General features: G+C 43.0%; 2 protein-coding genes and 1 pseudogene across 7 annotated transcripts; 2 read left to right on the top strand and 1 right to left on the bottom strand.

The window, feature by feature from the left end:
* The first annotated feature begins 24,411 nt into the window (after window positions 1–24,411).
* CIT (citron rho-interacting serine/threonine kinase) lies at window positions 24,412–199,024 on the top strand. Of its 6 annotated transcripts, none has more exons than XM_056529823.1 (49): window positions 24,412–24,548; window positions 35,816–35,913; window positions 38,092–38,239; window positions 40,807–40,982; window positions 42,739–42,840; window positions 47,736–47,878; window positions 49,104–49,197; window positions 49,282–49,485; window positions 49,569–49,722; window positions 89,460–89,643; window positions 92,761–92,866; window positions 93,610–93,753; window positions 112,382–112,501; window positions 113,122–113,292; window positions 120,752–120,805; window positions 122,312–122,365; window positions 124,599–124,739; window positions 125,209–125,334; window positions 125,435–125,530; window positions 125,900–126,016; window positions 126,499–126,608; window positions 126,741–126,915; window positions 128,528–128,725; window positions 128,807–128,860; window positions 139,354–139,551; window positions 141,172–141,365; window positions 141,988–142,032; window positions 150,039–150,174; window positions 159,249–159,353; window positions 159,922–160,062; window positions 160,142–160,249; window positions 160,338–160,500; window positions 163,165–163,329; window positions 163,462–163,599; window positions 163,718–163,898; window positions 167,493–167,584; window positions 169,173–169,277; window positions 169,849–170,018; window positions 179,321–179,401; window positions 179,642–179,777; window positions 180,956–181,095; window positions 184,573–184,665; window positions 184,750–184,858; window positions 193,102–193,230; window positions 193,324–193,404; window positions 194,559–194,637; window positions 195,824–196,003; window positions 196,117–196,417; window positions 198,019–199,024. In XM_056529823.1, the coding sequence occupies exons 2-49, from the start codon at window positions 35,818–35,820 to the stop codon at window positions 198,040–198,042; spliced, it is 6,261 nt and encodes a 2,086-aa protein (XP_056385798.1). In that variant the 5' UTR covers window positions 24,412–24,548; window positions 35,816–35,817; the 3' UTR covers window positions 198,043–199,024. The 6 variants fall into 6 exon arrangements, with proteins under 6 accessions (XP_056385798.1, XP_056385827.1, XP_056385811.1 ...); XM_056529836.1 differs by lacking the exon at window positions 24,412–24,548 and adding an exon at window positions 24,566–24,816; XM_056529829.1 differs by lacking the exon at window positions 24,412–24,548 and adding an exon at window positions 24,566–24,833.
* LOC130337688 (U2 spliceosomal RNA) lies at window positions 58,031–58,192 on the top strand (annotated as a pseudogene).
* A 15,915-nt stretch (window positions 199,025–214,939) lies between the features above and the next one.
* Window positions 214,940–235,444, bottom strand: PRKAB1 (protein kinase AMP-activated non-catalytic subunit beta 1). The gene is made up of 7 exons (XM_056529810.1): window positions 235,141–235,444; window positions 223,145–223,311; window positions 222,317–222,410; window positions 220,034–220,148; window positions 218,109–218,242; window positions 215,763–215,831; window positions 214,940–215,688 (listed from the first exon to the last, which is right to left on the bottom strand). Exons 1-7 carry the CDS (start codon window positions 235,282–235,284, stop codon window positions 215,611–215,613), a joined length of 801 nt encoding a protein of 266 aa, XP_056385785.1. The 5' UTR covers window positions 235,285–235,444; the 3' UTR covers window positions 214,940–215,610.
* Between the last annotated feature and the right edge of the window lie 8,349 nt (window positions 235,445–243,793).

The following is a 243,793-nucleotide window of genomic DNA, read 5'->3' as shown; positions in this document are numbered from 1 at the left end:
TAACACATTCAACAACAAAACACAGAATATGGCACATCACCGGTTTCCTCATATGCCCTGTTTGATTCTATCACCGGATGCAGAGAAGGCTTTTGACAGGGTGGACTTGAGGTTCATGCAGGGACTGCTTGCTCAGATTGGCCCAGGTCAACCGATATTGCAATGCATCAGCTCTCAATTGTCACCTGACATTGAGAATTAGGAATAATGGTGCCCTCCGTAAGCCCATGGAGATCAAAAATGAAACACAGCAAGGTTGTCCTTTTGCCTAAACAGTTTCTGGCTAAAGGTTTCTCTGAATGCTGCCAGTGTACACACCCTTCATCAGACCTTTCCCTTTTTGTGGCAGTCCTCCTCTTTTGAAATATTTGGAAATACCTGTACCCTGTGACTTAACACATTATATATTCTTACTTATTTGAAACAAGATCACAGTAGATGGGATCACAAGGATTTTCTCGGATCAGGCTGATCAACATTATAAAATAAGCTTCTGCCACATCTGTTACGTTTACTTCAGACACATGGTCTCTTTGCTTTATGTAGAGAAGATATCCCAAAGGGAGGACCCCAGCACTTCCAATCCATTATTTAAAACATATCAACTTTATTTATACATGTTAAAAATATATAAAGGTGCCATAAAAATAGAAAAGGTCTGCCTTTATAAAGGCATGAAAAAGGTTGAACCTTCAGCACACACGATTGGGATAAAACTCTAGAGCTGTGTTACAAAATGTCTACTTCAGTTGAGTTTAGGACCACTTCTAATATGTTCAGATTGTTGAACATCATTGCATGCTCTATATGCCACATTGTCAAACGTGTGTTAGGGGTGCAATATGTCCCGTGGCACAACTCTCATATCAGGTTAGAGTGTCTATCATTGCAGATCTTTTGGACCAAAGTCTTAGATCTTAGTTTTAGAACTGATACCTGCAGCACTTCTTTCTATGTTGCCAGGTAGGTGGAAGGCATTAAAAAAGATGTTAGTCTAATTGTTTCTCTACAAGTGATACCAAGAAGGTGGAAATGGATCGGTTTCGAGAGATTCTCTATAACCGTTGCATGGAGAAATGTATTGCAGATTCTCAATTCTGACATTCTGTACCCGCTGGCACCCTTGAATTGAGTTTCAATGTATTGTTGAATGTATCATAGCTGTCGCTTTGTTACTTCAGGGTCTTGAATACTAATGTCTGTTTGAATACATTTTAAATACTGTATGTACTGCTTTATTTTCAACCTTCATCACTTTCTTTGTATATGACTGAAAGGCTGCAGCTAGAGTTTTCCTTAATTACTATTTTATTTTTCTTTATTTTCTCTTTTCAAAATTCCCAGTTTCTGTCAAGGTCCTGTTCTTAATAAATTTTGTTTCCCGTAGCTGAAGTTGCTTGCCGAATAATTGAAACTTTCTGTTATTGGCTAAAACTACAGCTATTGTACAGAGTGGGCCATTTATATGGATACACCTTAATAAAATGGGAATGGTTGGTGATATTAACTTCCTGTTTGTGGCACATTAGTATATGTGAGGGGGGAAACTTTTCAAGATGGGTGGTGACCATGGTGGCCATTTTGAAGTCAGGCATTTTGAATACAACTAATGTTTTTTCAGTAGGAAGAGGGTCATGTGACACAACAAACTTATTGGGAATTTCCCAAGAAAAACAATGATTTGCTTGGTTTTAACTTAACTTTATTCTTTCATGAGTTATTTACAAGTTTCTGACCACTTATAAAATGTGTTCAACGTGCTGCCCATTGTGTTGGATTGTCAATGCAACCCTCTTCTCCCACTCTTCACACACTGATAGCAACACCGCAGGAGAAATGCTAGCACAGGCTTCCAGTATCCGTAGTTTCAGGTGCTGCACATCTCGTATCTTCACAGTATAGACAATTGGCTTCAGATGACCCCAAAGATAAAAGTCTAAGGGGGTCAGATCGGGAGACCTTGGGGGCCATTCAACTGGCCCACGACGACCAATCCACTTTCCAGGAAACTGTTCATCTAGGAATGCTCAGACCTGACACCCATAATGTGGTGGAGCACCATCTTGCTGGAAAAACTCAGGTAACGTGCCAGCTTCAGTGCATAAAGAGGGAAACACATCATCATGTAGCAATTTCGCATATCCAGTGGCTTGAGGTTTCCATTGATAAAGAATGGCCCCACTATCTTTGTACCCCATATACCACACCATACCATCAATTTTTGTGTTCCAACAGTCTTGGAGGGATCTATCCAATGTGGGTTAGTGTCAGACCAATAGTGGTGGTTTTGTTTGTTAACTTCACCATTCACATAAAAGTTTGCCTCATCACTGAACAAAACCTGCGTAAACTGAGGGTCTTGTTCCAATTTTTGTTTTGCCCATTCTGCAAATTCAGTGTGCCGATCTGGGTCATCCTCGTTGAGATGCTGCAGTAGCTGGAGTTTGTAAGGGTACCATTTGTGAGTAGCTAATATCCGCCGAAGGGATGTTCGACTAATGCCACTCTCCAGTGACATGCGGCGAGTGCTACGCTGTGGGCTCTTGCTGAATGAAGCTAGGACAGCCACTGATGTTTCTTCATTAGTGACAGATTTCATGCATCCACATTTTGGCAAATCCAACACTGAACCAGTTTCACGAAACTTAGCAAGCAGTTTGCTAACTGTAGCATGAGAGATGGGTGGTCTCGTAGGGTGTGTTGAATTGAAATCTGTTGCAATGACCCCGTTACTGCGCTCACCAGACATTAACACAATTTCTATCCGCTCCTCACGTGTTAACCTCGGCGACATGTCAATGGCTGTAAACAAAGAGAAACTTGTAAATAACTCATGAAAGAATAAAGTTACGTTAAAACCAAGCACATCATTGTTTTTCTTGTGAAATTCCCAATAAGTTTGATGTGTCACATGACCCTCTTCCTATTGAAAAAACAAAAGTTGGATTCAAAATGACCGACTTCAAAATGGCCACCATGGTCACCACCCATCTTGAAAAGTTTCCCCCCTCACATATACTAATGTGCCACAAACAGGAAGTTAATATCACCAACCATTCCCATTTTATTAAGGTGTATCCATATAAATGGCCCACCCTGTCCTAACCATTTACTTGCGTCAACTCCCTAAAATTGGTAGATACGCCCTTCGCTTTTATATACTGATACTTGATAATAATAAAGTCAGAGTGTTTTCCTCATACCTATTTGTCTGTCATCTTTCCCATGAGGCAGACACTCTCCTGGTGCCAGGGAAGGTTACACAAACCAAGGTGGAACCAGCGCACTTATGCCAGGGGCATATAGTGAGGAGTAGCAGATCCTTTCAATGACCACATTATCTCTCTCACCCTTTAGTGGGAGATTCCCTTATTTTTTTATTTTCTCTTGTGTTTTATTTTGGTTTCCCTCAACCCTGTTTGGCATCTGTACCCCAATTCTTTTTTTTTTTCAACTGTAATTTTTATTAAAGATTTTCACATAAAAAACAGAAAGTTAGTAAAACACATTCAAAGCATAATCTGGGGCAATGCCCAGAGCGATCACATCAGGGCAAATGACAAGCTAAGATAGAGACCAGAGCATTCAGAAACAGTTGTAGTCCAATACAACTAGCCCCAACCCCAGATAACCCATAAAGACTGTAGTGAATGAACATAGGTTTATAGCCAAATACTCAAAGAGAGAACTAAGACTCTACAACACGAAGACAAAGAGAGAAGACAGAAACAAAGACAAAAAGGAGACAAAGACAACAGAACCTCGAACAAACAACAACAAACAAACAGAAAAGGGGGGGGAGGAGGATGTCAGTACCGCCTCAGGGAGGTTGCCTGTCAGAGAAACGGTCCCATGGTTCCCAAACTGAAAGGAAGGCAGGGATAGTATTATTCAAAGAGGCAGTGAGGTATTCTAAAGAGCGTATATCACGTATTCGGGAGAGTAGGTCCGATTCAGAGGGAGGAAGAGTCCTCTTCCAGCATTTAGCAACAAGTGTCTTAGCTGCCAAGAACATATGCATAGCCAGTTTAAACAGTTTCTTGGGCAGAGCAGAGTGTGAAAGGTGCAAGAGGTAGACCTGAGGGTCAGGAGGGACCGAGACTCCAAGAACATCTGATACCAAACGACTCACTAACTCCCAGTACCCCGCGATAAGAGGGCAGGACCAGAAAACATGAAACAGAGAGCCCAAACCCACCCCACAACGCCAGCACTGGGGGGGGGGATATCGGGATTCAGCCTATTCAATAACTCTGGAGTATGGTACCAACCCATAAGTAATTTGTATTGAGTCTCCTTATAAGCCGTACATATAGATGCCCTAGAGGCCCGCTCCCATATTATCTTCCATTGAGGGAGAGTGATAGTAGTATTAAGCGCCTCCTCCCAGCGAGACATATAGCGATGAGATACCAGGACTCCCTCCTGAGGTTGGATTAGCAAGGAATAAATATCGGAGAGAAGCCCCCTCGCCTGAGGTCCACCACGACACAGCCGTTCAAACCCCGTAGGGGAAGATACCACTAGCGCACCCAGCATGGAGGACATAAAGTGTCGTAGCTGTGAATAATGAAAACGCTCAGACGAGGGGAGATCCCAACGAGACTGTAACTGAGAGAAGGGCAAGAGGGTACGCATCAAAGGGTCAACTATATCCGCCCAGCAAAAAAGGCCTCTAGACCCCCATTCCCTTACCATAAGAGAGGTCCGGCCAGGGGGAAAACTAGGATGATAAAGGAAAGATTGAAGAGGGGAAGAGGGAGACAGTAATTTAAATTTGACAGAACAGTAATTCCACACATATTTAGAAAATGCCATAGGACCCAGGAGAGGGGAGAGAGTAGGAGCAGAGGCAGGAAGAGTCCAAAGGAGAGCGTTAGGGTGGATAGGCGCTAACCACAGCTTCTCTATTTCCATCCAGCGGCTGTAGGCATGATAGGTGGACCACGCCGCGAGATGGCGCAAATGGGCAGCCCAGTAATACTTCACTACATCCGGGACCGCCAGACCCCCAAACGCCCGCCCAGCCAACATCACGGACATCGGTAGCCAATGCCTTTTACCGTCCCAAATGAACCGAAAAATAGCCACCTGTAGGGAGCACAGGGCCGACAGCGGGACCCGAACTGGCAGGGTTTCAAAAAAGTAGAGGAGTTTCGGAAGGACAGTCATTTTCACCGCAGCAATGCGGCCAAAAAAAGAAATATATTGCGAGCGCCATTTTTCCATAAGGGCACGGAGATCCCTGAATAGGGGGAGATAGTTGGTAGAGTATAGTGAGGAATAGTGAGAGGAGATCCAGACCCCAAGGTATTTAATAGCAGAGGGAGACCACCGAAAAGAAAAGTTAGAGCGTAAAAGAATAGAAAGATGAGGGGGAAGGTTAAGAGGAAGAGCCTCTGACTTAGAAAGATTTACCTTGTAGCCAGAAACCACCCCATAGTCATGCAGGACCCTATAGAGAGAAGGAAGAGACAGTAGAGGTCGAGAAAGCGTAAGAAGGACATCATCAGCAAATAAACAAACCTTGAACTCCCTATCATGTAAGGAAATACCAGTTATGTCCGGATCGCCCCTGATCATGGCAGCCAAGGGCTCAATACAGAGTGCAAAGATCAGCGGGGATAATGGGCAACCCTGACGAGTCCCATTAAACAAAGAAAAAGTAGGAGATGGCGAGTGAGGAAGTTTAAGTGAAGCTGTAGGGGAGGAGTAGAGACCCCGCAGTGCAGTCAAAAACTTCCCCGAAATCCCAAATTTCTGTAAGGTAGCAAAAAGGAACGGCCACCCAAGCCTTCTCAGCATCAAGACTAAGAATTAATGCCTGTTCAGATCTCCGATTGATCAAATCAATCAGGTCCACTACCCTCCTAGTGTTGTCTCCACCCTGGCGACAAGGGATAAATCCAACCTGGTCCTTATGAACAAGCGCCGGGAGGAAGGAGCATAGTCTAACTGCCAAAACCTTGGAAAAAAGCTTAAGGTCAGAGTTAAGGAGGGCAATGGGCCGGTAACTCGAACAATCGTGAGGATCCTTACCAGGCTTGGGTATGAGGGTGATAAGGGAGTGCAAGAAAGACTGCGGGATCGTTTCTCCGTCTAGAAAGGAATTGAAAAGGGGGACAAGTTTAGGCACTAACAAAGATGAAAATGTTTTATAGTACAGGTAAGGGAAGCCATCCGGCCCAGGGGAACGACCAGAGGGGAGAGATTTAAGGACCTCAGAGATCTCCTCTCCAGTAATAGGAGCATTAAGAGCATCCCGGTCTGCCCCTGAAAGAGAGGGCAAACCACATTGAGAAAGATAGGCATCTAGGGCCGCCACTCTCTCCCCCGGGTCGGATGGCAACTGGGAAGGAAGTGAGTAAAGATTAGTGTAATAGTCAACAAACAGACGAGAGATATCAGCAGGGTGGTAATGAAGCACCCCAGCAGGGTCCTTCAAAGCTGAGGGGGATTGAGCAGCAGCCCGGTCACGCAACCGTCTCGCCAGCATAGTGTGGGCCTTGTTACCCTTCTCATAGAAACGCTGCCTAGCATAAAGCAATTGCCTCTCAACTTTATGGAGAGCCAGGTCGCTTAAGCGTGCCCGAGCCGCCACCAAGCTCCTCAGGGTCGAAACAGAAGGAGAACACAACAAGAGAGCCTCCAGTCGAGGAATTTCCATACGAAGTTCCCGAGATCGATTCAGAGCGCTCCGCTTGAGACCGGCGCCCAGAGCAATGCAATGGCCCCGGATCACCGATTTGTGAGCTTCCCAAAGGATAGCCTGAGAGGATACAGAGCCATCATTAGTGATAAAGTAGTCGGAAATACACTGCTGAATCGATTCACGGGAAGGTAAGGTTTTAAGAAGAGAGTCGTTCATCCTCCAATGACAGGATCTCAGAGAGGAAGGGGTAGAAGAAAAAGAGAGAAGAACTGGACAGTGGTCAGACCAGGAGATAGGATCTAGAGAAGTATCAGAGAGCATGCGCACCATAGGGAGATTCCCAAAAAAATAATCAATACGAGTATGCAATTTGTGGGGATGTGAGTAAAAACTAAAAGAGCGCTCCTACGGATGGCCAATCCGCCACAAATCGTAGAGCGAGGAGTTACGTATGAGACGTCGAAAAAGCGAAGCCAGGCGCAGCTGCGCAGGTGCAGGGGGAGCACTAGTAACAGAATGGCGGTCCAAGGATGGGGAAAAAATGAGGTTGAAGTCACCGCCCACTAACCATGCAGATGGGGGATACCTCTGGAGTTTAGCAAAAACCCTACGCAGGAAAGGGATTTGCGAAGTGTTAGGCGCATAGACATTACAGAGCAAAAGGGGGACCCCTCCCAGAGTACCCTCCAAGATTACATATCGTCCCATAGGGTCAGAGAGAGAGGAAGAAACTTGAAGCGAGCAGGACCTAGAGACCAGAATAGCCACCACCGCTGTTTTCCTACTCGTGGTAGCTGAGTAAGACTGGGGGAACAGGTGTTGAAGAAATTGGAAAGACCCAGAATGGTCGAAGTGCGTCTCCTGAAGGAAAACTATATCAGCATGTAAACCAACCAACTCCCTTTGAAGTAGGCGTCGCTTAGTGGGGGAATTAAGCCCCTTAACATTCAGGGAGACACACCTGACCATGGCAGGTGAGTGAAGAAAAAGAAACAGCCATAAAGAAGCATACTCACAAGAACAACCTGGTAGGATACACCGGGCAGCACCAAAACCTCAATGGGGACTGGAAAAGAGCAGGGACCAGCAACTGTACGGACAGGAGAAGGGAATCTAAGGCGGGAGAAAAAAAGGGGAAAAGGACACACAAGACAACAGAAGACCAACAGAAAACAACACCAAATCAAGAAAAAACACAAAGACAAACAAAACGACGAAAGACCAAACAGATACCAGATAAACAAACAAACAAATAAAGTACAACAGATAATAGTAAAATAAACCATTGACCAGGAAGCCAATGCGGAGGCCAGGACCATCAATGTGGGCCATGAACCAAAGCATGAGCGATCCATAACTATGGCCTCAGGAGGGGAAATGGAAGGAGCCAACTGGAAAACCACCACCAAAAAGGTAGGTGCCCAACTCTGAGGCCATTGCAGAAAAAACACATATGAATAAGAACCACAGGTGACCAAAAAATGCAACTGTACTATAATGATGGGGATAATATAAAACTAGAACAAATGCAACCGCTCGGAGGGGATAATCTCCGTCAATCAGGGGACAGACAGAGTCCAGCAGGAACCCCCAAGCAAAAAGTATTGAGGAAAAAATACAACGTCCCAGTCAGAAACTCAGGGCGGAGCCCGAGTCGGGGCCCCCAGGGTGGGTGGTGAAGACTTCCGCTGAGAACCAAACCGGCGAGCTCGGACTGGTTGCCACACAGGAGGCAAAGGTGGAGGGGGAGACATCAGGTCCCAATCTTCCAACTGAGGCACAGGCAATTCCAAGGTGGAGCAGAAGGCTTGAAGGTCAGAAAAGGAGCGTAAAACAGCGGAGCGACCATCTCTGCGGGCATGGAGCCCAAATGGAAAATTCCACCTATACGGCACCTGATGAGAGCGTAGGACCTCCAGGAGGGGTTGGAGCAGTCGTCGCTTCCTGAGGGTTAACCAGGACAAGTCCTGAAAAAGTTGAAGAGGAGCCCCATTGAAGTCAAAATGTCTCAGGGACCTAGCCTTAGCCATTATAGCTTCTTTAACTTGGAAATCATGCACAAATAACATCCCGTGGAGCGCCCGAGGCAGATTTAGGACGAAGCGCCCTGTGAGCTCTGTCCAGTTTGATCCTATGGGAGGGGGGTTCGCCAAGTATCAGGTTAAAAATGGTTTCCAGGGTGGCAAAAAGGTCCTCCTCACGTGCAGCTTCCGGCAGCCCTCGCACCCTAATGTTGTTACGCCTCCCTCTATTGTCCAGATCCTCAACATGGGCATGGAGATCCCCAAGGAAGTCCTTTTGAGAAGCAATGGTAGAGTGGAGCTGGGTAATATACTCTCTGGTGTGATCATGAGCATCTTCCAATCCATCCACTCGGTCAGAGACATGCTGGAGGTCCTGTCGCATAGAGGAGATCTCCGCTCGGCAGGCTTCCTTAACCTCAGCAATAAGAGAGCGGAAGTCCTCCTTAGTAGGAATTTGGGAAAGGAGCTGGCTCAAATCAGGGAGAGCAGAGGAATGCACAGACAGGCCCGAGCAGGGTAAATCAGAGTCAGATGCCAAGTCCCAGGACTGGAGGGCTGGGGTCGGCCCCGGTGGTGCTACCGGCCCAGGTTGAGAGCAGGGGGTCCCCTTAGGAGACAGATGGAGTGCCCCAGAAGCTGGTATGGAGGTCTGCATGGCAGCTTGCCTGGACCTCTGTGGCTTAGGGGAACGTGAGGGGGTATAGCAGGCAGCTAGAGGGTCCAGAGGGGTAATAGGAGAATGGGCTGGGGGAACAGAGGCAGGTCCCACTTGTGTAGGGGAGTGGGAGGCCGAGCAGTAGTGAGTAGCTGAGCACGGCAGAGAACTTGCTGGAGAAGGCCAGCCCCCCACCAAGGAGGCCCAAGATGGAGCCCCAGCAGGTCCACCCAGCGACAAGGGAGAGGAGCCCACCAGGGACAGCTGTAGAGCGGGGATAGGGGGGGAATCAGCCGTTAACACAGGTCCCCCAGCAGCACTCACCGCCACAGGCAACAGTTCCAGAGTAGGAGAAGAGCCCACAACAGGGGCCGCAGCAGCAGGCAGGAGATCCGGAGCAGGGTCAGTAGCGCTGCTCCCCGACGGCTGAAGCAAGGTCACAGGCTCAGTCACAGCAGCTGCAGTCACCGGCAGTAGGAGCGCAGGCGTCCCTGGTGTCTTCGGCAGATGGTAAGCAGAGAGATCCCTCGTGGGTAGCACTGGGTGAGCGCCGGAACGGGAGCGCAGGCCCAGCGCAGGTCCCGTAATGGCGGAGAGTGAGGAAGAGGCTGAGGCCGGGGACGGCTGAAAGTAGCGTGGTATGCCTCCGGAGGTAGATAAAGTCAGTCGGGCGGGTGCGGAGGGGTTTCGTGCACGTCGGGAATTCTTCCCCATCTGAAAGCAGGGTCACCTTTGTGGATTTAAAGCTCCTTTATGGCCAGCAGAGCAGGAGCCCTCCTAATGTGTGGCCATCACCGTCGGCGCCAAGCCACGCCCCCCCTGTACCCCAATTCTAACAGGTTCAATAAAACTTTTGTAAGTTGGAAAAAAATGGGTATCTCTTCCATGTTCTGAATCCACTCCTGGTCTTGATGTACAAATACTAAAGGTAAATACTGATGAAAATAAGTTTGTGTGAAAGTGGGCATACAAGAGTTCTATGGCTCAAAAGAACTATTCCAATATTGCATTTAGGGTAGGGTCACACGTAACGGATCCACAGCGTATTTTACGCTGCTGATCCGTCGGTGACCCAACCCATTTTGTGCCTCCACCCCCCATTTCCCTGCCTCGCTCCGCCTCTGGCCTGCTCGCAGCAGCAATCCGCCTCTGTGAGCAGCCACACAGGAGGCCTGCGAGTCAGAAAATGCACTCTGACATCGCGGCTGACAACACGGAGATGCTGAGCAGGAAATGCTCAATTCAAGGGAAACTGACATCAGCATCACCCGCACTAACCTGCTGGTACTGCCGCTTAGTTTGGGTGATCCTGCCTAAAATGGTGTCACCCCTAAGTTTCAAGGTGCTGCTGTTCTTGATATATCGCCAAAATTGTAAATCAGACTAATGGTGCACTGGTTTTTCTTCCTAGCTAGTCCCTGATTTCCACCACCTAATGAATATTTATACTCTCCCTCTGCAGGTAGCTATTACATGCTAAGATCCTGTGTGTGTAGTCCAGGCCGGCCATGCTGGAGATGTATGTGTGCACATGCTGGATCTTGGCATGTAGCAATTATGAATAATCATGGGGGGCTGAGAATTAGGGACTATCTGAGGACAAGAACCAGTGCACCATGGGGCTAGAAAACGTCTCCAATACACCAAAAGCCTAAATTACATATTAGGATTTTTAGCAATTTATCGGAAATGGCAGCACCTAGAAAATTAAAGGGGTTATCCAGGAAAAAACTTTTTTTATAAATTAACTGGCTCCAGAAAGTTAAACAGATTTGTAAATTATTTCTATTAAAAAAATCTTAATCCTTTCAGTACTTATGAGCTTCTGAAGTTTAGGTTGTTCTTTTCTGTCTAAGTAATCTCTGATGACACGTGTCTCGGGAAACGCCCAGTTTAGAAGAGGTTTGCTATGGGTATTTGCTTCTAACCTGGGCGTTTCCCGAGACACGTGTCATCAGAGATTACTTAGACAGAAAAGAACAACCTTAACTTTAGAAGTGTTACGCCGAGCGCTCCGGGTCCCCGCTCCTCCCCGGAGCGCTCGCTACACTCTCCTCACTGCAGCGCTCCGGTCAGATCCACTGACCCGGGGCGCTGCGATACCGCCTCCAGCCGGGATGCGATTCGCGATGCGGGTAGCGCCCGCTCGCGATGCGCACCCCGGCTCCCGTACCTGACTCGCTCTCCGTCGGTCCTGTCCCGGCGCGCGCGGCCCCGCTCCCTAGGGCGCGCGCGCGCCGGGTCTTTGCGATTTAAAGGGCCACTGCGCCGCTGATTGGCGCAGTGGTTCCAATTAGTCTGATCACCTGTGCACTTCCCTATATTACCTCACTTCCCCTGCACTTCCTTGCCGGATCTTGTTGCCATCGTGCCAGTGAAAGCGTTTCCTTGTGTGTTCCTAGCCTGTGTTCCAGACCTCCTGCCGTTGCCCCTGACTACGATCCTTGCTGCCTGCCCCGACCTTCTGCTACGTCCGACCTTGCTTCTGTCTACTCCCTTGTACCGCGCCTATCTTCAGCAGCCAGAGAGGTTGAGCCGTTGCTAGTGGATACGACCTGGTCACTACCGCCGCAGCAAGACCATCCCGCTTTGCGGCGGGCTCTGGTGAAAACCAGTAGTGACTTAGAACCGATCCACTAGCACGGTCCACGCCAATCCCTCTCTGGCACAGAGGATCCACTACCTGCCAGCCGGCATCGTGACAGTAGATCCGGCCATGGATCCCGCTGAAGTTCCTCTGCCAGTTGTCGCTGACCTCACCACGGTGGTCGCCCAGCAGTCACAACAGATAGCGCAACAAGGCCAACAGCTGTCTCAACTGACCGTTATGCTACAGCAGTTACTACCACAGCTTCAGCAATCATCTCCTCCGCCAGCTCCTGCACCTCCTCCGCAGCGAGTGGCCGCTTCTGGTCTACGCCTATCCTTGCCGGATAAATTTGATGGGGACTCTAAGTTTTGCCGTGGCTTTCTTTCCCAATGTTCCCTGCACTTGGAGATGATGTCGGACCAGTTTCCCACTGAAAGGTCTAAGGTGGCTTTCGTAGTCAGCCTTCTGTCTGGAAAAGCCCTGTCTTGGGCCACACCGCTCTGGGACCGCAATGACCCCGTCACTGCCTCTGTACACTCCTTCTTCTCGGAAATCCGAAGTGTCTTTGAGGAACCTGCCCGAGCCTCTTCTGCTGAGACTGCCCTGTTGAACCTGGTCCAGGGTAATTCTTCCGTTGGCGAGTATGCCGTACAATTCCGTACTCTTGCTTCAGAATTATCCTGGAATAATGAGGCCCTCTGCGCGACCTTTAAAAAAGGCCTATCCAGCAACATTAAAGATGTTCTGGCCGCACGAGAAATCCCTGCTAATCTACATGAACTCATTCACCTAGCCACTCGCATTGACATGCGTTTTTCCGAAAGGCGTCAGGAGCTCCGCCAGGATATGGACTCTGTTCGCACGAGGCGTTTCTTCTCCCCGGCTCCTCTCTCCTCTGGTCCCCTGCAATCTGTTCCTGTGCCTCCCGCCGTGGAGGCTATGCAGGTCGACCGGTCTCGCCTGACACCTCAAGAGAGGACACGACGCCGCATGGAGAATCTCTGCCTGTACTGTGCTAGTACCGAACACTTCCTGAAGGATTGTCCTATCCGTCCTCCCCGCCTGGAAAGACGTACGCTGACTCCGCACAAAGGTGAGACAGTCCTTGATGTCTACTCTGCTTCTCCACGTCTTACTGTGCCTGTGCGGATATCTGCCTCTGCCTTCTCCTTCTCTACTATGGCCTTCTTGGACTCCGGATCTGCAGGAAATTTTATTTTGGCCTCTCTCGTCAACAGGTTCAACATCCCAGTGACCAGTCTCGCCAGACCCCTCTACATCAATTGTGTAAACAATGAAAGATTGGACTGTACCATACGTTTCCGCACGGAGCCCCTTCTAATGTGCATCGGATCTCATCACGAGAGGATTGAACTTTTGGTCCTCCCCAATTGCACTTCTGAAATTCTCCTTGGACTTCCCTGGCTTCAACTTCATTCCCCAACCCTGGATTGGTCCACTGGGGAGATCAAGAGTTGGGGGCCCTCTTGTTCCAAGGACTGCCTAAAACCGGTTCCCAGTAACCCTTGCCGTGACTCTGTGGTTCCTCCTGTAACCGGCCTCCCTAAGGCCTATATGGACTTTGCGGATGTTTTTTGCAAAAAACAAGCTGAGACTCTACCTCCTCACAGGCCTTATGATTGTCCTATCGACCTCCTTCCGGGCACTACTCCACCCCGGGGCAGAATTTATCCTCTGTCCGCCCCAGAGACTCTTGCCATGTCTGAATACGTCCAGGAAAATTTAAAAAAGGGCTTTATCCGTAAATCCTCCTCTCCTGCCGGAGCCGGATTTTTCTTTGTGTCCAAAAAAGATGGCTCCCTACGTCCTTGCATTGACTACCGCGGTCTTAATAAAATCACGGTTAAGAACCGCTACCCCCTACCCCTCATCTCTGAACTCTTTGATCGCCTCCAAGGTGCCCACATCTTTACCAAACTGGACTTAAGAGGTGCTTATAATCTCATCCGCATCAGAGAGGGGGATGAATGGAAAACGGCATTTAACACCAGAGATGGACACTTTGAGTATCTGGTCATGCCCTTTGGCCTGTGCAACGCCCCTGCCGTCTTCCAAGACTTTGTTAATGAAATTTTTCGTGATCTCTTATACTCCTGTGTTGTTGTATATCTGGACGATATCCTGATTTTTTCTGCCAATCTAGAAGAACACCGCCAGCATGTCCGTATGGTTCTTCAGAGACTTCGTGACAATCAACTCTATGCCAAAATAGAGAAATGTCTGTTTGAATGCCAATCTCTTCCTTTCCTAGGATACTTGGTCTCTGGCCAGGGACTACAAATGGATCCAGACAAACTCTCTGCCGTCTTAGATTGGCCACGCCCCTCCGGACTCCGTGCTATCCAACGTTTTTTGGGGTTCGCCAATTATTACAGGCAATTTATTCCACATTTTTCTACCGTTGTGGCTCCTATCGTGGCTTTAACCAAAAAAAATGCCGATCCCAAGTCTTGGCCTCCTCAAGCGGAAGACGCCTTTAAACGGCTCAAGTCTGCCTTTTCTTCGGCTCCCGTGCTCTCCAGACCTGACCCATCCAAACCCTTCCTATTGGAGGTTGATGCCTCCTCAGTGGGAGCTGGAGCTGTCCTTCTACAAAAAAATTCTTCCGGGCATGCTGTTACTTGTGGTTTTTTTTCTAGGACCTTCTCTCCGGCGGAGAGGAACTACTCCATCGGGGATCGAGAGCTTCTAGCCATTAAATTAGCACTTGAGGAATGGAGGCATCTGCTGGAGGGATCAAGGTTTCCAGTTATTATTTACACCGATCACAAGAACCTCTCCTACCTCCAGTCTGCCCAACGGCTGAATCCTCGCCAGGCCAGGTGGTCTCTGTTCTTTGCCCGATTTAATTTTGAAATTCACTTTCGGCCTGCCGATAAGAACATTAGGGCCGATGCTCTCTCTCGTTCCTCGGATGCTTCTGAAATTGAACTCTCTCCGCAACACATCATTCCTCCTGACTGCCTGATTTCCACTTCTCCAGCCTCCATCAGGCAAACTCCTCCAGGAAAGACCTTTGTTTCTCCACGCCAACGCCTCGGAATCCTCAAATGGGGTCACTCCTCCCATCTCGCAGGTCATGCGGGCATCAAGAAATCTGTGCAACTCATCTCTCGCTTCTATTGGTGGCCGACTCTGGAGACGGATGTTGTGGACTTTGTGCGAGCCTGCACTATCTGTGCCCGGGATAAGACTCCTCGCCAGAAGCCCGCTGGTTTTCTTCATCCTCTGCCTGTCCCCGAACAGCCTTGGTCTCTGATTGGTATGGATTTTATTACTGACTTACCCCCTTCCCGTGGCAACACTGTTATTTGGGTGGTCGTTGATCGATTCTCCAAAATGGCACATTTCATCCCTCTTCCTGGTCTTCCTTCAGCGCCTCAGTTGGCTAAACAATTTTTTGTACACATTTTTCGTCTTCACGGGTTGCCTACGCAGATCGTCTCGGATAGAGGCGTCCAATTCGTGTCTAAATTCTGGAGGGCTCTCTGTAAACAACTCAAGATTAAATTAAATTTTTCTTCTGCATATCATCCTCAATCCAATGGACAAGTAGAAAGAATTAACCAGGTCTTGGGTGATTATTTACGACATTTTGTTTCCTCCCGCCAGGACGACTGGGCAGATCTTCTACCATGGGCCGAATTCTCGTATAACTTCCGAGTCTCTGAATCTTCCTCCAAATCCCCATTTTTCGTGGTGTACGGCCGTCACCCTCTTCCCCCCCTCCCTACCCCCTTGCCCTCTGGTCTGCCCGCTGTGGATGAAATTTCTCGTGACCTTTCCATCATATGGAGAGAGACCCAAAATTCTCTCTTACAGGCTTCATCACGCATGAAGAAGTTCGCGGATAAGAAAAGAAGAGCTCCTCCCATTTTTTCCCCTGGAGACAAGGTATGGCTCTCCGCTAAATATGTCCGCTTCCGTGTCCCTAGCTACAAGTTGGGACCACGCTATCTTGGTCCTTTCAAAATTTTGTGCCAGATTAATCCTGTCTCTTACAAACTTCTTCTTCCTCCTTCTCTTCGTATTCCTAATGCCTTTCACGTTTCTCTTCTTAAACCACTTATCATCAACCGTTTCTCTCCCAAATCTGTTCCTCCCACTCCTGTTTCCGGCTCCTCGGACATCTTCTCCGTCAAAGAGATTCTGGCATCCAAAAAGGTCAAAGGGAAAACCTTTTTTTTAGTGGATTGGGAGGGTTGTGGTCCAGAAGAGAGATCCTGGGAACCTGAGGACAATATCCTAGACAAAAGTCTGCTCCTCAGGTTCTCAGGCTCTAAGAAGAGGGGGAGACCCAAGGGGGGGGGTACTGTTACGCCGAGTGCTCCGGGTCCCCGCTCCTCCCCGGAGCGCTCGCTACACTCTCCTCACTGCAGCGCTCCGGTCAGATCCACTGACCCGGGGCGCTGCGATACCGCCTCCAGCCGGGATGCGATTCGCGATGCGGGTAGCGCCCGCTCGCGATGCGCACCCCGGCTCCCGTACCTGACTCGCTCTCCGTCGGTCCTGTCCCGGCGCGCGCGGCCCCGCTCCCTAGGGCGCGCGCGCGCCGGGTCTTTGCGATTTAAAGGGCCACTGCGCCGCTGATTGGCGCAGTGGTTCCAATTAGTCTGATCACCTGTGCACTTCCCTATATTACCTCACTTCCCCTGCACTTCCTTGCCGGATCTTGTGGCCATCGTGCCAGTGAAAGCGTTTCCTTGTGTGTTCCTAGCCTGTGTTCCAGACCTCCTGCCGTTGCCCCTGACTACGATCCTTGCTGCCTGCCCCGACCTTCTGCTACGTCCGACCTTGCTTCTGTCTACTCCTTTGTACCGCGCCTATCTTCAGCAGCCAGAGAGGTTGAGCCGTTGCTAGTGGATACGACCTGGTCACTACCGCCGCAGCAAGACCATCCCGCTTTGCGGCGGGCTCTGGTGAAAACCAGTAGTGACTTAGAACCGATCCACTAGCACGGTCCACGCCAATCCCTCTCTGGCACAGAGGATCCACTACCTGCCAGCCGGCATCGTGACAAGAAGCTCATAAGTACTGAAAGGATTAAGATTTTTTAATAGAAATCATTTACAAATCTGTTTAACTTTCTGGAACCAGTTGATATATAAAAAAAAGTTTTTTCCTGGAATACCCCTTTAAGGTAAACATTATTTTCATCAGCGTCACCCGCACTACCATGCAGCACCAGCAGGTTAGTGCGAGAGACACTGATGGCAGTTTTCCTTTAACTGAATCAGAAAAAGGTAGCCATTGCTCTCACAACCTTCTGACATACCATAGCAATGTTTCAGTAGTAGTGTTGAGCAAATCGATTCTAACAGCATTGAATTCTCCTGTCAGAGGCAGGAGTCCCTGCTAAGGGCACTGTCATTAAAACAAATTTTTGCTATTGCACTCCTTATGGTAAATAAAAAATCTTTCTAATGTACTTTGTTTGAAAAAATTAAGTTTTCTATATTTTATTTGTGTTTAAAAAAGCTGACGCTAGGTGTCTCCCTATTTGTCCAGAGGACATTTCCCCCACCTCTTGCACAGACTTTGGACTCCTGCTGGCCTGGCAGAAGTCCAAAATCAGGAAATGCTGTCTGGAGTGCTGGGGGGTGGGCAGCCTTAACCAATCATCCAATCATAGCTTATCTCACACTGAATTGCGCTGGTCTGTGTGTAGCAGAGTGAGGGAGGAAGTTCTCCTCTGTATGGATTCAGATGATGTCACGCCTGCTGGTGAACGCCCCTTCCCAGTCTGTGAACCTGAACCTGAGGCTGAGCAGAAAATACAGAGCAATATCAAGGTAGAGAACTAAAAAATAATATAAATAAAGGAAGTGGGTTATTATGATGAGGGGCAGTGATATGGGAGGATTATAACATTTCACAAGATTATAAGAGGTATTCTTTAACAATTGCTGGGCCAGGTGCAGAGGTTAGCAGCGAAGCTGTATGCAGTAAAAGTTAACTGAATGGTGAGGCATCCAAGTGTTTGCTTCACGGCACAGTGTACAGGAGCTGTGACTATTGCCTTTCATAGGATTCTCTATTCCTGTAGAAATCTAAATTGAATCCTGCAATCTATTTTAGCGAATCGACCTGAAACTAATTTCAATATATTTGCTCACCTCTAGTCAAAAGTTTTGTTTGTTGAGGGTCTGTGCGATGTGACCCTCTGTAAATCATAGGGGCTGTAGAAAGTCTACGGGGGCACTTTCCAGAGCCGAGCAGAAACAAAGGGACTGAAAAGTCATGACATTTTTGGAAAAGTGAAAAATTTTGTTTTATGCGCTCACAGGAACAAAATTGTTCCAAAAAAATAACAAATACTGTTGTGCAAATGGAACAGACAACAGGTGGAAATTATAGACAATTAGCAAGACACCCCCCAATAAAGGAGTGGTTCTGCGGGTGGTGACCACAGACCACTTCTCAGTTCCTATGCTTCCTGGATGATGTTTTGGTCACTTTTGAATGCTGGCGGTGCTATCACTCTAGTGGTAGCATGAGACGGAGTCTACAACCCACACAAGTAGCTCAGGTAGCGCAGCTCATCCCGGATGGCACATCAATGCGAGCTTTGGGAAGAAGGTTTGCTGTGTCTGTCCGTGTAGTGTCCAGAGCATGGAGGCGCTACCAGGAGACAGGCCAGTACATCAGGAGATGTGGAGGAAACTGTAGGAGGGCAACAACCCAGCAGCAGGACCGCGACCTCCACCTATGTGCAAGGAGGAGCACTGCCAGAGCCCTGCAAAATGACCTCCAGCAGGCCACAAATGTGCATGTGTCCACTCATACGGTCAGAAACTCCATGTGGGTGGTATGAGGGCCCGACATCCAGAGGTGGAGGTTGTGCTTACAGCCCAACACCGTGCAGGACGTTTGGCATTTGCCAGAGAACACCAAGATTGGCAAATTCGCCACTGGCATCCTGTACTCTTCACAGATGAAAGCACTGAGCACATGTGACAGATGTGAAAGAGTCTGGAGACGCCATTGAGAATGTTCTGCTGCCTGCAACATCCTCCAGCATGACCGGTTTGCCAGTGGGTCAGTAATGGTATGGGGTGGCATTTCTTTGGGGGGCTGCACAGCCCTCCATGTGCTTTCCAGAGGTTGCCTGACTGCCATTAGGTACCGAGATGAGATCCCCAGGTTCCTGTTGAGACCATATGCTGGTGCGGTTGGCCCTGGGTTCCTCCTACTGCAAGACAATGCTAAACCTCATGTGGCTGGAGTGTTTTAGTAGTTCCTGCAAGAGGAAGGCATTGATGCTATGGACTGGCCCGTCCATTTTTCCAAACCTGAATCCGATTGAGCACATCTGGGACATCATTATGAATCAGAAAGGACAGAAATGAGGGGTGGACTAACATACGTTGATTAGAAAGGCAACTCTGCCAACAAGGACAGAGTAAAAGGTCCTCTTTTATTCCTCACTCTAATTTTAAAACTTAACTTTTATTATAATGTCTTTAACCCCTTCATGACCCAGCCCATTTTCACCTTTAGGACCTGGGCATTTTTTGAAAATCTGACCACTGTTACTTTAAACATTAATAACTCTGGGATGCTTTAACTTATCATTCTGATTCCGAGATAGTTTTTTCGTGACATATTCTACTTTGTTATTGGTAAAATTTCACTGATATTTGCATCCTTTCTTGGTAAAAAATCTAAAAATTTCATGAAAATTTTGCATTTTTCTAACTTTGAAAGTCTCTGCTTGTAAGGAAAATGGATATTCCAAATAAATTACATATTGATTCACATTTACAATATGTCTACTTTATGTTTGCATCATAAAATTGACGTGTTTTTACTTTTGGAAGACACCAGAGGGCTTCAAAGTATAGCAGCAATTTTCCAATTTTTCTCAAGATTTTCAAAATCGTACTTTTTCAGGGACCAGTTCAGGTTGGAAGTGGATTTTAAGGGTCTTCATGTTAGAAATACGTTATAAATTACCCCATTATAAAAACTGCACCCCCAAAGTATTCAAAATGACTCTCAGTAAGTGCTTTAACCCTTTAGGTGTTTCACAGGAATAGCAGCAAAGTGAAGGAGAAAATTCTAAATCTTCATTTTTTACACTCGCATGTTCTTGTAGACCCAATTTTTTAATTTTTACAAGGGGTAAAAGGAGAGAAATCACCCTAAAATTTGTAACCCAATTTCTCTCGAGTAAGGAAATACCTCATATGTGTATGTCAAGTGTTCGGCGGGCGCAGTAGAGGGCTCAGAAGGGAAGGAGCGACAAGGGGATTTTGTGGAAGGGTTTTTGGGGGGCATGTCCCATTTAGGAAGCCCCTATGGTGCCAGAATAGTGTACCCCCCCACATGTGACCCCATTTTGGAAACTACACCCCTCATGGAATTTAATAAGGGGTGCAGTGAGCATTTACTCCCCACTGGCGTTTGACAGATATTTGAAACAGTGGACTGTGCAAATGAAAAACTGTATTTTTCATTTTCACAGACCACTGTTCCAAAAATCTATCATACACCAGTGGGGTGTAAATGCTCACTGCACCCCTTATTAAATTCCATGAGGGGTGTAGTTTCCAAAATGGGGTCACATATGGATATTTATTGTTTTACGTTTATGTCAGAACTGCTGTAACAATCAGCCACCCCTGTGCAAATCACCTCAAATGTACATGGCGCACTCTCCCTTCTGGGCCTTGTTGTGCGCCCCCAGAGCACTTTGCGCCCACATCTGGGGTATCTCCGTAGTCGGGAGAAATAGCATTACAAATTTTGAGGGTCTTTTTTCCCTTTTACTTTTACTTTTTCCCTCTTGTGAAAATGAAAAGTATAGGGCAACACCAGCATGTCAGTGTAAAAAATTAAATTTTTATACACCAATATGCTGGTTTAGACCCCAACTTCACCTTTTCATAAGGGGTTAAAGAAGAAAAAGCACCCCAAAATTTGTAAGGCAATTTCTCCCGAGTACGGAGATACCCCATATGTGACCCAAAACTGTTGCCCTGAAATACGACAGGGCTCCAAAGTGAGAAAACGCCATGCGCATTTGAGACCTAAATTAGGGATTTGCATAGGGGTGGACATAGGGGTATTCTATGCCAATGATTCCCAAACAGTGTGCCTCCACCTGTTGCAAAACTCCCAGCATGCCTGGACAGTCAATGGCTGTCCGGCAATACTGGGAGTTGTTGTTGTGCAACAGCTGGAGGCTCCGTTTTGGAAACAGTAGCGTACCAGACGTTTTTCATTTTTTATCAGGAGGGGGGCTGTGTAGGGGTATGTGTATATGTAGTGTTTTTTACTTTTTATTTTAAGTTAGTCTAAGTGTAGTGTAGTGTTTTTAGGGTACAGTCACATGGGAAGAGGTTCACAGCAAGTTTGCCGCTGGGAGTTTGAGCTGCAGCGCAAAATTTGCGCCATCTCAAACTTGCAGCACTCACTGTAAACCTCCGCCCATGTGAGTGTACCCTGTACATTCACATTGGGGGGAGGGGGCAAACATCCAGCTGTTGCAAACTCCGAGCATGCCCTTTGGCTGTCCGTGCATGCTGGGAGTTGTAGTTTTGCAACAGCAACGGCACACTGGTTTGGAAACACTAAGTTAAGTAATAAACTTTCAAGTGTTTTGCAACCAAACTTAGTGTTTCCAAACCAGTGTGCCTCCAGTTGTTGCAAAACTACAACTCCCAGCATGCATGGTCTGTCAGTGCATGCTGGGAGTTATAGTTTTGCAACAGCTGGAGGCACTGAGGTAGGAAACGGATAATGTTTCCCAACTAGTGTGCCACCAGTTGTTGCAAAACTACAACTCCCAGCATGCCCAGACTGCCCAGGCATGCTGGAAGTTGTAGTTCGGCAATATCTGAAGGTCCACAGTTTGGAGACCACTGTATAATGGTCTCCAATCTGTGCTCTTCCAGATGTTACAGAACTACAACTCCCAGCATGCCTGGACAGACTGAGCATGCTGAGATTTGTAGTTTTGCAACGTCTGGAAAAGCACAGATTGGAGACCATTATACAGTGGTCTCCAAACTGTGGACCTCCAGATGTTGCAAAACTACAACTCCCAGCATGCACAGAAAGCCAAAGGCTGTCTGGGCATGCTGGGAGTTGCAGTTTTGAAACTCCCAGAGGCAGCAGTGAGATCGCTTTACGGCGATCTCACTGCTGCCAATAAAGATGCTGCCCTGCTACCGGAAACTCACCGCCGGGACGCACCACCGCCGGGACCACCTGGAGGACGCCGCTCGCGCTGGGACCGCTCGGGACACCGCATGGCCGGGTAAGTGACGCCGGGGGACGGGTAAGGGACACTTAGCAGAGCGGTGTGTGTCCCGATCCCCGTGATCGGGACTCACACACCGCGCTGCTAAGTATTCTGATAGCGAAATGCTGCTATCAGCTAGTCAGATTTGACTAGCTGATAGCAGCGATCGCTGGGGGGGGGGGGGGGGGGCGCTGCGGGATTCCACGAGCAGCGGCAAAAATGTTCATTATGTACCTGTATGTCATGGGTCGGGAACACCTTGCCACCCATGACGTACAGGTATGTCATAGGTCGGGGAGGGGTTAAATTAATTCAAACGGTGAGTATATAGGTGAATTAAAAACCCAGCACGTCCAACACCAATCTGTTTACAGTGTCAGTCGCTTAACAAGTGCTCTCTAGTAATCCCTTTTTCCTGGCATACTTGCAGTTAGAGATGAGCGAACTTACAGTAAATTCGATTCGTCACGAACTTCTCGGCTCGGCAGTTGATGACTTATCCTGCGTCAAATTAGTTCAGCCTTCAGGTGCTCCGGTGGGCTGGAAAAGGTGGATACAGTCCTAGGAAAGAGTCTCCTAGGACTGTATCCACCTTTTCCAGCCCACGGGAGCACCTGAAAGCTGAACTAATTTATGCAGGAAAAGTCATCAACTGCCGAGCCGAGAAGTTTGTGACGAATCGAATTTACAGTAAGTTCGCTCATCTCTACCTGCAGTGTATGCCATGGTAAGGTGTTAGTGCTGATATTAAAACACTTTTACAGTGCCCCCCCTAACATGTTTCGTTACTAGGTGTGACGTCCTCAGAGGTTATGGGACATCATGTCTTGCTCCATCCACCAACACCACGTTGCACCAGAGACTGTCCAGGAGTTGGCAGATGCTTTAGTCCAGGTCTAGGACAACATCCTTCAGGAGACCATCCACCACCTCATCAGGAGCATGCCCAGGCGTTTCAGAGAGGTCATACGGGCACGTGGAGGCCCCTACTGAGCCTCATTTTGACTTGTTTTAAGGACATTACATTGTGGTGACGGGGTGGTGCTGGTGAAAGTGTAAGGTATATTGGTGTTAACCCTTAATTGTCGTGACGCCAGGGTGAGGTTTCCTCAATGTAATAGTCCTACCGCCAACCAACCCACAAACGGCAGGGAGAAATAACGGAATGTCCACAGCAGATTTTATTAAGTAAACTTGAAGTAACTTTACTGTATGTTTTATGCAACAGCATGTAACAGAACAGTCTTTTGAGAAAGAGAACCGTGGTAAAGGTTCCTCACAGGTTTGCTGGGACTCCGGAATCAATTAGCTTTGTTTGCTAGCCACCGTGCTAATATTTTCATGAGACTTAAGTTTCTAGTAGTCACACAGAATTCAGTGATTTCAGCTTTGAATAACTCACGTTTAGTGGCTGCGGATTCTTAGGCTTTGGTCCTAGCTTGAATTGATGATTTGTGCTGAGAAGTGCTTTCTTTAAGTCCAGGAACAAGAGAGTAAGAGAGAAAATTTTGTGGCAGCAGCCCCTTATATATTAAGGGGGTGGGACAAAGCTCATTGGTCAGCAGAACCTGTCAGTCCTGACCCTGTGAACTCTGGGTATCACATGACCCAGAGGTCCTTAAACCATAATACAATTAATTTAAGGCACGTGACCTCTAAGGTCATATACAGAGGTATTCCTATATAACATATTAAATATACATATTTATACATTAAATACAATTTATATGAGGCAGCTAGGGGTTAGCCCTATTGTCATGGAGAGGCTCTGGCTGAGGGGACTTTAGACAAAGGGACAGGACCAGGTCCTGTTCCGGGACACCACAACATCAACGTTGGATTAGCCTGTAGTGCGGTTTTCCACTTTGATTTTGAGGGTGACTCCATATCCAGACCTCCATGGGTTGATAAATTTGATTTCCATTGATAATTTTTATATGATTTTGTTGTCAGCACATTCAACTATGTAAAGACTAAAGTATTTCATACGATTAGTTCATTCATTCAGATCTAGGATGTGTTATCTTAGTGTTCCCTTTATTTTTTTGAGCAGTGTACAATAGGTAATGAAGAAAATACAGAGCTGATATACACTGATGTCGACACAACCCTTAGCACAGTGTTTCCAGCTGTTGCACAACTACACCTCCCAGCATGCCCGGACATGCTGGGAGGTGTAGTTTTGCAACAGCTGGAGGCACTCTGGTTGAGAACACTGCCTAAGTGACTACACAGGACCCCAGAGCCCGAGGCGCCCATTGATGTTTACACCAGCACTGTCAGAAAACAGTGACAGTTGGTCACTATGCTGGACTACCACTAGAGGGCGGTGGAAACTGGAAGTGAGAGGCTTGACGGTGAGGCAGGAAAGGCCATGTTTCTTATGGGAAAACATGGCAGAACAATTTATCGGGAGTCGTACGCCCTATTATCTGTAGACTATTGTAAGGCTCGGCAGTACATGTAATCCTGGGAAGCAGAAAACTATAAGTGTATGCTACCAGAAACGCGTAAAACGCGCTTAATACCAAGAGCTATAGTTGCAGGCGGGTACAGAGCGCCCCGGCGAGGCTTGCCCAGGAAGTGGCGTCACATCGCTCACATTGTGTTTTGAATTTAATGGCGGTAAGGAACGGAGTCCGGTGAGTGCGGTACCTGGTGTGAATGACACCTGCGGTATTTGTTCGGTTCATGTTGGCGGGAAGCATCCGGGATGTGTGAGGCACTAGAGGGAGAGCTTATGGCAACCTGTCAGCTCCGGAATCTGTATACTTTAGAACAGGCAGGACACGGGTGTATAGAAAGCCTCCGCCATTGTCAGTTCTTACTTCTAAATATACATTAGTATAGTGTTTCCCAACCAGGGTTCCTACAGCTGTTGCAAAACCACAATGGCCAGCCTGCCCGGACAGCTGGGAGTTGTAGTTTTGCAACAGCTGGAGGCACACTGGTTGGGTAAACACTAGGATGTAGACTCCAGACTTCCGGCATGTTTCTCACTATATAAACAATTGTAGTTTATAACGTCTTTAGTGAGATCTAAGGACTCATTCACATTACATGTCTGCGCTGTGTCACCAAATGCGCACTGTCACTTTAAAAACCCTTTGACCTGTTGTAGAAACATGTCAAAGGTTTGGATTGGTTGGGGTCTGAGTGTTCAGACCCTGACAGATCACTAGAATAAGCCAGGAGAAGAATGGGCTAAGCGAGGCAAACTTACAATGTAAGTCTATGGTATTGTCTCGGTCAGCCCTAAGCTATTCTCACTCATTCTAGTGATCGCTCAGGGTTCGAACACTCAGACCCTGACCAATCAAAACGTTTGACCTGTCTCTATGACATGTGAAATTATTATTATTATTTTTTTTAAGCGACAGGTACACTTTAATAGTACTACCTCTCAGTCTGATTCACTTCAATAGAGCTGAGCTGCAACACCAGGAAATTGCAAATATGTGACAGCCCCTATTTTTCTATAACCACGCCACGGTATAGGTTGGAATACCTGAATACCTTAAAGGGTATTCCAACCTATACCGTGGTGTGGTTATAGTTAAATAGGCCAGACATCATACAGTAGTGATTTTATTCTGTATACTCTTATTTTATAGGACTGCTGCAAGACAAGCAACAAAATAAGGCTATATTCACATGACAGAATTTCCATGCCAAATTCCACACGTAGACTCCTCAGCAGCAGAGTCCCATTGATTTCAGTTGGATTCTGCTGCGCTGTGCATATAGCAGAATTTCTCATAGGCAGCAGTGCGTTCCGTGTGGAGTCCGCAGAAAGAATAGACATGTCCATTCTTTCTGCATACACCGGAATTTGAATTTCTGCGCCAGATGTTTCTGTCGTGGAAATTCAAATTCCAGTGGCCGCAGAAGGAATAGAGATGTCTATTCTATCTGCGGACTCCGCACAGAATTCATTGCTGCCTATGAGACAGATGGTGCATTCCCGAGCAGTCCTAGAGCTCCTTCGATGTCAGGGCAATGTCCGCACGGAAATTTTCTGTGCGGACATTGCCTGTGTAAACATATGCTTGGGGAAGAAGTGTGAGGCCCCATTCCCCCGTCAGAATTTCCATCCAGATGTTCCACAGGCGCAAGCAGAACATGCCGGCTCTAGGACTATTTGGAAATGTGCCGTCTCCATAAGCCGCAACTAATTTCTGAGCGGATTCCGCAAAAAAAGAATTGAATAAATATTTCTGCCAACAATTGTTCTGAAAACAATAGGAGTCTACTCTAAGGGTGTGTTCACACTGAGGGTTTGGAGAGGAATTTCCACGAGTAATTCTGCTCGCTTATTCCTCTCCAATTCATTCAGCAGTGCCATATCCCATAGTATGTAGTTAACTTTCCTCTCCTCAGTTCACACTGAGGAAATTCCGCTAGCAGAATTCTGTCACAGAATTCCGTTCTGCATGAAGAATGAACATGTTCTTTCTTCATGCGGAATTCGGCTCGTAACTCCATAGAAGTAAATGTAAACATTTTTGGCAGTCTGCCACACTTCCGCGCGGAATTCACGCATTTTATTGTGTGTCCTATCCCCTTTCATTTCCGCGCGGAATTCAGCGTGAATTCCGTGCGGAATCCCGCGCAGAAAAAAAAATGGCGTTTTGGAGCAGATTTTGTAAGCGCACATTCCGCTCACACCTTAACCGGTGTGAACATACCCTTACAGAATTTCCAAGCAGAATTTTTTTTTTCCGGCTCAGAAATTCTGCCTTGTGACTGAGGCCTAAAAGGCCAATGTGACATTGTATATAAATCATTATAAAATAACTTGTGAGTGGTACAATACTATATCCCGAATGGCATAGTTAGGCTTCTTTCACACTGCCGTTGGGGGAGACGGGGGAAATAGCTGGAGAAAAATTACAGCTTGCGCTGTCTTTCTCCCGCTAGTCCTGCTACAAAATAACAGCGCCTGAAGGAACTTATTATAGTAAATGGGATCCATCGGGACCCATTATTGCCCGTTGTCCCCCATCCCGATAGACCCATTATTGCCCGTTGTCCCCCATCCCGATAACGGCCATTAAAAGCTGAAAAAAAAAAAAGAAGCCTAACTGCCGTTTAAGGTCGGGGCGCAATGGCACTGTGAAAGTAGCCTAAACCTTATAATGTAACCTCCATACTTGCTATATGAAAACCAAAAGACCAACAAAGTCTCTTATACACCTAAAATATACAATCTTTATTAGTACAGAAAAAGCTATTAACAATGGGACATAGAAGCAACACCCCAGGCAGCCTGTCAGTCTAGTATACAGTCATGGCAGTAAATGTTGGCGCCCCTGAAATAAAAAAATAAATAAAAAAGTATTTCTCATAGAAAAGTATTGCAGTAACACGTTTTGCTATACACATGTTTATTCCCTTTGTGTGTATTGGAACTAAACCAAAAAAGGGAGGAAAAAAAGCAAATTGGACATAATGTCACACCAAACTCCAAAAATGGGCTGGACAAAATTATTGGCACCCATAACTTAATATTTGGTTGCACACCCTTTGGAAAAAATAACTGAAATCAGTCGCTTCCTATAACCATCAATAAGCTTCTTACACCTCTCAGCCGGAATGTTGGACCACTCTTCCTTTGCAAACTGCTCCAGGTCTCTCTTATTGGAAGGGCACCTTTTCCCAACAGCAATTTTAAAGGGGTACTCCGGTGTTTACACATCTTATCCCCTATCCAAAGGATAGGGGATAAGATGTCTGATCGCGGGAGTCCCGCCGCTGGGGTCGCCCGTGATCATGCACGCGGCACCCCGTTTGTAATCAGTCCCCGGAGCACGTTCGCTCCGGGTCTGATTACGGTCGACCGCAGGGCCGGCGGCGTGTGACGTCACGCTCCGCCCCTCAATGCAAGCCTACGGGAGGGGGCATGATAGCTATCACACCCCCTCCCGTAGGCTTGCATTGAGGGGCGTATCCTTTGGATAGGGGATAAGATGTGTAAGCACCAGAGTACCCTTTTAAGATCTCTCCACAGGTGTTCAATGGGATTTAGATCTGGAATCATTGCTGGCCACTTCAGAACTCTCTAGCGGTTTGTTGCCATCCATTTCTGGGTGCTTTTTGATGTATGTTTGGGGTCATTGTCCTGCTGGAAGACCCCTCAGACGCAAATCCAGCTTTCTGACACTGGGCTGTACAGTGCGACCCAAAATCCATTAGTAATCCTCAGATTTCATGATGCTTCACACACATTCAAGGCACCCAGTGCCAGAGGCAGCAAAACAACCCCAAAACATCATTGAACCTCCACCATATTTCACTGTAGGTACTGTGTTCTTTTCTTTGTAGGCCTCATTCTGTTTTCCTTAAACAGTAGAATGATGTGCTTTACCAAAAAGCTCTATCTTGGTCTCATCTGTCCACAAGACGTTTTCCCAGAAGGATTTTGGCTTACTCAAGTTCATTTTGGCAAAATGTAGTCTTGCTTTTTTATGTCTCTGTAAGCAGTGGGGTCCTCCTGGGTCTCTTGCCATAGCGTTTCATTTCATTTAAATGTTGACGGATTGTTCAAGCTGACACTGATGCTCGCTGAGCCTGCAGGACAGTTTGAATATCTTTGGAACTTGTTTGAGGCTGCTTATCCACCATCCGGACTATCCTGTGTTGACACCTTTCATCAATTTTTCTCTTCCGTCCACTCCCAGGGAGATTAGCTACAGTGCCATGGGTTGCAAACTTCTTGATAATGTTGTACACTGTGGACAAAGGCAAATCTAGATCTCTGGAGATGGACTTGTAACCTTGAAATTGTTGATATTTTTCCACAATTTTGGTTCTCAAGTCCTCAGACAATTCTTGTCTCCTCTTTCTGTTGTCCATGCTTAGTGTGGCACACACAGACACACGATGCAAAGACCAAGTGAACTTCTCTCCTTTTTGTCTGCTTTCAGGTGTGATTTTTATATTGCCCACACCTGTTACTAGCCCCAGGGGAGTTTAAAGGAGCATCACATGCTTGAAACAATCTTACTTTTCCACAATTTTGAAAGGGTGACAATAAGTTTGTCCAGACCATTTTTGGAGTTTGGTGTGACATTATGTCCAATTAGCTTTTTTCCTCCCTTTTTGGTTTAGTTCCAATACACACAAAGGGAATAAACATGTGTATAGCAAAACATGTGTTACTGCAATCATTTTCGGTGAGAAATACTTCTAGAAAATTTTTAGGAGTGCCAACATTTACAGCCATGTCTGTATAACAAATGCAGTGATTGAATACATGTAACTTTCATACAGAAAATGTGAGCAATAATGACTTACAGTGAAAATCATACAATGTGACACTAAGGGTATGTTCACACTGAGGAATTGGGGCGGAAATCATGCTGAAGATTTCCGCCCCAAAACACTGTTTTTTTTTTCCGCTCAGAATTAGCAGCGATTTCGCGCGGAATTCCACGCGGAAATGCAGGTTTCATGCGGAGGAGGAGTATCAAGTATTTCTATTCATAACATTTTTTATTTTTTTTTCATGCAGAAATTCCGCACGAATTCCGTGCCAATTCCACGCGGAAATGCTTCTGACTCAAAAAAAAAATATAACATTGATCTCTATGGGAGAACGACGCTGATTCCGCCTGAAAGAAAGAACATGTTCTTTCTTCAAGCGGAACAGACTTCCTCGTCAGAATTCTGCTTGAGGAAATTCCTCAGTGTGAACTGAGGGGCAGAAATTCTGCACAGCTCTATGGGGATTTCACTGCTGAATGAATTGGAGAGGAAAAAACGAGCAGAATTACTAGTGGAAATTCCTCTCTAATTCCTTAGTGTGAACATACCCTAAGAAGACTCAAAAAAATCTTCATGTAAATCTAAAGTGACGCAATGATCGTATAGAAAATAAGTGCGTACATTACTGTGAAGATGTGTTCCACAATACCCTAATGCCTTACAAGCTAGAGAAACTGTTCACTGATGCAATGCACCAAAAACGTTCTCATGTCAGCCTGTACGGAGAAAAAGTTGCCCATAGCAACCAATCAAATTGCTTGTTCAATTTTGCTTAGACTTTTTTTTTTAAATGAAAGAAGCGATCTGATTGGTTGCTATGGGCAACTGGTCAACTTTTCCTCTGTACAGGTTTTGATAGATCTCCCTCAATCTAGATAACAGATAACATAGACGAGATGATGAAGCATACCCATAAACTGAAGACGTAGCAGGTACTGTGTGATGACATCACCCCAATGCACATGGCGATGCCATCCTTCTTCCAGGAAAGGAAGGTGTTATCCCAGGGTTCCTGCTACATCTTCAGCTTCTGAGTACTCATGAAGGATTTATGGTTGCATGAGATTTTGCCACTATTGACCGCATTACAAGTTGTGTGTGACTGGGACCTGAGACTTCTTTAGGATTTTGCTATGGTTTTTTATAGCCAAATCCCCACTGTAAATTAGTTTTTTTGATAAATCTCCCCCAAAGATTTTTTATTTGGTTGTGCAACTTAGATGTGATTTTCTGTCAACTAACTAATGTTGCTGTATAGCCCTATGATTATCATTCTTTTGGAAACAAAAACAGGAGTTATTTACCCACAGCAACCAATCACAGCTCAGCTTTTAATTTCCCAGAGATTGTTAAAATAGGAAAGCTGAGCTGTGGTCACTATGGGCTACCCATTTCCATTCTTGTCTCCAGCGCTATCCTATGCCTTGTGCTAGCCCTATCCCATGCCTTGTGTTAGCCCTATCCTATGCCTTGTGTTAGCCCTCTCCCATGCCTTGTGTTAGCTCTATCCCATGCCTTGTGTTAGCCCTCTCCCATGCCTTGTGTTAGCCCTCTCCCATGCCTTGTGTTAGCTCTATCCCATGCCTTGTGTTAGCCCTCTCCCATGCCTTGTGTTAGCCCTATCCTATGCCTTGTGTTAGCCCTCTCCCATGCCTTGTGTTAGCCCTATCCTATGCCTTGTGTTAGCTCTATCCCGTGCCTTGTGTTAGCCCTATCCCGTGCCATGTGTTAGCTCTATCCTATGCCTTGTGTTAGCTCTATCCCATGCCTTGTGTTAGCTCTATCATATGCCTTGTGTTAGCTCTATCATATGCCTTGTGTTAGCTCTATCCTATGCCTTGTGTTAGCTCTATCCTATGCCTTGTGTTAGCTCTATCCTATGCCTTGTGTTAGCTCTATCCTATGCCTTGTGTTAGCTCTATCCTATGCCTTGTGTTAGCTCTATCCCATGCCTTGTGTTAGCTCTATCATATGCCTTGTGTTAGCTCTATCATATGCCTTGTGTTAGCTCTATCCTATGCCTTGTGTTAGCTCTATCATATGCCTTGTGTTAGCTCTATCCTATGCCTTGTGTTAGCTCTATCATATGCCTTGTGTTAGCTCTATCCTATGCCTTGTGTTAGCTCTATCCTATGCCTTGTGTTAGCTCTATCCTATGCCTTGTGTTAGCTCTATCCTATGCCTTGTGTTAGCTCTATCCTATGCCTTGTGTTAGCTCTATCCTATGCCTTGTGTTAGCTCTATCCTATGCCTTGTGTTAGCTCTATCCCATGCCTTGTGTTAGCCCTATCCCATGCCTTGTGTTAGCTCTATCCCATGCCTTGTGTTAGCTCTATCCCATGCCTTGTGTTAGCTCTATCCTATGCCTTGTGTTAGCTCTATCCTATGCCTTGTGTTAGCCCTATCCTATGCCTTGTGTTAGCCCTCTCCCATGCCTTGTGTTAGCCCTCTCCTATGCCTTGTGTTAGCCCTCTCCTATGCCTTGTGTTAGCCCTATCCTATGCCTTGTGTTAGCCCTATCTTATGCCTTGTGTTAGCCCTATCCTATGCCTTGTGTTAGCCCTATCCCATGCCTTTTGTTAGCTCTATCCTATGCCTTGTGTTAGCTCTATCATATGCCTTGTGTTAGCCCTATCCCATGCCTTGTGTTAGCTCTATCATATGCCTTGTGTTAGCTCTATCCTATGCCTTGTGTTAGCTCTATCCTATGCCTTGTGTTAGCTCTATCCTATGCCTTGTGTTAGCTCTATCCTATGCCTTGTGTTAGCTCTATCCTATGCCTTGTGTTAGCTCTATCCTATGCCTTGTGTTAGCTCTATCCTATGCCTTGTGTTAGCTCTATCCTATGCCTTGTGTTAGCCCTATCCCATGCCTTGTGTTAGCCCTCTCCCATGCCTTGTGTTAGCCCTCTCCCATGCCTTGTGTTAGCCCTATCCTATGCCTTGTGTTAGCTCTATCCTATGCCTTGTATTAGCCCTATCCCATGCCTTGTGTTAGCCCTATCCTATGCCTTGTGTTAGCCCTATCCTATGCCTTGTGTTAGCTCTATCCCATGCCTTGTGTTAGCTCTATCCCATGCCTTGTGTTAGCTCTATCCCATGCCTTGTGTTAGCTCTATCCCATGCCTTGTGTTAGCCCTATCCCATGCCTTGTGTTAGCCCTATCCCGTGCCTTGTGTTAGCCCTATCCCATGCCTTGTGTTAGCTCTATCCTATGCCTTGTGTTAGCTCTATCCTATGCCTTGTGTTAGCTCTATCCCATGCCTTGTGTTAGCCCTCTCCTATGCCTTGTGTTAGCCCTATCCCATGCCTTGTGTTAGCTCTATCCTATGCCTTGTGTTAGCTCTATCCCATGCCTTGTGTTAGCCCTATCCCATGCCTTGTGTTAGCTCTATCCCATGCCTTGTGTTAGCCCTATCCCGTGCCTTGTGTTAGCCCTATCCTGTGCCTTGTGTTAACTCTATCCCGTGCCTTGTGTTAACTCTATCCCGTGCCTTGTGTTAGCCCTATCCTGTGCCTTGTGTTAGCCCTATCCTATGCCTTGTGTTAGCCCTATCCTATGCCTTGTGTTAGCTCTATCCTATGCCTTGTGTTAGCCCTATCCCATGCCTTGTGTTAGCCCTATCCTATGCCTTGTATTAGCTCTATCCTATGCCTTGTGTTAGCCCTATCCCATGCCTTGTGTTAGCTCTATCATATGCCTTGTGTTAGCCCTATCCCATGCCTTGTGTTAGCCCTATAGTATGCCTTGTGTTAGCCCTATCCTATGCCTTGTTAGCCCTATCCTATGCCTTGTGTTAGCCCTATCCTATGCCTTGTGTTAGCTCTATCATATGCCTTGTGTTAGCCCTATCCCATGCCTTGTGTTAGCCCTATAGTATGCCTTGTGTTCACATGGCAGAATGCCTGCATGGAAAATCTCTGTGAGGACATTCTGCAGACTGTGGGCGCAGCTTGACATGCTGAAACTAGGACCGCATGGGAACATGGAAATACTGCTATGTGCACAGCAGAATCCCATTGAAATCAATGGGACTCTGCTGCTGTGGAATCTACGAGCGGAATTCCATAGTCTTAGTGTGCGGTCAGTGATTAAAGGGGTACTCCACTGGAAAACATTTTCTTTAAAATCAACTAGTGTCAGAAAGTTAAACAGATTTGTAAATTACTTCTATAAAAAAATCCTTTCAGTACTTATCAGCTGCTGTTATGATCAACAGGAAGTTCTTTTCTTTTGGAATCTCTTTTCTGTCTGACCAAAGTGCTCTCTGCTGACACCTCTGTTCAATTTAGGAACTGCCCAGAGTAGGAGCAAATCCCCATAGAAAACCTATCTTGCTCTGGACAGTTCCTAAAATGCACAGAGGTGTCAGCAGAGAGCACTGTGGTCAGACAGAAAGAAAATTCATAAAGAAAAGAACTTCCTGTGGATCATAACAGCAGATGATAAGTACTGGAAGGATGAAGATATATTAATAGAAGTAATTTACAAATCTGTTTAACTTTCTGCCACCAGTTGATTTAAAAAAAAAATGTTTTCCAGTGGAGTACCTCTTTAAGAACATTCTTGTTTACAGTCAGAGGCTGTAAACCTATATCTACCCAGTCCTGCTGTCACCTGACAAGTGGATACATTTGTATACAGTTTAGGAAATGCTTTGTAAAGTAGACAACCTGGACTCATGACTGATATATTGTTTTAAACTACAGAAGAAAGATGTGTGTAGTCCAACTACTTAGATTTTTCCATTTGTCAATTTTTTTGTTAAAGGAGTAGTCTCATGGATAAAAACGTATCCCCTATCCGCAGGATAGGGAATAAGTTTTAGATTGTGGGGGGTCCCCCCCTGTATGGAGCCCCGGCTCTCCCCTTGAGCGGTGCGCCACGACCCCCACCCCCTCCATATATTTCTATGGGGGAGCTGAAGAAAACTCAATGGCTCTCCCATAGACATATATGGAGGGAGTCATGACATGTTGCTCAATGTGAGAGCCGGGGCTCCATACAGGAGATCGCGGGGGGTTCCAGTGGATAGGGGGTAAGCTTTTATCCATGAGATATATCCATTAAATCAGTGGCAGACCCTCGAATTGTTATGGATGTGGAATTAAAGGGGTTATCCAGCTATTAAAAACGTATCCTCTATCCACTCTATCTACATGCCCTGTAGTGTGAACTGTGATAGGGATTTCCTTTAAAAACAGTTTTCACACAGATTCAGACATAGAATCCACATTAAAAAAGAGGCCTTATGCTCTTTTTACACTGTTACGCACGGTTCTACTTCATTTTTTTTGGACATTGGTAAGGCATAGGCTCCCTGCTATCCTTTGTCATACAATAAAATAACAGTATCCCCATGTATAGTGGTCCATGGAGGCTGAAAAGATGCTCCTTTTAGCTTATGTTGAGGGAATTGGACTGATGTATATGCACCAGGAGCTTTCCTTAGTCCATACAACAGGTGAATGCTGTTAAATACACTGTGGAAGTCTGTAGCCTAAGGCGGTGCCCTATGTTAGCAGTATATGCAAGCACACTCAGGAAAATTGCATAAGGTGGATGAAAGCTATTTTGAAACTGAGCTCCAATCAATTACCCAGCACAACCACTACACAATGTATGGAGCTGTTTGCTTCTGTCTCCATTCGCTGTATGGTGCAGACATCGGGGCTCTTGGCAACAGCTATTCATCAGGGTACTAGGTGTCAGCACCCCCTTCAATCATATATTGATGGCCTATCCTGATGACAGACCATCAATAAAAAAAAAAACTCCCATAAAATCCCTCTAATATACACATTTACTGTCTACATACTGTACTCAGCTCACCAAGGGCACTACAATAAGAAAAGCAGAAGAAATCCCAGAGGCCTAAGGGTACGTCCACACAAGCGGATTTACAGCAGATTTGACGCTGCGGATCCACTGGTGAAGGCCCGCTCTACGCTGTCTTTACATGTGCCTGCTCGTAGCGGCAATACGCCGTGACGAGCAGACACACTGCAGCGATGTGCGCGGCGTACTCGCACATCGCAGCCACTCTCCCTGCTCTGAGCTAGGCAGAGAGCTCCCGCGATGTGCGAGTATACTGCGACTCGCACATCGCAGTGTGTCTGCTCGTAGCGGCGTATTGCCACTACGAGCTGGCACATGTAAAGACAGCATAGAGTGGCCTACACCAGCTGATCCACAGCGAAATCCGCTCGTGTGAACACATTTTTTTAGTAGATTTTTGAGACCCTTCTGCATTAAGTGGATGCAAAATACCTGTGGTTCAGCTGTGATCACTTACATTGTCCAACAAACATGAAAAAGGTCCAAAATGTAACCTTTATAATGTGACTTCTTTTTGCAGAAATGTTGAAATTCAAAGTTGGAATCCGCGGTGGAGCAGACATTCTGTCATCGGAGCCTCTCACCAGCAGAGCTACACGGCTTCATAACTTTTTACAGGTTATACGCTTGTATACATTTGTTTTATGTCTTCTATAATCTGAAAGTACAGGCGTGTTCTTACAGATAAAATTCAACTAAAAATCTACCTCAAAATCAGTGTTGAATCTGCCCTGTGGATTTTGATGTTTTTTTTTCTTCTTTTTTTATGAAACCCATTTTAATAAAAGCTTCTATGTGGAACTACACTGAAAAGTGACTCAATTTATTTTTTTTCATCTTGGCTCATTTTTGCACCGTGATCTGTAAATTTTTTTTAGACCACATTTGTATATATAAAACTTTTAATACATTTTTTATAATTTTTTTTGGTAATAAAATGTTATAAAAAAGCAGCTATTTTGGAATTTTTTTTAAATTTTTTTTTTACATTCACGCTGTTCACCGTATGGAATAATTAACATTATATTTTAATAGTTCAGATATTTACGCACACGGCGATACCCGATATGTTTAAAAAAAATGTTTTATACATTTTGGAAAAACGGACAATTTACATTTTTACTGGGATTTTTCCAATTTTCTTACTTTTATTTTTTACTATTAACTTTTATTTTTACACTTTAATAGACCCCCATAGGGGACAATTTATAGCAATCATTTTATTGCTAGTACTGTTCAGTGCTATCGGTCATCTTCTGCTCTGGTCTGCTCGATATCAGACCAGAGCAGGAGATGGACGGAGGCAGGTGAGGGGACCTTCGTCCGCCATTACAGATGATCAGATCGCTGCGGATGATCCGAGCATGCGTTTTTCTGACCGCACTCCTGCAGATGCCGTGATCTGTATTGATCACGGCATCTGAGTGGTTAATGGCAGACATCCGCGCAATCGCGGATGTCCGCCATTACTGGCAGGTCCCTGGCTGCTATCAGCAGCCAGGAACTGCCACTCATGACCCGAGCATCGCTCCGATGCTCGCGGTGATGTACAGGATGTAAATGTACGTCCTGGTGCATTAAGTTCCACCTCACCAGGAAGTACATTTACTTCCTGCGTTGTTAAGGGGACCATGCTGTCTTGATGCTGAGAGAAATGCACAAAAAACAAATGATTTTTGCCCAAGTGAACAAACCTTAATGCTAAGGTTCATTAAAGAATATAAACTATTTTACTGATATTTGCCAAAAGAAATGTCATTGTTAGTTGAGGAGAATAACAGAATATAATATAGTGTGAGGCAGGACTGCTGGTACTACTCTATTTTAATGTATAATTCTTAGAGAAGAGTTTCCTATGAGTTATAATCTATTGCTAATCTGCCTCCATGGTTTTTATAGAGCAAGAAAAAAAGTAGCGTTACTCACCTGTATAAAGTACTTCAAAACTTTATTCCTGAATTCATACTTATCTACTCTTTGGGGAGATTTATCCAAACCTGTCCAGAGGATAAGTTGTCCTGTTGTCCATAGCAACCAATCCGATCGCTTTTTTCATTTTTGAAAAGGCCTCTGAAAAAAATGAAAGAAGCGATCTGATTGGTTTCTATGGGCAACTCAGCAACTTTTCCTCTGGACAGGTTTTGATAAATCTCCATCTTTGAGTTTAAGAAGATCAGCCAAAGCTGACTTCAGGAAATAAGGCAACAGCTGTTTTCCTGTTCTCCGCTTCGTCAGGCTAGAGGTCGCAGGGAACCGTGAAACGGCAGTTGCCATATTACCTGTAGTCAGCTTTTTTCTCTCCCCATGAACATAAAATCGCTAATAAACTTTGCAGCTACGTTTTTTCTTCTATAAAAATTGCTGTTGCTTTACTGTGTTTTAGCTGAGCACCTTTATTATTTTTTGTTGGTTAATTAATTGTTAACTTCATTCTTTGGGTCAGTATCATTATGATAATATTTAAGGGGATTTACAGGGAAAATAAATTTCTCTAAATAGATAAGCCTGCATACTTACCTCCTCCACTCCCCCGCTGCTGCCAAATCTTCAGATCCCTACTGCGGTCCTCTTCCTCTTTCTGGTGACGTTTAGTGTCTACTCATTAGTTCCTGCTGGCATGAAATGTCATCAGAAGGAAAAGAACTGCAGCGGGGGCTGGAAGGCTTGGCAGCAGTGAGGAAGCAGAGGTGGTACAGTATGCCTACCTCTTCACAAAAGGATTGCTGGCAGTATCTACATAGCTCAGCTTATTAGTGTTAATTCTGTAATCCTTTATCAAGTTATATTTCTTTCTAGGGAAAATCATCATGCCAGTTCCCTTCACAACAACAACTGTCTACTCTAACCAGGGAAGGACTTCTTGATTCCTTATTTGTCCTTTTTGAGGAATGCAACAGTCCAACCTTAATGAAGATTAAACATGTATCTAACTTTGTCAAAAAATGTAAGTTTGGTTCTGTTTCCTTTGTAATACAAGGGTCTCATTTATAAAAACTATGCAACTGGGGAATGGGTGTAACTAGAGAATAGGTGATGTCACCCATAACAACCACTCAGAGCTCTGCTTTCAATCATTCTAACGATGGTCTAGAGAAAATAATTGTTTTGATGATTATACAGTTAAAGCATCAGATCCCACAAAAAAAAAAATACAAAACTATTATATGTTTCTCAGTACCTCATCCTGTTCATGTACATGTTGTATGTCTCTATCACCCATATTTGATTAAAAAAATTGCATATTACAGCTGTTCAATGTCTTTTTCATCTTGTCAAAGGGAGGGGGCGTGTCCCTCTTTTGCCTTAACTGTGATGATTCCTCCCCCTCCATCACTCTGCTGACTCACTGCTCTTGGGAGCCTGGCTGCCTCACTCTGTAACCCTTTCCTCTCTGGTGTTATGCTGTGTATACAGTACAGACCAAAACTTTGGACACACTTTCTCTTTCAAAGAGTTTTCTTTATTTTCATGACTATGAAAATTGTAGATTCACACTGAAGGCATCAAAACCATGAATTGACACATGTGGAATTATAAACATAACAAAAAAGTGTGAAACAACTGAAAATATGTCATATTCTAGGTTCTTCAAAGTAGCCACCTTTTGCTTTGATTACTGCTTTGCACACTCTTGGCATTCTCTTGATGAGCTTCAAGAGGTAGTCACCTGAAATGGTCTTTGTCTTGAAGGAGTTCCCAGAGATGCTTAGCACTTGTTGGCCCTTTTGCCTTCATTGGGTTCAGATCTGGTGACTGTGGAGGCCAGGTCATCTGGCGCAGCACCCCATCACTCTCCTTGGTCAAATAGCCCTTACACGGCCTGGAGGTGTGTTTGGGGTCATTGTCCTGTTGAAAAATAAATGATGGTCCAACTAAACGCAAACCGGATGGAATAGCATGCCGCTGCAAGATGCCGTGGTAGCCATGCTGGTTCAGTATGCCTTCAATTTTGAATAAATCCCCAACAGTGTCACCGGCAAAGCACCCCCACACCATCACACCTCCTCCTCCATGCTTCACGGTTGGAACCAGGCATGTAGAGTCCATCCGTTCACCTTTTCTGCGTCGCACAAAGACACGGTGGTTGGAACCAAAGATCTCAAATTTGGACTCATCGGACCAAAGCACAGATTTCCACTGGTCTAATGTCCATTCCTTCTGCTTGTTGCCTGTCCTTGTTTCCTAGCAGATATTCTACCGTGAAGGCCTGATTCACACAGTCTCCTCTTAACAGTTGTTCTAGAGATGTGTCTTCTGCCAGAACTCTGTGTGGCATTGACCTGGTCTCTAATCTGAGCTGCTGTAAACCTTCGATTTCTGAGGCTGGTGACTCGGATGAACTTATCCTCCGCAGCAGAGGTGACTCTTGGTCTTCCTTTCCTGGGGCGGTCCGCATGTGAGCCAGTTTCTTTGTAGCTCTTGATGGTTTTTGTGACTGCACTTGGGGACACTTTCCACCTAGAATATTACATATTTTCAGTTATTTCACACTTTTTTTGTTATGTCTATAATTCCACGTGTTAATTCATAGTTTTGATGCCTTCAGTGTGAATCTACAATTTTCATAGTCATGAAAATAAAGAAAACTCTTGAATGAGAAGGTGTGTCCAAACTTTTGGTCTGTACTGTATACACACACAATGAGTATTGGAGATTTCCTGTACTCCACCAAAGACAATATGGTGAGTGCATAACTTACATCTTCCTAAATTAGTGCAAAGGTTTAGTTCTAAAAGTACACTGGTGTGCCTACAGCTTTTGCAAAACTCCAACTCCCAGCATGCCCAGATATCCTTTGACTGTCCAGACATGCTTGGAGTTGTAGTTTTGCAACAGCTGGGAGCACATGTTTGGTAAAACTCTGTGTTACTGCAGTGTTGCTGCAAGCTGTGTTCCTCATGTAGCCTTGTCAATCAGCCACCTTGTGTCCATGACCCTTGGACACGCTTATGCTGCTGTTGGACTCATCAGTGTCCCAGCATTTATGGGGACCCCTAGTTGTGAGTTTTTCAAAGGCAGTTTTCTTTAATAAAATGTGAAATTTTTATTAAAGAAGTATGTTAGAAAAACTGTTTTGCCAAGATGTAAAACATAAGTTTTTATATCTGACAGGGGCCATTTAAAGGAAAATGGTCATCCTGTTCACCCAAACTAAACCCAATACACTGGGTTATAGTGTGGGTGAACAGGAAGCTGATGTGGGGTCAACGAGTTCAGTAGGTGCAAGTACTCATGTGACTAGCGACCATGAATATTGAAATTCACCCTGGGGGCCGGCCTCCAGTGCACAATTCATCGAAGATAAAAGCAGACCTTTGGAGGGACACTTCACCGGACTGAAGGTACGTATTTAACTCACTGACCCTGCATCGTTCTCCTGTTCATCCACACTATAAACCAGTTTATTGTGTTTAGTGTGGGTGAACAGGATGACAGTTTTCCTTTAAACAGATGACAAAGAAGACTGGTAACAATTTTCTGTATACAGTTATTTATACTTTTTGTCCCCAGATTCAGAAACTGTTGCAGAGTTACGGGAGCTTCAGCCCAGCACTAAGGATTTTGATGTTAAGAATGTAATTGGACGGGGTCACTTTGCAGACGTACACGTTGTCAAGGAGAAGGTTACAGGAGACATATTTGCTATGAAAGTGATGAAGAAAAAAGCACTTCTGGCTCAAGAGCAGGTTTTTAGTAGTTTTATCTTTTTTTCTGTGTAATGGTAGTATTTACCTCAGGATTGACTTTCCCTGCACACAACAATAATATACAGTAAACATTAAATTGGGTTGAAATCACTTGTGCAATACTTCCTGGAAATCTATAGCATGTATATGTTCTTAATTATTAAAAGTGTTACTAATATTTAAACCTTGATAAACATAATAAACTTGGATTGGGGGTGGATTAGTTTGAGTGCAAATTCCCCACTAATAACTAGAATAAACGGAGAGAAGGACTCTACTGAGTACTTTCTCTCCCTAATGTTTCCTCGCTGAAAGAGACAGGCTCCATAGACTTTCTATAGCACATGTTTACAGCAGCAAGGTGACAGCAGGGAGAGAAAGTGTTCAGCTTCTTACCATTTGTTCTAGTGAATAGTCAGGGTCTGGTCTTGGCCAGAACCACTTAAAAGATCAAAACATTGACATATCTTTATGATGTGTCAGAAGTTTTCTTTTGTTCAAACTACAGTTACACCTTAAGTCCAGTTCATCCCAACATAGGACGTGCATGTACATCAAATGTCTGGTGGGGCAGTAACGAGGGGGCTCTGGAACTAAGTCCACTCCATGCACAGTGGTTGCTGACTGCTGTCTGCAGCTGATGTTCAATGTCACTTGCCTGGTCATTTAACCTCTTAAGTTTTTAGAAATATAAAATTGAGAAACTGTTTAGTGGTTTGATGAGTGTACTGAATTGAATGTTGCAAAAAGAAAAGATGGGCACCGCTGGTATTAAACTGTGGGTGCAAACACGGTTGTCGAAATTACAAAAAAGACAATACAAAAAAAGAGAGAAAAGTTGACAACCTAAGTGAATGCACACCATTGGTTAGGTTGTCAACTTTTCTCTCTTTCTTTTGTACTGAATTGAATGTTATCTCTGACATAGTCCATGTCTTTTGGCCAGACTGCTGTTATCATATTATAGAGTGTAGTAGAGTGGGGAGCTTTATTATGATGGCTGCTTAGTTGGGATTTGAGGATATGCCACTCATCATTTTGTCCAGACTTGACTATGATGATGTGAACGGTTTTATTATAGGTCTTTCCCAGCCTACAGAATGGTTTAAGGCCTTGTTGAAAATCAAAAGGCTTAGGCTAGAGTTGCAAATATCCGGCTCCGGCGAAACTGGGTGAAAATTGCCACAACTGATGCACCAACTAATGCCAGAAGTGCATCAGTTGTGCATCATCCGGCGTTGTTTGTGATCACTGTACAAGGGAACACAGCAAGATGCATTCCCCTGTCTGTGCCGGTCTGGCGAGTCCAATCATCCGGCGTCTAAACTGAGATGCCGGTTTACTGTGATCTGTCCCATTTAAATGAATGGGATCAGTTCTGGCTTCATTTTGGACAGTTCCTGATATGGACAGAGCTGTCAGCAGAGAGCACCGTGGTCAGACTGAAAAGAACAACTCAACTTTCTTGAACATACAGCAGCTGATACATGCTGGAATGATACATTTTTTTTTTATAGAAGTAATTAACAAATTTGTTTAACTTTATGGAACCAGTTGATTTGAAAAAAAAATTTATGGTGTATTTACACATACAGTATTCTGCACAGATTTAATATGCAGGATGTAAACTAAATGACTGAACACAGCTTCAAATCCTGCACATCAAATCTGCACAGGATACCGTATGTGTCAAAAGACCTTTAATGTGTTTTAATATGATTTTAGAAGTGTACTCATACCTGTCTATTTTCTTTAGGTTTCTTTTTTTGAAGAAGAACGAAATATATTAAGTAATCATAATAGTCCATGGATACCCACGCTCCACTATGCCTTCCAGGATAGGGAGCACCTTTACCTAGTAAGTAATATACCAAATGAATACAGAATTCAATAGCTACTAAAGGTTGAATAGAAATTGTATTTACTCATGGAGTAAAATTGTGTGCACAGCATATATTTATATTTCAAATATTTTTATTGGGTTTTCAAATTTACAACATAGAAAGGTAACAAATAATACTATCAATAGAAATAGATAGAATAGAAAAACAGAATCATAAAAGGTATACTAACTTAGAAAATTGTATCCAGTTCTGACTCAATGTTTCACAGCGTTGGATAATTATTGAACATAAAAGGTTGGTGTTTCACCTAAACTCTCCGAGGAGAACACATATATGTATATATACATACATATATTCTTCAGCTATTATTGTTAATGTGTGGACAGCATAGAAGTTCTTGATACTGAAGTAATCTGATGATTTATCAGAAATACACAAAACTACTTAGTTAAGACTTGCTTAAAGGAGTTGTCTACCACAAACAACCAATCTATGACAGGAGCGGATTTTACCAGGACTGTAGCCAGCCATGCATTCTCTTTACAGAGAAAATGTTGTATTATGGAAGGCTGAATAGCCAGTCTGCAAAAACACATGGGCCCTGATTTATCAATCTGTCTGAGACAGAGACTGGAGTGATTTTCCCAAGCAACAAATTACAGCTCATGTTTTAAGGAGTTCTGGTAAAATGAAAGCCGAGCTGTGATTGGTTGCATGGGAAAATCCTTCCAGTTTCTGTCTCAGACAGATTACTAAATCAGGACCATGGACTACATGTGTCCTTGAGACCTGCTGCTTTTCATTGGCCAAAAATACAGGTGTTGTTTCCTTGCCTTACAATGTATAAGGACACGTTTACACGGGCAATAATAATGATTTTGGTGGCCACATACAAGATGCAATGGGCTGATGAGCCAGTGTTTTCGCATTCATAGACCATTTATTGGAACCGAGCATTCCTACGAACATTCGTTTAGCCTATAATTGGCCTGTGTAAAAGGGCCTTAAAGGGGTACTCCACTGCTCAGCGTTTGGAACAAACTGTTCCAAATTCTGGAGCCAGCGCCGGGAGCTTGTGACGTCATAGCCACGCCCCTCATGATGTCACACCCCGCCCACTCAGTGCAAGTCTATGGGAGGGGCGGGGAGTGATGTAATGAGGGGGCGGGGTCATGGCACCACGAGCTCCCGGCTCCAGCGTTCTGAACAGTTTCCCTACCTGACCCAGGATCCAGCAGTCTCCAGCGACTATCTCCAGGCATCTTCTCCTGCAGGTACCGGCCTCCGTCAACCCACTGTCCTGCTCTGCCATTTGTCAGAATCAGTTCTGACCAATGGCAGGGGATAAGAGGAGATCGCAGCTCTGCGACCTCACTCCTAGCCCTCAAGATGATCGGGGCTGTCCCTGACAGCTCCAATCATCGCTATTTTCCGGGTGATCGGGTCACCAGAGACCCGATCAGCCCGGAATAGCAGAAAATCGCATGTCTGAATTGACATGCGATTTTCTGCGTTTGCCGACATGGGGGAGGTCTCAGGACCCCCCTGGGCGATGTGCCGGGGTGCCTGCTGAATGATTTCAGCAGGCATCCCGATCCGGTCCCCAACCGGCTAGTGGCGGGGACCGGAATTCCCACGGGCGTATGCATACGCCCACGTCCTTAAGGGCTCGGGATGCAGGGCGTATGCATACGCCCGGCGTCCTGAACAGGTTAAGCTATATTTCACTAGGTGACTGACGTTTCCAAACTTTTTTTTCAGTGTGTTTGAAAAACTGTTGAATAATTACATAAAAACTGGTGTGGTTATCTTTATATAATGCACTGCCAGTTTGGAGGATGCACCTGAAATTCATAGTGCCAATTGTAAAATGTTTGTAGTGTGTTTTTTTTTGTTTTTTTTTTTGTTGTTAGTTAAATATTTTCTTCTCAGTGAAGGGTATTATCCGGCCTAATAATTCAACACATCATTATGTCATCACCATGTCTGTCAGTCTATATACAGCAGCAGCATCTCATCATTTCTGTTAGTCTATATACAGCAACATCTCATCATTATGTGTGACAGACATGAGATACTGCTGTGTATAGCTGGTCAGACATGATGAGATGCTGCTGTGTATAGACTGACAGACATGATGATAAGATGTTGCTGCACAGGCCAAGCTTATTAGCGAAAGGGCATTGGGGTAGCAGGGATCACTGAATGTAAGTTGTTGTGTGCGCCATGTGCAATGTATATTTATGTTTTCTAAAAAGTAGTAACAGGGTTAATTTTGTTCCTGCCTTGATTGTAATACTATGCTGCGATGCACTTTTGATGTGGTTACTGACTTAGGTGGGTGGTTGTTTTTATCCACACTTGCCTTCAGTGTAACCTGCCCTGTATTGTAGTTCTGCCATATTTTCATGTGTCTTTTGATGTTTTTTTTACCAATTTTGTATTTTCAATAAAGATTTAGAAATAATTTTCACACTGCATGATGTGCTCCCTATTTGTGTTAATGTATTATAATAGGCACTCCATGCTTTGGGTTTAATAGGCCTTATATAGGGGATTATAACATTTGTATATAGACTGACAGACAATGATGAGATGCTGCTGTGTATAGACTGACAGACAAAGGTGCTGCTGAATATAAACTGACAGACATAATGATAAGATGTTGCAGTACATAGACTGACCGACATAATGAGATTTTGCTGTGTATAGAGTGTGAGTCTTTATACAACAGCATTTCATTATTATATCTGTCTATTAAGAGCAACATTTTGCCTTTCAGTCTGTGTACAGCAACATCACATCATTATATCTGTCGGTCTATATACAGCAACATCACATCATCGTGTATGTCAGTCTATATACAGCAGCATCACGTATATCAGTCTATATCCTACAGCATCTCGCCATCATGAATGTCAGGAAAAAGGGTTGTGGGAGCTACAAATGGATCAAGAAGTATCACATTGTGTCAAATATACCTAAAACAACAATACTATACAGTCCTACTAGGTTGAGAATAGAAAAGGAATAAAGGAAAAGATATACAGTAGAATAAGTCAGATGTGGTCTAAAATTATTTATTGGTTAATAATTATGCTACGGTGTCCTCTGCAGAGCCCTTGCATTGGACATAACATAGACAATTTAAATAAAAGCAATAAAATGACATTAATAAAAAATCATGAACTTGATTAAATAGCAAACAACTAGTTCCCATAAAAGGTAAGCAATTACTTATAGTATTAGCAATGTCTCTTTGATGGGTCGCGCTGTAAATACACACTTTCGTATCTCGCTGTGTAGTGTGATTACATTAAAGTCAATAGGGGAGATTTATCAAAACTTGTGCAGAGGAAAAGTTGCCCAGTTGCCCATAGCAACCAATCAGATCACTTCTTTCATTTTGCAGAGGCCTTGTTAGAAATGAAAGAAGCGATCTGATTGGTTGCTATGGGCAACTGGGCAACTTTTCCTCTGAACAGGTTTTGATTAATCTCCTCCAACATGCAGCGCTAGTACACATGCAAGTACACTCTTTTTGTCCCACACTATAGTGTGATTGCGCTGTAAGTTAATAGGTGGATATTAAGTAGCAGAGTTTTCTAGAGATGTTGTGACCATGTGTATGATGGTCCGTCTCTGATGTTGATGGCTCAGGCGGCATCGAGCTGTAAGTCTATTGCTGAGAACAACTGGTATGTAGCAGGGTAAGTGCACTCTGCAGCGCTGTAGGCCCATGTTTGCAGCCCACTCTACCCTGGTGGCACAGGGTATTGGTACCAAGTACCTTAACAGTGGTGCCAGTGAAAGGTGCTCCTTCTTTCAATCTGGAGGATTGATGTCCCGAATGAGTTTCACGTTGTTACTCAGCAAAGTAAGTGGGGTTCCGGGGAGCGTGCGCTCCGCTGGTGGGATGATCTCCAAAGTTTACAGTATTGCAGTAATGGTGAATAGTGATTCAAGCTTTCTTGTATTGGGGTGTATTGTCTCAAGCTTGCCTGTATTGGAGTGTATTGTCTCAAATACCCCAATACAGGCAAGCTTGAATCACTGTTCACCCTTACTGCAATACTGTAAACTTTGGAGAACATCATTCCACCAGCAGAGCGCGCGCTCCCTGGAACCCCACTAACTTTTTCTGAGTAACAACGTGAGACTCCTCCGTGACATCGATCCTCCAGATTGAAAGAAGGAGCACCTTTCACTGGCACCACGGTTAAGAGGTACTTGGTACCAATCCCCACCCCACTCGTGACTTATATTCAAATTAGCCCTGTGCCGCCAGGATAGAGTGGGCTGCAAACGGGGGCTACAGCGCTGCAGTGCACACTTACCCTGATATATACCAGTTGTTCTCAGCAGTAGACTTACGGTTCAGCGCCGCCTGAGCCATCAACATCAGAGACGGACCATCAGACACACGATCACAACATCTCTAGTAAACTCTGCTACTTAATATCCATCTATTAGCTGCATATTGACTTTAACGTAATCACACTACACAGCGAGATATGAAAGTGTGTATTTACAGCGCGACCCATCAAAGAGGGGAACTAGTTGTTTGCTATTTAATCAAGTTCATGATTTTTTATTAATGCCATTTTTATTGCCTATGTTATGTCCAATGCAAGGGCTCTGCAGAGGACACCGTAGCATAATTAATAACCAATAAATAATTTTAGACCACATCTGACTTATTCTACTGTATATCTTTTCCTTTATTCCTTTTCTATTCTCAACCTAGTAGGACTGTAGGGTTGTTGTTTTAGGTATCATGTATGTCAGTCTATATATAGCATTATCTAGTCATCATGTCTGTCAGTCTATACACAGTAGCAGCTCAGCATCATGTCTCTATACAGCAGCTTGTCCAAATCGAGTATATAACCCTATGGAAATTCTGCAGGTTATGCAATATCAGCCAGGAGGAGACTTGCTGTCTTTATTGAATCGCTATGATGACCAGTTTGATGAAAGCATGGCTCAGTTTTATCTGGCAGAAATAGTTCTAGCAATTCATAGTGTTCATCAGCTGGGATATGTACACAGGTAAGTGGGTGGGGGGAATATATAAAAGTGATTATTGGTTTGCTGGACAAAGTAATATTTTCACTTCACGTATTGCTGCATGGCCTTCAATATATACACAATATATTGCCTGTATATAGAGAAACCTCAATATTTGCCAAAAAATTACCCATGGACATGGTGTAAAAAAGAAACTATACTCACTTCTCGGGTCTTCACCTCTAAAGTCCCTGGTTGGAGTGCTGCAATGGTGTCCCTGTGTACCAATCACTGCCTCAGTGATCACATGCAACTACATGGCTGCATCCCATTCTTGGTGTACAGTACTTGCAGCTCTCTCCTGAGGAATCTGAAGCATCTTAAGAAGTAGCTTTGTATTTCTTAGACTAAGGCCTAGGCACAGCAGGTGTAGCACTTCTTTAATGAGCCGCACTAAACCAGTACAGTGCATAAAGGTTGGTGCAGACGTGTGTACACAGTTCTGAAGGATAAATGCATAAATCTCAGTAAAGAAGTAGAAACATACAAGTTGCAACTCACCTCCTTCTTTATTTGTCAACTTCATAAAACATACACGGACCGGACCGGACAGGAGTGTCTGCTGTCTGGTCAGTGTATGCTTTAAAGACTTACGGTATGAATTTGCCAACTAAAGAAAAGTCTATCAGGACTTATTCATTATTAATTAATTATTAGTACATTGTGCTTTTAGTGCCTAGTCTGATAAATAAAAATAACACTCTTTATTTATATAGCGCACACAGATTTCACAGCACTGTACACGGACATCCTCTGCATAGACATGCAAACTCAGCATTTGTCCTTAATAAAGAGAGGGGAATAAACTGCTACCGGACACTTCTGATAGCACCTTCTTTCTTGTGAGAGCAAGTTAAAGAGTGGTTGAAATCCAGCATAGCCAATCCATCTTTGCCTTTGGGGAAGACTTGGCACACCCCCATACACATTAGTTGGTTGGCTAGTCCTGCTGACATTCATCTGAGGCACACAGGTTGGGAAATGCTGATCTAAGGTGTATAGACAATTCTGTTTAGTTTAGCTCAAGTGCATCACATATATATATATATATATATATATATATTATTTAGCTATTTGTGGTTGTGTTACATGTCAGCATTCTTATAAGGCCTCATTCAGACTATTTAAGAGCTGTATTTTTTTTTTTATGTTAGGGTTTTTATTGTTTCTGTTATATGAATACTACACGCATTGTTTTATCCCATAGAGATATTAAACCAGAGAATATTCTTATTGACCGCACCGGACATGTTAAGCTAGTAGATTTTGGATCAGCAGCAAGATTGATCTCAAATAAAGTGGTAAGTGTACAGGGTTACTTGAGCTTATATCTACCTGATCTACATATGTTGCTGCCCTGTAACACATCACTACTTGCATTTTAGATGAGTGCACAGCTGCCTATTGGTACACCAGATTATATGGCTCCAGAAGTGCTCATGGTGATGAATGGGGATGGAAAAGCTGCCTATGGTCCTGAATGCGACTGGTGGTCTCTAGGCATTATTGCCTATGAAATGTTTTATGGAAAATCTCCATTTACAGAGGGAACAGCCACAAAAACATTCAACAACATCATGAACTTTCAGGTTACTAGATGTTTCTGTTGCAAAGTGTTTATTAGATATTTTTAGCCAGTGCACATTTTAATTACTTTTCATTGCTTTAACAGCGTTTCCTAAAGTTTCCAGAAGAACCAAAAATCAGCAAACATTTTCTTGACCTTATCCAAAGTTTACTATGTGGACAAAGGGAGAGATTGAAGTATGAAGATTTGTGCTGTCATCCATTTTTTGCACAAACTGACTGGGATAATATTCGGAATAGTAAGTAAAGGAATGCACGTTTCTAGTGATGTGGACTAAATCTGTTTATCATTGTGAAAACTATAGAAATGCTGTAATTTATGTCTTGCCTTACTGTTATATTTCAGTAGGCTGTACTAAATTGCACATCCCATTGCTTTTTGTGAAAATATTAGTATAAATAAATAGATCATCATATCTTGCGTTGCCCATACACTTTGGGTTTGACACTATGTAATGATCAGGGGCTATATAAAGGGGTACTCCGGTGCAGAAGGATAGGGGATAAGATGTTAGATCGCGGGGATCCTGCCACTGGGGACCCCAACGATCTCCGGGCAGACAGCAGCGGCGTCCGGAACATGGGAGCGTGGAGCTCCCGTGTTCGTGACGTCAAGCCCCCTCCATTCATGTCTATGGGAGGGGGCTTGACGGCTAGTACGTAGCTGTCACGCCTCCTCCCATAGACCTGAATGGAGCGGGCACGGCGGCTGTAGTCGCCTGTCATCCGGCACGGAGCGGAGTTTGCTCCGTGCACGGATGACCAGGGTGCCATGTCGGCGATCGCGGGGTCCCCAGCGGCGGGATCTAACATCTTATCCCCTATCTTTTTAATAGAGGATAAGATGTTTTGCGCCGGAGTACCCCTTTAAGGTAGACAAATTCATTAGGTCAGAGTCAACCCAGCTTGTGGATTTCAGCAAGAATGACCTGCAATATATAATGTATGACGTAAGTCATTCAACATTCCTGATCCTTTGTTTCCAAGAGGTATATATTGATGAAAGGAGAGACTTATAGCACTTTGTTGTCCTCCTCTCTTTTTCCTTATTGAAATAACTCACAAATAGTCCTGAACATGTTTGCTAAGCTGATCATGTATATTTATAGAGACATTGGGAAAGAGCATTGTAAAATGAGTATGACTTGTAGGCTCTACTAGTGGATTTGTGGCAGAGGTATTAGCCTTACGGAGCTAATATGGCTAGGCTTGCAATAGAACTACTACATACATATATATGGTGTCTATTGTGTCTCCCCCCCCCCCCCCACCCCCCAAATTTACATTTCTTTGGCTGTGATATTGCAGTTCAGTCCTTTTTTAGGTAAACATGACTGGCCTGTAGTTACTGACAGGGACCATGGACTTGAGTGGTTTTGTTTCTGGAAAATAAATTTGAAAACCATGAATAATTTTGTTGGCAATTCAAGTAACACGTTTTTCTAAATGCTCCTTCCCTAAATACATGACACATGGTCACAGGCTATAAATGATGGGTTTCTATTGTATAAAAATGTCAAAAGTTTTGCTTAATGATCATCCAGGGGTGAGACCCCCACTGATTGCTAAACTAAAGGGGCAGAAGTGCTGAGCTGAGTGCTTTGCCCCTTTGTTCTGGGACTTATATGAGCAGTGTTTGGGCTTACATTTTTTAAAGCTCCTAACACCACAAGCTTAACTTTTCAAGGTAACACGAGAAGAGACAATCAGTAACAAAGAGCATAGTACTCAGTTGAGTCGTCTTCATTTTAGCAATCCGTGGATATCTCAGCACCTAGACAACTATAAAGAGAAGTGTATGGGGACCTTAAAATGTAGCTTTTATTTGTTGTTTACGTAAAATATAGCACTAACAAAAAAATAAACATAGTAAAGCTGCAATGGCAGCCACTAGTGTCAATGCTGCCAGTTATTTCAATATACTTGTGCTGATTTGCACTGTTCCGTACTCAATACAGTTTATCTTTAACGTTCCTTGGCTATATGTGTCTCAATAAAGTTTGTGCATATATATTGATTAGTTTTTCACCATATACATAGGTTCCCAGTCATGTACACATGAATAGATCACATTATATTATATCCATGTGTCAAAAATTTCCAATCAATCTTTATATTGCACAACGTCCTCTGTTGTATGTATCTGCATAGTACACAATCTTATTATGGTGAGTACACAATTGCACATAGTCCTTTGTATTGCACTGTAGTGTGCTGCGTATCACGTATTGCACAGTATTTGTATATATTTGCACCTTGTCCTTTACTTATGTACACCCTTATTCACCTAGACCACTAGCCAAAATTTCTAACATATCACCATGAAATGTCAAAGTTTCTTTTTTTTTAAAGAATAGCTATTTTTTAAATTGTTGGCATTGTAAATGCATGGTGCCAGTTTAAAGCTTTTGACCCTGCAGTGTAGTATATGGGTTCCTGAGGACCCCATAGAAAAGTCATAAGCAGTTTGTAAGGACATCTATCCTCTCTTTCACTGTCTACACATCGCCATATAGGTAAATGAGGTCCCCACAGTGTTTCTCAGCATGGCAGAAGCCCAGGGATAGCCAGCCTATCTTCTTTTATTCATTCTCCTCCTCCTTTGTCAGTAAAAGGTGGAGTGGTCATATGTGAGTTGGCACAGAGGCAGTGACTAAGAGAATATGGGCTGTCTATTCCTTGGTATTAAAAAAATAATAAGAGAGAGCGCTCCATAGCATAATACCACCTGGGTAAATTTGTTAAGAGAAACGGTTGTACAAGTCTCTTACCCCAGGTGGTTGTGCGAATTCACACACAACAATGGTAAGCGTGAAATGAGCGGATAAGCCATAAAGTCACTACAAAATAACAAAAATATTATCATCCGCCCTGCCAATAAGGGGGGGCGGAATAGCCATCCTTGATACAGAGATGTATGTGTGTGAGGCTACTAGGATCCTTTCTGATTCTGAATATTATAAAATTCTAATAAATGATCCCTCAAGGGAATATTTTAATTTATATACAAATTTAATTGCTGAGGCTGCAGACAAGTCCTTGTTCGATAGGAGGGAGCACACATTCCTCAACATCAAATATTACTCACTTCCCATTTTTTATTATTTACCCAAATTACATAAGGATTTGATTAATCCGCCAGGTCGTCCTATTATTTCAGGTATTCATTCTATTACTGCACATTTATCCCATTATGTTAACCTTTTCCTTCAGCCGCTTGTTTTACAGTTGCCCTCTTATTTAAGAGACTCTACACAATCCATTTGTGACATCCAACAGACTTCCCTTCCATCCAATCTTTATTTTTTTAACTCTGGATGTGTGCTCCCTCTATTCGAACATCGATACTAAATTGGGTTTGGAGAGTGTAGAATATTATTTAAGCTGCGCTTCAGATTTAGGAGAAGATCAGTCTTCTTTTTTATTAAAATCTATTGAATTTATTTTGGAACACAATTTATTTACGTTCAATAATATTATTTACAGGCAGACCAAAGGCTGTGCTATGGGGATTCGTTTCCCCCCAAGTTATGCTAATTTGTTCATAGGGCGATTCAAGTCCCAGCACATAGCACAGCCTACACGATTTTCAGGATACATATTATTATTTAAAAGATTCATAGATGATTTGTTCTTTTTGTGGACCGGGGCCAAGAGTGAGGCAGAAGATTTTGTGAAATATTTAAATTCAAACATATGGGGTCTCAAATTCACACTTCATTTTTCACACACTACAATAGAATTTTTAGATCTAGAAATCATGAAAACAGAGAATAACCAGATTGCCACTTTTTTTTAAACAAGTAGATGTGAACAGTCTTCTGAAATATGATAGTGCACACTATCCAAATTGGCTAAATTTTTTTCCTTATGGTCAGTATGTCCGCATTAGAAAGAATTGTACGAGCGATAGCGACTTTAAAACACAAGCTTTATTATTCAAAAAACTTTTCTGTGAAAAGGGATATCTGAAAAAATTAATGCATGCGGCATACAACAAAGTAAAAATAAAAAAACAATCAGATTATCTAGCCCCAAAAGAAATCACAAAATCAAGTGAAGAGAATACATTCAGACATAACTGCATCACAAATTACAATAATAGCGCTATTGAAATAAAAAAAATCCTCAAAAAACATTGGTTCATTATTCAGGCTGATCCTATATTGAAACAATCCATACCAGAAATCCCTAGTGTCACGTTCAGACGGGCAAAAAATTTAAAAAATGTATTGGCTCCCAGTAGATTTGTTACAGATAGTCTTTCCAAAAAAAAAAAAAATGAAGAGTTGACTGAAAAGGGTTGTGTCCCATGTAACAAAAGCAAATGTCTTTGCTGTAGCATGATAGGTTGCACCAGGGTTGAGTTATTTTCCTCATGGATCACAAAAAAAGATTTTCCTATTAAAAGTCTAGTCCATTGTGGTTCACAATTTTCTATACACTTACTAGCATGCGAATGCAACTTGCAATACAGTGGTCCCTCAACATACGATGGTAATTCGTTCCAAACGACCCATCGTTTGTCGAATCCATCGTATGTTGAGGGATCTGTGCAATGTAAAGTATAGGAAGCTGTACTCACCTGTCCCCGCCGCTCCGGACCAGGTCCTCACCGCTCCAGATGCTGTCCAAGGGGCTCCCGATGCTGTCCCACTACTCCGGTGTCTTCTTCGCGATGGTCCGGGCCTTGCTTTCTGGTGACGTTATTACGCTGCTGCGCCGGCGCGGCGTGCGTAGTGACGTAATAACGACGCCAGAAAGCGAGGCCCGGACAAGATGCAGAAGACGCCGGAGGATCGCGAAGTGGACCCGGAGCAGCGGGAATAGGTAAGCGAACCTGTCCTGGATGCTTAAACTGCTATCCGACAGCAGCTTAAGCATTTTGCGCTGTCGGATAGCAGTTAATGCGATGGCCCCGACATATAAAAGCATCGTATGTCGATGCTGACATTGACAGGCAATGGCCTCTGAGAGGCCATCGTATGTAGATTTTATCATACGTCGGGGCCATCGCAGGTCGGGGGGTTACTGTACGTGGGCCGCACTGTGCAAACGGTGCGGTCCCGTATGTGCAAACAGGTCCAATATAAAAAATAATTTTTTGTTACATAGAGTCTCCAGACATTTTTCTATTAAACATAAAAGTGATTACATCACATTAAAACTCGTTATATTGGAACAAATTCCGGAGGATTGTTCCGATCGGTTTCAGCGTTTAATCAATCGGGAGTCCTTCTGGATCCATAAACTGTCTACTTTGACCCCTCAAGGGTTAAATGAGACCATTGAGAATGTTCGGTAGGAACTCAACCCTGGTGCTTCATTCAGACTTAGCGTTTCTTTTATTTTTATTTCATGCTAATATTATATCCATATATGCTGCTTTTTCATATAAAGATTGATGTCTTATATACTTGTTACTAATGGATATTACGAATCCAAATTTTTATGTAAAAATTTTTTATGTAGTAATGTTGATTTTATCGTTGGGTCAGAGTGCATGCTGTGTTACCAATATTAATTAAAATACCGGACCCAATATAATACAATACAATACATTGGAAAAATAGAAATAAGTACAATAATAATAAATATAAAAATAAAATAAAATGGAGTGCCGTATTTGTGTAGGCATTATATAATGGACCCTATACTATAATACTATAAAACAAAATAAAACATAGTGTATCCTACACTGTGAGTCATTAAATGAAAATTTATAGATGTACTGGATCACACGGTCATGCACACTGTTCCCAAGTATAAAGGATGTGTGTATTGGAGTACATTGTATATATTTCTCATGCTTCATGTTTTATACTTTTTTTAAATATTTTTTGTAAAAGTGTAAGTCACTAAAGAGTTAACTGTATGTTGTATAAAAGCTCCCCCCCCTGCTGGGGATTACCATGCCTGATGAAGCCGCGCAAGCGCGGTGAAACGCGTTGCATTATCCAAATAAAGCTACTCCAAATCAGCGCCGCTGATACCCGCCACCTCTTTGAAGTCTATCCTCAGCTATTCCTTGGTATATCTTGGTACTGGAAAGGACAGGGAAAAATTATGTTTTTCAAATTGTGGCGACTATTCCTATCTAGCCATTGGTTTATTTAAATACATGTTTTCCTGGTGACAGGTCAGCTTTGAAAAGAAGTGTGAATATCCCCCAGAGGTCTCTCATGACCTTATATTAAATTATGTTTAAAAACCTATCTAATATATAAAGGTTATGGACATATTTGCACCACTTTTTATTAATTTTCTTTACTGAATGCAAAATGAACCAACTTTCGAAATAGTCTTAATTAATATTTTTCTACCATTTAACTGCTGTTTTGAAAGAGAGAAGAAAAATCTGCCAGATAGACTGCCATCACTTAGTGTTAGAGATGATATCAGGGAAGTGTAGAAAAAAAAGGAAAAACAAGAGGGGAACCATGCCTTGTGTAACCCTGTGGATCACTTGGTAGATATCGCCTGGTGAGATTCCCCAATGGTGGTTGGACTCTACCTTTAAGTTAGAAGGTAGTAGGTGTGAAGAAGTGGCGTGTTGCAGGCTGCAAGCCAAGGGTAACAGATCCGGAAACCTGTAATGGGAACTGTCAGCAAGTGTTCTTGGTAAAGGAAAATGACTCTTGCCCCAGGCACTGCCAGAAAGGTATCTGCATCTGGTCCAGGAATCAGCATTTGATCAAATACTGTAGTTTGTACATCTCACTACGGTAAGGCGACCATCGAATGTTGATTCTGGAGTCTCTGGAGGATCTTTCTAGCATTGCCTGACAAGGGTCACACGAGGGGGGGGGGGGGGGTTCACAGGCACTGAGCTAATCAGCTAATCAGTTTTAGCTTAGTGTCAGTAGGAGGCAGACACAGGTCTGGAGTTCTCCAGACCTGTTTTTTTCTTTCATTATTTTGTAGTTCAATATATCTAGTTAGGTTCTTTTTCCTTTGTTGTTTTTTCTAGGTTGTGCGACAGGAGCATGACACTGCCTGATCTCCCACATGCGACAAAGGGGCACGGTTCATAGAGTATGGGCCGTTAACCCCTTATCGCCAACGACCAGTGCCTGGCGGAATACCCTGGGTCTGGGTCCCCCACTTGCCCCTGCCCGCTTCGCTATGGCAGCTTGGCATGATGCAGTGTGGCCATAAGCTGGCTGAAGCAGACCTGAGTAAGTATAAGAAGATGGAGTCTGGGTGAGTATGTACATTCTCTCTCTTCCCCCCCCCCCTCCTCTATATCCCTAGGGTCTCCCTTTCCGATGGCTGAGCCCCCTAAGGGGGTTTCCTTACTCAGTACAACTCCTAGGCCGCCATATTGGTAGTAGTGGTCCGTGCACCTCATGGCCTTCTGGCTCTCCCTTCCCCTCTATGGCTGCCGCAAGCCTTGTTGCCTGGGTGGCTGTCGGGAGTCAGTATCTTGTTCCCCCTCTATTGGATGCAGTACGGCCATCTTTTTTAGCGGAACCTGCAAACTACAGACTCAGTGCGCTTCTGCTCCCGCCATACCACAATTTAAAGGGTACCTCTCATCAAATAAACTTTTGATATATTTTAGATTAATGAATGTTGAATAACTTTCCAATAGCATGTTAATGAAAAATATGCTTCTTTCTATTGTATTTTTCCCGATCAGTCCTGTCAGCAAGCATTTCTGACTCATGCTGGAGTCCTAAACACTCAGAGCTGCCACCCTGCTTTGTTCACAGCCATACAGGCTGTGAACAAAGCAGGCTGGCAGCTCTGAGTGTTCTCCTTTGTGAACAAAGCAGAATGGCAGCTCGTAGTGTTTAGGACTCCAGCATGAGTCTGAAATGCTTGCTGCCAGGACTGGTAGGGAGACCCCTAGTGGTCATTTCTTCAAAGTGGAAAATTAAATAGAAAGAAGCATATTTTTTTAATAACATGCAATTGTAAAGTTATTCTACATACATTAATCTATAATATATCAAACGTTTTTTTGATGAGAGGTACCCTTTAATCAGCTGGTGGCGGGGGAGTCTTTCGGGCGGCAGTTTTACTTTCATTTTCGGCTGCCTGTATGATCGCGGCCGACCCCCTTTTTTTTTCAACATGCCACAGCCATTGGGCTTTTAATATCTGTCTGTGGCGCCATTACTTGGCACCCTTACTGTCTTCTTTTCCCCCCGGAAAAGTTGTGCCAGGGGTTAACATACCCCTTCTTCCATGGTGGGGACATGGACAGCGCGCACATTACTCCCACACTGATCAGGCGGCGCTACTTCTCCCCGCCCCTCCTGCGGGGTGATGTGGTTTCTGTTTCACCTTGTGTAAAAAAAAAAAATAAATAAAAATGAAAAAAAAAGAGCTTCTCATGGGCCGCCCTGCACCCTCCAGTGGCTGACTGGCTAATTGTCCAGCACTGTTCTCTCCCCTGTGTTAGGCTCCCCTCTTGTGGCCAAAAGGGGTCATTGCAAATGCATAGCCATTTCTCATGTCTTTGTCAGTTTGGCAGTCTGAAGTATTACCCTCAGATCACCTGCTTCCTAGTATGCTCCCCCATGCCTTGAGAGCATTCATCTCGCTTCTCTGCCTTTTGACTACAATGTAGTGTTGTATCTGTTCTTATCAGTTTAATTCCTGATATGGATTTTTGACAACTGGGGCCGCTTTGGAAGCTTACTTCTGGGGCCTTAGGCTTTGCCCCGTGATTGCAATATCTTCGGGTACAGTGCGCCACTTTTCTGATATGTCCCCTATCTGGGGACCATGTATTACAGGGAATTTTGAGACTGGCGCCCCTTGCGGAACTTTTCTTCAGTCACCCTGATATAGCAGTGTCTTCAGGTACAGTGCACCAATTGACCTTGACTCTCTGCTTTGCACATGAGTGACCTGCAGCAGTGGGTTGTCTCTGTCAGAAGTGGGATAACTCCTGACTGTCCCCTTAAAAACATTGCAGTGCTTTACCCTTGGTCCGCTTGTTTACGGCACATAGCATTTTGCACCGTACCATTTTGCATACATGAGCTGTGGACCCAGAGTCAGCACTATGTGCTTCTTAGCCTCTATTTTCTGAGTGATTGTTTCGGGCCTTGGCCCCTTTTCCGTGGTGACCTTTTGGTCATTTACTGGGGTATGGAGTTTTGACAAAGGTCCAGACTTAGGCATACTAATCAGCGTGGCTCACCTCCCTACCCCTACAGTCCCTTGGGGCATACCAGGAAACCTGGCAGCGCCCAGCCTGTTTTCACCGATGGTCACCCATACTGAGTCTGCCGCGGCTGAAGTTCTGTTACCTCACCACATGTGCCAGGTGCCCAAAATGGGTGCCCCAGCGTGTGCAGCGGACTCTCTGCAGCTTCCATGGGGCTAGTACTATCCTGACCCCCCCCCCCCCCCCGGCCTATCCAAGGTATGCCTCTGCCTTGGGGCACATCGCCTAGGGTTTTTCGCACAGGCTTGTAGTTGCTAAGAGTCTAATGGTGTGGGTCTCCATGATCCCTCTACTTATTTCTGGATCTGAGAGCCGCTGGTTCTGATGGCGGCTGCTCCTGGGTTTCCAGACAGCTCTTACCTCCTTACCGGCCATGTGGACCTCGAGGGCCTTTCGGTCAGTCTGGTTGGCCCTGTCTGGCCAATGCACACTTCTTCAACGGGTGTAGTCCTCCAGTCGCACTCTTTTCCCTGCCCTTCAAGGCAATACAGAGTGTTCTTTGAGTTTTTCTCTTGCACCTGTTTTCTCGTAGAGTGGCCCTGGGCCTGTGGCTTTGGTACCTGGGCCTCTCGGTTTGGGTGGTCGACAGCGGGCTTCATGCCTTAGCTGTCTTCAGGCAAGATCGCCCTTTCGTTCGGGCATGGATGTAAGGTGGTTTTCACTCCTGCCAGGACAAGTTCGGCCTGGCAGGCCTTCGGGGTTGTCGGAACCCCTTCTTTGCACGATTCCTCGCTTTTGGGTCTTATATTTTGTGAGGGCTTTCAGGTGGTCGGGTTCCAGATTCCGGATTCCTCTGGGCCTTGTCCTCTTCCTTCTGCGAAGGGATATGGCTCAGTCTCTGGCCTGACCTGCCCTTCTCTGGCGGTTGTTTTCCCCTCCCCAGGGACTGCTTTGGGATGTCCCATGGTCTCCTTTGTCCCCCAATGAAGCGACCGGGAAAAGATTTTTTTGTACTCCCCGTAAAATCTCTTTATTGCAGCCTTCATTGGGGGGGGACAGCACCCATTTCCAGTTACCTATTCAGGTTGTTTGTTGCCTGTTGTTCCTTTCTGGTGTCCTTCGGACGCATCTCCTTGTTGTTTGGCTTATCCTACTGCTTTGTGACACAACTGATTAGCTCAGTGCCTGTGGGCGGGTATATCCTGCTGGAAGGAGCCAACTTCTTTTTTTGCCTAGTGTAAGCCTCCTAGTGGACAGCAGCATAATACTCCTGGTCTCCTGTGTCCCCCAATGGCTAGGAGAAAGAGATTTTACGGTGAGTACAAAAAAATCTCCTTTTTCATAGCCTTTTAAAGAAACAGACAGCAAGCTCACCCACACTAAATCCAATACACCAAATTTAGTGCAGGTGTACCAGATTACAGTGACTTTCTTGGGACCCCTTCGCCCGTGTGAGTGCAAGGTGGGCTTGTATATCGGTGCAGAAGGGATGGAGGAATAGAAGCTGGCTATGCTATGTCCTGCCTCCATTGAGCAAAGCTGGCCAATTCCAGATTAGTAATGATGGCTAATACAGCTATGCATCGCCATAACCTGACCACAGATCTGGGTAAGTGATACCTCATTACAATTCGATTAACCACACTAATACCCCGTGTGTTGGGTTTAGTGTAGGTGAATCCGCTGTCAATTTCCTTTTTAAGCAGAGTGAAAAACCCACTCTGAACTACATTGCTATCATAGTTGTTCGGTTTACCCAAGACTATACATAAAATGTGTCAAAATGACTGAATCAAAATGGATTACACTTTATTTTAATGTGAATTTGCAAAGTTAATGAACAATTTATAACATTTTTAGGTTCTGTAAAATTTACCAAAAATAAGACTAAAAATGGAAAATGCGTAAAAATGAATAATGGGTAATAACCTCAAGACAAACCCTATCATGAAAAAATGAAGCACAAATTATTTTTATAGTTCAAAAGATAAAAACATAAAATTAATAAACAACCACATGTGCAAAATCTATCAAATGTTTCTGGTCATTTAGGGCCAAAACAGTTAGGATGGGTTTACACTTAGTATTTTTGTTAAGTATCTGCTTAGTATTTTTAGCCAAAATCAGGAATGAGTCCTAAACACAGGAAAAAAATATATGCTAGTTCTGACCAAAATACTTTTTATAAACCCAGCTATTACAGCTTTAGTGGGGCATATCAACCATAGTTCCCAGTAACCGGTTAGGCCTTGTTTATGTCACACTAATATTCTCCACTGTGGTTATGTATTGGAATACCATTGAAAAAGTAATTTAATTGTACCTGTTGCTTAAAAAACTTTTTACATGCCCTAGAGACTAGACAAAAGTTTTGATTGATCTGAACACTCAGACCCTGACCAATCACTAGAATGGACGGGAGAGAAGCACGCGCTGACCGAGACAATCCCATAGACTAACGTTGTAAATTTGTCTTGTTAGCTCACTCTTCTCCTGGCTCATTCTAGCAATCTGTGTCGACAACCTGTCCTAGGTTTTTTTTTAGTGCCCATTTAATCATAAATCACAGCGAAGCCAAAGGCTTTAGCAGAACATAGTCTCCTTATGTCTATGTTTGATTTGCTTTATACCACTATGCATTTTATTTGTAGGATAGAAAAGCATAGACTACTACTACTAGTGCCACAAATTTGGGGGGAATTAGCATCCACTGCTTCCTTGTGTAGACACTGGAAAACCAACACCCACAAAATGTCACGAGGTTCTAGAGTCTAGGTTCTAAAGTCTACTACTGTTTCCATAAATCCTGAATCCCTGGGCACTGCCATGCCTTTCCAGAAATCAGTCACATTTACCACATTTAGGACAGCTTATCAGAGTTTGCAGAAAAGCAGGCATTGTCAGCAGGTTAAATCTATATTACGCATGTTACATTAATTTGAAATATGTTTCCTTCCACACCCCTTTTATTACACAACCTCTCAGCCGTTCCCACCCGTAGAGAATTTTGTCTCTAATGTACGAGTACTGAGTAATATATGGGTCCATTTTACATAAATGTAGTGTTTCATTACCCTAAAGAAATGGTCATAGAGAGGGAGACCTTGTGAGGGAGGCACCTAGAGATGAGTGAATTTTTGCAAAATTCGATTCGGCCGATTTGCCGAATTTTCTGAAAAAATTCAGTTCAGTCAGAATTTATTTGTGGCGAATCTGTATTAAAAACTGCTATTTCTGGCCTACAGAGAGCCTCAATAGGGGTGTGTAGAACACTTTGCCTTGCTGTAACATGCATAGGGTGTGTGCTGGGTTAGTGAAATAATACTGTTATTCAGTATGACATGCAGATTAGAGGCATCGCTATTAGAATCACTGTTGCACAGCGGCACAATGACAGAGCCTGGAGGTGGCATCAGTATGAGGAGACCATATAGTGGCTGAATGAGGAGACCATATAGTGCCGGAATGACACAACGTGGAGGTGGCAACTGCCTGATGAGACCATAGGACCTCACAATTGAAAAGATTAAATATATTTTTATTAACATTTAAATTGAAGATTTCAAATAGATGAACCTAAAAAGTTTTATTTAATATGCCAGCAGCATGAAGAGACCACATGGCGGTACAGTGACACAGCATGGAGTTGGTGGCAGCATGAGGAGACCATATAGTGGCTAAATGACACAGCCTGGAGTTGGTGGGAGCAAGAGCAGACCATATAGTAACTGAACGACAGCCTGGAGTTGGCGGCAGCATGAGGAGACCAAATAGTGGCTGAATGACCCAGCCTGGAGGTGGCAACAGCCTGGCGAGACCATAGGGCCTCACAATTAAAGATTAAAGATATTTGAAAAGATATATGAGAAGATTAAAGATATTTTTTTAACATTTAAATTGAAGATTTCAAATAAATGAATCTAAACAGTTTTATTTAATGTGCCAGCAGCTGAATGACACAGCCTGGAGGTGGCGGAAGCATGAGGAGACCATATAGTTGCAGAATGAGCGCCTGGAGGTGGCAGCAGGATGAGGAGAACATATGGGGAGATAATTAGTCAGTCTGGAGATGGCATCAGCATGAGGACAACATATAATGGCAGTATGAGACAGCCTCTTGGTGGCATCAGGAGTCCTGAAAGTGACCCGGTAACATAGTGGGCGGTGGGTGGCAATACCAGTACCAGGTGACGAAGGTGGATGAAAAAAGGAGAACTTGGCATCAGATGGATGGGAGGATCAGAATAGTAGCTGAGGCAGGTAGGCAGAAGAAAACGGTCTCTTTTGTAAAAGTGTTAGTGTGCACAAGTAAGTATTGAGGATATGCATTACATAACACTTAACTTTTAATAATATTCTTAGGATAAAATATATGTACCCAAAATTTTTTAGAAATCATACAAAAGGAAAGGTGTGCAAAAAACACCATGTGCCACCTACACTACCAAGTATTGATGTGATGCAAAGACCTCTAAAAGGTGGAAGGGAACAACGTATGGTTCATTGTAACCAGTGGGGGTAAAAACTTCCCCTGTAAGGCCCTACTCTCGCAATATTAATTCCCTTCTTGGCAAGTGTTACTCGACCTAAAAGGGTGGCCCCACACAGGAACCTCTCCCTATTTCCACCTGCAAACACAGCCATTTCCCAGGGTTTTTAGGTGGAAATAGGGAGAGGTTCCTGTGTGGGGCTGCCCTTTTTAAGACGAGTAACCCTTTCCTCAAAAAGGTGGAAGGAAACAACGTATTGTCCATTGTAGCAGGTGGGGGTAAAAAAATTCCCCTGTAAGGCCCTACTCTCGTCCTATTAATTCCCTTCTTGGCAAGTGTTACTCGCCCTAAAAAGGGCGGCCCCACACAGGAAACTCTCCCTATTTCAACCTAAAAAACCCTGTGAAATGGCAGTTTTTTAGGTGGAAATAGGGAGAAGTTCTTGTGTGGGGCCGCCCTTTTGAGGGCGAGTAACACTTGCCAAGAAGGGAATTAATAATGCGAGAGTAGGGCCTTACAGGGGAAGTTTTTACCCCACCTGTTACAATGGACCATATGTTGTTCCCTTCCATCTTTTAGAGGTCTTTTCATCACATCAATACTTGGTGAAGTAGGTGGCACATGGTGTGTTTTTGCACACCTTTCCTTTAGTTTAATTGCAAAAAAAATTTGGGTACATTATATTTTATCCTAAGAAAAGTAAATTTTTAGCTAATGCATATCCTCAATTCTTACTTTTGGTCTGATGCAGAGGAATGTCTGTAAATGGGGAGCAGCACCTTAAGTATGTTTTGCACTATCCGTATTTGTGAAGTGTTGGTGTGGCACCATGGTCAATCTACTCTGATGCATCAGGCATTAGTGGGTGGAAAACCTGGCTGATCCATGCTTCATTCATCTTCACAAAGGTCACTCTCTGTCCACATTTTTCTTGGACAGATGAGTTCTCCTTGGGGTTACTATATCCCCCCCGCTGCACTAAACACCCGCTCTGATGGCACACTACTGGCTGGGCAGGACAGCTTTTCCAGGGCAAACTCTGCTAATAGTGGCCACAAATCAAGTTTGGCTGCCCAGAAGTCCAGCGGATCTTCAAGGTGTGTTGGCATGGTCAAGTCAAGGTATGCCACCACCTGCTGGTTCATTCCTAATCCAGGTCTACCTGCTGCTGATGAGTTGCTTCCCTATGCGGGTGAAGAAAGCTACTCATCAGCCATTGTAGACACAGACTTGGGCCGGGCGCAGCGCCGACGCTGAAGAAGACCGTCCAGAGACACACACACACAGGGGACGGAGATGTGCCCCCATCAAGTCTTGTGTGAAGTCTTCCGGCATTTAGAGCTACTTGCCCGAAGTAGGGCTAAATGCCTGAAGAAATCACCTGCCCGACGCCCGAAATTGCATGTCACAAGCGTCAGGCGATACAAATTACACATCGCTGGTGCGGGCCGCAAAATTTTGTTACGTGGGCTGGGAGTTTGAGACTCCTGCTCTAGCTCCTCTAGCTGCTCCTCCTCTCCTGTAAGATGACTAGAAAAACTGCCCATCTCGTGAAACCTAAACTGTGCTCCACTGTGCCCCACCCCCACCTCCTCCAGTTCAGTCCCCACAGGGCTCACATGGCCGTGAGATGTAGGGGCCATGTCTCCAGTGCCCTGACCAGCCATTGTTTCTAATACCTGTTGTGGTAAATGAAGCAGTGGAATGACGTTATTCATCCCGTAATCCTGGTGACGGACTATTAAGGTGTCTTCCTAAAAGGGCCTGAGCAAATGGCAGGTGTCATGTATGGGCTGCCACTGGTTGACATTGAAGTTACACAGGGGAGTCCCCCTATCCGCTTGGATCATCAAGAAATTGGTTATGGCTTTTCTCTGTTCGTATAGTCAGTCCAACATATGGAGGGTGGAATTCCAACGTGTGGAAACGTCGCAAATCGGGGATACAGTTCTGACGTTGCAGCTCAAGGAGGGTGTGCTTGAGTCCCTTTGCCAAGGCAAACCATGTGAAGAACATCGTGACACCGCCGTGCCATGGTATGTTGGAGGGGCACTGAGCCGTGTCCGTGCAGTGGAGGCTGAGGACACGTTGAAGGATGAGGAGGTGTAGTCGCACACTGTCACAGGACCAACGGCCTGAGAGCGAGGAGGAGGAAGTGGCATGACCTGTCAAAGTTGCTGTTGTGGCTGTGCAGGAACCACATTCACCCAGTGGGCCATAAAGGACATGTATTCACTCATTACTTGAGGTGCCCACAAAGTCTTCAAAGGTATTGGGGATGCCTTGCTTGCTGGGTCATGTAGTTGGGTTTTACAGAAAGCTAGCACCTGTGAGACTTGGAGAAAGTGCTAAAGGATAAAAGGGAGAATTGCTCAAGCACCTCAGATGGTATGAGCCATCACTTATCTTCCGCATGAATCACCTACTCTGCAATATGTACTTCCTTGTCTCTCCATTCTGTCTAGAACTTGTTCACTCTGCCTTTAGGGAATTCTTGGTGATTTTCAAATTAAAAAAAGAGGTTTTATTGAATAAAGACAACAAAATAAAAGACCAGCCAAAACAATATATGAATGGACCTGGGCGGCCCAATAAATGCGTAGCATGCAATGAAACACATATAGACAGGTCAAAATAAGCAGGCAAACAGAATAATAACAGTCTAATGAAAAATAAAGAGCAGAAGCCAGAAATGGTAAAGAAGGCAAAAATCACTAATTCTTTGTGATTTCATAAAGGCAGTCGGAACAATAATAAGGGCAAGTGACAAGCTTTCCTCATCTTCTTCCAAGCAACAATCGTATCTTGCACAATCACAGAGTATTTGAGATGGGGAGGCAACCTTGCCAGTCTTGTGTGCAAGCGGGACACAAGACCCAATTGTGCCACCAGATCCTTCTCCAGTGGGTATTGGAATAGTAAGAGGAATCATGTACCCATTCTAGAGCATCTCAGGACAGACAATAATGATTATAACCTCTTACACTTGGAATACAAAAACTCCCATCCAATTTATGTAACATCGGTTTCTGGAGGTGCGAGGTTGCCTGCTCTGCCATATAAAGGCGGAATTGAGACTTGCAACTAGAGCTGGGCGATATGACCAAAAATGTGTATCACGGTATTTTTGTTAATTATGGCGGTTCCACTGTATTTAACGGTATTTACCCCCCCCTCCCCCATCATCATGTGACCCATTGGGTGCTGCTTCTCTCCTCTGCCCCCCCCCCCCCCCGTTTATCAGCTGTCCCCCACTAATCATGTGACCCGCGAGCGTTGCTTCTCCCCCCGATAACTAATAGCCGCTGCACTGTACTGTACTATCCTGTGCCCGGGCTGCAAAAATAAACAAAATAAACTTTGACTCAACTTCCTACATCCCCCATTACTGGCCTCACGGTCCAGTGATGCGAACCTCATGCTGCCGGCCGGCTCCTTACTTGACAATGTGCTCAGCCTATCACCGGACAAGGCGGGACATTGATGAGGCCGGTGATAGGCTGACGGCTCTGTGATGTTCCCATCCCCAGGAAGCAGAAGGGATATAGGAAGTTGAGTTAAAGTTTATTTTGTTTATTTCTAAAGCCTGTGCACAGGATAGTACAGTACAGCGCAGCGGCTGATAATTATTTTGAGGGGGGGGGGGGGGGGAGAGGAGCAGCGCTCGCGGGTCACATATGATTAGTCCCCTGATGTGGGGGACAGCGCTGGGCTGATAAACAGGGTGGGGGAGGGGGAGAGAAGCAGAACAGCGCCTGCAGGTCACATATGATTAGTTGCCCGATGTGGGGACAGCGGCTGTGGCGCGAGGTGCCCAACCGGTATTGTGGTATAGGAAAAATTCATATCGTTCAGGACAAAAATTTCGGTAATCGGTATACCGCCCAGCACTACTTGCAACATTTCAATGCTTCAACAATATCAGTATTGTTTGCATTGGATACAAGAGACAAGGGAAGCTTAGCATTTTAAGAACATAGCATCTGCCCCCCTAAAAAAAAAAAAAAAAAAAAAAAAGGAAAGTGATGCCATTATTTTCAATGACTCAAACATTCTTTTCCTTAAAGTAGAGGATACTCACTTGTAATAGTTACAGGGCAAGGTGTGAGAACATCATTAGACTGATCTCTATAACCCCTTAAAGGGGTACTCCGGTGAAAACCTTTTTTCTTTTTAATCAACTGGTGACAGAAAGTTAAACATATTTGTAAATGAATTCTATTAAAAAATCTTAATCCTTCCTGTACTTATTAGCTGCTGAATACTACAGAGGAAATTCTTTTCTTTTTGGAATGCTCTCTGATGGCATCACGAGCACAGTTCTCTCTGCTGACTTTATTATAATAATAATAATGCTTTATTTATTCTTGTCCTTAGTGGGATTTGAACCCAAGTCCCCAGCACTGCTTTGGATAGGGGATAAGATGTCTGATCGCGTGGGTTCCGCCGCTGGGGACCCCTGCAATCTCTCCTGCAGCACCCACTTGTCATTAGCCTCATGGAGCGAAGATCGCTCAGTGTCTGACTCACGATACAGGGGCCGGAGTATCATGACATCACGCCCCTTGTGCCGGAGTATCATGACATCACCCCCTTGTGATGTCCTGTCCTGCCCCTTTAATGTACTCCATGCCCCCTCCCATAGACTTGTATTGAGGGGGCAGGGCATTAAGTCACGAGGGGCGGAGCTGTGACGTCACGATACTCCAACCCCTGTATCGATCTTCACTCCGTAAGGCTGATGACAAGTGGGTGCTGCAGGAGTGATTGCGGGGGTCCTCAGCAGCAGGACCCTCGCGATCAGACATCTTATCCACTATCCTTTGGATAGAGGATAAGATGTCTAGGTCCAGAGTACCCCTTAACGACAATGGACGTAAATGTACGTCATGGTGACGTGGTACTTAACGCATCATGACGTACATTTACGCGCCGACATGATCGCGAGCACCGGAGCGATGCTCGCGTTGTGCCCGGCACGTCCTGGCTGCTATCAGCAGCCAGGGACCCGCTGGTAATGGCGGTCATCAGCGATCGCGCGGATGTCCGCCATTAACCCCTCCGATGCCGTGATCAATGGATGATCGGATCGCCCGCAGCGCTGCCGCGGCGATCCGATCATCCAGCATGGCGGCTGGAGGTCCCCTCACCTTGCTCCGTCCGTCTCCCGGGGTCTTCTCCTCTGTTCTGAGATCGAGCAGACCAGAGCAGAAGATCACCGATAATACTGAGCAGTGCTGTGTCCTATACATAGCACTGCACAGTATTAGCAATCAACTGATTGCTATGAATAGTCCCCTATGGGGACATATAGAGTGTATAAAAAAAAAAAAAGGAACAAAATTTAAAATAATAAAGTAAAAAAATGTGAAAAATCCCCTCCCCCATGAAAAAAGTAAAACGTCCGTTTTTCCATTTTACCCCCAAAAAAGCGTAAAAAAATTATTAATACACATATTTGGTATCGCCACGTGCGTAAAAGTCTGAACTATTAAAATATATTGTTTATTATCCCGTAAAATTGCTGCTTTTTTGTCACATTTTATTCCAAAAAAATTTATAAAAAATTCATAAAAAGTAAAACCTAAGCAAAAATGATACTCCCCCCCCCCCCCCCCCCCCCCCCCCATATACGGAAAAATGAGAAAGTTATAGGTGGTCAAAAAAGGGCAATTTCAAACATACTAATTTTGTTAAAATGGTTTGAGATTTTTTTTAAACGGTACAATTATAGAAAAGAATATAATCATGGGTATCATTTTCATCGTATTGACCCACAGAATAAAGAAAACATGTCATTTTTACCGGAAAGTGAACAGCGTGAAAACAAAACCTTCCAAAATTTACTAAATTGCGGTTTTCTTTTCAATTTTCCCACATAAATAATATTTGTTTCGTTGCGCCGTACATTTTATGGTGAAATAAGTGATATAATTACAAAGTACAATTGGTGACGCAAAAAACAAGCCCTCATATGGGTCTGTGGATGGAAATATAAGAGAGTTATGATTTTTAGAAGGCGAGGAGGAAAAAATGTAAATGCAAAAATAAAATTGGTCTGGTCCTTAAGGCCAAAATGGGTCTGGTCCTTAAAGGTTTTTTTTTCACAGACCTGTCACTTTATGCATTAACCCCTTAAGGACCCATGACGTATGCCTACGTCTCCGCACCCTGGGCTTTAAGGACCAATGACATATGAGTACGTCATGGCGGTTTCCGGTCCCTGCCGCGTGCCGGGCAGAGATCGGAAACGGATGCCTGCTGAAGTGCTTCAGCAGGCATCCAGGGCAAACGCGGAGGGGGGCCATGTAGGCCCCCCATGTCGGCGATCGTGGCAAATCGCGAGGGAAATCGCCCCTGCAATCTGCGGCGATACCGGGCTGATCGGGTCTCTGGGACCCGAACGCCCGGTAATTTTGCATGATCCCGGTTGTCACAGACAGCCAGGACCATGCTGGAGGCTAGGAGCGAGGTGGCAAGCCTGCCACCTCCTCCTATCCCCTGCGATTCCTCGGTTAGTTAACCGACCAATCGCAGGGGGGGGCGGTTACTTCCTCCTGCCCGGCCCCTGGAAGTCCGGAGAGAACGGGAGTAAGACCGGAGGACGCGGCGGGGGACGGGGGAGTGCTGGGGCCCGGTACTTGCCTCATCCCTGAAGACCCGGATCCCGGCGACAGTGGGGACAGGTGAGTTGATCTTCGGCGGCGTCTCAGGACCTTTGCAGCAGTCCAGACCGCCGTAAAGCGATCTGGACTGCTCCATCTGGTCCCCTTACACTACAACTCCCAGCAGGCCCAGACAGCCCTTGGCGTCTGGGCATGCTGGGAGTTGCAGTTTTGCAACATCTGGAGGTCCACAGTTTCGAGACCACTGTTCCCTTCCAGATGTTGCAAAACTACACATCCTCAGCATGCCCTTACTGTCCAGGCATGCTGGGAGTTGTAGTTCTGTAACATCTGGCCCTTCAGATGTTGCAGAACTACAACTCCCAGCATGCCTGGACAGTTTTGGCATACTGGGAGTTGTAGTTTTGCAACATCTGGAAGGGCACAGATTGGGAACCACTGTATTAGTGGTCTGCAAACTGTAGTCCTCCAGATGTTGCAAAACTACAACTCCAAGTATGCTGGGAGTTGTAGTTCGGCAACATCTGGCTCTAAAGATGTTGCCGAACTACTACTTCTAGAATGCCTGAGAATGTTTGGGAGTAGTGGTTTTGCAACAACTGGAGGCACACTGGTTGGGAAACATTGTCTGTTTCCTAACTCAGTGTTTCCCAACCTGTGTGCCTCCAGCTGTTGCAAAACTGTAGCTACCAGCATGCACTGATAGACTGTGCATGCTGGGAGTTGTAGTTTTGCAACAGCTGGAGGTTCCCCCCCCCTGTGAATGTACAGGGTACATTCACATGGGCAGGGGGCTTACAGTGAGTATCAGGCTGCAAGTTTGCGAGGCAGCAAATTTTGCGCGGCAGCTCAAACTCGCAGCGGGAAACTCGCTGTAATCCCCCGCCCGTGTGACTGTACCCTAAAAACACTACACGAACACAAAATAAAAAGTAAAAAACACTACATATACACATACCCCTACACAGCTCCCCTCCCCAATTAAAATGAAAAACGTCTGGTACGCCACTGTTTCCAAAATGGAGCATCCAGCTGTTGCAAAACAACAACTCTCAGTATTGCCGGACAGCCGTTGACTGTCCAAGCATGCTGGGAGTTTTGCAACAGCTGGAAGCACCCTGTTTGGGTATCACTGGCGTAGAATACTCCTATGTCCACCCCTGTGCAAATCCCTAATTCAGGCCTCAAATGCGCATGGCGGTCTCACTTCGGAGCCCTGTCGTATTTCAAGGCAACAGTTTAGGGTCACATATGGGGTATCGCCGAGAAATTGCCTAACAACTTTTGGGGGTCTTTTTCTCCGTTCACCCCTTATGAAAAGGGGAAGTTAGGGTCTACACCAGCATGTTAGTATAAAAAAATAAATTTTTTTACACTAACATGCTGGTGTTGCCCTATACTTCTCATTTTGACAAGAGGTAAAAGGTAAAAAAAAAAAAAAATAGTTTATGCAATTTCTCCCGACTACAGAGTTACCCCAAATGTGGGCGCAAAGTGCTCTGGGGGCGCACAACAAGGCCCAGAAGGGAGAGTGCACCATGTACATTTGAGGTGATTTGCACAGGGGGGGCTGATTGTTACAGCGGTTTTGACAAACGCAAAAAAAACAAAACCCCACATGTGACCCCATTTCGGAAACTACACCCTCACGGAATGTAATGAGGGGTGCAGTGAGAATTTACACCCCACTGGTGACTGACAGATCTTTGGAACAGTGGGCTGTGCAAATAAAAAATGTTGTACAGCCCAGTGTTCCAAAGATCTGACAGACACCAGTGGGGGGGTAAATGCTCACTGTACCCCTTGTTATGTTCCTCAAGGGGTCTAGTTTCCAAAATGGTATGCCATGTGGGGGTTATTTTGCTGTCCTGGCACCATAGGGGCTTCCTAAATGCGACATGCCCCCCGAGCAAAATTTGCTCTCAAATAGCCAAATATGACTCCTTCTCTTCTGAGCATTGTAGTTCGCCCGTAGTGCACTTCAGGTCAACTTATGGGGTACCTCCATACTCAGAAGAGATGGTGGTTGCAAATTTTGGGGGGTATTTTCTGCTATTAACCCTTGCAAAAATGTGAAATTTGGGGGGGGGGGGGGGGGGACACACACATTTTAGTGAAATTTTTTTTTTTCTGTATGCAAAACTTGTGAAACCCCTGTGGGGTATTAAGGCTCACTTTATAACTTGTTACGTTCCTCAAGAGGTCTAGTTTCCAAAATGGTATGCCATGTAGTTTTTTTTTGCTGTTCTGGCACCATAGGGGCTTCCTAAATGCGACATGCCCCAAGCAAAATTTGCTCTCAAAAAGCCAAATATGACTCCTTCTCTTCTGAGCATTGTAGTTTGCCCGTAGTGCACTTCAGGTCAACTTATGGGGTACCTCCATACTCAGAAGAGTTGGGGTTACAAATTTTGGGGGGTATTTTCTGCTATTAACCCTTGCAAAAATGGGAAATTTGGGGGGGGGGGGGGGGGGGGAAACACACATTTTTGTGAATTTTTTTTTTTTCCGTATGCAAAAGTTGTGAAACCCCTGTGGGGTATTAAGGCTCACTTTATACCTTGTTACGTTCCTCAAGGGGTCTAGTTTCCAAAATGTTATGCCATGTAGTCTTTTTTTTGCTGTTCTGGCACCATAGGGGCTTCCTAAATGCGACATGCCCCAAGCAAAATTTGCTCTCAAAAAGCCAAATATGACTCCTTCTCTTCTGAGCATTGTAGTTCGCCCGTAGTGCACTTCAGGTCAACTTATGGGGTACCTCCATACTCAGAAGAGATGGGGTTACAAATTTTGGGGGGTATTTTCTGCTATTAACCCTTGCAAAAATGTGAAATTTGGGGGGGGGGGGGGGGGAAACACACATTTTAGTGAAAACATTTTTTTTCCGTATGCAAAAGTTGTGAAACCCCTGTGGGGTATTAAGGCTCACTTTATACCTTGTTACGTTCCTCAAGGGGTCTAGTTTCCAAAATGGTATGCCATGTAGTTTTTTTTTGCTGTTCTGGCACCATAGGGGCTTCCTAAATGCGACATGCCCCAAGCAAAATTTGCTCTCAAAAAGCCAAATATGACTCCTTCTCTTCTGAGCATTGTAGTAGTGCACTTCAGGTCAACTTATGGGGTATCTACAAACTCAGAAGAGATGGGGTTACAAATTTTGGGGGGTATTTTCTGCTATTAACCCTTGCAAAAATGTAAAATTTGGGGGGAAACACACATTTTAGTGAAATTAAATTTTTATTTTTTTACATATCATATGCAAAAGTCGTGAAACACCTGTGGGGTATTAAGGCTCACTTTATTCCTTTTTACGTTCTTCAAGGGGTCTAGTTTCCAAAATGGTATGGCATGTGGGGTTTTTTGCTGTTCTGGCACCATAGGGGCTTCCTAAATGCAACATGCCCCCCAAAAACCATTTCAGAAAAACGTACTCTCCAAAATCCCCTCGTCGCTCCTTCGCTTCTGAGCCCTCTACTGCGCCCGCCGAACACTTTACATAGACATATGAGGTATGTGCTTACTCGAGAGAAATCGGGCTACAAATACAAGTATACATTTTCTCCTTTTACCCCTTGTAAAAATTCTAAAATTGGGTCTACAAGAACATGCAAGTGTTAAAAATTAAGATTATGAATTTTCTCCTTCACTTTGTTGCTATTCCTGTGAAACACCTAAAGGGTTAAAACGCTGACTGTCATTTTGAATACTATGGGTGGTGCAGTTTTTATAATGGGGTTATTTGTGGGGTATTTCTAAGATGAAGACCCTTCAAATCCACTTCAAACCTGAACTGGCCCCTGAAAAATAGTGAGTTTGAAAATTTTGTGAAAAATTGCTGCTGAACTTTGAAGCCCTCTGGTGTCTTCCAAAAGTAAAAACTTGTCAATTTTATGATGCAGACATAAAGTAGACATATTGTATATGTGAATAAATTTTTTTTTATTTGGAATATCCATTTTCCTTACAAGCAGAGAGCTTCAAAGTTAGAAATATGCAAAATTTTCTATTTTTTTCCTCAAATTTTGGGATTTTCATATATATGAACTGGCTCCAGAAAGTTAAACAGATTTGTAAATGACTCCTATTAATAAGTCTTAATCCTTCCAGTAGTTTTCAGCTGCTGAAGTTGAGTTGTTCTTTTCTGTCTGACAACAGTGCTCTCTGCTGACACCACTGCTTGTCTCAGGAACTGTCCGAATCATTAGAGGTTTGCCATTGGGATTTTCTCCTACTCTGGACAGTTCCTGAGACAAGCAGAGGTGTCAGCTGAGAGCATTGGGATCAGACCACAGAAAAGAACAACTCAACTTCAGCAGCTGATAACTACTGGAAAGATTAAGTTTTTTAAATAGTAGTAATTAACACATCTGTTTAACTTTCTGGAGCCAGTTGATATACTTTTTTTTTTTTTGGGAATACCCCTTTAATACCTCTGGGATGCTTTTACTTATCATTCTGATTCCGAGATTGTTTTTCGTGATATAGTCTATTTTAAGAAAGGGGTAATTTTTGTGTCCATTCTTACATGATTTCTTCGTGAAAAATTTCATGAAAATTTAGCAGTTTTCTAATTTGAAACTCTCTGCTTGTAAAGAAAATGGACATGCCAAAAAAAGTATATATTGATTCACATATACAATTTGTCTACTTTATGTTGGCATCATAAAATTTACATGTTTTACTTGTTGAAGACATTAAAGGGTTTCAAAGTATAGCAGCAATTTAGCAAATCTGACTTTTTCACGAACCAGTTCTGCTTGAGGTGGATTTGAGGAGCCTTTCTGTAAGAAATCCCCCATAAATGACCCCATTATAGAAACTGCACCCCTTCAAAGTATTCAAAATGACATTCAGAAAGTTTAACCCTTTAGGTGTTTCACAGGGATAGCAGCAAAGTGGAGGAAAAAACACTAACATGTTCTTATAGCCCCCCCCCCCTTTTTTTTTTACGAGGGTAAAAGGAGAAAAAGCCTCCCAAAATTGGTAACATAATTTTCTCTTGCGTAAGGAAATACCTCATATGCGGATGTAAAAAGGAGCAACATTGGGCTTTTGGAGAGTGAATTTCGCTGAAATAAAATTTTTAATTTTCTTGGACCACTGTTTTAAAAATCTGTCAAACGCCTGTGGGGTGGAAATGCTCTTTGCACCCCTTGTTACATTCCTTGAGGGGTGTAGTCTCCAAAATGTTTTTTGCGTTTATGTCAGAACTGTTTCAAATATCAGCCATTTCAATGCAAATCACCAATTTACATGTACATTTGGGGCCTATTGGCCTGGAAAAACCGTGATTGGCCGTTCAGAACTGACCTGCCAATCACGGCGATCTCTGTTATGGGGGGGGCCCTCAGGAGCCCAGTAGGCGACGTGCTGGGTTGGCTGCTGATGGATATCAACAGTCATCCCGTTCCATCCCACCCGGTGCACGGTGGTGACCGGAAACTTGGTCCTCCGGTACCAGGACGCAAGGGCCCTTCGTCCTTAACATGATAATGTCCATGTAGTTGTACATTTTATTTAGAACGCTTCAAAAAAAAAAAAAAAAGTTATCTCTTTGAGTGCTAAGTGTTGTACTTTTTAGTACATAATTGTACATATTAGTCCCCCATGCTTAACCTGTGAATAGATAAGTCATTCTTGGGACAACCCTTTTAGGGAAAGTTTAAGTTATTGTAAGTCATGTCATCTGTTATTGGATTTTTTTTTTGAACTGTAAACTTTTATTAAAGTTTTACAATACAGGGAAAACAAAATCCAACAGTCGACCAGGAAGGAGCGGATCCCCCCCGTCGATGAATAACAATGGAACATGTAAGGGCGAAAACAAGCATAGTCGAAAAGACAATACAGATCAATAAAAAAAATCACTGCCGCCCGAGGATGACAAAAACTCGGCATGACAAAAACAATCAGAGACATGTAATGGAAGGACCACAAGGGAAGGGGAGGGGAAGGAGGGGGCGAAGGAGGGGGGGGGGAATGAAAGACCGACACACCAACGGGCAACAGGGACAAGAAAAGGGGGAGGGAAGAGGGGGGAGGCACAGAAAGACAACACAAAAAGGAGAAAGGAAGTAGAAAAGAGGAAGAAAGAGGAAGGTCCGGAGAGGTGGAAGCAGAGGAAAAAAGGGGGGGGGGACCCTACTCCACATTACGGTGGCTGTCTGTCCATAAATCTATCCCATGGGTCCCACACAGCCAGAAACAGGGAGATGGTGTTGTTCAAGGAGGCAGTGAGGGACTCAAGAGAACGGATCTCCCGAACCCTAGCTAGGAGCTCAGTTTCCGTCGGGGGTAGAGTCTGCTTCCAATGCTTGGCAATAAGAGTTTTTGCAGCAAGGACAACATGAGAAAAGATCTTGAAAGGCCTCTTCGTCAAACCCAGGAAGGGAAGGTGTAGCAGGAACACCATAGGATCAAGAGGAACAATAGTTCCCAGGATTGTAGAGATCAATTTTTGCACCTGGATCCAAAAGGGAATTATCAGAGGGCAAGCCCAGAAGATATGGAAAACAGTACCCAAGCCTCCACAGCGCCAACATTGGGGGGGGATAACAAGGTTCAGTCTATTGAGAAGCATCTTGAATCGCGTTTCCTTGTAAGCCGTGCAAATAGAAGCTTTAAAAGCTCGTTCCCAAATGCCATTGAGGGAGAGTAATGGTGGTAGTTCCCAGGGCCTTCTCCCAACGGGTCATATAGTGATGAGAAGGAGGGGAGAGCAGGAGGGAGTATATACTAGAGAGCAACCCCCTCGTCTGAGGACCACCCCTACAAAGCCACTCAAAGCCAGTGGGAAGGGGACAGTCAACGAGCTCTGCCCAGAGGAGAAGTAGTGGCGCAGTTGTCTGTAGTGATGGTCCTCAGAGGCAGGGAGACCCCAGCGAGCTGCCAGTTGGGCAAAAGAGAGAAGTGTGCGGGTACGGGGATCTACCACATTAGCCCAGCAGAAATTACCTTGAGAGCCCCATTCCCTAACCATACATTAAGAGAGGCCAGGGGGGAAAGCAGGGTGGTAAAGAAAAGATTGCAGGGGGGAAATGGAAGAAAGAAGACGAAATCGGTGAAAGCAGTAAGTCCAGACATAACGGGAAAAGGACATTGGTCCTAGGAGAGGCTGCCCAGAGATGGGCCGCCCAATAGTATCTAGTCACATCCGGTACCCCCAGACCCCCCCCCCGGGACCGACTAGCCAACATTACGGACATAGGGAGGCGGTGAGGCTTGGCATCCCAAATGAACCGAAAAATCGCAGACTGAAAAGAACGCAACATAGCCAGAGCAACCCGCACCGGGAGTGTTTAAAAAAAGTAGAGCAGTTTAGGAAGGATAGTCATTTTGACCGACGCAATGCGCCCACAGAAAGAGATGTATTGCGATCGCCACTTGTCCATCAAAGCTTGCAACTCGCAGAAAAGCCAAGGGTAGTTAGCAGAGTACAGAGAGGAATAACGAGGTGAAAGTGACACACCCAAGTAAGTGATAGCGGAGGGAGACCAGTGAAAGGAGTAATTTGCTTTCAGGAGGGAAACCAAGGGAGGAGAGAGATTAAGGGGCATAGCCTCAGACTTTGAGAGATTGACCTTATAGCCAGAGACAAGACCATAAATATGTAGGAGTTTATACAGCGAGGGCAGAGACAGAAGGGGATTAGTGAGAGTGATCAAGACATCATCAGCAAAGAGACAGATTTTGAAATCTCTGCCATGGAGCGAGACACCGGAGATGTCCGGATCCCCCTCAATAAGGGCAGCAAGAGGTTCTATGCATAAGGCAAAGATCAGGGGGGACAGCGGACACCCTTGCCTAGTTCCATTGCGCAAAGTAAAAGACTGAGAGAGGGCATGAGGGAGTTTGATAGAGGCAGTAGGAGAGGAGTACAAGCCTCGCAGTGCAGAAAGGAAATTGCCTGAGATTCCAAATTTTTTGAGGGTGGCAAACAGGAACGGCCAGCCCAGCCTATCAAAGGCCTTTTCAGCGTCCAGTCTCAGGACCAATGCCTGCTCCGACCTCCGATTGACAATATGAATAAGGTCCACTACCCTTATCGTGTTATTGCCACCTTGCCGACAGGGCATAAAGCCAACCTGATCCTTATGGATAAGAGAAGGCAGACAGGCGCAAAGGCGATTCGCTAAGATTTTGGAAAACAATTTCAAATCAGAATTGAGGAGGGCAATTGGACGGTTGCTGGAGCAGTCATGGGGATCCTTGCCAGGTTTGGGAATGAGAGTGAGCAGAGAATGAAGGAAAGACTGCGAGATACCCTCCCCCACCAGGAAGGAGTTAAACGGTAGGAGAATAGTTTAGGTAGGAGAATAGAGGAGAAAGTCTTGTAGTACAGATAGGTAAAGCCGTGTGGGACCCGGAGACCGTCCCGCAGGGAGAGTCTTGAGAATCGTGAACGGAGCGTTCAGAGTCTCTCTGTCAGCTGCCGAAAGAGTCAGGAGGCTACACCGAGAGAGAGGAAGGAGTTGAGCTCAGCCACCCGGTCTGAGGGGAGCTGAGAAGGAAGCGAGTAAAGTATAGTGTAATTATCATAGAAAAGAGTAGAAATAGATTCAGGGTGATACTGGAGGGTGCCAGAGGAGTTTTTCAGAGCAGAGGGGGCCTGGGCCGCGGCATGGTCCCAGAGACGGCGAGCCAGCATAGTGTGGGCCTTGTTACCCTTTTCATAGAAACGTTGCTTTGCATACAGCAGTTGGCGTTCCACCTTGTGGAGGGCCAAATCACTAAGCTGGGACCGCGCCGTGACCAGGTGCCTCAGCACCGAGAGGGAGGGAGAAGAGAGAAGAGCTTTTAGACTGGCAATCTGGACCCTAAGTTCCCGGGAGCGAGCCAGAGCATTGTGCTTCAACCTGGAGCCCAGAGCAATGCAGTGGCCACGGACCACAGCCTTGTGGGCTTCCCATAGGATTACCGGGGAGGGCACCGAGCCTTCATTATCAGCAAAATATGTAGAAATGCTCGCCTGGATCGAGTCCCGGGAAGAAGGGGTCTTAAGTAAAGAGTCGTTGAGACGCAAGTGACAGCGGCGCAGAGAAGAAGCAAAGAAAGAGATCAAGAGAGGGCCATGATCAGACCAAGATATAGGTTCCAGAGAGGCAGAAGAGAGCATGCGGACCATGGGAAGATTACCGGAAAAATAATCAATACGGGTGTGAAGTTTATGAGGTTGAGAATAAAAAGTGAAGGAGCGATCCGAGGGATGATTAATCCTCCAGAGGTCATAAAAGGCCGCCGAACATATAACTTGGTTAAAAAACATTTAGTAGAGAAGACATTTAATAAATTCACATTTTCCTCATCTTTCACCATTCTGCTCAGATTTCCGAGAGGTCTAACACACTCAGTTTAAAGATTACTATTATTTATTTTCTTTAATATTTTTTTGTTATTTTCACTTTCTTTGGCAGTGAATCTCTCTGTCTCAATCTTTGCTGCCTTTTTTTTTTTTTTTTTGCTTTATTTTTCTCATTATACATTTTAATGCCTTTCATTTAGCTGTAGTTTAAATGTTTTCTTTTTAACACTTCTCCACTAAATGTTATTGGGTTTTTATGCTTTTTTTCTGAAGAAAAGGTTTAACACTTTTTAGCTAGTTGTATTATCATGTTAAAAAAATTACAAAAAATAATAATTGTCAAACCTATTTTTTATGAGTGAGAAAAGTGTCCAAATTATCTTTGTTCATTTACTGTTGTTTTGTGTATTGTGTTCTTTTTCTGACATAAAACAGCATATCATCAATAAGTGAGGAAATGTAATTGTTTTCATCAGGTAGTGATCTTTATATGTTTCATTAGCACTCCATTAGACAAAAGTTCCAGTATTCTCTCCAGTGCAGATCAGTGATCCATCACTGAATATCATTAGTCTAATAGTACACATTCCATGATCTCTTCTCCTTAATACACTCTATCCTTGTTTTCTGTTGTTAAGATGTATAGCACTGGTTTTTGTTATGTTCCATTTTTAGCAGATTTATTTCAATTCTGTAGCAAATATAGAATCATGTTTCCACCAATTTGTTTATTTTTTTTATTGTGCATTTCTATTTTCAAGTTATGTGTGTATATATATATATATATATATATATATATATATATATATATAATGCTTTGTTTTAGAAATGCAATTAAAAGATGATTGTATAATTTTTTTCCTATTATTTATCTTGAACAACATACCACATTAATTAAAATAGTTTACTTTTATTTGGTTGAGGTAGGGTTCCTAAAACCATCTATGATTTGTGTATTTACTATGAAGAACAAAAGATTGGTAACTATTCTCCAAATCCTGTAATTTTGGCAGGGGTTGCATATTGCAATCAAACATGCAACCCTTTTATTACAAGATTTAGGGGAAACTGTTTTAAAGGGGTACTCCACTGGGAAACTTTTTTTTTTAAATCAACTGTTGCCAGAAAGTTAAAATTACTTCTTTTAAAAAAGCTTAATCCTTCATGTACTTCTCAGCTGCTGTATGCTGCACAGGAAGTTCTTTTCTTTTTGAATTTCCTTTCTGTCTGACCACAGTGCTCTCTGCTGGCACCTCTGTCCATTTTAGGAAATATCCAGAGCAGGAGAGGTTTGCTATGTGGATTTTACCCTACTCTGGACAGTTCCTTAAATGGATAGAGATGTCAGCAGGTGGCACTGTGGTCAGAAAGAAAAGAAATTCAAAAAGAAAAGAACTTCCTCTGTAGTATACAGCAGCTGAAAGGATTGGAAGGATTAAGGACTAAGGATTGGAAGGACTTTCTGGCACCAGTTAATTTGACCTCTTGGGGATCAAGGGCGTACCTGTACACCCTGGTCCCGCTCCCCTGCTATGACACGTGGTCACGGGTTGACCTTGCGTCATAGCCGGATGGTCCCGGCGCCTATCGTCCAACAGGATCCGTGTCTAATGCTGGACATCATTGATCACGGTGATGCCCGTTATTAACCCCGTAGACGCGGTGATCAAAGTTGATCGCCACGTCTAAAGTGAAAGTAAATGGTTTACGGCAGCTTAATTGGGCAGTTCGGGACCGCCGCGGTGAAATCGCACCGAACGAACAGCTGAGAGGATGGGGAAGGGTCCATACCTGCCTTCTCTCCATCCGATCGGCGATATGCTGCTCCATGCCTGGTCAACAGGCTGGAGCAGCAGAGCACCAATGGCATAGCATTGAACAGTATGGGGGGGGAAAATGGTTTGTAAAAAACAGATACAGATACAAAAACTTTTGATATGTTGTAAAGCATGTATAACCAATAGGTTTTGCAGTTGCTTTCATTAGAAAATGTTCTGTATTTCATTCTGAAAAAGCCAGTCAACAACTGCCCCCCCCTGCCTGCTTGGACACATACTAGTCCTGCTGTGTCCATGCATCATCACCTATGTCATGGACACACTTCCTTGATTGACAGCGCAGCGCAGGGCTCACAGCTGGAGGAAAAATCCTCCCACTGTTAGCTTGTGTCCCGCTACTGTCAGTGAGGACAAGCTGGGAGTTGTAGTTTTGCTAATGCTAGGGGAGATGTGAGCAGACTGCATACCGAGGGAGGGGGTGGAGACCTGCACAGTGAGGCCACGCCCCCTTCCTTTGAGAGGAATTCAGACTAGTGAGCTAAATTAAAAGTGTAATAAAAAAAATATAAAGGTGCTAGACACAAAAATTAGATGTACATGGTCAGGATTAGGTACTGAGTGATATATTGAAAAAAAAAATTGTTGGATCTGATGGGTACGCTTTAATGTGAATTAACCCCTTCCATACAAAAAGTTAAAATCACTCCCCTTTTCCCAAATTACATATAAAAAATATGTAAACATCATGGGTCTGTAGGTGGAAAATTGAAACATTATGATTTTTAGAAGGAAAAAACTAAAATGCAAAATTGAAAAACGGCCCAGTCCCTAAGGGGTTAAAAAAATGTTTTCCATTGGAGTACCCTTTTAACCACTTAAAGGGGTTATCCACCATAAGGTGATTTTAGTACATACCTGCCAGACAGTAATGGACATGCTTAGGAAGGATCTGTGCTTGTCTTGGGGCTAAATGGCTATGTTGTGAGATTACCATAACACTGTGGCTAGCTTTTTGTGAACTGGTATTTTCTGTTTGAGTTTTCTTTTTTGCCTACAAATCCCAGAATTCCATTTTCCTCTCTCCCCACACATCATCCACCCCACCCATTTAAACATAAATGAGCTGCATCCATTCAAAAGACCTGTGGTTTTCAATCAGGGTGCCTACAGCTGTTGCATTAGTTGCAGATTGATCTCTCTCCCACCAAGTGATCCCTCCACCCATTGAAGCAGACAGGCTCCCGGTCATCAGCTGACTAGTGAGTCAGGTCTCGGCCGCACTGCAAGCTGGGAAAAATCAGAGACAACAGTCATTTTGTATGCTGTTAAAAATAAATATTGGGGTGATGATCACAGAAGAATTGTGAGAAAACCGTCACACACAGGTACAGACACTATATTATGAACTACACTAACTTTACATCCCCTGTAGCATAGTCAAATAAAAAAAATCCTTTAAAGGGGTACTCCGGTGCTTACACATCTTATCCCCTATACAAAGCATAGGGGATAAGATGCCTGATCGCGGGAGTCCCGCAGCTGGGGATTATTTTAAAGGGGGAAAACCTTTTTTTTTTTTTTTTTATAAAAAAAATTTAGCAACTGGTGCCAGAAAGTTAAACAGATTTGTAAATTACTTCTATTAAAAAAAATCTTAACCCTTCCAGTACTTTTTAGGGGCTGTATACTGCAAAGGAAATGTTTTTCTTTTTGGATTTCTCTTATGTCACAACCACGGTGCTCTCCTCTGCTGACCTCTGCTGTCCATTTTAGAAACTATCCAGAGCAGCATATGTTTGCTATGGGGATTTTCTCCTGCTCTTGACAGTTCCTAAAATGGACAGCAGAAGTCAGCAGAGAGCACTGAGAGCGTGAAACTGTCCAGAGCAGCATATGTTTGCTATGGGGATTTTCTCATGCTCTGAACAGTTCCTAAAATGGACAGCAGAGGTCAGCAGAGAGCACTGAGAGCGTGATATAAGAGAAATCCAAAAAGAAAACCATTTCCTCTGTAGTATACAGCCCCTAAAAAGTACTGGAAGGATTAAGATTTTTTAATAGAAGTAATTTACAAATCTATTTAACTTTCGGGCACCAGTTGATCTAAACAAAGAAAGTTTTCCAAGGGAGTACCCCTTTAATCGCATTGACCTACAGAATAAGGATAATCTATAATTTTTACCAATGTGCACTGCGTAAAAACCAACCACCCCCCAAATTAGCAAAATTTTAATTCTTATCAATTTCTGCCCACAAATAATATTTTTATTTGTTCTGTTGTACATTTTGTGGTAAAATGAAAGGTGTTATTACAAAGTACAATTGGTCACTCAAAAAAAACAAGCCCTCATATGAGTCTGAAAAAACAAAAATACAAAAGTAAAAATATGCTGTGTCCTTAAGGCCAATATGGGCTGAGTCATTAGGGGTCAATGTATCCACATGCGCTGACTGATTTTATTTTTAAGGAATCTGATTGATGGTGTAATATTTTGGAGTCCGTCACTAGGTAATTTTCAAAGGCTGCACATTTGTTGTGAATATTTTGATGTTCCTTTAAATAAGGTTTGTTAAGCTCTTTAGCAAAATCTTAGATCCACAACATGCCCTGTATGTTGCAGATTTGCATACAAAATCCCCAATTTTACAATCTTCTACTATTTTATAGAATACTTGAAATGTCTTGCCTTAATTTCCATAATGCATATCATGTTATCAATATGCACATCTGTTCTTCTGCTGAAGGAGGGAAATAGCCTCAGCCTCAAACTAGCCAAGCAGGGAGGCCACTCATCTGTAGACCACTGTTTTGGACTTATTTTCCTTGTCTGTTAAGATCAGAGACATGCCTTAGATTGCCCACACCGTCCCCCCCCTCCCTTATGGGGGCCATTCTGCTTTTCAGATCAGTGCAGCCAATTTTTTTTTGTATTTTTTAACTGTCTCCAGAACTGTGCTTCCACAGGGTCCTGCTTCTGAGGTCTACTGTTCTTTCTTCCCTCATGGCTTAGTTTTTGTTCTTGTATGCATTGACAGCTGTTAGTCCTTATATAGCCAGGACTGTGTCTTATCCAATTACCTGAATTTAGCACAAGTGGTCTCTGTTTAAGCTGTAGAATTATTTTAGAGATGATCAAGAGAAATGGTAGGTCCTCAGAGCTAAAATTAATACTTAATACTTATGTCCTTGTGAAATTTTAGTATAATTTTTTTTCAATAAATTTGTAAACATTTCTAAAATTGTCTTTTTACTTTAACATTATAAGGTATTGTGTGCAGAATGATTGGGGGGGGGGGCAGGGTAGATTATTTATTTTTTTAACAAGAAAAGTGAAAGGGTCTGAAAACGTGAAATTGGAAATGTGCCGTTTCATAAACTGCAATGCAATTCCTTGCTGTATCCATAGAAAGAATAGACAAACCTATTCTTTCTGTGGATGCTGGCACGGAAATTCTTCCATGTGAGCAGTGCAGCACAATCCCATTGAAATCAATTGGACTCTGCTGCACAAGTGGTATACAAGTTATGTGAACCTTAGAGAAGCAAGTTTAGGCTTGCCATGAGGCATTCTTATCATATGCAGAGAACAACCACTTTATTAGAGTTGACTACCCTTTCACATATGGAGCTTCTGTGTCTGCAAATTAGACACAAGTGAATAAAATCAAGTGAATATTTATTTTAATGTGAATTCACATAAGAATGGGAAAACTAAGTGATCTTACAAATGTAAAGCGTCACTATCACTTTCCTCTAGTGGCAGGATGCATTTAAACTTTGTGGGCAATCTAGTCACCTTTGACTTGCCCCATATACTTTCAGGTGTCCACAGTTCAGGCAAGTGGAGGCTGCAGAATGGTGTGAGGAATTTCTTTTGGGACACGCTGGGTTCTCTGATACTTCTTGATGAACCTTTGGGCAGAAGGACTTAAAAAGTTCCTGTAACCAAATAAACTTTTCTAAACTAACTCAGGCTATGTTCCCTAACTACTCCTAACACCCCTCCCACCCTTAAAAAAAAATTTCTGAGCTTTAAAAAGCTGTGTATTATACCTTTTTATTCTTGCTCATCTTGCTCCTTGCAATCTCCCAGCAGGAGAAAGTGGGCGTTTTCCAGCATGCATGACGTCACTGAAGCCTGCTGAGGACCACTTCCGCCCTCACATGGTTGCAGTGCTCTAATAAATAGAAGACCTCAAGCTCTGTGCATCTTTCAATGAGGCTCTTTGCAGCTGTCGGTGAGGCTCTTTGCAGCTGTCGGTGAGGCTCTGTGCAGCTGTCAATCAAGCTCAATGCAGAGAAGCACTTCCTGAGTTTGGTCTCCTGCCGGGCCGAGAGGAGACCAAACTCACTGTATAAATTGTGGCAGGGAACAGAACAGAGCAACCTAGTGGCCGTTTTTTCAATTAAATTTTAAACATATTTATGTTCATAATTTTAAAAGCAAGTGAATTGGGAAGTGTCTGCTAATTACACAAGGAACATTATATTAAAAGTTTTTTCTGGTGACCGGTACTCTTTAATTAAGCATTGTAGCCACCCAAATGCATCCCTTTATGGCACACTTTGGGCATGCTGGAAGTTGTAGTTTTGCAACATTTGGAGGGCCACAAATTGGAGACCACTGTGCAGTGGTCTCTAAACTGTGGTCACCCAGATGTTGCAAAACCACAACTCCCAGCATGCCCAGACAGCTGTTTGCAACATCTTGATGGCTACAGTTTAAAGACCACTGGTCTGCCTTTTTATGGGGTGCACTTTTTTGTGAGGTCTTTGCGGTCTGTGCCACCAGCATCTGTTCTGCGCTGTGTGGCTGGACCGTTCCCCCGGTGCTGATTGCTGATAAGTGATTTATTACTGATCAGCTATTTTTTTGGGTTACAGGTGTTTTCTTTTGCTCTTTTTTGGGGGGATATTGCTGTTTTGCGCAGAATTTTTTTTGCTGGTTTCATGGACCACAGACACCCCCAAAAAAGTGCAAAGAATAAATAAAACTGCACCGCCAAAAGCCTACAGTAAATGTAAAAAAGCTCTACACTACACACTGAAATAAACTGAAAACACTACATTTACACACTTCTTACACCCTCCCCCACCTTTTAAAATTGAAATGCCCTGAAGACACTTTTCGGTGGAGGAGGCATACGCCATGCGCTTGCCTCCGACACAGAGACCGCCAATGAGGGAGAGGAGAAAGACCCCACATTTCTTCCTCCTCCCCCTTGTCATCATCCAGTGATGAGTCCCCCAGAAGGCGGTGCAGCAGGGCAATGCCAGTAGAGGCCCTCCATACTAGTGACCCTGTCTCCTGTATTATAGATGACCTTTTCTGGAACCCAGTTTTGGACAGATATGAACCACTGATTCCTGGGTTTGTTGGCCGCCCAGGAATCCAATTTGACCCCACGGTCCTCTCTGAAAAGGAGTTTATGTTTTGTTTAGTTTTTCAGTGAGGACTTATGATGGCGACTCCCATCAATGCAGTCGAGATGAGGACATATTGGAGACACGTTCTCTAAGTAAATCCAGCGACTTTGTGGCCACCCTTGCACCAGGTTCAGAAATGTACACCACATATAGAGTGTATAATTCTGCAGCTTTACATGTCGCAGGTCAGCCTTAAAAATGCATGTGAGGAGGATGTGCCCCTGGCACGCACCCTCCATGCGAGACTCTCACAATCTCTGCAATGGTCAGCCACCCCAGTGCAAATCCCTAATTTAGGCCTCAAATGCGCATAGAGCACCCTCACTCCGGAATCCTTCCATATTTTAAAGCAACAGGTTACCCGTATTCGGGAGAAATTGCATTACTTTTTTTTGGCATTTTACATGTGAAAATGAAAAATGTGGGACTAAACCAGCAGGTTAGTGTAAAAAGTTATTATTATATATTTTTTTTTTGTGTACTAACATGCTTGTGTTGTCCCATATTTTTCATTTTCACAGCAGGTAAAAAGAGAAAAAGTCCCCAAAATAAGTAACACAGTTTCTCCCGAGTATGGATATACCCCATATGCGGACGTAAAGTGCCCTGTGGGCACACAACATGGCTCAGGAGCGAGAGCACACATGTACATTTGAAGCCTAAATTGATGATTTGCACAGGGGTGGCTGATCATTGCAGAGGTTCTGACAGGTGTCTGACAGATTTTTGGAACAGTGGGTCGTGAATATGAAAAATTAAATTTTTTATTTTCACTGACCACTCTTTCAGTGGTTAATGGGAAGGTATTGCCTAGATTTTTTTTTTTTATTGATTGAAGCCAGAAACAGAAATATGTTGTTTTCACCTAATTTTCTAAGTTCTAAATTCAAGTTTTAGTAAATTTTTATGGGAGAAGATATGTTTCCTGAGCAATTCTCAGAATATAGAGATATGACTTGCTGCAAGCCCCATGACAATAGGGGGAGATTCATCAAAACTTGTGCAGAGGAAAAGTTGACCAGTTGCCCAAAGCAACCAATCAGATTGCTTTCTTTTTTAAATGGACTCTGAAAAATAAAAGAAGCGATTTGATTGGTTACGATGGTCAACTGGTCAACTGTTTCAGGTCTTGATGAATCTCCCCCATAGACCCTTATTACTAGAATGGTAAAATTTTCTAGACATGCTCTGTGACCTGTCCAGCGGGATGGGGACGCTGTGTCTGTAATAAGAGAACACTTCTGGAAAGTAGTCTGTACAGAACAGAAAATCTTAGTTTATTATCAGTCCTAGAGGCCAGAAGGAAAACTGCAAGATTTTAGGACTATTTTATTATATAGCAAGTAAAATAGAAAACTACAAAAATACCAAAAACTCATGAAGAATGTTTAACATAAAAAATCAAGTAAATAATGTAATTTTGTGATGATGCATTCCCTTTAAGTACAGCTAGTAAAAATGATAGCTTAGCTCCACCATGCTCCTGTGCTGCACCTCTAGTTGTATGTCCTTGCATGGTCTCCACCGGGACATATGAACCTGGATGCTGTCAGTGTTATAGTGCACCTCTGGAGTTTGGCCGGTATAGGTAGGTAGCTCTGTTTCAGTGACCTACTAAAAGAAGAGTCAACAATATGTATATACAGAAAAAAAGAAGAGCAGTTTTCTTATGGAAAATCTTATTTTACTGGTATGTCCCTATTCTTGCAGTGTGATGTTTTCTATAGGCAAACGTATATGAATGCTTATGGAAAACTACTGGATGTTTTTTTTTTTTTTTTACAAGCCTTTCAATAACAACAATAATAATAATACCATTGTGATGAATCTTTGCTCTTGCCTGGGTTTGTCACATGTTGCTGTTTAATATGACACCTGAAATTCAAGGCCTTCTTCAGTGTGTAGGTGGAAATATATATATATATATATATATATATATATATATATATATATATATATATATATATATATATAATTTGTGTGTATTCCTGTTTTCGCATTGGATGATGGATTTATGCACACACACACTCAACATAAAGGTGTCAGGGCATACCAGTATTTATGTTTTTCTATCCTTTTGTTCCTTATGTAACTAATTTTAGATTTTTTAGTTGCAGTGGGTGTGAAACATGTGTAAGTGTAGGAGGCTGTGGTGAAGAATGTTTTGCAACCAGTGGCCTTATTGTGATTTAAATTGACCTGCCGGCTGCCAGTGCTGCTCCTCCACCTCATTGTTCCTGCTCGCTGTGCAGAAATGAGATGCTACATTCCACGGCCTGTGTGACCCTAGATTTGGAGAAGAAGAAGAAAAAAAATCTCATTTTTCGCAGGCATTATTCTGAGTCACAGTGTGAACTGGCAATACATATCTGCTATGTAGTATTAAATAATTCACCCTTAATTGCATTATTTAAGCAGATTCTACAGTCTGTGATATTGGCATCATGCTGGCAATTTGCAGAGCTAATTTATTGTGTCGCTCATGTAAACATTGCCACAATAATTGCACATATGTTTTTTTTTTTTTCTCTCCTTCGACTGCTTGCTTTGGAATACAGTGGTGAAAGCTTGCTGACAGTCTATGTAGAGTGGGATATTTTCCCTTTCCCATATTCTATTGGCCCAGAGGAGATTTATTCTGGATCCATGGTAACAGTATTAGAACCGGGAGGATCTTCAATATCACAATGCCTCCTAAGGCTGCTGCTATCTCAGTAGCTGCCTGATGGACTGTCGAGAAGGGCAACACATTTAAGTATCAATAATGCCCCTTCATAAGGCTGTTCAGGCTTCTATTGCATTTCAAAACTGCTCTAAAATAGCAAGGTTTGCATGATCTCCCAGCATCTGTATATTTGCTCATCCTCTGAATATTTTAGCTTGCCTTATGCACAGATATCGTCATCACATCAGCATGATGGTTGAATGTAATGAGGGAGCAGGGCAAGCATCCTTCTAAATTGCGCGCTGGGCTCAGTTTGAGGGGATTGCCTAGCCAGCATTAAAGGCTACATGTTTTAGCAGGTGAAATGATCACATAACTCTAGTAATCTCAGAGTGGGGATGCTCGTGCTTGGAGGGGATGGAGGGGTTAATATCTTGTTGCTGTAATAGATTTCATAGCAGTGACTCAGTCTGCCAGTTCCTGAGAGAGCACAAGCTGCAGTGCTGGTGCAGCTAATGAAGCAGGTTCCTGGGTTGTAATCCTCATTTCTCTCATTCTGACCAGCTCCTCCTCCATTCGTTCCTACCTTAAAGTCTGACGATGACACCTCAAATTTTGATGAACCGGAGAAGAATTTACGGGCTTTACCCTCTTCGGGCCACTTGAGTGCTGCAGGTTTCTCGGGCGAAGGGCTGCCGTTTGTGGGCTTTTCATATATCAAGGCTCTTGGCGCATTCACCAAATCTGAGTAAGTAAAAATGAATGTGTGACTGTCCTGACTTGGCTGAAGAATGCAGGTTTCTGAGACCTGCAGTGCTGTTTGTATGCTATCTGCATCACACTACTCCTGCTGACATTAATACGTATACATCTAATGGTTTCTTCCCTTTTCTCTGTATTGATGTACATGAGATGGCTTTCCTGAAACAGCTGATAAGTCAGAATAAGCTGTAGGCTGGTGTATCAAACAGCTTCCATCCTCAGCTTCACTGCTAGCTGAATCTAAAGAGATATAATAATACTTGAAACTAGCATATAAAATCAAATATCTTTTTATTAACAACATACGGCACAGAAGATACAAATCCACATCTAAAATCAACAGGCGGTGATGTAAATGAGCAGGTCACTGGTGATGATCATATCAGTACAGCCTCTGGTGACCTGCTTGTTCTCTCTAGACTGCCACATCTCACTGCTTTCTGCAGAGGTTTGTGGAACAGCTTCAAAGAACTTACTGTCTTCATGTTTATTATATTAGTTAAATGGATATCCTTGCAGCAAACTTTGTATGGAAAGGATGGATCCCCTGTTTGAAAGTCTGACCCTGGTAAACATGTCAGGAGGAGACAGTCAGGTAGCAGTTGAGGTGCTTTACCCTGGTTACTCTTGGTTGTAGTACACCTTGAATATTGAGGTTGTAACACCTTTGAGGGTGATGGAACAACAGGCCTTTCCGAAGAGTGTTTGATATTCCCTACAAGCAAATTTATCTGCATAGTTCCTGCAGCGGTGGAAGTGTGACACATCTACGTTGTATCAAGAGGAGCAGTACTTTAATAACCTAACTGCTGTTATGCAATCGCTGTTTATGTATTCGTGAGCCTCACTCCAAATTACCCTGCTATTTTGAGAGGAGTCTTGGAGATGGATGGCACAGATTTTTCTTCCCTGACCCAATATTTGAAGGATATGGAATATGTTGTAACAAAATATATTTTACCGAATCAAGGGCAGACAAAAGTAGTGGTTAATCTGTATCTATGTCTATATCCTGAAAACAGCCAGAATAAGAAAGAAGAGAAAATATGTACAGTTATAGTCAATGCCAGGTTTGGGGAGTTAACCCGGCCTGCTGTCTTAATATTGGGTACTGCCTTCAAGCTTTTGGACTGTGTTTGTTTATCGACCATTATGTTAGTTACTCAATAGTAAATAAATGCAACATATGTTACATCTATTAACATTAATCAAGATCTGTAAAAGTCCAATGGCCAATAGTTTTTGGCTTGTAAATTTTTAAATTATAATAGTGTCATTTTAATTTGACTATAAATATTGCATAATATTTCAGGTCAGTCAGTATAAATGAATACACGAACAAGCAATCCGATTTTGGTCCTGCACACGACCAAGTATACAACATGCCTCCTAGCAAAAGAAACAAATACTATAACCACCAGCTGACCAAACCAGTGTGTAGAAAATGCTGTAAATTATAACTTTTAATAGTTCTCTCTAAAACACAAATGCTAACTGTGCTCTTTAGTGCCAAGAGTATTAAATACAGGTCTGAATAAATCATAAATGCTGCTAAAATGCCAAAGTATATACCGGATAACCCGGAATGCATTAAAGATGTTGGTGCACCTCACGGGCCTCCTAGTTATCACTGATAGAGTTGTCTATCATTGATAACTAGGAGGCCCATGAGGTGCACCAACATCTTTAATGCATTCCGGGTTACCGGTATATACTTTGGCATTTTAGCAGAATTAATGATTTATTCAGACATGTAATTAAATCATAGGCAAACTTAGAAACATTTGCCGTATGGCCCAGGTTTGCAGTATTTTACAGTTTTAAAGGAGTAGTCCAGTGGTGACCCAGTGGTGAACAACTTATCCCCTATCCTAAGGATAGGGGATAAGTTTGAGATTGCGGATTCCGACCGATGGGGCCCCCTGCGATCTCCTGTACGGAGCCCCGACAGCCTGCGGGAAGAGGGCGTGTCAACCTCCGCACGAAGCGGCGGCCGACACGCCCCCTCAATACAACTCTTTGGCAGAGCCGAAGAGCTGCCTTCGGCAATCTCCGGCTCTGCCAGATGTATTGAGGGGGCGTGTCGGCCACTGCTTCGTGCGGGAGTCGACACCCGCTATCTGGCCGGAGAGCCTGGCCCCCGTACAGAGAGATCGCAGGGGGCCCCTTAGGATAGGGGCTAAGTTTTTCACCACTGGACTACCCCTTTAAGGCTTTTTTTCCTACTGGACTAATGCAACTTGAAATCCCAAAATATTTCAGTTGCTCAGATAAGCATCAGGACAGTTTGTAGTTAAACATGGTATTATCATTTCCATGATCTTATTTACCTACGTGATTCACACCAGTTTTTATTCTGTAAATGCACCCACTCTGTATGACTAGCATGGCCAGCTATTCTATAGTGGACACTTACTTCAAATGGCAAACAGTCCCTCTGTCCATAATTTCTGGACATTGATGTGATGGTTCATTACTCTTTGTTCCATGAACCCCTAGTAGTAGTGTCTCAGAAGTCACACTAGCAAATAACAGGAAGCACTTTAAAATCTCTGATCATTAATGTAATTTATGGGTGTTTGATTCATGGCAAAGCTTCTGGCTTGTGAGCTGGTAAAGCTTTCCTTTCATGCATACTGCTGGATATGGTTGCTTTATTGTTGACTGCACTTACATGATGATATTTTAGGTAGGAGGAAGGTATTATAAATTATTCTTTCTTTACATGAAGGGCAATGTGTTTCTCTGATGTCATGATGACCAAGGTTTGTGCACCCTGAGAAATGAGTAATTGATGGAGGATGACGCTGGCATAGATTGCGTTTGTCATTTCTATGTGCGGCAGATGAGTCCTGGAGGTGTATGAGTGGTAAATTGTTAAGGGAATGAGATAGTACTGATATTACCAGGAGATCTATAAAAAGTGTAATGCGACTAAATTAAGAAATCGTCTTAGATAGTTAAGAGAGATTTCTTCTTAATGGATTAACTGTTTTAACACATATTGGCTTTGTTGATAGCATTAAAGATGAAACCTCTGTGTTTAATTATTTTTGTTTTTATTATTATTATTTTTACTATATTATGTTATCTGTTTATTCAGGTCCATTGTGTCTGGCTTGGACTCTCCAGCCAAGGCAAGCTCCATGGAGAAGAAGTTATTTCACAAGAGCAAAGAGCTGCTGGAAACACAGGACAAATGCCACAAGGTATTTAAATCAACACTTGGCCTTCGTGTTTGCAGCAGAAATTTACTTCCAGTACGTTCCTGGGAATCAAGAGAGTGGTTTTATCTTGTGGGTCATAGAGCACTTGAGCAGCAAGCTTCCGTCTTAAAGGTGTTCTCACAGCTTAACAGTCCTTTTAGTGTTACAAGTCTCAACTGACTACATTGGATCTCCCACCTTAAACCAAGTGTAGGAGAGAAACGTCTTGTGTGGGAGAAAAGGACAACTGACCACACCAATGGATATAACATTCTTATACTTATGAGGTGTTTTCAGAGAGATAGACCTTCCTTCTGTACACGTAGAAATCATTTTATGTTACCATTTGTATGCAACCTATGATCTTGCGCAAAGAAAATGGCTGGAATTTGATTACTCCATTATACCGGACACTTTCTCAAGGACTCATATGGTTTACTCACAGTATATGTGATGATGAGGCAAGCCATCTTCTCATCAGAGCTGGATTTGGGATAATACTGAAGGGACATAAGCAGGTGAAAATGACTCTCTTACTGGAAAGCTGTGTGCTGTGGGCATTTTCATCGGACTGTGTGTATATGTGAACAGCCAGCCTGTGGATGACTTTGTGAGCCCACCGTTAGAAGAAGTGAGCTCACTGTGACTAATTTGTACACTAATTGTGGCAATAGATGGTTCTTATTTTTAGAAGGACTTGCCTACAGTGAGCTATATAAATCCTTTGCATTTTATGTATGTTACAGATGGAGCAAGAAATGACTCGACTACATCGTCGGGTGTCTGAGGTGGAGGCTGTACTCAGCCAAAAAGAAGTTGAATTAAAAGCATCTGAAACACAGAGATCTCTCCTGGAGCAAGACCTGGCAACCTACATCACAGAATGCAGCGTGAGCATTAAACTATACTCTCATTTAGGAATAATTTCTGTTCTATTCTTTAGTGAATTCCATATATCGGAAACTTCTGAGGGAATTTGTTTGAATGAAACAATTTATGGCATGCCAAAGGTATCATTTAGTTTAACACCTCTTTTAATGACACTGGTTTGAAAACAAGCTATACTCAGGGCAGGCTCCACCTATAGACAAGATAGGTAGCTGCCTAGAGCGCCCTCTTCATGGGGGCGCTTCTCCGCCTGCCGCAAGAATGTTACTGCACAGTCTCCATACAGGTCCTGACAGCAACCACTGATTTCTTCTCCGTATACTCAGTTTCCTGACATGGCCTGGTAGAGGAGAGCAGTGCCGCTGCTGCTCGCCCCTCCTCCTGGGCACGACCATATTATTGTACAGGGTTTGAGTCCTGCAGGACTGACTCTAGAATCATGTTTACCTGGCTTTACTTGTTTAGAATAGTTTAAAATATTTGTTTAGAATAGTTTCAACCATTGTTTGAGATTTGGGATATGCCATGGAGGTATTCAATACTAGATGGTGGTTTTTTTCTATTGCGCAGCTTGGAGCATTTTGGCACATGTTATAATTCAGCAAAAGGAATAAGCAGATTGTACACCAATGGTGGCTACTATACACATTAGTTATATGCCTTTCTATCCCTCCACTTTTATCTTATATAGTTTTTTTTTTGTAGCTTATTTTCTTTTCTTATACTTGTTTTTGTTAAGATTGTTTCTGCCCTTGTGTGACAGCTATTGTGATATATGGCATGCCCTAGGTAAAGGGAAAGTGTCACCTATATACTAAAGGTTCGTGTGTTTTTTTTTTTTTTGTATTTGGTTTCTATTTTGTGATTATATTTTTGCAAATTCATTTTTTGGAAATTTGTTAGCAGCCATCTTGTCTGAACTTGTGCTGTGCTCTGTTACCATAAGAGGGGTGCTTTACAGCAGCCACATGGACCACAGAAAACAATTGACTTGAGGAGACTAACTGACTTCTATAAAAAGGTTTCTAGGCATGCTCTGTGACCTTTGTAGTGGAGGGAGTGGTGGAGTTATGATCATTATTTAGGGTAAATTGCCTGACCCTGTCTTATCTATATACTTGTGTCACCTTTTACTGCAGTAATTCATTAATTAATTTCATTTATTTAAATAATAATAACTACTAGCACACACAGATTCCGCAGCAGTGTAAACTCAAATTTGTCCCTGTCCCTATTGGGGGTCACAATCTAAACCTATCAGTATGTTTTGAAGTGTGGGAGGAAACCAGAGTACTCGGAGGAAACCAACGCAAACACGTTAAGAACATACAAACTCTTAAATGGGCACTGTCATTTGCATAAACTTTTTATATAGTGTAGATAACATATGTATATTTGTAATATACATTGGTTAAAGAAAAATCTTTTTGGGGGGTGAAAAAATAGTCAATTGTCTGTGTGTATCAGACAAAATACAGGAAGTGTTGGCGGAACAAGCAGGTCATATTCTGACCCCTATAATTTTTTAATTTTTACACATACAGGGCTATATGAGGGCTAATTTTCTGCAGTGTGATCTGTAGTTTTTATCAGTACCTTTTTTATTTTGTTGGGACTTTTTGATTGATTTGTGAGCCAGGGGGATGTTACAGAGTGTTAGTGCACAGAGCTCTTCTTGTCCCACAGAGACACACAGGCATGGCAAGAGACACAGGCAAGAGAGCCTTTTTTCATCCAAATATATACATTCATATATATATATATATATATATATATATATATATATATATATATATCATATATATATATATTCATATATATATATATCAAGCATGTCAAACTAACATTGTCCAAAAAAAAACAAGGTTTTAGTTTATGTGGGCCGCATAAAAACAAAACAAAACTGCACAACACCCCATGCCCCCCCTGCTCAAGACCCTGCCCTCCTGCACAAGACTGTGCAGTACAGTTCCCCCACATTAGGTGCAGTACAGTTCCCCCACATTAGGTGCAGTATAGTTCCCCCACATTAGGAGCAGTATAGTTCCCCCACATTAGGTGCAGTACAGCTCCCCTACATTAGCTGCAGTACAGCTCCCCCACATTAGGTGTAGTACAGCTCCCCCACATTAGTTGCAGTACAGTTCCCCCACATTAGTTGCAGTACAGTTTCCCCACATTAGGTGCAGTACAGTTCCCCCACATTAGGTGCAGTACAGTTCCCCCACATTAGGTGCAGTACAGTTCCAATACATTAGGTGCAGTACAGTTCTTCCACATTAGGTGCAGTACAGTTCCCCCACAGACATACAGCTTTCAGCCATATACAGTGTATGGCTGTATGCTGTATGCCTGTTTACTGCCCCACTTCAGTGTTCCGACCACCACTCCTCCGATCCAGGGTCACGGTCTACAGCTATGGTCTATGGGCCATAGCAGTAGGTCCCAGGACTGGAGGAGCGGTGGTCGGAACACCGAAGATGAGGTGCTGGTGAGTGGTGACTTACCATTACCGCTCGTCCTCCTCACTTCTCCGCTCTTCTCCTATCGCGCACGCACGGGACATCAGTGACGTCCCTGCGTGCGCTATCTCCAGGCGGCCCCTGCGTTTTTAAAGTTAACGCGGGGCCGCAGAGAGGTAACTGGAGCATCCTTGTGTCTGAAAAGATTTTTCGGGACACAGTTATACCCCGAATGTGACGGGGGCCCCCTGCGGACACGGAGCGCCAATGATGATCCGGCCCTGACCAGAGCAATGAATATATTTGCTGGGCCGCAAAGATATTCATTGGGCCGCATTGTTTGACACCCATGTTATAAATATACATATAGTTATATCTACTTTATATAAAATGTTTTTGCAAATGACAGTGCCTATTTAACTCCTTAATGACCAAACCAATTTTTGCCTTTTATGACTGAGATCATTTTTTATTTCTAAAGTGTCTTTTTATGTGGTAACCTTTTAACCCCTTAAAGGGGTACTCCGCTGAAAACATCCAAAAGATTGGGGTTAAGATGTTAGATTGCGGGGGTTCTACCGCTGGGGACTCCCTTGATCTCCGCTGCGGCACCCCTTTCATTTGGTGCATGGAGCGAACTTTGCTCTGTGCTCGATGACTGGCGATGCCAGCCCCCACGCCCCCTCCATTCACGTCTATGGGAGGAGGCCTGACGGCTATGTACTAGCTGTCACACCCCTCCCATAGACATGAATGGAGGGGGCGTGGCTATGTCCGCTGCCGGCCCCGAGATCGCGGTGGTCCCCAGCAGCAGATCCTCCGTGATCTAACATCTTATCCCCTATCCTTTGAATAGGGGGTAAGATGTTTTTGGTGTAGTACCCCTTTAAGAACCAAGCCCATTTTGACCTTAAGGACCAGGCCAATTTTCGTTTTTGCACTTTTGTTATTTTCCTCCTCTCCCCTTCTAAAAATCATAATGCTTTTAATTTTGCACCTGCAGACCAATATAAGGGCTTGTTTTTTGCGTCACCAATTGTATTTTGTAATGACATCAATCATTTCATAACAAAATATATGGCTTCTGTTCCGTGGGGACTTCCGTTTCTACGCAGTTAAAAATTACACCTTATCTTTATTCTGTCGGTCCATACGGTTACAAGAATACCCTATTTAAAATTATATTCTGACCCCTAAAACTTTATCTTTCCGCATACAGGGCTATATGATGGCTTATCTGTAGTATTTATCGGTACCATTTTTATTTTGATGGGACCTTTTGATCGCTTTATATAAATTTTTTATGGTATATGAAGTGATCAAAAAATTAGCAATTTTGGACCTTAGACTTTTTAGTGTAGTTCATAAAATAGTGTCTGTACCTGTGTGTGACGGTGGTCTCGCAATTCTTCTGTCATTTTTGCCCCAAAATGTATTTTTAACAGCATACAAAATTGCAGGGTGCAGTGCGTGGACACATGACATCACTAGTCAGGTGATCAGAGGGAGCCTGTCCTGCTCCAATGGGTGGAGCGACCACTGGGTAGGAGAGAGATTATTTTGCAACAGCTGGAGGCACCCTCGTCATAAAACCCTGGTCTTTCGAATGAAATGCAACTCATTTGTGTTTCAATGGGTGGGGAGGGTGATGTGTGGGAGGGAGGAAAGTGATCGCAGACTTTCAAACAAGGAAACATGGGATGTGTAATTTAAGAGACTGAACTCCAACAGGAAATACCCAGTTCACAAAAAGTTAGCCACAACATTAGTAGTCACAGATCCTTCCTAAGTATGTCCATTACTGTCTGGCAGGTATGTACTAAAATCACCTTATGATGGATAACCCATTTACCTTTTTTTCTTTATTTTTTTCTTTTACACTTTTTATTTTTATTTTCTTTGAGTGCAATCTTTTGCATACACTGTTCAATGCTATGCCACGGGTGAAGCAGGGTATTGAAAATACAGATTCCGCTCTGCCTGCCTCATTTCATTGTGGAACAACAAGCACAGAGGATGTAGGTCATGTCTTGTGCCATCTGACCTCATCATTGGTGGCATAGTGTGGTCCAAGCCAGTATCAGTCACCTTGGTCTGACTGTGTGTGCTGCTTCTGTGCCAGTCTTCCTCCTCTTCCTGTGCTTCCTGAGTTGGTATGATAGTGGATTTGGAGCCAGTAGTAGTGGCCATGTATGCTGCATGGCCAGACTGTGTTTGCTGCCTCTGCCTCCTCCTGTCTACCCTTGTCTGCTGATCATTGAGCAATCACTGAACAGCTCTTTGTGGATGCAGGAGAGTTTATTTTTTTTGTTATTGTTATTATATTATTTTTTTTTTATTTGGGGATCCCTGTCCTTCCTACCAGCAGCTGCCATGTACTGATGGCCAGTTCCTTCCCTGTGTGGTCCGTGTCCTAACTAAGCTATCACTGATCAGCATTTTTTAGGTCACAGTTAGGTTTTCTTTTTTTTTTTTTTCCCCTTAATATGTTTTTTTTTTTTTTCTTTTTGTTTGTTTTTTTATTTCTTGTTTTCCTGTGTGATGCTGAATGCTGTTAAGATGATCAGCAACCACTCATATTTGGTGCAGTTTTTTTTTCTTTCTAGTGGTTCTACAAGTTTGGTCCGCTAACAGCACTAGATTAGTTCGCGAACAGCAGTTTCTAAATATTTATTTTTTTACATTTGTTATTTTAGTTTTTCCTTTTTACTGCAAAGTCTAAAAACACTACTATACACAACATACAATTTTAAAACCACTTACACTTGTAAAATACTATACACGCCCCTATAAAATCTAAAATGGCCGCAGGATCTCTACAGCAAATGAGGCATATTCATTCCTTGCCTCTAACATTGATAAAGCCTGTGAGGGAGAAAAGGAAGAACCCACATTTCTCCTATCTTCCTCCTCCCCCTTTACATCATCCAGTATGATGTGCCCCAAGAAAATATATAGCTCATCCCCCAGTGCATAATCAACGTGATCAGCACCGCCATGTAGAGTTGCTTGGTTTGGACTGAGGTTTGGACAAGGTTGTGTGTGTGTGTCCAAGCAGAAGAATGGCAGATTGGTTGATTAGATCATGCGGTGGTTAGTTGTTTGCTGTATTTATGAGCTTCACACTCTTTCGGCCCCTTCCTTGTCCTCAGACCAATCATTGACAGCTGCTGATGTTAATATGTCTGCACATTAGTGGCTTTCAGTCATTGAATAAAAAGAAAGGAGGAGGTAAATAAAGTGCTGTGAAAAGTATTTGCCCTTTGCTGATTTATTTTAGTTTTGCTAATGTTTCAGATCATCAAACTAATTTTAATATGCGATAAAGACCACACAAGTAAATATAAGATGCAAGTTTTAACCCCTAGAGGACATGCAGCGTACGTGTACGTTTTGTGCCCTGGTACTTAGCACACAGCGACACATTACATCAAGCGGTTCTGCAATCACCAAGTTGCCCGACACGGTAATCGGAATCGGCTGGCTGCTGTTATCAGAGAAGTAGATTGCAGATGATACTGATGAGTATTGTGCTTATGCATAATAAAAGTTTTAATATAAGTGAATTAGCACCAGAGGTGTCGGGGCATGCTCAGTGATGGTAAGGAGGACACTGCTGGAAAGTGATCTGTACAGAACAGCAAGTCTCAGCTTTGTTTTAGGATTAGTGGCCAGAATGAAAATGGCAAGATTTCAGAATTATTTTATAATTTAAATATTAGGTCACTTTAAATGATGATCAAAATATTAAAATAAATTATCATTTATTCAAAATGTATTCAATACCTTTATCACCCATGTGAAAAAGCAATTGCCTCCTTAAACCTAATGACTAGCTGAAATATCAGAGGCCCATTTTGACAGAATGCTGAGGTACAGATATATTCATGCCTCAGTAGACAATCATTATTTGAACTTTCCCTTGCGGTCACTTAAATAAATGTTTGATGTGTCATAAAGACAGGCTTTGTAGAAAGTCTATAAGCCTGTCTCCTGCAATGAGGAGAGCACTCAGCTTAGCACTTCACTCTTTGTTTTAGTAGTTGGTATGGACCTCAGCAGCCAGACCTGCACCGCTCATAACTTTTGATATGTCTCTGACATGTGGAAAGGAGTTTTATTTACAGTAACACTTAAAGTTAAGATATAGTTGTGGTTTTATATTTCAGTAAGTCTCTTTAAATACTGTTCCCCTGCTGTGTATTTTATTCAACGTTCTGTACCTTCCTTTAGAGACATGTTAAGGGCAGCGCCACACGGGGCTCATCCACAGCGTATTTCCCACTGCAAATGCGCTGAAGGCAGTCACAGAGGGACTGCAGAGAGAGCTCCCAGTTGCGGCCGGGTACCTATGTGTGCCCGCTCATAGTGGCGGATTTCTACAGCGGACTCAGAATAATAATAGTCACTGTGTCTTCAGAGCACCACGTTGCTCTGGGTCAAATATGTACATAATACATGTAACAGAGGATCCGACAGTGCAATAAATTGAAAAGAGGATTGCACAGACCTTATCAATAGTAACTTCTTCATTTATTTTCAAGTTGTATGTTTTTCATAAGCATTACAGCAGTTCATTCAGAGTACGGAGCCATTGCACCCATGTCCATAGCCGAACCTGACACTACATTTCGGGGGGGATTGCTTTAATCATGAGCACAGGGGAGCACCTGGAAATGACTTAAATACCGATTACAAAACATACTGGGATACAAATAGTTAAAGGGGTTAGCCAGGAAAAAACTTTTTTTTATATATCAACTGGCTCCAGAAAGTTAAACAGATTTGTAAATTAATTAAAAAAAGAAAAAAAAGTCGAGGTGTGTATAAAGAAGTACAATAGAAATTTGTAGAAAAAGAAAAATATATAAAACAATCACCTAAAGACTAATACCAGATAAACTGATACATGATGAATTTAAACAGAAATAGAGAACCGTGCTTTATATTGATGATGATAGCTAAAGAATAAATTTATTAAAACAAATACAAGAAATATATATATAAAAATATATATAAAAAGCCTCCTTACACAGGGCCCTTGTGGGGAGGCAAATGGTATATAAAATATAATAAACAATTATACCGATCTATAAGGATATCAGGAAAACCATTAATCCGGCATCTGTTAGTCTGAAAGTTTTCACAGTTCGCAATTATGATGCATATAGATGAATATATATTTAATGTTCCATATGTAGGTAGCCGTATCATAAATATATATTTACCAGCTGGTGATATTCAGAGTGTCAGAGTTGTCAAAGATCCATAAATGTCCGAGACCCCGTACATTTATGGATTTAGTAGAGAAACTCTACTAAAAAAGGAGAAAACTATGAAAACCGCACCATGTATATATCGACCTATGATAAAAATTCTAGGTTAAAAACGCACAGTAAATAAATATTGGAAAATAATGACGGAGGATCCCAAGTACGGAGGTTTGTTCAAAGAGAATCCTATGTTTGTATTTAAAAAAAAAGGTCCCTCTATAGGGAATAAATTACAAAGACAAACCTTTTTAGCTTCTAAAAAGAACAGGAACCTTTCCATGCTTGGGATGCGTCAATTGTAATGCGATTCTGCGAGGAGATAGTGTGTGCCACCCAATGAAAGGAACAAAGATAAAACTACAGGGGTTTCATACATGCCTGAGCTGCTATGTGATCTATATGTTAAAATGTCCATGCGGTAAAGCTTATATTGGACAAACCAGTAGAAACATCAAAACCAGAATAACAGAACATAAAAGTATGATCAGAAAATTCTGTAAAAAAGAACACAGTGCAGACTCAAAACATGGGGAAACCTCCGTGGCACGTCATGTTGCCCAATATAATCACAATGTGACCGATCTTAGATGGTTGATTTTGGAAGAGATACTGGTGAATGTGAACGAGGACCAGAATAGATGGCATTTATTGCAGAGGGAAGTTTACTGGATAAACATGTTAGGCTCCTTTTACACTATGAGCATTCATCCGTTATTAAACATCCTTTTTCTGTGTGAAAACGGATGTATAATAACGGATGAAATAACGGGTGCTAACGGCTGAATAAATATTCATCCGTTAAGACCCATTATAACATCCCTCCTGTATGGCCATAACACCTCTGCCTACAGACTCCCACAGCTGGGACTTCTACTACTCCCATCATGGAACAGACTTCTATCCATGATGGGAGTAGTAGTTCTCCATCTGCGGGAGTCTGCCGGTGGCTGATGAGGCTACATTAGTGTTTGTACTACAACCCCCATCATGGAACAGACTCTGTTCTATGATGGTATTTGTAGTACAGGGGCTGAGGGATTGATCGCACCGTGTCTCACTTCTGAGACCCGGTGCGATTAGAAGTTATTAAACAGGGGAGCAGACGGCATGCTGCGCTCCCCTGCAATGTACGATGTTTTTACTTTCATTTTTAAATTCCCCGCCGGGAGCCCTGAATGGCCGGTACTGGGGAGCCATTCAGGGCTCTGGCAGGGTTTTCAAATAGAAGCGCTGCGGTGGGGAAAGATATATAGAATCGCTGAGGGGGTATATATCTGGCCCCTACAGCGCTTCTATATTTCTTGCCCCCCGCAGAGCAATTTTAGAGTTTTTCTATGAATGTATTTATCGTTTAATAATACCTTTTAGTTAGCTTATTGTGTATTTATAAACGCTTATGAAAAACATACATCTTGAAAATAAATGAAAAAGTTACGACTGATAAGGTCTGTGAAATCATCTTTTCAATTTATTGCACTGTCGGATCCTCTGTTACATGTATTATAAGGATTTCCACAGCGGGAAATCTGCCACTACGAGCGCACAGACAGCCTCCTGGCTGCAGCTGGGAGCTCCCTCTGCAGTCCCTCTTTGACTGCCAGTGGCACATTCGCAGTATGCCCTGTGTGACCCTGTCCTAAAAAAAATATATTTTGTCTAAACATATCACTGTGTGACGAAATAAAGAAATAGTTTCCCTAGACAGTACAGTAAAGACACCAAGCTTGACAAGTGCAGCATGGGATAGAAAAAAACAAAAAGTCCTGCTCCCCACCCAGTAATTGACAGTTTTTTCTGTATGGGTTTATTCATAACTCTTAGTCACTCTGTGTAGTTAGGGAGAAGCAAGACTCATGAATTTTCTAGGAGTACTAGGAGCAATTTAACAACTTTGTTAGGCCCCACTTGAGCAATTGAACCAAAATATAGAATTGTACAGCGGGTGAAATAAATATTGAACACTTCATCATTTTTCTCACAAAATATATTAACAAAGGTGCTAATGACAGGACATTTTCACCAGATCTTGGTAACAACCCAATTAATCCATTCATACAAAGAAACCAAAACAAATAAGCTCAGAAATAATTAGGTTATGTGTAGTTATGTGAAGTGACACAGGGTAAAAGTATTGAACACACTTACTGATATTTATTTAATACATTGCACTAAAGCATTTGTTGGTATTGACTTCAAGATGCCTCCTATAAGGAGAAATTAGTCTCATACATGGCTTTGGTGTAATTTTTGTCTTATATCTTGAAGGTTCAGTGGGCCTCCTCTGTCAATATTTCATTATCAATCTTCAGTTTTTTCCATAGATTTTCAATGGAATTTAAAGGGGTACTCCACCCTTAGATCTCTTATCCCCTATCCAAAGGATAGTGGATAGGATGTCTGATCGCAGGGGTTTGGCCACTTTGGGGATCCTTTGGATAGGTGATAAGATGTCTAGAGGCAGAATACCCCTTTAAGTCAGGCCGTTGGCAAAGCCACTCAAGCAGCTTTATTTTCTCTCTTTGAAATTATCTGAGAGTTTCCTTGGCTATGTGTTTAGGATCATTGGGGGGGATTTATCAATCAAATACCTGTGCAGAGAAAACGTTGCTGAGTTGCCCAAAGCAACCGATTAGCGTGCTTCTTTAATTTTTAACAAGGCCTCTGCAAAATGAAAGAAGAAATCTGATTGGCTGCTATGGGCAACTGGGCAACGTTTCCTTTGCACAGGTTTTGATAAATCTCCCCCATTGTCCTTCTGAAATATCCACCCTCCTTCTGCGTCATCATCCTGATAGCAGATTTTAGTCAAGAATGTCTTGATAAATTTGCTCATTCATCCTTACTTCAATTATGTGATGTTTGTCAGTACCAATTGCTGAAAAGCAGCTCCACACCATGATGTTCCCACCTCCAAACTTCACTGTTGGTATGGTGATTTTAGGCTGTAGTGCAGTTTAATTTATCTTCCAAACATGGGTCGGCATTTATCATTGTAGGTGTAAGTGAAGCATTTTTCTACACCTTTTTTTGTGTGTGCTGGTAATGTGTAGGAGCACCAAATTTATTTAATTGTCACAGAGCATTTGATACATTTTGTGCAGGTCACATTTTCTGAAATTTCTCTCTTCACATACACCAAAAAGCTAAGCTAAGACTGGGCTGGTGTAGTTTTAGAGACTTTTCAGTGGCTTTGCGCCTTTTTTGCGCCTTTTCACAAAAAGTTCATGTGTATTGCCAAAGTCAGTGGATTGCAACTCAAAATTACCAGAAATGTGTAAATCAAAATGTGCAAAAAAGGCACAAATAAACCCTGCTTGCGCCTTATTTGTGCCTTTTCTTGACACAAAAAACTGTCTAAAGACAATGATAAATATCGGCCATGGTGTGTACTATGGAATCCAAACTGTTCAACTTTGCTCTCATCTGCCCACACTATATTCTCCCAGTATTTTAGTGGCTTTTCCAAATGTTGTGCAGCAAACTATAAACAAGCTGTTTATTCAGCAATGGAGTCTTGTGTGGTGAACGTGCATATACAGGCCATGGCAACGGAATGCATTACTTACTGTTTTCTTTGAGACACTAGTACCTGCTAACTTTGAAGCTCTCCACAAGTTGTCCTTGGCTTTTGGACAACTCATCTGATTATTCATTTTATTCCTTTTTACTCTGTCTGCGAGGAGCATATGGTCGAATCAAATTTATGGTGAAATTATTATTTCCACTTTTGTATTATGACCCCAACAGTACTCAATGGAACATTTAGAAGCTTAGAAATGTTCCTGTAACCAACGCCATAGTTAAGTTTTGTAACAATTAGGTTGTGAAGGTCTTCAGACAGCTCTTTGCTCTTACCCATCATGAAATGTGTCTTCTGTGACTCCTTGACAATTAGATCTTTTGGTAGGCCTTCAGTTGGGACAGAACCAGCTGATATTAATTTGCACTGAGAAGGAGCTAGATTGCTTTTTGATTACTGATAGATTTCAGCTGTTGTCTTGGCTTTCCATGCCTTATAGCACCTCCCTTTCTTTCTTTATTTTTTGAACTTTTTTTTTTTTTAATTAAATAATTTTTCTTTAAAACAGATATTTGACAGTAAAGAAAATATAATTTTGTAGAATAATAAACAAAAGTCATTACATATTAACAAGATCAGGTTACAATATGGTAATCTGCATAGATCCGGCTGTCAAGATGTTGTAGAGTCCAGATTTTCTCAGGTCGTCTCTGTAAGTATCTGGGGAAGGCCCAATGTCAGGGACATTAAACATAGAAACCGTTTTCTGATAAATAATGAAGATAGGATTTTATGAAATGGTATTAGTGTCATTTAACCTTTTGGCTAAGATCAAGTGTAGTATCTGTTCTTATCAGTTTTTCATGCCGGTGGACAGTAACGCCGATATGGGGCTGGTGGGGATGGGTGCTGCATGGAGGATGCAGGTGTACCAGGGCTTTCCGGGGCTGGTTCTGAGGAATCAGCTCGACGGCTGCCCCGATGTGACCTGTTCCCTCCGGGTCTCGCCATGAGGCTGAGAGGGTCTAGAGCCGAGGTACTTTTGTGCCTCGGGGAGTGGTGACCCCGAGGTGCCGAAACTCACTGGGAGGATAGACTCACTGAGTTGAAGCACGGGCACCATAATCTCTTCACCTTGTGGCACTCACCTCTTGATTCCCGGCCTTCTGGCTAGGATCAGAGAAATTTTTATAGATCCGGCCGGATGTCCGGGCAGTATATCTGCACACATTCACTTATTTATTTCTTTTTTGTCTCACTGTGTCACTTTTTGCGTGTTGTGTGTTCACAGGATTTGTCAGGATGCGGTAGCCCTTCTGGGTGTCCCTCCTGGCGGTCTAGGGGAGGTGTGTGTGGCCATTAGGTTCCGCACCTCCCTGCAAACACCCCGGGTACTCCTGCTTTGGCAGGGTACCTACCGTAATCGGCTCTGCGGGCAGATACCTTGGCTAACGCCAAGGGGGATGCCGGGAGCATTTGTGGTCCCCTAGTAGCTTCGGCGAAAAGGGACATCGAACCTGGAACCTCGCAGGTACCTTTTGGTCCGGAGGCGAAGGGTAAGGTTTGTTGGGGGGCCTCTCTCCTATCGGAGAAGGGCTTGCGATAGACCGCATCCTTTGTGCAGGTTTTTTTAGTGTAACACGTTTGCACTTTTTCTTGCACTTTGGGTGAATCGAAAGCACGTTCCTCGGCTTTAGATAAAAAAATAAAATAAAAATTAGTGTCATTTAACTTAATTTCGAGCTTATTTGTTTTAATTTCTTTGTATGTATTGTTGTTACTAATAGCTGTTTAAAATTTTATCTCAATAGCACCTTTGGAAATATATATAGTGAATAAAATGGTGATGCATTTAATACTTATATTATCCACTGTATATTTTCTGCTCAGAATCTCCCCTTCTATACTATACTACTCTCACACAGGACCCCCACTGCAAAGGACTGTAAAGGATCATCCGTAATTCCAACAGGTCTTTAATACATACCTCAACTACATCCTCTTGCATTTTGGAAAAATACAGGAGTCATAGGTGACGCTTGCACTCTGTTGACTAGGAAGAGCAGCTACAGGGAATATGAAAATTTCCTCTCCCCTGTAAGCTTATTACTCCCACTTGTAAAGGGAATGATTCACCTAATAGGTATATGTTAGAGAGTTGCTATAAATAGAATTTTCTTATCTATATGTGAAAATGGTAATGTGGAGTCATATGGTAGAACAGGGTAACAGTACTGTTTTACAGATATCCCTGAAGTTACAATGGCCTCAGGTTACAATATTTAAGCATATATTAAAACGCAAGCTCATTCGTGTGAATGGCTTATAAGATCTGACCAATCAGAGTGGGTAAACCCCCGTATTATTGAAGTGTATGCACTGATTTTCTGTACTGTACTGCTCTTTACCTGTGCAAGGACTTGCTTCTTAAGGACTCTAAAAAAGCATTACCCAATATGTATTAAGTGATAGCTTCTAGCAGCTAGTTCTGACTTTTGTATATAAGGATTTGTCTGTATTAGCTGTCTTGAATTTTGGTCTCAGGGTACAGTAGTTTCTACCGACAGTGTTTGTCCTTGAACCGGTTAATATTATAACTTGAGGGACCACTTTACATGAGAACCTAGTCCTGAAAGCCCACAGTCTAGGATTTAAATCCCAATGGAGTAACTGAAAAAACTTGGAATGTTGTTGGGCCTTGAGCACTGGGTTTAGGACATGTTGGTATACCTGTCCCTGTTGCTTCTTTTCTTCATCTGTCACTGGATCACATTGCACTCCAATATTAATAGAGGGGTAAAGAACAGCACATATACAGGTGTGACATCATCTACTATGTTGCATGTCTTAGAAGATTAGTAATGACTGCTTTGGCACACAGTTGTATTTTGGAGAATAATGTTGGGCCTAGGCCTGTAGAAAGGTACTTTTAAAGGACCTCTAAGCTCTACTCCTCAAACATGTATTGGAAATGCTTCTAAAGGTCCTTGTAACTAAAGAAATCTCATATATAGTAGTAGTCCTTTGTGACAAATATTTCTGAATTGTACTACAGCCATTCAGCCTGGAGTGACTAGATATGAAATAGAGATCATTAGGCAGACTGGTTCCACTGTAATATATGCATGTACATATTGTTTATGCTGTTTCTTAATAGTATAGAATTTATTCATGTTTCCCCACCTGCAATCCACTTATTCTGTTCTCCTAACAAGCACATACTGTACATACTTCTATGTTTCCTTCTTCAGAGACAGGCAGCTGGTTGCACGACCTTTCCACTCAGCCAATCCCTGTCCAAGACAGGACACTGCTGCTGCCAGTCTTTGGCTGAACGGAAAATTCCTGCCACCAGCTGCTTGTCCCAGGAGAAGGAAGCACAGAAGACACGTGGAGGAGGACTGGATCTGCTGCAGTCCAAAAAAATACAGTTTTTTTTTTAAAATGTTTCCCCCATGCCCTAGCACCATATTATACACACTGGGGAGTTGGGTGACAGGTACTGGACATCTGGACACACATGGGGTCAGGTGGGAGGGAGCGGACAGCCAGACACACAGGAGTTGGGTCTGGGTCGCAGTATTCACAAGTGGCCAGTATCTCGATTCGATTGTCTTTGTGATAAATCCTGCAGCCCTAATGTCTATTCACAAAATAGACCAAAAATCTCCATGATCCAAATACCAGTAAACATTTAAGTTGGCAAATGTGCTGCATAGGTGCAGGGTGATATTACATGTGCTATTGCATGTACGCTTTATTAAAACCCCTACACAAAAAGAGTGGAAGAAAGCACATATTCTTAGTAAAGGGGGTTGATTACATGTCAAAGCTCATTTAATAACCCTAAACACCCCCTCCCTCCTCTGGAGTCACTGGAGGCTGTTCTTCCTAATATCACTTGCAGATTTCAACCTACATGCACAGAGGCTACCAAAAAACATTTCATGCTGCTTCCCAGCTTTACAGTGGGGATCAAAAGTTTGGGCACCCCAGGTAAAAATGATTATTAATGTGCATAAAGAAGCCAAGGGAAGATGGAAACATCGCCAAAAGGCATCAAATTACAGATTAGACATTCTTATAATATGTCAACAAAAGTTAGATTTTATTTCCATCATTTACACTTTCAAAATAACAGAAAACAAAAAAATGGCATCTGCAAAAGTTTGGGCACCCTGCAGAATTTATAGCATGCGCTGCCCCCTTTGCAAAGCTGAGACCTGCCAGTGTCATGGATTGTTCTCAATCATCATCTGGGAAGACCAGGTGATGTCAATCTCAAAGGTTTTAGATGCCCAGACTCATCTGACCTTGCCCCTACAATCAGCACCATGGGTTCTTCTAAGCAGTTGTCTAGAAATCTGAAACTGAAAATAGTTGACGCTCACAAAGCTGGAGAAGGCTATAAGAAGTCAGCAAAACATTTTTAGATGTCAACATCCTCTGTTCGGAATGTAATTAAGAAATGGCATACATCAGGAACAGTGGAAGTTAAAGCAAGATCTGGAAGACCAAGAAAAATATCAGACAGAACAGCTCGCAGGATTGTGAGAAAAACTATTGAAAACCCACGTTTGACCGCACAATCCCTCCAGAAAGATCTGGCAGACACTGGAGTTGTGGTATACTATTCCACTATAAAGAGATACTTGTACAAATATGGTCTTCATGGAAGAGTCATCAGAAGAAAACCTCTTCTACCACAAAAATCAGCGTTTGAACTTTGCAAATGAACATATAGACAAGCCTGATGCATTTTGGCCGGAATGAGCAAAGGTATGTTTGGAGAAGAAGGGGAACAGAATTTAATGAAAAGAACCTCTGTCCAACTGTTAAGCATGGGGTGGATCAATCATGCTTTGGGGTTGTATTGCCTGCAGTGGCACAGGGAACATCTCACGAGTAGAAGGAAAAAAGGATTCAATAAAATTTCAGCAAATTTTGGATGCTAACTTGATGCCATCTGTGAAAAAGCTGAAGTTAGAGAGGTTGGCTTCTACAAATGGATAATGATCCTAAACACACCTCGAAATCCATGGGGGATTACATCAAGAGGTGTTAACTGAAGGTTTTGCCATGCCCCTCACAATCTCCTGACCTCACCATAATTGAAAATCTATGGATAGACCTTGAAAGAGCAGTGCGTGACAGACAGCCGAGAAATCTCAAAGAACTGGAAGACTTTTGTAAGGAAGAATGGGCAAAGATACCTCAAACAAGAATTGCAAGACTCTTGGCTGGCTACAAAAAGCATTTACAAGCTGTTATACTTGCCAAAGGAGGCAGTACAAGATATTAACTCTGCAGGGTGCCCAAACTTTTGTACACGCCATTTTTTTGTTTTCTGTTATTTTGAAAGTGTAAATGAAGGAAATAAAATCTAACTTTTGTTGACATATTATAAGAATGTCTAATCTGTAATTTGATACCTTTTGGAGATTTTATCCATCTTTCCTCGGCTTAATACATATTAATACAAATTTTTACCTGGGGTGCCCAAAAGTTTGATCCCCACTGTACATGAATTCATTTCTGAATACTGCATCTAGAATACAATGAGAAAGGGTAGCGTGCACTCACCGCGGGTAAACAGCTGCAAGCCCGAGGTCCAGGATCACCACGGCATAGACGAGGAACGTCCTTCTTAGGCCGGAAGAAGGACATTCCTACGTCCGAAACTGCCGGCGTAGCCTCTGAGCGCCCCTTACCGTCTTCGTCTATGCCGTGGTGATCCCGGACCTCGGCTTGCAGCAGTTTACCCGCGGTGAGTGCACGCTACCCTTTCTCATTGTATTGTTTGATACTTTATCTAGTGTGTGCACCCCGCAGGTGCTGCATATGTTATACATCGGGTCCGGACGCTGCCAGTGATTACCAGCAGTATCGTATATTTGCATGCTTAGCTGTACGGTGTGCTTTCTCCTCCTTAAGCGGTTTATGGTTAATTGCATCTAGAATATTTAGTTTGTAATTTAAAAGCTGAATTCCTGAGCTTTAGGGTAGATCACACATAGCATTTGCACAGCTGGAAATACGCTGCATATTATCCTTTGAACAGACACACAGGGCTACCCGGCAGCAGTCCTGTGTGTGCAGTAAAGTTTGGAGGCACATTGTTGCTCTGGGCCTGCCTCCCAACTTTACTGCTTACACAGGGCTGCAGCCAGGTAGCCCTGTGTGTCTGCCCATAGGAGGATAAGCAGCAGATTTCCTGCTGGGCAGTGTATTTCACGCAGCATGAAATATGCTGTGTATACGCTGTTTGACCCTACTCTTAAAATAAAACAAAGATCTAAGCATTAGTCCCTTATATTTGCTATATGCCATACATCCCAGGCAAACTAGGTGGTATCTGGAAGCAAGCAATGTATTACTAAATCCCTGTCAACAACTAGAAAGCTTCTCTTAGGATTATTTGTGTCTTTTTTATTGCAAGGTAAAATTATTTTATATAACTCCAAATGTATATGACCAAATACATAGTAAGTTTGCAGTGATATAACTGGGTCATGTGCCTTTTACATTAAACCACATTAGGCAGAACAGGTTAATTTTGGAGTTGAGTCTAGCAAGCTTCATATGACAACCCCAGGATAAAGCTTTAGGAGTATTTTAGGGTCTAGTACATCTTATCGATCTGTGATCATGTTTTATCAATCTGTGACCAGGCTTTTGTTTGTGGCCTAGATCTAAATGCCCTAAGTGTGGCTTGTTGGTGCTACACCCTTGCTTCTAATACCCCATTCACACTGCAGAATGTTTGTCCGGTAAATTTCTGAGCAGACATTTTGCAGGCTGCAGGTGCCGGCACAACAAGCTGATGCTAGGACCACATCGAATTGTGCTGTCTCTATAGAGAGCAATGCATTTCGGAATAAAATCCACAGAAAGAATTTACATATGGATTCTTACTATGGAGTCTGGAATTGGAATTCCCTTGGCCAATGTTTCCACTGCGGAAATTCCACCATGTGCAGGGCGCAGCAGAATCCCATTGAAAACAATAGTCTGCTGCAGCAGATTTTCTAAGTCGACTGTTTTTCTGTGTGAATTGGTAAATTTGCAGTGTGAATGGGACCTTAAAAGACTGCAGCATTCTTTCAAAGAAACAGTAATTTACCGCTAATAGTTGTGTGGTTCATTTTGAGTGGATGAAGCATAACTGGTTGTTATTATTGCATCAAAATGAACTCGTATAATGTTGTTTTGAAGGGGTTTGCCAGTAAAGCCAATATCCTGTTTTCAATTGCTAAAACCTCTCTTCTCCCATTAGTTTTCTAATGTAGGTAAGAGATCTATTAAATGTTGTTGCTCTTGCATCTCAGCATTACTAATCAAATATTTTATACATTTAAAATGTTCCATGTTTCAGAGTTTAAAACGCAGCCTAGAGCAGGCCCGGATGGAGGTTTCCCAGGAGGATGACAAGGCTCTGCAGCTTCTTCATGATATCCGAGAACAGAGCCGGAAGCTTCAGGATATTAAGGAGCAGGTAGGCTCTGTCCTCTGTGCTAATTAGTTTGGAAGCCTTCTGGGTAGGGGATCCTAATGCTGCCTTGATGTATGAACCCTTCTTAAACTTAGTAATTTCTTTACTTCAACTTTGCATATCTTAGATATTCTCAGTAAGTTCTCATGTAACTGATTGTTAAATTGTCTGTGATGAGCTGGACACAAACAGCAATTCATTGTAATACTTTCCTTTACAATTGGTAAAAAGGACCTTTGTGTTAAAGAATACTAAACATTTCAATTATAAGCAAAAGCCACATCAGCGAAAAATTTCATAGTAAAGAATACCATGCAAACTATGTCAGGAAGGCATTTATAAACACTTCAGGGGGTTTTATGCAGTATCTAACAAATTACCCCAGATTAACTCTTTTGTAGGTATTTTCTCTTAAAATCAACTCCCCTTTTTAACTGGATTACAGTGGATTCTAGATTTAAACAAAAAAAAAATGGTGGGTGGGTCAGGCTGGATCCAGTGACATGTGATAGTTTTATTGTTTAATCATCCTATACACCTACACCCCTGACATGGTCCAATATTCCCTTCCAATAAGCTGAATACTTACTATTTACTGGTTTACTATATGTCACTCCCATTAGGAGTTTCAAGCCCAGCTGGAAGAGATGAAGATGATGATGCAGCAACTAGAAGAAGACCTTTTATCTGCCCGAAGACGTAGTGACCTATATGAGGCAGAATTGAGAGAGTCCCGATCAGCAGCAGATGATTTTAAGCGCAAAGCTACAGAATGTCAGCAGAAACTTCAGAAGGTACTTCAGCATATTGTATAGTTCTTTCACAGTTAAGGAAATTTACATTTTCATTCTCAATTTATTTATTAAATTATTAACTACATCCATTAACCCCTTAAGGACGAGTGCCTTAAGTGTACGGCGCTGCAAAGCAACACAGCGCACAGCACCATACATTTGTGGCACTGCGTTCCATGATCACCGCGTCTCCGGAGGCGGTGATCAGGCCGGGATGGCTGATGTTATCTAACAGCAACCATCCCGACAAATTGCCCAGGGTGGTCCTGATTAGTCAGTCAATTCAGACCGGCAATCACTCAGAAGAATAGGAGTGAGGTGGCAGGGGTGCCATCTCCTGACCGTCCAATGGCAGATGGGGGGGAGAGCGGTTTAACAGTTAATCCCCCACTCTGCCCGGACTACCAAAGGTACGGCGATTGGCGGCGGTGGTTACCGGACAGCACGCGGCGGTTACCAGGCGGCGATCACGGCTCCTGTGTGTGGCATGTGGCAGCGATCACAGGTGAGCATGCTAGGAGTTGAAAAACTACAACTCACAGCATTCTCAGACAGCCTTTGGCTGTCTGGGCATGCTGGGAGTTGTTGTTTTGCAACACCTGGAGGACCACAATTTCGAGATCACTGTGCAGTGGTCTCCAAATTGTGCCCTTCCAGATGTTGCAAAACTACAACTCTCAGCATGCCCAGACAGTCCAGGCATGCTGGGAGTTGTAGTTTTGGAACATCTGGTCCTTTAGATGTTGCAGAACTACAACTCCCAGCATGCCTGGACAGTCTGGACATGCTTGAAGTTGAAGTTTTGCAACATCTTGGAAGGCCACAGTTTGGAGACCACTACACAGTGGTCTCCATACGGTTTTCCTCCAGTTGTTACATAACTTAACTCCCAGCATGCCCTTTGGCTGTCCGGGCATGCCGGGAGTTGTAGTTTTGCAACAACTGGAGGCACCCTGGTTGGAAAACACTGTCTGTTTACTAACTCAGTGTTTCCTAACCCGTGTGTCTCCAGCTGTTGCAAAACTGCAACCCCCAGCATGCACTAACAGACCATGCATGCTGGGAGTTGTAGTTTTGCAACAGCCGGAGGTACACTGGTGCGGAAACACTGTCGGTTTCCTAACTCCAGCTGTTGCATAACTAGAACTCCCAGTATGCACGGTCTGTCAGTGCATGCTGGGAGTTGTAATTTTGCAACAGCTGAAGGTTTGCCCCTCCCCTTCCCCATGTCAATGTACAGGGTACATTCACATGGGCGGGGGTTTACAGCGAGTTTACCGCTTTAAGTTTGAGCTGCGGCAAATATTCCTCTGCAGCAATGTGAATGTAACCTAAAAACACTACACTAACACAAAATAAAGGATAAAACACTACATATACACACCCTTACACTGTCCCTCCAGCTGTTGCAAAATAACAACTCCCAGTATTGCTGGACAGCCGTTGACATTCCAGGCATGTTGGGAGGTTTGAAACAGCTTGAGATACCCTGTTTGGGGAACTCTGCCATAGGGTATTTTTGGTGGAGGAGACAAGCGCCAAAATTCAGGCCTTGAATGCGCTCTCTCACTCCGGAGCCCTGTCATATTTCAAGGCAACAGTTTAGGGCCACATATGGGGTATTTCCGTACTCAAGAGAAATTGTGCTAAAAATTTTGAGGGGCTTTTACTCCTTATGAAAAGGTAAAGTTGGGCTCTAACACCAGCATGTTGGTGAAAAAATAAAATACATTTTTTACACTAACATGCTGGTGTTGCCCATACTTCATTTGTAAAAGAGGTAAAAGGAAAAAAAGACCCCAACAATTAGTAATTCAATTTCTCCCGAGTACAAAAATACCCTATATGTCGATGCAAGGGGCTCTGCGGGCACACAACAGGGCACAGGAGTGAGAGCGCACCATGTACATTTGAGGCTTTAACTGATGATTTGCACAGGGGTGACTGCTGGTTACAGCGGTTCTGACATAAATATCCACAAAAAAACACCCACATGTGACCCCATTCTCTCTCCAAAAGCCCAATGGCGCTCCGCTTGAGAGCCCTGTAGTGCGCCTGCAGAGCACTTTACATCCACATATGGGGTATTTCCATACTCAGAAGAAATAGTGTTACAAATTTTGGGGGGCTTTTTTTTTCCCTATTACCCCTTGTAAAAATGAAAAATGTTGGGGTAACACCGGAATTTTAGTGAAAAAAAAATCAAATTTTCACGTCCAACTTTAGTGAAAATTCATCAAACACCTGTGGGGTGTTGAGGCTCACTGTACCCCTTGTTACGTTCCTTAAGGGGTGTAGTTTCCCAAATAGTGTTTTTTTTTTTTTTTTTTTTTTGCTGTTCTGGCAACATGGGGGCTTCCTAAAAGCCCAATGTCGCTCCTTCCCTTCTGAGCCCTCTAGTGCACCCGCAGAGCACTTTACATCCACATATGAGGTATTTCCTTACTCAAGAGAAATGGGGTTACAAATTTTGGGGGACAATTTCAACTATTACCCCTTGTGAAAATGAAAAACTTAAGGTAACCGGCATTTTAGTGAAAAAAATCTGATTTTTCTTTTTCACGTCCCACTTTAACGAAAGTTCGTTAATCACTTGTAATGTGTTAACCCCTTAAGGACGCAGCTCATTTTCACCTTAAGGACGCAGCCCTTTTTCGCAATTCTGACCATTGTCACTTTATGCTTTAATAACTCTGAGATGCTTTTACCGATTATTCTGATTCTGAGATTGTTTTTTCTTGACATATTCTACTTTATATTAGTGGTAAATTTTCGTTGCTACTTGCATCCTTTCTTAGTGAAAAATCTCATGAAAATTTAGAATATGTTGCATTTTTCTAACTTTGAAGCTCTCTGCTTGTAAGGAAAATTGATATTCCAAATAAATGTTATTTTTATTCACAAATACAATGTCTACTTTCTGTTGGCATCATAAAATGGACATATTTTTACTTTTTGAAAAAATTAGAGGGCTTCAAAGTATTGCAGCAATTTTCTAAATTTTCATGAAAATTGCAAAATCTGAAGGGACAGATGTTCCAGAACTACAACTCCCAGCATGTCTGGGCAGTCTAGGCATGCTGAGAGTTGTAGTTTGGCAACATCTGGAGGGCTACCGTTTGGGCACCACTGTAATAGTGGTCTTCAAACTGTGACCCTCCAGATGTTGCAAAACTACAAACTTGCAGTTTGGCAACCAGAGGAGCAGCAGTAAATATCGCTTTACTGCCACCTTCCTTACCCCCCCCACCGTCGCTTCCCTACCTGCGCCACTGATCTCCGCTGTCTCCACCGATGATCGGCGGTCCCCACGGCATCTTCTTTCCAGGTACCGGTCGCCATCTTCTCCCCCCGTTCTGCCCGACATCCAGGGGTGGGCAGAGCGGGGGGTTTCCATGACAACCCCCTGTCGTGCACTGCCATTGGTCAGAACTCATTTCTGACTAATGCCAGGGAATAGGAGGAGATCACAGCCTTGCAACCTCGCTCCTATCCATCAGGATGATCGGGGCTGTCTCTGACAGCTCCGATTATCCCTATTTTCCGGGTGATCGGGTCACCGGAGACCCGATCAGCCCGGAATAGGAGAAAATCACATGTCTGAATTGACATGCGTTTTTCTCCGATCGCCGACATGGGGGGTCTCAGGACCCCCCTTGGCGACGTGCCAGGATTCCTGCTGAATGATTTCAGCAGGCATACCGGTCCGGTCCCCAACCGGTTAGCGGTGTGGACCGGAATTCCCACGGGCGTATGCATACGCCCTACGTCCTTAAAGGGAACCAATCACTAGTTTTACCCTATATAATCAGTGGCAACACATAATAGAGGTTAATATCATGTGTGGACTCGGGATGCAGGGCGTATGCATACGCCCTATGTCCTGAACAGGTTAGGGCTAACTGTACCCCTTGTTTCGTTTCTTGAGGGCTGTAGTTTCCCAAATAGTATGCCATGTGGGTGTTTTTTTGCTGTTCTGGCACCATGGGGGATTCCTAAATGTGACATGCCCTCCAAAAACCATTTCAGCAAAATTAGCTCTCCAAAATCCCATTGTTGTTCCTTCACTTCTGAGCCCTTTACTTCGCCCGCAGAGTACAGTTTCCTTACTCGAGAGAAATTAGTTTACAAATTTTGGTGGGCCTTTTCTCCTTTTAACCCCTTAAGGACAGAGGTAATTTTGGCATTTTTTGCACATCTTCCCACTGTCACTTTAAGCATTAATAACTCTGGGATGGTTTTACTTACGAAGTTAATTCCAAGAGTTTTTATTCGTGACATATTCTACTTTATCATAGTGGTAAATTTTTGTCGATACTTGCATCATTTCTTGGTGAAAAATCCCAAAATGTCATGAAAATTTAGCAGTTTTCTAACTTTGAAGCTCTCTGCTTGTGAGGAAAATAGACACACCAAATAAATTATATATTGATTCACATATACAATATGTCTACTTTATGTTTACATCATAAAGTTGATACATTTTTACTTTTGGAAGACATCAGAGGGCTTCAAAGTTCAGCAGCAATTTTCCAATTTTTAAAAAAATTTTCAAAATCGGAATTTTTCAGGGACCAGTTCAGTTTTTAAAGGGGTGCTCCGCCCCTGGCATCTTATCTTATAGGGGATAAGATGTTAGATCGCCGCAGTCCCACTGCTGGGACCGCCGCTGCGGCACCCCGCCATCATTACTGCACAGAGCGAGTTCGCTCTGTGCGTAATGACGGGCGATACAGGGGCCGGAGCAGCGTGACGTCATGGCTCCGCCCCTCATGACATCACGGCCCGTCCCCTTAATGCAAGTCTATGGCAGGGGGCGTGACGACCGCCACGCCCCCTCCCATAGACTGGTATTGATGCGGGCGGGCCGTGACATCACGAGGGGCGGAGCTGTGACATAACGATGCTCCGGCCCCTGTATTGCCCGTCATTACGTGCAGAGCGATCTCGCTCTGCGCAGTAATGATAGCGGGGTGCTGCAGCAGCTATCCCCGGGGTCCCCAGCAGCGGGACCCCGGCGATCTGACATCTTATCCCCTATCCTTTGGATAGGGGATAAGATGTCTAGGGGCGGAGTACCCCTTTAAGTGTAGACCCAGTTTTTAAATTTTTACAAGGGGTAAAAGGAGAAAATGCCCCCCCCCCCCCCAAATGTGTAACCCAATTTCTCTCGAGTAAGGAAATACATCATATGTGAACGTAAAATTCTCTTTGGGTGCACTAGAGGGCTCAAAAGGGAAGGAGCAACAATTGGATTTTGGAGAGTGAATTTTGCTGAAATGGTTTTAGGGGGCATGTCTCATTTAGGAAGTCCCTATGGTTCCATAACAGCAAAAACAAACAAACACATGGCACTAAAATGCAGCCCCCCCAATTTACCATTTTTATTTATGGAACTACCCCATATGCGAACGTCAACAAGTGCTCTGCATGCGCACTACAATGCTCGGAAGAGAAGGAGCCACATTTGGCTTTTTGAAAGCAAATTTTGCTGAAATAGTTTTTGGGGGGCATGTCACATTTAGGAAGCCCCTGTGGTGCCATAACAGCAAAAAAATAAAAATAAAAAAAACACATGGCATACTATTTTGGGGTGTAGTTTCCAAAAGTTTTTTTTTTGCGTTTATGTCAGAACCGCTGTAATGATCAGCCACCCCTGTGCAAATCACCTCAAATGTACATGGCGCTCTAACTCCTGAGCTTTGTTGGGCACCCGCAGAGCATTTTACGTCCACATATGGGGTATTTCCGTACTTGGAAGAAATTGCGTTACAAATTTTGGGGGTCTTTTTTTTCCCTTTTGTGAAAATTAAAAGTATGGGGCAACATCAGCAAGTTACTGTAAAAAATGTAATTAGTAGACCCCAACTTTACCATTTCATAAAGGGTAAAAGGAGAAAAGCCCCCCAAAATTTGTAGTGCAATTTCTCCCGAAATTACGGATATACCCCATATGTGGCCCTAAACTGTTGCCTTGAAATACGACAGGGCTCCGAAGTGAGAGAGTGCCATGTGCATTTGAGGCAAAAATTTGGGATTTGCATTATGGATGGACATAGGGGTATTCTACGCCAGTTATTCCCAAACAGGGTGCCTCCAGCTGTTGCAAAACTCCCAGCATGCCTGGACAGTTAATGGCTGTCCGGCAATACTGGGAGTTGTTGTTTTGCAACAGCTGGAGGCTCCGTTTTGGAAATCGTGCCGTATCTGATGTTTTTCATTTCTATTGGGGAGGTGGGACTGTGTAGCGGTATGTGTATATGTAGTGTTTTACTTTTTATTTTGTGTAGTGTAGTGTTTTTAGGGTACATTCACATGGACGGGGGTTCACAGTGAGTTTCCCACTGGGAGTTTGAGCTGCAGCAGAAAATTTGGTGCATCTCAAACTTGCAGCGTGAAACTCGCTGTAAACCCGCCCGTGTGAATGTACCCCGTACAATCACGGGGGGCAGGGCAAACCTCAAGCTGTTGGAAAACTACAACTCCCAGCATGCCCTTCGGCTGTCTAGGCATTCTGGGAGTTGTAGTTTTGCAACAACTGGAGGAGAACAGTTTGGAGACGACTAAGTAGTGGTGTCCAAACTGTAGCCCTCCAGATGTTACAAAACTCCAACTCCAAGCATGCCCAGACTGCCCAGGCATGCTGGGAGTTGTAGTTTGGCAACATCTGAAAGGCCAGATGTTACAGACCTACAACTCTCAGCATGCCTGGACTGTCTGGGCATGATGAGAGTTGTAGTTTTGAAACTCCTAGAAGCAGCAGGGAAGATCACTTTACGGCGATATTCACTGCTGCTTCCACTTACCTGCTGCCGCTGCCTTTCTTCACTTGCCTGCCGCCTCCACATGCTCCTGCCGGTGGTCCCCGGCCCCCACTGCCGCGCCGTTCCCCCGCAGGTATGTGCTGCCTGCAGGTATGTGCCATCCCCTGCAGCTCCCGGGATCCTCTTTACCCGCTCTGCCCGACTTCTAGAGGTGGACTGAGCGGGGGATCTGAAATTTAACGAAAATTTACCACTAACATAAAGTAGAATATGTCACGAGAAAACAAACTCTGAATCAAATTTATAAGTTAAAGCATCCCAGAGTTATTAATACTTATCGTACGTGGTCAGATTTGCAAAAAACGGCTGCGTCCTTAAGGTGAAAATGGGCCTGGTCCTTAAGGGGTAAAGCCCATGACTTATGGCTTTTAGTTTGTTTTCATGTAACTCTTTGCTACCTATCCATCCCTTCTTATGTGTTTGGTATATGAATAGAACAAGATTGTCCCTTGATTTGCCCGTGCTGCTGTGAGTCTTCCAGTGGTTTGTCTAACTTCAGGTTTATCTGTCACCACCCATTTCAAAAGTTGCACTGCATAAAGACGGAATGTCATATGTCTTATGATTTTAACCTTCTAGCAAACCTGTTACTAAACCTAATGGCTTTTTGTAAACCTAATTTTTTGTCTATGCAGGCTAAAGATCATGGTAAAGCTGAAGTTGGAGAGTTGCATTCTAAACTGGAAAAGGTAATTTTTCTGTCTTATGCTTTTATCTGTCTTTCATCCTTTTGGATGTCTAAAAGAAAATGTGTAAACAGAAAATGGAATACTTTTTAAATCAGATTTTTATGTTAATAAAAAATGTTCTAAAATTCCAATCTACTAATTTATATTTTAAAATCATCCTAAAATCTTGCAGTTTTCAGTCTGGCCACTATGCCTAACATTAAGCTGACACTACCTGTTCTGTAGAAATAATTTTTTTTAACATTATCATGAAAGCAGAATTACAATAACCTCCTCCAAGTGGATAATCGAAAATTTTACTATTCACAATAGATGATGGTTACAGTTCACCCCACCCCCTCCCTGCACATGGACCTCCACACAGTATACCTAGAAACAACCCTGCTAGAAGGCAACATGTTAGCTTTAGACTGTTTCCTATGATCTGTGCGGCTGCTGTAAAGCATATCTCTAAATGCTGTTTCCAAAACATAGAAGAAGCTCAGACACTAGGGCTGCATAAAAAAAATCAAAAAAATCTGAGCAGCCGCCGTCAAAATCCTTCAGTGCTAGCATCACACGGAACCACTGATATGGCAATGTAGTCTGTGTGTAATTCCACTGAAAGAATAAACATGTTCCGTCTTTTGGCGGATCAATTTCAGCTGCAGAATTTTCCACTGCTGGAATTTCGCATAGTGAGTCGGTCAGCGGATGGCTTACTCACACCAATGTTAGAGTTCATACAGCGGAATTCCTGAGCACAATCCTTCGTGCCGAAATTCCGTAGTTTGAACATACCCTTAATACTGCAGGCTCATTATGACAGCAATACTTTATAAATGATATGAAGTACACGCATGTACACAGCACATATATATATATTTTTTTATTCATAGTACAAGCATTCTTAGTAAGACAGTTATCTTTTTTTTATGCTACAAAAATCAGTATCATTGGTTTAAAAATATTTTCAAGATTCTGCATGCAATCAATATTATAATTCGGCAATATCACAGTTTCTTGCATCATTTCTGTCTTATGCAGAACACGATCTAACAAAAAACAGATGCATTACATATGTGTCAGCTGTTCCTGCCTTTTTTGGAAGGACTAGCTGACCAGCTAATATGCATGGTGGCTTCCTGATTCTACCCCAATGGCAGATATCAGAAGAGAGAAGGATTGCATTTTTTATAATATTAGTAGATCACTATTAACATATCAGGGCTCATTTTAAGTAATACTTTGTTACTCTATATGGAAAAACTATGAGTGCATAATTATTTGTTCCAAAAGCTATGGTGCGTTTTAGTGTTTCAGTATTATTGTTAATCAGATACCATCCATTAGTTCAGAGCTTTCAAAACTTTCTATGCTGGTGACACCCTTTTTAGATGTTAGGGGTGTCACACCTTGACAACTGCTGTCTTACTGATTTTAAAGGGGCTGCGGTGCCAGTTACTTGTGCATTTTCTTCCACAGACCAATCACATGATGTTGTTGTTGTTTTTTTTTTTTAACCAGATCAACGCTGAGCAACAGAATAAAATTCAGGAGCTGCAGGAGAAACTTACTAAAGTAAGTGACGTCTCTTATCCAGTCATTACTTTTGACAGGAGTCTTATCAATGGCAACTTTAACCTGTTAAGGACGAATGGCGTATGGTTACGCCCTTGCGCCCGAGTCCTTAAGGACACAGGGCACACCTGTATGCCCTGGTTCCGTTACCAGTGTTTAAAACACGCTCACGGGCTGAGCATTCGTAAACCCCGGTTTATCAGCAGCCAGCATCCAGGGTTAATGCCAGGCACCGCTGATCAGGCCGATTCCTGACATTAACCCTTTAGATGCTGCAATCAAAGTTGATTGTGGCGTCTAAAACAAAAGTAAAGCTGGAAGCTCAGCAGAGCTGATCGGGACCATTGCGGGTGAAAACGGCTGAGAGGACGGCAGGAGGGCTCTTACCTGCCTCCTTGCCGTCCGATCGGAGCTCTGATGCTCCAGCCAAGCTCTGCATGCTGGAGCAGCATAGCATCGATAACACTGATCAATGCTGAGCCAAAGCTCAGCACTGAACAGTATATGCAATCAGGGGGCAAAAAAAAAATTATAATAAAGTGTTAAAAAAAAAAAAAATAAATAAATAAAAAGTTATTAAAAGGGAATTAAATCCTTCCTAATAAAAATGTTATCCCCTCTTCCATTTTTTAAATAAAATAATATAAAAAAAATCATATGTGGCACCGCCGCATGCCTAAATATCCGGACTATTAAAATATAAGGTTAGCTAAACTGCACAGTCGATGGCGTACACACATAAAAAAAAAAAATACCAAAGTCCAAAATTGTGCATTTTTGGTTACTTCATATTGCCATAAAAAAAATTATAAACAGCGATCAAAAGTCCTTTCAAAACAAAAATGGTACCGATAAAAACTACAGAACACTGCACAAAAAATGAGCCTTCGTATAACCCCGTATGCAGAAAAGTAAAAACTTATAGGGGTCAGAAGATGACTATTTTAAACATACAAATTTTGGTACATGTAGTTAGGATTTTTTTTAAGTAGTAAAATAAAATAATACCTTGTAACCGTATGGACCTACAGAATAAAGATAAGGTGTCATTTTTACTGAAAAGTGCACTGTGTAGAAACGGAAGACCCCCAAAATTCACAAAATAGCATTTTTTATATTTCACCCCACAAATAATTTTGTTTCGCCGAAGATTGTTATAAAATAAGTGATGTTGTTACAAAGTACTGGGATATAGAGAAAGCAAGTGTGTTGGCACTGCTAGCCCTGCTTCCCGTGACTCTAATTGCGGTGCACAATCCAAACAAAGAAAAATACAGGTGACTCACCACTTCTTCAATGCTTGTTCTTTATTCTGGGATACGTGCAGGTAAAGCGGCTCAGTGCCGCACCGGTGTACAGAACTCTAGTGCGTTTGGTGATTACAGCTGTTTCTTTCTGTATCTTTTCTGTATAGGAACTTCAACAGACTGATCTGTTGAAGTTCCTATACGGAAAGAAATAGCTGTAATATAGCGCACTAGCGTTCTGTACAGCGTTGCGGCACGGAGCCGCTTTACCTGCACTTATCCCAGAATAAAGAACAAGTATTGAAGAAGTGGTGAGTCGCCTGTATTTTTCTTTGTTTGGATTGTTACAAAGTACAATTGGTGAGGACAAAAACAAAAACTTATATGGGTCTGTGGGTGCAAAATTGAAAGCGTTATAATTTTTAGAAGGGGAGGAGGAAAAAATAAAAATGCAAACACAAAAATTGGCCTGGTCCTTAGGGTGAAAATCGTCTGAGTCCTTAAGGTGTTAAGGGATTTGATGCACACGATTTGAAGCTGTGTTCAGTCATTTAGTTTACATTGAAATCTGCAGCAGAGAATCCAGCGCAGGATATCATACGTGTGAATGCACCCTAAACCTTTTTCTTTTTAAAACAGTAAATGTGAGGAGAAAGGAATGCATGATGTCTGTAGCTTTAGATACATATAAAGTTGATCATGCTATTATTTTTGTGATCTTTTTCGTTTGTTTCCTATGAGGGATGCCAGACTATTGGGGACAATATGAAGTTCCTGTGTTCAGATTGTCCTTTGCATCTATGTAGAAAGGACATAAGTGTAGGTTGGATGTTGCATTAACTTCCAACCTACACCTACCAACCTTTTTTCCCTTTCCAGCTGTACAGGGCTGGAGAAGACAGTTCACACACAAGGTGCTTTTGGTTTTGTTGGAGGCCATATAGTCTTGTGTAATTTGAGTCCATCTATATTTTCTCTTTCCTCAGGCAGTAAAGGCCAGTTCTGAAGCTACTGAATTACTCCAAAACATTCGACAAGCTAAAGAACGAGCAGAGAAGGAGTTGGAGAAACTTCATAATCAAGAGGATTCTAATGATGGAATAAAGAAAAAATTAGCTGAAGCTGAAGTGGGTCCTATGTTAATAGATTTGTTTCACCTACTCTTTTCTATGTTCCTGTAAATGGATTGGCACTGTTAACTTGCTTAAACACATTCCTGATTGACCGTCACTATAGAGGCACAAGCTCTATGTTAACACCTATATCTCAGTCATATCTTGCTATTTGTTCTCCCTTCATACTAAAAATACAATCTTTTTTTATTTTTTATTTTTTTTTAACACTGAGGTTGAACCAAACCAATGACATATTCATGACTCCTGCTTAGTGCAGTTTGATAAGTACAGTGACTGATTCTTATTTAACTCTTAGCTAACTCTGAAGAATAATAATTCTAAATAATAAAGAAAAATAAGCATAGATCTAATAGAAAAATCATGTTTTTCATACATGGCACAACCCCTTAAAATCATTTACGTATTGTATTTTATTTACTGGTGATTACTTGTTAGTAGATCTGTAAATGTTTTGTTTTAGGAGAGACGCCATTCCTTGGAAAACCAAGTTAGGAGATTGGAGAACGTGGAGCGGAGAGAAAACAAGCTAAAGGAAGATATTCAGACCAAATCTCAGCAAATTCAACAAATGGCTGAAAAAATAATGGTATATTTTAATGTATACTTTTTTTTCATTCTAGTATGCTATAGGTAGCCATTGTTTTTTTTTTTTAAATATTTGTTTTTTTTTACATATTCTTGCCTAGGAGCTTGAAGAAAAATACAGAGAGGCTCAAATGGGAGCCCAACATCTGGATGTTCGCCTGAAGCAAAATGAGCAAACATATGAGGAGAAAGTCCGAGTAATACAATTTTTTATTAATTGTTATTCCTCCCAATTTATTTGTACTGCTGTGACATGTTATTCAGTGTTTCTGGGTGGACACAAACAAAAGGAGGCCAATTTGTCAGAAATCTATTTATTTGTCCTAGAAAGACACAAAAAATGTGTAGAGATATGAAAATAGAGAATCCCTAACTGCCTCCTGGAAAGCTGAAAACAAAAACTTCTCCAACCAAATTTATCTCATACATACACACACAATCTCACAACAAGGTCCAAGAATCATCTTTTGTATGCAGCACATCACCACATGTTCTTTATAATGAGCGCCAGTCAACTTGCCATATTGTAAACAAGCTTATCATTATTATTATTTTAATCTTAATAGAGCCTTGAAGCACAAATTAAGACAGATATTGAGGAAAATGAATCTCTTCAGCAGCTTCGTGTCAAAAAAGAAGAAGAAATCTGTGACAAGAACAGAATACTAAGTGAACAGAAATCAGTAGGTTTTTTTTTTTTTTGTTTTTTTTTATGCCACTAAAATATATTCTATTAAATATTAGAGTTAGGATTAAAGCCTTACTATCATTTTAAAAGAAAATTTGTCATGTCCAAGGAACATGTTAAATGTTTTGATCAGTCGGGGTCTCATTGCTGAGACCCCTTCTGATTATGAGATACAGCCATGTGAAGTGTGCTGCAGTATCGTGCTTCACTTTCTAGCTCGGTGCTCAGCCTGTCTTATTTGCAGGTGACTGTGCGGAGCTGGGAATGATACATGCTACTTCTACACATGCCTATATGTCAAGATCGGTAGAGGTCTCAGTAATGAGGTCCTGACCAATTAAAACTTTTGACTTGTCACTGTGTCCCAGTGACAATTCAAAACTTTTGCATAATGAAAGTAACACTTTAAATGCCTGTTTCCAAGAAACCATTCAGTTAATGATGAATGGGTAATTTATGAAATGTTAAATCTTCCAGATGATCAATGCTTTGGAATCAAAGATCAAGTCTCTGGAACAAAGATTAGCAGAGCTGTCTGAAGCCAATAAACTGGCAGCAAATAGCAGCTTATTCACTCAGAGGAATATGTGAGTATCTCATGTGAAAGCCTTTTATTGGGCTTAGACAAAAGCATATGTTTCTTAAATATTGGCTACATTTCAAGAATTCATACATATATATATATATATATATATATATATATTTATTTGTGCTTTTAGGAAAGCCCAGGAGGAGATGATATCAGAACTGAGACAGCAAAAATTTTATCTAGAGACTCAGGCTGGTAAAATAGAGGCCCAGAACCAGAAGCTGGAAGAACAGTTGGAGCGGCTTAACAACCAGGACCACACTGACAAAAACCGACTCTTGGAACTAGAGACAAGATTACGAGAGGTAACAAAAAAATGGGAAATTCATGTCTTGTGGTCAAGGTGAAATCTCAGTTTGCTGATTTTAAAAAGTTTTAGATTTTTACTGGATTTTGTTTTAATTAAAGGGGTTATCCAGCGGGTCCCCCCCCCCCCCCCCCCCCCCGAAAACTATGCCCATTGTGTGAGATATAACAAAATAAACCTGTACTTATTTCCAGCTCTCCCGCGGTGCCTCCAGTGTCCTGTTCTTGTCTCTGATGCAGTAGTCTACCTTAGCTGCAGCGTGACTTGTTGGGCCCAGGAAGCACCCGGGCCTAGTGTGTCATACTGCAGATCAGCGAATCACTGACCACAGCGATGTCCTGCCTCAGCCAGCAATTGCTGTGCAGCAGTAGGATTCTACTTTCAGTGCCCGATAGTCATGCTTCAGCTCAGAAAGGTGGTGGGGGACCAAAGTAGGAGAAAGGTGGCACCACAGGAGTGGTGAAGGTGAGTACAGGTATATTTTGTTATATCCTACACAATGGGCACCTGATAGATAACCCTTTTTAGTTTATTTCACTGTCCTGCTATGACAATATTATGGTATTGCTCAGTGGTGAACAAGATGTGATGGAATCACCATGTGACTTTTATTTCTAACTAATGAAAACACATATCTAAAAATGGGAAATTAGTCTGTAGGTAAAAAGGAAAGTGCTTAGATGTATGATGTAGATGTTAAATATTTAAAAACAATCCACTTAAATAAAAACAAACGAATATTCCCTCCAATCATAGCCAATCCTGGTGTAAGGCCAGAAAGAAAACATGACACCAACAAGAGAGTTGTCAATAATCCAACATGACGTGTGGCAAAAGGTCTTGCCTCTTAACGGTAAACTGTGTTAAAATTTTGGTACAAGTATCATCAAACCAGGAAGGTTATAAAAGGAAGAATATATAGATAGACTAAGGAAGACGTCAAAGTGCCAGGATAGAAAATTCTGCTCCTGTGCACTGCAACTCCTAGAAATATGGCGTGCCATGCTCCTTTTGGTTTTAGCTACATCTGTGTATCAATCGGTACAGAATATTTTTTGGTGTGTGTGTTTTTTTATTTATTTTTTTATTAAATAATAGCCACTAAAGAAGAATAAAGAACACACATATGAATCCTCTGTATTTATGAGCCAGACACTACTTTCTCCCCCTCACCAATGATTTATAGGCACTGTGTATACAGACAGATACGTGAGCATTTGTCAGTCATTGATGAGGGGGTAGGAAATGGTGGAGGAATGCCTGGCTCATAAATACAATGGACACATCGGTGAGATGGCTGTGTTTTTTCCCAGAGGCTATTATGCAAGCTGTATAATAACTTAATATGCCATTTGATATAATAGCTAAGCAGACTTGTCATAATAATATGCTGCCCTTAAAGAAAGCAGCCTGATTTCATGGCAGAACTTATTTTAGGAAGTTTTTTGGTATTCTTAAACAATTATCTGTTGATTTTGTCTTTTTCCAATTAATACTTGTTAACTATTCTGTAGTCATCCAGTAGAAAATGAAGAAATCTATTGTATAGTTTTACAGGCTTTCAGATACCTTTCTAAACTCTATTGATGGTACTTATGTTTCTAATCTAGATTAGTCTGGAGCATGAGGAGCAAAAGCTTGAGCTGAAGAGGCAGTTAACAGAGCTGCAGCTGACTTTACAGGAAAGGGAATCCCAAATTGCCTCTTTTCAGTCAGCACGTTCTGCTCTAGAAAATCAGCTGCACCAAGCAAAAACTGAATTGGAAGATACCACTGCAGAAGCTGAGGAAGAAATACAAGCATTAAGGGTACAAAAAACTCAGATGGAATGCCTTGTAATTCAGTAAAAGATCCAATTTTACTTTGTAAATATTTTTTCTTCTTTTCAGTCACACAGAGATGAGATCCAGCGCAAATTTGATACCTTACGGGATAGCTGCACAGTAAGTTCTGGTCATCTTACACAAGAATGAACTTTACTCTTTATTACAATTGTATGGAAACCCATTTTTAATATTGTTAATCGTATCTAACATAGATATATCTAACACTATAGGGATAGTGAAATCCAAACACAACTGTGATTTTAGCTTTAACCTGAGTTCAGAATATTTCCTTATACACTGCTCAAAAAAATAAAGGGAACACTTAAACAACACAATGTAACTCCAAGTCAATCACACTTCTGTGAAATCACACTGTCCACTCAGGAAGAAACACTGATTGACAATCAATTTCACATGCTGTTGTGCAAATGGAACAGACAACAGGTGGAAATTATAGGCAATTAGCAAGACACCCCCCCCCCCCCCAATAAAGGATTGGTTCTGCAGGTGGTGACAACAGACCACTTTTCAGTTCCTATGCTTCCTGGCTGATGTTTTGGTCACTTTTGAATGCTGGCGATGCTATCACTCTAGTGGTAGCATGAGACGGAGTCTGAAACCCACACAAGTGGCGCAGGTAGTGCAGCTTATCCAGGATGGCACATCAGTGTGAGCTGTGGCAAGAAGGTTTGCGGTGTCTGACAGCATAGTGTCCAGAGCATGGAGGCGCTGCCAGGAGACAGGCCAGTACATAAGGAGATGTGGAGGAGGCTGTAGGAGGGCAACAACCCAGCAGCAGGACCGCTACCTCCACCTTTGTGCAAGGAGGAGCACTGCCAGAGCTCTGCAAAATGACCTCCAGCAGGCCACAAACGTGCATTTGTCCACTCAAATGGTCAGAAACAGACTCCATGAGGGTGGTATGAGGGCCCGACGTCCACAGGTGGGGGTTGGGCTTACAGCCCAACACCGTGCAGGGCATTTTGCATTTGCCAGAGAGCTCGCCACTGGCGCCCTGTGCTCTTCACACATGAAAGCAGGTTCACACTGAGCACATGTGACAGAGATGTGAGTCTGGAGATGCCGGGGAGAATGTTCTGCTGCCTTCAACATCCTCCAGCATGACCGGGTTGGTGGTGGGTCAGTGATGGTGTGGGGTAGAATTTCTTTGGCGGGGCCGCAGAGGTAGCCTTGCCAGAGGTAGCCTGACTGCCATTAGGTACCGAGATGAGATCCTCAGACCCCTTGTGAGACCATATGCTGGTGTGGTTGGCCCTAGGTTCCTCCTAATGCAAGACAATGCTAGACCTCATGTGGCTGGGGTGTGTCAGCAGTTCCTGCAAGAGGAAGGCATTGATGCTATGGACTGGCTGATCGTTCCCCAGACCTGAATCCGATTGAGCTCATCTAGGTCATTGTGTCTCTCTCCATCCACCAAAGCCATGTTGCACCACAGACTGTCCAGGAGTTGGCAGATGCTTTAGTCCAGGTCTGGGAGGACATCCCCCAGGAGACCACCTCATCAGGAGCATGCCCAGGCAATGTAGAGGGGTCATTCTGGCACGTGGAAGCCACACACACTACTGAGCCTCATTTTGACTTGTTTTGACCCCTTAACAACAATGGACGTAAATGTACATCATGGTGCCGTGGTACTTAACGCACTATGACGTACATTTATGCTCCGCCATGACCGCGAGCACTGGACCGTTGCCAGGGACCCGCCGATAATCGTGGACATACACGATCGCCCAGATGTTCGCCATTAACCCCTCAGATGCCGGGATCAGCATCTGCGGCAGTGCAGTACTTTTAATGGATGATCGGATTGCCCGCAGCGCTGCCGCGGGGATCCGATCATCCATAATGGCTGATGGAGGTCCCCTCACCTGCCTCTGTCCGTCTCCAGGGGTCTTCTGCTCTCGTCTGAGATTGAGCAGACCAGAGCAGAAGATGACCGATAACACTGATCAGTGTTATGCCCTTTGAATAGCACTGAACAGTATTTATTAGCAATCAAATGATTGCTATAAATAGTCCCCTATGGGGACTATTAAAGTGTAAAAAAAATGTTAAAAGATGTGAAAAATCCCTTCCCCCAATAAAAACGTTAATCATCCGTTTTTCCCATTTTACCCCCAAAAAAGCATTAAAAAAAATATGTATAAACATTTGGTATGGCTCCTTGCGTAAAAGTCTGACCTATCAAAATATATTGTTAAATATCCCGTACGGTGAATGGTGTAAATGTTAAAAAAAAAAAAAAAAAAAAAATTGATGCATTTTCGTCACATTTTATTCCAAAAAAAATTGGTAAAAAATTAATAAAACGTAAAACCTAACCCTAAGCAAAAGAGGTACCGATAAAAACTACAGATCACGTCGCAAAAAATGAGCCCTCATACCGCTCTGTATACAGAAAAATTAGAAAGTTTTATAGGTGGTCAAAATAGGGCAATTTCAAACATACTAATTTTGTTAAAATACCGTATTTATCGGCGTATAACACGCACTTTTTAGGCTAAAATTTTTAGCCTAAAGTCTGTGTGCGTGTTATACGCCGATACACCCCCAGGAAAGGCAGGGGGAGAGAGGCCGTCGCTGCCCGCTTCTCTCCCCCTGCCTTTCCTGGGGTCTAGAGCGCTGCTGTCGGCCCTTTTCACCCCCTGGTTATCGGCGCCGCTGCCCGTTCTGTCCCCCTGACTATCGGTGCCGGCGCCGATAGCCAGGGGGAGAGAAGCGGCGCCGACAGCCAGGGGGAGAGAAGGGGCAGCGGCACCCATTGCCGGCGCCGCTGCCCCGTTGCCTCCCCCCATCCCCGGTGGCATAATTACCTGAGTCCGGTCCGCGCTGCTCCGCTGCTCCAGGCCTCCGTCGTGCGTCCCCGGCGTCATTGCTATCCGCTGAACGGCGCGGCGCATGACGTCAGAGCGCCGCGCCGTGCATAGCAACAACGCTGGGGACGCACGACGGAGGCCTGGAGCAGCGCGGACCGGACTCAGGTAATTATGCCACCGGGGATTGGGGAGGCAACGGGGCAGCGGCGCCGGCAATGGGTGCCGCTGCCCCTTCTCTCCCCCTGGCTGTCGGCGCCGCTTCTCTCCCCCTGGCTATCGGCGCCGGCACCGATAGTCAGGGGGACAGAACGGGCAGCGGCGCCGATAACCAGGGGGTGAGAAGGGCCGACAGCAGCGCTCTAGACCCCAGGAAAGGCAGGGGGAGAGAAGCGGGCAGCGACGGCCTCTCTCCCCCTGCCTTTCCTGGGGGTATATCGGGGTATACACGCGCACACACGCACCCTCATTTTTTCATGGATATTTGGGTAAAAAACTTTTTTTACCCAAATATCCGTGGTAAAATGAGGGTGCGTGTTGTAGGCCGGTGCGTGGTATACCCCGATAAATACGGTAGTTTGAGCATATATCATGGGTATCATTTGAATCTTGTTAACCCAAAGAATAAAGAAAACATGTCATTTTTCCCATAAAGTGTACACCGTGAAAACGAAACCTTCCAAAATTTGCTTAATTGCGGTTTCCTTTTCAATTTTCCCACAGAAATAATATTTTTTGGGTTGTACCGTATATTTTATGGTAAAATAAGTGATGTTGTTACAAAGTAAAATTGGTGACGCAAAAAACAAGCCCTCCTATGGGTCTGTGGATAGAAATATAAAAGTTATGGTTTTTAGAAGGCGAGGAGGAAAAAACAAAAATGCAAAAATAAAATTGGCCATGTCCTTAAAGGGGTAGTCCAGTGCTGAAAAATGTATCAACTATCCTAAGGATAGGGGATAAGTTTCAGATCGCGGGGGATCAGACCGCTGGGGACACCCCCTCAATACATCGCTATGGCAGAGCCGGAGGTTGCCATAGAGTTGTATTGAGGGGGCGTGTCAGCAGCCACTTCGTGCGGTGGTCAACCCTCCCCCTTCCCGCGGGCTGCCAGGGCCCCGTACAGGAGATCGCTGGGAGCCCCACGATTTGAAACGTATACCCAATTCTTAGGATAGGGGATACGTTTTTCAGCACTGGATATCTCCTTTTAAGGCCAAAATGGGCCTGGTTTTTAAGGGGTTAAGGACATTACATCAAAGTTGGATCAGCCTGTAGTGTGGTTTTCCACGTTGATTTTGAGTGTCACTCAGTATCCAGACCTCCGTGGGTTGATAAATTTGATTTCCATTGATAATTTTTGTGTCATTTTGATGTCAGCACATTCAACTATGTAAAGATGAAAGTATTTCATACAATTAGTTCATTCAGATCTAGAATGTATTATCTTAGTGTTCCCTTTATTTTTTTTTGAGCAGTGTACATCTTACAGTCATGGCTGTAAATGTTGGCACCCCTGAAATTTTTCGAGAAAATTAAGTATTTCTCACAGAAAAGGAGGAAGTGACACATGTTTTGCTATACAAATGTTTATTCCCTTTGTGTGTATTGGAACTAAACCAAAAAAAGGGAGGAAAAAAAGCAAATTGGACATAATGTCACATCAAACTCCAAAAATGGTCTGGACAAAATTATTGGCACCCTTTCAAGATTGTGGAAAAATAAGATTGTTTCAAGCATGTGATGCTCCTTTAAACTGAGCAATATCAAAATCACACCTGAAAGCAGATAAAAAGGAGAGAAGTTCACTTAGTCTTTGCATTGTTTGTCTGTGTGTGCGCCACACTAAGCATGGACAACAGAAAGAGGAGAAGAGAATTGTATGAGGACTTGAGAACCAAAATTGTGGAAAAATATCAACAATTTCAAGGTTACAAGTCCATCTCCAGAGATCTAGATTTGCCTTTGTCCACAGTGTGCAACATTATCAAGATGTGTGCAACCCATGGCACTGTAGCTAATCTCCCAGGGCGTGGACGGAAGAGAAAAATTGATGAAAGGTGTCAACGCAGGATAGTCCGGATGGTAGATAAGCAGCCCCAAACAAGTTCCAAAGATATTTAAGCTGTCCTGCAGGCTCAGGGAGCATCAGTGTCAGCGCAAACTTTCGGTGGACATTTAAATGAAATGAAACGCTATGGCAGGAGACCCAGGAGGACCCCACTGCTGACACAGAGACGTAAAAAAGCAAGACTACATTATGCCAAAATGAACTTGAGTAAGCCAAAATCCTTCTGGGAAAACATCTTGTGGACAGATGAGACCAAGATAAAGCTTTTTGGTAAAGCACATGATTCTACTGTTTACAAAAAACAGAATAAGGCCTACAAAGAAAAGAACACAGTACCTACAGTGAAATATAGTGGAGGTTCAATGATGTTTTGGGGTTGTTTTGCTGCCTCTGGCACTTGGTGCCTTGAATGTGTGCAAGGCATCATGAAATCTGAGGATTACCAATAGATTTTGGGTCACACTGTACAGCCCAGTGTCAGAAAGCTGGGTTTGCGTCCGAAATCTTGGGTCTTCCAGCAGGACAATGACCCCAAACATACGTCAAAAAGCACCCAGAAATGGATGGTAACAAAGCACTAGAGAGTTCTGAAGTAGCCTGCAATGAGTCCAGATCTAAATCCCTTTGAACACCTGTGGAGAGATCTTAAAATTGCTGTTGGGTAAAGGTTCCCTTCAAATAAGAGAAACCTGGAGCAGTTTGCAAAGGAAGAGTGGTCCAACATTCAGGCTGAGAGGTGTAAGGAACTTATTGATGGTTATAGGAAGCAGCTGATTTCAGTTATTTTTCCAAAGGGTGTGCAACCAAATATTAAGTTAAGGGTGCCAATAATTTTGTCAAGCCCGTTTTTGGAGTTCGGTGTAAAATGATGTCCTATTTTTTTTTTCCCTCCCTTTTTTGGTTTAGTTCCAATACACACAAAGGGAATAAACATGTGGATAGCAAAACATGTGTTACTGCAATCCTTTTCTGTGAGAAATACTTCATTTTCTTGAAAAGATTCAGAGGTGCCAACATTTACGGCCATGACTGTATCTCCTATCCAAAGGATAGGGAATAAGATCAGAGTCCACGTAGAAACACCAGCGCTCCAATCCCCTGTAATGTGCTCGGATCGGTGTCCAGCCAACACCAGCAACGAAAATGAAAGGCAGATGATCCAGCACTATTTCTATGCAGCTTTATTAGAAACACAGCACACAGGTAAAATCAGCCTGAACTCAGACGCGTTTCGAGCGCATGCGCTCTTTGTCGGTGATGTCACAGGTACTACCAGGTGAGGTTAAATACCTTTTGCTTGTGGGAGGGAAGGGAAAAAATCCCATATCCCCACCTCTCTCTGGAGACGTGTGGCATAGTTCACATTAGTAAGAACAAACAATGTTAAAATATATGTATAAAAAACCAAAAAATGAAACATACATGCAATGGTATGGCTTAATTGTTCATAAAATTATAGGATTTAAATGTCACGGAAGGGGGTTCGTAAAATTGGTGTTAATGCTTTTAGTAGTGAAACAGCAGTTCTTGACGGACATTTAGACCCGTCGGAGAGCGAGTCCCCAGTGTGAACTGCCAATATGCTTCACGATCTGCCAATTTTTTCCTGATACAACCCCCTCTCGTGCCCATTTTTACATGCTCAATTGCAAAAATTCGAAAGGTGTTTAATTTACCGGCATGTGCAAAGTGAAAATGTGCAGATGCAGCAGATGTCTGTCTTACTGCTGTCATTGTACTGTCATTCAGATGTTCCAGTGCTCTTATTTTCAGTTTTCTTGTTGTGTATCCCACATATTTTAAATTGCATTCTGTGCATTCTATCATATAAATTACATTACTGTAATTACAGTTCATGTAATTATTGATAGGGTACCTTTTGGTACCATCCGAGCTCTCGAACTGGGTCGTCTGTTTGACATACTGACAAGTACGGCACACTTTATGTCCGCACTTGAAAAACCCTTTCCTTTCTAACCAGCTGCTATTTCTCCTGTTCTGTGAAACGACCACACTCGGGGATAGTTTGTCTCCAAGTGTGGGGAGACAAACTATCCCCGAGTGTGGTCGTTTCACAGAACAGGAGAAATAGCAGCTGGTTAGAAAGGAAAGGGTTTTTCAAGTGCGGACATAAAGTGTGCCGTACTTGTCAGTATGTCAAACAGACGACCCAGTTCGAGAGCTCGGATGGTACCAAAAGGTACCCTATCAATAATTACATGAACTGTAATTACAGTAATGTAATTTATATGATAGAATGCACAGAATGCAATTTAAAATATGTGGGATACACAACAAGAAAACTGAAAATAAGAGCACTGGAACATCTGAATGACAGTACAAAGACAGCAGTAAGACAGAGATCTGCTGCATCTGCACATTTTCGCTTTGCACATGCCGGTAAATTAAACACCTTTCGAATTTTTGCAATTGAGCATGTAAAAATGGGCACGAGAGGGGGTTGTATCAGGAAAAAATTGGCAGATCGTGAAGCATATTGGCAGTTCACACTGGGGACTCGCTCTCCGACGGGTCTAAATGTCCGTCAAGAACTGCTGTTTCACTACTAAAGGCATTAACACCAATTTTACGAACCCCCTTCCGTGACATTTAAATCCTATAATTTTATGAACAATTAAGCCATACCATTGCATGTATGTTTCAATTTTAGGGAATAAGATGTCTGATCGACGGAGTGTCTGCTGCTGGGACCCCCGCGATCTCCATGCAGTACCCGCATTCTATGCGGGTCTGCGTCTCCAGTTTCAGAAACTTCTTTGTTTGCGGGACTGGAGATATGACGTGACGCCTCGCCCCCTTGTGACATCACGCCACGTCCCGTCGTGACATCACGCCACGCCCCCTCTATTCATGTCTATGGGAGGGGACGTGAAGAAGGCCATCACACCCCCTCCCATAGACATGAATGAAGAGGGCGCAGCGTTTTTGGGACTGGAGACTCAGCCCCGGGTGCGGGTGCTGGTGCTGGAGCTTTGTACTGTCCATAATTCCTCTATTGGATTCATGTCTGCACTGTTGCTTGGTCAGGGTAACGCTTCCAATGCCATGGTCCTTATGAAAACGTGTCGCTTCACGACTCTTGTGACATGAAGATACTGTAACACCATAAAAGTGTGCCCACATTGAAATTTTGCTAAAAGATGATGTTCATTGATCAAAAATTGCTAATAAGGTTGGTTTTTCTACAACATGTGTCAGCTAAATTCCAAAGAAGCTAATGGCCAATGAACCATTGCCACCCAGACATTCTGGTAAATGTAGTGGCAAAAGGAAACGACTACTTAGAATGACTTACGGAATGCTGAAAGAATCAAAGATCAGACATCTGCAGGGTTTGCTGGAACAACATGGAGTTACTTTCAGATCTGTTTGAGGAACACATCTGGATTCTGGACGTCCATCCAGCAGACCTTTGAGAAAATAGCAACTGACTAAACAAATCAAAGAAAAAAGACTTGACTGGAATAAACAATTTGAGATCAGGACTGGAAACAAGTGAAAAATATTGTATTTTATTAGCATAATTTCTTTGACTTTGTTATCTTTACGTCATCTTTACATATTTTTGGATGCTTTTGAAGATTATGCATGATGATCAGGTTTCAGAGATAAGACCGTCATCCAGTGTTCTGAGCAGCAAGTACAATATGTGAGATGACCGGCTGGAGGACGAATAATGAAAGACTGCATCGTCCAGCAAGTCAAGCCCCCCACTCAGGTCATGCTGAAGACCAACACAAGTATGTTTGGGACTGGCAGGCTACATTATGCAGGGAAATATGAAGAGTAAGCCATACAAATCCGACATAGTGCAATCAGGCACAGTAAAAGGGGTTTACAGAGACAGGAGACTTTATCTTCATGCACAATGATACCATATGTCACAAGGATCATAAAATGACACGTTTTCTTAAGGGCCATGGCATTGAAGTGTTACCTTGGCCAAGCCACAGTCCAGACATAAATCCAATAGAGAAATGATGGGCAGTTCTAAGGTCAGAAATGAAAAAGATCCTTAACAAACCAGCAGCAAAAAAAACTTGGCCAAACAATGCCTGTACGACTGAGCATTGTAAGGAAGTGGTTCTCTCTATGTCTGAATGAGTTAAATACTTCATATTGGCCAAACAATCACAAACAAAACAATACATTTTACTACTTTCTACATGTGTATTTCGTGTCATTTGATATGGCTGTATTATTATACAAGACAAAAGAACAATAAAACTTTTTTTTTTTTTTTTTACATTTCTAATAAATTGGCCAACACTGTATATCAGCAATGCTAGATATGCATTTGAAAGAGAGTAAATCACAACAGTGTGAATGTAGCCTGCAAGCAGCTGCTTTATTTTTGCAGGCCATTTCTTTGTGACCTAATGTTTTTTTTAAGTTGCTGTTTGTGTGCTAAATCTCAAATGAATAGCTCTTAATCACATTGAAAAAGGTTGTTAAGAAGAGCATGTGACATATTTGTTCTGAATTTCTATGGAAAAGTAGAAGTAAAAATTGAAAGTCCAAATTTCTATTTTTTTCATGAGTCTAGTAAGTGTTGCTTTCTAGTCCTGAAAAGCAGTCTCTTTTCAATTGTGTAATTTAGTGGATAAGTCTCTCCAGATTTGCCTATTTTGGTACATACCCAAATACTCTGAAGAAGAAAATTAAGAATAATAGATATACCATAAAGAGAATTAAGGAAATCTACTACCCTTTCCGAAAAAGCTCCAAATGGGAGCTTGAACAGCCATGTGTAGAAGGGTTGCAGCATGCGTGTGGCAGCAATTGCAGACCCAAAGTCTGCACGAAGGTGGCAATATGGCAGCCGTTCCTCTCATTCTTACTAGAAATGTATGACTAATTAGACAACTGGGTGTTACCAGTTGGGGGTGTATACTTGCACCCCTGACCTGACAGTGTCAGACAGTTTACTTGACTTCTTAGTTATACAATTCTATTAAGGGTAACTGTGGAATGGCATAACACTTTGCTATAAGAAAAGGTTCCAGAATAGTTTTTTTTTTTCCTAGAAAATAGTAAAAGTAATAGGGATTAGTAAATAGGAAAAGTATGTTGCTAATTTATTTAGTTTTGCTGCAGCATTTGAATAGCATCAGAATACTCTGTAAGTACATAAATATAAATATTAAGCTTGCAGCACTCACCAGACTGTAGTCTCTCTCTTTGTCTTTATTTCGGTGAAAGAAACAGGTGGTACAACAGCATAATTGTGTGTAGGATGTGTGCATGGGTGACTGAAAAGACAATGAACATTTCATGTCTCTCAGGCACGTGCTTGTAAACTAATTTGGCTGGCGCATGTCATGTGTACTCCCTCCCCACCCTCAATTATCAAAGAGGCATACGTTCTTCATAAATAGTAAATTATCTTCGAGGTACACAAGTTTGTAAGTGTGGTCAAGGCTGGTGCAAGATTGTACAAAAATGTGCACTTGACTAATCCCTCGCCACCGTAAAGAGCTAACCATGCCACTATACATTCAAGTTGTTTCTTTTAATGATTCTAAGTGCATTGTGCAAAAATGTTGTTACTTTTTGACGCATTGCAAAAAAAGTGACTTTTTACCACACACACACACAAAAAAAAGAAAAAAAAAAAATATATATATATATATATATATATATATATAAATAACCAATGATACATTTTCCCCCTTTGTCTCCAGGTTCTTACAGACTTAGAAGACCAGCTGAACCGTATGAGTGAAGAAAATGCAGAGCTGAACAATCAAAACTTTTATCTAACCAAACAGCTGAATGAGGTCTCCGGAGCTGCGGAAGAAATAATACAACTCCGAAGTGAAGTAGATCACCTAAGGAGAGAAATTACTGAGCGGGAAATGCAGCTCACTAGTCAGAAACAGGTAGAGAGTTTTTTTTAATTTAATTTCTTACAAGGAAAGGAAAATACAGTAATGCAAAGTATTTGTACATGCCTAAGCTTAGCCCTATATTTGCATTCAGAATTATTATTTTTTTTAAACAAAGAATTTTTATTTAATTGAGTACCAATAAAGCAATAAAAATAAGTCAGTCACCAAATTAAGCAGGGATTATGGGGGAGCTTTATCAAAACCAGTGGAAAGGAAAGTTGCCCAGTTGCCCATAGCAACCAATCAGATCGCTTCTTTCATTTTTCAGAGGCCTTGTTAAAAATGAAAGCAGCAAGCTGATTGGTTGCTATGGGCAACTGGGCAACTTTGACTCTGCACAGGTTTTGATAAATCTTCCCCTATGTTCTTAACCTTGACAGAACTGGGAAACACAGTTTTCTTTTACACGTTGAAACATTTTGTTGGCTACAAAATTTTAATAATCAGTTGGACCACTTTTTTAATTAAGTGTTCTGTTTAGCTATGTTCACACTCGGGAAGGTCCGCACGGAAAATCTCTGTGCGGACATTCCTCTGACCGTGGCGGGCCGGCAGAACATGTTGGCACTAAGATAGTTTGGGAATGCACAGTCTCATAGACGGCAGTGCTTTTTCATGCAGAGTCTGTAAAAGGAAAAGACATGTCTATTCTTTCCACGTAGATCGGAATGTGAATTTCCTTGCAAGATGTTTCTGGCGCGGAAATTCTGCCATGTGAACAGCACTGAAAAATCCCATTGCAGCCATCGTGTGAACATAGCCTTACTTACAGTGCTACTACATAGGGAACTAAGCATTACACTGTGCCTCTTTACGTTAGTGAGTTGTCTGTGTAATGGATGACATCATTGGTCCTCCAGAGCTAGAGAAAATGGCATATGGTTTAAATAAAGTTTTTATTATAAACATAACATTTTTTTAAGGATTTTTGGCAGTTATTATAATTTTCCATTCTACTATGAATATTAAAAAAATAATTCTGGCTATTAGGCCTAATAGTATGCTGTGACTTCCTGTTCTGTACAGATCACTTTCCAGCAGTATCCTCCTAATCATTATAGACAAGAGTACAGTGAAAGATGACACCAATCAATAGAGGAGATAATAGCTGAAGTTCAGGGATCAGCCTCCCCTTTCCTGAGGAATGACCTTTGGACAAGACAGAGTGCATGTCTAGAAAAATTGCCATTCTAGTGAATAGGATCTGAGCCAGTCTATTGTGTCTGTGTCCATGGGACTTGACATAAAGCACATCTCTAAATGCTGTTAAAAACAACTTGAAGTATCATGTAAAAAAAAAAATTATCCAGCGCTCGGACCACCCGCGATCTGAAACTTATCCCCTATCGTTTGCATAGAGGATACGTTTTTTTACATGGTACTTCTCCTTTAAGCAAAATGGCTGTCCCCCCTAATTATCCACAAAAGTGAAATAAGAAAAAAGTAACCGAACATAATGAAAAAAGAACGTATCTCAGCTCTAATCTGGCAATAATATAGGCAATACATTCACTCTAAAGCAAGTGTTGGGCAAATCTGGGTGTCCTGTGAGTGGATACAGTTTGTTGATTTATAGAAATGAATTTATAAATTGTGGTCTAATAATTCCAGACAATGGAAGCTCTTAAAACTACATGCACAATGCTGGAGGAGCAGGTAATGGATTTAGAGGCACTGAACGATGAGCTGTTAGAAAAGGAACGTCAGTGGGAAAGCTGGAGAAGTTCACTAGAAGATGAGAAGACACAATTTGAGTGTAGACTTCGAGAAGTGCAAAGACTTCTGGACACTGAAAAACAGGGCAGGTAAGGATCTGACACTTCTCTATTTTGTGTTTGTAGGAGAACTGTGTACAGACGCCAAAGGGTTTTACTTTATATCCCTGAACATTTGTTTAATAAGTGCTTATCCCGGTTTGCATCACCGCTGACATGCTGCCCCAGCCCATTATATGCTATTATAGTTAAAATCTTCTTTTATACATATTAACATGTTATGGAATATTTATTCAATTACGTTTTAGCCACAGAGGTTGTACTGTGTTTTTCTAGGCTGTACTGTTTGAAGAGTCACTTGCTTCTTGACCTGTTCTGTCTTATCGTTTGGCAGCAGTCTGGAGTTGTAACTAAGGATTTACATTTTTCATGCATGCTCGATTTCTTCACTGCTTCTATCCATCCAGATAAGTGGATTAAAGAGAGAGGATTTTTTTTTACATCTGTATATGTCTAGACCAGTGATTCTCAATGATGGCCTTCTTTGATGATCTTGGGTAATACGAGCAATATTAGACTAGCACTGACAAATCAGTAACTGGCAAGAGTGAAAGTGATCTGTATTCAATCTGTTTAAAAGCAAGGAGGATTATAACTACTGTGAGGTTATTATTGGCTCATAACATTCAGTGTCTCCTGCTCTATACCGCAGTTGGCGCCAAGCGGAGAGACAACTTACAGGCTCTGGGCTGAATAGGTACCTGTCTTTTTTTTCCTTTTTTGTAAAAAAAAAAAAGACTTTGCATTATTATATATGACACCAGCACTGCTATATCTGGACCAAGCCCTTTTCCCATACCATTAGCAATACAGCTGTTATCAAGACCTTGGGGGTCTTAAATAAAACTTCAGCTGATATAATTTGATTAGCTAGCCCTATTATGGTATTAAATGCCATATTAACTGTAGTAGAATGTCACTACTAAGTACTGCCTAAGTATTAGAAGGCAGAGTTTGTCTGATATATAACAAACCAAATTCTTGATTCTGGGAAAATTCACATTCCATTTTCTTCATAAATTTTTCTCACTACATTTCATAAAAAGCCATTTTGAATCCATGGAGGAATGTATTATATTTTGATATCACCGATCACTGATTCCATGCATATGTAGTACTTTGCGTGAGGCACTGGATTATTGTGCGTGACCCTTTTTTCTCACCAACCCGCCTGCTGTTTTTCTAGTCTGCTTGTTATGGCGCCCCTAGTGTTATTTTTATTTCCTTCCAGAATGTCAACCTAATGTGTACAGAAGCTTAGTTCCACCAGCTGAACCTTTTTGCACATGGCTGGTGAAGTGCTATGTAAGCCGGCCAATAAAAACTGGTGCACTAGAAATAGCATTCCACTAGCACTAAACACATTACGTGGACATTGATAAAAGGTATCAGAAAAAAAAAACCATCAAGGGACACTATAACAAGCATGTAACAGCAATATCTAGACACTTTTAAAGGAGTAGTCCAGTGGTGATTCAGTGGTGAGCAACTTATCCCCTATCCTAAGGATAGGGGATAAGTTGCAGATCGCGGGGGGTCCGACCCCTGGGGCCCCCCGCGATCTCCTGTACGGAGCCCCGACAGCCCGCTGGAAGGGGGCGTGTCGACCTCCGCACGAGGCGGCGGCCGACACGCCCCCTCAATACAACTCTATGGCAGAGCCGAAGCACTGCCTTCGGCAATCTCCGGCTCTGCCATAGAGATGTATTGAGGGGGCGTGTCGGCCGACGCCTCGTGCGGGGGTCGACACCCGCTATCTCGGCGGAGAGCCGGGGCCCAGTACAGAGAGATCGCAGGGGGCCCCAGCGGTCGGACCCCCCGCGATCTCAAACTTATCCCCTATCCTTAGGATAGGGGATACGTTTTTCACCACTGGACTACCCCTTTAAGTACATTTTTAATCGAAAAAATCTTTTGGGGGGGGGGGGGGGGGATCTATCAGAGAAATTTAAAGGGGTTATCCAGGAAAAAAACTTTATATATATATATATATATATATATATCAACTGGCTCCAGAAAGTTAAACAGATTTGTAAATTACTTCTGTAAAAAAATCTTAATCCTTTCAGTACTTATGAGCTTCTGAAGTTAAGGTTGTTCTTTTCTGTCTAAGTGCTCTCTGATGACACGTGTCTCGGGAAACGCCCAGTTTAGTAGCAAAGCTCCATAGCAAACCTCTTCTAAACTGGGCGGTTCCCGAGACACGTGTCATCAGAGAGCAATTAGACAGAAAAGAACAACGCTAACTTCAGAAGTACTGAAAGCCTTAAGATTTTTTAATAAAAGTAATTACAAATCTGTTTAACTTTCTGGAGCCAGTTGAAAAAAGTTTTTTCCTGGATAAGGCTAAGTTTCCACTTGTTTTTTTTTCTGGCAGTTTTTGGAAAACTGCCACTGCAGTTTTTGAGCCAAAGCCAGAAGTGTATTCAAAAGGAATAGGACATAGAAAGGAAGGACTTATACTTCTCCTCCCTTGTGGATCCACTTCTGACTTTGGCTCAAAAACTGCAGTAGCAGTTTTTCAAAAACTGCCAGAGAGAAAACCAAGTGGAAATGTAGCCTAACTCCTTTAACCCCTTAACGACGCAGGACGTATATTTACATCCTGCGCCGGCTCCCGCGATATGAAGCGGGATCGCGCCGCGATCCCGCATCATAACGCGTCGGTCGGGGCGCTCATCAACGGCCGGGACCCGCGGCTAATACCACACATCGCCGATCGCGGCGATGTGCGGTATTAACTCTTTAGAATCGGCGGTCAAAGCTGACCGCCGCTTCTAAAGTGAAAGTGAAACTATCCCGACTAGTCAGTCAGGCTGTTCGGGACCGCCGCGGTGAACAGCTTACAGGACACTGGGAGGGCCCTTACCTGCCTCCTCGGTGTCCGATCGACGAATGACTGCTCTGTGCCTGAGATCCAGGCAGGAGCAGTCAATCGCCGATAACACTGATCACAGGCGTGTTAATACACGCCAGTGATCAGCATAGGAGATCAGTGTGTGCAGTGTTATAGGTCCCTATGGGAACTATAACACTGCAAAAAAAAAAAAAAGTGTTAATAACAGTCATTTAACCCCTTCCCTAATAAAAGTTTGAATCACCCCCCTTTTCCCATAAAAAAATAAAACAGTGTAAATAAAAAAAAAATAAACATGTGGTATCGCCGCGTGTGTAAATGTCGGAACTATAAAAATATATCATTAATTAAACCGCACGGTCAATGGCGTACGCGCAAAAAAATTCCAAAGTCCAAAAAAGCGTATTTTTGGTCACTTTTTATACCATTAAAAAATGAATAAAAAGTTATCAAATAATCCGATCAAAACAAAAATGTACCGATAAAAACTTCAGATCATGGCGCAAAAAATGAGTCTTCAAACCACCCTGTATGTGGAAAAATAAAAAAGTTATAGGGGTCAGAAGATGACATTTTTAAACGTATAAATTTTCCTGCATGTAGTTATGATTTTTTCCAGAAGTCCGACAAAACCAAACCTATATAAGTAGGGTATCATTTTAACCGTATGGACCTACAGAATAATAAGGTGTCATTTTTACCGAAATATGCACTACGTAGAAACGGAAGCCCCCAAAAGTAACAAAATGGTGTTTTTTCTTCGATTTTGTCGCACAATGATTTTTTTTCCGTTTCGCCGTGAATTTTTGGGTAAAATGACTAATGTCACTGCAAAGTAGAATTGGTGATGCAAAAAATAAGCCATAATATGGATTTTTAGGTTGAAAATTGAAAGGGTTATGATTTTTAAAAGGTAAGGAGGAAAAAACGAAAGTGCAAAAACTGAAAAACCCTGAGTCCTTAAGGGGTTAAAGGGGTACTCCCCTGGAAAACATTTTTTTTTGTAATCAACTGCTGCCAGAAAGTTAAACAGATTTGTAAATTAGCGTATATACTCGAGTATAAGCCTGAGTTTTTCAGCACGATTTTTCGTGCTGAAAACACCCCCCTCGGCCTATACTCGAGTGAACTCTCCACCCGCAGTGGTCTTTAACCTGCGGACCTCCAGAGGTTTCAAAACTACAACTCCCAGCAAGCCCGGGCAGCCATCGGCTGTTCGTGCTTGCTGGGAGTTGTAGTTTTGAAACCTCCGGAGGTCCGCAGGTTGAAGACCACTGCGGCCTTCGACATCATCCAGCCCCCTCTCACCCCCCTTTAGTTCTGTACAGTACTCACCTCCGCTCGGCGCTGGTCCGGTGCTGCAGGACTGTCCGGAGAGGAGGTGGTCCGGCGGTCTGCTATCTTCATCGGGGAGGCCTCTTCTAAGCGCTTCGGGCCCGGCCCCAGAATAGTCACGTTGCCTTGACAACGACGCAGAGGTACGTTCATTGCCAACGTACTTCTGCGTCATTGTCAAGGCAACGCCTCTATTCCGGGCTGGAAGCACTGAGAAGAGGCCTCCCGGTGAAGATAGCAGCCCGGAACCACTATCCCACCGGACCACCTCCTCTCCGGACAGCCCTGCAGCACCGGACCTGCGCCGAGCGGAGGTGAGTACTGTACATAACTAAAGGGGGTGAGAGGGGGCTGGATGATGTCGAAGTCCGCAGTGGTCTTCAACCTGCGGACCTCCGGAGGTTTCAAAACTAAAACTCCCAGCAAGCCCGGGCAGCCATCGAGTTGTAGTTTTGAAACCTCTGGAGGTCCGCAGGTTGAAGACCACTGAGGGCGGATGATGAGAAGAGGATGATGAAGGGGGGGTGTGGGATGATGACAAGAGGATGATGAAGGGGGGGTGTGGGATGATGAAGGGGGGTGGGGATGATGACAAGGGGATGATGAAGGGGGGTGGGGATGATGACAAGGGGATGATGAAGGGGGGTGGGGATGATGACAAGGGGATGATGAAGGGGGGATGTGTGGGATGATGACAAGGGGATGATGACAGGTGATGATGATGAGGGTCTGGATGATGACAGGCGGTGATGATGATGAGGATGTTAATGACGGGTCTAGATGATGACGGGGGGGATGATGTATTTCCCACCCTAGGCTTATACTCGAGTCAATAACTTTTCCTGGGATTTTGGGTTAAAATTAGGGGTCTCGGCTTATACTCGGGTCGGCTTATACTCGAGTATATACGGTACTTCTATTTAAAAATCCTAACCCTTCCAGTACTTAGCTTCTGTATGCTCCACAAGAAGTTATTTTCTTTTTGAATTTATTTTCTGTCTGACCACAGTGCTCTCTGCTGACACCTCTGTCCATATCAGGAACTGTCCAGAGCAGGAGAGGTTTGCTATGGGGATTTGCTCCTAATCTGGACAGTTTCTGACTTAGACAGAGGTATCAGCGGAGAGCACTGTGGTCAGACAGAAAGGAAATTCAAAAAGAAATGAACTTCCTGTGGAGCGTACTGGAATGGTAACATTTTGTTAATAAAAGTAATTTACAAATCTGTTTAACTTTCTGGCACCAGTTGATTTAAAAAAAATGTTTTCCAGTGGAGTACCCCTTTAACATTTTATAGTCAGACAACCACTTTATTAACTCTTGTGTCCAGAACTCTGCTATAAATAAGTGTTTAAAAGGTATGGACACCTTTTAGGGCAACTTTTTGTTACTTTAATGCAATACATTTTTTTAATTAGGCTTTAAAACATTTTTTCTAGCTGTTTGGCTTCTGCAGCATTTCTGTATCATAGTACTTGGCATACTGCAGAATCCTGTTTACAGTGAAATCTGTCAGGGAGCTTTTCTTGATCTTCAGGAACTCTTACCTTCTACTGAGCAATCATCTAAGCTCAATTATTATGAAATCATTGTATCAACCTTAGTTTTATTATACCTGAGCCTTGATGATCGCTCAGAAGAAGGCAGGAGTTCCTGAAGATCAAGCCAAATTCTGTCTCTGAAGAATTCTACTGTATACTGTAATTTAAGGCCTTTCAGTTAAAAAATAAATAAATTAATTAAATACATTGCTCCCAAAGTTGTCCCTAAACTTCAAATATAAGAATCACTGGTCACTATATTATGTATTACAAAATAAATTCTTGGAAAACAACCAGGCATGTGCCATCTGGGAGAGGAGACTTATCTATCTTCATCTTTTAAGAAGCTTTTTTCCTCCTCAGACACATAATTTGTTGTAGTGCGCTTTGCTTATTACCAATTACCTCTTTGTGTCTTTCTTCCCTTGTAAAAATCTTAAAGGAAAATGTATTAAAGGAGACAAATTTTCCATCCGTCCATTCATGTTTGAATGCATCATTACTTCTTTGTTATGTTTTTGTTTGTTTGTTTTTTAGCAAATGTAACATCTCTTTTTTCCCCATGTTTTTTTTACAATAATTTATTTATCCACACTGTTTTCCGTTTTTTCATAATTCTAAGGCATACATTTTTAATTTGCTGCTGGGCTCTAATTATATTCTGCTTTAGGTAAACATGTTAGCAGATTTGTTTCATATATAGTAATATATTGACTGTATATCCTCACTAGTACCCTTTCTTGATTAACTGATGTTACTATGATCTCTCTATAGTTGATATATATTTATGATCTATATATAGGCATGGCATTTACACAATAATTTATAGAGGCTTTCTATTTTGTCAATTGCATGTATTTAAGGGGAATCTTGTGGCGTCTCCTGACACGCATGCTTTAGTAAATGCTGTACTGTACATGCTTTCCCCATTAAATAAAAATTCTGGAACATCTTTTTCTATAGCTCATGGTTGTGTCGTTTCTCTGTTGTTATTACCAGAAATGTATGACTAAATAGCCAACTGGATGTTGCCATTTGGGGTGGGTCCCTTTACTGTGAGCTCTGATTGGGTAATGTCAAGCTGTGTAAGGACACTTCTCCAACCGGTAACATCCAGCCATACATATCTAGTAAGAATAAACGAGGAACAGCTCAACAAAGCTATAGGAAAAGGTGTTTCAGATTTTTTTAAAATAGGGAACACAAAAATTTACTAAAACAGATAGGTCAGGAGAGGCACCTGATCATGAGGGTCTTGCTGCGGGGAACCGGAGCAAGTAGTTTTTAACCCCAAAACATTTAAACTGCATGGAAATCTTAAATCCACCAATATGTTAGTGCTTTTTGTTCACACTTCTCTACTCTATCCTAGACAGAGGATCCAACCCTCCTAACTTGGGGAAGCCTTTATAAATTAGATATTTATGTACAGTTGCCCGTACTAGGGATGTCCCAATACCATATTTTTTTAAACTGAGTACTAGTACCAATACTTTTATTTTTAAGTACTCGCCGATACCAACCACCAATACTTTTTTCTATGTCATGTGACAGGGTTTTTTTTTATGGGGAAAAAGTTTTTATTAGAGGAAGGGCTTTTTTATATATATAAAAAAAAAAATGTATTTAAAAGGGGGGGTGGGGAATCCAAACTTTTATTAGGGAAAGGGTTATTTCACATTTATTATTATAGTTTTTTTTTTTTTTTACACTTTTTTTTCCCCACTTCTTTTTTTGTCCCCATAGGTCACTATTACAAGCAATCTGTAGATTGCATACACTGATCAATGATATGCCATAGCATAGCATTGGTCAGTGTTATCTGCACTCCTTTACTACTGCCTGCTATTGATGGCTGCAGTAAAGGAGCAACGATTGGACGGCACGGAGCACGGTAAGGGACCTCCGGCCGTCCTCGCAGCTGATCGATTTCACTGCGGTGACCCCGATCAGCATCCCTGAGCTAACCGGCAGTTAACTTCAGGACTTGAAGACGCCACAATCAACTTTGATCACGGCGTCAATAGGGTTGATGCCGAACATCAACACAATCAGTGATGTTAGGCATTAGCCACAGGTCCTGGCTCTGATGCGTGCTCAGAGGCTGGGCGCGCTGTATAGTTCGGCACCTCCATGATATATCGGAGTATCAGATTAGGTATCTGGGACATTTGCATTAATACCAGTATCTGTATTGGGGCATCCCTAGCCGATTAAGGTACAATTATGTTAGGGTGGATTCACACTGCATTTCTGTGTACATTTACTATATACGTTTTATACACAGGGAAAAAAGTATAACTTAATGGATAGTGGTCATACACTATAGCATAGTTGACTGCTTTTTGTGTACAGCAAACTTTACTATACTGTAATGGAATCATTGAAGTGAAGACAAAAATGCAGTGTAAACCCAGCCTTATTGTAAAGCGTTGGATTCGGTTCTCTGCTGTGCTGAATCGGGAGATGTTAGTGTGGCCATTTTTGTTAACTACATATCTTGCTGTGCATAGCTGAATCAGGCATTTGCTTAGTCTAAGGAAATGATTGACTGTGTATTTATTCTCATTGCAGTAACACAGGCAATTGCTCTGTCTAATATTGTATGCGCTATATCCAAACCTAAAAGTAATCTGTATTTAAGGTCATTAGCATAAACACTGCTAAAAAAAGGAGACTAGCATTATCTTCTTCAGTTAATAGCGGATACTTTATCCAGACCCCATCTGTGCAGTAAATATTGCTGAAAAAGTTTTAAAAAATGAAGCAAATAATCTAGAGATTGACAATTTACTGTTCAATATTGCAGTTACTTTTAGTTTTTTTTACTAGCATTACTAAAAGTAAACAACTGAAATCATTTAGGAACTCTGAATCAAGGGTCACCAGTTTTAGTAAGGGCTTTTAGGACTTGGTCTGCAGTAAAATTCTGGTTTATTTACATGTGGTACTATTCATCTATATTTCCAGAGCACGGGCTGACCAACGCAGTACTGAATCTCGCCAAATGGTGGAACTGGCAGTTAAAGAACATAAGGCAGAGATTTTGGCTCTTCAACAAGCACTCAAAGATCAAAAACTGAAGACTGAAAGTCTCTCAGATAAGGTTAGTGTAATATTTTTTTTTTTGTCATCCATTTAGGGATTGTTGCTGCTGTTTATACTTTTAGATACAGTACCAATTGTCTCAGAATACATCTGAGGTTGGTATTATTTTTTTCTTTTCCCAAACAATGAAGCTTTATTATGAGCCAAAGATAGCAATACGGACAAGTAAACAAAAGACACCCGAAACATGAGTATGATAAACAATAGAAATCAAACAGGGTACATTACATGAAAGTATAAAGTAACAGCAATTGCAATAGGGCACAATCTCAAGGAGCTTGAAGATGCATCTGAGGATAGTTTAACACCTTAAAGACCAAGCGTTTTTCCGTTTTTGCACCTTCGCTTTTTTCCTCCTTACCTTTTAAAAATCATAACTCTTTCAATTTTGCACCTAAAAATCCATATGATTGCTTATTCTTTGCACCACTAATTCTACTTTGTAATGACCACAGTCATTTTACCCAAAAATCTACGGCGAAACAAAACAAAAAAATAATAATAATTGTGCGACAAAATTGAAGAAAAACTGCCATTTGTAACTTTTGGGGGCTTTCATCGCCACGCAGTACATTTTTTGGTAAAAATGACACCTTATCTTCTCTAGGTCCATACAACTAAAATGATACCCTACTTATATAGGTTTGATTTTGTCTTGCTTCTGGAAAAAATCAATAACTACATGCACAAAAATTGATATGTTTAAAAATGTCCTCTTCTGACCCCCCTATAACTTTTTTATTTTTCCACATACGGGGCAGTATGAGGGCTCACTTTTTATTGGTACCATTTTTGTTTTGATCGGACCTTTTGATCACTTTTTATTCATTTTTTTATGGTACAAAAAGTGACCAAAAATACGCTATTTTGGAATTTGGATTTTTACGCATACGCCTTTGACCGTGCGGTTTAATTAATGATATATTTTTATAGTTTGGACATTTACGCACACGGCGATTTCACATATGTTTATTTTTATTTACACAGTTGGTTTTTTTAATGGGAAAAAGGGGGGGGGGATGAATCAAACTTTTATTAGGGAAGGGGTTAAATCACGTTTAATGAATTTTTTTTTTTTTATTTACAATTTTTTTTTTGCAATGTTATAGGCCCCATAAGGGACTATAACATTGCATACACTGATCACTGCTTTGCCATAGCATTGATCAGTGTTATTTGCTGTTGATTGCTTAAATGGGCACTGTCACCAACTTTATTTTTTGATATGTTGTAGTACTTATGTACTACAACATATCTCTAATATATTGTCATTATTTTATTTTTTTTTATTATCAGGGTGAAATTTACGTTTAAAAACCGTCCGCTAGGGGTCACCCTCCTAGTGGCCGGCTGCAGCCTGGCGTGACGTCACGCCTTAAAAAGGACTGATTTTGGCCTGGCAATCAGTCCTTTTTCATTTAGGCTGCTCTCGCTCCCTGCCTGTCAATCAGACAGGCGGGACGAGTGCATTGGCTCCCCGGCCAATGGCTGGGAGGCCACTCCTCCCGCCCATGTCGTCGCCGCCGCTGTCCCTGCACGCCCGCTGCCGGACCCTGCAGGTATCAGAACAGAGGGATGGGGGTATGCAGGGCGGGGGGGTTGTGATGGAGGGAACGGGGAATGGGGGTTTGACAGAGGGAACGGGCTAGCTCCGTAGCGCCGCATGGCACTAACTTATAGTTTATCTACACAGGGTGCCTCCAGCTGTTTCACTACTACAACTCCCAGCATGTCCAGACAGCCAATAGATGTCAGGGCAAGCTGGGAGTTGTAGTGGTGAAACAGCTGGAGGCACCCTGGGCGGAAGTGTTGTCCCCAGCAGGCATCAGTGACGTGGTGTCTGCTGGGGAAGTCTGCCTGGTAGTGAGCACACTACCAGGCAGACAAAAAGTTATTTTTAATATAATAAAAAGAAAAATTAAAAGCAGGAAGGGGGTTAGGGATAGATTGGCAATAGGCAGGGACAGAAAAAAAAAAATAGGATGGTGGGAGCTACCCTTTAAGTCTGGATCTCAGGTTTGGAGCAATCAAATGCCGATGGGACAGCGAGGAGCATGGTAAGGCTGTCCCGCGATCAACTTTGATAATATATGTCTGTGGTCATTAACGGGTTAATATAGGGTTCCATCTTTAGGCTATGTTATTAGGCTGAAATTAGGAGTACAGTATGAAGTTTGTTGTCATGTAAACTTCCTATTCTGTGGATAGGGGATCATTGTAAGTACCATTCAAGAAGTAGACTTCAGGAATTCTCTACAGCTATGGTCAGAGTCAGAGTTAAAATCCCATATAGACTTGATTCAGATCTTGGATGCTGCAGGTTCATTTTACCTTTCTTAGATACTAAAAATTCAGAAAATATTATAAAGCCTGAAAAATTAAACTGCAATCTCATGTTGCATTTTTTCATTTAAAAGTTTCATTTTAACCTCGTAAAGACCCAGGGCGTATGGCTACGCCCTCACACCCTGGGCCTTAAGGACCCAGGGCATATCCATACGCCCTGGCGTTTTCCGGTCCCTGCCGCACGCCGGGCAGAGATCGGAAGCGAATGCTTGCTGAAATCCTTCAGCAGGCATCCAGGGCAAACGCCGAGGGGGGCCATGTCTGATTCGCAAGGGGGGGGGGGCGGTTACTTCCTCCCGCCCTGCCCGGCCCCTGGAAGTCCAGGGAGGACGGAAGGAAAACCGGAGGACGCGGCGGGGGACGGGGGAGTGCTGGGGCCCGGCCCCGGTACTTACCTCGTCCCTGAAGACCCGGATCCCGGTGGCGGAGAAGGCGGCAGCGGCGGCAGGTGAGTGGATCTTCGCGGGAAGCGATCTGGACTGTGAAGCGATCTGGACTGCTCCATCTGGTCCCCTTACACTACAACTCCCAGCATGCCCAGACAGCCCTTGGCGTCTGGGCATGCTGGGAGTTGCAGTTTTGCAACATCTAGAGGTCCACAGTTTGGAGACCACTGTGCCCTTCCAGATGTTGCAAAACTACACATCCTCAGCATGCCCTTACTGTCCAGGCATGCTGGGAGTTGTAGTTATGTAACATCTGGCCCTTCAGATGTTGCAGAACTACAACTCCCAGCATGCCTGGACAGTTTTGGCTTACTGGGAGTTGTAGTATTGCAACATCTGGGAGGGCACAGATTGGGAACCACTGCATTAGTGGTCTGCAAACTGTATTCCTCCAGATGTTGCAAAACTACAACTCCAAGCATGCTGGGAGTTGTAGTTCGGCAACATCTGGCTCTAAAGATGTTGCCGAACTACTACTTCCAGCATGCCTGAGAATGTTTGGGAGTTGTGGTTTTGCAACAACTGGAGGCACACTGGTTGGGAAACACTGTCTGTTTCCTAACACATTGTTTCCCAACCCGTGTGCCTCCAGCTGTTGCAAAACTATAACTACCAGCATGCACTGACAGACTGTGCATGCTGGGAGCTGTAGCTTTGCAACAGCTGGAGGTCCCCCCCCCCCCCCCCCCCAATGTACAGGGTGCATTCACATGGGCCGGGGGCTTACAGTGAGTATCAGGCTGCAAGTTTGCAATGCAGCAAATTTTGCGCGGCAGCTCAAACTCGCAGCGGGAAACTCGATGTAATCCCCCGCCCGTGTGACTGTACCCTAAAAAAACTACACTACACTACACTAACACAAAATAAAATAAAAAGTAAAAAACACTACATATACACATACCCCTACACAGCCCCCCTCCCCAATAAAAATGAAAAACGTCTGGTACGCCACTGTTTCCAAAATGGAGCCTCCAGCTGTTGCAAAGCAACTCCCAGTATTGCTGGACAGCCGTTGACTGTCCAAGCATGCTGGGAGTTTTGCAACAGCTGGAGGCACCTTGTTTGGATATCACTGCCGTAGAATACCCCTATGTCCACCACTATGCAAATCCCTAATTCAGACCTCAAATGCGCATGGCGCTCTCTCACTTTGGAGCCCTGTCGTATTTCAAGGCAACAGTTTAGGGCCATATATGGGGTATCTCCGTACTCGGGAGAAATTGCCTAAAATACTTTTCATTTTGACAAGAGGTAAAAGGGGGAAAAAGCACCCCAAAACTTGTAATGCAATTTCTCCCGACTATGGAGATACCCCATATGTGGGCGCAAAGTGCTCTGGGGGCGCACAACAAGGCCCGGAAGGGAGAGTGCACCATGTACATTTGAGGTGATTTGCACAGGGGTGGCTGATTCTTACAGCGGTTTTGACAAACGCAAAAAAAAAAAAAAAAAAACACATGTGACCCCATGTGCAGTGAGAATTTACACCCCACTGATGTCTGACAGATCTTTGGAATAGTGGGCTGTGAAAATGAAAAATGTTGTACAGCCCACTGTTCCAAAGATCTGACAGACACCAGTGGGGGGTAAATGCTCACTGTACCCCTTGTTACGTTCCTCAAGGGGTCTAGTTTCCAAAATGGTATGCCATGTGCTTTTTTTTTTTTTGCTGTCCTGGCACCATTGGGGCTTCCTAAATGCGACATGCCCCCCGAGCAAAATTTACTCTCAAAAAGCCAAATATGACTCCTTCTCTTCTGAGCATTGTAGTTCGCCCGTAGTGCACTTCAGGTCAACTTATGGGGTACCTCCATACTCAGAAGAGATGGGGTTACAAATGTTGGGGGGTATTTTCTGCTATTAACCTTTGCAAAAATGTGAAATTTGGGGGAAACACATTTTATTGACATTTTTTAATTTTTTTTTACATATGCAAAAGTCGTGAAACACCTGTAGGGTATTAAGGCTCACTTAATTCCTTGTTACGTTCCTCAAGGGGTCTTGTTTTCAAAATGGTATGGCATGTGTTTTTTTTTTTTTTTTTGCTGTTCTGGCAACCATAGGGGCTTCCTAAATGCAACATGCCCCCCAAAAACCATTTCAGAAAAACATACTCTCCAAAATCCCCTTGTCGCTCCTTCGCTTCTGAGCCCTCTACTGCGTCCGCCGAACACTTTACATAGACATATGAGGTATGTGCTACATTGGACTACAAATATAAGTATACATTTTCTCCTTTTACCCCTTGTAAAAATTCGAAAATTGGGTCTACAAGAACATGCGAGTGTAAAAAATGAAGATTGTGAATTTTCTCCTTCACTTTGCTGCTATTCCTGTGAAACACCTAAAGGGTTAAAACGCTGACTGAATGTCATTTTGAATACTTTCAGGGGTGCAGTTTTTATAATTGGGTCATTTGTGGGGTATTTCTAAGATGAAGACCATTCAAATCTACTTCAAACCTGAACTGGTCCGTGAAAAATAGAAAATAGAATATGTCACGAAAAAACTGTCTCGAAATCAGAATGATAACTAAAAGCATTCTAGAGTTATTAATGTTTAAAGTGACAGTGGTCAGATGTTCAAAAAATGGCCGGGTCCTAAGGAGTAAAATGGCCGGGTCCTTAAGAGGTTAATCTATTACATAATTGCTCTAATGCATTACACTTATTATAAGACATATTAGTTTAACGGTATTTCACTGGCCCAAGAATAAAAAAGAGACCCTGCAGTTTACCTTTACAATGTGTTTTTTTTTTTTCTGTGTTCTGCTTCCATGTGCAGCCACTGTGCTGCCACAAGCTACCTGGTAGCCACGATCCCTGCATGCGGCTTTAAGCCTGGAATGCGGATGCCACCTTCAAGAAGTGAGGCGACGGGTGAAAAAAGAGTTCTTTATTACCCCTGGTAAGACTCACAGAACCGCTTCCGTCGTAAGTCCTCCTTCTGGTTCTGCGAACCTTTGGTACCAACAAAGGGTCCAGCCAGGCGCCTTCATGGGAAGAGGGTTCCTCTTTCCGATCCCATTCCTCCCGGAGGTCGGCTATCCGTTCCGGCCGTTTGGCGACCCCATCAGGCACCCGTAGGCCTTCCTCGGCCTGAAGGGTCCCCCCCACCCGTCGACCTCTCTCGGGTGGTTGGGTCGCCTCTTACCGCCGGGATGCCTGGACATGCAGCTTCAGGGGAACGTTTTTGAGGTTTATTCCAACCTCTCTGTGGTCTCCAAGAAAGGCGTTTCTGTTCGCCCAGTCTTGGTTCTCGAGTATCTCAGCCAGTATTTTGTGTTCCCATCGCGAATGGAGTCTCTCTGTTCAGTGCTGGCGTCCATGGTTCAGGGGGAGTTTTTGTTCCTCGGTGGACATCAGTATGCCTGCCTCCACATCTCATTGTTTCCCGCTGCTCTGCAGTTCCGGACGGTCATTTTCTATTGTGGCTATCCATTTCGGTCTGGCCACTTCTCCGTGGACCTTTACCAAAGTCCTGGCGCCTGTGATAGCCTTTTTTTGCGGACAACAGTTGTTTCCGTGATTCCTTATTTGGACTACCTCCTGATCTGAGCTCCAGCAGGACCCAGATCCTGGAGAGTCTTAGTCTCAACCTCCAGACCTTGTCTCACTTCGGTTGGATGGTCATTTGGGACAAGCCCAACCGCTCTCCTGGGGCTCCAGTTCGATGCGGCCTCTGCCCGCTTTCAACTCCGCCGACTCTTTCAAGAGTCTGATGCCTTTGGCACCCTGCTCCAGTTTCCATTCGCTTTTGCATGGATGTCCTGGGTCGATTGGCGGCGGCCGTGGAGGCCGTGCCATTTGCCCAGTTTCATCACCGACCTCTTCAACTGGTGATTTTCTTCCGGTGTGATAGGTCTCCATTGTCTCTCGGCCACAAGATTGTTCTCTCTCGTCAGTCTTTTTGGTCCTTTCTATGGTGGCTTCGTTTTCCCCCACATTTTTTTTCTGGGGTGTCCCTTCCTGTCCATCCCTGCCTGTCTGTCAGGCTGGGGAGGTGTTTTCAGGGACCGCCCGAGAGATCCTGGGTTCTCTAAGTGAAAGGTGTCTCTTATGGCTGTCACCAATTAGTTCACCGTTGCAACTGAGTCCGAGCGATCCTCTGTCAGATGCCGGCTCGGAAGCCTCGTCCACCAGTTCACCAGGGGAATGTGAATGAGTAGAGGCAGTCCTGGAGGGGGGCGACCCTGACCGGGTACGCAGCTCTGGCGTGGAAGAGCGGCGACTCCAAGAACGTCCTCTGGAGTAGCGACGTTTGTGCCCAGATGACGGGGGGCGGGACCCACGAGGGGAATGCTCACGTCTATCTGAAGACTCAATGGAAGAGTCAGAAGAGGCACCCCTAGTACGCTTGGGAGAGCGTGAAGTATGTGAAGACGAGGAGCGGGCCCTCTGAGGTCCTGCGCAGGGAAGACCCCTTCAAGGCGGACACCACTTCCCGGGAGGCCTCAGCCACCGAACGGGAGATTTGGGTCAAGTCAGCCATATACTGGGTCAGGGAAGAAACCCAGGCTGGTGCAGCGGCTGAACCCATTGGGACCGAAAGGGCATCAGGGGGGTACCAAGGGGTCTGGGGGAGCAGTGGAGCAGGCAGGGCAAGTGGGCTCAGCAGAGCCAGACATCTTGGTATTACAGTGCTTACAGACAAAATAAGTCCCTGAAGTTCCAGGTTTCTGTTTAGAGGGAGGAACAGCTCTGGGTACGGACATAATGTGGAAAAAGACAGGAACTTTCTCACCCTAGTCTGTGTCCCCTGTCAGCTGCAGTGAGGAGAACTCGCTCCGTGCAGCTAGAGTGCCTGAAGCAAGGCACTAATTAAATGACCCCTTCTTACTGAAAATCGTGCCCACGGCGCTGATTGGAGGCTGCTTCGCGCCTCTGAGAGCTCCCAGCCCTGTGGGTGGAGCTATAGACCGGTCGAGAAGAACTGCAATGGCGCCCGCTCCTTGTCCTGAGCGCACATGTCAGCCGCATATGCGCTCGGAGGAATAGAGCGTGCGGCCTAAACGCCGGCAGAGACTGCCAGAGAAAGTGAAAGTAAGCTGGCGCTGAAAGCGCCCGGCCCGAACCAGCATCGCGGCTGTCAGCCGCGTATAAGGAGCTGCCGGCAAAGTGAAAGCAAGCCGGCGCGGAGAGCGCCTGGCCCGTAACAGCGCCGCGGGTGACAGCCGCATATAAGGCGCTGTGGACATAGTCGCACTAAACACACACACACATAAAGTGATGTGCCCCGTATATTACAGGCCCCCTCAGATTCCACTGCTCCCCCAGAATAAAAGTGCAGCCCCTGTATAAGCCAGCCCCATAACCTGAAAGGTGGGCCAAAATCAGGGGTCTCCAGAGGTTGCATGTCCGTACCTATGTAGAAAAGGGGGCAAGTACTTACCTCAGTCAGAAGAACTTACCTAATGGAGTCTTCAGTGAAGTCTTCAGTCAGCTTTAGTTACCTGCATCACGCCTGGCTGCAATGCGCGAGCGAGGCAAGCAGGGAAATAGGGGGACCCGTACCCATGAGGTACCAACCCAGGCGCTGACCGTTGGCGAGGGGGGGTGAACAACGCATATACGCAATGTCTGTGCCCCCTTACTCGCAATGGGGAAACAGGGAACTGGAGTCCCTGAGTCCCCACCTGAAAACAGAAAAGAAAAGGGAATAAAAAACTAACACGTCCCTATACTAGGAAAATAAAAAATCAGAAGACCTGGTCTGGAGAATTCCAGCCCATGTCCACCTCCTTCAGACACTAAGCTTAAACTGATTAGCAAAGAGCCTGAAGGCGGATATATCCTGCTAGGAGGAGCTGACTTTTTTTTATTACCATAGTGTCACACCTCCTAGAGATAGCAGCATACACCCACGGTCTGTGTCCCCCAATGGATCCTTGGAGAAAGAGATTTTAAGGTAAGTAAACAAAAATCTCCTTTTTTCTCACTAGTAATTTAGTGTCTGTACTGTATAATAATTACAACCTCACAGTAGTAGAAATCTGTCTGTGCACTTCTTGAAGAATTTAAGACACACACTGCAGCCAATCTGAGGCAGTTAGGCAGCAAGGGTAGAAAATGAGCAGCAGCTTGAACCAGTGATGAAACAGGAGGTGTTTTAGACTACCTCAGACTCCCCAAATGCACTTTAACCCTAATATAGATGAGCTAAAAGGCAGGCAAAAAGCAAGAGCGGAGGATAATAAATATTAGTAATATTCCACTAACTTGCATATCATTTTTGAGCTCCTGACTGGAGACTTGCTTTAAGTATTTCATCCATTCTACAGCTAAATGATCTGGAGAAGAAACACGCAATGCTGGAAATGAATGCACGCAGCTTGCAACAGAAACTTGAAACTGAACGTGAACTGAAGCAACGACTTCTAGAAGAGGTATGAGGTATCTCAGCATATCAGCCTCTATTACTCTGTAACATTGCCCTCAAAACATGTTATGACATATGTGTAATAAGACTATTCACAATTTGCAGAAAACATGGACAGCCGACACCTTTTCCACAGCTTGTAGTACATCTTTCCATGTCCACTTTATTTATGTATTCGTAACTGGACACAAAGGCTCTTTTCACACTGCGTTGTGCGGTGTTTGTTGAAGATATATGTTTGAATAATTCCCCAACATATACCTTCTCTGACGTATGATTATGACAGATGGCACTTTGTGACATCCCTCACACACACATTCCCATGTTAAAAAACAAAACAAAAAAAAAAGTACCATACAGTATACATTTTTTCTGCTGTACGATTTTGTGAAATATCGCAACAGCCTACTCTACTCCATTAAGTTTAGCTAATACGCCTGGAAGTTTCCCAGTTGGAAAATAGCCAAATATAGTTATGTATATTTACCATTATGATAAATGCCTTGCATCATCTGTAGAGTGTGCTTTAAAGTTATGTATTTAGACCACTGAAGTGTCCTGTTTTATATAAACAGCAAGCTAAACTTCAGCAGCAAATGGACCTTCAAAAGAATCACATCTTTCGTTTGACTCAAGGACTGCAGGAAGCATTAGATCGAGCAGATTTACTAAAAACAGAGAGAAGTGATTTAGAATATCAGCTGGAGAACATGCAGGTAGGCATTTTGTGATATAACTCTAAGGTATCAGGTTGGCCAGTACACCAGAGGAAGACATGTAGTATTTATCTTTTAGGCTCTCTACTCTCATGAAAAAGTAAAGATGGAAGGGACCATTTCTCAGCAAACTAAACTTATTGACTTCTTGCAAGCAAAAATGGATCAACCATCTAAGAAGAAAAAGGTGAGAAAATACTATTTGCATACACCTCTATTGTGTATTTTTTATGAGCTTAAAGCATTTTAACAAAAATAGTTGGGCTATGTTGCAGGGTCTATTTGGCAGGCGCAGAGATGACCCCAATCAGACATCACAAGTTCCTTTACAGTACAATGAGTTAAAGGTAGCGCTGGAGAAAGAGAAGGCGCGGACAGCGGAACTTGAGGAAGCACTACAAAAAACAAGAATAGAATTGAGGTCTGCCAGGGAGGAAGGTAAGTTTGGTCATTCCTCATTGATAAGAAGGATTTCTGTTGTCTTTTACAATGTCTAGTTTAAAATAATCGCCTATTTAGTAAGTTCAAGCTAAGTATGTATTCTTATGTATACACATATGGCCAAGTGGTATAAGACAATGTAGAACCCAAAGGTATCTCCTTTTGTTACTCTATTTTAATTGATTCTTATACCTCCATATCTGATCCATACAAAATCAAATGGGAAGAGGAATTGGGTATGCATTTTACTGAACAGCAATGGTCCGTTGCTCATTCAGTAGTCCTTCCATTATCCCGGTGTATCAATCACTTGGAGAACACAAAATACTCCTATACAGATGATACCTCACCCCCCAGAGACTAGCTAAATTTTCTGAAACTCCTAGTTCATGCTGGCGATGCGCAGAGGAGGGTACTCTCTCCCACATCTGGTGGTACTTCCCGAAACTATTGCTTTTTTGGAGAAAAATAGGCAAACTTCTGTCACAAATATGTGGTTTCCCAATCATCTTATTTAGTTCGCTAGCAATCCTTAATATTAACCTCAACCTCTACTCCCATCATCATAGAACTATCATACTACATACTTTATTGGTGGTCAGATTGAAAATAGCTCAAAACTGGAATTCCCCGAAAATACCCACCTTGACGGAAGTGATAGCTGGAATCAATAACAATTGCTGGCACGAGTATAAAATCGCAGAAGACAGACTGTCCTATTTCATATATAGATGGGATGTCTGGATGCATAGCAAACACAATTTGGTCCAACTGTAACGGGTCTTCCTTACTGAAGCATTTTCTTTTACTATGCCTATACTACTTTTGCTCTACATTCATAGTCCCGTGGAGCCTGCGATTGTAATCATTACTTAATACCTTGTAAAGCGAAGGTTGTAATTTTTTATGTTGTTTTCTTTACAAGCTTCATTTACCTCACAATGTAATCGAAAGGATATGTTATTCCTACTGCCTCTCCTGTGTGAGATGGCTCTTCTTTTTGTTTTTTTGTAAACCTTTTTTTTTTTTTTTGTCAAAAAACTGATCAATAAAAATTAAGTTTAAAAAAAAAAGACAATGTAGTACCAAAAAAGAAAGAAACAAAACCCCTATATAGACCAAAAAGTTAAGTAAAAACATTTCATTTTATTAATTCAGTAATAGTACATAAAATTACACATACAGCAATGGGCATAGAAAGAAAATATGGGTACTGGGGAGGGGGATAATACTCTACGGGCACACAGATAAAGGGCCCTGTATAGCATGCATATACTGAATGACAGTTCAAAAGTGCAAAAAGGTATAAAAGTGCATATTATAATAGTGGCTGGAATCATGGATGAACATATATACATAAGGCATTAGAAACACTCATATACTTCGTTGTATCCCATAAGACCATATAACCGCTGTTGTACTACATAAAGTGAATAGTGCACCAAATATATATATATCAGCATATGTAAACAAACCATATACGTACAGGTACATATAGGTGAGTACAAGTACAAAAAGAGCATGCAGAGAATATTGCAACCAAAAGTGGTATTGCCCCAGTTACCCATCACACCTGCAACTCGTTTCGCCTAGCAGGCTTTGTCCAGCAGTCTAGTTAAACCAAGATAGCCGCTGAAATGGAAACATTAAGCTGCTCATACACATAAAATAGATGTTGACTGAATGCTCTTTTGGCCAACATCTATCTCTTTTGATCCCCCTTACATACACACACTTGACTTTGCCAAGCCTGCATGTGTTCCCCATGGGGACAGGGGAGAAAGCCAATAGCAGACTCCTCTGGCATCAACTTATTTTCCAGAAACTAAATGGATTGAACAGTTAAAGTCCAACCTGAGGTCTGAAGAATTAAGAGGTATTTATCATATCTAAGAGGCCTGGAGAGGGGAATAGTGGAGATTTGTGCATTGATTGACATACCAGTGATCATGTGTATCCATAGTTCAACACATTTTTTAACCTTGGCTTTTTGTCTCTGATTCTCTCATAAAATACGTGTCTCTATAATGTGTGAACATACCCTTAAGGTTATATGTGTTGGTTATATGTGTTTTTGTTCTTTCTGGGAAATGGAAACTTACTTAAAAGTGGACTTATCTACAGGTGTTTATTGTAAAAAGTAAGGGCATGTCTATATAGGGCTTTTGACACTGAATCTGTGCATAATGTGCCTCTCATTAGTTAATTTACCACTCCAGTGCCGAGATATCAAAGTTTAAAAAGAGATACAAATTAGACTTTGGAGCCTACTGGGCATTCCCCTCGGCTGCTGGTACCTAGCTGAGTTTTGCGGCTTTACCAGTTTGTCACTCCCCTCATTGTCCTGGTCACCTCCTCTAATCCGCGATTGACAGCCACTAGCTCTAGCAGCCAAGGTAATGCCCAGTGGGCTCCATAGTCTATAATTGAATATATTTTAAACTCTAAAAAATCGGCACTGGAGGGGACAGGTTACTAGGGGTATGTCCTTACTTGATATGCTAAAAACCTGCTGACCAGCCTGCTTTAAGCATTGAAGCTCTGTACAGATGTTGATCAACCCTCCTTAATATCTAGAGAGGTGTACCTGTTGGTCACTGTCTATATATGTATGACAAGTATATCCTCTGATACCTGTTTGTGTTTCAACCTATTCTGCAGCTGCCCATCTGAAAGTGGTTGATCATCCTCTTCCATCTACACCTGGTACAGCAAGGCAGCAGATTATTATGTCTGCATTGGTAAGGTCTCCAGAACATCAACCAAATGCTGTCAGCTTGCTAGCTCCTCAGTCCAGCCGTAGAAAAGAATCCTCTGCCCCTGAAGGTGAGAATGTTTGGAATGAATGTGCCAGTAACTGCATATGATGACAGTCACTTCTTTTATTTTTCAGAGTTATCTTTGCTTGATTTACTGCACTTTTGCATAAAAAATTATAATATATTTTGGTTTCTGCAGAGTTCAGTCGCCGCCTTAAAGAGAGGATGCATCATAATATTCCTCACAGATTTAACGTTGGTCTTACCATGAGAGCAGCCAAATGCTCTGTATGCCTGGACACTGTGCACTTTGGGCGCCAAGGAGCAAAGTGTTTAGGTAAGAACAATTTATAGATCTTATATAACCATAACACATGAAACATTGGTAAGGGTTTGTAGACACACTAGTTAATTTTTGTGTAGCATTGTTAACATCCATCTCTTTTTTCTATAAGAATGTCAGGTCATGTGTCACCCAAAGTGTTCCTCCTGCCTCCCAGCTACATGTGGCCTCCCCGCAGAATATGCTACACATTTCACTGAAGCCTTTTGTAGAGAGAAGATGAATTCCCCAGGGATGCAGGTGAAGGAAGTGATTGGCTCGGTTCGCCTGGAGGGCTGGATGAAGATCCCAAGGTTTGTCAATTTCTTTAGCAGATTGTAATGTCCTGAAACAAATTAGTATTTTACAATCTAACAGAGAATGTTCACTATTAATTCACTCTGGGAGTTGATCTCATTGTGTCATTGCCTCTTTTTTTTTTTTTTTTTATAATTTTCAGGTACAGTTATAAAGCAGTTTGGTCTGGTTTTCTCCCATACCATAACTACGGTATATTACGTTTGGGATATGAGGTGTTTTATATATATATATATATATATATATATATATTGGGGTGGCGCTTAACATAAGAGCCCCATTTGATAGACTTCAGATGTCTGAGAGCTGCAAAAGAGAGATGCACTTACATAAAAACGAAGAGACCCGGCCGCTCGACAGGTGGTAAACGGAACGCCTTCTGAAATCGTTTAGCGGGCATACCGTAGCGTCGCATAGGGGGTTCCTGAGAACCCTCAAACTCCCCCCCCCCATGTCGTCAGTTCAGACCAACGAATCGCGGTGTTTACGGGACATTCGGGTCTCCGGTGACCCGATGACCTGGAAAAGCAGGATGATCAGGGGTGTATGAGACACCACCAATCACCCTCTGTACGTAGCTCTGTCATAGCAGTAATGCCACCCCCAGGACCGCAGTGATTGGTCGGTCGCAACGATCGACCAATCACTGGCAGAGAGGGGAGGGTTAACAGCACGTTGCCCCTCTCTGCTCACCCACACTACGTGTGCTGGTGAGCAAGACTGTGCCCCGTGCTGCCATCTCCCCTCTGGTGTAAAATCAAGTGCCATCCTTTGCCATCCTGTGGCATCAGGCTCTTTAGTGTATAGGTACAGTTTTAGATTAGGCAGGGACAACTGTTAGGAGTAAAATAAAAAAAAGAAAAGAAAACAAATAAATATTTTTTCCCTGCAGTGTATCCACCTTAGGTGTCTGAGGGTCTGGTCCGCAGCACCTTCTGCTGTGTGGCCCTATAGGGGTGCTGCAGTCTGCCCCCAACCTTTTTTGGGGCACAGATTTTTTTTATCGCTAACTCTGTAGCTGGACCTCTTCACTATAAAAGAGCATCTGGCAACTGTTAGCGAATTGCCCACCCCACTGCTGATCAGCATTTTTTCTGGTTTGCAGGAGCTTGTTAGGGATTAGTTTTTTTCTTTTTGTTACTTTAGCACCTTTTTTGGGGGAGTTTGCAGTCCGTGCCACCAGCAGCAGGTCCGTGCTGTGTGGAGGGACCTTACCCCTGTGTGCAGCCTGCCCTGAACACTGATCGGGATTTATCACTGATCAGCGTGTTTTGGGGGTTTAGGCAGGTGCTTTTTTTTTTTTTTTTTTTTTTTTTTTTTTTAAACTTGCGCTTCCACTAGCCGATACCTCTGCTTGTGGAAGCGCAGGTGACGTGCAAAACAGTGCTGTCCCGAGACCCCGACCCTCTTCACCCTGCCCACTGATGTTTTATTGATGCACCGTATCCTACAATAAAGTGACCTCTGAATGGTGAGTGCTGGCTTCTGTATTTTCTTCTTTTCACAATAAAGTAGAATATGTTGCGGAAAAAAAAATATCTAAGAATCTGTATGATAAGTAAAAGCATCCCAGAGTTATTAATGCATAAAGTGACACAGTCCCTAAGGGGTTAAACTACATGTAAATACGGTAAATAATATATCGTAAACTACTTCTTTTAGCCAGAACTAATCTTTCCAGCACCTTTAGGACAAACATCCTAGACTCTGCATTTTTCCAACACCCTTCTCAACACAAACTATAATAATGTCCCCCCTTCGGTGGGTAGGTTAGTGGGTTTCCCATTAACTCCTACAGGACATCAGGCGTAAATGTATGCCCCCAGAGCCTGGACTTTAAGGCACCAGAACGTTCGGCCTGTATGTCTCTAATCATCGTCCTTAACTGTGCAGTGATCCGGCACATTTTACAAATCTTTTCATTTTACATTTTTACTTAGTTTTATTTATTTTTTTATACTTTTATTATCTCTCTGTCACTGCAGCAGATATGAGGACATAGTATGTTGCTTATGCAACATACCTAAAGCCACTGCAGCTTGTTGCTTTGTGCAGAAAAATCAAGCCTCCCGACATATTCCATCACCACCTCAATCCTCAAGAGTGAGAGCATGGCCCTTACTAGTGAGAACCTGTTTTTGATCAGATATAAAGACAACACGGAGGTCCTTATGCTGACCGTAATTCACCATAACGGCAGCACCCCTGTTCCTGTGCAAGGTACCACGACAACGGTCCTCAAACCTGACTGTATTGTGGACTACAATCTGTATATGGGAGGAATTGACCTCTCAGATCAAGTCCTGAAACCATATGGCACCATGCAAAAAAATCTAGGCATGGTCCAAAAACGCAGCAGTGGACATGGTCTAGATGGCAATGTACAATGCTTTTGTACCATTCCGAAGCACTGGCAACACTGTGACATTACTTCAGTTCCAGGAGATTATCATCAAGGCCCTGATCTTTGGCAACCAGAAAGGAGCAGGCCTGAGGCATCCAGATCGTACTGGACTAACACTGTCCAGGTGGAGCCCCTGAAAAGTGTGTTGCAAGATGGGGATAAAGACAGACACTATCTTTCAAAGCGACACCTGGCCTTATTATCCAGGCCTCTGCATCAAAGATTGCTTCAAGGCATACCATACATCTACGGAGTTTTAAATTTATAATTTTTATTTTACTTCTTTTTCATTTTTGCTTATTTTACCCCAAAGTACCTGTCTACTGTATATTGTCTTCCAAATTTTAAACCCCCCCCAAAAAAAAACTACTTCTTGACATAATACCTCTGATACCACCTGTTCGGGTAAATTTTCCAAAAATGGGTCGTAAAGTCACTTGCATAGGCATTTCTAAGTTAGGCCTTAAATGTGAACATTGCACGACAGAACCTCTGCAATGTAAATAACCACTTTAGGCCTCAGATGTATCACCCCTGAGCCCTGTTGTGCGCCCATGCAGTGCCCACACTTCCTGTATTTTATCTCTATAGAGAGACACACAGGCAATAGCTGCAGGGACAAGACAGCATTTTCACCTCTTTTACCCAATAACTTTAAGTTATTGTGTATGAATGCAAAGGAAAGGTTAGAACAGTTGCCCATAAAAAAGATCAGATTGCTTAATTATTTTTAAAAAGGACTCTGAAAAGGTTTGATTGGTTGCTATGGGAAACTAGTCAACTTTTCCTCTGCACAGAATTTGATAAATCTCCCCATTTATGTTTGGGAATTGCTATCTATTTTCTTTATTTTCTAGACAAAAAAGAAGGTAGCAGTACACCGATTAGTCGGCTTGAGAGTGGGTGCAATCAGTAGGGGATCCCAGGTCACAGGACTCCAAGCTTGATATACCCAAAATAATACTGCATCACGCCAAAGAAATAGTGGAAAACATGGATAGCATTTATTCCATCTTAAGCATCATGGCAACGTTTCAGCTGCATACAAGCAGCCTTTTTCAAGCCTGAAATATGGAAAGATAGAATAAATGCTATCCACATTTTTGGAGTGCTTTTTATTTCCTAGCTATTTATTTTACTTGATGGCTTATCATTTTCTTCATCTGTGTTTGTAACTTGTTTTTAGAAACAACAAACGTGGGCAACAAGGATGGGACAGAAAATACATTGTGCTGGAGGGATCAAAGATACTAATCTACGATAATGAAGTAAAAGAAGGTAATCTTTGTTTCACTTATGTTTTTTCCTTAAAAAAAACAATAACATTTTGATTTCGTATAATTTAAGGGGGTTATCCAGGATTAGAAGAAAAAAGCTTATTTCTTAAAATAACAGGGTCACAACTATTCTTAGGTTGTGTGTAGTATTGCCGCTAAGGGCTCGTTCACATGTCCGTGGTGCTTCGGTAAAGGGAGCTTTGTTGAGCAGTCCGTCAGAAGGATGGGAGTTGAGGGGAGAAAAAAATAGTGCATGTCCTATTTTGCTTCTTCGCTTAACCACTGTAAAAGTACATGCGACAGACCCCATTGAAGTAAGTGGCACCTGTCGGGACTCAACGGTGTCAATTGTGCTCTGACCCGTTCAGGGGGGGAGAGAGACAAATGGACTCTGATCAAGTCAGAGCACAACGGCTGTGTAAATTTAGCCTGAGTTCCATTAAAATGAATAGATCCAAGTTGTAATGCTGCAAACAGCCTGAGGACAGATGTGGTGCTTTTTTTTCTTTCTAAGAAATCAGCTCTGTTCATCTAATGCTGGATAACCCCTTTAAGATTGGCAATGCACACTATAGATATCTGTGCACCGAACATTTGCTTGGCTGACATCACTTTCAATAATAAATAAGCCCCACAATCAAACACTTATCTCCTATACAGTGGATAGCGTATCAGATTAAAAGGAAGCTGTCATCCGTTTTACCCACACTAAGGCCTCTTTCACACTAAGAAATAGTTCAGTTTAGGAACTTCCATCAGAAGTTCTGTCACTATATCGGGGAGAACCTGCCGTTACAAAACCCCTGACAGCCGTGACTAAATCGCATTGCAGCTTATGGGGTTTTGTAACTGCCCGTTTGCACCCCTATATGCCCGCAATTCCTTACGGACATTATATAGTGACGGGACATCGTGGCGGAAAAATGACTGCATGCAGTAATTTTTCCGCCTCGATGTCCCGTCACTGTATAACGTCCGTAATGAATTACGGGCATATACGGGTGCAAATGGGCAGTTACAAAACCCCATAGGCTGCAATGCGATTTAGTCACGTCTGTCAGGGGTTTTGTAACGACAGGTTTTCCCCGATATAGTGACGGAACTTCTGATGGAAGTTCCTAAACGGAACAATTTCATAGTGTGAAAGAGGCCTAACCTGTTGGTACAGGCGGGTAATGCGACTGTCACTGATGATACTTACCTGTTTGCAATCCATAGTACGGCTGGTCCGTTACCTTCCTCATTCAAGCAACAGACTTGGTACACGGGCGGAGCTTCAGCAGCACCTGGCATCACCAGTGTTGCCTATTCGCTGGATCTAACTGCAAGGGGGCTGGTGGAAGCAGCAGCAGTGATGTCAGGGTGCTCCTGAAGCTCCTCCCGTGCGCCAAGCCTGCTGACCGAACAAGGATGATAACGGGACTATGGATCGTAGACAGGTAAGTATCGTTATCATCAGTGTCACTGACACTACACACCTGTACCAACAGGTTAGTGCGGGTGAAACAGTTTCCCCTTTACCTACTTATATGTCTGTTTTTTTTAATACTTTATAATGTTTTTATTTTTACTATTGGTATTATCAACAGGGGGCCAGCGACCTATAGATGAGTTTGAACTTTGCCTTCCTGATGGTGATGTAACGGTTCATGGAGCTGTGGGATCCACAGAACTAGTAAATACTGCTAAATCAGGTGAAGTCAACTTCTCAATATCTTTCCTGTGTTATGTAAATTATGGTGACTACTATTATGAGGTTTTGAAATGTGCAGCAATTTTTCTGTTATTTCATTAGTATTCGGTATATACGTTAATTGTTGTGGTCAAAGTTAAGCAAACACAATTTCCAGTTTTGTTCATGTACTTGCAATGCGGGTAGTTTTGTCTTTTAAACAACTTAATCAGACAATGTAATGTATGACCTGTGCGGAACATTTGTAGAGGAATCAGGGGAAACTGCAGTTGTTACAGTAAATACATGTAACTGGACATGGATTTTATTATTTGTGTTCGGGTTCTCCTTTCTGTTCTGAATTTCCAAAGCTCAAAAAAAAAAAAAAAAAAGCTTAAAAAAATATAATTTCTAAAATCTTCTTATGGGTATATGTACATGTAGCCCAGGGGGGCATTTCTTCAAGCTTCTATGACTAGCTATAGGCCTAGATAAACTAAACATTGTTGTTGACATAATATGTTTACCTGTTATAAATGATTCATACACCTGCCTGCATAATGTAACAGTTGTTCTGTTCAATGCACTGATAGATGTGCCATATGTGATGAAGGTGGAGTCTCACCCACACACTACTTGCTGGCCGGGACGCACTCTTTACTTGTTGGCACCTAGTTTTCCTGATAAGCAGCGCTGGGTCAATACATTGGAGTCGGTGGTTGCTGGGGGGAGAGTGTCCAAAGAGAAGGCAGAAGCTGATGCTGTAAGTAGAAGAATAAAAAAAAATATTGATTTCTTAAAAATGTTATACATCTTCTTAGATGTGTTAATTTTTATTTTTGCCCTCATCTCTTTAGTGTTACTTGTTGGTGTTATGTCATGTTTATAAGGCTTGTTGCTGTTACATCATCTAAAACATAGCTTCAGGGTTCTGCCCTGACTTTCATGAAATTTATTTGTAGAAAAGCCTGATTGATATAGCAGTCAGGGATAGAAAATACTAATGCCAATTGATTTGTTGAGCAGCATATCTTTAGAAGTCAGTCTACCTTGTACTGTTCAGTAGTTCACTTAAAGGGGTTATCCAGGAAAAAAACTTTTTTCTTTATATCAACTGGCTCTAGAAAGTTAAACAGATTTCTAAATGACTTCTATTAATCCTTTTAGTACTTATGAGCTGATGAAGTTGAGTTGTTCTTTTCTGTCTAATTGCTCGCTGATGACACCTGTCTCGGGAACTGCCCAGAGTAGAAGCAAATCCCCATAGCAAACCTCTTCTACTCTGTGCAGTTCCTGATACAGACAGAGATGTCAGCAGAGAGCACTATTGTCAGACAGAAAAGAACAATCCACTCCAGCAGCTGATAATTATTGGAAGGATTAATATTTTTTAATAGAAGTAATTTACAAATCTGTTTAACTTCCTGGAGCCAGTTGATATATATATATATATATATATATATATATATATATATATATATATATATATATATAAACAAATTTCCTGGAATACCCCTCTAAAGGCTGGATTACTACTGAACTTAGTATTTATAACTCTGTTTACCACTAAATGTAAAGGGAGCCTGTCAGCTGCGATTCACATTTCGAACTGCTGACACTTATAGGACAAGGAGACACATAGTACATTCATATGTCAGTCTTTGCTTCCATAATGTAGAAGAAAATGATTTTATTCTTCAGTGCTAAGGGTCATAGAGGTGTCAGATTGCCTCTAAAGTGCTGAGGGCTAAAACATCTCCCTGCTCTCCCTCCCTTCCCAAATCTTGTCTCTGCGCTATGCATACAAATTGTGCGCAGGTGCAAGATTAGAAAACAGGACTCGGCTTCCAGCTGACTGTCCATCAAGGAGGGGTAGAGATAAGATATGTAGTCAGCACTTTAAGGCTTGGGAACACCTCCTTAACACTTGGCACCAGAGAATAAAAGCATGATATGTTATGGAAGCACTGACAGATATATAAAAGGTATCATGTATCTTGATTTCCCTAACAGCTGGCTTAACAGTTTCAGCTGGATCCAACATGCATTTAACATACAAAATAAATTTAGATGGTGAACGTCTTTAACATTTCAAAAATGGAGGCAATAGTCGTATTTTATCTTTTATGACCACAATGATTAATAAAAAAAAAAAAAATGTAAAACTTTTAAACAAATATCACCATTTGAGCAACATTCTAAAGTTTCCCGTTATAAAAATCTATAAAGAATATCTCTAAACATAACTTTGTAAATACTTTGCTTTACATTTCCTTTTCATTCCTGCACCCTGACAAAAACTGACATTATAGCTGTAACTACGCTTTATTTTCATGATCACCTGCTTGTGGTTGTGAGACTACATGTGGAAGGGCGACTGTGGTTAAAGATGAGAAGCTGCACCTATTGTCGTGATTGGAGAAACTATGATATTGGAATCTGTCATCAGGGTGTGCTGCCCTCAGTAAGCGCAGCATGAGAATCTCCTTTCCCAGTTGGCCAAAACGTTCCTACACTGAGCTGACAGTGTTGGAGCAATGTGCGACTTCAATGTACACCACCCAGGTGCAGCAGTCCTGTGATGGTGGCTAAGTGCGAGAGTATAATTCACATTTGTGTAACCAGTAGCAGCAAGAAGCAACAATCACAAAAGGTGCAAAATATTTTTCATACTTCAACCATTTTAGTTATATTCTATATTTTATTTTCAGCTTCTGCCTATAGTTATATTATAGTGATGCTGTAGAGATATAAAGTGTCTACCAACTAAGGCCACACAGACTCCCAAGAATTAATAAGTATGAAGGGGAAAGGGGAGTGTACTAAAACTTAACTTTAAATAAATATGCAATTAAGAAACATATATATAGTGCAAGATCAATTAAAGTTGACAAGGGATCCTGATAATGATCCCATGCCAAATGATGCAGAATATACACACAGTTAAGAATTAAATTAAATTTAACTGTCTGAGATACACATAAAAATGACCCCATCCGACTTGTAACTTTAATATCATAGGTCAATAAGCGTCATTTTCTGTACTATGCCCTGTCCAACGCGTTTCGGTCAACTCACACCGGTGACCTCATCAGGGCTGTTTGAAGTTGCGTGCACAGATACATAAGATCGCATACATTCACATATAGTTATAATGAAAAAGCAGTATCCAGCATGAGGTTGCAGATACAGTTGCAACCCCAGTGACAGTATAAGTTACTCAATTGTCCTGCAAAGAAATAATATTCAGGAAAACATCCGGAGGTTCCTGCAAACAAAGCACAAAAAATACAATGCACTATCAGCTCATGATTCAATCTAGGAGCAGTGCCTGTAGAAAGAAAGGACGGTCCACTTACATGTCCGATGTCCTGTCTGTTTCTCCCTGTGCGCGCCCACAGTGGTGGGGAGCCGTCTGATGCTAACGGCTGCCGGCGCACATGTGGAGGAGTCGCGGCGTCTGACGACATATCCGGTTCCGGGGACAGTGGGCAGGGAATCGGATATGTCACCTATTGGCCTATGATATTACTGTTACAAGTCAGATGGGGTCATTTTTAGGTGTATCTCAGACAGTTGAATTTAATATAATTCTTAACTGTGAGTATATCCTGCGTCATTTGGCATGGGATCATTATCAGGATCCCTTGTCAACTTTAATTGATCTTGCACTATATATATGTTTCTTAACTGCATATTTATTAAAGTTAAGTTTTAGTACACTCCCCTTTCTCCTTCATACTTATAGTTACATTATACTTTTACAGATTCCTATGCATTTTATGTCATATAGAAATATATCTAAATGTATAAAATAACTACACAGTTTTGGAAGTTTATTTATTAAAACTAACAGGAGCCGAGGTCATGTGCGGTGGTCACATGACCTCAGCTCCTAAAGCAAGACCAGAATGTAGACCAGAGGCAGAAGGGGGGATCAGCATTGAAATTGAGTAACTGTAACAGTTTTTTCTTTTAATGCATTTAGGGCCTTTAAAACTTATTTTTTTAAAGATGGATAACGCTGTTAAAGATAATACTGATAACGCTGCTTTTGGTAGTTGCTGTATATGGGAGGGGAGATTAGAGAGATTAATGATGGAGCTTGATTATGAGAAATATTACGTTTGTTTCAGGTAGTGAAAATTGTTCCTTGATCCAAGTCAACATAATATATGACGGAGAGCAATGCAAGGGACTTTAAAAAATATGTTTTTTCTGATTTTTCATTTTCCTTTCTATATTTTAAAATAATCATAAAATCTTACAGTTTTAATTCTGGACACTTGGACTAAGACTAAGCGGAGACTTTATGTTCAGTACAGTTCATTTCATAATAATACTTTTCTTCTCAGTACAGAAAAGCAGTACAGTGAAAGGTGATACCAGTATATAGATAACAAAAAAGGAGGAAATAACTAACACCAATGAAGGCACCACATTTCATTTGTATTTAATAACAACATTCAGTTAATAAAGGCATACACACAATTTAAAAACAATTAATAGGAACTGAATCCCTACCACAGCTGGAGGGGCCCATGGACCCCTCCTACAAGACATCTGTCCTCTAAACATACAATATTGTACTAGCCCAACAATTATACAATAATGGATCACACAAAAGGGTACAGGAACATGTTTCTAATTAAACACTGATACAGCTCAAGCACAGTTTGTGACTGAGGAACTTAAAGGTAATCTGTCATCAGAATCACCCGCACTAAACCTGTTACACAGGCTTGTAGTGCGGGTGATCCTGATTAAAACGCTCCATACCTGGTTAAAAATGGTTCAGCGGTTCTTAAGATATCTATATTTTTAGTTCTCTGTTATTCCCTGGCTTGGGACTCAGTGGGAGGTGTTATCATCTGGGACTCGGCCACACGTCATTCTAGCTGGGCGGAGCTGCCGCCCGGCTCATGAATATTCATGAACTTATCCTCCTGGTCTAATTGTTCTTTCTCGGTCTGGTGTGGAGGGCCGCGCATGCGCCGCGTTCCGTAGACCCGGAAGCGGCGTTCTCCCCCCGACTTCACTCAAGCTGCGGCCCTATACAAGTAAGAAGACGGGCTGCATAAGTGAAAAGCCGGGGGTGGGAGGAAGGGAGGGACAGAGGGTGTATTTATTCACAAACAGACCGAGAAAGAAGAATTAGACCAGGAGGATAAGTTCATGAATATTCATGAGCCGGACGGCAGCTCCGCCCAGCTAGAATGACGTGTGGCCGAGTCCCAGATGATAACACCTCCCACTCAGTCCCAAGCCAGGGAATAACAGAAAACTAAAAATACAGATATCTGAAGAACCGCTGAACCATTTTTAACCAGGTAAGAAGCGTTTTAATCAGGATCACCCGCACTACAAGCCTGTGTAACAGGTTTAGTGCGGGTGATTCTGATGACAGATTTCCTTTAATGGTTTTATGCAGGGTCCCGGCTTTGTGCAAGAAAGAACAGCCACACGCCAAACATGTTCATTCTTTCGGCGAGTCTGGGGTCCGGAATTTCCGTAGTGTGAATGGTGAAGCAGAATCTTTTTTGAGAACAATGGGAGGCTGCTGCCCTGTATTTTCCAAGCAGAATTCCAGAGCGAAATTCTACTTGGTGTGAATGGGCTCATAGTTTTTCTTTCCTTTTAAATTTAAGTTGTTATTAACTTTTTTAAGCTTTTAAAGTATAAATGCCACCAATTAAAATCTCAACAACGTAAAATCAAACATGAAAAAATGTAATAATAGTAAGGTGTTGGGCTGGGTAGTAAATACGGATGAGACTGTGGAGCTGGGTGAGCCAGCTTCTGCCTCCATTGCTTGCTGGAGAGCACTAACGGGCATAACTCTGCAGATACCTTACCTAAATATGTAACCCCTCTTTTTACAGCTATTCAAATAGCTGTCAGCTTCTCTGTAAAGATAATCTGTGTGTGAATAGTCAGAAAAAGGAAACGTTTTCTTCAAATGTAAAATTTACACTTTAGGCTATGTTCACGTCATGTTAGGGAGTTCCACATACACTGCTAACAGGTCTGGGGTGGAGTTGTGAAAATGGATCTCGTCAGGTCCCATTTATTTTGAGTCCTTCAGGATTCCATTAGATGCCCTTTATTTTGCATTATTTTAGCAAAGAAAAAAACCTGACTTGTCATTTTAGTGGAGTCGGCAAACAGAGCTCGCTAACAGAACTTCTAACACTGATGTCAACATAACCTAAAGTTGGGCATACACATTAGACAGGACAAACCAACTGATTTTGGCTGGTCTTCTGTCTAATGTGTATGGCTGCCTTATTTTCAACTGCTGGATCCTTTTGTTCTCAGGGAGATAAGCTGATCTCAAAGGTATTGAAACACATTCAGCCAACAGCTGGCTTCAGTGGATGGCTACCTGAAATCAGTAGAATTGTATATGTGATTTACATGTACATCCAGAATAAAATAAAAAATCTGCCCATAACAACCAATCACAGCTCAGCTTTCATATCTTGAGCCGTGAATGGTTGTTATTGGGTAATCACTCCAATTTCTTTTTTCTCTCATGTATATTGATAAATCTGGATCTTTGTATAAGTTCAGATGAGTCCCAGGTAAATAAAGCAAAGTATATACAAATTTACTCAAAGTTTTACATAGGAGCAGTCTGTGAAATAAAATTAAAGTAATTTGCCGATTTTTCTTACATCTGTAAAAGAAGGTGTTAGCTTATATTCGTGTTTATAGAGAAATAAGGAAGTTGTCATTTTCAAGTGGCTTAGCTCCTGTTTGTTATATGTTCCCATTAGTTGTAAAAGGTACTGTTGCTATTAGTGATAAGCGATTTTAGTATAAATGTAATCTGTCACTTTTATCACATTAATTGTACTGTATGCATGCTTAGGATTATATGGTAAGCTTTATTTGAAGTAACAGTGCTTAAAGTTGAACTGTCAGCAGTAAAACATGGGTGTAAATAAGACCATGCTGGATAGGGTTGGTCATCATTAATCGGACATAACTTTGTTTCTGTTGTTCTCTGCCCTTGGTGAGAAAATCTTTCTGATAATATATAAATGAGACTGGAGTGCCCAGGGGGCGTCCTCCTGCACAGTAAGAGCCCAGTTAAGACCAGTCCTCTTTATTACACTAGCCCACTTACATCCACCTACTGTGTTTAACTGACAGACTCTAGATAAAGAAGACATTGGCTGGACCTGGGCTCTTGCTGTGCTGGTGAACGCCTCCGAGGCACTTGAGCCTTATTTGCATATAAACAAAAAGGCTCCTATCTTGCCAAAGGAGAGGGTTATTAAAATAAAATTAAAAGGTATGCATGGAATCCTGATGACTTTCTTTATCAAGCCATGTGCTTAAATACACTGCTGTTTTCTTGCTGACAGGTCCACTTTAAAGGGACCACCCGAACTACCCGTAATATTAGGCAGCATTCCTAATTTGGAAATGGCCGGCTTCGCTAAATAGAGTTGGGACCTGGTATTCCCAGCATCCTTACCTCAATTTCCTCTGTACCGATATGCCCACACACCTCGCACTCACATGGGTGAAGGGGTAGAGGGGATCGAGACTGGGAAGTTAGGTATGCTGGGTCCCTCCTCCATTACACAAAGCCGGCCATTTCCAGATTTGCAATGCCGGTTAATAAAACAGGTATCTCCGAAACCGGCCTGCGGATCTGGGTAAGCGATGCCTCGTTGTAATCCAGTTCACCCGCACTGCATCCCTGTTTATTGAATTTAGCGTGGTGAGCCCGATGTCTGTTTCCCTTTAAAGACCATAAAATCGAACTAAAAGAATATGGCTCCTTGGAACCATGAGTTCTGTCAGATATAAAACTCTGTATTTTATACAGTATATTTCTAGAAACAGTTGACATTTAATTATATGGCCTATATTTGAGCTCCCACAGGGGGTTGTGGCTTAATATTTCAAGACTACTGAACATCAAAGATGCCTAGTTATGTAATGATATTTCCACATTATAAAACCACTGAACAACTTAAAAGGTGTTGTATAACATTAGAAAAAGTCAGTGGGGCTGAGCTATAAAATATCAAACACAGTCCACTAGTCCAGTGATAGTGGCTGTTTCTTTTTAATTCTAACTTTCCTAGAAATGGCTTAAAGGGGTCATCCTGGCAACTTAAAAGTTATTATTTACCTTGCTTCCTGTTACTTCACTTACAGCTCTGTGCTAATACAGCTCAATAGCTTTTCCCCCTGCATTAAAGGGGTATGGTGTGTCCACAAGAAATCTACCGTATATACTCGAGAATTAGCTGTTCCGAATATAAGCCGAGGCCCCTAATTTCACCCCAAAAACCTAGGAAAAGTTATTAACTCGACTAGAAGTCTAGGGTGGGAAATACATCATTCCCCCCCCCCATGTCATCATCCCCCCTGTCATCATCCAGATCCCCGCCATCATCACCCCCGCCATCATCACCCCCGTCATCATCACCCCCGTCATCATCACCCCCGTCATCATCACCCCCGCCATCATCACCCCCGCCATCATCACCCCCGCCATCATCACCCCCGCCATCATCACCCCCGCCATCATCACCCCCGCCATCATCACCCCCGCCATCATCACCCCCGCCATCATCACCCCCGCCATCATCACCCCCGCCATCATCACCCCCGCCATCATCACCCCCGCCATCATCACCCCCGCCATCATCACCCTCGTCATTATCCCCCCCCCCTTCATCATCACCACCTGATAATCCCTTCATCATCATCCAGACCCCCCTTTTGTTTTCTACTCATCTCGCCAGTTGTTGCTTTCTCGGTGGGAAGGAATGGTGAGCTGGTCCGAGCCGTCCATCTTTGGCCATCCATGCTGCAGGGACCGTCCGGTGGGGAGGGTTAGTCGTTCCGGGCTGCCCATCTTCAACGGGACTTGACGTCCCTGCGCATGAACGTCCCTGTGCGGTGGCGTCAATGCAGCATCACTAGTTCGGGGCCGGCCCGGAGCGGAGAAGAGGGCCTCCCTGTGAAGATGAACAGCCCGGAACGACTAACCCTCCCCACTGGACGGTTCCTGCAGCATAGATGGATGGCCTGGCCCATCCCCTCACAGCTAAGCCAGCGTTTTTTGTTCACTCGAGTATAAGCCGAGGGGGGGCGTATTCAGCACGAAAAATCGTGCTGAAAAACTCGGCTTATACTCGAGTATATACGGTATGTGTCATCTGCTGCATATGCTAAATATATACCCATGGTGGCCATCGAGCTCACAATGTTGTGGAGTTGCCTGAACAAAGTACATGGAAAGCTATTTTGCCATATCGGCACAGGGACCAATTTAAGTTATATCCTGAGATCCTGTGACATCCTCTTTTTAAAGGAGTCCGTTTCACGCCAGAAACAAATCAATACTTGCCAATGAGCTGCACTGCAGCTTAACCCCATTCCAGTAAATGGAACTATGAGTGTTGCTGTGTTTGAGAGACAAAACCAATACAGACTCTCCTTTCTTATCCAGGGCAACCCCTTCAATTCAATTTTTTCTTTACACTATATAGATCCCACATTGTCATGCAGAACCATTATGATAAAAGCATCCATAAAGTAATATTATTGGTATTAGCATGGTGGCGACTGATTCAGTATCTTCTATACAGCCGCAATTCTTTCTCCTGGGTGCCACATCTGTACAGCCTGTATATGTCGACAGAATAGATTTGTGATTGCTTCTGATTGCTGCCCCCCCTGTATAAGTTTAGTATATAACTGTATGTTGCTCTTTTCATGACATCAGGATGGGTATATTGGAGGTGACATGTTATGTAGAAAAGGTAATTATCACACAGATGGTCTTGACACAAGTCTGTTGTGTTTGTGACCTCTTGTTACACTAGCTACTGCGTTACTCACTCTCCTTATGTGTCACTGTCACTGTGTCCTACCCTTTTGGTGAAATATCAATGTGTAAGTAGCATGGAAGTTTTTTTTTCTTTAAATCTCATTTCAGAATGATATTATTTGCATTAAACAGGCACAGTATATATGTCAGTTTGGATTGTAGAATTCTGTAGATTTATGTCTTTTTTTCCTTCACTATCACAGAAATTGCTCGGAAATTCCCTTTTGAAACTGGAAGGGGAAGACCGGCTGGACATAAACTGTACTATACCTCTGACAGAGCAGGTAGGCATGGATACAAACCTTATTGTTTTCATACTACACACCAAATTAGAGGTCCTGCTAAATATCTATCTCAACAGATAACCATACTGTATATATTTCATATATATCTTAGTAAATATCCATACATGTTTATCCTTGTGTTTGCAGCAAGTTGGAAGTTCCCCCTTTTTTTAGAATACTTTATTTATTATGCATTTACATAATTTATTATGCATTGTGTTCTTATGCATTTTGGTGCAGATTGTTCTGGTTGGCGCCGAGGAAGGCCTCTATGCTCTGAATGTGTTAAAGAATTCTCTTACTCACATTCCCGGTGTCGGAGCTGTGTTTCAAGTTCATATTGTGAAAGAGCTAGAGAAACTCCTACTTATAGCAGGTAACTTCTAAAATTATGTTTTACATCACCATTTTTAAAGAGACACTTTTATCAGTTTTCTTTTCGTGTAAACAAGTTGGCCATACACTTTCAATAACTGTCAGCTACGCAGATATCTGGCTGCATCACATAGGACAAACTAGAGAATCAGCATAGAGCACTTTAGTATTATCAGGGCAGGTGTATAACTCTGCAGCAAATCCCTGTGTGGATGCACCCACTTTCCTGTTTATTTGGGGCAGACATTCTAGCGTCAGCAGCACCTTGTGCATTGGGAGACACACAGAGGGACATGGAGGATGGAGCTAGGTAAGGAGAGGGGTCTGAGCTTCCTGCAGGTATCTGATCGGTGATAGTATTGAAACGCATGGATGCAGCTGAGCTGGGATAAAATAGATTATATGGGAAAAAACAAACCAGAAATGCTTTTTTTAATCTCTCATTTCATATTACTGCCAAAATGAAAAATGTTATTGTTTTTCCAAGAATACTGAGCATAGAAAATTCTTCTTTCTGATGAATGTGTCCTTTTCAAAAATGTTTTGTGATTCTACTGTTTACTGCCAAAAGTTTACAGAAGTCTATCCTCAAATCTAGGTTTAAGATGCATTGCATTCACACAGATATGCAGTTGCTGATTTACGAGGCAATTTTAATGTATTTTTGATTGGCAGGTCAATAAAGTGTTTGCCTTGTAAAATCTGCAGGGGATCTGGTGTGTGTGTGAATACACCCTTACTTTTTTTTTTTTTTTTTTTGAAACGTTAGTGTCATTTAAAACAACTTTTGACTTGTCAATTAGACGTATCAAAAGTTGATGATATCATCAGGTCTTACTACTGAGACCCTCTGTGATCGTGAGTTATTAGCCTGAAAAGAGGGCAGCATTGTGCTCCACTTCCCTAACCGGCTGAGAGATTCATACATTTCTCTTCAGATGTATCTGTATGTATGCTGAGTTGCATTTAATAGTATCGAAGGCATTAGAGATGTTGATCAGTGGATGTATAAAAAGTTTGTAATATTGTCTTTGTATAAATGCTATGCGGACAGCCCTGTTATGTAAGATGATCAAGTGCTGAGACAGATTCAGGCATCACGCACTCACATTGCTAATTGTATGCTATAAGTATTGATATACAGCAACTTTTTTGTATAAATCTTGTGCTGTTCTGTAGGAGAAGAACGTGCATTGTGCTTGATTGACGTAAAGAAAGTGAAACAGTCCCTGGCCCAGGCACATTTGCCAGCACAGCCAGAGGTAGCTCTCACAGTGTTTGAGGCTGTTAAAGGCTGTCATCTATTTGCTGCTGGGAAGGTAAGTGACCAATTTGTAGGGAAACAGATTTTTATATGTGTCTCTATATTTTGCAATCCTGGCTATGCAACCTTCACATTCCCCAATTTAAGGCAAAAGATTGATACCATACTAAACTGGGACTTAAGTCAGACGCCCTAATAAAAATAAGCAAGTGGGCGACATAGCACATACGGAAGGCCTTCTCCACAGCCCTGTCAAAATGTATGTAAAAAACAAATGTATTCCTCTCTCTGCTTACTGCCTGATAGTAGTGTTCTGTGGGTGTAATAGCAGTCACTGGGTTATTGCTATTAGATATTCTTATTTAAAGGGTCTTTCTTGTAAAGGGTATGTGTATGAGCGCTCTGTAGGTACAATAAAATTTTTAAAATGTTTTAACTTTTTTTTCTCTCATATAATATTTGCAAACTTCAAAATAAATATGCTCCTCAAACTCCATATGCTATATTGTATTACTGTCTTGCAAAGCAATGTCTGTAGAAGCAATAATGCATTATTTTTTCAATAACACATCTGCATGCACACCTCTCCAGTGCCTGTAACATCTATTTAAAGATATAATGAATGTTAATGTATTCTTCGCTTCGTGTTGCCACTAAAGGGGCCCTGACAAAGATTTTCCTACTCTAAAATAAACAAAGGAAAATAAACACAGGATCTCCATTTACATACATATTACTCTTATTGTTTGTGCGCACACACAGAGGGGTCCTGTATTATTTGAAGCACATGAGCCAATTATGGCAAGTGTGGATTGCTTACTTGTCATATATTTGGTTAGTGCATGTGGTAAAAACCCATAATCATTTACCTTAATCATTTACCTTCTAGAAAGTAGAGACCACACCAGCCATCCTATAATCAAACCAATAGTTAGCAGCCAATTGAGGTGATCCCAACCTCATGTCGTATCCAAGTCAAGGCAAAAGGTGGCTCCAGCATTCTTAACCATGGCTCTTCATTGTATTGTATCCATACATACAGTCATGGCCGTAAATGTTGGCACCCCTGAAATTTTTCAAGAAAATGGAGTATTTCTCACAGAAAAGGATTGCAGTAACACATGTTTTGCTATACACATGTTTATTCCCTTTGTCTGTATTGGAACTAAACTAAAAAAGGGAGAAAAAAAAAGCAAATTGGACATAATGTCACACCAAACCTAAAAAATGGGCTGGACAAAATTATTGGCACCAAAAATATCAACAATCTCAAGGTTATAAGTCCATCTCCAGAGATCTAGATTTGCATTTGTCCACAGGGTGCCACATTATCAAGAAGTCTGCAACCCATGGCACTGTAGTTAATCTCCCTAGGCGTGGATGGAAGAGAAAAATTTATGAAAGGTGTCAACGCAGGATAGTCAGGATGGTGGATAAGCAGCCCCAAACAAGTTCCAAAGATATTCAAGCTGTCCTGCAGGCTCAGGGAGCATCAGTGTCAGCGCAAACTATCCATCGACATTTAAATGAAATGAAACGCTATGGCAGGAGACCCAGGAGGACCCCACTGCTGACACAAAGATATAAAAAAGCAAGACTACATTGACAATGAATCATGCCTACAAAGAAAAGAACACCATACCTACAGTAAAATATGGTGGAGGTTCAATGATGTTTTGGGGTTGTCTTGCTGCCTCTGACACTGGGTGCCTTGAATGTGTGCAAGGCATCATGAAATCTGAGGATTACCAATGGATTTTGGGTCGCACTGTACAGCCCAGTGTCAGAAAGCTGGGTTTGCGTCCGAGATCTTGGGTCTTCCAGCAGGACAATGACCCCAAACATACATCAAAAAGCACCCAGAAATGGATGGCAACAAAGCGCTGGAGAGTTCTGAAGTTGCCAGCAATGAGTCCAGATGTAAATTCCATTGAACACCTGTGGAGAGATCTTAAAATTGCTGTTGGGAAAAGGCGCCCTTCCAACAAGAGAGACCTGGGGCAGTTTGCAAAGGAAGAGTGGTCCAAGAAGCTTATTGATTGTTATAGGAAGCGACTGATCACAGTTATTTTTTCCAAAGGGTGTGCAACCAAATATTAAGTTAAGGGTGCCAATAATGTTATCCAGCCCATTTTTGGAGTTTGGTGTGACATTATGTCCAATTCACTTTTTTCCTCCCTTTTTTAGTTTAGTTTCAATACACACAAAGGGAATAAACATGTGTATAGCAAAACATGTATCACTGCAATCCTTTTCTGTGAGAAATACATCATTTTCTAGAAAAATTTCAGGGGTGCCAACATTTACGGCCATGACTGTATAATCAGTAAACAACAACTCATTTAACTCATAAGAGTCTTGTTAAGCCTGCATCAATCCCCTATATGTATTACACAACAGCTTAGTCAATATTAAAGATTTATTAGTACCGTTGTGGGATCGTGGTCGGCTCTAAATTACCACTCATTGGCAGATGCGAGACTCGGTTGTGGCCACTCATTGTCTGAGAGGCAATGTAATGTGCCAACCATGATCCCAAAAGTGAGCTGCATCTGGGACCGGGGCTTTTCACAGCATTGGCGGCACAAGGAAGGTTTTTTTCTTTCTATTTGTTTTTGTATTCTTCGTGAAAAAACTCTTTAATCTGTGCCCTAGATTTTGCCACATTGGTGTGATAAATAGGTGGGACTGATGCACTTTATTCAGGTTTGTTGAAGACACGGCTATGTTATGGGTGCTGATATATATATATTGTATGGTGATAATAAAATAAAATGTGGTTAAGAATGCTGGGGTTACTGTTCCTTTAGCTTTCATATGGGTCCATAATATGGCACCAATTGAATCTGTGGAACCATACTGTTTTGTGAAAATCTATAAGAAAAAAAAAATTTGCAAATTCTATCACATTCAGTACCTCTGTCTGAATATATTCTACTGTACTCTGTTGACTCCATAAAAAGAGCCTGTAGGGCTTTATTGTGCTGCCCTGCACATTTATACAGCTCTACCACACCTAGTGCAAGAGTGTTGAGCATGTGTACCTTATAACAAGTTATGGTATATTTACACGGGACGGTATAGTTTAACCATAACTGCAGAAAAAAAGAGTATAAATACTTTACCAAACTTTCATTTTTCTGAAATCATAAGTACAGTTGTGGTAAAATCCTGGTAAGTGCTGCATTTAATTGGGTGTAGTAAGGCTGTGTTCACACGGATAGGTTTTTTTATTGCATTGATTAAAAACATAGTCAAAGAAGTGCTTTTCAATAAGAAGTGTCTGTCTTTTCTTTATATGTGTCTCCCATTTATTATCTGTTCTTGGCTTTGTATTCAATAAATGCAATTAAAATCTGAATGTGTGAACACAGCTCTGTGCGCCATCTGTTTATACATGTATATTAGTTTTCAATTAGCCCAGTAATAATGGAGCCTTTGCTAAATGTAATAAATGGAACACTGAGTATTAATAATATAAAAGTATTATAATTGTGATTAATCTCTTCAAATATTTTTCATACTTTTCTAGATTGAGAATGGATTGTGCATTTGTGCAGCCATGTTAAATAAAGTTGTGATATTGCGATATAATGAAAGTCTCAGCAAATTTTGTATTCGAAAGGTATGTGACCATTTTATCATGTTCCCTTCTCAAATTGTGTTTAACAATTCTCGCCTTTAAATTTATAACGATATCTTTATTTAGGAAATTGAGACGTCGGAGCCCTGCAGTTGCATCTATTTTACTGGATACAGCATTATTATTGGAACCAACAAATTCTATGAGATAGAGATGAAGCAATACACTCTGGAGGGTGAGAAATTACATGGAGACCACAATAACTGATGAAAGTGAATTAAGAGATCTTCAAGGTGTTCATACACCTTAGGCAAAAGTTGGCCAAACCTGCTGCTGCCGTAAGGTTTGAAAGACTATTTAGGGTAGAGTCACACAGAGCGCATCCGCAGCGTACTTGACATTGCCGATGTGCTGCTCGCAGTCAAAGAGCGACGGCAGAGCAAGCTTCTTGCACCATGTAGCTCTGTGTGTCCGCTCGGAGCAGTGGAATTCCTGTCGGCAGACACGAGCAGACACACAGTAGCCCCGTGGCTTCGGGCAATGCATCCGCAGAGTAAAATAGGCTGTGAATGCTCTGTGTGTGTCCCTACCCTTAAGGTTTATGGCGACTTTCCAACTCTCCACCGACAGTTTGCGCGTGTTGCATTTTCACTACCCAACCTTTTTTGTCCTGGGAGGGATAAGCTGCTGCCAGACCATAGACAACATATGAACATGGCATACGTTCATGTGTATGTATAGATTGTTAGAGGTAACTTTCAGCTGACATTTATTGAAAATGTATGGGCACTTTTAGCAAGCAATTCTCGACTGTATTACCCCCACAGTAATACAGTCGAGAATTGCTTGCTAAAAGTGCCCATACATTTTCAATAAATGTCAGCTGAAAGTTACCTCTAACAATCTATACATACACATGAACGTATGCCATGTTCATATGTTGTCTATGGTCTGGCAGCAGCTTATCCCTCCCAGGACAAAAAGGGTTGGGTAGTGAAAAGTGTTCCAAACAGTTTTTCAATCCAGTGGAACCCGCTAGACCCCCTACTACAAAAGGAGATTGGTGTAGTAAGGGTAACACACATAATTCCTCTCTAGCACTATTTGCTTTTCAAGCATTTTTGATCCAAGTGAGCAGTAAGGTATCCCTACTGTAAAAATATACATTTTAATGCTACTCTGTTTCAAGAATGCCTAGTTGGGAAATAGTGGGAGTGTCCCCAGTGATTGCAGTGGAAAGGAGGCACGGAGAGGGGACTGTCAGGCCCAAGGCCTGATTATTGAATCCTACATGTGTATTATAATTGTATCTGTGTGTAATGTATTATCCAAGACATGGGTGAGGGGTCATTCAGACGGTGTATCCTTTGTTTTTGTGTATTGCATTTTATTGGGGGTCTGGCTGTTTGGATCTCCTTTGAAGTTGTACATTCTGGTCCCATCATATAATCAAACAGATAAGGGGTCAGGAAGAGAGATGCCCCACCTGGTGGGATCAGAGGGTAGGGGGGTAATGGAGTTTCCCTCCAAAGAAGCAGAGATAAGATTTAAAATGCTGGACTCAACGGTTGTTCAAGGCTGTGCCATAAGCTGACAAGACCATCCTAAGAACAGCTGGAACCTCACTCTCATGGACTGCTATATCATCATGCTGTAAGAACTTCATCTTTTGTTTTCTGAACTTGCCTTGCTAAACTCTTTCATATTTTTGTAACTGTATGTCATTTGTTTATTTTTATGCATAGCACTGTGATACTTTTTATCAGATTAAATGTTTAATTAATCAGCTCTGGTCTTTGATCTCTAAATATAGGAGCTCACCTTTCTGAAGAATCTCTGGTGAAACACTTTTATCAAAGGGTTATTTTGGTGACTTGCTGGGACTAGTAGTGGATACCCAGAGGTCTGGTGGCCTTAACCCTTGCACCATCACGCTCTCTCTAGCGTCTTAGCTGGACCGATAGGGTGTGATCGTGACAACTGGTGGCAGCGTCGGGATATATTTAGAGATTTTTAGTGCTTGCTGGATTTTACCTGTAAGGAAATCTTAGCACTAAAAGAAATTGCATACATATTCTTGTGTGTAAATTCCAAAGACAGAGCTCAGTGCTGGTTTAAAAGAAATACAAAAAGAGTGCAAGATCGTTCTGTCCTCCCCATCTCCTGTTTTACTTTCTCTGTCCCATCTCGGAAATATGGAGGCGTATCGCAAGCAGTCCAAGCCTGCACTGGAGCTAATGTGCCAAGAAAAGGACATTCTTACTGCAGGAAAGAACAAGGAACAACTTATTGCTGATCTTGTGGAGTATGATGCCCGTGCAGAAGAGCTGAGTGACATGAGACAAAGTCCTACAGCTGGAACTGCCATCCAAGGACTGATATCTCCTGGGGAATACAACATTACTCCCCATCAGGACAGTACTCCACATGAGGCCTTGGACTCTTGTATGGGGACTGCCTTACAACACCTTGGGAATGTGGATGCCAATGTGAAACTCCAACTGCTTCTCCAGTACCAAACTGCAGGGAGAGAGGCACAGGCTGCAGAGAGAGGCACAGATACGAGCCGCAGAGAGAGAGGCCCAGGCACGAGCCGCAGAGACAGAGGCGGCAGAGAGAGAGGCCCAGCGGAGGCATGAACTGGAGGTTCTGAGGCTGAGAGGGGATGCTTCATCCGCACGGAGTGATGTGCAGGATCAAGGAGACCACAAACCCCGCTTGGAACATTTCCCCATGTTGGAGAAAGATGGTGATCTGGAAGTGTTGCTGAGGGGATTTGAAAAGGTTTGCCGGCAGTTCCATCTACCCAAGGAACAGTGGGGACGATATCTAACCCCACGGTTGCGAGGGAAAGCTCTGGATGTGTTTGCTTCTCTTTCCTCTGAGAGTGACCAGGACTATGAGGCAATAAAATCTGCCCTGCTAAAAAGTTTTAATCTGACTCCAGAGGCTTATCGGAAAAAGTTTCGGACTTTACAACAAAGTGCCACAGAAAGCTGCACTCAACATGCAGGTCAGCTAAGGACTGCATTCAGGCAATGGACTGGGGGGCCTACAAGTCACTACCTATGAGGCCCTGGAGGACTTGATGGTCCTGGATCGGTTTCTCCAAACACGGAGCTTTGAAGCCAGAGAGTGGATATTGTGGACCGCAAGCCCAAGACAGCAACGAAAGCAGCAGAACTTGGAGATGACTTTGCCAACAACCGGGCACCAACAGCAAAGCGTGGAGAGGAGCCACACACCCACAGAGCACCACCAGCAGCACCAAGCCAGACGGAAAATTCTTCCCATCAGCACCAAAAGCAACAGGAGCTACATTGGGTCAGGGGGACACCCGCCGATCTTGCAGATGCAACAATATTGGGCCCCTGAGTGCCACTTGCCCCAACAAAAAGAATTCTCCACCAGTAGCTGGAGGACACACAGCCGTTCTTCTGATGTCCGGAGCGGTGGAGAAAAGAGCGGATAACCTGCAGAGTGTAACTGTGGGTGACCGGGGACAGTGGGTTTGCGAGATTCTGGAGCCTCATTTACCTTGGTGCGGCCTGAAGTGGTGGATACAGAGGACATCATCCCTGGAAGAACCATGGCTTTAAAAGGAATTGGAGGTGTGTGGCCTGCTGTGCCCATGGCCCGTGTGTACCTGGATTGGGGTACAGGCAAAGGTTTGTGGGAGGTGGGGGTCTCTGAGGACATCCCTGTTAATGTTCTGCTGGGGAATGATTTGGGTCGGATGCTCTGTCATTATGCTCCAGAGGACACTACCTGCACACTGGATGGGCTAGGAGAGAGCCCTGTTCATTCTGAGGTACTGTGCGAGACTTTGGGAGACACTGCGAAATGTGATAACTGGGAGGGAGTGCAGGGGATTGATAAATGTTTACCTGTGACTGAACCATAATGTTTTCCAAAAGTGAAATGGGGTGTATTGTAAAATGTGGTGACAATGAATTGCCAATGCCAAACCCTAGTGGAGATTGGCTAGGGGGAGGGGTTGGTGTGCCCCTGGTGACATTTAAGGATGAGGGACCAGCAGTGAGTGATATGTCCCAATCCTGTGAGCCTAAGGAGGAGGAGGGAAGGAGTGATAGCCCTGTGTATGATGCCTGTAACATTGTTATGTCTGGAACTGAGTGGGAGGAAGGTAAACCCCAGGGAGGCATACCAATGGTGGCAGTGGTAACGCATCAGCAGCGTGCCAGGGCTGCAGCTTTAAAAAGAAGAGAGGATGGTGATGCAAGGGGCAAGCTGTGTGACTTGCAAGCCACAGCGGAGGGAGGTGGAGATGCTAGTTCACCTGGGGGAAATGTGCTCCCTGATGCCACGAGATGGAGGAGGGAAATTAGCATTTCCGGGAAGCTCTGCGCAGTGACCCTTCCCTTGAAGGGCTGAGACAACGTGCTGAACATACAGGTGTTGATACAGATGGGCATCGGGTATATTGGGAAAATGATATCTTGTACTGGGAGTCCCTATCCAAAGGCATGCTAGTGCCCCAGGAGAGAGAGAGAGGCAGCTAGTGGTTCCTAGGCAGTACAGGAAAGAGCTGCCGAGGTTGGCCCATGAGACCCCCCTGGCAGGACATTTGGGAGTGGCCAAGACAAAGTCCAGGTTGGCACACAATTTCTACTGGCCTGGTATGGGTACTGCTGTTGCAAGTTACTGTAGATCATGTCATGTCTGCCAGAGGGTGGGTACGTCTGGGGATGTTACTCGTGTTCCCCTAGTGCCCCTACCAGTCATATCTGTACCCTTTGAACGAGTGGCAGTGGATATTGTGGGGCCTCTAGCTATACCCAGCAGCACAGGGAAACAATTTATTCTCACTGTGGTGGATTATGCAACTAGGTACCCTGAAGTTGTTGCCTTATCCTCTGTCTGGGCAGATAAAGTGGCAGATGCACTGATCACTATATTCTGCAGGGTGGGGTTCCCCAGAGAAATGCTCACTGATCAGGGCACACAGTTCATGTCCAATCTCACGCTAAATGAGGAAATAGGCCCCTCCAGTGCCATCTTTCCTGGGAATGCAGGGCCTGTGGTCTCAAGAAAAGAAATAGACGGTTAATGGAGACAGATCTATCAGCCTGGAGAGGCCAGATCTCTCTGTCCCCATCTTAAGGGGGAGGTGTCAGGCCCAAGGCCTGATTATTGAATCCTACATGTGTATTATAATATGTGTGTAATGTATTATCCAAGACATGGGTGAGGGGTCATTCAGACGGTGTATCCTTTGTTTTTGTGTATTGCATTTTATTGGGGGTCTGGCTGTTTGGATCTCCTTTGAAGTCGTACATTCTGGTCCCATCATATAATCAAACAGATAAGGGGTCAGGAAGAGAGATGCCCCACCTGGTGGGATCAGAGGGTAGGGGGGTAATGGAGTTTCCCTCCAAAGAAGCAGAGATAAGATTTAAAATGCTGGACTCAACGGTTGTTCAAGGCTGTGCCATAAGCTGACAAGACCATCCTAAGAACAGCTGGAACCTCACTCTCATGGACTGCTATATCATCATGCTGTAAGAACTTCATCTTTTGTTTTCTGAACTTGCCTTGCTAAACTCTTTCATATTTTTGTAACTGTATGTCATTTGTTTATTTTTATGCATAGCACTGTGATACTTTTTATCAGATTAAATGTTTAACCCTTTAACGATGCAGGACGTATATTTACGTCCTGCGCCGGCTCCCGCGATATGAAGCGGGAGCCGGCGCATCACATCGCGTCGGTCCCGGCGCTCATCAACGGCTGGGACCCGCGGCTAATACCACACATCGCCGATCTCGGCAATGTGCGGTATTAACCCTTTAGAAGCGGCGGTCAAAGCTGACCGCCGCTTCTAAAGCGAAGGTGAAAGTATCCCGGCTAGTCAGTCGGGCTGTTCGGGACCGCCGAGGTGAAATCGCGGCGTCCCGAACAGCTTGCAGGACACCGGGAGGGCCCTTACCTGTCTCCGCGGTGTCTGATCGACGAATGACTGCTCCGTGCCTGAGATCCAGGCAGGAGCAGTCAAGCCCCGATAACGCTGATCACAGGCGTGTTAATACACGCCAGTGATCAGCATAGGAGATCATTGTGTGCAGTGTTATAGGTCCCTATGGGACCTATAACACTGCAAAAAAAAAGTGTTAATAAAGGTCATTTAACCCCTTCCCTAATAAAAGTTTGAATCACCCCCCTTTTCCCATAAAAAAAAATAAAACAGTGTAAATAAAAATAAACATGTGGTATTGCCGCGTGCGTAAATGTCCGAACTATAAAAATATATTGTTAATTTAACCGCACAGTCAATGGCGTACGCGCAAAAAAATTCCAAAAAAAACGTATTTTAGTCACTTTTTATACCATTAAAAAATTAATAAAAAGTGATCAGAAACTCCGATCAAAACAAAAATACCAATAAAAACTTCAGATCACGGCGCAAAGAATGAGCCCTCATACCGCCCTGTACGTGGAAAAATAAAAAAGTTATAGGGGTCAGAAGAGGACATTTTTAAACGTATACATTTTCCTGCATGTAGTTATGATTTTTTCCAGAAGTACGACAAAATCAAACCTATATAAGTAGGGTATCATTTTAACCGTATGGACCTACAGAATAATGATAAGGTGTCATTTTTACCGAAATATGCACTGCGTAGAAACGGAAGCCCCCAAAATTGACAAAATGGCGTTTTTTCTTCGATTTTGTCGCACGATGATTTTTTTTTCCGTTTCGTCGTGAATTTTGGGGTAAAATGACTGATGTCACTGCAAAGTAGTAATATGGATTTTTAGGTGGAAAATTGAAAGGGTTATGATTTTTAAAAGGTAAGGAGAAAAAAACGAAAGTGCAAAAACGGAAAAACCCTGAGTCCTTAAGGGGTTAATTAATCAGCTCTGGTCTTTGCTCTCTAAATATAGGAGCTCACCTTTCTGAAGGAAGCTCTGGTGAAACACGTTTATCAAAGGGTTAATTTGGTGATTTGCTGGGACTAGTAGTGGATACCCAGAGGTCTGGTGGCCTTAACCCTTGCACCATCACGCTCTCTCTAGCGTCTTAGCTGGACCGATAGGGTGTGATCGTGACAGGGACCAATAAGTTTCATTGTCTTCAGTGTCAACTACGACGATACTGATGACAGATTCCCTTTTTTAATTCTACTTGAGAAAATAAACCTAGACTCTTATAAAGTCCTGAGACTGTTATAAATGAGACAATCATTCTCTTAAACACAAGCAAACATGCCAGCATAGCTACAGTATTCCATTGTATACAAGAACCTAAAAAGAAATAACAGTGCCATATGTCAGCTTAGTATAGCTGACAGTTTTATCTGAAACCACTATTTCCCAAATAGGCATTTTTGGAACAGAGTTGCAATTAAACTTAGCTGTGATCAGAAATGCAAACTACAAGCTTGTACTACAGGTTAATGCGGGTGATACTGATAATTGGTTCCGTTTAACCAAAACCTGAATTATGGTTGGGTGATGTGTGTCATGGGGCCACGTTTCCAGTGAGAGTTAAATTAGGTGTCTAAGATAAAGAAGATATTCAAAAAGGCTGTCGTTATAATGTTAAATGGGCCATAGTCATTTAAAGGGAACCAATCATCGGATTTTACCCTATATAACGCTTGGCAAAGCATTATATAGGGTAAAATCTTTATCCTTACCATCCCTGGGGGACGATCCTGCCTGCGGAGATGGTGAGGATATGAACTTATAAACTAGTCCCCATAGCGGCCGTAAGTAGTCCCCTGGGCGGGGAACTCCTCTCACCTAGTCCTGTGTCTTCGGCCACCAGCGACGCCCCCTCAGCTTGATTGACGGGTCGCGTCATCGCTCTGCTCAGTCTGTTCAGTGAGCAGAGCGATGACGCAGCCAGTCTATCAAGCCGAGGGGGCATCGCTGCTGGCCGAAGACACACAGGTGAGAGGCGCTCCCCGCCCAAGGACTACTTACGGCCGCTGTGGGGACTAGTTTATAAGTTCATATCCTCACCATCTTCACAGGCAGGATCGTCCCCCGGGGATGGTGAGGATAAAGATTTTACCCTATATAATGCTTTGCCAAGTGTTATATAGGGTAAAATCCGATGATTGGTTCCCTTTAAGGGACAAGTTTAAAAGGGCAAGTTTAAACCTGGAAAGTTTATAAAGGTTTATGTCAAAATGTCAAGACCAGTTTAACAGCTGCCTCATGTGCTATTCAGATGAAAGGGGTTATCTAACATTTGAAAAACAGAGCTGATTTCTTTAAAAAAAAAAAAAAACAGCACCACACATTTCCTCAGGTTGTTTGTGGTTCTGTTCCAATGAAGTGACCGGAGCCAAGTTGTCATACCACATACAACCCAATAACAGGTGTGGTGCTCTTTTTGGAAGAAAGTAGCTCTGTTTTTCTATTACTGGATAACTCATTTAATAATATATACAATATAACATACTAACGTCTATGAAGAATAACATACTATCTTTTTTTTCTTCTAGAATTCCTGGATAAAAACGACCATTCTTTGGCCTCTGCTGTGTTTGCCTCTTCATCCAATAGTTTCCCAATCGCTATAATGCAGGTGAACACGACAGGACAGAGGGAGGAGTACTTACTCTGTTTCCATGGTAACAACCTGCTTTAGATATGTTTTTTCTTATAGATGTACCATGTAGTTGGGATACTAGATTAGAATAAACAGTGTCTATTTTCTCCTATAGAGTTTGGTGTATTTGTGGACTCGTATGGTAGACGGAGTCGAACGGATGACCTTAAATGGAGCCGGCTGCCCCTTGCTTTTGGTAGGTTTGTTGTTATGTTCACAGCCTTTTTTGTAGGCTTGTAAAGATGAAAATCATTGCACCAATAATAATTTCTGATACAATGCACATAACACATCTCTCCAAGAGCCTTTACATTTTACAGATGATAGATCTGTTAGCTGTATTTGCTGCTGAGATCTGCAGACAATGTTGGATAGGTGGTAGGGTCTATAAGCAAAACTTACTGAAATTTCAGATTCATACAAAATCAGCTCACCAGAATCAAAACTGTCACTGAGAAATAGAAAACATTACTTTTGATGATCGGACTCTTTTTTTTTTTTACATGGTCTAAATAAGCCACAGTGGTATACAAATTATGTCTCAATATATAAGAAAATGGTCAAAAGGACCATTTTTGTTATTCTTCTTATAAAAAAAACTGCTAAACACAAGCCGCTCGTTCAGACCCAGCGGGGTAAATAAGCACATGCTTCGAATCCCCTCCGATTCGTTTTGAATGATTCTGTATCCGAGAGGCAGCCCCTCTGGCTCTGACGAACATATAATTTTCAGCAGACAGAAGGATATCGTCACTATTTGTAAATCTACATCTAAATGTACCTAGTGGTTTTCTTTCTAACCACATACCTTCTCTCTCAGGGGATTGAAAGTAACTTTGGACAAGTCGTTCCTTTATAAATCTGCTTTCTGTATGTCATTAGAGGATAATCAGGGAGTATATGTCAGAGGTAATGGTCCGCCTTAAAGGGGTATTCCGGTGAAAAACAATTTTTTTTCATATCAACTGGCTCCAAAAAGTTAAACAGATTTGTAAATTACTTCTATTAAAAAATCTTAATCCTACCAGTACTTTTCATCTGCTGAAGTTGAGTTGTTCTTTTCTGTCTGACCACAGTGCTCTCTGCTGACACCTCTGTCTGTCTCAGGAACTGTCCAGAGCAGGAGAGGTTTGCTATGGGGATTTGCTCCTAATCTGGACAGTTCCTCCCAGCACCACCAGCTTTTGTAGATCTTTTTCTGGTTGGATATATGAAGAGATCTATGAGTCAAGGCCAGCAGGGAGCGAAGAAGCCACTAGGGGCCACCCTGATGATGAGTGGTTCAGGCAGCGTAAAAACGATGAGAGGTTCTCTTTAAAGCATTGGCCTTTCTGTTTTGCTTTCTTTCAGCATACCGAGAACCTTACTTGTTTGTGACTCATTTTAACTCCTTGGAAGTTATTGAGATTCAGGGACGTGCTGCCCTTGGGTAAGTCTCTTTCTTTATACTGCTAGTATATTACTTCAATAATAATTTTTTGTATAATAATGTGTATTTTTACTCTGATTAATCTTTGTCTTGATTACTGTAAGTAACTCTTTACTAATTAATCTTCCCTTCTCTTCAATCTTCTCTGAATGTAGCAGCCAAGTTAATCTTTCTTTCCATTTACTACACCTTGGCTTTCCTCTGTGTCAATTAACCCATTCCCGACCCATGACGTACATGTATACACGTATGTTATGGGACCGGTGACAGCATTCAGCGTGGGCTCAGGAGTCAGTTCCAGGCTGTAACTGGCAGTTGCCTGCTGCGATCAATAGCTCACTTCTGCCAGTAAAGACAGACTTTGTAGATAACTCTGATGGTGATTTTAATGGTTAAATGCCGAGATTAATAGCGATCGCGGCATATAATGGTTAAATGCCGAGAGTAATAACGATCGCGGCATATAAACTTTCAATCCCGTAAACCATTGACTGATGGTTTATAATAGGCCAAACCCCCCCCCCCCCCCAATACAAATTTTAATCACACCCCCAACCACCTTTTCCACTATCTTAATAAAACAATGTAAAATATATAAACATATTTGGTATCACTGCGTGTGTAATTGTCAGAACTAATAAATGATTAAATTTAACCATAAAACAAAACATAAATTATACAAGTTTGGTATCATTGGAATTGTACTTACCCATAGAATAAAGTTAGCATGAAAAAAGTATTGCCCCACAAAATTGCGCAATTTCATCCATTTTTTATTTTTTATTTTGCCCTGCATATAATTTTTTTTCTGGCTTAGTAATACATTAAATAATAAAAGAAATAAAGTACAACTTGTCCCACAAAAAATAAGCCCTAATACTTTGTCTGTGGAATAATAAAAAAAATTATGGGTCTTAGAAAGTGAGGAGGAAGAAAACAGAAGTCCCAAATTAAAATTTGGGGGGGGGGGGGGGGGGGGTCAGGAAGGGGTTAATGTAGACATTACTCAGTCACCACAGAAACGCTCTTGAGTCGAGCCTACTAAGCCCTTCATGCTGCTGCACCTCCTTTATTTTTGTCTACCACCTAACTGGGGTCTGCATTCTACTATTGATCAAACATGCCCTAAAAAATAAATAAATAATAATATACATATTGTTGTTATGAACTCGATTTACTATTGCAGCGCTCCAGCCAGGGCCCATTTGGATATTCCAAATCCACGTTATTTGGGACCAGCCATCTCTTCTGGAGCCATTTATCTGGCATCAGTTTACCAGGATAAGCTCCGAGTAATCTGTTGCAAGGGTAATCTGGTGAAAGACAAGTCAAGCGATCTCCATCGTGCCCCATCCACTACACGGAGGTGGGTTTCATTTGCTTATAACATAGAGAGTATATACTGTATTTGCACTTTTGTGTGCTCACGTTATAAAATGTCATTGAGATGTATTTACAGCTTTATATTTTGTGTGGCAGTCCTAACAAGAGAGGCCCTCCTTCATACAATGACCATATAACAAAGAGAATAGCAGCCAGTCCAGTACCAGGAGAAGTTCAAGGTCTGGTGCGTGAACCCAGCACACCACACCGGTATCGTGAAGGAAGGACAGAGATGCGCAGAGACAAGTCTCCTGGACGACCGCTGGAAAGAGAAAAGTCTCCTGGAAGGTTATTAAGCACCAGAAGAGAAAGGTCACCTGGAAGATTATTTGAGGATAGCAGTAGAAGTCGTGTACCTGCCGGGGGCGTGAGAACTCCCCTTTCTCAAGTCAATAAGGTAAAATAAAACACATAGGAATTTATCAAAGCTCAACACTAGACAACTACTAATAATTTGCAACTTTCTTATGCTAGCTTGAGTCAAACGTAAATTCCCCCATATAGTTCTGTTGTTCAAACAGTAATATAATATGCACAGATGGAAAAAAGGACATTGATTTTCTTATATTAAATCATTAAGAATGGCAGATATCTATCTCATGGGTATATTTAAGAGAATAAATATCTGGCAATTCTTAAATAAGTCAGGACTCTATGTACAGTTGTGCTCATAAGTTTACATACCCTCTCAGAATGTATGATTTCTTAACCATTGTTCAGAGAATATGAATGATAACACAAAACTTTTCTTTCACTAATGGTTAGTGGTTGACTGAAGCCATTGATTGTCAAACAACTGTGTTTACTCTTTTTAAATCATAATCACAACACAAACTACCCAAATGACCCTGATCAAAAGTTTACATACCCCAGTTCTTAATACTGTGTATTGCCCCCTTTAACATCAATGACAGCTTGAAGTCTTTTGTGGTAGTTGTGGATGAGGCTCTTAATCTTCTCAGATGGTAAAGCTGCCCATTCTTCCTGGCAAAAAGCCTCCAGTTCCCCTAAATTGAGGTCTCCCTAGAGTGGCTCAATGATATTGAGGTCTGGAGACTAAGATGACCACTCCAGAACCTTCCCTTTATTTTGCTGTAGCCAATGACAGGTCGACTTGGCCTTGTGTTTTGGATCATTGTCATGTTGGAATGTCCAAGTACATCCCATGCTCAGTCATTTAGACTAGATTTCCACACAGGTTTTTTCGCAAACTGCCACTGCAGTTTTTGAGCCAAAGTCAAAAGTGCAAAAGTGGATCCAGCATGAAAAACATGTATAAGTCCTCCCTTTATATTTCCCATCCCTTTTGAATACACTTCTGGCTTTGGCTCAAAAACAGCAGTGACAGTTTTGCAAAAAAAAAAAAAAATAATAATAATAATCCTGTGTGGAAACCTTTCCTTATGGGAGTTCTCCAGGACATTAAAATTGATGGCTCGTGCATACAATTTCAATTTGCTCTTAGCCATGCACTTGTGTTTGTTCCAGTGAGAAATAGGTTTCCAGAGGTGATTTCTGGGGAATGGTCAGGAGGCTTCCATACACATCTTTGTCCAGCAAACAAGTGGATGTCCAGCTCACTTTCAAGCCCGTAGCGCCTGGACTGGCGTGGGCAACACCTACAGCACAGGACTATGAATGAAGAGAATGTCCAGTGCAGGTAGATCAGACGAATTCTTTATTATATCTTGCTTCAGCACATGGAAAACATACAAGGTGACGCATTTCGGCCCAAACGTCTGACCTTAGTCATACCTGTATGGTATGACTAAGGCCCGACATTTGGGCCGAAACGTGTCTCTTTGTATGTTTTCCATGTGCTGAAGCAAGATATAATAAAGATTTTGTCTGATCTACCTGCGCTGGACATTCTCTTCATACACATCTTTGTCCAGTACCACTTTTATTCCATGTGCATGACCTGCTTGTGTATATGGTACCAGTCAGGCGTTTTATCATCACTCTAATAATACAACCTCAATTTCTCTTGTTCCTTAGGTCTGGGACCAGTCTTCAGTGTAAATGAACAGGACACTCCAGCAGCAGATACATGAATCAACATGGGGGAATGTCTTCATGTCTGGTTTAACCAGGCATATGCTTTTTCTGTTCTGGTTGTTTGTAGCAGACCAGTTCCAGAACTATTTTGTGCTATGTGAAGATCACTAAATAAGTGCAGCTCTCATACTTCTAGCTGTGTTTCAGTTTTCTTCCTCCATAATCTAGGCTACATTCTTATTTCTGTTACAGTACTAGGTCAGTTTTGCCTCACTAGCACATACAGCCAACGTAGAGGGGTTGGTCACATTTGCTAAATGAAAAATGAATGTTGTCTATTGAACATTTTAGAATATATCAACCTTCTGCTTCACATGATGCTAAATATTCTTTATAGAGCTTTGCATTAATTCTAGCATCATCGGTAAAGGCAACAAAGCCAATGCTTTTACACGACGCCACCATACAAACACTTATTTATTCAACAGTAACTATGTGATGTTCCTGTTCTGCTTACTTCCTAACGCTTTTGCTACCTCACTTAAAGTCAAGACTTTTGCTTTACAAAACCATCACATTAATGTGCCAGGGGTAATATGTCTGAAAAGGTGCTATATCTTTTATAGGTGTCAATGATCAAGATCTTATATTGGATTCTCATTTTTCAATTGAGAAAGTTTGTAATCTGCCCACTTCTGATAACATGTGTATATGTGGTAAGCTGGACTTTGAATATGTACATATATATGTAACTATATATTTGTTTCTCTATTATGCATAACTGCATGAAAGATCTGTCACCCTGGAAGCCTCTTGATTTACATAAATGTAACAATCGATTATGTTTAATTGGGTAATGCTAAGTGAATATGCCCAGTCGAAATTTACTGGAGATGTCTGTCCCTTCCAATGCTTCCTTAACTATACAAGAGGATTGTACATACTTTACCACAAAGTTTATATTCATAAAATTGAATATGTTTCTACTTTTTTAAGGTAAACTGTGCATTTTTGAATTTTGCCTTTTGTGAAATGTGTGGAGGGCACAAGCAGGCGAGAGCACACCACTCCTATCCATTGATGTATGAGCGTAAGGGGTGACTGTAAGGTGTGGAATGCTTGATTTTTATTATGCTTTGCTGCTCTTTGCTAATAAAAACAATAAATGCACTAACTTAAATGAACATTTGGTATTCTAGGCTGCTAAAAGATTTCCTGCATGGATTTTATATATAAAAAAAATGTCAGAATTGAAAAGCTGTCAACTATAATCCAGCCATTCCCCATGTTTCAGAGGTACAAAGGAGTGATCTGTTTATTGCAAACATACACAATCAACCATAACATTAAAACCACCTGCATAATATTGTGCAGGTTCTCCTTATAGTGCTAAACTACTCTGACCTGTTGAGGCTTGCACTCCACAAGACATCTGAAGGTGTCCTGTAGTATCTGGTACCAAGACGTTAGCAGCAGATTTTTTAAAGGGAATCTGTCAGCTGCAGTTCATTTTTCGAACTGCTGATACTGTTAGTAGTTAGGAAAAGGAGACACATGGTACCTTTCAGCTTTTATTTTCTGGTGCAAAGAGGTGTTCCCAACCTCACTCCACCTTTCACTCCTACTCCTTATTGATTGACTGTTAAACTCCAGCACTCAGCCTTCATTCCAAGTCTTATTTATGCTCTGTGCATACAATTTGTGCTTAGGTGTGAGGTTTGGAAACAGGGCTCGGCTTCCAGCTGACAATCAAGCAAGAACAGGGATAGGATGGGGAGTGAAGAGGCATTCCAGCTCTTACCACTTCAAGGGCTTGGGAAGACCTCTTTGCCCCAGAGGATAAAAGCATTTTCCTTTGTTATAGATGCACAGACAGATATATTAAAGGTACCATGTGTCTCCTTGTCTAAACAGCAATCTAACTGTGTCAGTAGTTTGGATGTTAGATACAATTAACATAGCCTAAAGGTAACTCATCGGGTCTGGGTTTATCAAGACACCTGATGTAGTCAAGCTGTGCTGCAATGATCTCCCACTGGATGTTTCAGGCTTTGCCTTCTACCTCTGCCGAATGACGGGAGGGTGCTGCATATGAAGTGGGCTTCTCCTTGACATACTCTGAGATACCTGGCTCATCGCTGAATAACCACTCTGGCAAGGGTGGTGAATCTGGAGGGCACTCCATAAGCCATTTTCCTCTAGTCAGTGAGACAGTCATCCGCTGTAGCTGCAGCTCCCAGGTGGCTCCCTGCTGAAGTGTCTGGACCTGAAGTGCTGAAGGTCAAGTCGGCCATTGACCCCATGAGTGCTCCTGGGCTAAGGCACTTTGTGGGGTAACAGATGGTGGAGCTAACAGAAATGTCCCTGCTGTCAGTGGTGTTGGTAGCCAACTTTGCTCGCTGTCTGGCAGAGGGGCGTGGAAGCACCGTTCTTCCTCTGGAATGGAGGAGAGTTTCGTTTCCAGTAAATAGGGCTGCACGATATATCACAATTGCAATCGATTCATGCTAAATTTTGTGATTACAGCGGTCCCTTAAGTTATAATATTAGGCTGGGTTCACACTACATTTTAAGCAATACAGGACCATATACGGCTGGGTGGAGCAAAAACCAGGCGCTCCCGTATCCCAGCCATATCCCGCTCGTATGTAATGCATTTCAATGAGCTGACCAGAGTCAAACGCTCATTTTTGCCCTGTATACAGTTCTCTAACCGGACCCAAAACCGTGGTAGACCACTGTTTTAGTTCCAGTGGGCAAACCGTATACGGGGCAAAAATGAGCTGACCGGAGTCAGCGTTTGACTCTGGTCAGCTCATTGCAATGCATTACATACAGGCGGAATACGGGAGCGCCCGGTTTTCGCAGTGCACTTTTCGGTAACAATGATACATTATTCTGTAGGTCCGTACGGTTACAAGGATACTCAATTCATATGGGTTTTATTTCATTAAACTACATGCACCAAAATTTGTATGTTTAAAATTGGCATCTTCTGACCCCTATAGCTTTTTTTATTTTTCTATGTTCGTGGCACTCTGCTGCTCTAGCCTGCTGAGCAGGCATGGAGCAGTAGATCGCCGATCGGACGACTGAGAGGCAGGCGTCTGGTAAGCTGATCGGGACATCACGATTTTGCCGCAATAGTTCCGATCAGCTCTGCTGAGCTACCTGGATGGTTTTAGTTTCGTTTTAGACCCCGCCATCAACTTTGATCATTGTGTCTTAGGGGTTAATGCCGGGCATTGGCCCGATTGGCGGTGGCCGGCATTAGCCGTGGGTCCTGGCTGCCGGTAGAAACCGTGACCCATGGGGTTTAACCCGTTCTCCACTGGTGAGAACGGTTTAAACCCTGTTAACAAGATCAGGGTGTACAGGTGCACCCTGCGTCCTTAAGGACTCGGGATTCGGGGTGAACCTTAAAAGGTTAATAAAACTGCACGGTCAATGGCGTAAACGTTAAAGGGGTACTCCGGAAGTAAACTTTTTTTTTTTAATGAACTGGTGCCAGAAAGTTAAACAGATTTGTAAATTGCTTCTATTAAAAAATCTTAATCATTTTGGTACTTTTTAGCAGCTGTATGCTACAGAGGAAATTCTTTACTTTTTGAATTTCTTTTTTGTGTTGTCCGCAGTGCTCTCTGCTGACACCTGATGCCAGTGTCAGGAACTGTCCAGAGCAGCATAGGTTTGCTATGGGGATTTTCTCCTGCTCTGGACAGTTCCTGATACGGGCATCAGGTGTCAGCAGAGAGCACTGTGGACAACACAAAAAAAAAAATAAAGATTTTCCTCTGTAGCAAACAGCGGCAAGCAGCGCAGGAGATCAGCGAGGAGGCAGGCGAGGACCCTTCCGTCGTCTGGTAAGCTGATCGGGACATCACGATTTTGCCGCAATAGTTCCGATCAGCTCTGCTGAGCTACCTGGATGGTTTTAGTTTCGTTTTAGACCCCGCCATCAACTTTGATCATTGTGTCTTAGGAGATCAGCGACAGGAACCGGCTGTCAATCACAGCCGGAGTCCCGCCGGAGCCGCGATCGCGCTGGTCCCGGCAGCATTAACCCCATAGATGCCGTGATCAATCCTGATCACGCCATCTATGTGTTGACAGAGGGAGCGCTCTCCCCCTGTTCTCCAACAGCGGCACCGCGATACAATCGTGGGGTCGCCGTTGGTTGCTATGGCTGAAGGAGGTCAGATCATGACCTCCTGTATGCCTGGTACAGAAGCCTGTGAGATCCAGCCAGAGGCTGGATCACACAGGCTGTAGTGTGTGCAGCTCATCAGGTTATACTGTGCTGCAGTACAAAGGTATTGCAGCATAGCATAACCTGTAAAAATAAAATAAAAATTTCTTCAATAAAAGTATGAAGTGTAAAAAATAAATAAAAAAATGCCCCTTTTCCAATAAAAGCCCTGTATTATCACCCCAAAAAAATCAAAAACACAAATCATATACATAATAGGTATTGCCACGTCCATAATGATGTGTACTATGAAACTATAATGTAAATTATCCCGCAGGGTGAACACCGTAAAAAAACATCAAAAGCGCAAAATTCGCCAATTTTGGTACAAATAGCGGAATAAAAAAAGATCAAAAGGTAGCGCGTAGCACAAAAATTATACCAATAAAAAGTACAGCTCATCCCGCAAAAAATAAGCCCTTACTCAATGGCGTCGGACGAAAAAATAAAAAAAAGTTGCGGCTGTTGGAAAATGAATGGCAGAAAAAGAATTTTGCTCAGAAAAGGAAAAAGAACATAGAAAGCTATATAAAATGGGTATCGCCATAATCGTACTGACCAACAGAATAAAAATAAGATCACTTTTACCGCACAGTGTACACCATAAAAAAAAACGCCAGAAATTTTCCAGATTTTCTCAAAGTTTTTCACAAAAAATGCTTCATGTGTCAACAAAAATGCACCAGTTATACAAAATACAATATGTCACAAAAAACTATCTCAGAATCACTCTGCTCAGAAAAAGCGTTCTAAAGTTATTACCATTTAAAGAGATACATGTCAAATAAAAAAAATTAAAAAAGAGCCTGGTCATAGAGGTAAAAAAAATGTGTCGGTCCTTAAGGGGTTAAAGGCACAGGGGGAGATTTAACAAAACCTGTCCAGAGGAAAAGTTGCTGAGTTGCCCATAGCAACCAATCAGATTGCGTTCAATTTTTAAAAGGCCTCTGAAAAATGAAAGAAGCGATCTGGTTGCTCGGGGCAACTCAGCAACTTTTCTTCTGGACAGCTTTTGATAAATTTCCTCCGCAGTCCATGTTGCAGTACCACATGGCAAATGGTGCTCGTACATGCTGCATGGCTCGCGCGACCAAATTGTAATCCAAAGGTGGTAACTACCAGTATAAACAGTCTCTTGATCCACCGTAACAATTCCACATACAATAAATGTAGTTTTCACTTGCAAAGGATAATCCTTGTTCATAGTTGGGTGGTCTTTTGAACACTTGCAGAAAATGGTGCACAGCTCCTGTTTGTACACCCCAAGATTGTGGTAGGCAGAATGGTTAGATAGTACTGGATCGGTTTGTCAGGCTAGTGATGTAAGTAGGGTTGTGCTTAGATACAACTTGCTCTGTACTTGTGAAGAAAATCCCATACAGAAGGAACACACTTGTAAACAGTTCTATCACAGTCCTGGAATAATTAGCCAGACTTGAGAATTGGCACTATGTAACTTGTAGTTCTCCTGAAATGTAAACTGACTCTTTCTGGTGGTCCATATAAGACTCAGAGGCCTACTGCATTTGTGGCCCGGCTTGTTCTTCGCTGCACTTACAGGATGAGACTTGACACTGACTTGAGACTTTACTAGACTTGTGCCTAGGACTTGACTAGACACTAAGATTTTGTAGTAGACTTGCTTCTTTCTTTTAATGCATGCTGACTCAGAGGCTCATGGAGTTTTTTCCCTGGCTTCTCACAGTACTTAGAATACACTTGTCTAAGGTAATTTAGGATTTGGTGTAAAGCTATACTTCTGTGCTAGCTTCAGAGGTCTTCGTGGGGCTGAGTGCCGTGGTACAATATACAAGGCCAGCCCAGGGGATCCCTGTACCTTAGTCCTCACTTTGCAAAAGAGTCTTGTCAATTTTGCTTTTGCCTTTTATGCTAGTGCTTGCGGTGGTAGACATGTTGCAGCATTGTGGCCTTGTGCTGAATTGTTGCAGCTGGAAGCAAACTCCCACTGAAGGTGCAGGAATACATGCATTCACTTTCCTGGCCAAGGCCAGAATAACTCTGATGTCTTTTAGGATCCTCCCCTTATCCCTGGGATTGGAGACAGGACAGCCCTTAGCCCTAAATTAGTGTTTCTCAAGCGCAGTCCTCATCAACAGATCTGGTACCATGTCACATGTCCACCCATCGGCCATTTAGACCAGTGTTTCTCAAGCGCGGTCCTCAAGCACCCCCAACAGGTCATGTTTTCTGGATTTCCTTAGTCTTTCACAGGTGATATAATTTTGGTCAGTGAATCAGGCATCACCAGTTATATCACCTGTGAAACACTAAGGAAATCCTGAAAACATCACCTGTTGGGGGTGCTTGAGGACCGCGCTGGAGAAACACTGGTCTAAATGGCCGATGGGTGGTCATGTGACATGGTACCACATCTGTTACAGTAAAGATCAGGCTCTTGGGTAGAAAATATTATACATGTATAGGCTCAGTGCATGCAGCCATTGTTTAAAGACACAGGTAAACACATTTGCGTAATACATGTAAAGAAATAGATCTGAGACAGAACTGGAGATTATGAAGTAATACTGTAAGGGATAAGTTAGGGGATAAGTTATAGATCGTGGGGGGGGTCTGACCACTGGGACACCCCCCCCACCGTGATCTCCTGTACAGGGCCGCGGCAGTCCACAGGAAGGGGGCGTGTCCGTCCCCACCATGACGCAGCGGCCAACACCCCCCACGTATCCCATAGCGATACATGGAGGGGGTATGTCTGCCGTGGCTTCCTCCTGGGGACAGAACAGCACTTCCTGTGGACTGCCGCAGCCCTTTACAAGAGAAGAGATTGCGGGGGTCCCAGCGGTCGGACCCCCCATAAGCTATAACTTATCTCCTATCCTTCGGATAGGGGATAAATTATATTACACTACAGTATTCCTTTAACCCCTTAAGGACCGGGGGGGTTTTCCGTTTTTGCATTTTCATTTTTTGCTCCTTGCCTTTAATAAATCATAACTCTTTCAATTATGCACCTAAAAATCCATATGATGGCTTATTTTTTGCGCCACTAATTATTCTTTGTAATGACGTCTGTCATTTTGCCCAAAAAACGGTGAAACGGAAAAAAAAAATCATTGCGAGACAAAATTGACAAACACAGTTTTGTAACTTTTGGGGGTTTCCGTTTCTACGTAGTAAATTTTTCGGTAAAAATGACACCTTATCTTTATTCTGTAGGTCCATATGATTAGAAATGATACCCTACATATGAAGGTTTGATTTTGTCGGACTTCTGGAAAAAATCATAACTACATGCAGGAAAATGTATACGTTTAAAATTGTCATCTTCTGACCCCTATAACTTTTTTATTTTTCCGTGTATGGGGCGGTATGAGGACTCTTTTTTTGCGCCGTGATCTGAAGTTTTTAACTGTACCATTTTTGCATTGATATGACTTATTGATCGGTTTTTCATGATATAAAAAGTGACCAAAAATGCACTATTTTGGACTTTGGAATTTTTTTGCGCGTACGCCATTGACCGTGTGGTTTAATTAACGATATATTTTTATCATTCGGACATTTCCACATGCGGCGATACCATATATGTTTATTTTTATTTACACTGTGTTTTTTTTTTATGGGAAAAAGGGGGGTGATTCAAACTTTTAATAGGGAAGGGGTTAAATGATCTTTATTCACTTTCTTTTTGCAGTGTTATAGCTCCCATAGGGACCTATAACACTGCACACACTGATCTTTATCATTGATCACTGGTTTCTCATAGGAAACCAGTGATCGATGATTCTGTCGCTTGACTGCTCATGCCTGATCTCAGGCACTGAGCAGTCATTCGGCGATCGGACAGCAAGGAGGCAGGTAGGGGCCCTCCTGTTTGCCTGTAAGCTGTTCGGGATGCCGCGATATCGCCACGGCTATCCCGAACAGCCCACTGAGCTAACCAGCATGGTTTCACTTTAGACGCGGCGTTCAACTTTGAACGCCGCATCTAAAGGGTTAATAGCGCGCGGCACCGCGATCAATGCCGTGCGCTATTAGCCACGGGTCCCGGCCGTTGTTAGAGGCCAGGCCCGACCCGTTATAGATCGGGAGCGGACACATGACGTTCCAGTACATCATGTGTCCTTAAGGGGTTAAGGCTACAGCCACCTGAACAGTGTTCAGAGTTGCAAAAGGTGACCCTGCACCTGAACTCCGCAAAGTGTGCTTACTGTGTGTAGACATATATTTTGTATGCAGTGTACATGATGTATGTGTATATTGTATGCGGTGGATGTAGTGTGTATGAGTTGTCTTAAAGTGTATGTAGTGTGTATTGTTTGTGTGGTGGCCCACTGTGAGCTGTATCAGCTGCTATACCGAATTTGCTTGGGTGGCTGAGGTATTATATGGTTTGGTGAATCCTATCAATAGTCCCTGGCCCTATCTTATATGAAGGATTGCATTATGCCTATCCCATGCATGCTTAAACTCCTTCACTGCGTTTGGTAGCTGAAAATATAGTGAAGGAGTTTAACCCATTAAGGACACATGACGTACTGGAACGATCGCGGTGCCGCGCGCTATTAACCCTTTCTAAAGGCAAAGTGAAACCATGCCGGTTAGCTCAGTGGGCTGTTCGGGATAGCCGCGGTGAAATCGCGGCATCCCAAACTGCTTACAGGACAGCAGGAGGGTCCCTACCTGCCTCCTCGCTGTCCGATCGCCGAATGACTGCTCAGTGCCTGAGATCCAGGCATGAGCAGTCAAGTGGCAGAATCATCGATCACTGGTTTCTTATGAGAAACCAGTGATCAATGATGAAGATCAGTGCGTGCAGTGTTATAGGTCCCTACGGGAGCTATAACACTGCAAAAAAAGTGAATAAAAATCATTTAACCCCTCCCCTATTAAAAGTTTGAATCACCCCCCCCCCTTTTCCCATAAAAAAAAAAAAACACCGTGGAAATAAAAATAAACATGTGGTGTCGCCGTGTGCGGAAATGTCCGAATTATAAAAATATTTCGTTAATTAAACCGCATGGTCAATGGCGTACGCGCAAAAAAATTCAAAAGTCAAAAATAGTGCATTTTTGGTCACTTTTTATGTCATGAAAAAATGATAGAAGTCATATCAATGCAAAAATGGTACCGTTAAAAACTTCAGATCACGGCGCAAAAAATGAGCCCTCATACCGCCACATACGCGGAAAAATAAAAAAGTTATAGGGGTCAGAAGATGACAATTTTACACGTATTAATTTTCCTGCATGAAGTTAAGATTTTTTCCAAAAGTCCGACAAAATCAAACCTATATAAGTAGGGTATCATTTTAATCGCATGGACCTACAGAATAAAGATAAGGTGTCATTTTTACCGAAAAATGTACTGCGTAGAAACGGAAGCCCCCAAAAGTTACAAAACGGCGTTTTTTTTCAATTTTGTCTCACAATGATTTTTTTTTTCCGTTTCACCGTAGATTTTTGGGCAAAATGACTGATGTCATTACAAAGTAGAATTGGTGGTGCAAAAAATAAGCAATCATATGGATTTTTAGGTGCAAAATTGAAAGAGTTATGATTTTTTAAAGGCAAGGAGCAAAAAACGAAAATGCAAAAACTGAAAAACCCCCGGTCCTTAAGGGGTTAAGCATGCATGGGATAGGCATTATGCAATCCTTCATATAAGATAGGGCCAGGGACTATTCATAGTATTCAGATTATTGGGCAGACTAGATGGGCCAAATGGTTCTTATCTGCCGACACATTCTATGTTTCTAACCGTTAAAATGTGTATTTTCTTATATCTCTCTGGTAGAACACGCATACACTTGTGGTGTGCACAGGGACTTATTTGTGACACCAAGAGAAGGCTGTGGTGATTGCTGTAGAGGGTTGAATTGTGCAACTCTATGTCCATCTGTGAGCCTCACAATATCCTTTTCAATGAAACTGTTCCCCTTACACAAAGCCCAGGAAAAAGACACCCCCCCCCCAAGCCCTTGGCAGGGAGGGTATGACTTTCGGATAGGGGATGTTATCTTGATAGCTTTAATAATGGTATACTGTAGATTTTAAAGGGGTTTTACCATGATCCACTTTCCGTAGCAAACTTTTGTTAGATTGATTGAAATTGTCCAGTGAAAGACACCTCATCTCATATCCACTGGATAATTGTGGGGGGTCCAATCACTGGGACAAACTCTGTTAGAGGGAGCGTGTGCTGTCTGCTGGGGTCTCTTCGGTGCTCTCATAGAAATGAATGGGAAATTTTCACTGGACCACCACTTTAAATGCCTGCCTTTAAAAGAAAAAAAAATTTTTGTCTCAACCTTCAGTTTTTCCACTTGCCTTTTTTATTTGAACACCTGTGTGATAGGCTGAGCTTCTGTCACATGATTTCCTAGCAGTCAGTAGTATAGGTGCTCATTCATGTGCTGCATCTAGTGAATGTAGTGTTCCACTGTACAGGGGGAGATTTATCAAAACCTGTGCAGAGAAAAAGTTTCCCAGTTTCCCATAGCAACCAATCAGATGAGTCTTTCATTTTTTTTAAATGCCTCTGAAAAATAAAAAAAACAATCTGATTGGTTGATATGGGCAGCTGGTCAATGTTTACTCGGCACAGGTTTTGATGTGCAAGATAATGGCCCTGAGTGCAGTGTCATTTTTATTGTGGGTTTTGTTTCCCGACAGGTATTTTTTCATGGTATTTACTAAATGTTTCCCTGCGTTTTGCACTTTTCCCTACATTTTGCTTTTTTATTTATTTATTTTTTAACAACTGCTCTGAGCTGTCAGGGTTTCCCAAGCTCAAATCCACCACATTTTCTGTGGAAACATTCGTAAATATGTTAGGATTTTTCGAAAATGTGGGGGACACTCCCCCTTCGATGGCCACACCCCTTTTCAGGTTTTCAAAGTAAAATGAAGAGTTGGTCGGGTTGTTTGAATTTTTGGCGAAAATTCTGGCGAAAACACAATTTATGGCGCAATGCGACACATTTTGGCGCACAACCCAACAAAACAGGTCGGGTTTACAATAGTAAATCAGGGCCAATGTGTTATTCACTTCCCAAAACAGTCGTTCTAAGTTATGGCTGATCAGTGTACGTACGCCACAGATTCCAGCGGTGCCATGATTTACACCAATCAATCGATTTGATGCTTAGTTGTTGAAACCGATGCCATTGACCTCATGCTGGACATAATTTGTGGCGATTTTAATGCCATGTGAGGTTTGGAACACCGCCGGTATTAAGCCAACAGTTAGGGTAGCCAAGTGCCCTGAGACAGATAAGGCATAAAAGTTGCCTTAAATGGTTAAATGTATTTCTCTAGTTTCTAAAGAATTCTACTTTTCAATAAAATCTTTCACTGTTAAGCGTGAAGGAAATTTCATGAACTGATGTGTTATAGCAGTGACCCATTCTTTTGCATCTGTGTTAATGAAGAAAGTTCAAAAAAAGTGGGAAAAAAAAAACATTTTCTGAAAAACACCTTCCACATTATTAAAATGCCACTCTACTCTTTACCCACAGAGCATCTTTAAGTCCTCTTGAAGGGCAGAAAACATCTCATACCTTAATGAGCTCTGATAAAATGGAAACTGTGAGATGTGATTGACTGCAATAGGAAAACCAGGCAGTTTCTATTCTCAGCCAGATTGGTAAATCTGGGCCAAGCCTAAAAGTGTGTCTGACACATAAAGTTATAACTCGTATGCACAGTTCATATCTTTCACTTAGACCTACATCTATATGCACATATCGTTATAAAACTAACTAGTAAGACTCATTACAGCTTTAAGAAGATGTGTATCTTACCTTCTTGCTCACATGTGCAATTTCTCAGCAAGCGTTTCCCAGCAGGCATGACATCACTGAAGCCTGCTGGGGGACTACTTTGGCCCTCACATGGTTGCATTGCTGTGATGAATAGAAGACATCAGGCATGTTTTAGTCTGTGTAGCTTTTAGTGAGGCTCTCCTGCATTCAGCCATTCATTCCTTCAGTCTGTGCAGCTTTCCGTAAGAATCTGTGGAGCTTTTACTTTTTGTGCAGCTGTCAATCAAGCTCAGTGAAGAAGCACTTCCTGAGTTTGGTCTCCTGCCAGGCCGGGAGGAGACCAAACTCACTGTATTTATTGTGGAAGGGAACAGAACAGAGCCACCTAGTGGCTGTTTTTTATATTACATTTTAAACATTTATGTTGATAATTTTAAAAGCCAGTGAATGGGAAAGTGTCTGCTAATTACACAAGGAACACTATATTAAAAGTTTTATTTGGTGACCGGTACTCTTTAATACTGCAAGGCAGTCGCTGTAATCAGGTGATTTCTGTAACGTGCAATGAGACTTGTCCACTTGTCTACAAGTATCTTGGCCCACTCCTCAGAAGAGACTGCTTCAGGTGTCTTCTACAGACTCCATGTTTCAACTCCTTCCACAGATGTTCAATAGGATTCAGACCATGGCTCCTAAAAGGCCAAGTGTGAAATGTTTTGCTCTTAAACTGTACCTGTCGGTAACAAATATGTTTTATATGATGTAGATAATACCATTATATGCATATTTGTAATATACATTGGTTAAAAAAATGTGTATATGTTTGTCCCTACAACTATTGTCTGTGTGTCTCTGTGAGGAGTCCAAATACGAAAGTGGGTGGACAAGCAGGGCTAGGTGCAGTGAGAACAAGCAGGGCTCTGAACACCGAGGACATGCAGGGCCCTGTGCACCGAGGACAAGCAGGGCCCTGTGCACCGAGGACAAGCAGGGCCCTGTGCACCGAGGACAAGCAGGGCCCTGTGCACCGAGGACAAGCAGGGCTCTGTGCACCGAGGACAAGCAGGGCTCTGTGCAGTGAAACTATGTGACATGTTCCCAGCTCCCACAGCAGGATGATTGACAAGCCAGGAGTCTGCACACATCCCTGCTTGTCCACCCTCACTTCCTGTATTTGGACTCCTCATAGAGACACACAGACAATAGCTGCAGGGACAGCTATTTTTTACCCAAATATATAAAAAAAAATTATCAATGTATTTTACAAATGTACATATAATAGTATTATCTACATTCTATAAAAAGTTTTTGTTAACGACAGGTATACTTTAACTATTATTAGGTGTTTCGGATCATTATCCTGTTGGGGGACCCATGACCGTGACTTGGACCAAGCTTCTTGACACTGGGTAGCACATTTTGCTCCAGAATGCCTTTATAGTCTTGAGATTTTATTGTACAAATTTACAGATTCAGCAAAACAACCCCAAAACATAACCGAGCCTCATCCATGCTCTATAGTAGGTACAGTGTTCATTTCTTTGTATGCTTCATTTTTGCATCTGCAAACATAGTGCTAATGTGACTTGTCAAAAAGCTCCAGTTTAGTCCCATTTGTCCAAAGGACATTCTCACAGATGCTTTGTGGTTAGTTATTTTGCATTTAAAAAAATGAGCAGACCGGAGTCACTAGCGGATTCTGTCTGGCTCATTGAAGTGAATGGGGTACGATGAGTGTCAGGCGAGGATAGGGTAGCGAATAGTTTTTAAATTCCCCTGCAAGATCCAGTTGCCACATACCCAAAACGTGGTGTGAATGCACCCTTGGATGCATGCAGCTACTCCTTCCCCATTCAAGGCATATCACATACATCCTTGGCTACTGAAGTGCCGGGAAAGGGTTAAGAGGTGTGCCCCAATACTTTTGTCCATACATCGTCCTTTGAATGTATCATACTGCAGACATGCCTTGCAAAAAGTCAGGAGATAAAGAGGTTTTCATGGTACCTATGGAGATGTAACTATACAGTATTCAAACCACAGAGCAAAGTAAAAATGAAACCTGGTTAAGATGTTACCAAGCACAATATTCCTTTTTTCTTCTAAACTATTACTGCTAAGATGTACAAAGTAGTCCTCAACCGGAAAACGGTTGGCCTGGCCAGAGCAGATGATGCAGGCAGCGCTAATCATAAAGTTGACATGTGTTTACTTTTTGAAGACATCAGAGGGCTTCGAATTTTAGCAGCAATTTTTCAAGTAGATTTCAACATCTGAATTTTTCAGGGACCAGTTCAGTTTTGAAGTGAACTTGAGGGTCTTTATGTCAGAAATACCCCATAATGGACCCCATTATGAAAACTGCACCCCTCAACGTATTCAAAATTACATTCAGAAAGTTTGCTAACCATTTAGGTGTTTCACAGGAATAGCAGCAAAGTGGAGGAGAAAATTCTAAATCTTCCTTTTTAACACTGACATGTTCTTGTAGACCCATATTTTTTATTTTTACAAGGGGTAAAAGGAGAAAAAGCCCACCAAAATTTGTGACCCAATTGCTCTCGAGTAAGAAAATACCTCATATGTGGATGTAAAATGATCTGCAGGTGCACTAGAGGGCTCAGAAGGGAAGGAGCGACAATAGGATTTTGGAGAGCGAATTTTGCTGAAATGTTTTTTTTGCGGGGCATTTAGGAAGCCACTATGGTGCCAGAACAGCAAAAAAAAAAAAAAAAAAAAAAAAAAAAAAAAACACCCCACATGGTATACTATTTGGGAAACTACACCCCTCAAGGAACGTAACAAGTGGTACAATGAGCCTTAACATCCCACAGGTGTTTGACGAATTTTCAATAAATTTGGACGTGAAAATAATAATAATTTTTTTTTTTTACTAAAATGCTGATGTTACCCACATTTTTCATTTTCACAAGGGGTAATAGGTGAAAATGTCCCCCAAAATTTGAAAACCCATTTCTCTCGAGTAAGGAAATACCTCATATGTGTATGTCAAGTGATCTGCAGGTGCACTAGAGGTCTCAGAAGGGAAGGAGAGACATTGGGCTTTTGGAAAGTAAATTTTGCTGAAATGGTTTTTGGTGGCATGTATCATTTAGAAAGCCCCCATGGTGCCAGAACAGCAAAAAATAAATAAAATAAAAAAACACCCCACATAGAATACTATTGGGGAAACTACACCCCTCAAGGAACATAACAAGGGGTCCAGTGAGCATTTACACCCCACTGGCGTTTGACAGATCTTTGTAACAGTTGGCTGTGCAAATGAAAAATTACATTCTTAGTTTTCACGGACCACTGTTCCAAAAATCTGTCAGTCACCTGTGGGGGAGTACCTACTGCATCCCTCGTTACGTTCCATGAGGGGTTTAGTTTCCAAAATGGGGTCACATGTGGGTATATTTTTTTTGCGTTTATGTCAGAACCGTTGTTACCAGAAGCCACCCCTGTGTAAATCACCAGTTTAGGCCTTAAATGTACATAGTGTGCTCTCACTCCTTTCTGTACTTTGGAGAAATTGTGTTACAAATTTTAGGGGTCTTTTTTTCCTTTTACCTCTTATGAAAATGAAAAGTATGGGGCAACACCAGCATGTTAGTGTAAATTTTTTTATTTTTTTTATGCTAACCTGCTGGTGTAGACCCCAACTTTACATTTTCATTAGGGATAAAGGAGAAAAAGCCCCCCCACAATTTGTAGCGCAATTTTTCCCAAGTACAGAGATACCCCATATGTGGCCCTAAATTTTTGCCTTGAAATACAACAGGGCTCTGAAGGGAGAGAGCGGCAAGCGCATTTGAGGCCTAAATTAGAGATTTTCATAGGGATGTACCCGGATGCAAGCGTTACACTTGCCTCCTCCACCAAAAATACTGTACATCAGTTTTACCGAAACAGGGTGCCTCCAGCTGTTGCTAAACTCCCAACATGCCTGGACAGTCAATGGCTGTCCGGCAATACTGGGAGTCGTTATTTTGCAACAGCTGGAGGCTCCGTTTTGGAAAAACTGACGTACGAGACGTTTTTCATTTTTATTGGGGGGGGGGGGGACACAGTGTAAGGATGAAGTGTTTTACTCTTTATTTATAGTAAGTGTAGTGTAGTGTTTTTAGGGTACATTCACAAGGACAGAGGTTTACTGTGAGTTTCCCGCTGCAGCGGAAAATTTGCTGCATCTCAAACTTGAAGCGGGAAACTTGCTGTAAAACCCGACCCATGTGAATGTACCCTGTACATTCACGGGGGGTGGGGAAGAACTACAACTCCCAGCATGCACTGACAGACTGTGCATGCTGGGAGTTGTAGTTATGCAACAGCTAGAGGCACACTGGTTGGGATGGGGAAATACTGAGTTAGGTAACAGACTACCGCAGTGTTCCCCAACCCATGTGCCTCCAGCTGTTGAAAAACTGCAACTCCCAGCATGCATGGGCTGCCATGTTCAATGATTAAATCCCCGCGGCAGTGCCACGGCGATTCAATCATCCACATTGCTGCAGATGCCGTGATCTGTATTGATAGCAGCCGGTACCTGCTCTGGTGCTCGCCTCATGTACTTCCTGGTGAGTTATGTACCAGGACGTACAGTTATGTCCTGTATCGTTAAGGAGCTTTTTACACGGCTCAGTCAACATAGCTGGGTCCTTCATCATTGTGTAAACAGGAGATGTATGAACTACTAACAATAGGCACACAAACAATACAATCAGCTGAAAAACAAGCATTTCCTCATTTGTCGGCCCTTTTACGTGGGTCAATTATTGGAAATAGTCGTCTCTTTTTTTGGCTAACAATCAGCCTATGTAAAAGGCCCTTGTGTGCCTAGGCCATAGGGGAAAAAATAGTGTGTGTAGTATCCGTTGTGCACATATATAGATTACATAGCACATATTAAAATACAACCATCTGAGCGTGTTTTACATGTTTATACACATTTTAAAAAGGAATCCTAAATATAGATAAATACACTGTACAATAAAACACAGTTCTATGAAGGAGAAAAGGGTCACAGTTCTGTCCTGTGAATTGTATATCTGGGGCACATAATCATAGATACACATGCATGGGGTTTGGACTCCTCCTCAGTGTATCCTATGTGAGTTGTTTTTATTCTTTTGTAATAGGCGAGTGCTGATAGATGTTAGAATCCAACATTGATATACTTTGATTTCCTACAATAAAGATTGAAAATAATCCTATGACCAAAGTACAGTAAGGAAAACCCCAACAACTATTTGCTATTTTAGCTGTACTAATAGTCCTCACTTCAGAGGAAAATGGCAAGTCCGTCCACTAGTATTGGTGTAATCTACATTTTCTTATTACAAGCACAACCCAACAGGGCACACAATGTGCTGAGAAATATAAAGCATCTATAACCCTACATTGAATCAGGTGCAGTAAAATGCTTATTACAGCAACTGCTGCAGGTCAATAGTAGATCTATATTGTGGACCATTAGAATGCTCAATACAATACTGACAGCTAAATCTGAGTTCGCAAATATTTAATGCATTTAATATGTAAAAATTTTTTGGAAAAGGCGTAAATAGAAGTGAGAACAGTCTATGGATGCAGCTCATATTGGCTTGTACAGTAATGTGGTGACATATTTCTTCTTGTAACGGTGAGTAGCACTTAATACCATCACGCCATCCTAAAAGAAGAATAGAAAGATATAATATTGTCCTTTACAAATGTCTCCAGCACACTGACTAGAACTGTATTTACCTTAATGGAAAGGGCATATAGGTGATTTAACATAACATGGTTTGGTTCTGGGAGCAGCGCTGGATCACACTGGAAAAACAGCAGAAGTTTGCAGGTTAAGCTCAGCACAGTAACTGGTAAATGACTTCAGCCCCTACCACATATGCCCATAATTGTATGTTCCTGTAAATGGGTGCACAGTTGATGGCATGGGCACAGAAGTTGTATCCATGACAAAGTGCAGGCTGTGATACACTCAGCAGATATCCCACTGCAACAGCCAGGGTCAGCCGCAACTCCAATCCTGTCTGCTTAAGGCTATGTTCACACACATTTCTGAGTAGAATTCTGTGGGAATATTCCATTTAGAAATTCCGTGCAGCAGAGAATAAATAAAAAGGTCTATTCTTTCTGCAGATTACGCTCAGAAATGCATTGCCGTCCATGAGAAGGCACATTTCTGAGCAGGTGCTGAATGTCCCCTTTGTTTTCCAGGCAGACATTCCTCCCGCCCCTAGACATCTTATCCCCTATGGAAAGGATAGGGGATAAGATGTCAGTTGGGGACCCCCGGGATCTCTGCTGCAGCACCCACCTGTTGCGGCTTCCGGAAATGCTGGAGGCTTCGGCTCCCGACCACGGTGACGTGAGATTGTGACGCCACGACTCCGCCCCTGTGTGCAGTCACGCCCCCTTCCATAGACTTGCATTGAGGGGCGGAGTCATGACGTCACAATCTCACATCACCGTGGTCGGGAGCCGAAGCCTCCAGCATTTCCGGATGCCGCAACAGGTGGGTGCTGCAGCCGAGATCCCGGGGGTCCCCAGCCGCGGGACCCCCGCGATCTGACATCTTATCCCCTATTCTTTGGATAGGGGATAAGATGTCTAGGGGCAGAGTACCCCTTTAACTCCCACCCCCATTGGGTGCGGCAGGCAATAGCAACCACATTATCGAGGCAAGTCAAGGGAGATTGTAAAGGTTGTCAGAAGGGACCAACAAATCCTCCAGGCCGTTCATGTCTACGTGACTATTAGGCTAAGTTCACATGTCGGAATTTCCGTGCGGGATTCCACTTGGAATGTCATCACGGAAATTCCGCTGCAGTAGAGTATGCACACGGCTGAATTTCCGTGCCAGATGTTTCCGGCATGGAAATTCAATTTTCCGTGTCTGCACAAAGTATAAACACATTCATTTTTTTGTGCGGAGTCCGCACAGAATGCATAGCCGTCTATGAGAAGGCGCATTCATGTGTGGTCCTAACATCGGCATATTATGCCGGCGCCCCGCAAAGATTCTCTGTGCGGACATTTCAGTGTGTTAACATAGCCTTAGGCTGTGCAATAGATTACCAGCCATTACACAAAAGTTATTGAAAAACAAATAAAAAAAAAAAACTTTGACATGTCCCAGGAGCATATGAAAAAAGTTCTTACCAGTCAATAGAATAAGCAGGTCTGTGCACTTCTATGTGAGCAAGATGGTACTACAGACTTGAATTAAAGGGGTTCTCCGGTGGAAATTCTTATTTTTTTATTTATTTATTTATTTTTAAATCAACTGGTGCCAGAAAGTTCAACAGATTGTAAATTACTTCTATAAAAAAAAAAAATCTTAATCCTTCCAGTACTTATTAGCTGCTGAATACTACAGAGGAAATTATTTTCTTTTTGGAACACAGAGCTCTCTGCTGACATCATGACCACAGTGCTCTCTGCTGACATCTCTGTCCATTTTAAGAACTGTCCAGATTAGGAGAAAATCCCCACAGTAAACATATGCTGATCTGGTCAGTTCCTAAAATGGACAGAGATGTCAGCAGAGAGCTCTGTGTTCCAAAAAGAAAAGAATTTCCCTGTAGTATTCTGCAGCTAATAAGTACTGGAAGAATTAAGATTTTTTAATAGAAGTGATTTACAAATCTGTTTAAACTTTCTGGCACCAGTTGATTTAAAAATAAAATAAATAAATAAAGTTTTCCACCGGAGTACCCCTTTAAGAGACAGTCTCAGACACATGAAGCAGAGATGTGAGAGAATGCACAACTTTGCACTTCTCCTGGCTTGTTCTAGGGATTAAATGAAGATCTGAACACTCAATAACCCCACAGATCAAGACTTTTGAAGTGTCTCTATGACATATCAAACATTTTTTGTAATGACAGTGCCTGTATAAAGGAACACTAAATAAGGGGAAATATCCCAGCAGTCACTTCCTTACAATTCTATTCTTTGAGCTTATCCTGCTTCATATTGCAATTGAATCTGAGAATTCTTTTTAATGTTTCAGTATATCATCCATTTTTCTCTGGCTAGATAAGACCTCTCTCTGGCTAGAATATAAATAAAGTAATGTACACGTACAGATATACCGGTGTCTTTGTTAAGGATAACTTGCAGTAGATGAGGTGGAAGGATCGGAGGAGATTTGAAACGTTCTTCTAGCTTACAGTTATATGGATCCTGCTGGTATGGACCAGGCGGAGAGCTGGACAACTCTGAGCAAACACAAAAGTCATGTTAAGTGGCTGGTAATGCTTGGATGTAATTAGAGATGAGCGAACTTACAGTAAATTCAATTCGTCACGAACTTCTCAGCTCGGCAGTTGATTACTTATCCTGCATAAATTAGTTCAGCTTTCAGGTGCTCCGGTGGGCTGGAAAAAGTGGCTACAGTCCTATGAGACTCTTTCCTAGGACTGTATCCACCTTTTCCAACCCACCGGAGCACCTGAAGGCTGAACTAATTTATGCAGGATAAGTCATCAACTGCCGAGCCGAGAAGTTCGTGACGAATCTAATTTACTGTAAGTTCGCTCATCTCTAGATGTAATCTTACCACTAAAGCCAGGATCACATATTAAGGATTTGCTTATGGGAAATCTGACATATTTTACTAGACGACCCAGATCAGAAACGTGAGGCTGATGCTTTCATTTCTAATGTGCATTCCTAAGGATTAGCTCTATCTTCATACATTTAATATGGATAGTCCATGGTTTTCCCCATGTGTAATTCACAAAAATAATGAACATGCCCAGTATCTCACACTAACCAGCATAGTAACTGGTCTCCTGACTATACAGATCAGACTCTTCAGTTCTATCTAATATAGTGGTCCCAACAAGGGAGCCTACAGCTGTTGCAAAACTACAACTCCCAGCATGCCCGGACAGCCTTTGGCTGTCCGGACATGCTGGGAGTTGTGGTTTTGCAACAGCTGGAGGCACCCTTGTTGGGAAACACTGATCTAATATATGAGATATATTTTATATATATATATATATATATATATATATATATATATATATATATATATATATATATATATATATATATATATATATATATATTAGGGCTGCACGATATTTCGCAAAAGCAATCGAATCGCAATTTTTAGCGATATAGGGACCCACAGGAAAACTTGCGATTATCTGCTCGGGCCGGCTCCCGTGTGCTGCTGCAGGCGGGGGCCGGCCAGAGCAGGTAAAAAACAACATTTAAATTCTAAAATTCAGTGTTTCCCAACCAGGGTGCCTCCAGTTGTTGTAAAACAAACTCCCAGCATGTCCGGACTGGCAAAGACTGTCTGGGCATGCAGGGAATAGAATTTTCACAACAGCTGGAGGCACCCTGGTAGAAAAACACTGAGCTAAGTAAAAGGGCACAGGGAGAAAACAAACAAAAAAAATAAATAAATAAAAAAAAAAAACCTTCTGCTCATCTCCTCCCGGTCCCTACAGATGCCGTTTTCCTCCGTGCGGTCCGATGTCTCATCTCTTCTTAGTACAAGCAGTAGGACCGTTCCCTTTTCAGCCAATCACTGGCCGCAGCGGTGTCACGTGTCAAGCCAGTGATTGGCTGATGGGGAAAGGTCTTTTTCAGCAGCAAACACACTAGGTTGGTGATGTGAAAACCGCCCGGGAAACCTAGTGTATTTCTGCAGTACAAAATGTGACCGGGGGGGGGGGGGGGGGGGGGGGTCAAGATTGTGACAAGAAGAGGAATGTGACGGGGGAGGGGGGGGAGATAGAAGTTAAATGGAGGAGATGTGAAATGGGTGGTGGGCACAAAATGTGTGGATAGTTGTAAAAGGGAGGAGATTGGACATGAAATGGCGGGATTTCACCATTTATTTAATATATCGCATCACATATCGATATCACAAAATTTAGGCTCACAATCACACATTTTCCCAATATCGTGCAGCCCTAATTATATTATATATAATATAATAATTATATATTTATTTATTAGTTTAATAACTTTAATGAAGAGAAAAGTCCTACCTGACAAATCAGAGCCTTTCTGAGAATCCACCATTAAGGCATCAAATACTTCAAAATCGGTTTTCTTCACATTTATAACATTGTTTATAGTGCCAAGCTGGCTAGTTACTACTGGCTAGACAAAGACAAAAGAATACACCTCAGTAATACATAGTAGACAAAGAAAGAGAAATCCTGTGCCCCACCAGTGATCTGCTCCTCCACAAAACCATTTTTAAAAAGGGGCACTCCAGAAAAAGCTACGGGGGAGATTTATCAAACCCTGGGGAAAAGTTGCTGAGTTGCCCATAGCAACCAATCAAATCACTTTCATTTTTCAGAGGCCTTTTCAACAATGAAAGAAGCAATCTGATTGGTTGCTATGGGCAACTTTTCCTCTGGACAGGTTTTGATAAATCTCCCCCTATGTTTTTAAATCAAATGATGCCGGAAAGTTGTTCAGATTTGTAAATTATACACACTAAAGCCTTCTATTAATTGTTAGCAGCTGTATGCCCCAAAGGAAGTTGTGTAGTCTTTAAAATATGTCACACCGTGCTCTCTGCTGCCATCTCTGTCTGTGTCAGGACCTGTCCAAAGCAGAAGCAAATCCCCATAGCAAACTATTCATGCTACAGTTTCTGACATAGACGGAGGTGGCATTAGAGCAGTGTTTCCCAACCAGGGTGCCTCCAGATGTTGCAAAACTACAACTCCCAGCATGCCCGGACAGCTGGAGGCACCCTGGTTGGGAAACACTGGCCTACAGTTTACTTTTATACTCAAGTATACGCAACATGCATTACATGTGAACACGTCAGCTGAAAGGGTTTTCCCATAAATAGAATTTGTTACCTACACATAGGATAGGTGATGAGTGTTTGCTCATGTCTGTGTCATGGCCATGGCCGCCACGCAACGGGCTACCCCGAACCCCCCCACCCGAAAAAGACATACCCAAGTGCAGGACAGTCCTGAGGCAGCAGCAGCGCGCATATATATGCTGGGAGGCGTCGCCAGTACACAAGGCCAGGGATCCAATGCGCGCATCCTCTGTGTTCTCAGCGCTCGCTCTCGCCTGTCTGATTGACAGGCAGGGAGCGAGCGCAGGCTGACTGAATTAGGACTGATTGCTCAGCCGGCATCGGTCCTAATTCAGTCGTGATGTCACGCCAGGCTGCAGCCGGCCACTAGGAGGGAGACCCCTAGTGGCCAGTTTTCAAATATAAAATACAATATTTTAATTTAAAAAAAACTAAATAATGAAAGTATATTAGAGATATGTTGTAGTACATAATTACTACAGCAATTAAAAAAAAGGTTGGTGACAGTGCCCATTTAAGGGGTTAAGGTCTCTCAAATATATTAAGATACATACTTTGATAATTTTTATATTTCATAAAATCTTATATTGCAAACAATTTTGGCTCGGGACATAACACATAGGTCCAACATCAACCTATTTGTTTGTCTTGCTGTTAAATATGTTTGTTATATTCAATTGTGTAAAAAATTATATTTGGAACTCTAATGACAAATCTCCCCTGTGTGAAGAGATTTTATAGCAAGCATCTCTTTGGTGCCCATAGTGACCAGATCTTAGCTTTTTACATTGCCATCAGTGTAGAGCTTTGAACTGCTATAGATGAAACAACTGCCATTCCAATCAACGTGATAGTGATTAACAAACATAATAGGAATCATCTACACTATTTACCAAAAAATGACTCCTTGCCCCAGAAAAACAGCTCTAAAGTCTTGGCCACTAGGTGTGTCCCTTTCCTGCAATCTTCTGTGCCTGTTAGGAAAAGTATGTCTCCAGTATCAGCTAGATCAGGATAGAACACAGGAAGTAGGGACGGGCTTAGCATGAGCTGTGTGCAGGAGGGAGGGACAGAGCCTGGGCTGTGTAACTGCTAGCAGAGCCTGTATGCCTGTTATCAACACTGTTCCTAAAAGGTAAATCAAGGCTTCCTCTCAAGTACAATAGCTGTCTGCTCAGTAACATTCAGCCAACAGCTATTGAAGGTGTATGTGCACTTTAAAGGCCCTGGTCACACTATGGAAAATCTGTGCTGAATCTTAAGAAAATTCTAATTGCCGCAAACATAAGCACCAATTTCTGACAATGTGACCAAGTCCTAATCTAATGTTTTTCAAACAAATAGTGTCTCCAGTTGTTGCAAATCTACAACTCCAGCATGCCCTGACAGTTTGGCAACAGTTGGAGGCCCACCATTTGGTAAACACTGTCCTAATCCTTTACAGTTTAGCACACCTATCAGGAGCAATTTAATAAAATACCTCAGCAGGATCATGCGTCCACTGGCCATCAACAAAAAATTTGTACTGGTGATCACCTTCCGGCAGGTCTAATATGGCAACAAAGTTGTTGTGGCTGTAAAATAATGTAAGATAAATTAGGGGAGTAATACATTTCTATACAAGACAATCTACAATAATATAAAAAGATGCTGCATATTTAACCACTGTCTACTATCACTTAGATATTGTGCTCTGCCAGGCACTAATAGCCGCTATATGACAAGAATTTCTATCAAATTGTGTTTTAGGATAGGGTCAAATGTAGCATATACACACACTGCAATAAATCAGTCGGGCTGCGGGAAATATACAGTGTATTTTGCTACAGGCAGACACATCGGGCCTCCCTGCCGCAGCCCTGTGTGTGCAGTAAAGTTTCCAAACCTCCCTGTGCAAGGATGCCCTGTGTGTCTGCCTGTAGCAAAATAGGCTGCGTATTTCCTGCACTGTGATATATGCAGTATATAAGTGTATCTGGTTAAAGGTTTCCATATATACTGTAGGCAACCCGATACCCAATAAATGCAGACTCTTCTAGATCACGGTTTCCTATATTTGCCTAAGAAAAACAGTGATGTTCACAGAAAAACCTTTAATAGGACATAAATTATCTCCTAATAAATAAATTATTAGCTTGCACTTTCTCCCTTAGGCTAGTTGACACAATGTATGATACACTTGTCGCATAGAAATGCTTAATAAATGTGTAAAGAAGCCAAAGACTGAAAATAAAATAGTTCAAAGAGGGCCAAAAACAAGCAAAGTGTCTAAAAATTTCCCCACAGTTTATAAGAACGTGCAAGGTACCTTCTGATGAGAGGAATCTTCCCCCAGTTATTGAAAGACCCAGCTAAGTAAATTTCCTTCCCTCCGCCTGTCCAGCGAAAAACAGTTGGTCGAGCCTGCGTTGGAGCTTTATCGTTCACCTCTAAATCATGCTGCCATGCTAGGAACTCATCCTTTTCCAGCGGTGCCTGCAAAAGTCACAAGAGTCATAAGAGAACGTGACATGTACCGGTTGTGCTTACACCAGGCTATGCAGGTAGCTTTGTTTAGAAGCCATTTTCTTATAAAAAGCTGCAGTTGTGCGGGCGGTATTTGTATGTAGGCAGCACATCCAAAAACTGAGGGATGTGGGTAAAAATAATCTAACATCAGAAACTGTAACGGAATGGACTGTATGTTAAAGGGGTTTTCCAGTTTTTAACAACACAACCACATAATAAAAACCATGAAATAAAATAAATAAATTAAAAAAAAAAAAGCTTGGTTTCTGTATGTTTAAACAAAGTGTTTTTTTTTGTATATATTACGAGTAAAAAAATAAAAGATCAGTAAAGAAAAACTTGGCACTCAAGTGCTTGAGATTCTTGAGTATTTATTAACACAATCCAATAATACAGAAATTATCTGACATTTCGGTCCAGGTAAGGACTTTCCTCAGAGATCAGGACCGGTGTGGAGACGGGAATGGTGCTAGAATTGGCCTGGAGCCGGGAGTGGTGCAAATAGTAATGCGACCCGTGGTCGCTGCAAAGTATAAAAAATAACATAACATCACATACAAGCCGACCATATGACAGTGTCAGACAATTACACAGCGGAAGACAGGTAACCGTGGTCATAATCTCACATCACTATGGACAAGATCTCATCACATTCACTTGAGGACTGGAAGTGCAGCAATAGTACAGTCAGTAGGGTAATAGGGTAATCCACCACGTATCTACTAAAGGGTCTGCCACCAGAAATCACTCTGCACGTGCAGAATAAAGTCCTGCATCTGCACACGGATTAGCCCCTTTGTCATTCAATGGGTTTGGTCCTTACCTTAGCCAAATATTTACCTGTTTTGTTCCAGTAAATGTCTATGGGATTACAAACCCCCCCAGATCAGGTATTTAGTGTCTATATTCGCAGAGTAGAGCTGCATTCACAATTGTGTTGGTGGTTACTGGAACCATGTGACATGCTTGTAGTAAGACAAACCCTATGACAGGTGACCTGAGAGCCAAAAATGGAGTATGAAGAAATGCTGGGTAATCTCATATCTGAAACATGTGGATTTGTCAATTCAACTATGGACTTTAACTGTGTGAATACTCTGCATTACCTGTCACACCCTGTATTACTCACCCTATGTAAATAAGCTCTATACTGTGAATGATGTACAAAGGTGAACTTCACAAATGTATAAAAAGTAGGGATACACGATATGGGGAAAATGTGATTGTGATGCTATATAATAAAAAAAAAAAGGGTGAAAGCCCCCATTTAATGTCCAATCGCCCCCATTTCACACCTACCTACACATTTTATGCCCACCGCCCATACACTAGGTTTCCTGGGCGGATTTCAAATCTTCTGCAGGAAACCTAGTGTGTTTGTTGCCAAAAAAGACCTTTCCCCATCAGCCAATCACTGGCTTGACAAGTGACACCACTGCAGCCTGTGATTGGCTGAAAAGGGAAAGGTCCTACTAGTTGAATGGTGAAGAGAGGACACCCCGGACCGCACGGAGGGAAACTGCATCTGCAGGGACCAGGAGTAGGTGAGCAGAAGGTTTTTTTTTTCTCCCTGAGCCCTTTTACTTAGCTCAGTGTTTTTCTATCAGGGTGCCTCCAGCTGTTGTGAAACTACTACTCCCAGCATGCCCGGACAGCCTTTGCCGGTCCGGGCATGCTGAGAATTATATAGTTTTGCAACAACTGGAAGCACCTTGGTTGGGAAACACTGACTCTTAGTACTGTATTTATCGATGTATAACACACACACACTGGCGTATAACACGCACACCCATTTTAAGAGGGAAATTTAAGTAAAAAAATAAAATAAATGTAATATAAATTACTTGGACTAAATGCCACATCATCCCCCCAACTTTGATTTCTTCTGCACCTCAGTTTGGTCCCGTCCCCTCCAGTGTCACATCATTCCTCTCCTTTTATCAGTCCCTGTGCCACATTTACCCCTCTCATCGCCACCCCCCATGTCTTATAATCCCCCCCTCATCATTTTCCCCTGTGTCATCATCCCCCCGCCCCCATCATGTTCCTCCTATGCCATTCTTCCCATGCCTCATCATTCCCCCTTTTCCCCTGCTTTTTATATATTTTCTTAATTTTCCCTACCTCCCCCCTCCCTCATCACTTCCCCCCCCCCCAGCTTTTTATATTTTTAATTTTTATTTTCCCTACCTCCCCCCTCTCTCTCTATATATATTATATAAATATATATATATATTTTATATTTATTTATTTATTTTTTCGCCAGGTCAGTGAAACAGATGAGTGACGTTCTCTGCTGGCTCCTCTGCGCGGCATCAGTGACGTCACTTTTCATTTCCTGCAGTCGCCACACTCCGAACTCTGACTCGCGGCGGCTGCAGGAAATTAAAAGTGACGTCACTGATGCCGCGCAGAGGACGTCATTCATCTGCTTCATGACCACACAGCCTGCAAGACCCACCGTCTGACCTGGCCTGCTGAAGCGCAGACAGGTAAGGGAAAAAAAAAAATTTAAAAAATAAACACACACACACACACACACACACTATAAAAAGCAGGGGGGAAAAGGGGGAATGATGAGGGAGGGGGGAGGTAAGGAAAATTAAAAGCACAGCGGGGAGGAGCTGCCACTGGTCACTGATTTAAAGTGTCCACGGCCGTGCTGCAAATACTTCACAAGCAGCCGCTACTGCGTCCGCTTTAAATCAGTGACCAGAAGATTTAATAGGCATATAACATGCAGGCAGGGGTGTCCTCACTAGCGCCCCCCCCCCCCAATGCTACTGAAAAAGAACTGCAATAGCCCCAGCAAAGTGGTAACCAGAATGTTAACTGATAGGACCCCTGAATGGCAGAGCCTATTGCTCAGAGACTAGTGAAGGTCTCACCTACTGTGAATAGTGGACCCTGTGTTACATGTCAGTGTAATCCACTCTGATGATAGGAAGAAGACTGCCGAGAATTGATCTCTATGGCAGTGGAAGAGTCCCCAACCGTCTCTTTGGAAACCCCACACATTTAATATTCAACCTTCTAGACTGATATTCAAGATGTGTATCCTTTGCAACCAGGGACAAATGCTGACATCTGAGCTCCATCACATCTGTACTTAAATTCTGAAATGGATCTTCAGACAGTGAATTCCTGCCTTCAGGCGGTGACATTCTTTCTTGTATTTAAGACATGTACCCTGCGAAGGATAGGTCTATTTTAACTTCTGCTACCTAAGTTGAGAAGTCTCTTAGTGATGACCCATTTATAGGAGGCAATATATCTTTAGGCAAAGGCTCGATAGACCTTTCTCCAACACTCAGATCCATTCCCTGCTTCATCTGCCTGTAGATCATGTAGTAATCCCTCCATATCATTAACCAAAGTAATGTCAAGATTTTTGAACTTTTGAAAACACTCCGGTCTTTTACACAAGGCAATAACTGGTTAAAAAAAGGCCAAGAAAACAGTCCAGAGATGAGCCAACAAAAAATAATTCACTGGCTGATAGCTTGGATCATCTGGTCCTAAAAATCATTGTTAGACCGACAGCATATCTCCTTGAATAAACAAGGTGTGCGGCCAACAATGATGGGAATGAAAGAACGACTGCACCAGCAATCCAATGATTACGTGTGTTGTCAGTATTAACTGAGCAGCATAAAGGCTCCTTTTAACAAACGTCAATTGAGGAGACCCTTAGGCTCACACTAAAGAATCCCTGACCGGAAAGTCTGCAGCCAGTGCTAGGACAGTGTGGACATTGCCGTCACCATAGATGGAAATGTCTACGGCAGGGATTCCAACTTAAGAATAGGCAAGCTCATTCTTTTTGCTGGCGGCGGAATTTCATTGGTGGAATATCCGCCGCTAAAATTCCATTGTGAAGGGGGAATTACCAGCAACGGAATCCTTCTGCACCAGAATTTTAAAGTGGAATTTCAAGGAACAGGGGGCCTGTTATAGAGGAAAGTAAAAGCATATGAATTATACTAATAATTACAAAATGTCTCTAATATGGGGTATAATTTTTTGGGAATGGGGTGTCAAAAAAAAAAAGTTGAGAACCACTGCTCTAGAGCAGTGATGTTTTGGGGCTGTCGCTGGGCAACACAGACTTTCAACTCCCTCCAAAGGTTTTCTATGGGGTTGAGATCTGGAGACATGAAATGCTTCTTACAAAGCCACTCCATTGCCCGGGTGGTGTGTTTGGGATCATTGTCATGCTGAAAGACCCAGCCACGTTTCATCTTCAATGCCCTTGCTGATGGAAGGAGGTTTTCACTCAAAATCTCACGATACATGGCCCCATTCATTCTCTCTTTTACACAGATCAGTCTACTGGTCCCTTTGCAGAAAAACAGCCCCAAAACACGCTTCACGGTAGGTCTGGTGTTCTTTGGATGCAACTCAGCATTCTTTCTCCTCCAAACACGACTATTGAGTTTTTACCAAAAAGTTCTACTTTGGTTTCATCTGACCATATGACATTCTCCCAATCCTCTTCTGGATTATCCAAATGCTCTCTAGCAAACTTCAGACGGGCCCGGACATGTACTGGCTTAAAGGGGTTCTGTGCTGCCCTGCATTTTGGAGCTTCGCTCGCAGTGTTCAGAAGTTAATTACTCCAAAAGCTGTGTGCGGGCTTCCGTGTTCGCGGCCGCCGGGCGTGACGTCACGCCCGGCCCCTCGTGATGTCACGCCCGCCCCCTCTACCAAAGTCTATGGGAAGGGGGCGTGACAGCGATCGCGCCCCCTTCCCATAGACTTTCGTTGAGGGGGCGGGCGTGACGTCACGCCCGGCGGCCGCGAACACAGAAGCCCGCACACAGCGTTTGGAGTAATGAACTTCCGGACGCTGTGAGCGGAGCTCCGAAAGGCAGGGCAGTGCACAACCCCTTTAAGCAGGGGGACACGTCTAGCACTGCATGATTTGAGTCCCTGGTGGCACAGTGTGTTACTGATGGTGGCCTTTGTTAGTTTGGTCTCAGCTCTCTGCAGATCCTTCACTATGTCCCCACGTGTGGTTCTGGGAGCCCCAGATGAGATTATCAGTGGTCTTGTATATCTTCCACTTTCTAATAATTGCTCCCACAGTTGATTTCTTCACACCGAGCTACTTGCCTATTGCATATTCAGTCTTCCCAGCCTGGTGCAGGTCTACAATTTTGTTTCTGGTGTCCTTCGACGGCTCTTTGGTCTTGATAGTGGAGTTTGGAGTGTGATTATTTGAGGTTGTGGACAGGTATCTTTTTTACTGATAAGTTCAAACAGGTGCCATTAATACAGGTAACGAATGGAGGACAGAGGAGACTTAACCCCTTAAATGGGCACTGTCATGAAGTACAAAAATTGATATGTTGTAGTACTTAAGTACTACAACATATCTCTAATATACTTTAATTAAAAAAAAAGTGATTTTAAACAAGTTTAAAATCACTTTTAAATTCGGCCACTAGGGGTCGCCCTCCTAGTGGCCGAATGCATTCAGCAGTGTCGTCACCACTGAATTTCGACTCATTTCAGCCTGGCAAGGAGTCGAAATTCAGGCACTGCTGTGCTCGCTCCCGCCTGTCAATCAAACAGGCGAGAGCGAGCACGCTGATAGCTGGGGCTGCGCGCATTGGCCAGCAACACTGTCCGTTACCCTGTCCGGAGGCAGCGCGAGCACTCATTGCTGCGCTGATCCTCCGGATGGGTAAGTCTGATCTGAGGTCTTATATTAGCCGGTGTGAGGTGGACGCATGGATCTACGGGGGCGCAAAAAAACCACCTCACACTGGCTGTAATATCGTGCACGGCAGGCCGGCGATGCTCCTCTACTCCTCCTCCCTGGATAGCACATGCACAGCTAAACAGGGAGGAGGAGACCCCGGAGCTGCCTGCCGTGCTATTGGCAGATAGTCTATGCAGCGCTCCTGACAGGAGCGCTGCATAGACTATCTGAGGGCAGAAGCAAGCGCCCAGCAAGGCATCAGTGACGTCGTGCCTGCTGGGAAGCGCTGCTTCCTGCCCTGCTTGATAGAGCAGATTTAGAAGCACTAAATCTGCTCTATTAAAGCGATTTAAAATGTTTTTAAAGCCAGGTAGGGGGTTAGAGCTAGATTATTAATAGGTAGGGACATATTAGATTATATATAACTTGGTGGGAGCTACACTTTAAGGACCCAGCCTAAATATACCTTAAGGACCCGGCCATTTTTTGAACATCTGACCACTGTCACTTTAATAACTCTGGAATGCTTTTACCTTTCATTCTGATTCAGAGATTGTTTTTTCGTGACATATTCTAGTTTATGTTAGTGGTAAAATTTTGTTGATACTTGCATCATTTCTTTATTGAAAAATTGAAAATTTTGCATTTTTTTTTAACTTTGAAGCTCTCTGCTTATAAGGAAAATGGATATTCCAAATAAATTATATATTGATTCACATATACAATATGTCTACTTTATATTTGCATCATAAAGTTGACATGTTTTTACTTTTGTAAGACACCAGAGGGCTTCAAAATATAGAAGCAATTTCCAATTTTGGGGGGGGGGGGGGGGGGGGGGCTTTTTTTTCCTAATTTCCCTTGTGAAAATGAAAAATTTAGGGTAACACCAGCATTTTAGCAAAAAAATTTTTTTTCTCATTTTCCCATCCAACTATTTTGTCAAACACCTGTGGGGTGTTAAGGCGCACTATACCCCTTGTTACGTTCCGTGAGGGGTGTAGTTTCCAACATGGGGTCACATGTGGGCATTTTTTTTTTTTTTTTTTTTTGTTTATGTCAGAACCCCTGTAAAATCAGCCACCCCTGTGCAAATCACCAATTTAGGCCTCAAATGTACATAGTGCACTCTCACTCCTGAGCCTTGTTGTGCGTCCGCAGAACATTTTACGCCCACATCTGGGGTATTTCCATACTCAGGAGAAACTGAGTTCCAAATTTTGGGGGTCTTTTTTTGATTTTGCTGCTTGTGAAAATAAAAAGTATGGGGCAACACCAGCATGTTAGTTTAAAAAAATTAAAAAAATGTTACACTATCAGGCTGGTGTAGACCCCAACTTTTCCTTTTCATAAGGGGTAAAAAGAAAAAAAGCGGAACCCTCTACAGCCTTGCTGCTACTAGATTTGGATAAGTACCCTTCTAATTCTAGACACATAGTAGCACATGTGCTGATGTCCACCAAATTGCTCATTGCTAGGAAATGGAGATCCCCTGATCTTCCATGCTTATCGGAAATCTTGGCTTATGTTAATTTCTCTTGTGCATGTGAGCGTGCCTATGCTTTAGCTAACTCTAGTGATCATAGATTCCTTAGAAGATGGGACTTGTGGATACATAGCCCCCACTACTGTTAATTATAGGGGTTGCTATCAGTACTTCTCATTTTCCTTGTCCCCCTTTCCCTCTCACTCCTCCCCCCTTACCCAGGTTCCTTTCCGCTTCTTTCTTTGTACCGCACACGCACAATCCATCTATACTGTTATAGGCTACAGCCTTAGGGCCTAGATACTAGCTAGTTCTTCTCCTGATGCTATTCATGTTTTCGGTTTGTACCCTATGCAACCAATAGTGTTTTGTTCTGATGGTTTACTGTACGGATTATTCTGTCGCCCTATAGACACACCGGATGTAGCGAATGCCGATTCATTCCTATGTTGCTGTGTATTACTGATTGTCACTGTCCATGTTTTGTACTATTCCAAATTGTCGGGAATAGAAATGTTCTCCTTGTGTTATATATTGGAAATTTAATAAAAATATAAAATAAAAAATAAAATAAAAAATAAAATAAAAAAAGCCCCCCAAATTTGTAGTGCAATTTCTCCTGAAAACAGAAATACCCCATATGTGACCCTAAACTGTTTCCTTGAAATACGACAGGGCTCTGAAGTGAGAGAGCACCATGCGCATTTGAGGACTAAATTAGGGATTGCATAGGGGTGGACATTGGGAATCACTGGTGTAGAATACCCCTAACAGGGTGCCTCCAGCTGTTGCTAAACTCCCAGCATGCCTGGACAGTCAGTGGCTGTCCAGAAATGCTGGGAGTTGGTGATTTGCAACAGCTGGAGGCTCTGTTTTGGAAACACTGCCGTACGATACGTTTTTCCTTTTTTATTGGGGGGGGGGGGGACAGTGTAATGGGGTGTATGTAGTGTTTTACCCTTTATTATGTGTTAGTGTAGTGTTTTTAGGGTACGTTCAGACTGGCGGAGGTTTACAGTGAATTTACCGCTAGGAGTTTGTACTGCGGCAAAAAATTTGCCGCAGCCCAAACTTGATGCAGAAAAATAACTGTAAGCCTGCCCGTGTGAATGTACCCTGTACCCTGTACATTCACATGGGGAGACAAACCTCCAGCTGTTTCAAAACTACAACTCCCAGCATGTACTGACAGACCGTGCATGCTGGGAGTTGGACTTTTGCAACAGCTGGAGGCACACTGGTTGGAAAACCTTCAGTTACCTAACTCAGTATTTTCCAACCAGTGTGCCTCCAGCTTTTGCAAAACTACAACTCCCAGCATGTACTGATCGCCAAAGGGCATGCTGGGAGATGTAGTTATGCAACAGCTGGAGGTACACAACTAAAACTCCCAGCTTGCCCACATAGCAGTTTGCTGTCTGAGCATGCTGGGATTTGCAGTTTTGCAACATCTGGAGAGCTATAGTTTAGAGACCACTGCACAGTGATCTCCAAACTGTGGACCTCCAGATGTTGCAAAACTACAAATCCCAGCATGCTCAGACAACAAACTGCTATGTGGGCAAGCTGGGAGTTGTAGTTTTGCAAGATCTGGAGAGCAACAGTATAGAGATCATTGTGCAGTGGTCTCAAACTGTAGCTCTCCAGCTGTTGCAAAACTACAAATTCCAGAATGCCTAAACAGCTCTCTGGGCATGCTGGGAGTTGTAGTTTTTCAACATCTGGAGGGCTACAGTTTAGAGACCACTCTATAGTGGTCTCAGACTGTAGCCCTCCAGATGTTGCTAGGCAACTCACCGGCTTTCAAAGGATCCACGGAGCTGCATCGCCGTCCTCTTCTTCCGTCACCGACATGGGGGGGGGGGTCTAATGACCCCCCTGGGCATTTGCGCGGGGTGCCTGCTGATCGATATCAGCAGGCACCTCGGTCCCCGCCCGGCGCGCAGCGGGGACAGAAATTCCCACGGGCGTATGGATACGTCCTGGGTCCTTAAGTACCAGAAAGTCAGGGCGTATCCATACACCCTAGGTCCTTAAGGGGTTAAAGAAGAAGTTACAGGTCTGTGAGAGCCAGAAATCTTGCTTGTTTGTAGGTGACCATATACTTATTTTCCACCTTAATTTGCAAATAAATTCTATAAAAATCAGACAATGGGATTTTATGGATTTTTTTTCTCATTATGTCTCTCATAGTTGAGGTATACCTATGATGAAACCATTAAATACCGTGGAACCGCCATAACTTACAAAAATACCGCAATATGCATTTTTGGTCATACCGCCCAGCACTACCTTCCAATACTTATTAGCTGCTGTACAGGTGAAACTTGAAAAATATGAATATTGTGCAAAGCTATCACGCCCCCTCCCGTCGGCTTGCATTGAGGGGGAGGAGTGTGAAGTCACACGGGGGCGGAGGCGTGACGTCACACACCGCTGACCCTGCGGTCGAGCGTAATCAGACCCGGAGCGAACACGCTCCGGGGGCTGATTACAAACGGGGTGCCATGTGCCTGATCACGGGCGTCCCCAGCTGCAGGACTCCCGCAATCAGGCATCTTATCCCCTATCCTTTGGATAGGGGAGAAGATGTGCAAGCACCGGAGTACCCCTTTAATGCAACTTAAAAAGGTAAGGAAGCCTGAAGTGCTTCAAAATCACCTGGTAGACGGATGCATTGACTCTGGACTGGACTCTGGAAGGGGTATTCCGCTGCTCAGCACTTGGAACAAATTGTTCCGAACGCTGGAGCCGGCCCCGGGAGCTTGTGACGTCATAGCCCCAACCCCTAAATGCAAGTCTATGGGAGGGGGGGGGGGGGGGTGACAGCCGTGGACCAACACCAGCAGATGACATGGCTCCCCAAATCATAGTAATTTGGCATTGGTGTTTTCATAAGCTGTAAGCCATAATCATAACAATTATGACAAATCACGGCTTGAACTATCTTGCTTTGCATGTAATGAGTCTCTCTCATATTAGTTTCACCTTCTAAGTTTCATTACTGAAATAAAGAGATGAAGATATTAGAGATGAAGCCTGCAGATGGGGTAAAACTGAAAAAATTTTATACAATGGGCAGAAATGATGCTGCTCCTCATGTACACAACAACTGCTTATCCTGTCATTTAAAAAAATGCTGGACACATACTGTCCAGTGCAGTGACATGTGAGATGGAGAGAGAAGCACTTAGCTGAGCACTTCCCCCACCTCGGTATTGGTAGAACCAGCATGATTTCTGACACAAGTACAAGCAAACCCCCATAACAAAACTATCCTGCTCTGGACAGTTCCTAAAATGGACAGAGGTGTCAGCAGAGAGCACTGTGGTCAGACAAATGAAATTCAAAAAGAAAAGAACTTCCTGTGGAGCATATAACAGCTGATAAGTATTGGAAGGATTAAGATTTTTTAATAGAAGTAATTTACAAATCTGTTTAACTTTCTGGCACCAGTTGATATATATAAAAAATATATATATATATATATATATATATATATATATATATATATATATATATAATAATAATAATAATAATAATAATAATAATAATAGTTTTCCAGGGGATTACCCCTTTAACATCTATAGAAGTTCTCACTGTATAGAAGTGGGCCAAATTGTGTATCCTGCTCATTGCCCACCATACTTTCCTGCCAGCCATAGCACCAGTGCCCACATCTGCCAGCCATAACTTCCTGCCATCTGATGGCTCTTACACAGGTCTTATCTCTGCCAGCCATAGCACTAGTGCCCACCCCTGCCAACGTTAGCTCACTTCTCACTGATGGCCCTAACACAGTTCTTATTCCAGCCATAGCATCCGTGCCAACCCCTGCTAGCCATTGTTCCACACCCTACGATGGCATTACACAGCTCTTATTCCAGCCATAGCACTAGTGCCCACCATAGCTCCCTGCCCTCTGATGGCATTACACAGTTCTTCTTCCAGCCATAGCATAGTGCCCACCATAGCTCCCTGCCCTCTGATGGCATTACACAGTTCTTCTTCCAGCCATAGCATAGTGCCCACCATAGCTCCCTGCCCTCTGATGGCATTACACAGCTCTTATTCCAGCCATAGCACTTAGTGCCCACCATAGCACCCTGCCCTCTGATGGCATTACACAGCTCTTATTCCAGCCATAGCACTAGTGCCCACCATAGCTCCCTGCCCTCTGATGGCATTACACAGCTCTTATTCCAGCCATAGCACCCTGCCCTCTGATGGCATTACACAGCTCTTATTCCAGCCATAGCACCCTGCCCTCTGATGGCATTACACAGCTCTTATTCCAGCCATAGCACCCTGCCCTCTGATGGCATTACACAGCTCTTATTCCAGCCATAGCACCAGTGCCCACCATAGCTCCCTGCCCTCAGATGGCATTACACAGCTCTTATTCCAGCCATAGCTCCCTGCCCTCTGATGGCATTACACAGCTCTTATTCCAGCCATAGCACCAGTGCCCCTCCTTGCCAGCCACCAGCACCCTGCCCTCTGATGCCCCTATTATTCCAGCCACCCAGCTCTCCTGTGAGAAGACGAGCTCCTAGCAGGTGTCTGTGCCCGTCAGTGGAGCAGCTGTCATCACACTCTTCACCTTGTTTTCCTCGGCCGGGTACATATCCGCGTCCTCCGGGCTGTCCATCAGGATCTTGGCTCTGTCATCCCCCTTGCTAGCGCTCCCGCCACTGTCCCTTCGCCCTTTTAAGGGTCCAGGTCGCTCGCTGCTGGTGTTCCCCATGTTGACACCAGGACAAAACTACGAGAAGCTGAGGACTTTGTTTATGGTTCTCCCGACTTCCGCTTCCTGTTTCCGGTAGCGGCGGTGGCACGCAGTGCGGTTCACGCCTCCATGCCGCCAGATAAGCTGTGATAGTGAGAAGTCTTGGAAGGCTGGCTCTAATTATAGGGCAGCGTCACAGCGATCAGTACAACGCGTTCTGTACCGCTAGGTGGACTTTACTGTGTAGCCTGGCAACCCGCTCAGTGTGTACAGAGACCTTCTACAGGGAAATTCCGCACTCATGTCATGTACACCCGTGTTACAGGAATGTACCAATAGCTGTTTAACCTCCACACCACCAGATGGCGCCTAGTAATTTCCTGTTGCAGTAAAGAGTAGGCCTCATTAACATACAGTGGGCGGTTATCTAAACTGACGCGACCAATCGTAATGCATATTTTATTTTTTGTTACAGGTTCCTTTTTACAAGAAATATTCTGATTGGTCACATTTTATATGTTCTAATTTTGCTAGATTATGATAAATTTTTATAGTGCCCTTTAGGGCTCTATACACAGAATAGGGTTAAAACTATATAATATAAAATGAATACTGTACACATAAATGAAATGACAAATTGAGGACCATGCAGTGAGGGTTTACAATCTACAATGGTGTTTCCTAACCAGTGTGCCTCCAGCTGTCTGGCTCCGGGCAGAGAGCCGTAAACCCATGGGTTCACACTACGTTTTGTCCCATACGGGAGCGCATACGGCAGGGGGGAGCTAAAAGCTCGCGCTCCCGTATGTTACCGTATGCGCTCCCGTATGTCATTCATTTCAATGAGCCGACCGTAGTGAAACGTTCGGTCCGGTCGGCTCATTTTTGCGCCGTATGCGCTTTTACAACCGGACCTAAAACTGATTATCGGTGTGAGGTGGTTTTTTGCGCCCCCGTAGATCCATGCGTCCGCTCCTCCCCCAGCTCCCTGAACATTTCCGAAGCTAGAACTGGGGGAGGGCAGAGCAAGGGGAGGGAGGAGGTTCACGCCCCCTCCCTCATCTCCCCTCCCTGAGCTCGGCTGGACACAGATCTCTACGGCACGCCCCCTCCCTGAGGATGTAAATCTCCACAGCAGGTCCCCTCCCTCATCTCCCCTCCCTGAGGACATAGATCTCCACGGCAGGTCCCCTCCCTCATCTCCCCTCCCTGAGGACGTAGAGCAGTGCTCCCAATGAGCTCTATGTTTAAAGGGGGACATACTGTACGGGCTAAAGGGGGACATACTGTACGGGCTAAAGGGGGACATATTGTACGGGCTAAAGGGGGACATACTGTACAGGCTAAATGTCCCCCTTTAGCCCATACAGTATGTCCCCCTTTACACAGAGCTCATTGGGAGCACTGCTCTACGTCCTCAGCTCGGGGAGATGAGGGAGGGGACCTGCTGTGGAGATTTACGTCCTCAGGGAGGGGGCGTGCCGTAGAGATCTGCGTCCAGCCGAGCTCAGGGAGGGGAGATGAGGGAGGGGGCGTGAACCTCCTCCCCTTGCTCTACCCTCCCCCAGTTCTAGCTTCGGAAATGTTCGGAGAGCTGGGGGAGGAGCGGACGCATGGATCTACGGGGGCGCAAAAAACCACCTCACACCGGCGACTACAGGGCGGGAGGGGTGTCACGTCAAGCCCCTGCCCCCGTGTGATGTCACGCTCCGCCCCCTCAATGCAAGCCTACGGGAGGGGGCGTGATACAACACTAGAACACTTAAACGCAATTATATCAAAAATAATTCCAGAGAAATGCCTGTACAAATCCAACACACAACATGGGGCTGGTCTTGGACCAAGGTACATCAAGAAATACCCTATCAATTGAACTTGTAAAGGGGTCCTAAACTCTCCCTACTGATTGCCTAGTCCCTAACCCTAGGTAGAGTTACCTACCCTAGAAAGGTAGCAGCCCCACTCCGGAACCTGCCCTATAGATGTTAGCTCAGCCCTAGGCAACTCTGGGCACTTGCCTATACAAGGTAGCCCACCACTGTAACAAACCATATTCCTTAACGCAGCTTCCCAACACCAGAATAAACATGCACAAGATAAAGCAATTAAACTTTCTCACCGTATTTCCCCATGTCACATATTATGGGTTCATCAGGACATTGCGTTCACCTTAAAATTGTCTTCTTTGAATATTCCTTATCACCCAGCTTCTGCAAGATAGTCTGCGGGGGAGAATCATATAGCTGCACACTGTTAAGACTATAAACTATGTAGCATTTTTAATAAAGACCCACGGAAAAAAAACATTTTGCACCATAATATGTACAAAGCGAGAATTTAAAAAACGCTTTTTAAAGATGTCCATAGCTATTAAAGCATTACTGTCATTTAAAAAAAAAAATGACATGTCACGCAGGCATGTGAAAAGTTTTTATTAGTCTGATTGGTGCTAAGACCCCCGCCATTTGTTAGATACAGCTGGATGAAACAGTCGTTAGCGTCATTCCCCAGCTCGGCGCTCAATCCATCTGATTGTTGGAGATGTGCTCCATTATAAGTCTATGGTGCCCGACATCTGCAGACAGACTAAGCATCAAGCCAGGGACTGAAGTACGTTGCTATGTGCTTCCCAAGGCTATCTCTAACTATTGATTTTAAATTGACATTAATGTTTAACCCTTAAGGACCGGGCCATTTTTCATTTTGCACTTTTCCTTCTCACCTTCTAAAAATCATAACGCCTTCAATTTTCCACCTACAGACCCATATGAGGGTTTGTTTTTTGCGCCACCAATTTTACTTTGTAATGACATCAATCATTTCACCACAAAATATATATGGCAAAACCATATATATGGTTCAGCCAGGCTCTATCAATCTCAAGAGCCACAGCGGACGGGGAAGCAGAGGTAAGCCCTCTGTCTACCCCCAAAGCAGAAAGAGAGAGGAGGCTCAGCTCCGTGAAGACCTGAAAAAGACAGATGAGAAAATCCCTTTAAGTATGAGCACACAGGATAGCCAGTGGACAATGTAATGGATATCATTAGTTTTTATGGCACACCATATCTTATCACCATTAGTTAATACTTCTAGCTATTTTGTTTCTAGAGAGGCATTTATATATATATATATATATATGTGGTGTCCCGGTACAGTATTGCCTACAGTACCTAGTGTAGAGGTCCCCAAAGTCAGAGTAACTACGTTCAGGTAGGGTTCCTCAGGTGGGACAGCCCCTAGTCGTCTCTTCTAAAGTTTATCTTTAATAATGATAAATGTATATATTTAATAATTATATATATTCTATAGTAATGTATAGTACTTACCTTGTTCAGCGTCACAGGACCTTCGGTCATGTGACCATGCTAGTAACCTCTATGGTATGTTGTAGGACCTTAGGAGGTCCTTGGGTCACGTGTTACCCACAAATCTCTGTAATGGTGATTGACAACAGTATGGACCAATTAGCGTTAGTCCAGCCCCTGCCCATATAAGGGAGCTGCGTCCAATTATCGCTCTCTTGGGTTGCTGCTCTTGTGGTTGCCGGACTAACAGGACGGCGCTACGCAACTTTCAAAGACATGCTAGGCCTCATAAACCTGCCGGCCTCAGCGGAACCAAAACCGTGAGTTCAAATCTAAATCCCTGCTAATGCTAGCATGACTACTGGACCGCAACTAACCCCTAAATCCAGTGGAGCAATGCATAGTATCAAAAGACTCTTAATGCTAAAGTCCCAACCTTTGTCAATCTCCAAGGAAAAGCTGTTGTTATACTCAGAGACTGTTTTAATATTGAAGCTTGCAGAAAATCTTCAGTAAACGTTAATGCTGTTTCTGAAACTCTCTGGTTGTGGACAATCTATTCTTGTGATCTCCCTCCCTATCGCTCTTGGGAAGGGTGGCGGTAGGAAAAGCTGTATTGAGGAGCCCCCACCCTGGCATCATGAATAGCAAGGGTTAACAAGCACCCTTTAGTTACTGCACAGCTACACTTCCCATACCATACACCCCCCAGGCTAGCACATATAGGCCCAGATTTATCAAACTATGTGAGAGTAATAGTGGAGACATTTTCCCATAGCATCCAATCACAGCTCAGCTTTCACTTTACCAGAGCTCGTGAGCTGATCTGCGATTGGTTTCTGTGGAAAAATCACAATTTTTTTTTGATTAAATAGTTTGATAAATCATTGCCATAGAGAGTAGCATGGTGCAAAATCAGAAGGCAAAGACAACATTAGGAAGCAGGCAATGAGTCAAACCTATTGAGCATCATAGTACAAAATCAGCATAAAAAAGAATGGTCAAGGTGCAGGCAAATGTCAGGTCACAGGAGGTCAGATAAATAACTATGCTCAGGGTACAGGAATGTGTGTGATGGGAATAACCTTGGTCAGGGGCACAGGTGTTTAGATACAGCAGGTTTAAATATTCCTCTTCTGAGATATGTGAGCGCAGAGGTCGAAGCTGATTGGCTTTCACATGCAGGGCTGTTGCCCTGACACTGAGCTTCTTCGGGGCTGTCCGGAGGAAAGAATGGAGCCGGCACTGGAGTACTGGTCAGGTGCGTATGTCACAACTATTTTATTTTAAACATGGAAAGATCAGGGATTTTAATCAATAAGTTATAGTGAATCTTTTCCCAGAAAGAACTATATCAATCTGCTCAGCTCTTCCTGCTCTATAACATGCTACCGATAGATAGATAAATAGATAGGTAGGTAGATAGTAAGCATTTTCATAGTGACTAGTAACCCTTAAGTAATTTTCCATCAGGACCAATGGTAATTTTTGGAACATTTTATAGGCTATTCATTAACTGAGTTCATTTCAGGTCATGTAAAATAAAATACTCCAGAAGATTATGGCGTTCTTTGTGACACATGTTGCTGAAATAATGGATTTCTACAGAGCAGCTTTTCATTCCCACTTACTGCTCATTCTCTAAACATGGAAACAAGTTGCTTTAACCCCTTATGTGATAGGAGAAATACATGTCAGATCTCAGATCAGATTTCTCTGTAACCATGTGCTAAAAGAGCAGAATCTGGTCTTAACCCAACCCTTTTTGCCACATAACAGTAGCAATAGGCAGTGCACAGGTTTGGTCATACTATAAAGATAAGTGCACAAAAATTATGTAAGGTTAACCTAGCAGAACTGTACACTCCATTCATTACTCCCCATAATTTGGTCTATACAGCTCAGTATGGCTGGGTTCCCATTACGTTTTCCCCCATACGCAGGGCTGGATCATCATTGGCGCTCATGGAGCACCTGCTCCGGGCCCCGTGCCCGCAGGAGGCCCCATCACATGCGGGACATCCCTGCGGGCTGCTCAGTAGCGGATCGGGGCCACCCCGATAGGCCGGCCGCAGCCACTTTAAAACAGTGGCCAGCGGCGGCTCCTGTGGTCCCGCCCCGGACTCCTCCTGCTTTTTCTATATTTACATATTTCCTTACCTGGCCACGCTCGGCAGGCTCAGGTGATGCGTCGGGTCATGTGGGCTGCTGTGACGAGTGACGTCTCCTGCGGCTCCTCTGCACAACGTCAGGGGCGTCACTCATCATTTCCTGCAGGGCACAGTTTTCTGGCTTCCTGCAGCACTGGAGAGCAGATCAGGTGGGATAGAGGCAGGCGGGGACCCTCAGCCCATCCTCTCAGCTGATCAGCACCCTGCGATTTTACTGGAGGTGTTCCGATCAGCTCCGAGCTGCTGGGATCAGAATGTTTAGATTTTAGACACTGCAATTAATTTTCATTGTGGTGTCTAAAGAGTTAATGCCAGACATGGCCTGATTGGTGATGTCCGGCATTAAGTGCTATCAGCATCCTGCTCCTGAGTGCGCTACATAGGCTGGGTGCAGGGCATACATATATACCATGGGGGCTTAAAGGAGATATCCAGCCAAAAGTGGGAAAAAATGGAATAACAGTTAATAACTATAGATATAGAGGGAGATGTGTGCACCTCAGCCAATAAGGTACAATCACACACATGCAGTACTGACAAGCTAGATCTCTGAGGAGAAGGGAGTATGACAGTGACATGTCAGGCCAAGCTAATTAGTGCCGGTCAGTCATCATGTGTGATAAGAACTATTAGACTTCCTGCCTAGAGGAAAAGCTGAGACAAACAAGGTATGTGCTCAGCAAAGATTACACTTGTACATCACAAAGTTATATAACTTTATAATGTGCATCTAAATATAGGTAGTTTCATTTGGCGGGAGTTCTCCTTTAAGGTGTTACACACAGAAAATAAAGCATAGAAGCTGTCAAAGCAACCTAATTTGCTGTTATGAAGATGTGAGCAGAAGCCTTGACAGATGGTTGGCTGTGGATATAGGTCCAGATTTATCAAACTGTTTGAGAGAAAAAATAGAGTGATTTTCCCACATTATCCAATCACAGTTCAGCTTTCACTTTACCAGAGCTCGTGAGCTGAGCTGTAATTGGTTGCTGTGGGAAATTCACTCTATTTTGTTTCTCACACAGATAAATCTGGGCCATAGTGTTTTTGGATTTTGTGTTACACACTGTCTCTCATAGACATCTGATGGGTAAATTAACCCCTTAAAGGAGTACTCCGGCGCGCACTTTTTTCCTTTTATCCCGTCCGGGCTGCAAAATAAAAGAAAACACACTTTCTCTTACCTGCCAACGAGCCCCCGGAGCTCCGGTACAGGTGTTCGGTCCCCGGGCTGTATTCTTCTTACTTCCTGTTAGCCCGGCACGTCACACGGAGCTTCAGCCTATCGCTGGCCGCATCGATGTCCCGCCTCGGCCGGTGATAGGCTGAAGCTCCGTGTCACGTGCCGGGCTAACAGGAAGTAAGAAGAAATCAGCCCGGAGACCGAACACCTGTACCGGAGTGTACCGGAGCTACGGGGGCTCGCTGGCAGGTAAGAGAAAGTGTGTTTTCTTTTATTTTGCAGCCGGACGGGATAAAAGGAAAAAAGTGCGCACCGGAGTACTCCTTTAAGGACTCTTTAGGACTTAAAGGGGTACTCCGGTGGTAAATTTTTTTTACTATATGGCATCTTCTTTGTAAGTTTAGTTTTTTTGCAATATACATGAGTTATATGTTTTGGCAGCATGTGTGTGTTTTTCTTACCTGTTTGTTGGGCAGGAAGTTCTGTAGTTCAGAGGGTTTTCTTTTACTGTTGTCCACAGTTCTGAGTCTGTTGTGGACAAGATGTCACAGCTTTTTTTTTTTTCTCTGTCTGCATGAGAAATAAGCCACGCCCTCTCATCTCATCCAGCTGAGTACACAGCTCCTCACCTCCCCTCCCCTGGCTCTGTATTCTAAGGACGCAGGTCTGCACAGGAGAAGGACCTCACAGAGAAGATAAGTGTTATCTGAAGGGGAGGATGAGAAGGTGCACGGGCTGGGGATGTATGGACTGCAGGGGAATAAATCTCATACTGGGAATGATCTCTATATGTGAAGGGGGAGGGGGGACTCCTGAATGACACATGCTGGGAGTTGTAGTCCCTGTTGTGTGTGTGTGTATGCTAGTGTTTACAAACCAGTGTGCCTCTTGCTGTTGCAAAACTACAACTCCCAGCATGTCCTGACAGACTTTGGGCATGCTGGGAGTTGTAGATTTGCAACAGCTGGAGGCACACTCGTTGGGAAACACTGTTCTAGCCTATTCAGCATACACATCATGTTACACCAGTGTTTCCCAACCAGTGTACCTCCAGCTGTTGCAAAACTACAACTCCTAGCATGCCCAAAGGCTGTCAGGGCACGCTGGGAGTTGTAGTTTTGCAACACCTGGAGGCACCCTGGTTGGGAAACACTGGTGTATGCCCTACAGAGGTGTGGTGAACTACCACCCCCAGGAGACTACAGAGGCAGCATGCTGGTGTTATACCACAGACTGAAGACTCCTGAATGACACATGCTGGGAGTTGTAGTCCCTTTTGTGTGTGTATGCCAGTGTATCCCAACCAAGGCTGATTTATATTACTGTGCTGTGTATAAGGGGGCTGACCCAGGAAAATAGTAGGATGGGTAAAGGGCGGAACAAACAAACAAAAAAAAAAGGAGCCGACCCAAACCAGCAAGGCTTGTGGCACACTGGGATTTGTAGTTTTCAGCACAGCAAGAAACAGGAAATAGAAGCAAAGATAGGAAAACAAAGTGGGGACTAAAAAGACAACAAAGAACGGAAATAGAGTAGCCTAAACAACAAGAATAGAAATGAAACAAAACAAATAGGTTAAGTCAAAAACGTTTTCATTTTTCCGTATAAGCGGCGGTATGAGGACTCATTTTTTGCGCCGTGATCTGTACTTTTTATTGATACCATATTTGCGTATATAAAACTTTTAATCCATTTTTTATTATTTTTGGAATAAAATGTTATGAAAAATCAGCTATTTTGGCCTTTTTTTTTAATGTTCACGCCGTTCACCGTATGGCATCGTTAATATTTTATTTTAATAGTTCAGATATTTACGCATGCGGCGATACCAAATATGTATATAAAATATTTTTTTTAACACTTTTCGG

Source organism: Hyla sarda, chromosome 1 (genome assembly GCF_029499605.1).
Source record: "Hyla sarda isolate aHylSar1 chromosome 1, aHylSar1.hap1, whole genome shotgun sequence".
NCBI lineage: Eukaryota > Metazoa > Chordata > Amphibia > Anura > Hylidae > Hyla > Hyla sarda.
Note: the sequence above shows the minus strand (reverse complement) of the source record. Positions and strands in the feature narration are given on the sequence as shown.

Coding starts and splice junctions, on each gene's coding strand:
- CIT (XM_056529823.1), top strand. CDS start 35,818: ATGTTGAAATTCAAAGTTGGAATCCGCGGTGGAGCAGACATTCTGTCA. Junction 89,644..92,760: donor GGCGCATTCACCAAATCTGA/GTAAGTAAAAAT, acceptor CTGTTTATTCAG/GTCCATTGTGTCTGGCTTGG. Junction 122,366..124,598: donor TGCAGGAGAAACTTACTAAA/GTAAGTGACGTC, acceptor CTCTTTCCTCAG/GCAGTAAAGGCCAGTTCTGA.
- PRKAB1 (XM_056529810.1), bottom strand. CDS start 235,284: ATGGGGAACACCAGCAGCGAGCGACCTGGACCCTTAAAAGGGCGAAGG. Junction 222,411..223,144: donor AAGATTCCTCTCATCAGAAG/GTACCTTGCACG, acceptor ATTATTTTACAG/CCACAACAACTTTGTTGCCA. Junction 215,832..218,108: donor ACAAAGACACCGGTATATCT/GTACGTGTACAT, acceptor CTGTTTTTCCAG/TGTGATCCAGCGCTGCTCCC.